Genomic DNA, 228,743 nt, shown 5'->3' with positions numbered 1-228,743 from the left:
GAAAACCTGTTTCTGTTTACAGCTTCAGTGGAGATTTGCTCTGGTCCCTCGGGGCCTTGGGTTTCTTTGTGTTATTTGCAATTTGCAACATTTCACAAACTCCTTAAACAGTCACAGACACAGCTGCAGTCAGTGCTGGGCTGGCCTGTGTGCACACAGGGCACTCGTGGTCTGCAGAGGAGGCGGCAAAGACTAAGTCATGTTCATTAAAACCTGCACGATGTGTGAGAATGAAAAGACTTTGATGGAGTGCTTCCAGTGCACCTGGCCTGGCTCCAGGCTCCTTACGTGTCTCCCTTAATACTGGAAACAGCACTTGGAGGTCGACACCGTCCTCACCTCAGTTTCACACCAGGTAAGTTGGGGCAGGAAAGGTTAGTAACTGGTCCCAGGACCATCTTGGAGAAGAGGTTTTGTACCCTGGTGGCTTGCCTTCATTACCTTACTCTTGACTGGTAGTCAGAATATAAAGGCCAGATGCGAGTACAGCCTCGGCCGGCTTTCCGTATCCGCAGCTGCTCCATCCGACAGGAAGTCCTTGTTACGTAAAGCTTTCAGTTGTACCATATCTACATATACGTGTGTCTGTATGTCTTAGATTTGAAGCAGTGTGCCTGCATGTTGAGGATTTATAGTTCAGTACCATCTCTGTTTAGAAAATTTGCAAAATAAAGCGAATAGGTGCACATCTGTATAATCGGCATTGCTAGTAAGTCACGCTGTGGTGCGTAGCATTAGTTCACAAGCTGTTCCATGGAGGGTTAATGGGGTAGCTTTAGCCTGTGATTCAGTCTCAAGGCAATTCCAGCATAAGGGAACATTCTGTGCTAACAGATCCATTTATCAGGAGGCGTCAAGCCTGGCAGACCGCGTGACTCCCCGCCTTGCCTGCTGTCCCGCTCACACCCCCCACCCCACCCCCGCACAGGCAGAACCTGTGACTTGTGTGAGTTTACGAGATCATCCTGAGAAATTTGTCAATGAAGTATTGCCTTGTCTGGGAATTTCTAGCCATGACAGGTATGCAGTTGGGCAATTATCTCTCTTGGAAAATAAAACAACTGACTTTTTTGGGAAGATCAAACAAAATCTGGCAACTTGACTTTGTCCAGATAATCACTTGTTTCTAACCTTGAAAATATGAGACTAAATGAATCAAAGGCTGAAAAATAAAAAATGTGTCCTGGAATTTATGTCACCATTCAGTCTGTGCAGCAGCTCATTCTTGAGTTCTCTGAGCTACTTCGTGATGAAGTAAAACTTTCTAGCAATGACAGTCACATTTGCCTCACAGCAGGCAGCCGCCTTTAAATTCCATTGGAGATGAGCATCCCTGAGCAAAATTTGCCTCTAAAAGTGATGGAAGGGAGCACAGAGAGTGAAAATGAATCCCCTCTGCTGGGCCGTATGCTCAGCTTTCCAGAATGTGTTTTCTGGCTGTGGGGAAGGTGTGGACCCCGTGTCTCCAAGAGGGGATGTGGGGAGCCACACTGGGTGAGCCAGGAGTGCCCTGGACGTTTATGTGTCCTTTGTGGAGCCCAGTCGTGGCAAGATGGCTTCAGGATGTAGTGTTTAGTAAGTTTATTGGCAACAGGAGGCAAACCTTCAGCTATCTAGTTAAGTCTTAATGATTTAGTGGAGGGTGGGGAGTGTGCAGTTAGAGGCAGCAACAGGAACGCTTGTTTGTAACAAGTAACCAGCATCAGGGAGTGCTGTGTCCACGCAGCTGAGGCTCTGTTAGAATCACTTAGGAGCTGGGTGGCCGAGAGCTTCAGGAAACTAAAGAACTGGGGTGAAAGGGATTTTGATAAATTAGCACATTTCCCATTTAATGTCAGATCATCTGGAGGCTCAGAGTTCTTTTTGTTTGGTTGTTTTTTTTTTCCTGGGGAGTCAATCAATTAATTTTCAAGTTTTGTTGAGACATACTTGACATACAGCCCTGTTTAAGTGTAAGGTGTGCAGCATAATGATCTGACTTACAGACATCGTGAAGTTTAGTGAACATCTGTCATCTCCTATAGAAACTACATTAGAGAAAGAGGAAAAGCATTTTTCCTTGTGATGAGAACTCTCGGGATTTACTCTTAACAACCTCCGTATGTAACACACAGCAGTGTTCATATTTATCATGTTGTGCAGGACACCCCCAGTCCTCATTAGCCTCATAACAGGAAGCTTGTACCTGTTCACTGCCTTCATCCAGTCGCCCGCCCCCTGCCCGCCTCTGGTAACCACAAATCCGATCTCCTTTCCTATGAGTTTTTATGTTTGCTTTTTGTTTTCGTTAGCAGAAGTTAGCAGAAGATAGTATTTTGATCACAATTTCATAAAGGAAAATTCAAGACTGCTTAAGTACTGATTCTCAAATTCCTTCCCATTGGTTAATCCCTCACAGTCACAGAGATTTTTTAAATTTCTTGATTCTTATTTTTAAGAACATCACTTGAGTTTATGTATCATTTGACATGTTTTATGAAAAGAGAACAGAAACTCAAAGAGAAGCAGGAGGCTGCAGAAGTGAAAAAAAGACAAATCAAGGCTTTACCTTCAACCATGTGGCACTTACTGCTGCGTTGACGTTTATTTTTGACCAGCAAGGACACCGAACACTTAAGGACTCAAATCCATAACAAAACATTCAGGGCCATATGCAGCCTACAATGAAATGATTTCTACTTTTAGGGTTGGCATTGATGTACTTGCATTTTAATTTTTTTACAATTTTATGATCTTGTAAATAAATTCTAGCCGCTAATTGTGAGATATGGAAAATTGCCACATTGATTGCTTTGCCTTTTTGTAAATCAGCACGTAAAGTTCTCCATTAAGCTTTGGTTCCTGTGTCGAAATAAATAAGCTTGCTTTTAAAAAAGCATATCAACATAGTCATAGCAGTCGGGAGGTTCTGGTAAATATTTTAAAACTTTCTTTGAGAATTATTTCTTTTTAAATATATTTTACAGAAAAAGAAGGGCCTAAATGAAAGTTATTCTCACAGTTTGGATGTGTTTAGTTGCGGAAGAAACTGCACTGACTCACGTCAGTGCACGGTTTAGGGCTTTTCTAGAATTTTGTTGCTTACCTAACATAGACGCCTGGGCCATCACTCATGTATTAGTTTATCATACAGTGATAGCGTGAGCGATCCGTTCTCACAGAACCACCGTTTTTCTATTTATCTGTAGGTAGAAACTCTTTTAATGACTCGAGTGGATCTGGATAAGATTTGCTGGCGATATGTGAATTTTAACCACTGCTTTTATTCTCATGTAACCTTTTTCATAACCAGGTTATTAGGTAAGTATTGCTCGATACTAAGCAGAATCTCTGGGTCTGCCTCTCACCTTTTATGAGCACATCAGGTACCTGGAAGGAAGACCCAGTGTCCATTAGCTCGGATGGTAAAGCAGAGGCTTGGTCTAAGCACGTGTGCTTCCAGCTCTGATGTAACGCTGACTGAGCCAGTGGGGGTCCTCCAAGACCCACGTAAACCACCGTCAATGTCCAATATCTGCGAAGAAAAGCCATGCCTTTTGATGTCAGGACTACACTCCTGCGTGCAGTTTAATGATGACTCCATTTTTCTCTGTGCATGTTTCCAGGATGAGTGCTCTGCACTTGGGGACCTGACATGCAGTGTCACCTTCACAGTGTGTCTCCGTGTCCTGCCCCTGCGTGTGTGGCTGCATCTACCATTTCTCCCAAACGCGTTACAGTTTGTACTAGGTTCACACTTTCACTCTGAGCAGGGAATCATGGAAATACAAATTTCCTAAGAAAATTGGACACAACGTGCTTTTTAAACAAAATATTTCTGCTGTGCAGAAAGCTGTGAGGCTGATGCACACTCAGGCGGGCTTTCTGCCCTTGGCGAGCCAGAGGGAGATGCGGGTGGGCGACCCGATCGTCCTTCTGTGCAGGGAAAGCTCGCGCGGCCGAGGGCTTTCCTCGGGTCGGCCTTCACACACACACCACTCTGGGTCCCAGTTTCTAATGTGACCCAGAACGGAAACACTGCATTTCACAAACCTCCTGAAATGCCCCGTAAACAAGGCTTCCGAGTGCCACGTCCTCAAAACCGTGCAATCCAGCGTGCTGATGTGGGCTTTTACTCAAAACTGAGTTCAGAGGCACAGTGTGTCATGGGCCACAGAAGGAGTCTGTTCAGCTCTAAGTTTAAAAAGAAACAAGTCTTTTCTCCTGTCAGTTAAATATCAGAAAACCTGAAATGTGAATTTGCTGTGGCACAAGACGTACCACACGACACTGCCTAACCCAGAGGTGCCATTTCAGCATTGCTTACTGCTCAGGGGACTGTACGGGTGACTGTGATCCAGCAAGTCCACACGTGAGAAGCAGTAACCTATTTTATCACGAACTGATTTTTTTCAATACAAATGGTAATGATTACCATTTAGTAATGATTCAATACTGACCTACTTCTTAAGAAACAACTTTGCTTAACAATTTAGACCTTGAGATATTCTCTGTTCCTTGATTTTCCACCAAACAGAGGCACACATTTAAATCTAACAAGTATTCAATCTAAATATAGTGTTCATATATATGAAAATAAATTCGATACCAACCCACGTAGCCATTCCTTGGTTGTTTATACACCCACAGTTGTAGGCCATCCTGCTGGACTTGCTGACCCAAACTTCAGGATATAAGTAAGTGCACGTCCTAATAGAGCAGCAGCGACACAGGAGGCCCGGTTCTGGGACTGCCAGTCTGTCGCGCACTTTGCACGGTGACCGCCGAGCAGCTCCGGCTGAAACCACCTCCAGCTCCTCATCCCTCCCGCTCACACCGTGCGCTCCCAGCGCCTGGTGTTGCCCGTGTCACGGCTCTGCAGACGTGCCCCAGGGTGCCCAGACCGGTGTCTCATCCGTGCTTCCGGGATGGCCGGGGGAGTTGCACTCTTTTCGTGGGCTCACTTGTCATGGGTTCATCTTCCTTGGTGACCCGTTCGAGTCCTTTGTCTATTTTTAGTTTATCATTATTATTACTGTTACTCAATTTTGATAATTTTAATGTATTTGAGGAAGGTCTGTCATCATGTATGCGATTGCAAATGGTTTTTCCCGTCTTGTCACCCTCTTAACAGTAACTCTTGAAGCCTGATTTGTCATGCTTCCTGTTTGGATTGTGCTTTGACCTTTTACCTAAGCATCATTTGCCTAAATCCAGGGCACACAGGTTAATTCTGGTATTTCTCTCTGCAGGTTTTATCACTGGTGTAACGTTAGGTCCTGAGGTAGTTTGACTTGGGGTTTGCATTGGGGCAGGTTCACACTGAGGCTCACCCTTTGCACACGGAGGTCCAGATGGTAAAGCACCACGTGCCAAAACCTCCCCTTCGTGCACGGAGCTGCGTTGCTCCTTTGCTGGGAAACGAAGGAGGATAAATGTGAGGGTCTGTTCCCTGTTCTCTGTCTGGTTCCACTGACCTCCTCTCTCTGCTTCTGCCTGCACGACGGGTCAGCAAACTATTTCTATAACTGACCAAACTGAATATTTTAGACTGAAGGTGTCTCATTTTTCCTTTTTTAAAATATGATTTCAGTGACTTTTAATTTTCATAACCACATGGGGCCAGTGACTACCTTCTGGACAAAGCAGGCCTAGAAAGAAGTAGAAGTCTTAATTTATGTTAGTTTTTGATAATTCAGGGATGTGTACTGTAATCACTACACTTGGCATTAAAAAGAAGAAAGAAAAAGGTTAAATGACTAAGCTTATTAGGTGTAAAGACAATGATAAAAATATTCACTCAATCTAGAAAAAATCAAGAAGGGAAAGAGAAAATAGTAGAAATCAAAGATATAAACGTAAATATATCAGAAATTACATTAAATATGTGAAGTGAGTGCTACAATTATGTGACAAAGCTTGTCTGTTTGGATTAAAAAGGGGTAACACAACTGAAATATGGGAAGAAAAAATTAAAAGGAGAAGCATAAAAAACACAAGAAAAACATGTGAAACTGACCTAGGAAAACGCTCAGACAGTTGATTTAGCTACGTAATTAGAAAAGCTAGATTCTAAGCTAAGAAACAGCACTTATGCTAAAGAGGAGCTTTGCACTGTTGAGGTTTAATCTGCCAAGAAATGGAACGAATTTACTTCTATCTACCCTGAAATATTCAAAAGTAAAACTTGACAAAACCAAAACAAGACAGGAAACTTGATGATCACATTGCAAAGGTTTAACAAGCAGTTCTCAGTAACAGATAATGTAAGTAAACGAGTGTGATAAGGGTATAAAGGTGTGAAAAACATTAAACTCTTCCTAAATAACGTGTACAAAAGAACTGTAGGAGAAAATGTACTTTTCTAATACACGTAACATTTTTAAATGACCATGTATTAGTATGTTAAGCATGTGAAACAAGTTTCAGAGATTTTAAATCAGAGTGCATGTTTTCTGACAGCAATGACTTTATGCTAGAAATTAGAAGTTGAAATATTAAAATAACTCCCACATGTGGTCGTTAAAAATTCTTAATAATCAACAGGTCAAAGACCACAGAGGAAATTAAAAACTATTTGGACTATATTATTATATACACCCATATATGTACTAGTTATAGCATATATATTATAAATTAGTTTTAGAATGTAGCTAAAATATAACTAGAAAGAATGTTATGGCTTTCAATCCATTATATATATTAAAACAGTAAGAGAGCAAATCTATTTTGAGAGCATTTCCTTAAGAAGTTTTTTTTTTTTAAAAAATCAAGTGAAAGCCACAGAAAGAAATTACAAAAACAAATACTGAGCTTTCACGGAATGTGTGTATATGTGTATGTATGTATGTGTGAATGTGTATCTGTGCATGCATGTATGTGTGTTTATCTGTGCATGTGTGCTTGTGCATATGTGTACATGTAGGTATGTGTGTACATGTGTTTGTGCATTTGTGTATATGTATATACGTGTGCGTGCGTGTGCGCATATGTGCGTATGTGTGTGTATCTGCATGTGTGCGTGTACATGTAGATGTGTGCACACGCATGTATGTACATATATGTGCATGTCTGTGTGTGCATGTGTGTTGCTGGGGGTTCTGCCGAGAAGGGCAGGAAATGAGGACTGACAGGGAAGATCTAACACTGAAAAAAATTAACAAACATAATACAGAGGCGCGTAAATAAGTGGAAGCAAAGTAAAAAAGCTGGAAGATAAAAATAAGACTAGGTGGGAGAGAGAGAGGAAAGGGAGTATTTTTCATAAAAAGCCGTGAGGAACGATTTCTCGCTTTATACTAGGGCGCATTTGACTTTAATTAAGGTTTAAAAAAAAAGCCCACTTACTGCTTTTAAAGCGCACGTCCAGCCCAGCAGCGAGCTAGGGAACGCACCTTGCTGGGCACTTCGGCGAAGCCCCACCTGGAAGAACAACGTGGGGAGACGGAGGTGGCAGGAGGCTTGCGGTCAGCGCAGGGAGGGGAGCTGGTTCCTGAAGCTTGTGTCCGGGGCCGGGTCAGCGTGTGCTGTGGGCAGACTGCGTCATAAACTAACATGTATTGTTTGAAAACGCATTGCTTGGTCTAATTCTCCAGGTACAAGGAGGGAAGGAGGCCAAGCAAGCGTGGGCTTGGACTCCTCGTAGCAGCCCCAGCTGAGAACAGGAGGGGCGCTTCCGTAGCGCCGTCCGGTGCCCTGGGGGGCTCTCCCCACTCACAGGTCTCCACTCTGCAGGGACTGCTGTTTCTTTGCTCCCACCGTGTCCCCTGCAGGCCTGGATGGAAATCTGGCCCACGCCTACCCCTCCCCTGCCTTTTGTGAAACAATGCTCCCCCCCCCCCACCAAGTCAAAGATTCTTCATGGGCGGCTCTGTCCCGCTGGTCCCCCTCCTCCTGGCACAGGCATTGTTTGGGGCTGGGGATGCGGCCAGATCACAGGCAGGGGGTGCAGGGAGCAGCTGTGGAAGCTCTCGAGGTGAGGGAGCCTCCTTTCTTGTGCATGAGCTTTGGGAAGAGAATCTCCCCCTTTTCCTGGACCTCCGGTGGGAGGATGAGAGATCCTGAAGGGCCTGGGCATTTTCTAACAGCCTTGTGAGACAGGAGGGAGGGGGCAGGGCACAGGCACTAAAAGAACACACAGCAGCCATCAGCACCAAGAAGGTGGAGCATTCGACTCCCAGTCGACCTCCAGCTTCTGTGTCAGCTCTTTGAAGTACAATAGCTGCTAAATGGCCCTCCCACAGCTGCCCGGACAGTTTCAAGGCTGCCTATCCAAGATTAAAAAGTGGGTGATGGCCCTGTTCCTGGGAATCCCCGCCCCTTCCCCAAGGAGTTGGAATAGGCCTCCCACTCGTCAGCATGTGAAGTTACCAGGCCCATAAAACTAATAACCCCGCAGCCCGTGGCCTCGTTTCTTGCCTTTTGAGACAGCCCGCACCCTGTCTATGCAGCGTGCATCTCTCTGAGTAAGTCTACTTTTACTCACCTGTGGCTCGCTCTGTAGTTCTTTCCTGTGCGAAGCCAAGGACCCTCACTTGATGGGGCGCGTCCCAGGGGCTCGCCTGGGACCTGAGGCCTGGCCACCCTCTAGCCCCACGTTTCCCTGCATCAGTGGCTGAGTTCCAGTGGAGCTGTAGCCGAGGAGAGATTACTACCCCTCTTTTTCCTTCTATCCTTCAAATCTGTGCACCCGTCAGTCCCCACCTTCAGACGGTGACCTGATGCCCTGTTTCACAATTTAGATGTAAAAACACAAATTTTTATTTTAATTTTAAAAATTAAAAATTTAATTTAATTTATGTATTTGTTTAATATTCAGATGTTTTAAATTTTAAAATATTTTTCTTAAAAATAGTCATGAATTCTCCCTTAGTGTAAAGTAAAAGCAGATTGCACTTGCCTCGTTGGTCACTTTCAGGGCCATCTACTCTGTCATCAGTTAATCAGATTCGCCCTTTGGCTTCAATATTGAAAAACGTCTTTTTAAGAATTACAGTAATAGCACTGATTGATGTGCTTTTCATGTTTAGTATAGCTTTTAAAGTCTATTTATCTACTGACTGTTTTAGATGAAGTCATAACACAAGTTTGCTTAAGTGGGGCTGGTCTCTAAAAGCAAACAACAGAGCTTGCTATGTTATTCTAACAATTCCATTCTGGTTTTTTAAAAATTTATTTTTGATGACCCTAATGCAATTAGTAATTTTGTCATTACTGCAAATTCTATTAAATTGAGATTAGATGATTTATAAGACTTACATGGTTTCAGAAAATACAATTGTGAAATGAGGACAGAGTGCTCCCTCCTGGCGGGATTTCAGGATGGTGTTGGCAGGTGTCTAATTTACTTGTGAATTTTTAATACCCAGGGTTTTGCTCCCTTTTTTCTTCGTTTTTATACGCTGAGTCCAGGCTCTTAAATGGAGTTGGCAGGATGTGTGACTCTGTACGGCTGACTTCTGTAGATATGGTTCCTCTCCTTAAAACGCAGTGTTTCGGACGTGGCCAGGTTGTGCCTTCAGGACACTCATCTACCAGTAAACCACAGCATGGGGTGACCTCGGACACCGCAAGCCCTGATAATCGCTCCTTGTCTCCACCGTGTGGCTGCAGGGGAAAGGCAACCCCGTTTGCTTGGCTGGCAAACAAGTTTCTGCGGAGGGCAGGAGGCAGTTTGGTCAGTTCGCCTCTCAGCCTGCCTGGTGGCTCGCCTGCTGTTCCCGGCTGGCTGCTGCTGAGATTGGGCGAATGAGGGGCAAGGTCGTCTGAGGTCGTTTGAGGCAGGGGCTAAGAGACTGGAAGCTCCCTGCCTTCACCCTCATTCCAGACCCAGGGGTGAGTCCCTGAGCTCACTGCAACAGAGAAGTAAATGCACAGGGGGTGGGGGAGCAGAGCCCTGGGAGAGGACCTGAGGACCAAGAGCGAAGGTGATCCAGACTGAGAAGCTTCCCTTCGGGGACCTGGAAGCCGTGTAGCAGGGCCACCTAGACAACTTCACCCACCCTCCCGACCCTTCCCTGTGTTTGCTGAGGATGGCCTGGGCAGGCTGTGATGGCCACAGAGCGTCAGGTGATGTGCCCTGCGCACTAAGATGTGCGGGGAGTTGATCTATCCTATCCATCCTGACAGCCTCAGCATGGCTGTTACAGAGCTGAGAAAGTGACCCATCAGAGACGGCTCCTCTGTGTGTGTGTGTGTGTGTGTGTGTGTGTGTGTAGAAATGAGACTCAGTCAAGGTCTTCAGAGATCCCAGTATCAAAGGTGGTTAGAAACAGACCCCTTGTCACTATAAACTGAGTATTTCTGTTTCAAGAACTGTGACAGATCTAAAAACACGGGTAAGAAAACCTAGAAGACATAGTTTTAATACAAAAAATTCCTAGCAAAACATTTTCAGTAATAGGCATTTGTTGATTGACTAACTTAATGTTTAGCACAGGAAGAGTTAAAAGGATAAAGACATAATTAGAGGTCAAGTTCAAGCTTGGAGTGGCCCCAGTGTTGGCTTTTCAGGATGCAGATCAAGTTGTTAACTGGCATGAGGTGACAGAGGTGACAATGCAAAGGGCTGGGAATCTGAAGGCCTGTGTCTTGTGGTGACCTCCGATTTTGTAAAGCGTGATTAGAAACACAAAACCGAGTTCCAGCCATGTCCCTGCTGTTCTGATACCAGCGTCTTACTCTGCACACCCCAGACACCTCACTCCTGTCTGCTTTCTTGGCTCCCCCGGCTCCCGACGCTGGTTCTCAATGAAACAGGGGAGCAGGTAGTGAATTATTCCCAGCTGCCCCCCACCTTACCACCTCTTATTCCCCTTCCTGGGTTTCTGCCTGGGCTGTTTCGCTCCCAGCAAGCTGTCTGTGAACCCCCCCCCCCCCCGCAGTGTTAACTGATAAACAAGGTGTTCACTAACCTATGAATTCTCTCAGGATTATTTAACTGTTGAAAGCAGACTCTTTGAAGACCCAACATTCAGCCACAGAGAGAGTGACAGGGGACTTCCCTGTGACTAAGGCATCACACCATTTTTCTCTCACTGCTGAGGTGCCCACAAGCCTGGCCTTGACAACGAGGGGGCTTTGGAGGAAGAAGTCGGGGTCTAAGGGGTTTGCTGGTGGCGGGGGTGGGGGTGGGGTGGACCCCACCAGGCTGGCGCCACCGTCACCAAGGGCTTGTCTACAGTCTTTTACAGCTGGGACCACGTGGTCCACGTGGAGCTGCCTTCCGGGAAGTGGCCAGTGGAAGCCCGGGTGAAGAGAGTCCACGAACATATGAGGATCAGCAGTGAAATATATGTGTTCTGGGGGAAAGGGAGGAGATACAGGTATAGCATCATCTCATCCTCAGGTGATGATCACGGACAATGGACACTGAAGGGGAGAGTGTCGCACGCAGCACAGTCCCTCATCAGCTATTCTGCAGCAAATAACAAACATCTTCTTTGGAGGCTGAAGTTCATTTTAATTTAATGACTTCTGTGCAACACAGTTTCCTCTAAGACACACATTCTGTGCTTTTCCCATCAGACTTAAATACAATAGAATGAAGTTTTTAAACTTGTTAAATATGATCATTGAGTCGAGAGGAAAGTACTTCCAACTTAAAATGGAGCGGTGAGGATGGGGGATGAGGAAGAGACACAGGGGAGGATGGTCTAATGATGTCCTGAGCAAGGATCAGAACATTCTAACAGGCAGGACATGCCAGCTGCCAGAGGCCCAAGCAAACCTCTGGAGAATTAGTACACGTGAGTGTTCTTAAAGTTACCGGACGTGTGTTTACAGCGATCAGGGCATCTCTGAACTGCAACTACAGATTCTGTACACCCCCCCCCCCCCCCGCTGACATCCATCAGAGTAGAAAAGGGGGAAATGGTGGAAAATATATTTTTCAGTTAAAAAAACAGCAGTTTTTTCTTTCATTTTACACACCATACATTCATTTTTAAACCCTGTATTAAAACAATAGAAATCAATGTTAACTATGTTTGATTCCTGTTTTAACAGAAATTGCAACATGTTCCATGTTACATGAGAGGGAATGGAGAACGTGGGCAATGACAGATGTTTCTCCGACAGCTCCCCGAGCTTCAGAGGCTCCAGGAAATTTTCGAAGGTCATTGTTTGGGCGACGTAGTTTTGGCTGAAACAACCACTAATAATTCAGTGAGAGACAGAACCTGATTCCAGTGTTTTAGGCCCTAGATCTCTTGATTTGCATGTAATACTTCACCTAAACCATCTAAGTCTATGGGGGAGGCTGTCTTCGTCAGATTCTGTTGACGGGGGAAAATTACTGATTTCCTTCCATTTATTCAGAATACGTGGAAGAGCCGCGGAGAGCCGAATATTTTGTCATAAATGGAGGTTTGGGGCGCAAGTCTCGTTGAAAAACTGTCTTCCGTCTGCAGCAGGGAGACACAGATTGGGCGTTAAGTTTCGGATTCACGTCCTAGAATGTAAATTGCAGTCGCCAAGGCGTCTTTATTAGGGAAGATAATGTGCAGCCTGTGAAGGGGGGGGGGGCTCACGCGCCCTCCCCAGTGAAGATTCTCTCCTTAAAAAGAGAAGGGGAAGAAGAGCTTCCGCCCTGGAACATGAAGTTCCTGCACACGGAGTTCACGTTTTCTGGGATCCAGCACATCCCCGAGACCCCGCAGGCAGGCGGCATCTCCTCGCCTTGGGGCATCCCTGACCCGTGACGCACGGAGGCGTCCTCGGATCCCGTCCCCCTTCCGCCCAGCAGCTCGGAGCCACCGGGCAGCGGCGGGGGGGACGGCGCGCCCCGAGCCCGGGCACCCGGGAGCGAGGCCGGTGGGGCGGCGGCGCCGGTGCCGCGCGGGCGGGAGGCGGATGCAGGTCCGCGCGGGCGCCGCGTCCTCCGCTCCAGCCGAGTCGCATCCGGAGCGCGCGCAGCTGGGATCCGGGGAGGAAGGTGGGCAGGAGGAGGCGGGTCGGGAGGGGGCCGGGAGCGGGTAGGAGGTGGAAGGAAGGAGGAGGAGGGGCGCGCAGAGCCGAGCGGCGGCAGCGGCGGCGGGTGGGGACGCGCGCGCGAGGCCGGCGGGCGGCGGGGAGGCGGCTCCGGGAGCAGCTCCGGCGGCGCCGGGAAGCAGGTCCGGGAGCGTGTCCAGCGTGTCCCGCGTGTCCGGCGGCGCCGGGCGGCTCACGAGGTTTGCGCCGGGCCCCCTCCCTCCCCACCTGCTCCCGGCCTGTTGGTCTGCGCGCCGGCGGCGAGGGCGCTGCTGTCCCTGCGGTGCCCCCTCCCCGTCCCGGCCGAGACACGCTGCCCGGACCCCCGAGTGACGCGGCCCCGGTTGTCTCCGTCCCCAGATGCTCCGGGCGCCGGCCGTGCTGTGCGTGTGCGCGGCCGCCTGGTGCGCGCAGGCTCTGGCGGCGGCCGTGGGCCGACCGGCCAGCGGCAATTTTCTAGACGACAAACAATGGCTCAGCACGGTGTCCCAGTACGACCGGGAGGCCGGACAGTGGAACCGATTCCGAGACGTAAGTCTGAGCCTTCTCGCGTTCGAGCGCGCGGCCGGGCCGGGGTGGGGAGGGGTCGCCTTGGAGGCCGCGTGGTGTGGGGGGGTCGCCTGCCAGACGCACTGGGTTCAGGGTCCCCAGGTCCCCACGGCCCTGTCCCCGCCCCCAAAGGCTCGCCAGGTGCCACCTGCACAACTTTGCACGATGTCTGGCGCCAGCGGCTGGCGAGGTGTTGCGCGAAAGTGGGGTCGATCCCGCGGCTGGTGGCCCAGCCAGGAGTCCGGGGAAGGTGGGGAGATGTGGGCTTGCAGCGCCGCCGGCTCCTGAGGGACCGAGGGGTCTGGTGGCCCCGGTGGGGAAGTCGGGCGACGACAAGTCCTGCCACTAAGACCCTTGCTGGACATCAGCTTAGGGTGGACCTGTCCAGGATTACGTTAGCCGCCACTCTGCGCCACCAGGGCGGGGGCGTGTGCAGGGCGGCGGTGAGGCGGGTTAAGCTGTGGACACCCACTCCCACCCGGGAGTTTCCCAGGGACAGTGGGCTATTGTGACGCATCCTGTACCTGAGACCCCAGCCGCCGGCCGAGCGCGGTGGTCCGGGTGGGGCTGCCCCCCTCCCCCCTTCCCTTAAGCCGGCCTGGACGCTGCGAGGGGCTGGGCAGCCGCGCTCCGCACACCTGAGGACCTTGTGGGCCCGCCCGCAGCGCCGCGTGCACACGCGGATCCGGGTCGCGCTCCGACACGATTTGAGAAATTGGGGCGAGAGGGTGGCAGCTCAGGCTAGTTACTCCTGGACCCTCTCCCGCTGCTCCCCACACCCGCAGGGAAGTGGCTGACAATCCGTGCCGAGCCAGCGGGGTGGTGGTGGGGGTGCTGGTCCTGGCAGCGGGAGGCCACGCTCGCTCACCTTTACTTAAATTTGAACGTGGAGTCTCAGTTCTGCGAGGCGCCGGGACTGGGGGAGGATGGCGGTGCTCGCGTCTAATCCGGTTCTGGCTTCCCTGCCTCTGAACGAAGCCGGAACGTTCTGAGTGAACGCGCGTGTACAGGCAAACCCCTGCACCCCTGATTAATCAGGCTGATGGTGATGCTGAATGCAACCAGAAGGAAGGCTAACGTGGTGTTTCTAAACCCATGGGGGAAAACATCGTGCCCTCATTTGGAAAAAAATGTTGAGCGTTTGTCACTGTTTGAATAATGCTTCCTACTATGACATTTCATTACGTAAGGGCTACTTTAAAGATTTTAAAAAATGAATTTCATGCTTACTTTAATATATTTTAACCTTGAATGTCTGGCTTTATAGAAATTACTTTATTGAATTATTAAGAGCAAAACAGCCTATACTTGGACAGTTTGTAAAGGTGCTTGATTTAAACTACTGAGAAAGCTGAGTTGCTGGAAGGGTTAACTGTTCTAGGGTTCGTGAACTTCCAGAGGCAGAGTGTTGTCCTGCTGCACTCTTCATTGCTTCTTATGTGATCTCAGGGGGAAATGCATCAAAATGACATGTTAAATTTAGGTAAAGGATTTACTGAGTTTTTTTTTTTTTTTAGCAAGTATCTGTCTGAAGCACATGTACATCAAAATGGAATAATGACCTATTTGAACAACCTATGCCAATGTTTAGCATTCCCACTTTCGTCAGTTGCCTTTTGTCAGGTGACTTCTGGAGGGCTTGAGGAGACAAGCCCGTCTCTCCCCCTGAACCACCTGTTGCTTATTATTAACAAGATAAAATGAGTGCTGGCAGTGTGACTTCCCAAGGCAGGATGCACAGTGTAGAACCCTGATTCAGACCACCCACCCCGCTGGCAATTTACGTGTTTACCTTGGGGGGCATTGTTTGCTTGATTTTTTTCCTGTGTTTTTCACAATGTTGTTTATTTTGGGTTCATTTTAAGATTATGAGTCCATGCAACCTGTACTGCGTGTATCTATGTTTAAATGTTCTGCCTCTGCACTGATATCTTACATAATGGATTTGCAGACTCAGTTTATGTAAAGGCAAAGAGACAAGGAAATCCGAACCTCTTCTTTTGGCAACAATTTAACAATTGACTTCTCAATTTCCTCAGTATAAACCACAGAGAAATAGGAGAACCACACACAAGCTTACAGTAAATACTGACATAGAAGACACTTCAAGTAATTTTGATCACTGTACACAAGCAATGCTCTTTGAATAAAGTTTTGTTGCCCTTTGAAAGTGGACAAAACGTCATTATATAGACAGAGAACTTTTATCCTTCTGAAAATCATTAATGTGTTTGGTTATTGGTATAAAATTCCTGTAGAGATTCTAGTCCCCATGTTTTAGGAAAAATATAAGTTTAACTTATTAAAGATATAAAGAAATCAACACATTTAAAAATAAGTATGGTAGGTAGGACTGATGCAGGAAAAACGGATGTGGGGCACGAGGAGGCCTGTGTCCCAGGCTTTGGCTGAGCCGCTGGGACGTGTCCCGCCAAGTGTGGGTCCTTGGCTTCGTGCAGGAAAGAATTCAAGAGCGAGCCACAGTTGAGTACAAGTAGACTTATTTAGAAAAATACATTGAAAGGCAAGAGAAAGGCCTCAAGGTGTGGGGGTTGGGTGCTGAGATTAGAGTAAAAGTAGGTACACCCTCCATAGACAGAGCGTGGGCCGTCTCCAAAGAGGGAGAGAAGGGGCAGCTGGGAGGTGCTGTGTTGCCAGTTTTTATGAGGTCAGTGCCTCCATATGCTAATAAGTGGAAGGACCAGTCTAACTACCTTGGGGATGGGGCTGGGATTCCCAGGAAGTTGGCCATTTCCCACTTGGGAAATGGGGGCAGCCTTGGGGCTGCCCCGGCGCCTGTGGGCATGTTATTCACCACTCTAATATATTACAGTGGGCAAATAATGAAGCTCAAGGTTTATTAGAAGTTAAATCTCCCACCATCCTGAGCCTCAAGGCCTCCTGGGGGTTGAACCCTCCGCCATCCTGGTGTTAACTGCTGTGTTATTCCTTGAATGGCTGGGGCCTGCCCACTTCCTGTCTCAGGACCAGCAGGCTATGTTCAGGGTATAATTATGTGATTTTGAAAACAAAGCAAACAAAACCTCTCCATGGCAGGATGTGTCTAGCAAATACATTGGTTGCACGGCATTTTCTGCTTTTTTAGTTCAGTCTAGTGGTGGTAAAATCCAAAAGCCAAGATCCTCGATGGGAATACCGGGACCTTCAGCAAGAACAGGGTGAGGGAGGCTGGTCTGGTCTGCTAGGAGAACTGGGACCCGGGATTATTATAAGGAAACGGAATCATTAGCTCATGAATCACATGGTTCATATATTACATATTTTAAACATTTATAAGTCGATTAAACTGTACTCTTTATCATGCCACGTCAGTATGGAATTTGGAAACCAGTACATGAATCGGCAGTGAACGATACGGTTCCTCCAGCAGCCTTGTAGACTGCCGATGTCACCGGAAGGGGGGCATGTGGCAATGGAGCGTCAAGGAAAGGAAACCATATGTTGTGAGCGATGCAGGACAAATCTAACAAAGTGCAGTGACAGCCATGCTCATTTAAATAACTCATGTAATAAGTCCAAATTCTATTCTTAAATTTTGACGTTGAAGTGGTTCTGGCATACATCTGTCTTTCAGTAAAAATCCCTGGGAGTGGGAGGTAGGGGTGAAGTGAGGACAGACACGGGGAGCACAGGAGAGGATCCTCCGTGGTTAGGATAGTGGTGGACACATGTCATTAGACGTTCATCCCGGCCGTCCAGCGCTTGGCCTAGGGTGAGCCCAGGGTGGACTGTGCCCTCGGGCGGCTGTGATGTGTCGGTGCAGCATGATCGGCTGTAACAGATGTGCCAGCTGGTAGGGATGCTGACAGCGGGGAGGCTGTGTGTGTTGGGGGAGGGGGCAGGGGAGAATGAGAAATCTCTGTACCCTCCTCTCTATGTTTCTGTGAACCTGAACGTGCTCTATAAAAGCAGGGTCTTAAAAAGTCACAATCACAACTCCAACATCTTAAAAAGCAAACAAAAAACTTGGGGCTGATTTTGAACATTGTTTTAAGAAGTGGTAACCATGTGTGATGCAAGACCAGAGATCACCTTCAGTTACATCTGTTTCCTAAGTGGTTTGCAATACCCCTTAGATATATGGGAAGCTATGCTAGTAAAGTTTTACAGTTTAACTTTAAAAATGCAACCTTAACACAAGATTTGCAGTGGCCCCTGGAACCAGTGTCCCCTGAGCACTCAGGCTCCTCCTTTCTGCTGCCTGGTTCTCTAAGTTAAATGTTTTGTTGAGACATAATTGGCAACTGCAGTTGCGTATGTTTAAGGTGTAGGCGTCAGAGCGCGCACGCCTGTGTCTTGTGCAGCGATTCCCTGTGCGGCGCGTTCACAGCAGGCAGGAGGGTTACTACTTTGCTTTTCAACAATATGCACCAAAAAAGGGGAACAATTATCAACGATTTGGAGAAACTGAACAAATGAGACCACCGTTCTGTCTGTTCAGGAATACCTTCTCAAGCGTGGATATCCACTGCTGATTTTTTAAGAAAGTACATTTTTAGTTTCTCTCTATGAACTGACATTCTAAAATGTGGTACCATCATGGCTTGTCACAGTTGAGAACGTGGCTGTCCTTGGGAATTCTTCACAGCCGGTCCACTGCATTCTCACCGATGTGCTTCTCTCTGTCTTGATTGTTTGATGACAGGGGGCAGCTCTGTATGTAAACATTCATGACAGCCTTTGCAAACAGTGTGCCTGTTCACAGATCAGGGTTGGCAAAGACTGCAGCCTGCAGTGTTTTTTACATTGGACTGTTGCTCATAGAGTTTAAACCATTGGGGATGGACTCAAGAGAGGGAGTGATCTCTTAAGGGAGGCACAGCTGTCCTAGAAGATTCTGAGCAGGTAGGTGACTCCAGCTGCACCGGGCTGTCCTCAGGCAGCATCTGGCCTCTCCTGGTCATCTGGGGCCTGGTTAAGCAGTGGTCCTGGTTCAGCATTGGCCTGGTTAAGCTCTGGTCCTGGTTTAGCACTGGTCCTGGTCAAGCACTGGTCCTGGTCAAGCACTGACCTGGTTCAGCACTGACCTGGTTCAGCACTGATCTACTTCGGCACTGACCTGGTTAAGCACTGACTTGGTTCAGCACTGGCCCGGTTCAGCACTGGCCTCGTTCAGCACTGGTCCTGCTTCAGCACTGATCTGCTTCAGCACTGGCCTGGTTCAGCACTGGCCTCGTTCGGCACTGATCTGCTTCAGCACTGGCCTGGTTCAGCACTGGCCTCGTTCGGCACTGGTCCTGCTTCAGCACTGATCTGCTTCAGCACTGGCCTGGTTCGGCACTGGCCTGGTTCAGCACTGGTCCTGGTTCAAGCACTGATCTGCTTCAGCACTGTCCCGGTTCAGCACTGGCCCGGTTTATCACTGGCCTGGTTCGGCACTGGTCCTGGTTCAGCACTGGTTGTGGTACAGCCTCCACCCCCATGTCTTGACACCACCACCAGCAGCAGTATACTCAGCTCTGGGAGGAAGCAGGGGTGGTTTTCTGGAGTCAGACGTTGGTGTACAGCCATCTCTGCGCATTTTGTCATCTTCCAAGCTGTAGCTCTGCCCTCACTAAGTCCCCGTCCCCCTCCCGCAGACTTTGGCACCCACCGTTCTTTCTGTTTCTACTAGTCTGACTACTTTAGGGGTCCCTCATAAGTAGAATCATGCAGGATTTTTTGTCTTTTGGGGGTTTGCTTATTTAATTTAGCATAATGCCCTCAAAGCTTGTGTGTGTTATTGCAAATGGCAGGATTTCCTTCCTTTTAAAGCTCAATAATAATTCACCATGTGTCTCCACCACATTTGTTTATCCATCACCCATCGGTGGCCGCTTGGGCGGCGTTCACCTCTGGGCTGTGGTGAAGAAGGCGCCAGGAACGTGGGCATGCGGGTGTCTCTTCAGGGTCCTGCTTTCAGTCCTTGGGAGACATACTCAGCATTGGGATTGCTGGTCATGCAGGAGCTCTATGGAACTCCATACTGTTTTCCACAGTTGCTGGACCAGTTACATTCCACCAACAGGGCACAAGGTTCCAGTTTCTCCACATCCTTGCCACACTGGTTTCTGTTTTTGGTGACAGCAGTTCTGACAGGTGTGAGGTGACATCTCACTGTGGTTTTGATTTGCATTCCTCTGATGGTTAGTGATGGTGAGCATCTTTTCATGTGCCTGTTGGCCGCCTGCATGTCACCCCAGTGAAATGCCTATTCCAGTCCTCTGCCCATTTTTTAATTGAGTTTTTTGACACTGTTATTGTTAATATAGGTTTTACAAAGGAGGAAACTTAGTTTCAACAAGCTTAATTAACCTGCTTCAGATGAGTGAGGTTTCAACTTTCTTTCTAGCTCTAAAGGTCATGTTTACTTGTTTTTTTCTTATTTATTAACAGTGACCACTTTAAATGAGTCATTATGAGCAACTCAAATTAGTTGTTTTTTTCTTTTGAGATGTTACGTTTGGCCCTTTTAAACGGTCACAATGACTGTATCCTTTTTTCTGCTAGACCAGTACCTTGGTAAAGACTTGGAATCTCTATCACAATTACTGAGGGGGTGTCTCCCCTGCAGCTCCAGTGATGCTGCTACATTTGATCATGCAGTCTGGAAACTACACTAGAAGACCGCGGGCAGCCTGAACTCCTTAGTCTTACATAAGCAACACGAATGACAGGGATCTGGGAGGCCCTCCGCCCGGTGTTGCTCAAAGAGCAGAGTTTATCCTGCAGGTGCACTCATGTGACCACACACAGTGCTGGCATTTGTACTTCCTAGTGAGGTTTCTTGATATCACAGTGCAGTTCTGAATACGTCAGGTGGGCAGGAGTGCTTTAAAAGGAACACTAATGTGTTCACACTGAGAAAACATGGAGTGACTTGGAGTTCAGAGGTTTCTGTACTTTGTGGGGGGGCTGGGCTTACGAGAACCACTGCATCTTTGGAAACTGTCAGGCCCGTGGTGCCCGAGGTCCACCCACTGCAGCTGTGAATTTACTTCCAACGTAGATAAAGTGGAAAAGGAAGGGGAGCTCGGTCTTACAGGCTGAGACTGGGAACATAGTTATTATCAGATGTAACCAACACCTGCACACGGAGCTGAACCCGCTGAATGCTGCTCAGTGTGGAGCAGTGAGACAGCCTGCCCGTTTCTGTCCAGAGTGGATCGCTTGTTTTGCTGTATTTTCCATGTTGAATATCACTGATGTAATACTGTTGATTTTTTAAAAAAGGAAATTGCATCATATTTAAGACAGTACATGTAGCTTTTAAAATAATTTTGTTGTTTACTTATATTTTGGAGAATTTTCCATCTAGAATTTCATTGACATTGTTAAGTATGAACTGTTTCACTGAACATGAATTCTCTGTTTTGAGAATTTTGTAGCAAAAGAACAAAATAATTAGCTGCCATGCTGAAGAAAATATGTAGGGAATTAAAATTCAGTAATTTTTGTATTTTGTAGTTACTGAATTTAAGTATTACTGACCTTATTTGGTGCTAAATTTTATCCTAAGTATTTATATGAAATAAATGGTTATAGGAAATATTCTCTGATAAAAACTAAATGTATACGGTCAATTTTGAGGCATGTTGAGTGTTACAGATAATTCCGTGGGCTTTTTATTCTTAGGATAAGGAAAAGCCCATTATGTAGCAGGAATAAAATAAAGAGAAAGGCCACAAATATAACCATTTAATCTAATCGTGTCTCCAAATGTATAAAACGCTGCAGACCACTGTCTACCTGAGTCTGGTAAGCTCCTGAAAATAGTAATTCGAGGGTCCCTCAGTCACAGCTCACCTTCACTGTTCTAGCACCGGGCCTTTGTAACTTTCAGAATATTTGTGTGGGGCCTTCTAGGCAGGAAAGTCTGAAATGCGAGCTTGCTACTTGCCATGGAGGAGCGTCTGCTGAGGACAGTTCTTGCCCGTCAGAATGTCACCAGGCCTTGCAGTGTGATGTGAGAGGCGGGCTTGGGTCTTCCTGTAGGACCATCTGACCACCCCTCACCCCCCCGCCCCCCAGTCCCCCGGGACAGTCAGATTCATCAAAGATGAAGGTTCCCAGAAGGTCAGGTTTCTGGACCTTCGTACTAACAAGCACTGGCCTCGCATTACCTGGGAAATGTCTCTGAGGTGAAGTGTGGTTTCTCGGAACTGAGATGTCGTAACTGGATGTTTGTAAAGAACTGCGGTATCTACTGAGAATGTGAACACAGGGCTCCCTCCAGTCATCCTGCAGAGGGGCTGGGCTGGAAGCTGAGATTTAACGTGACTTCTTGGGCGAAGTCACACTTCTAGGTGGATCAGCACGTTGAGCACGTTATCCTCAGAATTTCTTATTGATTAAACTCGTTAACTTTGCTTGCGTTATTATTTAAAATCACTTGTTTCAGGACTCAAAGTTTTCTGTTTTTTCCTTTTAATTCTCCATATTTTCCTAAGTAAGAACTTTTAAAACAGGAAAATTGCTTGGGGGGGGGTGACATGTTTAGTTTAGATACCAAATTAGTAGTAAAGATAGAAGACATCCCATCCCGCAGCATTTCTGGAGTAAGAAGTATTTGGAAAAATGCATTTTGAGTGTATGCTGGGTGCCGTTTTGAACATCACTCAGAACCACCCCAGCTTATAGGTCAGGGAGCGGGACCGGGAAATCGAATTTCAGAAGCGCTTTGCTTGCTGAGTAGCTGGATGCCAGCTGGCCTGCACTGCTGGAAGCCTGGTGTTCATTCTTGGAGTGGGTCCTCCCTTCTCTGACTCATGGTTTGGGGTGCACAGCGGGGTGGGGGGGTGCTTGCCATCATCACGGGTGACACAGGCACCCCTGCTCATGCTGGTCTCAGGTGTGGTCCCCCCACCTGGTACCCAGATCAGAAGCAGCGTGAAACATCATGTGTCACCTAAGGGCAAGGTAACAACCATGAGGATCTGGGACCTTTATTTTCCCGTTTACACACGGTCATTTTTTGAGCTGAAAGCCATTTGCTGACTCCTAGCTGGTCTGCCTGTGTGTCCCCTGAATGGCTTTCAAGTTTCCTTCTCCATGGCCCTCACCTTCGACTCCAAAAATATGTTCTCTGGGAACGAATCCTCGTAAGAAGTAGGTAGTTTCAGGTATAAGTAGTCTTAGATATAATTAAAACCCATTTGTTCTTAATTATTCAATCTGAGTAATTTCATTTTCACTTGTTGTTGGATTAGATTGTGATGTTTCTGTTTTTATTGAGTTATAGTCAGTTTACAATGTTGTGTGAATTTCTGGTGTAGAGCACAGTGCTTCAGTCATAATGAGTATACATGTATTCACTTTTATATTCGTTTTCACCATAAGCTACTACAGGATATTGAATATATTTCCCTGTGCTATGCAATATAAACTTGTTTATCTATTTTATATATACCAAATGGGCAGTACTCTTCCCCTGCTAAGAGAAGATCTAACATGCACCCCAGTGTTCACAGCAGCACTATTTACAATAGCCAAGACATGGAAACAACCTAAATGTCCATCGACAGATGACTGGATAAAGAAGTTGTGGTGTATTTATACAACAGAATACTATTCAGCCATAAAAAGAAATGAAATAATGCCATTTGCAGCAACATGGATGGACCTGGAGGTCATCATTCCCAGTGAAGTAAGTCAGACAGAGAAAGACAAACATCACATGCTATCACTTACAGGTGGAATCTAAAAAAAAAAGATACAAATCTTATTTACAAACGAAGAACAGACTCATGGACATAGAAAGCAAAGTATAGTTACCAAAGGGGAAAGGGAGGGAGGGATAAATTAGGAGTTTGGGATTAGCAGATACAAACTACTATATATAAAATAGATAAACAACAAGGACCTACTGTATAGCACAGGGAGCTATAGTCAATTCTTTGTAATAACATATAATGGAAAAGAATTTTTAAAATGTGTATGTATAACTGAATCACTTTGCTGTACACCTGAAACTAACATTGTAAATCAACTGCACTTCGATAAAAAAATTAAAAAATAAATGGACCACTGACACACAATAATATGGGTGAACCCTAAAAGAATGCTGAGGGAAAGCAGAACTGAACATTTTCCTACTCTGATTTCATTTAAGTAACACTCTGGAAAAGACAGAAGAGCAAAAGCAGAACAGAGGTGCGTGGTCACTCAGACCTAGGGAAGGACACTGACCATGAAGGGATGTGTGAGGTTTCAGATGATGAACTTGACTGTGGTGGGGTTTACGTGACTGTAACCCCGACAAAACTCACTGGTCTGTGCACTTAAGAGAGTGAATATTATGCATGTAAATTATACCTCAATAAAACACAAAAATGAAATGCCTATGATTTTATTTTTAAAATTTACAATTTGAAAATTTAAACTTTTTTAATTTGTAATTTTTTAAATTTCCAAATATACTGGATGAATGGAGTTAAGTATCTTGGGCTGAAGCTGCCAAGACCTCAAAACTTTAGATTTTGTTTGAAAGGCATGTAGACTTTCAAAGGTAATCAGTCAAAGAATAAACCATTTGTAGCTTCTCTCTCAGCACAGGGATTAAAGGAATTGGGGAACAAACAAAACAAAATCAAAACTAAAAGAACTAGCTTTATATTTTAAAAATCAGAAAAAAATAAATACTGGAAAACTAAAATTCAAAAAGTAAGACAGAAGTCCCAAGGCCTTAACCCACGTCACCTTCCCTGGAGACCTCCCCTGGAGGTCCTCTCTGAGGTTGTGACTTTCCAGATGTGTCTTACTCCCTGTCTGCTCTTTTCTTTTTTATCGGTTATATTATTTCAAATATATTTTCAACTGAGTTTTAATCTTTATCGTGACTGGTGAGAAGGTTTGTTTATTATTTTTTGCTCATGTAATGCCAGCGTACTAGTCTTTTTATCAGATACATCTTTCCATTCTTTTAACAGTGTCTTCTGTAGTGTAGAAGTGTTTAATGTTAAAGAAATTCAACTTACCAGTTTTTTCCACTCTTACCTTTTTGAAATTCTTTTTTATTGCAGTGCAGTTGATTTACAATGTCAGTTTCAGGTGTGCAGCAGAGATTCAGTTACACATATTTGTACATATACACGTATTTTTCAGATTCTTTTCCATTAGCCGTTATTACAAGAAATTGGGTATAGTTCCCTGTGCTCTGCAGTAGGCTCTTGTTGTTCATCTATTTTATATACAGTATAAATGAAAACAAAGTATTAAACAAGTTAATAAATTATTGAGTACAATTATTGAGCTTGGATTTTGACACACAGACACAGCGTATAGGAACATATTTAAATGACCAAAAATAAACCGCATGTTTATACCCTATTTAATACAATTGCAGGAGCTGTCAAGGTGTAGTACGTCACCACATGTACGCAACGGCTACTGTAAAATGAAATTTTAACAAGTGTGGAGAGTTATAATGCCTGAATTGACCTTAAAAATGCAAACAGTTCATTCAGAGAATATAAAGATTTAATTGTTCTTACTTGCCAGACAGCCTGCATTTCCTCCAGGCCTGAGAAGAGAAAGCTATCAAAGCCTGGTGGCCTTTTCCCGCCAGGGTTCCAAGAGAAGATTAAGCTCGAAAACCCTAAAGCCACGATTCTCCAAGTGAGACCCCAGGCCAGCAGCGACAGCCTCACCTGGAAATTTGTAAGAAGTGCAGATTCTCAGGCCCCAACCACGACAAGCTTAATGGGAGCCATGGAGGGTTGCGTCCAGAAGTTCATGACACAGATAAACAAGATTATACTGTATAGCACAGGGAAATACATACAAGATCTTGTGGTTAGGGTTAGGTTTAGGGTAGCTCACGGTGAAAAAGGAATGCCACAATGAATATATGTGTGTTCATGTATACTGAAAAGTTGTGCTCTACTCTGGAAATTGACAACATTGTAAGCTGACTATAACTCAATAAAATACAATAAGAAAAAAAAAGAAGTTCGTGATACAACACATCCTCTAGGTGATCCGCCGCGGGTGAAGTTCGTGGACGCCCTGACCCTGACCCTTCCCTGTTTCTCCTGCTGCGCATCCAGAGGTACTGGTCACTCGTAGTCTTCAGGGAAATTAGGAAACCGGCATCTTCCCCTTCACCGTTTTCCTTCTGGAGTAACTTGCTTCTTTCTGAATGGCACCATCAGGCAGACCTGGGGGTCAGTGTCGGTGGTGAAGGCTCTCCATTTTCGTTTATCTAGTACGTGCTTCTGGTTCCACACAAACCCAACAGCAACAAACACCCGCATTTACGTCACTGGTTTTATTGAGCACGGTGGTGACGGCTGGAAACAGGGCTTTTATTGGGATGATGAGTAACTGGTGTTCTGAGCAGCGTGTTCCAGAATTCTGCCGGGAAAGGCCACATGGCCCCAGGTACGTGGAAAGTATGTGAAACGTGAGGAAATGAGGTGTCCTCCATGTCCACAGTGGTGTTTGCCTTGTGTGTGACGATTTGAAATAAAGTTGACGAGTCTGGGATCGAGGGTCGGATCGAGGATCTCAGCGCGTTGAAGGGCCCCGACGTTTACCTGGAGATGTCGAGTGGGTGGGTCTGTGTGAGCGCCTGGGGGAGGGGCACAGCTGTGCCGGTGATTATGTGGGTGAAGTGTGTTCTGTTGCCGCTGAAATGAAAAAAAGTAACTTCCTACCAGTGTTTCTTACCATAACCTTAGTATGTTTATTACCAATGTCAGAGGAATTGCGCTGTTTCCAGAGGGGAGTGGTGATGCACTTTTTTGAGTTTGAGATTTACAAATATTAGCCACTATATATAAAAATGGATTTTAAAAAGTTTCTTCTGTACAGCACAGGAGACTGTATTCAATATCTTGTAATAACCTTTAATGAAAAAGAATACGAAAATGAATATATGTATGTGTATGCATGACTGGGACATTGTGCTGTGCACCAGAAATTGACACATTGTAGCTGAATGTACTTCAATTTAAAAAAAAGAAGTATTACGCCATAATGCAATGGTTCCAGCAGCAGGAGCCAAAGGGCTTCCTTCTGAATTTGAATTCTGGCTCTGAAATATACAAGCTCTGTGGTCTTGGGCGTGTTGTTTATTTAATCTCTATGTTGTGGTTTTTGCATCCTTAAAATGAAATTATAGGGACACCTGCATCTCCTAGGTTTGGTATAATCATTAGAAGAGTTAAAAATGTTAAGTTCCTTCAGGTAACATCTGGTCAGAGTAAGCGTTCCGTAGGTAATTAGTGAAACGACATGCAGACAAACTGTCGAGGTACCTGTGTCGAGGTGCCTTTCTTATCGCTACTCCTGTATGTCCAGGGCTGGCAAGCACATTCTCCCGTCTGTGTCATTATGGTATCTGCGTGCTTTCTGTCAACAACGCACCTTTTATCATTAAGCACCTACAGTAGTGGTATCTGTCAATTTCTACCTTAAATAGTTTGTGTTTGGTGTGTCGTTTGTTGATTCAGTGACCAGTTATTTCTAACCTGTTTCGTGTATGACGTTATGTTCGGGAATGTGGAAGTTACAAAAGGAGTGAGAGTTGGTTGTGGATCTCAAGGAGCTGTTTGTAGAGCGGATCAGATGTGCGTGGGATGCAGCAGGGGACTCCGAGTGGAAAGTGGTGCTTCCACCCGAAACAGGAGAGACTGGGGCGTCTCCTCCGTGCTTGGCGATGAAACACGACCGATTCTCAGGAAACCCGGTCAGCAGCTACGAGTGCGACAGGTCAGAAATGTACCTTTGGAAGTTCGGAGCGTCTCTGCGGACAGATCTCAGAGCCACGTCAGACTGAGCTGACCCCAGACCCAGCTCCTTCTGTCTGCGTCTCACGTAAAAGCAGGACAGAAATCACATCAGTTTCGACATCCACTGCGGCACCCTTGAGTTGTAACTTCTGCTGGGTCTGATCTGTGGATCTTCATGATTGGAGGGTGCGGGTCTCACTTCGGTAGATAAAGCTTATATAAGACTGTGACGGGTTAACACGTGGCTCATTTTGCAAGAACGGCACAAGAACTGAAGTTGAGCTCTTCTGGTGTGGTGCTGCCATGGTAAAGCGTTTCCCACGGGCTCTCAGGAGATACTGAAGTCGGGCTCAGTGTCGATTTTACCATTTGACTATGTTTGTTGAAGAACGGAGCAAATAAGCCAAAGAAAACAACCAATTGACTATGCTGGCGGAGAAATGTAAAAATAGTTTCCAGCGAGCATCGAGCCCTTCCTAATAGCCAGGCAGCCCTTTTTTTCCACATCATCCTTGTGACCCGGGCAGTTTGTTTCTCACAGTGGAAGCTCACCTCTCAGCACCCGCAGCACGTGACGTGTCGCGATGCCTTTGATGTAAATACCTACATCTTAGTGAGATGTGGTTTGTGCCTCCAGAGCGTGATGAAACGTGTGTTGGTTCTGTGCTGAGGCCGCAGGGCCTCACCGCAGGGCCTCGCAGTTGGTATTTACACTGGTCTTACGAAGGGGCAGGTGTCTCTGAGCAGCGGTTTGCGAGGAGGGCATCTTGGGACCAGGGTGGAAGTGAACGCGGCCTGTTCTGACGTGTGTGTGTGTGGAGGACGCGTCCCCCCCTCCTGTTGCTAGATGTCTCTCTGCGAAGCATCCATTTCACCTGTTTCTCTTCCATTAAGAGAAAAATCACCTCCAAGTAAATAAAGAATAAAAACCACAGTTTCAGGATTACGACTAAGACAGCACGATTGTCTCTGAAAATTGAGAACACGCTTCTGTATATTGAACAGAAGCTCGCCTTGGTTAACGTTCGAGTGTCCCTGGACGCTTTGCTGCCTTGCCCCAGAGGGCATCCGTCACTGAGGTCCCTGCTAACCACGCACACGGCCGGCTTGTGTCGGCGTGTGGTCAAGTGAACTCTTCCCCAGGGTCCCCAGGAAAAAAGCAGGAGGAGGGACTCAAAAGAAAAAAAAGACGAGAATCCTTTAATTGACAAAGGCTCTCAGGGAAACTGAATTTCCGAGGGCTGTTTGTCCCTGCACGACACGTGTGATGCAACAGGTTCCTGTTTCTGAGGACCCTCATCTTGATGTATTTATAACTTAACGCTGTCGCCTAATTTAGCTTTCAGTATGGAACGTGAAAAAATTACAGTTTCTTGTTGCTTGCTAGTAAATATGTCATTTATACTTGTTTTTGTTCGAACTTGGACCAGACCCTGAGATGCAGAGACAAGCCCTAGGGCAGCTGACTTTACCCCCCATGTGGTCACCCGAGGTCTGCCGGCAGGAGGGCACTTGGGGCCTTTCCAGACTCAAGGGCTCGCCAGTGATCATTGTGATGCTGTGGCTGCACGGCCACGGGGCTGAGGCGACTGGGAAGGCAGCTGTCAGGACAGTGTTTCAGGGTATGTGAGTTCTGTCCAGAAGGATTCGACTTCAGTGCCTGAGCCTCAGGGCTGCGAGGGGACACTGAGAACCTCTGGGGGCTCCTTCCTGAGACGGAAATATGTAAAAGAGGAAAGTGTTACAGAGAAGCTGAAAACTAAAAGGGAGGGAAAATGCTAGGGGAAGAAAAGTACACAGTAGTCTCTGTGGTGGCCAGGGCTGTTATTTGCTCTCCCACCTTGAGGTGGATAGAGATGGCCGTTTCCATCAGATTCAGAGAATTCTTATCTTTTTAACAACTTTTAATGACAGAGTAATATTCATTCAGGAATAAACCATGAATTTTCCTTGTTAAATATATTTACATGTTTTATAATTGCAGAAAATTGTATAATATTCTGAGTCTATCATAAATTACTGCTAGTTACTGGTTATTACAAGATACTGAACATAGTTCCCTGTGCTGTACAGAAGAAACTTTTTAAAATCTATTTTTATATATAGTGGCTAACATTTGTAAATCTCAAACTCGCAAATGTATCCCTTCCCACACCTTTTCCCCCAGTAACCGTAAGACTGTTTACTATGTCTGTGAGCCTGCTTCTATTTTGTAGATGAGTTCACAGTGCCCTTTTTTTCTTTTTTCTTTTAGATTCCACATATGAGTGATAAGGTATTTTTCTTTCTCTTTCTGGCTTACTTCACTTAGAATGACAACCTCCATTTCCACCCATGTTGCTGCAAATGGCATTTTATTCTTCTTTATGGCTGAGTTTAATAACTTTTAATATATAACAAAAGTGGGAGAGCTAATACCAGGGGTTCTTATCTCAGTTTATTGGCTGCACATGTAACCTCACGAATCATGAAACTTGAGCCCGGTGGTCACACCATGATGATCTCCCTGAGCTCGGGTGTCACAGTGGGGAGACTTGTTCCCCACACTCAGGAGAGCCTGAAAAGCGTTAAATCATCACCCAAGTGACAGACATTCCCTGTAAGTCGGTAACTGTCAGGTAGCCTAACTCAGGTGATGTGTCATTATTTAAGATTTAGTGATTTTATCTGAAACATATAATAATACAGCAGTTTAGGCTCAAACGCCCTGCAGTGGAAGACGTGAACTCTGGGACCCCAGGGTTAAAACTGAGATTCAGGGAATAGGAACAAAGAGAGCGAAGGATTGGTGGGAAGTTCAGTGACCCTCCTTGGTTATCACCGTCCTTCTGAGTCAGTGCTCATGCCCTTCTTGCTAATGGCGGTTGTGTCGTCTGTGCGTGACGTTAGCCAGTGTGACCAGAGCTTTCAACCAGACAGCTTCACTAGCCAAGTCCTGAGCTACCTGCCCTGAATGGAAGGATCCGGGGAACCTGCTTCCGGACATGTCATTGTTGAAACAGGTGGTGATGCGGTGCCTCCCAGGTTCCACTGCATCTGCACACGGAGGTCCCGGGGTAGAGGGGGCACTGGAGTTGCTGCCCCGCTGGGCCCCGCCAGGAACACGCACAGATGGTTCTCTGAGCATCAGGGAGGGAGGCCCCCTGTGTCTTGGGGACCACAGGCATCTCAGTCAGGGTGTTCCCAAGGTCCTGGTCAGGGTCTGGCTTCGGTTGGGTAACTTAGGGAGGGTCTGAGGAAGTGGGGCTCACTTTGGGTGGGGTGTCATCAGTACGTGGGCAGTTCTGTGCTGGTGCATCTCAGGAGGCCTTTCAGAAGGAGGGTGTCCCTAAGGCGGGGCCCTCCCTGATGTGCAGTCATCACAGCCGTTTCCCAGGCTCTTGCAGGCGGGGAGATGGTGCGGTCCCCTCACCGGAGGCCCGTAGGCAGGTTTCTCATCACTTACTGCCACAGGGCTGCTCTGAACCCGCCCCTCCGGCTGCCCTGTGGATGTCCCAGCTCTGCTGACACTTCTCTCCAGGGCTCTTTGTCCCTGAAACCACTGATGACCTTCCTCTTTGTCCTTTCTGCTCTCCTTTGGGGCAGGGATGGGGGGCTCCTTTGGGGCCCCACGAGGAATGAGGGACTGCTTGCTCAAGGACGCAGGAATGTGACAGGAGAGCTGAGGGGTCCCAACAGCACACTGTGGGGACAGCCGAAGCGTGTGCTGGTGACAGTCCCCGTGTCCCCGTCCCTCCTGCCCACAGTGCCCGGGCAGCGGGTCGCGGATGGGACGGCCCGGGGCAGGTCGGCCTTCCCCTGTGTTAGAATGTGGAGCCGTCTAGAGGACAAGGGTGACTTCAGGGACAGATGCTGTTACACCCGAGGCTGAAGACCAGGATTAGAGCCAGGTTTGGAAAGTGACAGGAGCGGGGTCCTTTGTAAAAGGAAAATTCACCACCGCTGCCTCTGCAGGAGCTCTGCCGGGGGCGGGGCTTCTGCTCCCCCAGGCCGGGGGTCTGAGTTCCTCCTTACAGGGCGTTTAGCTCTCCTTGCTGGGTTTTCAGCCGTCCAGATCCTTTCTCTCTGATAGCACATGCGGCCTCCCACCCCGAGACTGGGGAGCACAGCTCTGATCTGATTGTGTACCCATGTTAGTGTTCGTTTTACACGTGGTATCTCTGCGTCCATCAACGCCGCCACCGTGTGAGGTGGCTCAGCCCTGCTCAGACACGTGGCAGCTCCGACACCACAAAATCCTTCGCCTGAAAGTGCCTGACGCTGAATTTGCTTTCGCCTGGATTATAATTAACAGCATCCAAACCGCTTACAGGATACACTTGACCGGCGATATTAATCACACGTTCACGGAGAAATTGGCTGTTGCATTTGACTTTTTTGTCTTACGTGATCTTGGCGTCCAGACACTGAGTAAAACTAAGAAGTGGCTTTTTTCACTACGCGCCCTGGACGTTTATTTTCTTGGTGGGTTTAGTCTATAAAGATTTCTCCTTTTCTGTTGGATCTTGCTTCTAAATTTCTGTGGATGTGGAATAAAACCAAGAAACAGTATTTCTTGTCAAGAGGAACAGTTTATTCCAGATAATTAAACCCAGAATTGTTCGAAGAAAACAGAGCAGGAGCATAAATTAGGTTCTGTCACGGGATGTAAGTGGTTCCTCATGCATGGATACCAACAAAGCGGTTTTGTGGGAAGCTTTAAAGAGTCATTAATAGTTTTGAAACTTTTCAAAACTAGCACATTGGAAGAAAGCTACAAGGTTTAGTTCTGAGTTTTTAAAGTGTGCTTCACACATTGACAGATGTTTCATCTTCATATTTGACAGTATTTGAGTTTGCATCTAAGATCTCTGCGTGTGTACTCTGATGAACGCTGGGGCAGGTTTTTTTTTTTTTATTTTTGCATTTGCCCAAATGCCATTTGGAGAGGCAAAGAATAAAATGTAAATGTCAAAATATAATACATTTAGAGAAACAAAAGGAGTCTTCCTGATTACGGTGGGACCTCTTGCCCGTGGAGATCATTTAGAGCTGTGTTGTGACGCGGCCCCAGAGTCAGACTGCGCTGCAGGGAGACCCTCCTCACTCTCCTGCTTAGAACTGGGACACAGCAGATGGTAAGTATTTGCTAAGTCATCAGGGAGGGAAATCATCTAAGTTGGAATTCCTAAATTATTTTGCATTGCAGGTGTGCTGCTAACACTTGGAAGTAACTAATAAAATTAACAGTTAGAAAACTGAAGTGTAATAAAAGTGACAAGTAGAATGGGCTGCAGTAGCAGGTAGCTGGGGCCTGAGCCTCGGCCATGGGGCCCTGTCACGTGGCCTTTCCTCACGTGTAGGTTGAGGCGAAGAGACGCCTGCGTCACGGGCGGATGCCGGTGTTCAGAGAGTGACGGAGCACGGGAAGCGCTGCTCGAGGGGCTGTGGGCCTCGGCCTTGCTGTCACTCTGTGGTTGTGGACTCCAGCAGGTGTTAAGGACTCGGACAGATAACACCAGAGTTTGCATTTTTCTAGAAGCCGTACAGCAGCCTCCAAACATTTAGACCAGCTTTGAATCTGAGAGTAAAGACAGATTCCGTCTCACAGCGGATCTGGTTATGACGTGCTTGCCGGTCTGTCTCCGGGCGGCCACCCTGACTGTCCTGCTCCACCCGGCCTGGCCTTCCCCCTCCCAGCAGGCCTGGTCCTCTTGCACACTCACACTCACACACACCACACACACACAGACACATACACCACACAGACCCACACACACATACCATAGAGACAGACTCCAGACTCACGACTCACACACACACCACACACACCCACACTAGCCCCCCTCCCCCTCACACGAGCTGTGATCCCTGCACTGACCCTGTGGTGCCAGGCTTCCCTGTGTGAATCCCCACTTGCTCCTACAGGAGAGGGGCTCCCACTCCGTGTTCCCTGACCCCGGGCGTGTCAGGCCGAGGCTGATCTCTCACGCCGTCTGTAGCTACGTCGTGTTGCTCCTGCGATGATCTCTGCGCAGACTGTGAATGACGTGAAGACACAGGCTGCGTCTCCGTGTTTTCTCCTCCTGCTGCCAGAGCCACCCAGGGCCTCGACCTGCAGGCTCTTTCGTGAATGTTCATGAAGCCCCCCAACTGCTCCCCTCCTGCCCCTCCCCCTCCCATCCCCTCCCCCTTCCTTCTCCCTTCCCTCCCCTCCCTCCCCTTCCCTCCCCTCCCCCTGCCTTCTCCCTTCCCTCCCCGTCCCTCCCCCTCACTCCCCTCCCTCCCCCTCTCTTCCCCCACCCTTCCCCCACTCCTCCTCTCCCCCTTGCTTCTCCCCTCCGTCCCCCTCCCTTCCCCTTTCCTTCTGTGGATGGACTCACCTGCGATAACCAAGATGGCAGAACCTGAATGAAACCAAACTGATGTAATACAATGGGCCCTGTGACTAATCTTTTCTCACTCAGCACTTCCTTGAGGTTCGGCCTCAGTGATGTGCCAGTGAGGAGCTCAGAGCACCAGTGAGACCGGGACCACAGGTCAGACATCAGCCCGAGTCAGTACACAGTCTGTCACTTCTAGTGCATTCAGAAGACAGGAGAGGGAAGCAGAACTTTTGCTCTAAGACTGACACGTGTAATGTGGACACTGCCTTGTGTTACGTCAGACTGTTGCAGAGGGGGTCTCGTTCCCTTGCAGACGTTCTGGTGATTGGAGCTACAAGACGCAGTTAGGTGAGAACATTTTGTGCATTTGCTTATGAATTTCATTTCTCTCCATCTGACCTGTAGCTTTTCGTCTTCTTTCTACGAGGATGAGATCTCAGTAGCGCAGGATAGTGGACATGCAGGGTTATGTGCGAGTCTGGTGTGAAAAGTGTGTGTGCTTGTGTGTGTGAACACAGACACGCACGGATATACATACATGCTTGTTAAAGAATGCCTAATTATCCTTTCAAAGCTGATCTTTTCAGATTGTAAAATAAATACCAAAGGAATATCATATTTTTAAATTTAAGGCATATTATTTAGTGTCTTCCTTAATATGAAATAAAGTGGGTAAATCTCAACCACACAACTTATGGGTTTTGTTTTTATTTCAGTTGATGAAGTTAAATGCAATTAAAAATTAACTCAATTCCATGCACACTTTTTTTTACATGTGGCAGATTTTCACTTCAGTCTCTGTGTGTGGACTTGATACCCATATGGTAACTTTATTTTTATTGCTGTGGTTCTGAAAGCTACATTATTAACAGGACTATAAATTTTAAACCATTTTTAAGTTTTGGTTGCTCGTATCTGAAGTCACACTTTCCTGATTTTCTAACTATATATCTTGGCTATTAGATGACCTGATGCCAAAAAAAGTCTCAGAGCATAAGCCTAATTAATTAGTAGACACCTGAGAAAATGAACAGCTTGTACTATCTTAAAACTTCATAGATTACTTATTGTGGAAAAGGGTATTCGGAGACATATGGGTTATAATTTTTATATTAGTTTCTCTTGTGTGTAGATGAAGGTTATTTAAAGGTTTTATCGTGTGAGGTTTATTGTAATTAGAGTTGGAAAACACACAGCTCTGTATAGGATTACCTGTGTTGTAAGATTTTGCTGTAATGCACGTTAATGTGAATTTTAGTGCACAGACATGTTTACTTCCCATAACAGGTGCTGCGTTTTGACGACTGCAGACGAGGGAGGAGGGAATGAACTGATAATTGTCTGAAATCACATGCAAATTAGAGGCAGAATATTGTTACTGATTTTATCTCACTTCTTTATCATGAGGGAAAAAATGTCATCTAACGTGATTTTCCTCCAGCTGTCAAGTTAGCTGAAATGCCCTCAGCCTTTTGGAGGAATGATGCTTTGTTATTCATTGGATTCATAGCATTTTGTCAGGAAACACTGCCAACACAAACGCCTGACGTTTGAGGGACCCACCTGTGAGGACCTCTGTCTGCATCACGTCCGTCAGAGCGGCCGGAAGCGGGTTCACTGGTTGGTGCCAGTTTGCAGTCAGTGTGGGGCAGGGACAGAGGTGGGGGCTAAGCGTTGAGAAGCCTTCATTGGGAGCAGTTTGACATGAACATTTGTATTGGTCTGTATTTAGATCGATTAACTCCGATAGTGATGGATTTGGGTCTGTGTCTTCTGTGTGTCTTTTTGCTTCATTTTAATGATTCATTTTGTTGTATTTTACTAGAGGCTCATTCTGCAGTGGTTTGGGAAAAGTAACCAGTCTTGCCCGTGGACAGTTTCTGGGGCCCCGCTGCACTGCCCAGGAGGGGCAGTGATGTTATGGAGTCTAGAGATGAGAGAGGCGGGGAGATTTGAAATTCCTCGTCTAGAAAACCTTGACAGTACAAAGCTGAAGTGTTCTCGGTCCACTGAGGAGTTTCCAGCCCCTCTGACCTCAAGGGTCCCCATTCTGGTGGGCCTGCTTCTGGGCTTGGATGGGGTGGGTCCAGCCAGTCACTTCTAAGCAGTAAAAGGGGTGGTGGTGCTGTGATGTCTGAGGTCAGTGCAGACCATCTTCTGTCCTTGGCTCCTGGTCAGAGCCCCCGTGAGCTGCCCCATGTGGCCGGGGAGGCACTGAGCCGGTGAGGAGCTGGAACCCCCAGTCTGAGGGTACAAGGGAGGGATCTTGCCAAAAACGCACAACAGATTGGAAGCCCCTTCTTGGTCAAGCGTCCGGGAGGGAGTGAAGCCCGGGTGGCACCTTGACTGCACCTCAGAGAGACTTCGAGGTGGTCCCGCCGAGCCCAGACCCCTCACCTTCCAGAACCGCACCACGCGGGCCGGGCGCTCTCTCTCCCCCCAGGGCACAGAGTGGGCTCCTGGGGGTGTGTTTTAGCCGCCGTCCTGCGCGTGGTCCTGTACTGACTGCAGTTCCTGTGCTTGGCTTTCTGGTACCTGGGCTGTTTTTAAATATGCTGTGTTGATGGTTTTGGTGGTATTACTATTGTTCCAGTTTTAAGGGGTCTGAAGTTTAAACCTTAAATTTTGGAACAAACCATGATATATATACATGAATAAGTTTTTGAATTGAGCAAAGGGTTCTTCTTTCAGAAATAACTCTAGCTCAGTCATGCCACAGAGGAAAAAGGTACCAGTCACAAAGTGAAGCTTCTGGGGCAAGAAAAGACTGCAGTTTAGTCCAAAGGTTTTACCCGCCAGTGAGCGATGATGTGACACTTTGACTGTAGGTAACAGCAGCTGTGCGCCGGGATCTGGATTTACACACGAGGAAATAAAATTACAGCAGTAAGCATGAAAGCAAACTGAACATTGTCTTAAACACAAAAATGGAAACTCAGTGGGAGCAAAGCAGCTTTCGATTAGTGTCTAAAAATAGAAATGTTCAAAAAGGCGTTCCTGAGTGCTCGTGGCATAGGGACCAGCGGGAGTGGTTGGAGTTTACTCGTAAACACGTCCTCCCGCTGCTCAGTCTGGGTCGGGTCTGAGGAGCCTAGTTTTGCTGTTGGAGGAAAACAAAGCACAGAAATAAACTCTCCCTCAATAATGAACCAAGTACTAGCCTTTGTTTCTTACCATCGTGCATTTAAAAGAGATGAACACTGTTTCCAAAGGAGATTGGTTGGCCCGTCTCTCTTCCCCCGAAGATGACCGGGGGCAGCACCTCTGGCCCTCATTCTGGATGCAGCCATGACTGTCCTGTTCGGGTGGAATTTGAGACCAGGAGCCTGTTTCTCTCACTGGCCTGTAATGGTCGTGTGATTACGTGGAAGCAAGCCTTAAACAGGGGTCTGAGGGTCAGGGTTGCCCAGGTGGGAAGTGGGTCTGGATGCAGGGGGCTTGAGGGGAGGAGGATGGAGGGAGGGAGCAGAGTCGGGGTGAGCAGAAGGGCCCCAGAGAAGCCAGGACAGAGTGAGGCTGACCCCCGCCTGCAGGGTCGAGGTGCCGAGGATGCCCCAGCGTCTCTGCGGGTCACGTGGCCCCATTCCAGGGCCTGACCCGTCACCCAGCATCAGATTCCTGGGAGGACCGACCCGGTAAGGACTTGCTGTACGGGTTGCAGCTTAAATCCCACACACAAGGGCGCTTGGAGGTCCCGGCTGTGCGTGCGCACAGAGCTGTCCACTTCTCCGTCTGCACAACTGACTGCGTGAGCCGGGGCTCCCCAGCTCTTAGTCATTCTCTGAGGAACCAGCCCCAAACTTAGTGGCTTAGAACCATAGTCTCTTCTCTCTCGTGGTTCTGAGTCCTGACTGTGCTGGCTCGGTATTTGTCACTTGGAGTCTCTAGGAAATGCTGGCAGTTGACTCTGGATGCCATCTGGGCGCTGGGAGGGCACGGGGCCATGGCTTCTCTCCCCGTGGCTAATGACAGCTTCTTGCACACTGGCCTTGGACCTTGTTCCTGAGACCATCTGCCCTGTGTTCTGCGGGTCCTGTAAGTCAGGGAGGCCAGACAGTGTCCAGGAGGGGAGGGCGCACCTCAGCTGAGGGCGGGAGGAGCCCCCCCCCTCTTGGGGGGCCTCCTCCTGCCCGTCAGGGCCTGCGGGGTCCTCATTCCCAGAGCAGGAGGCACCGTGGAGCTGACCTTCTGGGTCTCTGTGTCCGACCTGAGCTTGGCGAGCTCTCCCCCACCTGACCGTCCCGTCAGCAGCCCTGGCTCTCACAGGAAAGGCTGATCTCCTCGAAGTCCCCGGCCATGTATCACTGTTCTCTCCTTCCTTCGCATCTGCTGGAAGCAAGGTGAATGGTCATGGAATCACTGGACAAAATCAGCTCCTGAGTCTCTGATGCCACACTGACTGATGAGCAGGGTTACTCTTCACGTCCGTGCGGATGCAGAAGTCGGGGCCATGGGGAGACCCCGTGGGCTTCTTTCCTACGGCCTGAGCCACGCCATGCTGGCTTCCCAGCATGTGCCGCGTAGTGTACTTACATCTGCTTTTCCTAGGGTGTCCCTTTAACAAAGATATTCATCTTTAACATAATGGTCAGTGACACTTACTAGAATGTTTTCCTGGCTGTGATAAGAGGGGGAAATTGTGAGCTAGAACTGTATTAATGCTTTGCTTATTTTATCTAATTTAATCTTACAGAGATTCAGGGCTTTATTATTAGTCTCAATTTTCAGAACAGAAAACTTAAGAGTTGAACGATCAGAGTAAGTGGTAGATACAGAGTTTAAATGTGGGCTTTCTTTTTCAGAATCTTCACTCTTGGCCCCGATGCCCTGGTATATGTGCCTCTTTTTTTCTCTTTCTTCTTATTCTTTCATTCTGACTCATTAATTGAAGTTGTCAAGTTAGGATTTGAAAATCTGTACCAAGATAAGTTTAGCTTTAAACCTTCATAATTCTTATTTCCGGTATCTTCTTAAATTTTCATTTTTTGTCATAATTTATTCGTATATTTGAAACGTAACAGTTATATGAATGACATCACTGATGAAACACTATTGCTTTTATTTTAAACAGTGTGTCACTAATGAAATACAATGTACAAATTCTTCACATAATAACACAGTTATAAATGCCTTACACTGTGAATGTGTACGATCCGGGGGGACTCTGTCAGTTAAAAGCAGGACTAGGAGAGAACCGTGGGGGGGGCTGTCTCCGCGCTGACTCAGGTGCGGCGCTGACGCCATCACTTCAGGGGAGAGGTCACTGCAAAACCGTAAAATGAAGTGTCAGTACGTGTAGTTGGTAATACCACAGATGTGTATTTATTTACCTATCTTTGTCTCTGGGGCTAAGATTTCTACGTTTCCAAAGTCATTTATAAGGTAGTTGTGAAATCTGACCGATCTTATACCACATAGTTTTTTGGGGGGGGAGTGGCAGAGATTGACTGAAACAAATCTGCCTTGTGAGATGTCTCATACACTCAAATATTATTTATATGTAATTTAAGTGGTATAGACAGACACTAATGACATGTGTCCCTGTAATAGACTCATCTATGTAAAACATGTACGTATGCGTTTATGTGTAAGTGTGTATCTCAGCATGGGCATGTGCGTATATTTAGTGTGTGTGTTCCAGTTGGACGACTAATGACTAATGAAATTTCAGATGTTCTGAGATCAGACTTCAGGCAGAGGCGGGAAGCACTGTGGAAACACTGTCGCCTGAACTGTCTTGGTGTGGGTTGCCCGTGAAACCCCCCCCCCCCAGAACTGTTGTACTTTGAGGGTATGAGCGTGCTGTTTCAGAAACACCCATGGTTGATAATCATCCCTTTAACCCTCACTTTATTTTTGCAACGTCTCCAAAAGTATTATGTTCTGTCTCATTTTATAATTGTGTCATAATTTTCCTACAGCTTAAAACACTTTTTAGCAGCTGTTTAACATAAATGGCAGAACTCTTAAGGGAACCTGGGACAGAGCTGTGTCCAGTGGCCATCAGCAGTATCTCTCGTGATGATTATTTGAAAGTGTCACGTGTGCTGGCAGCTCTTCTCAGATGCGTGTTTCAGGGAGGTTTCACTGTCTCCGCGGCCGGGCACAGGGCGCCGGGCAGGTGGGTCGGTGCTGGCTGCGTGACGTCTGAATGTTGGTCTTAGGTTCCTCTCGAGCCCCCAGACCCCACTGTCCCTGATCGACCTCAGCTGGGTCACACACTAGGATCGTGGAGGACTGGACCTGACCTGGTTTCCTCTGCCCCACGATCCTTTGGCTCTGGGAGAATTTATCACTGTAGATTTCCAAGTGAGTGAATGGACTGGACAGTTCATCGTAGGGTATAAACTTGTCCTGGCTGCTTCATCTGGACAAAGCCTGGTTCTCAACAGCTGTGACACCAGTGTGTCTATTCTGGGAACAGCGTTTATTCCCAATGAGAAAGTACTTGGCCGGGCAGTCCGTGTGAGGGATTTGTTATAACCTGTTACTAACCTACGAGAGCACAGACCTCTGAAGGGATGATGAGCGATGGTGGGTCTGTCACACAGAGTAGACAGCATTAAATATTTCAGCAAAACATATTAGTGCAGTTGTGAAATGCTCTCAATAAAATGATACACAGAAATGTGGATATAAAATTTAGCCTATAATATGATCTCAATATAATCAAACATTTGTGAAGAAAAATCGGTTACTGTTAGCAGTTCTTTGCTGTAGGATAATTTGATTTATTTGTCTTTCTATATTTCCCAATAATTCCACATCACTGTTCTCAGTAGGTGGGTTTCCCCTTGGTTAGGCATTTGGCAATGTTTGGTGACATTCTGTTTGTCACATCTTGGGGGAGATCACTGCTGGTACCTCATGGATAGAGGCCAGGGATGCTGGCAGACAGTCTGCTCAAATTGTCAGTAATGCTGGGGGGATGGGGTGGGGGGCTGTGCTCTATGTTAGATATGTATCTTATTTAAAGTTAGGAAAAATAGGATATTAATACCAGAAGGAAAAGGCTTAAATGATAGGATACAGAAATCAATTTTTTTTATGCAGACTACATTTAAAAAAAAACTATCAAATATTATTCACTTAAATACAAGAAACTGTAGAGATGCAGCATTCACTTCTGGTCGTCGCTGTAATTCATGGTCTGAGCTTCGGAACGTGAGCTTTGCCAGGTGGGAGCCTCGGGCTTGGCCTTCATCATCGGAACCTGAATTTCCCCAGTTGTGAGCTTTTCTGGAGTTTGTTTTCTTAATCCTCGGTTCGCTTATTTCTGGATCTAAATTGAAGCCTGAGAACAACCCATATTCAGTAAAGCTTTTGAGACAAAAGAAATTCGCCTGAATAAACACTTATGTGAAAATACTTTTATTACTCGTCCTGGCAAAATTCCTAAGATTTAATGAGGTGAAACCATTTTCAGAAAAAAAGCAAAAAAAGGAAGAGGTCTAGTGATGTGAGAACACAGAGGGAAAAGAGCTGCCAGGCCGAGTGCTCTGCGGGTCGGGGGCGGGTCGGATGGCCGCTGCCGAGATGCCCTCGACACAACCCGAAACAGGTCGTGTCCACATTATGATTATAGATTTTCATCTGGCTTTGGGCCCAGAATAACCCAACACGATCGTGTCATTGTGAAGGGCATTAGTTACGCGTGGTCGAGATTCAGTTTTCCAGTGTGTTGATTTGTGCACAAGCCCACTTAGTTCCCACTGTTCTGTGCGGATGGTGAGCCTTTCAAACACTCTGTCGTCTCCAAGGTGCTGTTTCCCCGTCACATCTTCAGCATCAGCTCCACAGCTGCACCAGCCTTTCTGAGCCCAAAGATGGTCACATGGGTGGGGTCACCGCTGTGATGTAAACTTACTGCATCTCTTTGGATGGTGGCCCTGGTGGCTGTGCTACGTCAGAAAGCCTGAGACAACAGCAAAAGTACCTGCCTTCTGGCCTTAACGACAGTCCTCAGTGCTGGCTTTTCTCTGCATCCAACAGTTGACATTTTGGGGAGGGTTGCAGTTGAGCATCACTTTCAGAAACATTACGAGGAGCCCATGACTCTTCCTAGAAAATCAGGGAAACTGCGGGACATGCTCAGTAGTCACGAGAACCCATCCAGAGCTGGTGCTGACCAGGGACACTCAGGGCGACCTCGGCCCTCGTGATGAGCAGCCTTGCTGGAGTACCTGTTCACGCCCCCAGTGGGCTGGCCTGTTCCGTTTTGTCATTAAGCCCCACACCACCCTCACCAGATAGGTGGCTGTCACTTTTCCAGCGTTAGTCACAACGCTCTGTGGTTCAGGGCCGTTCCTCTGGAGTGACGCAGCTGAATGCGGTGAAGGCAGACTTGCAGTTCAAGGGCTCTGTCTCCCAGGCCCGGAGCACGTGCTCAGTCTGGCTGCTGTTTACCCTTTGGGGAAACTCAAACCCTCTCTGTGCTTGGAACAGATGACAGGGAGATGTCCTTTAAAAATAAAAGTTACTAAAAAAGTGAGTTAAATCCTCAGCTGAAGTTTAAGAATTTGCGTGGAGGTATTTCATTTGAAAACTTAGTTTCCCAAAACTTCCAGTGCGCTACAATTATTTTAAAAAGAGAAATTTAAAGAAGAGACCAAACAGTCAATGTTTGTTTAATTCTCCGGTGTTGTTACCCACCCTTAATCTCATCCTGGGCGATTCAGTGCAGAACCTGCCAGCGTGCTTGCCCTAAGATGCTCCTCCCTTGTTATGACCCCATCTCAACTTCAATGGGTGTCTTCTGTGGTTTTCCTTTCCTTCCTTCATTTGGAGTTGGAGAGGTGGGAGTGCAAAAGGTTATTCATCACAATAAGGAAAAGTTTTTTTTTTTAACAATCTGAAATTGTTGAATAAATAAATTAGTGTGTTTCTTTCCATAATTAAAACGTGCTACCTTCCCCTCTTGGTAAGTGGAGGGTATCAGGAAAGAGGTTAGGAGAGGGACTCGGAGACCCTCTGCTTGGCCTTTTGGGTGCCTGATGTTTGGAGGTGTCCAGTGGACCAGCCTCGGTGGGTTTGGAGGATGGAGCTGGGGTCGCTTCATCACGGAGCATCACGTGATGTGCACCGTTTCTCAGAGCTTATTAATGTGAACAGTGAAATCTGTTCTGTTTGCATAAAAGGTGATCCGTTTGAGATGCCTTTACCAGGTGTTTATGGTGGTAAAAACTGAATAAAGTCGAGTCAGTGGATTCGGCTTTGCGCTTGTCAGTACCTGTGGCCCCACTTCTGTGTTGTACGTTCACATTTACTAAAATGCAGTCAGTCAGTGTGTTGTTATGATTCTTTCTCGAATCGAAGATTTAACCTTTAGGCAAGATTTAATTAGGCGTGCATCTTTTTCAAGCTTCCCAGTGCATTTTGATGAATTTGTCAGTGAATTACGTGTGGCTGATGTATATAAAATACATGTATATCATCTGGGCTTGTGCAGACGTCCCTGGTGTTCCCCCTGCTGCGGTAACTGGTTCATTTACTGTTGTCCTGGTGCAAAGTGTAATTGGAAACTGGTAGATACTTCAATAAGCCGATTAGCTTCGGATAACTATTTGCATGTTATCCTGCACGTTGCAAGTACTGAATTGCAGTATTTCAGTGATGTGGCAGCCAAAACAGTTAAATTGTTGTAGTGAACAATGACTTGCAATGAGAATGAACACATTTCTTGAAAGACTCTTCTGTGACATGTAAACAGTGTGTTCCTGTTTGATAACTACTGTTTTTCTCTTGTTCCTTTTTTGTTTTTTATTTATTTATTTTTTATAATTTGCTGCTTGGCATTGTAGGAAGTGGAGGTTTGTATTCAGCTTCTGTATTTCATATTTTATCTTAGATTTTATATGAATCTCTACCTTTTAATTACTCACAATACACTCAAGTCATGTTATTTTTCTCTTTAGGATGATTATTTCCGCACTTGGAGTCCAGGAAAGACCTTTGAGCCAGGTAAGAACCTAATTATTTTAAAATAAATTGTTTTACATGTTTACAATTACTGTACTTAAAAACATGATGATTGTCTGGTTAGATTTTAAAATACTAAATAGGAGAGCTTAGATGAATGAAGAATTTCACACGGTAGTAACTTTCATTTCAGAATAATACAATTAGAAATAAATCAGTTATCGTGGCTGTGTCAAGCTGTCTCTCATTTCAGAGTCATGTCCTAGATTACTGACCTGCTGGGTCTTAGTGAGACCAGAAGGGAAGGTCTTGCAGGGGACGCTGCGTACACCGTTCATGGTTCTGGCACGCTCTCTTGAGACAAAGGCACAGGGCACGCACACACGGGGGCAGGAGCGCTGCCCTGGCTGCAGCGAGGATGGAGACGCCAGTCTCAGCACGATCATAATTACCTCAGTAACTAAACAGATCTGTTTACCAAACCGTACACTATTAGAGCCAGACCCTTCCTTCCAAAGTTTGAAACAAAAGACATTTCTGCTTTACATTGGCTACAGTCACCTCACAAAGGATGGTGCGCCATGAAGCACTATCATTTAAAAGTCGGAATGGTTTTTTAAAATGAGCCTTGATATCCAAACTTGTGACTTGATATTTGGGATGAATCCTGAACAGCCACCCTCTGAGTGAAAACCATCCTGGATGGGCCTGGACGGGGACTGCGGTCAACCAGATGTGAACCTTCAGTCACACCCTGTCCCCCCGTAACGTTACTTCCTTTGCTGTGTAACTCACGTGACTTCCCTGTTACCATCCAGTGCTAATTTGTGGTAGGTTGGGGAAAGGCACTGAGAGGCAGGCCAGCCTTGGCTCTGGCTCCACACCCTGCCCTCTGCAGAGCTTGTGCGCTCACAGATGGAAGGTTCCTGGCAGCCATGCATCCAGCACGGCTGTTGGTGTCATTTTTCGAGCTCCATGTCCTCATTTCCTGTCTTGTGTCCCATTTTGGTAATTCTTGCGTGATTTCAAACGTGTTGGTCTGTGATCAGTGATGTGACAATTGTGGTTGTTTTGGGCACCAGGGCCTGCACCCCTAGAAGACTGCGAACTTAGTAACTGTGTGTGTGCTGACCACTCCACCCACTGCCGTCCCCGTCTCTCCCTGTCCTCAGGCAGCAGGGAAACTAGGACAGTTAGTGACCCGCTGGTCTCCTCCGAGTGTCCAAGGGGAAGGACAGGTCACATGTCTCTCTGCTCTAAATCGAGAGCTGGACGTGACTACGCTCAGCGAGGAAGGCACATCAAAAGCTGAGATGGGCCAAAAGCTGGGCCTCTTGGGCCAAACAGCCAAGTTGTGACGGCAAAGGAACGTTCTCGAAGGAAGTTAGACGTGTGGCTCCGGTGAACGCAGGAATGAGAAGAAAGCCAAACAGCCTTCTTGCTGATGCGGGGACGATTTAGGGGCTGGAGAGAAGACCCAGCCAGAAGCAGCACCCACTTCGGACGAAGCCTCGCCTGGAGTCAGGCCCCAGCTCTGCTCGGTCTGTGCCTTCCGGGAGGCGAGGAAGTTGCAGGGGGAAAGGCTGAAGCCGGCAGCAGTTGGTCCATGAGGTTTAAGGAGAGACGTCGTCTCCATGGCACCGCAGTGCAGGTGGGGCAGCAGGTGCTGATAGAGAAGCTGCAGCCGGTTCTCCAGAAGGTCCAGCTCAGGTCGTGCTCGAAGGGCCCGCTGAACACAGAACTTTCTTATGTGGATGAAACAGCCTCTGTTGGAAGAGATGCCGCTGGGGATTTTCAGAGCTGGAGGCAAGTCAGTGCCTGGCGTCAGAGCATCAAGACAGGCTGACTCTCTCACTAGGGGCCAACGCAGCGGGCGACTTGGAGTTGAACTCAGTGCTCAGTTGCCATCTGAACACCCTACGGCCCGTAGGTTTACGCTCAGCCTGCTCTGCCTGCGCTGTGTGCCTGGAACGGCAGGGCTGGATGGCAGCACATCTGTGTACAACACAGTTGCTGAATATTTTAAACCCACTGTTGAGACCTACTACTCAGAAAAAAAATTCCTTTCAAAGTATCACTGCTCCTGGTCACCCAGGAGCTCTGATGGAGACAGACAACGAGACCCACACTGTGTCCGTGCTCACACGGCACCCAGCCTGCAGCCCGTGGATCGAGGAGTCGTCCTGACTTTCACGTCTTACTGTGTAAGAAGCACATTTTGTGAGGCTGTAGCTGCCACAGACAGCGATGCCTCCGATGCATCTGGGCAAAGCCAACTGAAAACTTTCCAGCAAGGATCCACTGTTCTGGATGCTGCTCAGAACATTCATGATTCATGGAAAGAGGTCAAAATATCCACATTAACAGGAGTTTGGCAGAGGTTGACTCCAGCCCTCATGGTTGACTTTGAGGGGCTGAAGCCTTCAGTGGAGGAAGGAACTGCAGACGTGGTGGAAAATCAAGAGGACGAGAATTAGACATGCAGCCTGAAGATGGGACTGAATTGCTGCAAATTCACAATAAAACTCTAACAGGTGAGGAGCTGTTCTTACGGATGAGAAAGAGAGTGGCTCCTTGAGACGGACTCTACTCCTGGTGAAGACGCTGTGAAGGTGTCTGGAATGACAACAAAGGATTTAGAACATGACGCAGGCTTAGTTCGTAAAGCAGCAGCAGAGTTTGAGATGACTGACTCTAGTTTTGAAAGACGTTCTCCTGTGGGTAAAATGCTGTCAAGCACCATTGAGAGCTGCAGGGAAATCGTCCGCGAAAGGAAGAGTCAGTCGATGAGGCAGACTTCACTGTTGACTCCTTTGTAAAAAATTGCCACAGCCCCACCCCCCTCCCCAGCCTCCAGCAGCCACCACTGGATCAGTCAGCCATGGTCACCATCAAGGCAGGACCCTCCACCTGCAAAAGGCTTGATTGTCTGAAAGCCCAGAGGAGAGTTCTCGATTTTTTAGCAAAGAAATGCTTTTTCATTTCATGTGCATTGTTTTTTAGACATAACACTATTATACAATTAATAGGCTATAGGATAGTGTAAACATAACTTTTGTATACTTCAAAATATTTTATACATAAAATATATTTTATATGTATATTCTCTAATTTTATATTTTATTTAAAAGTTTGCGTGACTCACTTTATTGCAACATTTGCTCTCTTGTGATCTGGAGCCAAACCCACAATGTCTCTGAAGTCTGCATGTTATCACAGGCAGATATACTTGCAGGCTTTCTTTGGAACTGAATTTTTATGATAGAATCGTAAACCTTGAACAGTTGGCGTTGTCTGTGAGGTGGGTGTTAGCACTTAGAGCGTTGCAGGTGACGGATCCAGTTGCAAAAAGACGCTTCGTCTTTTCTAATTTGTGTGTGTGTGACTGTGCTGAACTGCAGTTTATCTCTTGCTAAAAAAAAAAGATTGTTCGAGGGAGGCTTCCAAGTCTTGACATACTGGTGAGACTGACTTATTTTAGTATTCAAAGGAGTTTTCAATGTAATGATGTGTCAAAAATACCATGTTTATCAAGCAGAGAATAGCTCATGGCATGATAATACCTAACGTGTGTGAGGTGGCCTGTATCCAGTCACTGTTCTAAGCGTTTGGTGTGTTAGTTCATTTAATCTTCACAGTCAGCCGGGGGGCGGGGGAGTGCGGCATCGCCCCTGGTGACAGCTCTGCAGTGGGGCAGAAGCAGCACGTGGGTCCAGGCAGTGTGACCCCCGCACCCCTTTCTGAGCCGCTACGTGGTACTGTCACTTGATGGTAGCGCTAAAATGAAATCATGGGGTGTAATTTTGTGAAGATTGTACTTTAAAAATAAGTATCTACTTGTGTGAATGTTAGAAATAGATAGAATGTTTGCTTTGTCTCTGTATTTAAAAGGAAATTTTATAGACTGTCAGACCCTGGGTTTTGACTGATCGAACATATAGTTGGTAAACATACATGGGAGAGTTTTGTTTAAAAAAAAAAGAAAAATGGGAAAATTTAGATTGAGATGCAAGTATTTCTTTTTTTTTTTTTTTTTTTTTTTTTTTTTTTTTTTTTGGGTGTTGAGTCAAATTAACCAACCCATTTGTAGACCACAGTGAGGAGTGAGGCAAATGGAAAATCATCCCGTTCCTGTCTGGCTTGGAATGAAATAGTGTCGTCATTTGGATGGAATAGACTTGAAATAGGTTAATTTCTCACGTTTCTTGTTCTTTCTGATGACAGAATCATCCATGAACTATCATTTTCAGAATCTGATTGAGCAGCTGAACATAGAACAGAAGACTTTTATGAGTTTATAATGTTAATATGCTACGTTTTTCATTGGTTATGGACATCCACATCATTTCAGTATAAATTGATTTTACCTAGTATCTTTTTTGGGGGTCTTGTATGTTTCTGAAAAGAGCCAAGAAAAAGTTAGCTTAGCATGACATTTTTATGATGATATTTGGACCATTTTTACCATATTCATTTGAAATTATATTTTACTTCCATTTCTGTGATTCTCCACAAACTATAATGTTACTTAATACTTCATAAGGCTAATGGTGTGATTTTTCATCACAACACTTCTCTTCGCGTATGTGCACAAATACACCCACAGGTACACACACACAGATACGGTTACACATGCACACGTTCATTTGCACCTGCAAACTTATTTCTAGGTTAAAATCAACTGATTATCACATGTGGCTTATCTGCCTTCTGATTTTGCTATGACAAATTTTCCATCTCATGTGAGTTTCTATTAATCAGAACATTCCCACTTTTCAACCACTAAAATAGTAATTGTTTTGGAAAAATATAATGGTTTTAAAGGAATTAAAACAAAACTACTTTGGTGATGGTAAATTTGCTTTAAAGTTAGAGAAAGCATACTTACACCGTAAGTGAATTGCTTGGCGCTCTCTACTTAGAATTTTTGGAGGGGGAGGGTACAGCTTAGTGTTAGAGCAGGTGCTCAGCATGCATGAGGTCCTAGGTTCAATCCCCAGCACCTCCGTTAAATAAATAAATGAATAAAAACCTAATGACCTCCCCCAAGACAAAATTAATTAATTTAAAAAAGAATTTTCTGTGCCATTATTTCCGTTCATTACTTGACACAGCATAAATTGACTGAAAGTTTTACTGAGGACGGGGATCTTCTTGAACACGGCATAAAAGTTTTGTGTTTGCTGTGGGATGAACCCAGAGTGGTGGCATGGATAGATTTTGAGTGATTTAATAAATTCTTTGATAGATATGCCGAAGCTTTAAAAAAAAATTCACTTTTTTCCCTTTTCACTACGTTATTCCTGCCTTGTCTTTCGGTCACGGATTAATTTGGGTAACAGGTTGCCGGAATTTTTAGCCTTATTTCTTAAGAGGTGTTTAGAGAACCCATTTGTCCTTGAAGTGCTGGGTCTGTCAGGAGCACCTTTAAGGCAGAAATCATTTTCTCCTGCATTTGACGTCTAGGAGACCCGAGGAGCCCGAGCTAATGTACTGCTTCTCTGCTCTCACTCCCCAGACCAGCCTGGAGTGAGTGATAATCAGTCAGCTAGTCATGAGCGGAAATGAACCGATCCAGAGATTCAGGCAGATCAGCTCCACGTTGCTGGGGTGCTTCCCGCTGGTGCAGGTGTCGGGACGTGGAATTAGGGTGAGATGTTTCCGTCAGCACCGTGTGTCACAGCAGTTTCTGCTGGGCTTTCTTCCTGAATCTGGACCCTCGGATCCTGGCTGCTTACGCTGTGTCTCAATTCAGCACAGGTTCTTGCAGAGGCGGTGGCTGGGAACTGTTCTGGGACAGAAGTGTGTGCAGCCTGGTGTCTCCCGAGCCTTTCCTGCAGGGATCAGGGGCTGAGAGGACAGCTAGGCACATCTCCACTGTTTCTGTCTTTCTGGGAGCAGTTCTCAGAGTTTCCCAGATCCCTGTAATTTCTCTGCTCATTTGCAAAGCGTCTCCCACACCCCGACTGTCACAGCTCCATGTATCCCTGTGGCCAGTCTCTGGCTACAGAGGAGGAGCTGCTGAGACCCCCCACCTGGAGCTTTGGTCCCTCAGCGAGCAGAGCTGGGGTCTCACAGCCACCGTTACCTCTGAAACTGAGGAGATTTGGCATTTGAGCAAATGCACCCCAGAACTCAAGTGTCCCTTCCTGAAGGCATCCCTGTGTTCTCAAGGTGCAGTGCGTCTGGGAGACAGTGAAGGTCCTGCCTCCCTCCCCGGGGCCCTAACCTTCGTTTCAGGAGCGCTGGTTTCGGCATGTTCGCAGACGGTGTTGCTGGTGGTCTGGTCAGCAGGCGGGGCTGCCCAGCTCCCAGCAGAGCATGGTGGTCCCTGATGCCACTCTGTCCAAGGGCTGGGGCCTTGGGGCACTTTTCTAGTGGAAAAATGGTGTTCCTGGAATTGAAATTCAAAGATGCTTTCAGCCATTTAAAAATGTAAATTCTGAACTGGTATTTGGTCAACTCACAAGGATCAATTTCAGACTTGTACCACTTTGGACAAATACGTGCTCAGCGTTCAGGGGCTACTCGCCGTGTCACTTACGTCCTACGTCAGTTACATCACCGGTGCTGGCAGCCTTGGCTCATGGAAGCCCTCTGGAAATCCCGCAAAAACCTGTATTCAACCTGGAGACCGACAGGGCGTCTGTTCACTCCCTGTCAGAACATAGAGCAACTCAGAGCTTCTGGGTGAGAAACGCGTTTCCTCTTCCTGGCCAATCCTAATTTCTTTGTACAAGGATGGTATTCAATTTGTTTTACTCCAAAATCTATAAAATACAGGAATCAAGACATTTAGATCCTTTTGTTCTTTGTCAAAGAGTGCGGCTTCTCCATGGAATAAGAAAGACTGGAAAGGCCTGTGTTTTTAATTTATAAGGTGTGGTCAAGATTAACGACACTTCGTTTGGTCCCACAGGCGTGCGAGGAGGAAACTATGTTTATTCCTCGGCAGTGACTCTGTGTCACTAAACTGAATCAAGTTTATAGAGAAAGACGTTGATCTGATGCCCTTCAACGATAAATAAGAAGTGATATTTTTATCTCAGACCTTGTTACTCTAACAGGACTGTGAAGACTGAAAAAAAAAAAAACAGTAGAGATATATAGGAAATGACATTCTAGCAGGAACTGCACTGGATGAAGGAGTGAGTTTCAGTCCTGCCTCGCGAGAGAATCAGCTAAGCGCGCGAAGTACAGCGGCCGGGCTTGGTCCCCGAACTTTTGATTCAGTTTTTTAGGGGCAGATTCTGGGCACTTCCTGAGTGTTTGTGTGTGTGTGTTTTATTTATTTTTTAATGTGATAAAATTGACTATTTTAACCATTTTGATCTGTACAGTCACATCGTCTGTTACAGCCCCGGTGTTTCTCCTCATCTGCCCCTGCGGGTGGGTTCCCCTCCTGCCAGGAGCTCAGGCAGTGGATTCGGAGCCCGAGTCAGGAGGGGAGTGACCTGAGTGGGGGTCTCATTGGACGTGCAGGGTGCTTGACAAACGCCCGAGGAGGCTGGACAGCGTTGCTGTGGACTCTGTGATCCAGCTGATGAAAACGAGCCACAGTGGATGTCTTTGCTTTCTCCTCTATTTTTAGAGTGACCAGGAGTCAACTCAGGGAGGAGCCAGCCAAGCAGCAGTGGTTTCAGATTCCTGACCCAGCGGTCTGTCCTGGAAACCGCATCGTTTAGGAGCCCGTGTTTTCACTGGGTCACCCCTTGGTAACGGTCCAGCCCTTTCAGGCAGTGAGGATGAAACAGAGGACCAGACCCAAACTCATCCAGGGAGGAACAAACATTCAAGGTGACCCCTGAGGCTAAAACTGAAAATCCTGGGGCAGTTTGAGTCTCTCAGGCCTCTGGTTGTTGACATAACAGGGTAACAGGACCACGTCCCTCTGCTCAGGATAATGTTTTTTTAATTTTTTTTTGCCGAAGCATAGTTGATTTACAGTGTTAGTTTCAGGTTTTCAGCAAAGTGATTCAGTTATGCATACACATACATAGTATTTTTTTTTCTTTTCAGAGTCTTTTCCATTATATGTTATTACAAGGAATCTGAATATAGTTCCCTATGCTGTACAGTAGCTCCCTGTTGTTTATCTGTCTGATATATAGTAGTTAGTATCTGTTGAATTCCAAACTCCTAATTTACCCTCCCCTGCCCTTTCTCCTCTGGTAGCTGTGGTTTGTTTTCCATGTCCCTGAGCCTGTTGTTAGTTTGTAAATAGAATTTGTATCATTTTTTTAGATTCCATATATAAGTGATATCATATGATATTTGTCTTTCTCTGTCTGACTTCACTCAATATGATAACCTAAAATGTCCATCCACAGATGACTGGATAAAGAAGATGTGGTGTGTGTGTACAGACAGACAGACAGACACACACACACACACACACACACACACACACTGGAATACTACTCAGCCATAAAAAAGAATAAATTTGCAGCAACATTGATGGACCTAGAGATTATTACCTGATGTTTTTAAAATCATAGAAATCTAGAAAGCCATACTGATTTTCATTAGAACATAGACTGATATAAACAACATGTGACTTTCTGACTGCTCAGTGTTAATTGCCTATTTCATGGTAAAGGACTGTACTTGGCAGAGAAGTTTGAAAAAAGGGATGAGGGAGGTCCTTCCATTTAAGAAGTTCTGTATTTCAAAGGACAACACTTTACCACAAGTCTCTTGTTTGAGAGTCCACTGAATAAAAGTAAAGGTCATCCCAAATAACAGTCAGCATAAATATTTTAAAGTGATTTTTTGTGTTTTCCCCTGTGCCTGGTTTACAGTAGGACTGAAAAGTATTTTCAGTTGAGCCCTGAGTCCGCACAGGACTGTACCGGGACTGAAGCAGAGAAACGAGGTCGGGGAGACATGGGCAAGCTTGAAGCAGGGGAAACCCCAGACTATGGGTTTTTCCACATAACTTAGAACAGAGTGAAAAAGCAGATAATGATAAGGAAGCTGGATGATCAGAGCTCAGTGTCTGAGAGACACGCTGGTGTGTCATGAAGATTGCACAGAGCAACTCAGAGCCTGGGTGGTTTGTGCGTCTCGTCAGGAAAGTCCTCTCCTGTCAGTAGTGTAACGGCGTCAGCAGGGAGGTTCTGATTTAACTTTTGGCAAGATATGTCAAATAGTCTTTCATAAAAATGTAAAATATGAAGATGGAAAACAGGATTATTTCACTGGGAGTTGCATTCAGCCGAAGCTCCAACATAACACTTGTCTATAGGATTTTATTTAAGCTGTGGTGGAGAACTCAGTTTGGGTCCTGGCTGATGAGGGACAAGGGTGTGGAGGTTACTGGGGTGGAGGCGGCTTCGCACGAGGTGCTACACTGAACTGCGTGGAGCTGCGGGAATCGGAGAGAAGTGGGCACGCGGGTCCGCAGGGATTACGGCCACCGTGTTCCCGTTCAAAGTCGAAACATCTGACTCTTGGGGAGGAGAGGAAGACTTGGTTGAACCAGGACAGGTCCGGTTCCTGAGCCAGGACACCGGGAAGGTCTGACTGCAGGGATCGTGGCCGGGAAAGGAGGCAGAGACCAACGACCAGACTAAGGGAGCTAGAGACCAGGTGTCAGGGTCGGAGAGCAGCCTGGGGCCGCGCGGGACCCAGGGTTGGGGGCTGGTGGGAGGCTGTGTCGTCTCTCACGGGTTCATCTACTGTCCTCACGCCATACCTGCCCCTTCACATGTCACCCTTCTGTCCACAAGGGTCACACAAAGGTGTCAGGATAACCATATGGAAACAGTGAAAGCCAGAAAGCAGCCAAAAATCCAAAAACCAACAGAAAACATGCCTGCACGTCAGATCTGGGAGGGATTTGCCATCTATAGAAGCAGCAGCTTTTTTCTGTCCTAAGACTTCACCCAATGTGTTTTCCTTCCGTTTGGAGAAAATCTACATGTGAGGCTGACGGTGTCAGCTCTCTTGCTCACTAGTCACTAGTTTAGTTCTATTTTAAACTTCCCCTAAATAGGTTCCCATCAGGTTTAAACTAATTTTTGAAACCAGTAGATTTTATAAATGGATAGATGTTAATTTGGGAATGAATACATTACTCAAAATATACTTAAGTACAAATGTCTTTGTGGACAAAATAATTGCTTAATATATAAAGAGTCTCAAGATTTTAAAATTATGTAGAGATCAGTCATCTTTTTATTCAAGAACAATGAATTTTTTTCCCAGCCTTAAAGCCACATTCTTGTTAATTAGTTCAAAATATCCGCCCTTTCAGATAAAGTGAGCATGGCTTTCTGTGCAGATACGTAAGTGCCAGTCGTCTAGGGGCTAGACCACTGCTGGTTTAGGTGAATGGAAATTCTCGCCAGATGCAGATCTCAGAGGCTGTGTTTTATCTTCAGTAAAACGTTTGCTGTTGACAGTGCACATGTAAGAGCCGTGGTTTTAGCCACAGAGTGTGGCTGCAGCCCCGCGGAGCTGTCAGAACAGCACTGTCACCAGGCTATGTTGTGCTCTGCGTTTCCAGCCCTGTTTATAATTAGGTGATTACCTTGCCCTCAGTCTGTGCTTTCAAACCGTATCTCCATCTTTCTATTAAGCAGAAGACACTCAATTTCTCACACTAAGAAACACGGCTGTGCCTTTTTTTTTCCCGTAAGTTTTATTTTCAGCAGTTTCTTTTTTGTTTTTAAATTTTTTAAGGTAAAGGTTGGGTATTTGGATTCAAATTTCGTCCCTAATTTCTCAGCTTATTGTCTTGTTCAAGAGTGATGTTTTAGACATGAAAATTAATATTGTTCTATATACATATAATAAATTATTTTGTCCCCTCGTTCTAGATTGGCTACACTTTTATTTAAGCGTTCTAGAATTCAAGAGAATTCAGAGGGTTTTCAGAATCTGGAAGTCTTTTAGTTCCAATATTCAGATTCTTTCTGAAAGTTTTCTAAGACATTTCAGAAAGAAGGTAGTGGCTACTTCTGTCACTGTTTGTTGTCTTGTGTGACATGTAATTTCTTTCGGATGGGAGGGAATTCTGAAGTCAGGAGTATGTGATAAACGTAGTAACTTATTACTGAACGAGATGCTTTGATTGTGATGACAGCTGATGGATTTGAAGTGCAGTTATCAAAGAAGGAAAAGGATGGGCTGTAATTTTGTAGAGGAGAGTCTTCATGTAGTGAATTCAGATGGAGAATTAATTAGGACAGCTGAGTGCCATCAGCACCTCAGATAAATTCATGCAGATGCTCCTGGTACCATGGGGTGGAGGCGGCAGGAGGCCCAGCCTTGGGGGCTGTGCCTGTGGGCCCCCCTCCCCGACCTGGCCGGCTGTGTTCCCTGACTCAGCATCGTTTTCCCTTGTGTTTCAGGTCTGTCCCCTCAGAGCACTCCCACTTTACTACGTCAGCCGAGTGATGACCCCCCTCCCCCGTCACAGGGAGAGTGTGCGGGGGCGGTGAGGGTGTGAGCCGTGAGGAGACACTGAGTCACGAGGTCACGATGCCTGACAGCATGAGTCCCCACAGAAGTGCTTCCAAAGAACAAATGTACATTGTTTCTGTTTTCCCAAACACGATGTTACCTTGAACATTTATTTTAAAATATAAACCCTTAAAAATGCCCACAGGTAAATTACATTGGTTCTAGTCAAGGACCCCTTCTAGTTTTAAGAAGCCGTGTGTCAACGCTCGGCACTCCTGATTTCCTGCGATGAATCAGGAGTAACGCTTACTGTGATGGTGACGTCCTGATACTGTGACACTGTGACTAGCATCTCCTGCCAGTGGCTCTGAACTAAGTTAAATCTCGAGGGTGGCAGTGGGCAGCCCTGCTGAGTCTCTGCTAAGCTCCCGCAGTTAGGAAATAAAACCGTTATTCGTAATTGAAGAATTCAGATTTCTATGTAGTAGTTTTTCTCAGGAAACCAAAGAGGATGAATTCGAATCAGCCCAAAATAACACAGTCATCCGTCCTGATTGCTTCATTAGCATCTTAAGAGACCGTGACAACTGAGACATTTTGTGTGTTTTCCAGAACCTAATTAGAAATGCAACTTACAATTTTTAGAACTGGGTACGGAACACACTGTCCTCAGGTTGGGCTCTTTTCTTCGAAGCTTTTTGCTTGCTTGTTTGTTTCCCTATGATCGCTAAGAAGGTGGAGGCAATAAACCCACATGTGTTGGTAGAACGCACTGTTTCCTCTCTTGTAGAGGTTGGACGTTGTAGCCGTGAGCATGCCTGGTGTTTGTGTCCGGGCTCAGCAGGAGTTCCAGGCGTTGGCTGACCACGTAGTACCCACTGGGGTGGACGTATGGTGTTTTGTGTGGTCTTAGGAGTTGCACAGCCAATTACGTCATGTTACTGATGGAGAAGCCAGAGTTCAGTCCTGTGGTGACTGACGGTGTTTAACTTCTCACCCTGGTTCCATCCTCTTGATGGTGGGGCTGCTGCAAGCCCCAGGCTCCATCCTTTCTGTTCAGTGTAATGTTTTGTTTATGCAAAGTCACATAAACATCTTTTCAACCTGGTGTTCATTTAAAAAAATATTTCTTATTTTTAATGTCATAGCTCCCAGGTCACTTAAAGCACAAAATTTTAGAGTAAGTTAATTTTATACTTTAGAATTAGCCCAGTTTCTTCAATTTATGGGTGAAGACATTAGTAGAGAGCAGTTGGGGCATCATCGGGACCGGAGGTAAATATTTCATGAGACGAGCTGTTTCTGCCGTGTTGATAGGACTTCCCCTGTGATCCTGTTTCAGGGAGGCCCTTTAGTTAGTGGTAACTGAATCACAGGTCTGTTTAGCTCTAATATTAGAAAGAAAATCCCAAATATAAACCTTTATCACAGGATTCAGTAAAATCATACTTATATACTGAGCAACAGATTAAAAAATGGAAATCAGTAAAAATAAGGGTTTTTACACATAACCAATTTTTCTGGAATGTGTCTATTTATGAAAGAAACACTATTAGCATTCACCACTTTTAAGAGGTTTGGAAAACAATGTGATGTATTGACAGAGACAGAGAATAAGGGCTGAAGAGAACGGTATTTGAAGTCCCCACCCATCTTAACTAGAGTAAGACAGCTCCGGACGAAGTTCGGATGTGATTCGGAGGGATTCTGAGTTTTCCTTACCTGGGTTTACCGAGCAGCAGTCAGTTGCACTTGGCACCTTTACAAGACAGGGTATTATTGAAATAAACACTGTGATGTTTGGTGTATGTTTATCACCAAACAAATTAATCAAACCATTGCACCTGAAGCTGTGTCGTCCTGGTGGTGGGGAGACCAGGTTCGCGTGGGTGGGTTTCTGTGCCTGAAGTGATGCCAAGATTTGAAACCGAGAAAGTCACGGCGAAGATTTGCGGCTGCATTTAATCACATTTAGCACCACGGAACTGGCTGTCAGAAGTCTAATTAGCTGTCAGACACTAGTCTGCTTTCCTTGCCTCTCGCACGCACAGCCTTTCATGATAACATCTGGCAAGTTTTAAAAAATTCCCTAAAAACCACTTCCTTTATTTCACAGAGTAGAGTTACGGTGACGTGCGTGCTGTCAGGACAAGAGAAGCACACTCAATGCTTCCTTGTCGAACCATGAGGGAGGTTTTTAGTGTTACTTTTGAGTTGTTGGTCATTTTTTTTTTTTTGTAAAAGCACTCAGTTAAGTGTAGGGAGAGTTTACTGAGTGGATGCCGATAAGATATGTGCTTTGATTTGACTATTTAATAATGTTGACATTTTTCCAGAATTAAACCCAGCTCTCAGTGGCACTGTTCACCTGCTCTTAAACCACGATGAATGTCCACATTAGTCCATTTTTCTCAATTTTTTCCCCAACTGCTAAAGAGTTCTCTTATCTCCTAAATGTTACCAGATGAAATTTAGAAGGGCACATTTGCTTTTGTTGGTTTATACTTGGGAGGATAAACATTCCACAACATAAAATTTTGATGATCACAAAATATGATAATACCCAGGTGGTAAAGAGTGACTGTTCACATGGACTAAGTGGAATTTGGTGGCAGAAAAACATGAAATATCTTCATTGCAGTGAAAAAAAAATAATTATCAAATAAAATTTCCAAACACAGCTAAACTATCCTTCAAGAGTGACTGGAAAATAAAAGTACATTCAGGGGAAAGTATCATATGAATAGCACAAATTGCACTTGAAAGAACCGCAAAAAAATGTGCTTTAGCAGGTAGAAGGCAGCTGTGTGAGGGGACCCACGGGAGGAGGGGACCGCAGGCACAGTCGCGGGCGGAAGCGGGGAGAGTTGGTCATTTTAAACGTTCTGTCAGTAGTAATAACGGAGAAGATGACCACAGTGCAGCGGTGGGGGTCACGTGCGGTGGGCGTCTCGGCTGACGGTGAGGAGGCTGCCTGTCAGAGGCCGTCTCTGAGGTCCTGGTTCTCTCAGAAGGAGGGTGAACTACCTGCGGTGTGGTCACTGTCACCTGCTACACCAGCTGCGCATGTGAACATCTAAAGGAAGCTGCTGAAAGAGAGTTAATTTCCAAACCAGCAGGAAGGGGAAAGGTACGAAATAAAACCAACACACCATGAGGCAGGAACGGGGAAAGAAAACAAAGGAAAAAAATTGCAAAATAGGAAGCATAAAATAAAGTGATAAAAGAGTGTCCAATTAAATTAAAAATTACCACAGATGAAACAGGAAAAGAGAGAGGTCATCTTAGATCGACTTATAAATCCACCTTTGGGTTTTGAGAGCTGCCCGTAAAATACAAAAATTAAGACTTAAAAAGAAAGTCATTGGAGGAAAGGTCACTGGGAAAATGCTCATCAGAAGGAGAGCGGCTCCAGCAATGGGGATGTGGCCACAGTCCCCACAGAGGAGGGAGGCGCCGGCGTGGGCTCTGTGTGTGTGGGCTGCTTTCCCAGCCCAGCGGTCCACACGGACCAGTGCCGAGTCCCCGACACCAGCTCTGCTCCGTCACCATGGCCCTGTGCCCGTCCTCACAATCAGCTTCTCATCCTTTCTCTGTGGGACATTTGGCTGGGTTCCCTGTTGACACGCATTCTTCAGAGCATCTCCATATCTTTTTGTGTGACACACCATCTTACCCCGCTCTCCCACCCAAAATCGCTCCCCAACGTAGCATCACCTGTAAGGTCAAACTGCACAAGGTGAGCAGCTTCTGTCTGCCTCTCCCTCCAGTGATGTTTCACCCAGAATTACCCTTCTCTGATCCTGAACAACCTGTCTGTCCCTGCACAGGGACTCCTTCCTGTCCCGGTGTTGGTGTGCTGTTCAGACTGGCCCCTCATCCTGAAGTTTCCTTTGTCTTTTTTCACTGTGTGTCTTTCAAAACCTGCCTAAGGTTTCACTCATTCTAATCATCCCCCATCATGACGATACAGTCCTTCCTGTGCGTGTCTGTGTGTGTGTTTCCACATAGCTAAACACACACACACATTTCCACCCAACGGTGTTTTCTAATTCCCCACTTGTCCATCTCTCTTTCAATAAACAGGCTGAGTCTGTGCAGGGCACATGGTGCCAACATGCATGCTAAGAGGCAGTCATCCCCTCTGAGAGCAGAATGTGGACTTGGAGGTCGTTCAGCCCAAACCTTTTATAGGTGGACTTGGCAGGTTACATAGAGATGAAGGGTTTGAACTGTGTCAGTCTTTCGAAACTGCATCAGTGTCGGGAGGACTGTGTTTCTGCTGCATTTCTCGGGTGTCGGCTGTGCTAAGGTGGCTGGACCATTAGTAACTCCACCAGAAATAAAGTCCAGCGTGGTTTACGAGGGCTCTGGCCCAGGATCGTGGGATTTCGTCTTCTCAAATCTAGGCTTCTTGTGGAAAACACTGTGGAAATCCAGAGGGGTGTTGTACAGATTCGGGGATCCAGTCTTCTCTGAAAGTTTCTTTCCTCCTTAATACCAGCATTCATTCCCATTTTTGCATCTTCGTGGAGCCACATTTTGCCTTTCCTCTCTCAGAGCACCTGCGCTGAACGTGAACGCTTGGCGGCGGTTCTGCTCCTCCGGGGACCCAGTGACTTCCCCACTGTTTCCCGACCTGGCCTCTGCCTGCTTGCTTCTCAGCCCCTCCTGTGGGGCCTTCTCTCCAAGTCCTGGTCTTTCCTTGCTGACAGGCCTGTCTGCGCTCACACCTGTTTTCTGTGCTCACCTACTCTGATCTGGTAGCAAGTGTGGATTCTGTGCTGAAAAACAAGTGTTCTGATGAAACAGGAGAATCCTACATCACAAATAAAATCCGGAAGTTAAAATATAAGGCATTCCTTTGAAATTCAGACTGCTTTTTCTGAAACAAAACGAAACAAAAATGACATCCAAAAACAAAAACAAAAACCAACCTGAGAAAAGACTGGGCAGAAGACCTGGATAGACGTATTTCCAGAGAAGACACACAGATGCCTAGCAGGCCCCGGGCGAGGTGCTCACCATCGCTGATCATCGGGGATGCACAGCAGGACACCTGTCAGAGTGGCTGCCATCAAATAGATAAGAAATAACAAGTGTTGGAAAAGGCGTGCAGGAAAGGGAGCCCTCGTGCCCTGCTGGAGGGAATGTAGATTGGGGCGGCCGCTGTAGAAATCAGCATGGAGGTTTCTCAGAAAACTAAAAGTAGAGCTGCTGTATGACCCAGTAACTCCACTCCTGGAGACACGCCCCCCAAACTGCAAACACCGATTCACCGATTCACCCCAGTGCTCACAGCAGCACTGTATACAATAGCCAAGACATGGAAACGACCCAAATGTCCATCAACAGATGACTGGATAAAGATGTGACATGTGTACACACACACACACACACACACACACACACACACGAATACTATTCAGCCATAAAGGAGAATGACATTTTGTCATTTGCAGCAACGTTTGTGGACTCGGAGGGTATTATGCTAAGTGAAATAAATCAGACAGAAAAAGACAAATATTCTCTTATTACTTACATGTGGAATCAAAAAAATAAAACAAATGAATATTAAAAAAAAGAAGCAGACTCACAGATACAGAGAACAAACCAGTGGTTGCCAGCGGCGGGGGTGGGGCAGTATTGGGGCAGGAGAACAAGAGGTTCGGACTGTCATGCACAAAATAAGCTGTGAGGGTGCACGTTAGGGCACAGGGAAGACAGCCAGTGCTTATGGTAATTACCAGTAGAGTATGAGCTTTAAAAATTGTGTGTCACTGTGTGGTACACCTGTAATATGTAATATTGTACATCAACTGTACTTCAGTAAAAAAGGGAAAAAAATTGATCAGTTAAGTCCCCAGTTTAGTTCATATCAATCAGGAAGATTATTGAATTACTGGATTAACTGCTACGAGAATATTAGCAGGAAGGAAGGAGCATAGCCACATGAACTGACTGCTCTGGTTGAAATCTTCCTAAGGGTCGTTTTGCTGGGTGCTTGAGACAAAGTTAAAAACAATAATGCAGAAGAGAACAGATGCCAGTTCAGAACAGACGGGAAGACAGGAGAGCCATGGAGGGAGAAGGTGGTTTATCCAGGGCTCTGTAAGACGTGGGGCTGGTTCCATAAGACGCAGGGCTGGTTCCGTAAGACGCAGGGCTGGTTCCGTAAGACGCAGGGCTGGTTCCAATCCTTGGGCCTCGGCCAAGAGGGAGATGGTTGTGTTACTCTGATTTCAGGAGTAAAACTTCAGCGTCTGTGTTTGCAGGCTGTCACGGTTCTAGTTTTAAGCTGCCGACAGTGTGAGCTCTGCTCACAAGTGCAGACGGCCAGAGCCACACGTGCAGAAAGGGTCTTTTCTGGTTGCAGATCCAGTGTGTCGGCTTCTTCATGTTCTCTTCCTGTCATGTTTTCCGTCTCCTGACCAAGGCTACTGCTCTTTTATTTGTTTATTTCTTAGAATTTCGTGCCAAACGTTCATTAACTTCATGTGCTGTATTTGTTCTAAGTTCCTTCCTGCTGCGCAGTTTTTGAGTTCTGATTTCGCTTATTAGATAGAACAGGGGTGTCAATGGAACTTCTGGGAAGTCCCGCATGCAGGCTACATAAGGTAGAGGAGCCTGAAGGCGAGCACCTGAGTACAGCTGTGAGTGGTCTGCCTTCACGTGTGGTTACGTCAGCTTCACCACGACAATTTTATATGCACTGGAGTGTTTTATTTCAAAGTGGAAACACTCCTTTTTCAGAGTGATGGCCCAAATTAAATGCATCAATAGTGAGTATGTGACACATATGTACATAAGATACAAATGTATGTGCAATGACACTGTTAGGCAGAATTGTTTAATTTTAATCAATATTTAAAAGTGACATTAAAATTAAAAATAAATATATTAAATAATATTAAAAATAAAATATATTAAGGAACAGAAATAGATCAGAACATTTTAATGCCTACTGAGTTATTGCTTGTTTGTCTTTTATGTTGTCCAACAAGAAATCATATGGTTCTAATGTGTCTTAGTTCTATGGGACAGTGTTTTAATTAGTGACACCTTAAACTTTGATAATATCATGAGAATGTTTCAGAAATGTGCATTTTCTTACTAACCTAAGAATGTTTAACATTTTATAGAGAAAAAATAATATAGTTTATCTTAATTTCTGATACTACTCATTTTTATTTTCTTCGGATAAATACCCAGGAGTGGAATTCCTGGGTTATATGGTAGTTCTGTTTTTAGTTTTTGGAAGAAACTCCATACTGTTTTCCACGGTGGCTGCACCAAATCCTGTTCTCACCAGCAGTGTAGGAGGGTCCCTTTTCTCCATACCTTCCAATTGTCTTTTAAAATAAGACAGGTGTGAGGTGGCACCTCATTGTGGCTTTGATTGGCATTTCCCTGATGTTGAGCGTCTTTTTGTGTGCCTGTGTTACGGAAATGGAAACGACAGGCCAGTCAAGAAACAAGCACCACTCGGAGGGTTGGAGTACTCAGATGTATTACGCCGGCGGGCTCATAGGGGCTTCTGCTCTGAAGCTCTGAGCACCTCCAAGACATGCACGTGAGGTTTTATAGGGTTTAGTACAAGCTTGGGGTATTCGGACAATAGGCATGGAACAGCTTTAGCAGCATTATCATCACAAAAGTGGAGGCAGGGAGGCAGCAAACCAACATTCCAAAGCCAGATATGTATCTTTGAAAACCCAGCTGGCTAGCAAAAAACTTGAACAGCAAACCAACACTAATTAACTTAGATTTACAAGTTAGTCCAGCAGAACTCAGATCAGTATTCCAATACTTAGACTTGTGAGTTATCTTGTTAGCCCAGCCCAGCTTTTCCTTCACACCTGTAGTCCATCTGCATGTCTTCTTTGGAAAATGTCTGTCAGGTCCTCTGCCTACATTTTAATTGGTTTCTTTCTTTCTTTCTTTTTTTTTTTTTTTTTTTTTTTTTTTGATGCTGAGTTGATGAGGCCCCTGGGTTAGGGAGCCCAGTATGGGGCTCGGCCCCCTCAGCCCCTGCGGAGAGCCTTTGCAAGTTCAGTTATCCTGCCGGGTGCTGGTTGCCCAACTGGGGGCGTGGGTCCTGGTGGCACGGTGACGCTGCCCCCGCCCCCTTGTGGTTCCCTCTGTGCTTTAGTTGTGGGAAATCTTTCCTGCTGGTCTTCAGGTCTTTCTCATGGAAACTACTTGTGGTTGTAATTTCAGTGCCATGGGAGGAGGTGAGCTTGCAGTCTTCCTGCTCCGCTGTCTTGGCCACCAAATTTTAAACTTAAACGAATGAATTGGGTAGTATGTGAGTTACATAGCAGCAACACTGTTACAAACAAAAAACCAGCAACAGCAAAGAATTACACAGTTTTTGTGTAGGCAGCCACCAAAAGAGGGTTTTCCCATAGAGATATGGTGGTCAGGCACAGACAGTTTAAAAATGAAAAAACATCTCATTTCTTGCCACGATGCATGCAGGCAGCCCCCGCACAATTTGAGACTTTTCTTGGAAATCCCAAGGCGCATTGATGTCCACGAACATTGTTTGGGGTTTCTTCCTTTTTTTTTTTCTACACACCTGCATCCACCCAGGAAAAGCAGAACAGATTATAGTTCTTCATTAACACAAAGTGTCAGTTCTCCACCTCGAATGTTTAGAAAGCGGTAGTAACTGCAGAAAGTTTTGGCTGTAAAGTTTCTGCTTTGATCACACGTTGTCTGATCACAGGGGTTTGTGTGCTTCAGCTTCAGAACAGATGGAAGAGACTAAACTCCAGCTCTGTTAACTCTGAGCTGTCAAAGTGGAAGCAAAAAGTATCTCTTAATAGAGGAAGAATGTGAACAAAATTTACAGCTCAAGGCTCTGCCAACTCCCTGATCAAATTGTTTTTAATGGTATTCCAACCTACATTTTACAGAAACTTATTTTAGTATTTTCTGTGCAATCTCTGTCTTTTTTTTAAGCTTTAGATCCAGCTGAAGACCCCTGCTTGAAGGTGAAATGTAGTCACCATGAAGTGTGCACTGTTCGAGGTCCTCACGCCGCTGTCTGTGTGGGCCAGCGGAGGCTCCCCCACCGGTAAGCATCCTTAACCCACGCCTGTGGGTTGAGCGGCACTCTTTACCACGAGTTACTGCCGAGAGTTAATATTTGGCAACATCTGCTGAGCTTTTATCCGAGTTTTATTGACACAGTTGCAGACCCTTGGCTGATACGATTATGATTCACTTGGGTTAAACATTGTTACCAGTCAGAATTACTGTAGGTTACAGAATTTAGGCATATATTGTGAAATAAAGAGGATTTTTGTGAAGATTGGATTAAAGTGCTATATATCTGCATACTTCTGCTTTTTCAAGTTTAGGGAAAGAAAGTACATTTTGCACGCCCTCTAAATATTTCTGCTTACGTCTACTCGAGCCTCTGATCTCCCTCAGGGGAGAATTGGGAACAAAGTTAAAGGGAAAGAAAGTGAATGATTGATGTCTATAAAAAAAAGATGAAAAGTCACCAGTAGAGCTGTGAGTCGCGGACTTTCAAGGAGGCGCTTGTCCTGGGGAGCTCTGCAGTCTGTTCCCTGAAGGCTGACGCAAAATCCCAACAAGAAGAGGATGGCTTTAAATATGTTATTCACGGTCATTGTGGCTTCCGTGAGGCCGGCTGCGTGCTGAGCAGTGTCCGTGGTTTAGAAACAGGGCGTGTGGTTTGGTGCTGAGTCTTAGGGGCTGGAACACGTCACAGCTGGAAGTGGTGTCGCTGGGGAGCTGATCAAGGCGCCAGGTGGCCACTCCCTCTGCTACTTGGAAAGGAACCCTGTTAACGAACTCTGCCGTGTGATTGGGAACTTAATTCATGTTTTGCTTTTACATCAAGTGAGCAAGGGTGTCGCTATTTCGGGTGTGTTGAGACAAATTGCTTTTGGCTTTAGTGTTCTTGCATCTGAATTCTGTGATTCAAACACATCAGCAGACTGAGAACAAGAACAGTAGAGACTACACCTCAGGCAGTTCTAGGAAACAGCCAGCACTGACGTTTCTTTGAGGTTCCTTGTTTATGGGAAGGCACACTTGCTCGAAGCCCGCCCCATACCCCGTGCTGGATGGACTGGAGGAAGTCTTTGTTCCCTTTACCAGATCTGTGGTGTCTGATTGTAGGTACGAAGGCAGCCGGTGCAGCCTGGATGGAGGGTTTGAGAATTTGACACTTGGGATGGAGAAGCATGTAATGCCAGTGAGGTCCTCGCAGGAGGAAGAGAGTTGGGGAGAGAGAACATGGTGTGTGGATGGAAAGTGTACGAGACTCCAGGAAATAGCATTTTTGTAAAGTCTGTGCCCTTGAAGGAGGGGCTCAGACAGGGAGGCCCTGTGGTCAGTCACGTGTCCCCAGGCAGTCATGACCTCTGCCTTAGTTAGTTTTATAAGGGGAAAGCAAAACTTTGGGCCAGAAGGTTATTTTTCTGTTTCCTTAGGATTCCAGAAAGCTTCGGAATTTCTTGGAATTCCTATTAATTAATCATCAAACTGTTAAAATGTTAGTATGTGAACATGTGTCTAGGGGGCGGGGAGGGGGGACTTCTACCTGAGAAATCAGGAGGAGGAGGGTGCTGGAATGAATCCCTAAATGGCAGAGCGTTCATTTCACATGAAAGCAGAACTGTTTTATTTTGAGTTTCTGAGACCCCTGGAAAGGTTTCCATCTATTTACACTAAACACCTTTGAAAAGGCGCTTGGCCCCCTGCTCCCTTGCAGAGAGCAGGAGGGGCCCTCGCAGTCCACAGTGTGTCCAGGCGGGACGGCCCCCTCCGACCACCAGGACCTGAAGTGGGAGAGGCTGGAGGAGCCGGCACAGCTGGAGAGCCAGGGCTCCCCGCAGCCTCCTTCCTGGGCGTGCTTGCTGAGTCCCGGCCCTTCACAGCTGTCTCACTGCTCCTCTGACACACTGGGAAACAAAGACTAACCGCAGGCAAAAAGGATCTTCCTTAACATGACAAAGACTCTCCAATGGCTACAATACTTTGAGTTTCCACGTGAGTCCGACCACCCAGGTTTGCGGGGGGCGGGGGGTGGGGGGTGAGCCAGGCGGGGGAAGGCGCTGGGGAGGGGGGCTTCAAAATGTTTGTGTCAATAGTGTCCCGCCCCTTTCCATTCCTGACAGACTGTTTCAAAATGGCACTCAGTATACACCGTGTTCAGTAAATAACTAGTTTCCAAAGAAATGAGATCAATACTTGATGCGATTTGTTTGCTTTGAGGGTGTCGGCAGGGAGCGAACGTGTACCCAGCACTTAGGAGACCTGCCGGGGGGTTGATCAGTAAGATCAAGAATTGGCTGGTACGGATAACGCAGGTCTTAGATTGGGGGTGGTGTGTGTGTTTGGGGGTGAGGCACAGCAAACAGAGAGAAAAGGCTTAATCAATTCTGGCCATTTTCATCGTTTAGATTCGAAATTCCTTCTTTTTTAATTTAAAGGAACAACTTTTCTCTTTCCTTGAACCCACGTGAGAGAACGATGACTCCTTGCCTTATTTCAAAGAGTGTTTCCTAAGCTCTCCCAGCTAGACCGCACATGCATGTCCCGGGACCATAGAGCCGTGACCCTCCCGTCCTGTGACGCCCGCCACGTCTGTGGGCAGTTGTGACGTCGTCTCCCTGAGGTGGCTGCACGTCCATGAAGCTGGCCTGGCTCTCACCCCCGACTTCATGCTCAGAAGCTGGCAGACCTGCTGCCTGGTCCCGGTTTCCACTGAAGGGTGTGCTGAAATAGCTGCTATTTGTAGAACATTTAGAGGGGAAAAAAGAGTATTTTGATAAATTGAATTGGTTAATCTAGATAATCTAAGTCTCAAAGTTGCTTTCTGTTTTTTGTGATTATTTGTTGAAGATGATCTGGGAGGAGTGTCAGAGTCAATCAACAAACGTTTTAAAGTAAATGTATTGAATTATTGAACAAAATTATTTCCAGGAAAAAGGGGAGGGGAGGACATGAAGGTGTGAGGGAGAGATTAGTCTGTAACAACTGGTAGGTAATGGCTTAGGTTTGTAGAACCTCAAATAATCGGTAGATTTCTCCTCCCTCAGTGTTTTAAATACAGTAACTGCCTTCTGATGAGGGGAACGGCTGGGTTCAGAGGCTCCCTCCAGAGGTGCCTGGCCTGGCTGATGGGGAGGACGTGCACACTCTCCAGGTTTGTCTCGTTCACTCAGGAGTTTGGCTGCTTGTCTCCTGTCGGCTCTTCTATGAAGACCTGACTTCAGGCAAGCGCGGTACCGTTGCTTTCTGCTGACTTTCTGTTACTTTTCTCATCACTGTACAACCAAGTAGTTTTATCAGCAGTGAGAAGGGACGTGGATGCTTTCCACTGGGGAGCACACCCAGTTGCCAGGTGGCTGGTGCGAAGTCTGCGGCGGCCCCCAGGCCAGGACGGGGACGCCTCTGCACCCTTGCTCTGGGGAAGGGCTCCCCAGGTGCTCAGGCTGAGGCTCTGTGCGCGGAGCCACCCTCTGTGAGCAGAGCCCGGGGTCTCGCTCCTTTGCTGCCCGTGCAGCGGCCGGGGATGCGCACCGTCTCTGGATCTGGGCGAAACTGAGCGTGTGTAAATAGGGTAGCGTACATCTTCTGACAGTCTGCAGAGCTTTCTATTTAATATTCCTTGACAGTTAAGAGCCGTGAGTGTGGAAAATCATCACGTACGCTTTTGTTTTCCCCTCGGGAAGTGTTACAAGCGGTTGAGGTTTTCTTGATTTGTCAGTTTTTCTTTGTGACGTGCTGGTCGAGGCGGGGTGACTGGGGACGTGATTCCGAGGATGCCAGCGCTGCTGTGTGAAGGAGGCCAGCTGGTGCATTTAAGTTTCTTCTTGGAATTTTCATCTGATTCATTATTGTGGTTTGTGGTTTTGCTCGGGAACGCTCGATCACTGTAATGCAGCTAGCACTTCTGAAGCTGCGGAAGGCGCGCACTCTTGCTGAGTGGTTGGAGCCGTCCGTCTGCTGCCCTGGAGGTCCCTGTGGCTTGCTGGTTTGCAGGCAAGTGGGGAACCACAGAGGCTGAATTTGTAGAGACTGTTTGCATTGGACTCAACAGCAGTGCTGCGTCTTCCATGACGACATTGTTATAAAGCTTAGATTAGTCCAGTGAGTGTGGCCCTGTCCAGTCATAACCCTCCCTTGTACCGTCTCAGGAGCCAGCAGGGAGTCACTGGTTCTCTTGCAAAGTGAGAGTTACCTGTGCCTTGGTTGTATTCCTTCTGAAGATCCTGGACCCTAACCTGCTGCTGGCAGCGTCACACAGACTAATGCTGCTTTAGCCATTGTTGAAAATTGTTTTAACACGTGTGTGTGGCTGTAAGCTGAGGCTAGGAATGTCTAGGATGTTTTGGAAAATGCATACATACAAAATACATCTTTTTATTACATTTATGAAGTATTTAGCTTAATTATAGGAGTTATATTCTTAACTGTTTCACTTGTTTGGTTATAACTTTCCATATTCAAATCTAACACTTAGTTTTGGGTAAAAAAAAGGTATTCACAGAAAATCAAGAATGAAACTTTTTTCACTGAATACTTTAAAATATCTTTCATGATTTTCTGATGAGAAAAACTATTCTTGTGAAAAGAGAAAATATATGACTCCCTCTTTCCTACTAATTGGGAGAATTAGGGACACGTTAACGATGAGAATGGATGAACGAAAGTGCTTTCGTGAGATAGGCCCCAGATACCTGTTAAACATGCTTTTATCCCTTTTCCTCACTCTGCCTCCCAAAGTAACCAAGCACTTTAAAAATGAAATCTCTTCATTAATGAGCTAAACACCACCAAAATGTTATCGAGGCTGAGAGAGCAAAATGAAAATCCACTTCAGTAGAAGTCTTGACATATTCATAAAAAAGCCATCCACACAAAAGTTTATGCATCAGAAAACTTATGAAGCTTTTACCTTCTTTGTGTCACATCTGGGAGGCTCCTCCAGGTCTTCGTTCTGGACTGTGTACGTTACACATTAGATGCCAGAAAATGCCTGTGCCCGTGATCTAGTTCAACTTGTCTTTCTTAGTTTGCCACTGGGACAGCACCAGGTGGCTTTGATAGATTTTACGGGTTTGGGATTATGTGGCTTTCATAATGTACTACAAGCTCTCAAGCCCTGCGTGACTCTACTTTCTGAAATCTTTTTTCTGGAATCTACATTAATCTTTAGACTTTTAAGAGAGTATGATGGTTCATTGATACTGTAGTCCCACATGAGCTCAAAAGACGTGTAGGCACTTTATAATAAAGACCTAAACTGAATAGTAAAAAGAAGGAACTAAGGAAAGCCAGCCTAAAGATCCATGTAACTGGTAACTGAGCAGAAAAGGAAAATGCCCACGTGTGGATGAGAAAGGTCAGGGGACTCCTCGAACCGGACTCCAGCGTGACGATGGAGACGGTGTGACGGCTGTTAGCAGAGGTTGGACCAAGGCTGTGCAGGACTCTGACCCCTAGGGCAGGGGATCCCATGAACTGAGCATCCAACAGCTGAGCAGATGGGACTGGCTGAGCCGGGGAGGCCGAGCTCAGAATTTTGGGCTGCCAAGGGGCAACAGTGTGCAGATCGGGCTAATAAAGAAAAGGGGCTTCACCAGAGAGAGGCTCTGTGGGTCTCCCCAGGGAGCCTTCCATCTTTGGCCAAATACACACGATTACCAAGTGCAGGGCAAGCTGTGGGTCACAGGCTGCTGTGGGCCTGGCGAGGATTCTGGAGGTTACCCTGTGCCGGTGGGGATCTCACATGGTGAGCACAGAGGCCCCTCCGTGGAGCGTGTGGGGCTCAGTGACTGTCCAGGGAACCAGGCTCTGGAGGTCGGGCTAACTTAACACTTCTGCAGTATTCTCAGTGCGTGATCTGAGAACTCCTGGGTTCTCCAGGACCCATCCAGGGCGTCAGCGAGGTCACACTAATGCACAGCAGTGATAGTGATGATGGCGATGATAACAGATGTTTGTCCTCTGTGACCGTATTGGCACCTGGAGTTGCGTCTCCAAAGCACGGCGAGTGAGACTTCCAGAGCTTCTGCACGAGTGAGGCCACGGCAACACCCTGCCCCAGCAGCTGTTCTGCCCCACGGGGCTGTGAGACTGAGGAGAAAAGAACAGGTTCACTGAAAAATCAGTAAATGTATTACTTTCATTAGTCGCAACCCTGACCATGCTGTTGAGTTATCTGTATGATGAAATTGTGAACAAGAGTAGGAACTCCCTGCTGCAAAATGAAGTAAAATGGTTGCCTCAGAGGAAAGCGCTCGTATGAGTGAGTTGCAAACAGAAAACAGAACTAGTCGCTTTTTTCACAGAAGAACAGGTTTTTATGAAAAAAAAGGATTAACAGAAAACAATGGTTATTCTGATTGGGAAATTTAAAGACGTATTCTCAACAGTAAGTGAAGTAAGCCCGTCACCTCAAAGGAAGCATCTGACAGGGACAATACTTCAACTAATAATGGAGACATTTTCCAAAATTGAACACAAAACCAGCAGAGTCAAGAAGTTCGGTCAGTGTCCAGCAAGAGGAAGATCACATGTTCCACAAGGGGAACAAGACAGGAATCAGGACTAACTCACTGTCAGAAACAATGGAGGCGTGAAGACAATGGAAGGTGCTCGAAAAGAAAAAAATGTCAAGCCAGAAATACTCTACAAAATTAGCCTTCAGGACTGAAGGGGAAATAAAGACCTTTTCAGGAAAATAAGAACATAAAATTATTTGCCAGCAGGATTTTCACTACAGAAAATGCGAAAGGATGTTAAGTTAAAAGGAATTCAACCACAGTACATTAGGTCTACAAGAAGGAATGGGGCACTTACATTACACGTGTGGGGAGATTCATGTATATAAATGCGTGTGTTTGTAAAATTTTTTAAAAGACATGATTTTAAAATAAAAATTATAGTGCTCATTGTGGGATTTGTGTGTGTGTATAAAGTTTTTGTTATATACTAGAACTTTGTTAGCTAATATGTATATTTTGCTATGTAAATATAGAGGAATTTCTTATATATTATTTGTGCTATAATTAAATATATTATGTATATTTACATGTATGTTTAGAGTTAGAATAATGGAATATTCTATTGGGGTTAAAGTTCTGCCTATTGTATACTATGTGATGGTATGCAATAAAAATATATGATGAGGGCATTAGCTGAGACCCCGTGTGCTATAATTATTTTAAATTATTATGATTTTGTGTGCATTGTGAGTTGCCAGTCTTCGAAGAGACCTGAGATACAGCAGCGACTATGTGCGTGAGCTGTCAGAGATCTGATGTCTGAACAGCTTCAGATGCCACAGCACTGCAGGTGGATCTGCTGTGCTCTAACATTTATTATTATTCTTAGTTTTTTTCTTTCCTCTGAAAATATCGACTAATGTATACTGATAGGAAGAAAGGAAGTATTTATGCAAAGTCAAGTTCTTAGGATAAATTTAAATTACTTAGGAAAAGTCGTGTTTGAGAAATCAGGCCTGTGTCTGTCCCTTACTTCATCTACTCACACTAAAACTTACTGACCGCCTGGTGCGTGCTAGGTAATGGCTTTTCTCTCAGGAGTATCTGACCTGCCACGGGACCTGGGAGATGGGAGGTGGTGGGTTGACTGTTACGTAAAGATGAGTGCGATGTTGTGGAAAACAGAGTGACGAACACATGGGTGTAGTTTTCCACCCTGAGATTCTCACCTCAAGGCTGTGCGTTCATATTTTAAATTGTTTTCTTAATCAAATTGTTTTACCCAGTGTCTCATGATAGCTAATATCTAATATAATAATGAATGATCTCTCATTTATGTTTTTGAAAGTCAGGAGAAAAAAATACGACATAGGGTTAAAAAGCAAGCTTTAAATTGTATTCATATTCACATCCTTTCACTGAAAAATGGGGACTGTTAGCCAAGGGCTTTGAATAAAAAGGAAATCAACAGTATTCTGTGTGCAGAATATTCAATAGCACATTTTAATTTGTTTTTTAAGAAATGAATACAAAAAGAAAAAGTTGTCAGTTTTACATGAATCCTGGCTGTTCAGTGTGATCTCCTGGGGGTTAAGTTAATGAATTTTAATACCGGAAATTTTGGGCTGCTTGAAGGCCTTAAAAAAATCTTAGTGTTCTAGTGCTAACACTGAATTGTTTAATACGCGTCATTGCCAGAAATGATGATGCCAGTATACAATTCTAACTGATAAAAACAATGTAAAAGTGTTACAGTGTGCACACAAAAAAACCTGATGTCATTCTGAAAATAACATCTCAATTTCCAAAGAATAAAGAACATAAATAAACAGAATAAATATCCTTGTTTACTCATATTTCTGTTTGTCTCTGCAAGTTGTGTATATTGTTATCCACCTGCCAGAAATATAAACAAGGTGGCCCTGCTTACCTGTTTAGTAAATAGTAGGAAAGTACAGGATGACAGTTACACCCGAGGACAGGATGGGGGTCCTATTCAAGTGGCATAGACGTGGTAGAGCCCCCAGGACTGGGGCCCCCACAGCCAGCTGCCCAGGGTCTAGCCCCGCCCACCAGTGGCCGGCAGCCACCAGCCTGAGGACAGGCACCACCTACCAGTGTAGGACCACTGTCAGAAGAGCCCACATGGCCCACTGGGGCCACCTCTGGGGTATTAGCTCTGGTGACCAGAGAGGACACACTGCTGGGCCCTGTGGGACATCCCCTACATACGGCCACTCCTCCAAGGTCTGGAAACACAACTAACCTACCTAATACATACGAATAAATGCAGAGCTTTAGGCAAAATGAGATGACAGAAGACTATGTTCCAAACCAAGGAACAGGACAAAAACAGAGGGATTAAGGAAAGTGGAGATAAGCAGTCTGCCTGATCGAAAGCTCGTGGAAATGCTCAAAGATGCTCAAAGATGCTCAAAGAACTTGGGAGAAGAGGGGATGAATGCAGTGAAAAGGTTGACAGAGTCAGAAACTTTAAAGAAGAACCAGAGAGAACTGAAGACACAGACACTGAGATACAAAATGCACCAGAAGGGTCAGTGGCAGATTAGAGGACTCAGGAACGGATCAGTGAGCTGGAGGACAGGGTAGTGGACATCACCCACGCTGAACAGAAAAGTCAGAAAGCATTCAAATCATGAGGGCAGTTTTGGAGACCTTGGGACAACACCCAAGCATGCTAATATTCACATTGTAGGGGTCCCAGGAGGAGGAGGAGAGAGAAAGGGACAAGGAACTTATGTGAAGCAATAACAGCTGAAAACGTCCCTCACCTGGGGAGGAAACCAACGTCCAGGTCCAGAAACACGGAGTCCCAAACAGAATGAACCCACAGAGGCCACACCGAGACGCACTGTAATTAAAATGGCAAGAAGTTAAGATAAGGAGAGAAAAGAAGGGTTCCTCAAAAAACTGAAAATAAAAGAACCATTCAGTCCATCGCTTCCACTCCTGGGTACCACCCAGTGAAAGCAAGAGCAGTTATTTGAAAGAAAAAAACGCACCTCAGTGCTCACAGCAGCACTGTTTACAGTCGCCACAGCGTGGAAGCAGCCCAAGGGCTCTTCGACAGGCACCTGGATAAAAATGGTGTGAAGTATGTAAGAGAAGGAAGAGAATGAAATCTTGCCATTAGTGACAATGTGGGTGAATCTGGAAGGTATTATGCTAAGTGAAATGAGTCAGAGAAGACACTGTGCAATCTCACTTCTACGTGGAATCAAAAAGAAAAATGAACAAACAAAACAGAAACAGACCCAGACACGGAGAACAAACGTGTGGCTGCTGGAGGGAAGGGGCGTTCTGGGGGCAAAGTTGGTGAAGAGGATTACGAGGTGCAAACCTCCCGTGGAGCAACAGTAAGTCACAGGGGTGTCTTTTGCAGCGGCAGGGACACGGTCGGCAGTATGGTGAGTGTAACACTTTGCACGGGGCAGACGGTTACTAGATGGCTGTGATGATCATTTCCTAGTGTATGCAGGTGTCAGACCACTGACACCAGCAGAATATCCTACGTCGAGCATTGTGTCAGTAGAGAAAACGCACGATGCCCAGCACCCTGGAGGGCCCGAACATGGCGTCGAGGTCCCCTGAGCACAGGGGCTGGTCCGCCTTGTCCTGCCCACGTGCACTGAGGGCACAGCTGTTCGGTCTCCTCCCAGGGGCTGCGTGGAGGGCGCCGTGCTGTGTTGGAGACTGGACATGGGACAGTTTATGGTGAGAGGCCTGTACCGCGCTGGCATCGTGATGTCGTGGTGGGATAACCCAACCCGCAGGATGAGCTCTGCCAACTCCCCAGTCGCTGGGAGCGCTTGTGTGGGCGAGGAGTCCCCACGACTCCGCTCCCCTGGGGAGGAGTCCGGGTGCAGAGGAGCCGGCCAGTGTGGAGGCTGGTTCTGGACGCCACCACCCTTCCCCCAGCGCTTACTTACTTCATAACTGTCATTTCATATTTGTTAAAATGAAGGGTGCATTTCTTTTCCTCTTTGATTTGTTACTGTTTTTGTTGTTGAATTGCAAATATAGAAACCCCCTGAAACTGTGCTTGGAGAGTTGGGGACGGCCTTCTTTTATGAAGACTGAGGACTAACTTACAGAACTCAGGAAGAAAAGCTGGTCCAAGCCTCAGGGATGCACTTGAGCAGGAAGGGAAGTGCCACCAGAACCCCTTGTCTGCTCAGCTGTTCGGTTTCCTCTCAGGCAGGAGTGGTGTCTGGAGTTCTCTGCCCATGTCTGCAAGGTCCCCGTGCGCTGACTGTGATGATACCGGCTGAAGGGACCCAGGGAGTTATGTGCACTTTATTGTAGGGCTCCTGCGAAGTCGCTGTCCTTAATTTAGGGTTTCCTCGGTTAACGCTACCATCCCCAGATTGTGAGAATGCCCAGCCCTGCACATCCCCGTGTTTTTACATGTTTATGTTGAAAATCTTTGTGTATTTCTGTGGATGCAAATAGGCATGCATCAGGTTTATCTTTGTTAATCTCATGAGGGCGATTCACGTACTTGAAAGTTTCCTAACAGTTTAAACTGTGTATGTCCTAAAATGTTGTCAGTTCGGTGGGGACAGATGTCATCAGCAGCACTTGGTGCTTCACTGAGGTTGAATTTATTTTTATCTTCTTTTGGGCGATTATTTTTATTTTCTCTTTCGTCATTTGCCTACCTTTTACTTTTTGTCAATTAAAAACAGCATCCTGGATGCCAGTGTCATTGTTTCGACACGCGTCAAAGCGTGCTGGTCAAGGCTTTGCTGTGGCTTGTACTAAATAACCCTTGGCAGGGAGCGAGACAAAGCAAGTATCAGCCAGGTACTCCCAGTATGTTCTTCAGCTAGAGTGGGAAATTCAGCCAAAAATAATTATAAAAAATACCTAGGATAGCTCAAAATATTTGGATATCAAGCAATATTCTTATAAGTAATCCATTATCGAAGAAAAAACTCACAAGATTAAAAAACACTTTGAACTGAATTATAATCAAATATCAAAATATGAAGGCCTTTGGGATCTAGCTGAATTTATGTTAATGGGAAATACATAGTCTTAAAACCAGACTTATCAGAAAAGGAAAAAAGGATGAAAATCAATGTTCTAAGTATTCAACTGAAGGAGTCAGAACAAGAATTGAAAATTAAAATTAAGACAGTAGAAATAATGAAACAATAAATATGAGAGATCATTATTGAACTATAAATCAAACATACAATAGAGAAAATCTACTCCCAAAAAGCCAGGTTTTTTTTTTTGAAGGAAAACTGATAAAAAGATATTTATCCTTAGCAAGAATAATCAGGGAAAAAGCAGCAGACACACCTCCAATATCAAACATGAAAAAGTCTTATCATTCGAGACCCCGGAAGGAGTAAACAGATCCTAAGAGCTTGTCAGAAGCTGTACTATGTTAACGAATGTGGCGCTTTTGATCAAATGTACAGATTTCTCCAAAAAGTCAATGTACATAAACTAATTCAGAACAAGATAGAAAATCTGAAATATTTAGCTATTAATCAAATTTATATCAAATTTGTATTTTAAAGCCTTCCCATAAAGAAATCTCCAGGCTGACATGTTTTCAAGAATTATTTTAGATATTTAAAGAAAAAAGCCCCTGAGATATTGTACAAACAGTTCTAGATGGCAGAATTTGAATTTGTTCAGACTAATTTTGATCAACTGAAGTGTCACAGGCTGACGGGATCTGAAAAAGAGCACAGCAACATTGGAGGTGAATATTGCTCACGGACACACGTGGAACATTCTTAAAACCTCCGCATATCCCATCCACGACAGTGTGCGCGTGATCGGACCCGTAAGACGCCCTCCACACCAGGGGCTTCAAATTGAAGTCACTTCGCTGTGGAGAAGGTACGTCTCCTTTTCCCAAGTTCTCTTCCTGCAGAGGCTGAGCGGTGGCCCCGGGGGGTGTCACGTCCTCCGTCCTGGGATCTCTGTCACCTCACACGACCAAAGAGGGGGTTGAACTCACGATCCTGAGAGGAGGCGGTTCTCCTGCATTCCCGAGTGGGCCTGGATGTGTTCACGACGTATCTTTATGGGAGAGTGACAGGATCAGCTCTGACAGAGACACAGGGGACAGGGGTGCGCACAGAGACAGGGTCACACGGAGGGGCTGGGGCCAGATCATCACCTCCCACCCACTGTCCCGCCAGAGCCATCCTGCTGGCACCTCGACTCCAGCCCAGGGGGACTGGTTTTGGACTTTTGACCTCCACCCCTGGGAGAGATCATTTTTGTCATTTTGAACCAGAAAGGTTTAGGTGATTTGTTACAGCAAACCTAGGAAGCAAGGCCATTGCTCAGGTGTGAAAACAGTCTCTGGAAGCGTGGTTGAGCCAGAGGAGAATCGGGAGTGTGACTGAGCCAGCTGTTCACAGCCCTGGAGGTTCGGTGTGGTGCTTGGAGGTGCCGTGGTGAAGTCCCCATGCGCTCAGGCCCTTCCTGTGACCAAGGTGGCCCCTCGGCCACCCAGCCGCTCTCCACTCCCCTGTGAACGGAGGTTCCACACAGATGAGACGTGTTTTCAGGCCATAAAATGTGGGCTTTTGCTTTAAGGGGCTCTGTTGAGACACAGCAGAGGTGGGGGTGAGATGGGTCAGGACAGCTCCCGGCTCAGCAAGGTCGTGGGTGCAGGACAGAGGTGCGGAATTCGGGGAGCATGAGTGTAGGCTGCGAGTTGAGAAGTGACCCTGTGATGGCTGTTACAATGGCATCAAGAAGTAAGCAGAGGAGCAAGGGACAAGAAGGTGTGCGAACACCAGACCGGGGGCGGAAGTGCACTCGTGGAGTCAGGAAATAGTCCTCCGGGGAAGGGACATCACAGTGGGGACCCCAGGGGACTCCCATCCCCCAGATGAGCTCCATGCTGTCCTTATCACTTCCTGGACCCAGGAAGACCTCACCCCACACTGCACTTCTCTCTGTCTCCAGAACAGCTCTGAGGTCCGGGAGTCAGTGACCCTGCCCAGCTGGAGCCTCCAGATTGTCACATGGTCTCTGGACACACTGTGGTTTATTCATGATTCAACAAGCAGTTAAAATAAACAGTATGTAGAAGGGTGCAGAAGTACAGGTTATAGTTTAGAAGATGACCAGTTAGTTACTGGGGGAGCCAGTGAGGGCTTGACAGCGCCCCGTTCAGCTCCTAAACGTGTTGAGTGGCTGTAACGCTGAGTAATAACATCATAAATAAAAATAGCAGAATGGTTTTAGCAGACCTTTCTGACCCCGTTCAGATGTTTCCTGAAGAACGCTTCCTTGTTGAGCAAATCTGACGGTACCGATCACACCAGAAGCCACCAGAGCAGAAGTGAAACGAGCTGGAAGAGAGAGAAATGCTAAGGAGTCAAAGCTTAGGCTTTTTAATTTTACCGGTTCGCTAACTTGAAAATGCTGTACGGGTTAATGCCCGGTGGAGATTGTGAACTTTTACCCTTTCTCTCAGCCTGTAGATCCGAATCGAGCACACCGTGGAACTTCTTTCTTTCTTCCTGTCTCTGTAACTTTCCTCTTCCAGTGAAGCAGTAAAGGAAGGAGGCCGGTAGGACCGCCTCCCAAGAGGCCAACGCCTGGAGGAAAAGCTGTTTTCTCCCCTAAATGTTGATGGTCTTTAATGATTGTTTTCTTGAGTAAAATGTGGGCTTTCGTTGTCGAACGCTTTGGCTAAAGCTGTCAGGTCAGTTTATTCTACAGTAGCTAAAATCGTTCCTTTTGTTTAGAAAAACAAAATTCAAAAGCATTGTTCACAATCAAGGCATATTCTGATATATCTGATACCTCTGGAAGGATCAAACAGTCTTTCCCCACGTGTTTTCAGATCTGCATCATTAGTCATTTCTTTTAGGTAGAAGATTTTTCCCTTTTTAAGCTGCATGTCTGCCACTGTTATTTTAAAAATGTGGAGACAGTTCTCCAAAGATAGCATCTCCTTGATCTCTAAGGATCACACATCTTTGTGAACTCAAATCTCAGTTCATACTTGGCTGTAGAAGTCCTGAAGGGTAAAGGAATGGCACAGCTAATGGTGGGTGAGAAGCCTGCGTTACTTAGGAGGATTGGAAAAAATAAAGCGTTTCCTAATTCTCATTTTAAATTTAGGAAGCATGCGCTTATGATCATATCTGAGTTGCAGAAATATATGTCAACACTAATTAAGTGGGTCAGTGCATATGTTAATTAGGGAGAACTCCTCCTCAAGTCTGGCAGAACTCAAACCTGAGTGCTGGAAGGAATGTAAGTGTTAGGTGTATTGTAGTTCTCCTAGTGTAAGTCTTTGACCTCTTTGGTTAGATTTATTCCTAGGTTTGTTACTTTGGGTGCTATTTTAAAGGGGATTGTTTCTTTACTTTCTTTTCCTGTTGATTCATTAGTGTAAAGAAATGCAACTGATTTTTGTACGTTAATCTTGTACTTGCTGCCTTGCTGAATTCTCTGATTAGTTCTAGTAGTTTGTGTGTGGAGCTTTTAGGGTTTTCTATATATAGTAACATGTCATCTGCATATAGTGACACTTTTACCTCTTCTTTTCCAATTTGGGTCCCTTTTATTCCTTTTTCTTGCCTGAGTGCTGTGGCTAGGACTTCCAAGGCTACAGTGGATAGGAGTGGTGATAGTGGGCAGCCTTGTCTTGTCCCAGATTTTAGTGGGAAGGTTTTCAGTTTTTCACCATTGAGTACTATGCTGGCTGTAGGTTTGTCATAAATAGCTTTTATTATGTTGAGATATGTTCCCTATATATCCACTTTGGTGAGGGTTTTTATTAAATGGGTGTTGAATTTTATCAAATGCTTTTTCTGCATCTATTGAGATGATCATGTGGTTTTGTCCTTTCTCTTGTGGATGTGGTGTTATCACACTGATTGATTTGCATATGTTGAACTATCCTTGTGTTCCTGGGATGAACCCAACTTGTACATGGTGAGTGATCTTTTTTATTCTGTTTGCTAATATTTTGTTGAGGATTTTTGCATCTATGTTCATCAGTGATACTGGTCTATAATTTTCAAAAATTTTTGTAGTGTCTTTGTCTGATTTTGGTATCAGGGTGATGGTGGCTTCATAGAATGAGTTTGGGAGTATTCCCTCCTTTGCAGTCTTCTGGAAGAGTTTGAGACGGACTGGTATGAGTTCCTCTTTGTATGTTGGTAGAATTCCCCAGTGAAGCCTCTGGTCCTGGACTTTTGTTTGTAGGGAGTTTTTCTTATTGCTAATTAAATTTCATTTCTAGTGATTGGTCTGTTCAAGCGGTCAATTTCTTCTTGATTCAGTCTTGGTGGACAGTACGTTACCAGAAACTTGTCCATTTCTTCAAGGTTATCCATTTTGTTTCCATATAGTTGTTCATAGTATTTCGTAGATATTTTGTATTTCTGAACTACAAAACATTGACTAAGGAAAGTAAAGAAGACTTAAAAAAATGGAAAGATATCCCATGCTCCTGGATTGTTCTGGCTATTCATGGTCCTTTAAGTTTCCATACAAATTTTATAATTATTTTTTCTAGTTCTGTGAAAAATGCCACTGTTATTTTGATAGAGGTTGCATTGATTCTTGGTATGTCTGGTTAAAAGTTGATCAATTTTGATTATTTTTTCAAAAAACAGCTCTTAGCTTCATTGATCTCTCCTAGTGCTTCCTTGGTCTCAATTTCATTTTTTTCTGTCCTGATCTATTTACCTTGTTCCTCTGTTTGGAATGTATTCATCTGTCTACTCCTTTTGCCTTTTTCTTTGTGTTTTTTTCCACCACTTACATAGCTTGGTGTGTCTCCTGGTCTTGGAGACGTGTTCTTATGTAGGAGACGTCCTGTGAGGCCCAGCAGTGCACCCCATCTCATCACCAGAGCAGTGTGGCCTGGGGCCCCTCGATGACAGGTGGGACCCTCACCCCGTTGGCTTCCATGTCCCGTCTCTTGTGGGGTCTGCCAGCAGCTGGTGGGTGGGGCCGCATCTAACTTCTTACCTGTCATTCTCCTACCACAGGTGCCAGGCATCCACTCCAATGGCCTGAGTCGCCTCACCTTTTCCTAAACACCTGACTTCACCCATCCTAGTCTGTACACTGCCAAGATTTTTCTCTCACTTAAAAACATTTTGCTCCTCCTTAAATAGGACCTTCAAAACATAACTGAAAAAAATCCACAAAATGTTTACGTATTACACATAATGCACAGATACTAAGTTAAATCTTAGAACATTTTGTGTATAGCTCATGAACTTGACTCCTCCTAAGAACAAGACAAATATGTTAATAGACAAGATGACGAGTAACGCTGATTCTGAGAAGCATTCCTGATGGCAAGCCAGACAGATTCTGAATTACAGGGTAACTTTGACAAGGAGACTCTGGAGTGGAGAGCCCTCTTCGGTGGGGTACAGACTGAGCAGGTGCATCACTCAGTGCTGGACCTGTGGAGCCTGCACATGGCGGGGGGACCCAGCCGGGACTGAGTCCCAGGTGGTCAGAGTTCCTCAAGCCTGGGGACGGCATGGCCTGTCTGCCCCAAGTGTGTGCAGTTACAGCATCTGTTTTGTTTCCACCTGCAACTACCAACCTTTGACTTTTGAAAGGTCATTCTTATTAGTGTGTTAGTTGACGTATGAACTTGTACAAGTACTTTTTTATTCCAGGAACGTTCTTAGACGTTCACCTGTATTTACTCCCTAATTCCCACATGAACGTGTGCCTGGGTTTTCCCTGCTGCCCTGGTGAGCTTACGTGTAACTAGTCTTTCCACGTAAAGTGTCATTAGCAATTTTCTTCAGGTCTGAGGTGATTTCAGAACACACAAAATACGATATTTAGAATTTCAGATTTCAGATTGAGCCTCAAATTTTGTAGACTCTTTGGTCTGTTCTAGAAAGACTCTTGTTATCACAAAATGCTCAGTGCTCTCTTTCCATTTACTGAGTGAGTGAAGATTCCATGGCTCACTGTTCTCCAGCTGTGATGCTGTGAATGATGTCTGTTAAAACATGAATTCTGGTTAACTTATCCTCATCTAATGTATTTATTTTAAACTGAACATCAGTAAGTATTCTACTGACTTAGGAATGATATAATTTGGCATCAATGCTTAATCAAAATGGTTATGCAAGTACAGACAATATTATGAAGTAAGATGCTGATGACACTCAGCACATCCTGACCAGGATGGAATCTACATAAAAAATGCCATTTTTATGGATGCACTTCAGGAATCTGAAAGTGTTTAGGTTTCAACAATATTGGCTTTAAAGAGAGTAATGATAACTAAAGTTTTTACCCCAAAACCTATATAACAAGTGCACTGTAATTTCACTGCTTAGGAAGTCATTGGAATTTCAAGGATTTCTAATACATCTTCCAACTTTTAAGAAGATTTCACTTCGAGGTCTAATGACTCTTTGGATTATGTGTGAAAGATTTCCTAATGTATCGTAAAATGTATTTATACAAGAAAGTCATTGATGTCGCACTCTCAGTTTCTGTGTTTCAGTAGAGTCTAAAGCTACGTGTGCTGGGAAGGGAGTGAGGGGTTGGACCGGGTCACAGTGTTGATGTGTGTCTGTCACAGCGTTTGGGTGCACACATTCCAGGGCAAAAGGATAGACACGTCCTGTCCTAATGAGTATTTTTAGTGACTAGAAGCCTGAGCTTGATCATAATTTCTCCTAATGTATCTGAAGAGCAAATAATTTTATAATTTCATGCTTTGATTTGATTGCACAGAGTGAAAGAATAATGCAAATACAACATTTTGCATTTTCGGTTTCTCTCTGCTCCGTCTCTGTGGTCATAAGTCTCTGTCCTGTACAGCGATGTACCTGGACTCCAGCCTTTGTTTTGATTCCCATTAGAATTCGTGCCAGTTGTTTAATATAACAGCTTGGTTATTTCCCCCTTTGTGTCTCTTATGAGATGAAGTCTGTGGCCAGGCAAGATTTTAAAGCGATTTTCTGGAAGAATTTACAAAATTTAAATGAAGAGAATGTGTTTGGAACTACCATGGGTTTCACAGCTTCATGAAAATCTTTCGAGGGAGAAGCAGCAGGGGAGAGAGATGGTGGGGAGAGGACAGTAAACCTTTCCCAGAGCCCACCCAGCATTGCCGAAGTTTGAAGCACATTAGTCTGAACTTTCCCTGTAAGGAGGGTTAGCACTATACTTCTTAGTGGTCCTTTGGGTCACTTTTCTGAAGGTTTGACTTATTCATGAAAGAAATGCCGAGTCCGTAGTAAAGCGCCCTTCTCACCCTGATGTGGGCTTGCGTTGCTCTCTCCGCAAAGAGCTTCCACGGGCAAGAGTGAGGCTGACCTAGAAGAGGGCTCCTAACCAGTACACTTTCCGTAGAGGTCGCCTCTTGTCTTTACCCAACTTTTAAGGCCTTTGCCCGCTGTGTGTAAACTCCTGACACAAACAGGCAGAGCAGAAGCAGTGCAGTCGAAGTGGAGCGGGGAGTGGCTGAGCCGTAGGTGGTGGCGGAGAACAGGCTTCCCCGGTTATTCCAGGTCAGAGCCTGGTGGGTGTGTTTTGAGTCATTGCCACACAATAAAAAGAGGTTGGCTCTCACCAAGCACACTGATTTGACCCGAAATACTGGCCTTTGCTGGAATGGTGTCTTTTCTGATTGCTGTTTTCTCTACAAGTAAGCTGCTGTAACTTCCAGGCACCTGGGGACACCGGGGAAGTGGGTGACTGTTCCTGATACCTTTCCAGCGGAATTCGAGGGGCTCTTGGGAAGGTCCCAGATGTGTAAGTCCTCTTGCTGACCAGCTGTTGCTTCTGTTTTGGGGGCTTCAAAACCACATTTCACAACTGCAAATTAAAATTTAAAATCCACAAAATGAAGTATAACTGTAGCCTGTATGTGACTAGCAGAATATTTTTAAGGAATATGTTCTCTTATTATTGGAAACCTTTGGTTGTGAAACATAAGTTTATAGTGAAAAACACTATGGAATAATACATTGAAAATGAGAATACAGTTTGTTGATTCTGATTTATCTTCAAGAGTCGGAATGATGGTGGAGAAAAGGCATGATGCTAATGTAATTTTTAAATAAATGCATTAAGTATGCTTGTTTCATTTTTTTCCACAGCACGAAAGATGCAGCAGTCAGGCATAAGTGGTGCAAGCAGTGCCCGGGGGTCTCCACCAGCCCCGTCTGTGGCTCAGATGGTCGCACCTACTCTTCCCAGGTGAGACAGTTACGGTCATTTAGCATAAAACACATGGTACCTCTCATTAGTGACCACAGCTGTTAATTTTCCAAACACTTCATTTAAGTATTAAAATCATGTGAATAATGTCACTGGTTTGGAGTCTGAGTCGATGTACATGTTTCCTCTACTCAGGAGTTTTTAAACTGAAGTGGAGTCGGTTTACAATGTGTTAATTTGTAGTGTCCAGCACAGTGATTCAGTTATACATACATTTATTCCTTTTCAGATTCTTTTTCACTATAGGCTATTACAAGGTGTTGAATATGGTTCCCTGTGCTCTACAGTATGAACTTGTTGTTTATCTATTTTATGTATATTAGTTAGTATCTGCAAATCTCAAACGCCCAGTTTATCCCTGCCCACCCCCTTTCCCCTCTGGCAACCATAGATTTGTTTTGTCTATGAGTCTGTTTCTGTTTTGTAAATAAGTTTGCTTGTCTTTGTTTTACTTTCCACGTATAAGTGATACCATATGGCACTTTTCTTTCTCTTTCTGGCCCAGGCATCTTTCTTTGGCTCTTGGCTCACTCGGCTTTGTCCATAGACTAAGCAGATGCTGACAGGGCAGATTTAAACAGCTTTCGGGGCTGGGCAGCACTTGTGGGTGCACTGATGGTGAGCCCTGAATCCCAAGTGCCCGGTGGCCCTTGAAGCACTTTGCGTGGAGTTTCTGATTCATCGTTGAGTAACACTGATGTGACAAAGATTGACCAGAGCGAGGACCTGCGGTCCAGGGTGAGGGGCCCACACCCATGTCTTGCCAGTGCTCTGTGTTTCAGACTCCCTGCATTGGCAAGCTGGGTCTTTGGTTTGTTTTGGTTTTACTACTACAAGTAATAGTCTTATAGGTTCTATTTTAGACCCACAGTATTTCCTCATTACCTTCAGCTCAGTTTATAAAGATGAAGTTATAAATTACATTCCACCGTACAGCATAATTGGAGGTGAGGGCATTACAAATTACACCTGCATCAGTAGGTGCGGGGTGGAGGGGTGAGAAAGAGGGTTTTCGGAAGGTGTCCAAAGGAGGGCTTTAGTCGAGTGACGTAACTAGAATATACTCTTGGAAAGTGTCCCTGGTTACAAAAATTAGCCCATTTTGAATAATTATTTTATCAGAGTTCAAGCTCTGAACTTGTGGGCTTGTCCCTCAACCCTTGGCAGAGTGTTTTTTAAAATGTATACATAAAATACAAATAAACAGATGAACAACTGTGGAAAAATAGGTTTACTTGGAGAAACAGTGGGACTTTTGTGATTTTCATAAGAAGTATTTTTGTAATATCATCTGATGTTTTTGTTAAGAAAAGCTCTTTTTTTTAGAAGTCTACCTAATCCTTTTCAAAAGAACTAATGTTTTCTGAATTCTTCCAAATTCGGCAGTATCAGGAAATGGAAATGTAAGTCTGCCCAAGGGTACTTGAGAGGTAGTCATTCCTGAAATTGACAAAGCAGATAAAGGTCTTTGTTTCTTGGGCAGATCTGTTTGGAGTGTGTCAGCAAGCCTGAGTAAGTGTCAGACCACGGACGTGTTTGTCACAGACTTGTGTGAACTGTGTCCCACCTCTGCTGAGCAGGGGTCCGTAAATAGTGCTAATGTGTTAGCACTCAGCAGGGCCTCTGTAACCTAGACTCCGGGGAACAGCACTGGGTGATTTTTGACTCTCTTCTCTCATATTTAGTCATGCAGTGCTTGGCAGCTGGACTAAATAATGGTGAATATAAGAAATTGTGTGTGTGTGTGTGTGTGTATTGTGTGTATATGTGTGTGTCTGTGTATGTGTGTGTTGTGTGTATTGTATGTTGTGTGTGTGTATGTATGTATTGTTTGTGTTGTGTGTATGTGTGCATTTGTGTATGTATGTATGTGTGTGTTGTGTTCATATGTATGTGTATGCGTGTGTGTGTGCGTGTGTGTGTGTGTTGAGGAAAGGCAGGTTAAACAGAAGGCTTATCCACTTTGTTCTGGAATTCCTGACTCTGCTGCAGAGATGCTATTTAAATTGGTTTGAGATGGGGCCCTGTGAATCTAAGTTTTAAAATCTCCCCAGGTGATTTTTGTGTGTAGGCGTGGCTGTTGCCTCCCTTCAATTGATTGCTTTTGAATTCTTAAGTATAACAGCTCTTGTAGTTTTTAATAAAATAGAGCAATAGCATTAAAGTGGAAGCATACTTTTTGTTGCAATTTGAGAAACTCCATATTAAGTTTCATCACTCTGCTGTTAGGATCTGGTATTTAATCATCCCGCCTGCCTTTCCCTGAACGCTGTCTGAGCTGAGATAATTTTACTTTGGAAGATCGACACTCAGAAATGGAAGGGCACTGTTTCTCTTTGAACTGCTTTTCAGCGTTGGCCTGGTGAGGACCCCCTACTTTTGAGGGTTTCTGCTTTCATCCCTGTCTGCACCCTGAACACCTCATCTTTTTCCCCAGCTGTTTCTTTACAAACTATTTTTTGCCTCTGTAGCCTTAACAAAGACATAGGCTCACTTTCCTGCCCCGTTCAAGATTCTTGAGTTACATGTATTCAATTAGTTTAGGATAGTTTTCACTAATTTTTCCAAATACATATTAATGTATTTTTGAAACTATAACCTTCCAACTTTCATGTGAGCAACTGTGTGTTAAAATGGTTGTTCACAAAACTCCACTGATACTATAGGGGTTTTGTAATTTTATTAATTTCTTTAATTAGTTTTATCGTAATTCCTTAGGAAAATGAAAAGTTGAAAAATCTGTATCTGTTTCACACACTTGTCTTTGAATTACTGATAATCAGTAAAATATAAATCTGAAAGTTTTTCATCCATGGTCTTGATTGCTTGTTTCATTTTCTGCCTGGCTAATTACCACACATCACACTGCAAGTTCCTGCATCACTTCTCCAAGACTCACCACGTTCACCAGCAATTCAAAACACCAAACTCAGTACTTAGTCTAAAACCCCTTCCTTATTACATGGAAGTGAAGTGTCTGGCAGTGTCATGGGTTCCTTATCAACCTTCTGCTGCTTTTGTTCTCGAATCCCCGGTGGTCAGGGACTGTGCAGTGACCTCAGCACCTTGGACAGAAGCTTGGGGAGGTCAGGCTGCCTCGCCCTGGGGACTGAGGCCCAGCCACGCTGCTGGGACAGGAGGACCCGGTCCAGGCCTCCCGGTGCTCGGACCAGTGCTTCCCGTGCCTGACGTGGGGCTGGAGCCGGGCCTGTGCCTGCGTCTCACCTAGTCTCACCTACGTCTGCTGTAACTTTTGTACTGATCCTGCAGTGCAGTGACCCGTGACCTTCCCAGCGCATTAACCCCTCGTCTCCTGTCTGCACAGTGTCTGTGCTCACTGATCAGGCATCTGTTCAGCTCTCCGTTGGGCAGATGCTGTGAACGCTTTAGGCATTTTCACTCCCTCTCACTCCGTTATAGATGCGAACACGGATGCACAGGGAGGTGAAGTAACTTGCCCAGTGTCTCAGCCAAGTCCAGAGTCCGTGTCTAAACCACTCACTTTTTTAAAATGGAAATCTGGAGCAGAAACACTTTTAAAAATTAATTGCCCTTCATCTTTTTACCACACATCATTAATGTGATGACTACATTTCTTTGAATCACGAAGTAGAAATCGCAGTATATGCCCTTTAAATTTATAGTTGCTTTTTCTCACTGGTTTGAAGCCTGTGATTTCAGGGCCATATTTTAAAGTTATGGTTTTAGAGACTTTGCATGATGCGGAAGTCTAAGTCGTCGATTTTCTGTGGTTAGAACTTCTTGCAGAAGACAACCTTCTGTGTTTTCTTAAAGGATTTAAACTTTGAACTCTAGGTTTTAGGTACACGTGGTCATGGAGTTTTGTGTTTGGCAGAGGTGGGGGTGAATGTCATTTTTCCAGCGTGGTCAGTTGTTGCTACGTCATTCCATCTCCTGTATCACTGGATTGCTTGGGTGTCTTTGTCAAAAGGGAAGTGATCCTAAAAGCGTGACTCTGTTTCTGTGTCTGTCTTCAGCGAATTGCTTGTCTGCCCGTTGACTGTGCCACACTGCTTGTTTGCTGTATCTTCCTGTTAAGTTTTGGATTCAGATGCTGCAAGTCAACTTTATTCTACCTCTTCAGTGTTGCTTTGGCATTTGCCCTTTGCATTTCTGTGTGAATTTTCTTTTTCATTGGAGTACATTCAGTTACAATGTGTCAGTTTCTTGTATACAGCACAGTGTCCCAATCGTGCATGTGCATACATTTATTTGTTTTCATATTCTTTTTTATTAAAGGTTATTACAAGATACCAAATATAATTTCTTGTGCTATACAGAAGAAATTTGTTTTTTGTCTATTTTTATGTATAGTGGTTAACATTTGTAAATCTCAAGTGCCTAAACTTATTCCTTCCCACCTCCTTCCCCCAGTAACCATAAGGTTGTTTTCTATGTCTGTGAGTCTGTTTCTGTTTTGTAAATAAGTTCATTTGTGCTTTTTTTTTTTTAGATTGTACATGTAAGTGATATCATAGGGTATTTTTCTTTCTCTTTCTGGCTTACTTCACTTAGCATGACAATCTCCAGGTCCATCCATGTTGCTGCAAATGGCATTACTGTATTCTTTTTATGACTGAGTAGTGTTCCATTGTATAAATATACCACAGCTTCTTTACCCAGTCAACTGTCGATGGGCATTTGGGTCATTTCCATGTCTTGGGGTATTGTAAATAGTGCTGCTGTGAACACTGGGGACAATCCCACTACTGGGCATATATCTGGACAGAACCCTAATCCGTATGAATTATAGAATCAGTTTGTCAGTGTCTACAGAAAACCAGCTAGAATACTCACTCATTCATACTTTGTTGAGTCTGTAGATAAATTGCAGGAGGTTGACAGCAATATGAAATATTCAAATCCACACAGTAGGTATCTGTCTTCATTTTGTCAGAGCTAGTTAATGTGCTGCAGTTTTTGATACAGAGGTCTGTAACTGTTTGCTAAGTGTATTGCTAAGTAACTTGTTTCTATTGACGCTGTTGTAAACGCAGTTGCTGCTTTCAGTTTCGACTGCTGATGCTGGTGTATTGTCCTACAACTGAATTCTCTTCGCTGACCTTGTGTATTGACGCCTGGCTGAATGCACTTATTTCTAGCAGTGTCCTGCAGATATCTGAGAATTTTCCACGTATATAATCGTCCTCTATGAATAGAGGCAGTTTATTTCCTCCTGTTCTTTTTTTTTAATGCGTTTTCTCTTTTTCTCGCCTTACTGTTCTGGTTAAGCCTTCCAGTACAACGTTCAATGTACCCCTGTGCCTTAGTTCAAATTTAGGAGGAAGTTTTCAGTTTTTACCATTAGGTGTGAAGTTACATACAGGTTTTGTGGATGTCAGCCAGGCTTTCTGCAGCCCTTGTGGAGCAGAATGTGCAATGTCAGTGTCTGTATGTAGTGTTACTATCTATTAAAAAAGGGAAAACCCCACACATGTTCACTAGTGGAATTTCCATGTTAACTTGTCTTAGATAATTTGATCTTTGGCTTTTTGATCAAAGGAACTTGCATTTTATAAATATTCCACATAGTTTGCATTTCTTAGGAGACAGAAAAAATCTCAAAATATGCAGGACATGCTTGAACGTGCATGTTCTCTGACGGAAGCAGCGGCCACAGCCGGTGTGCAGCAGCTGTCGCTATGGAAGCAGTCTTGGTGGTAATGGCTAAAATAACTGAGCAATAGTGTCAAGCTGTGTTCTAAATGTTTTGTGTGCCAACTTCATCATTACAGCAGCCGTAGAACACAGATTCTGTCGTGACCGCCAGCCGCTAGATGAGGAAAAGGAGGCGCGGAGCGTCACAGCCCTGGAGAGTCACAGCGCCAAGTCGGGGGCAGGCACGCTATGACCGCTGGGCTGCTCTGGGCGTGGAGGGCAGCGAGCCCCTGACTGACACACCCGTCAGGCCTGGGCTTCACCCTGATGGCACCTGTGTGACATCTAGTGTTCATCACTTTATCGAGAAAAAAGAATCCTGGGGGCCGTAGGGGAGATTTAGAGAAGCCACATGTATTCCAGCTCTTCAACAGCTCAGGTTATAGCAAGATACAGAGGCTACCCATGTGCAAAGGTCCCTGGCCGTGGGGCACTCTCACCCTGTTGGTAGAAAGTATTCCAGCCGAGATATATTCCAGGAGTGTCTGGAAGTTCACGACCAGTGTGCCCCCAGCACCTTTGGGAAAGCTCTGTGTCTCTCTTGTCAAAGTCACAGCTCGTGCCAACAGAGAAAAGATTCTTAGAAAGAAAGCTAAGACTTAGTGAATGCCTGGTGTGTGTCATTCACTGCACTGAGTTACTATATTAATAACGTTTGTTAATGAATGTAATGTATTTACATGAGTTATTCCTCAAACAACACTAAGATACAAAACTAATATTTTAAAGATAGGGACTCTGAAGCACAAAGATATTAAATACGTTCATGAGATCACAGGGATGGGAAACAGCAAGGCCAATACTAATGTGGCTACAAATAAAAGTAGGAATAATATGAAAAATGATATATAATGAGTCATAGTGTAATATAGTATGTACTTTATGCATAGTAATTATTAATAACAATGTGCATAGCATTAATACAGGAATGTGGTTTTAATATTAATTCAGTGAGAAATTGTTTTCCTGGGCAAAGAAGGCTCAGACACACCCTATGTAATGTCTACTACTATGTGGCATAAATTTATAATCATGTAAACTACACGGGCAGACTAAGGTCCCCAGCGCCTCTCAGTGTGCATCACCTCCCGCCACCTGAATGCTGTCCCTCCAGGGAAACTAGTCTAGTGACGTGGACGGACATGAGTCGGCTGTGGCCTCTGGAACAAGCCAGACAGACAAGACCCGGCTGACAGTGGGAGGTAGTTCAACCCTAGTGTGGAAACCTGGAGGCACAGGAAGAAACGGACCCTGGCTGGAATCAGGAAACCTGAACCTGAAGGCCTTGTGGGAGAAGGTGGAGGCGGCCTGACGTCGAGGACCCAGAGGGTCTCTGGCGGCCGTGCCCGTGGTGAGAAGAAGCCGGGAGACCGAGCATCAGGAACCAAGAACCCGGAGAGTCACCTGCTCGCCTCTGAAGCGGCTTGGGTAATGACACCACTGTCGTGGTGCAGCGACCCCGGAGGGCAGGGGGTCGTTCCCTGGCAGGGTGCAGAGTGTGGACGCAGGAGACGGAACACGTCTGCTCTGCCGCTCCCCGCCGTGGACCTGCCTCATCAGGACGTACGGTGCAGACGCCAGGCCCCCCTGGTGAAGGACTGGATTCGGGCGGAACTGAGTCTTCTTTGAAATCCTGCTCTGGTTGCATCTGCAAGGGAAACAGCAGGGGCCAGAAAAACTCAAGTCTCTACCAGTGACTCAGGGCGTTCCATCTCCCCCAGTTTCTTTCTCACTTGAAAACGCGATTTTACCGCTGCAACACTGGATGGAGCACTGGCGTTACGCTCGCCTGCTGCGGTTACTTCTGTCCTGCGTCAGAAACACCATGAAATAGTGCTTGGATCCCACCGTAGCCGTGTGCTTTTGATCAGCCACTTCCGAAGCTCTCTTTATTTATGAAATTTATTTTTAAAAATATGCCTGTCTTGCTCAGTGGTCAGAGGAGTCATGCATCCAAATGACGTAGCACACACAGGGCTTCTCACCCAGGGAAGCCGCAGTGGAAGTGAGTTTGTAAACTGGGCTGTTGTCTGCGCTGCTGTGTGTTTTCTGTTTCCTCTGGGTGAGCGACGTGCTTTAGCTGGCAGTTTACTTGTACCGTTGTTTTTATTTTGCATCTATTCTTCAGTGAATGCCCCCTCACAATTCCTGTGGAAATTATGGAGGAGGCCTTGAGAGTTTAGTGAATGGATTCTGTCTCGCAGGGGACCAGCCCTCATCAGGGCTTCTCAGCATGGGCACCACTGACTTGTGAAGCCAGATCCCATACGGCTGTAACTTGAAGGGGCTGACGTGTGCTTTGTGGGATGTTTAGCAGCACCTCTGGCCTCTGACTGGTAACGCCAGCGGAGTCCCCCACCCCCTGGTTGTATCAGACGTCCCGTGGGGGCTGCATCCTCATGAAAACCTGTAACAGCAGCCAGTCACCATGTCTGATGCCTGGAGTCCTTTTCTGTGGTGCCCAAATCCCCCACAGTAAGATCACAGTTTCTTCTGAGAACCTGTGTTTAAACAAATGGCTTTAACTTATTTTCCCTGACAATTGTCAGTTTTAACCATTGGAAAAACCATTCTGCAGGCTTGCTTCCCACAACTGCTCCTAACTTAGGTGTTCTCAGTCCTCAGGGCCAGGAATGCGTTAATCATGTCTTTCTCCACAGTATTTTCATTTTTGGTAAATTACAGACTAATGAGCATGCCCTTTATGGGATATTTTAGATCACTTATACTGTTATAAATATTTCAGATTTGTGATAATTAAGTAAATTGAACATTACTAATTAGAAATAGCAACCAGTGAATGTAGCTAAAAATATTTTTAAATAGTACTTTTAATATCCTTATATTCTTTGAATAAAATTCTTCATGAATTTTTTTTCAAAATCAATCTATAAGTAAAAGAAACTAAATGATTTTCTGATTACAGGAAGCTGGAACGTGTGGGGTGGATTCGCTACACATCTGACTCTGTTGCTCTTTGCAGAAATGCATGCAGAAAAGACATTCCAGAGACTCATTCTGAAAGAGAACTTCTTTCCTTTATAAAGTAATTCTTTTACAAAGCTATAACTTCCTCATGCCTTGCAAGTCACAAAGACAGCTTTGAAATTTTTAAATTGTAATATGTCAAAGAAAATTAGCTAAGAGGTAAAACTTTTTTGATGAAAATTAACCAAATTTTTATAAAGATGGTGCTCTTTTCTGATCAGTTATTCTCTTGGTAACATTATGAACAGTGAATCATCAACTTTTGAGCAGATAATGTGATTCCCTTTTTAATAAACTAACAGCTTGTGAATTTTTGTGGTTCACAAATACTGGAAGTATTTTTCAGACTTCCATTTTTTTTTAATAAAAAAGTCACTGCTAAAATAAACTACATTTAAAATGTAAATGAATGTGGCATAGCATATCTTTGAAGGGAGCAAACGTATTTTCAAGTTTCAGAATTCCCTAGTAGCTGTCATAAATCCAGTTTTGGCTCTGTGCACATACACTTAGAACTGCTCGACCTGTTCTTCAAGTATGTCCGTGGGTCAAAGTTACCTTTTGACCAATCCAGGTTTTCTGAATATTAAGTTAAAAGAGGTTACAGTAGAGAATATTAAATTTGAAGTCTCAAAGTTTTATATAACTTGTCTTTTATTAAAGTACTCATAATCTCTTTATTTCTACTTTTGATTCACTAGTGAACATTTTAAATTACATATAATATGCATAGTAAGTTTATGTGTCAAGTTTTTTTTTAATTATTGATACGATATCTCTGAAAGAGTTTATTCATCCAAAAGGGCCAACTAGGCATATTCCAAGTGTAATAATGTTTGATCATTTGTTGCAGGTCTGATTAGGAACTTTGCCTGCCCATTAGAGAGTTGTTTGACAAGGGAAAAAATGTTTTACTGATGTGAGTAATGTGATTAGCCATTGGGTATATTCAGTGCTTCTTGGTATCAGTTGAAGCCGAATTCAATTAGTCACTGGTACATTTGTCGATTGGAGCCAGAAAGTCTGCTCTGTTTAATTTTAAAATAATTTGTACTGAGTAAATTATGGACACAGACTTGAAAGAAATCACATTACTTCAGAATTAGCAACATCTATTTTTTTAGAGCAGGAAGATAATGATTGCCTCTTGAAAATGGAGTAGGTTTACAATTTTTAAATCATGTCAAATGTGCAGTTATAAAACATTCTCTTAAGAGTGATGTAAGGATACTCAGGCTTAAAATTCCATAAAGAGTAATGTTTACAAAGAAAACCAAAACAAAGCAAAAGTAAATAACCAAAAAAATTCTCCATTGTGCCAGTAATGACTGATCATTGCCTTTAATTCCCTTCAGGTTTTGTTCACAATGACTGAGAGCCTGTTCATGGTAGCTACTGCTGTTTTGATTCTTAAAATTCTGTAGGATTAGTTATTATTATCCCAGTTATTAATATGGGGACACTGAGGCTGGGAGTGTTTAAGAAGCCAGCCCCAGAGGCCACGTTAGGAGGTGGCCCTCCGGGCAGTGGGTCCGGTGAGATGCTCTTGGTCTTTTCCGTTCCCATCTCTTTCTCGCAGCACCTGTCATCACATTGCAGGTGCACTGTTGTCATGTCCTTGACATCCTGTTGCTATAACTCAGTGTACCTGAATTCCTGTTTTTTTCTCTTTTTATACAGTGCAAACTAGAATATCAGGCATGTGTCTTAGGAAAGCAGATCTCAGTCAGATGTGAAGGTCACTGCCCGTGTCCTTCAGGTACGACCACAAGCACCAGCAGAAACGCGAAGAGAGGTAAGTGATGAAAGTTTCTTTATAGTTTGACCTTTCCCCGCGATTAAAATGTTTTGCAATGAAAGTTGTCATTGAATGCACAAGGAAATTTACTAATGTACATGCACCTGACTTTTAAAATTATATCCTAAGTGAAGTTTTTTCCTTTAGCCTCAATTATTATAGCAAGTATTGTCCTTCTGTAAATTTCAGTTATCTTGGGAGTATCAGCTGGGTGCTTCTTTCCATGGGTAAGAAATCTTCAGCAATGCCACCTATGAAGTACTGTGTCTAAAATGTGTGTTTTAGATGTATTTTTCCTTCTGGAGCAAACAACTGATCAGTGTTAAGGTAGTAGCTGATAAAGTACTTTGGTCACAATGAAACTGGTCAGTCATTTAGTGCTAATTTTTTTTTTATTCAAGTGTAGTGGATACACAATGTTGTGTGAGTTTCTGGTGTATGGCCGTAGTGATTCAATTATTTACATGTATATGTTCCTCTTAGTATTATTTTCCATTATAGGCTATTACAAGATACTAACTATAGTTCCCTGTGCTGTACAGTAGGACTTTGTTGTTTATCTGTTTTATATACAGTAGTGTGTGTCTGCAAATTCCAAACTGCTAATTTATCCCTCCCCCTCCTTTCCCCTGTGGTGACCATAAGTTTGTTTTCTATGTCTGTGAGCCAGTTTCTGTTTTGTAAGTAAGTTCATTGTGTCATTTTTTTAGATTCCACATATAAGTGATATCATATGGTATTTTTCTTTCTTTGTCTGAGTTACTTCACTTAGTGTCATAATCTCCAGATCCATCCATGTTGCTGCAAATGGCATATCATTCCTTTTTATGGCTGAGTAGTATTCCATTGTATAAATACACCACATCTTCTTTATCCAGTCATCTGTTGATGGATGTTTAGGTTGCTTCCATGCCCTGATTGTTGTATTTAGTGCTACTGTGAACACTGGGGTGTGTGTATCTTTTCGAATTGGTTTCTCTGGGTATATTTCCAGGACTGGGATTGCTGGATCATATGGTAAGGCTATTATTAGTTTTTTGAAGAATCTCCAAACTGTCCTCCATAGTGGCTGCACCAAATATGTTCCCACCAGCAGTGTAGGAGGGTTCCCTTTTCTCCATACCCTCTCCAGCATTTATCATTTGTGGACTTTTTAATGATGGCCATTCTGACTGGTGAGAGGTGGTACCTCATGTAGTTTTGATTTGCATTTCTCTGATAATTTGTGATATTGAGCATTTTCTCATGTGCCTATTGGCCATTTGTATGTCTTCATTGGAGACTTGCTTGTTTAGGTCTTTTGCCCATTTTTAGATTGGGTTGTTTTTTGTTGTTACTGAGTTGCATGAGCCCTTTGTATGTTCTGGGAAGCCTTACTGATAACATGAACAATCCATTACCGCATATTTTGTATATGTGTTATAAACTGTATTCATAAAGTAAGCTAGGGAAAAGAAAATGTTATTAAGAAAATCGTAAGGAAGAGAAAATTCATTTACAGTACCATGCTTTATTAACACCGTAAGTTTACTTCACCTGTTTATACCACGACTAGTCCGTCTGTCAGTCCCTACACTAGTGCCGCTTGTATGATACAAGCCACTGTAGGTGTTAGTTGCAGTGTAGCTCTGCTGAAGTGACCAGGCAAAGGGGGTTTCCTGCTGAGGGCGGTTTACAGTAGAGAGCTGCTTACAGTTAGATTTCTTGAAAGATTTTATGTTTGGTTCTACTATTCATAAAAGGAAAGAGTCATTTTAGCTGTGACACTTCTCCAGAAAATTAATTTTTTCTTAGTCTCTTCAAACTACCTATGATAGGAGTTTCAAATTCAACTTCTCAGTTTTCTCCCAAGTTTCACCTCCCTTGCAGGAAGGAAGATTACTCTGAGACTCCTATTTATAGGTATTTCTTGGACAAGTGTGGGTCCACTGCATACTAGATCTCGGTCAGGGATGGAGAGAAAGTCCAGTTTCACCCCCGACACATGAGACACTGAAGCTAGAGCAGCAGGAGTTTCTGGCTGATTTGTGTAGATTCTCTAAAGGTTTGTGTCCAGACCCCTCCCTCTCTGACAGTGCCAGCTGAACTCCCATCTGGAATAGCTTCTCTTCTTTGTGAATGCAGCACAGAGGTGGGGTCCCAGCCTGGGGACGGTGCTGTGGGGCCCACGCTCCCTGAGGGCTCTGTGCATCCCCTGCTGACCCCTGGGTGGAGGACCTGCCATCTGTAGGAATAAATGGAAAATCTCCAGAGGAGAGAAACTGTATTCTTGAAACTTTATAAGGCAGCCCTTTGTATGATATCATTTACTCATATTAGGGTCAGAACAAGAAATCAATGTGTCTGATTGATTGATTTCACCCTTGAAACCTGCCAGGAAGTGGCTCAGATGACAGTGCTTTGTACCTGGTTAGCGCTGCAGCGTAGGAATCCAGCCAGCTGTGGACCCAGAGGAGTGGAAAATCTGCCGCCCAGGAGAAGTCAATTCAGCTAACTTTCTCTGACGTAATGATGGGAAGGTACGCTCCGCTGACCTGTGCACAAGTCTCTGCACTAGCGTGTACACCTGATGAGGGAAGACTCCACCCCAGGAGAGGGTTCTCCAGACCACCTGGGATTGTTGGGAGCTCCTCAGGACTAGAGATGCAAGTCCTCATGCCCCTCCCCCGCCTGCTCTGTCAGAAGCTCTGGAAATGGGGATGGAGATGGGGTGATTTGTGTGTTAATAGAGCCTCCAGGTGGTTCAAAGCACAGTATTCCTGGCACATTGTAGGTGCACAGCCAGTCGTAAAGGACTGGAGGGAAGTTAAGTTACAAGCAGTGATGGGCAGTGAGGACCACAGCACATTTCTGTTTCCTCCCTGTGGATGCAAAATCCTGGGGAAAGATATTTCTCTTACAGCAGGAGTTTTTATAATGTTGGTAAGGAATAACTGGCTGATTTTGTAAGAACCGCGGTTTGTTCGACAGGGGAAAGTGCTGGTTAAAATTTCAGAGTCATCACAGCTGAGTCCAACCCGTGTCATCATGGTGATCAGCTCGGGGGGAACACACATGCTTGGTATCTTTCGGTGGTCATTAACTGCTTGTCTTGTGGTTTGTGTATTATTGGTAGTTCTGAACTCAGCCATGATTTAATTTGATTTTGTAAATGCGTGTTTTTAACTTTTTAAAAAATGTTATGGTGGATTTCTCGAACAGTGGATAGTAAAGTTTATAAAGACTGGTGTGATTCCGGGAGCCGGTGACTTGGCTGGTAGTGGCTGGAGGGCAGCGCTGGCACCTGCGGGTCTGAGAGCCGGCTCGGCTCGTCTGTGCGTCCCTTCAGCTCCACCAGCGTCATACAAACTGCCTTCAGTTTGTGCCATCTTTACTATTTTAATTGCAAGTGGAAGACAAGTGTGCCATGCCTTAAATTCTACACCTTCAATCCTCAGTTTCCCATTTAAACAGTTGTTTCAACAACGCAGTCTGATACCATAATTTTTTAGGAACTGAATTCTTAAGTTACACTAAAATAGCACATAGTATGCTAACTAGAAAGGACAGTCTAGAAACGTTACTGACGGGAATCTTCAAATGCATTGTAGCTGATGGCGAAACCACGCGCCTTTATGACTTCTGATAGCGTCAGAGACTCCGATTTGTTGAAAGTATCAGGTATTTTTTAATCCTTCTGCTCAGTGGACAGAGCTGAGCAGATAGCTCCTACCATCTTCTGTTAGTGGAATCAGGATTTAGACAGTTGAAAATAGACTGTGTTTGTATTCCAAGTGGCTCAGGTCTGTTCAGAGCCTGCTGTGGACAGGCTCCCGTGGGAAACAGCGAGTGTCAGAAACCCCTTCTGGCCCCAGGAACGGGCCCAAAATGTGGCAGAATGTGACACTGAGGGTTCTGACATCCCACGCCCCGCAGATGGCGGACAGTTCTGTTCTTGTCTCGGGAGGGAAGGTTTATTTACATGTAAGTTCAAGGGTTAGACGTCAGTAAGGAGCACAGCCTACATTGCTCTGGCGTCATGAAACTGTCTGTCTGTGGGTCAGGGTCGCAGAACACCAGCGATTTCACGGGGCTCCACCTAGTGTTGTTTTAAAGATCGCTTCACTTTTTTTTTTTTTTTTTGAGATATTGTGCTTTATTTCGGCTAATGTGATTAATTCCTTCTGTGGATAACTTTGGGAAGTCTGTGTAATTTCTATTAAGTTCCATTCTGTACCCTGTAAAATTTTTTTTTAGTTTTTATTTTTATACAGTTTTCAAAGATTGCTTTCCATCTACAGTTATTACCACATATTGGCTCTTCCCCACGTGTGCAGTCCATCCTTGGGTCTGTCTTACACCCAGTAGTTCATGCCTCCCCCTCCCCCACCCCCATGTTCCCCCTCCTCCCCAGTAACCTCTAGTTTGTTCTCTGTATTTGTGAGTCTGCTTCTTTCCTGTTTTGTTTCCTAGTTTCTTGTATTAATACTTGTATTAATACTTAGGAGTGAAAATTTGACGGAGATTTTCAACACCTTGAGCAGCACCCGTTACATGGCCAGGGTGGCCTTGAGGAGTTGTTTCAGCTCAGAAAAATGCATAGTCCTCTGAGAATAGTTTATCGAATGAGAGGTGCTCAACACACAGGGAACATTTTACGCTACTTAATGGTTAAAGTTCATCTATATGCTATGAAATGGATGTAAATAATCTAGAAAGTGGCCTTGTCCTCATTCTTACAGTGAAATAACTCTTCAGTTACATTTGACCTTGAGTTTCACATGTTGCTGGCTTTATTTTAGTGCCCGTCCATCGCTGTTTTGTGTGTTGAAGAAATAAAAAGATAGTTTAATTTTTACAAATACTAGCAACGTATTTCAATATTCATCTCCCCTTACTGCCCTGGCCCCCTCCCTTCCCCCCGTGCCCTCCCCCCGCACCCCCCACTCACCCCACCCCCACGCCCCCGCACCGCAGCTCCCACTCGTGGCGCTGCCCCGAGGACAGCGGTGTAGCACGTCGGGTCAGAACTCCACGCCGGTTCGCGTGTTAGGTGCTTTGATCCACCTGCTGGCTTTGAAGTCAAGTGCTCGTTTCAGCAAGTCCTGGCCTGGGACGTTCACGTCTCAGGCTTTGTGGCACATCCTGCGGAGGATGCAAACCGCGCCTTCCTTCCAGGGTTTTCTGTCTCAGGGCGTCATTTCTGCCACAGGTAGAATTCCGCCCGCCTCGGGGCAGGCGGTTTCGGCCGCTGCAAACCTGCAGGACGGGAGCGGCCCCCAGTCCTGGCAGGCGTTTCCTTTTCTTCAGGCGTCCGAGACTTTCCCAGGTCAGCATGGGTGCACCTCTGCTGCTGCCTTCTGAGGAGTTAAGTGATCAAAATTCCCCTTTTCTAGAGCTTGTTACTTGGCAGTTTTAAATGTTAACCAGACACCTGAAGGAGTGGAACATCGGCAGGGGGGTGGTGCTGACACGGTGTGCTGGTGAGGAGGCGCCTACCGCTGCGGCACTGAAGGCTCGGTGTCCACCCGCAACATCTTCGGGGTTCCCGGAGAGCACTGACATGTCCTAGTCTGGATGAATTTGAAGAACTGTGGTGAGTGAGTGGTAGGAAACTTGACAGTGATTTGATGCTGGGTTACAACCCAGATGGCTCCCAGCTTTGAGGTCAGAAGTTTCATGAAAATGTTCACAGAATTCAGGTGATACAAATATTCTCCAAGTTGGGCTGCACAGCTGGGAATCCGTGAGTCATTGTGTGGTTTGACCCTTGTTGGATACCACTTTTTTCCTTCTGTTTGTTTCGTTGCATGTAGAGAAATTTCTGTTTATCTGTCTTTCTTGAAGCTGAGCTAGACAGGGGTGGATGGTGTCTGTCTTTTAAAATAATCTGGAGAATTATAACTTCAAGTTGTAAAAAGGTAAATATGATTCATAATAAAAAAAAAATACATGTAGGATTCGCCTCTTATATTGTGGCTTAATTTCCTCCAGAATTGTTCTGTTTGCTCTAACTTGAGGTAGTTTAGCAGCAGGTAACAAGCACCATCTCAGTTGCTCAAGTATAAACATCTCATGTTCTTGAAGAGAGCAGCAATGCTGTTTTCCCTCAGAATTTCAGGTTTAGTGTGTACCACTGTCTCATCATAGTTAAACATATAATTCTTTAAGTTACTAGAGGCACTGAAAGGTTGACTTGTCAGAAATCGTTAACCATGTAAGTCACTGGTCTGAAGAAGGATATTTAGTAACCTTTTCCGCAAGCTTCCGTATTCTGAATTTGTGACTCAGCAGAGATCTTCCAGTTCTTCCCAGAAGGTCTACAAGCAGGTAAATGAGTGGTGCCCAGCTTGAAAAAGAAACACATCTTTCTTAGTTCCTCCATTGTATCACAGTGAAATTTGTAGCACAAGATGACATCCTGGTTTTCCGTCTTGATGTAAATAAATGCTCAGTATTTTTCCTTCTTTCTTTTTTCCCCTGTGTGATCTATTTATGGCTAGTGAGATTAGCTTTTTATGTGTAAATCTGACTTCTCAAATTGTTTACTCATAAGGTACCACTGATCTACTGTTAAAGGATTGATTTGACTTCATGTCTTACATGATTTAACCAAATTTTATGGACATTTTTCTTGGTTGATATTTTTAGTGTATACTTACTGGAAAATTCAGATTAGAATCAATTTTCTCTTTAATCACCCACTGTTGCATTTTGTAGTTAATTTATACGTATTCTACGTTATAAAGTGCACAGCATTCTGGGGACCAACAAGCACAGGTGGGCTCGTTCAGAGGGGTCCTGGCACCTCCACCCGAAGGTGACCTCGGGCTCAGGGCCTCTCAGGGCAGACGTGAGGCTGGTGGGTCTGAGGTCAGCTACTCAGAAGGAAGGGGTTGACCAGCCACCTAGGACAGCCAGGCAGCTGGGGTCAGCGTCTGAGCTGCTCTTAGCCTCTCAGTGGAACTGCCATAAAGGAGAAGGTCCTCAGTGGGTGATGGTGAATAAGGAGCCATGGGGGGGATGCTCCAGGCCCTCCCATCCTGTGCCGTAGGTACTGGGCTCCACAGAAATATTGTAAAAACTGGGACAGAGCTCGGAAAATCTCTAGGGCCCCCGTGGAGGCCAAAGCAAAGACCACCCCCCAGGGTTACTTTCACAGCTGGAGACAGAGGACTCAACATGGAAAACACACTTCATTGAAGTAGATTCACAAGGAAAATCTCAAATTAAGGAAGAGGGTGTGTCAGCAGATTCAGCTGAAAAGCCACTTCTCTCCTGGGATCTGGAAGTAGCAGCCTGGGGAAGTTTCCATGTAAGGTCATTGTAGTTGTAGTCTGTGAAGTTATGGAAAAAAACCGAGAAAATGGGCAACTGAAATATTTGTAGCTGAAAAAAATGACACAATCCTGTTAATGTTGGAATTTGAATACATGAACACTTGTTCTATTTTTCTTACACTATTTTATGCTTAAAACTCTCAGGGAAAAGTGAAACTCAGAAAGCTGAGGAGAGCTGGGTGAGCCGGAGTACCAGATTTAGGACAGAGTCAGAGCTGCGGCTGGTTTTCTGTGTTAGATGTGACCACTTGTGAACAGAGGAACCGAGAACTTACAGTCAAGGCTCAGGTTGTCGGAGCCAACATAACAATGCACTTTCCCCAAGGCATCGCTGAGCTTTCAATGATGAAACAGCCTTCCTTGCAGGAGTATTTATATTGTATCAAGAAATTCCTCTGGTTGATGAATCAAGGATAAACACTGTTTAAAATCCATAAAAGCATAGCTCTTTAAAGCCGGTAACTAACAAATTATTCAGGAAATAGTTTCTCTGGAAAATACCAGTGCAAGTTTCCGTACAGATACATGAGAAGTGGAGCCTTGTTTCTCATCACCTATTCCCTTTTGGCCCTTTTTGAATAGTTTAAGACACAACATTAAAAATCACCTCAGATGTTTAAAAAATACATATAAAGGAATTGTTCTGTTTCTTTAGGTAACTTCTACTTGAATATTATCCTTGAACCTTTTAAGGAAATGCTGAGGTCACTGTTGACATTAGAAGTGTTCTTGGTTTTATAAATTCTGAAAATAGAATGGACAAGAGTTTCTGGACTTTACAAGTAGTATTTAATAGCAGTTTCGAGTGTAGGGAGAAAGAATCTTGGTAGGGAAGACTTTCAGTTCCATGTGCCCCAGGGTGTAGATGAGTGTAGCCAGTTAGTTCAGAAGCCTTAGCATCCTGTGATTCCTACAGTTTTATAGCTAAATGCGTGATGTCATTATTGGTGACGTCTTCTCTTACTTTGTGTCTGTCTCAGCAGTTTACTCTCCCCTTTGCTCCCCTCCGCCTGTCATCTTTGCTTCTGAAATAAGAACGTTTGTGCAACACCAGTACTTCCCTTAAGACGTGTGTCTTGTGGTAGTGATCAAACCTGATGCTTTCAGGTGACTGACAGCCTCAGTGTGGAAACGATTAAGAACAAAACCAGTTCCTCTAAACTTCTGGGCAACCCACCTGACTTTTAAATGTAAGACTGGAATTCCAAACACAACACATTCAGCTGTATGATGGAAGTAAATCACTGGATATGGTAACTTGTGAATGACCTTTTAAATAAAAGAAAACCTTATGTAATACACACACACACACACACACATATATAAAAACATAACGGCAAATAAACAGAAAAACTTTCTTATTGTCAGTTTGCCTATACAGTGAAAATTCAGATTTGCCATGTTAATGGTAATTCTTCACAGCTCTATTTTTAGGAAGAATAAAACTGTCCAGTTGCACCCAGAAAAAAGGTCAGGATGTTAAAGGAAATAGAGGTGTGTGAATAGGACTGTTCTTGACAAATCAGAGTCCAGTGGAGGTGCTGACTGACAAGGACATCACCAAACACCCCCACTTAACAGCCTGGGGGCACAGGAAGGGGAGGACGTGGAATCCCTTATCAGATGTGTATTTATACATTAATCTGCCTCTTCTAGCCTGTGTCTCGTGGTTTCCCAATAACTTGGAGAAGACCTAGAAAACACGTTTATCAAATCTGAATATCAGACAGTGTCAGAAGAATGGATTCCTCCATGAATGATACAGTGAGACTCAGACTTGTTAAAGTAAGCCACGATACAACTGAGAAGTGACAAGTTTTAAATAAACATAAATCTTTATAAAGACTGTTACATGGAGTCCAGAAATCACAGAATGAGTGACCTGATTTGAAAGCAGTCCAAGTAAAAAGCAAACTTACTTTGGCTTCAGGATGCTGGTTGGGGACGGCAGTGTGGCTACTTACTGCTGACGTATTAATGCAGACTTGCTTCCTGGGGCATCCAGATAAAGAGACAGCACCCACAGGACAGGGTCGTGGTGGATACCTCTCCCACGTACAGTGAGAACCGATGGGAGGAGCTGAGATATGCAAGTCAGAGAGGTGAGCGTTTTAAAACCGGAGGCTGGCCACGTGGAATAGAAATGAGATTTTTAAAGTTCTTGTAAATACAAATCTCCAAGATAGTTTGTATAAAGACTTAGAATTTCCAGCAGGAAGCAGACTGCCCTGCCCGCAGGGGCTTCCCTAGGTCCTTTGGGTGCTCGGCGGACTTTGCATGGAAAGTATTTTTGCGTTGAGAACAGTAGCAGGTGAGGTTGTCCCAAAGCGCTGGTGCTATGAAAATGGTTTCTATCTTTTTAGCAAATAAATAACTAAGTAAGTAAATAAATAAATGTATTCATACTCTTTACTTGGTTTAGAAGATTGATAAATCAAAAAGGAAATTTCATTGTTAAAGAGAAATAAAAGGGCATTTAAAATAGTTCGTTTGTCATAAACATGTAACAGTTCAGCCCCGTTTACAAAAAGAGATACAATGTTAGTGAGTAGAAACGAAGCCTGTCATCTGGCTCGTTGTGAAAGCTGTCACTCCTTACAAAGGTGGTCTTCAGACTTATCTGCTAACCTCCAAATAGGGTGAACTGTACTGAAACAGAATTACAAGGGCCTTGATTTCACTGAGCCATACTAACCTGGCACATCCTGTGTGTTCTATAGCAACAGTATCTAATCTAACCCGTGATTTTATGTTTGTGGTGAGAGTACATGATTTCTTTAAAACTCTTTGTTTGGAAGTTGGCTTATATTGAAAAAAAAAGAGACAGAGCTGGTATAACTTAATTGTCTGAAGTGGCTCACTGAAATTATCCTAAGTAAACATATTCAAGAAATTTTCAGTATTTCAGATAAAAATATTTAATGGAGATAACATACTGGATGCATCATCAGTCTCCTGCAGAAATCTCAGAACAGTTCTCCTATTCTTAGAAATAAGATGCATTTCTCTGGGGGGATCCCAGCCTTCCAGGAAAGGCTGAGTGAAGATAATGGTCACAAGAAATGAGAAACTAGAAGTAGACTTACCACATGATCCGGCAATCCCACTCCTGGGCATATATCTGGAGAAAAATATAATTTGAAAAGATATGTGCACCTCAGTTCACAGCAGCACTGTTTCCATTAGCCAAGATATGGAAACAACCCAAATGTCCTGTCAATAGATGACTGGGTAAAGAAGATGTGATACACACACGTGTGTGCACAATGGAATACTACTCAGCCATAAAAAGTAGAAATAATGCCATTTGCAGCAATGTGGATGAAACTGGAGATCATCACACTAAGTGAAGGAAGCCAGAAAGAGAAATAAAAATACCACATGGTATAACTTATATGTGGAACCTAAAAAAAAAAAGGACACAAAGAAGTTACCTGCAGAACAGAAACAGACTTACAGACATAGAGGACAAACTTGTGGTTACCAGTGGGGAAAGGGGGTGGGAAGGGATAAATTGGGATTTTGAAATCTACACCCCTTGGGGAGTGATGGAAATGTTAGCTGTCTTGATTGTGGTGGTGGTTTCATGGGTGTAGACATCTATCAAAATTCATCCAAGTGTACATCTGAAACATGTGTCATTTACTGTACAGGAATCATACCACAATAATGGTGTGGTGTTAAACAATAAAATAAAATAAAATTTACGAAGAGAAATGCCCGCTTCATTGAAATGTATCGTTGGTAAACTCAGCAGTAAGAGCCTCTGCACGTGTAGTAGCACCTGTTCTACCCGCGTTTCCGTTCTCAATGCGTGAAAATGAAAACGGGAGACGAATCCCCGTAGAAATGCTTGCTTTGCTCTGCGCGGACGCAGAGCAGTCACTGCCACCATCACAGCGTCCAGGAGGGAGCGTCTCGTCCTGCCATGTGGCTGAGCCCGGATCAGGACAGTCCCTGAGCCTTGGGAGTGCGGTGGGGGGGTCCCAGTGTGGACCTCCAGGTCGCCCTGTGACTTGATACGTTACACAATATTATGTAATCCCTGCACGTGGCTGATGATAAATATCTTTCTTCTCTGGAAATAGTCAAACAAAAATGTGTGAATCCAAGCTACATTACATTTGGAAATAGATGTGATTTACTGATTGAATCAAAGGAAAATTTGAAAAATTTGGCAAGTCAAAATTAATTATTTACATAGGAAACTATCTTTCTAGAAAAAAATCGTATATTAGGGCACTAAATGTGTAAAGTAGGATTGATCCTTCTCTGTGTTTTTCAGGTTATAAAGAAGCAAACGATATTCATTCTGGTCCTATGGTATTTAGACCACAAGTAAGGGAAAGACTAGCACATATAAACCAACAATTTTTGAAAAGCTGGAGACAGAATACTAAATTTTATACAAAAATTAATGAAGCTTATGATTATTAACAAAATGGGGGAATGATTAGACTGTTGAGAATTGTACTATTTCTGCATTTTTCTCAAGTGTCATTTGTTTTAAATAACAACAATGCAGATTCAGTGATTTTGGGGAAATTTAAATCTTAAACATTTATGGACTATTAAAATGTTTTTCTCCAAAAGAAAGATGCTCTGTAATAGATGAAAAGTGTTAGCAGTGTGTTCCGGAAATTCTTCACATGTTCTTTTAGAACGTCTCTTCCATTGGGAGTGGAGTGTGTGCAGGATCATAATTCTGTCTGATCTGTGGTGGGTGCCAGGTCAGGCACAGGATGTGGGGAAGTGCGGGGAGCGCGCTTGGTTCTAGGGGCTCTGCAGGTGTGCTGCTGTTTGGAGCCTGTGACAAAGCCCAGAGACAAGCTGGCCACAGTGCACGGTCCTAACGTGCTTTTCAGATTTAAAAATGAGGCTCTTTTTGCCGTTTTGCCTGTTGTTCTCTCTGAATAATGACCTAAGACCGTTTATTTTTCCTGTTATAAAGGCCACTGGTTATTGAAGGCAGCTCTATTTTACAAAAAGTAATTGGAACATCTCACTTTTAACCATGAACTAAGTACAACTTACCACCAAAGAAGACAAGTACATGGCCCAGTACAAGTGCTTGTTACCGCGCTCCGGTTTTGTCCAACTGACCCGTCACAGCAGCTCCACCCTTGGGTGCCCTCCACCTGCCCGGCAGCTGTCCAGACACTGGGCTCATAACCAGATGAAGCTGGTGCTGGACCCAAGGTCGGCCGCTCGAAAGGCCAGTACTCGAGAGACAAGTGTCGGTGGAAAAGGAAAGGTTGCTTCATTCAGGAGGCCGGCAGCCTGGGGAGAGGGTGGACGAATGTCCTGAGACTGCCTCCTGGTTGCCACGTGGAGGACAGAGGTTTTAAAGGCTGAGCGAGGGAGGGGCCGCGCAGGATGTGAGCAGCTCCTGCATTGGTCAGCATCGAGGCGATGTTTCAAGCATCCCGTCTTCTGGTTTCAGCTGGTCTGGGGTCTCCGTGCTGGTGGTCAGCACTCCCACCTGGTGGAGGTCTGCTTCCTGTAAGAACAGCCTAGGAAGCTGTGTCAGACCTTCATCTGTGTTTTTTGGGGAACTGGGAGTTCGGTGACTGCCTTGTGGCTGGTTCATCATCTAAACTGCTACCAGTCCTGCCCCCTCAGCAAGTACTCTTCGTTTCCACATCTTCACAGTGTCCTAATTTCCTGATCATTCACTCTTGAGCCAGCCCTTCGAGTCTCAGGGGAGGCCTGGAGACAAGCTCTTCTACAAGCCGGAGGCAGATGGAGGATGTGGGGGCTGGAGGGCTCTGTCCCGGGAAGGCCCCATGGGGTCCTGCGCAGTGACACACACACTGTCTATGTGAACACACATCTCATAATTGCACCAAATTATCTCCTTTTCAAAGGGCAGGAGGCGGTCTTAGGGAGTAGATACAGAGTAATTAAAGTACTTGCCAGAGATAGAGTATTTAAGGGACTCTCCGTCTAGAATTAGTTAAATGTGACGCTATTACTTTTTTAACAACAGGTAAGTTAACTCCCAACTTTCAGGATTCCTGCTCCAGAAAAAACTGCCACTGTTGGTAAAAATAAGAACTGAATGAAAAACACCATCAGGAAGATAAAGTCTGACTGAATGTAGGGTTTGCCGACTACTCCAAGCCTGCATTTCCTTTAAGCTGTTTAAGGCGAGCAGACAACAAAACAAAGTCCAGTCATACTTTGGGTTCTTAATCGGCCCAGCAGCATTTTTGGAAGGGTTTGGTTTTGGTCCTAGCCCATTCGTCCTCTGGGCTCCGGAGGCACTGAGACAGGACGTAGTGCTTTTCTGGTCGGACCACTTGCTCTGGACCCAACCCTCCTCTGCCCAAACACAGAGGCTGCTGAGGAACCAGGATGCACTAGACTGACAGAAGGAGGGGAAAGGACAGCGGCCGAGACAAAGCTCGGATTCCTGCTATGGGGTGATGCTCCCGGACAGGACGGGCGTTCTCAGGAAATCCAGGATAAATATAACTTGCAAAAGCATTTGACCTGGTGAGTCTCAAGCTGGATGTGCCTTTTGATCCAACAAGTCCATCACCTGAAAATTACCCTCAGCGTATCCTCGGAGAGTTCTCCACAGAAATTTCAGTTACAGACGAAATGACGGGGGCACAGAACGGCTGGTCTGACATTCTCCTTATTGACAGGATAGAGTTTTCCTGTTGTTTGAATGAATGAATGAGTGAAGACTTGATTGACTGATTTAGATCCGGATCCATTATTTTATCATATTTCACTGAATCTAAAATGTACGAATGGAGCTTCATTATTTTGTGTGACGCTGAGAAATTGCTCTTTTTACTTTTAAAACACCCTTGTAGCCAAGTTTTGAAATATTCACTATGAGATGTGCATTTTATAATCAACGGCCTGCAACAACAGACTGCAAAACCCAGCTCAGTGTAAACCTGCATGTCACAGGCTAGTCTTACAGGGGAACAGATCACTTTTTGCAAGTTGTGAAAGGTTTTTATTTGACAAAGCTTCATATCAAAGATCATTAAAAAGAAGCTTTGCAGGAAGACAATGGTAACAATAAGAGATGCCCATACCCTAAGTTTCCATGTCAAAAAACATGACAGTAAAACACTGGAAGTCACGGTAAGAACAAGGCAAGGCTAAATCCAGGATTACTGGAGGCTTTTATCAAATGGACTGTTTGCTGAAGCGCTTTTGAAGTCCTGTGATAGTGTCCCTCTTACTTCCATGGGTCACATGTAGTTGCAGTCCTCAGCTTTATGCGCATGAAGGTAAAATGCACAGCGCAAGCGTCTGAGTAAGTGACATCTTCCACGGCCAGATGATTACTCTGTGGTTCCCTCTCATTAAGTCTGGTGACCTTTTTACAGAGACTAATCTTCCTAATTTGGTGTTTTCCTCCTTGTAAGTAGGTTTCAATCACTTTGCTTCTCACTGGCCACCCAACTTCGGGAAAGGGAGTCAGGAGGGAGAGTTCCCCTCCGAGGATGAGATGTCCAGTTAAACTGCACGTGAAATAGTAGGATCTGTAATCTTCTGTAACGTGTCTGGAGGTGGGCCCCCCGGGACTGATGGATTCAGCCCACAGTCCCCTCGGCGGCCCAGGCGTCTCCGTCTTTCTGCTCCTAGATCTTCGCTTTCCTTCTTGAGCTCACGGACAACAAAATGTGGGCCTTTACTTCAAGAAATCATGGGAAGAAACAGCAGTACTAGGCTAGAAGAAAAGATGTGTTCTTCCTGTGTCTATTTTATTTAACTTTTTAATTGTGAGCAAAGAAACCTGTCACAGGGCCCCTCTACCTGGCTGCCTTCGGCCCTGTCTGGGCAGCACTGGTTACGGGCTGGTTCAGAGTCTGTCACAAGCCAGTGAACTCAGCCCAGCCAGGTGTGAACCCTCAGCAGAGAGCAGGTGGGCCTGGGGGGCCCTGGCCCTGCAGGGCGGAGGAGAGGGAAGATGGGGCTCTGGGCTGCAGCCCTCAGAGGTTACCCTGCCGCTTGCCCAGGATCAGGGCTCTTCAGTTATAGAAGGGAACAGTCTCTGTGACCTGCTGTCGAAGGTCCGGGAACTGGAGCTGGGTCGGGCAGCTCGTGGACAGGCCACTGAGAGGGGAGCCCCCTCAGGATGGGGGACTGTCAGTGGGGTCTGAGGCCCGGGGCCAGCTCTGGATGGGAAGGGACGTGGGAACGGAGAGGAGCAGGGTGTGGGGAGGGGGTGCTGTCACTGTTGGGGTCCCCGGAGCAGAGAGCTCTGAAGGGCGGCTCCAGTTAGAGCCCCATCTTACCAACAGACCACAGCTGTCAGGTGAGCAAAGCAGGCAGGCTCTAAATGGCCAAGAATTTGCTGGTTTGCACTACTTTTAAATAATTGGATAATGAAAATTGGAGTCTGCTGTCCATGGGCTTTGGCAGTAAGGGTCTCAGCCTGCAGTGGAGAAATCTATCCGCAGCCTGGGGACAACCACATCTGTGTGCATCTGAGTGTCACCTGGGCCATCCAGCCATCCTGTTGAGTGATGTGCACAGGGGCTGCGGATGCCGTGGTCCTCCCCATGAGAGGGGCGGACAGTCACGTCTGTAACCCGGTAGGACTCAGCCCGTCTCCCTGCTAGCCCTGCGGTATTTATCCCACCACAGCTGACAACGGCCTTGAACCAAGTGTTGGTCAGTTTTCACAGAGTAAAATGTTCTCCCCAGGCTGGCTGTGCCAGGTGTTGCGATAAGACAGCTCCAGGTCTCTGGGAACTCAGAGTCCAGTTGGATGCATGTTGGTCACCTTCCGTGTGCGGGTTCAGGCCCCCAGCATCCTTCTTCTGTCTCTGCTTCTGCATCCTCTCTCAGGTCCTGGGGTTTGGTCAGGAGAGGAGGGGAGACGCTGCGGAAGAGAGGAGAAAGCTCCCAGGTGTCCTCGCTTGGAAGTGGCTGCCACATGGACTCACGTTCCACTGGTGAAAAAGCAGTAGTGAAAAAACTCATCAGGTGTTTATATTTTTTCCGAGTAGCATTCTTAAATGTGTCATAAATCGAATCACCTGTGTGGAAAGCACAGCGGGGACTAGAGGGTCAGTCCCAGGATCGACGAGTGAGGAACAGAATGAATCCTGGGCACAATTCAGGAACATTTGCATGGGGCTTCCTAAGCATTTTTGGTGAGTTAATGGCCAACATAAGCTTGTTTTTCGCTTGTTTACTTTTTTTTTCTTTTTACCATTAACATAATAGAAAAGTGTGAGCTCTCTCATTTTCTGAAAAAGATAATAACCCAACTAAAAGCTCTTAATACACAGAGCGCTTTACTTTTATAATGACTTCCTAGGGTGAAAGGCCCGGGACTTAAGATGGACTGGAACAGAACACGTTTTTGTACTTAAGGAAAAACAGGGTGGTGATTTGCAAGAAGAAAAGATTTTTAGGAACCAGTTGTCATCACGATTTCTGCCTCACCGTGTTTGACAGAGACTCTGGAGCGAGGCAGCGCCTTTGAAAAGGACCGTTAGGAGATCCCAGAAACCGTCAGCCTCCCTGCCGGTTCTCAGCACAAATGCCAAAAACCTCTTGAAAGAATTGTTTCTGAATCTACACAGTCTTAGGCCTGAAAATCTCAGAGATACTTAATAGTAATAGTTAAGATGCATTGAGAGCCTTGCTAGTGGTTTGTATAAGTCCTTTAGTTCCCATAATGACCCTGTGTGACAACTCCTGGTACACACTTTCAGATGAGAAAACTGAGGAACAGAGGCTAAGCAGTCTGTCCCGTGTATTCCACTGGTTAGTGTTTTTCAGTTCCCTTGTAGCTTCTGTTTGATACTTCCTTACATTTGCTCTCTGTTGGAGTCCCACTGTTCCCCCGTTTTTCTCTCCAGTTTCAGGAACACATTAATGACGCTTCCTTGGAACCCTTTGTTAGTTAGATGGCTTATCTCAGTTTTGTTCAGTTCCTTTTCTGAGGCTTTGTCTCCCCATTTTGCCTAACCCTGTGTTTATTTGTCCTGTCGGGCAGATCCGCTACCCACCCAGCCTTGAGGGAGGGGCCCGGGTAGGGGGCGCCCTGTGGACTTGCGTCCTTACGACGTTCTGTGTACGAGGTTGTGTTGTCTGCAGGTAAAGACGGTTTCACCTTATACCTTTCCCCTCCTGATGCCTTTTGTTTATTTTTCTTGCCTCATTTGTCTGGCTAAAACCTCTCACAGTGTGGGGTGTAACTGTGAGGCAGACATTGGTCTTGGGGGAGGCGTTCAGACTTTCACATTGTCACAGTGTGACTTGTGGTGTTTGTGAAGATGCCGTCATCAGGCTAAAGTTTCCCCTTTTATTCCTAAGTCATTTTTTTGTTTGTTGACAATATTTTTCATGAATGAGTGTCTATTGCAGTTTTTCTTTTGTCGAATGATTTTTCTGCATTTCTTGAGATTATCATGTGTTTTTTTTCCTTAATAAGTGTAATTTTAAGATCATGACAATTAAATAAAACAAGAATTTGGCTTTTCTCCTTTTTTTCCCCCCAAATACTAGTAGTATCATAGTGTGCTAAAATTCAGTGGGAAATTCTCAGTTAGGATTACAATGCCTAGAAATGGGCTTTTATAACTCAAGTTATAATAAGGCCTAGAGACTTTAAAAACAACTGATGTCCTGGTTAAATAATTCTCATTTATAAGTCTTTTCATTGTAACCATATGAAATTCATAAGGTTCTATTTTGAATTCCATTGACTGAAAACCATTGTGAAGGTCCTGTCTATAGCTGCAATAAGACCTAAATTAAGCTGACAGGTTTTAAAATTAATTTTAGTGTGAATATAAGTTTATATGTTCACAGATGAATTTTTAACAGAAGCCTAAGTCTTAGGTGCAGTTTTTGACAGCTTTTAGCTTTAGGTGTGATAAGTGAGGTGTCCACTTTCATTGACAAAGAGATAAAAGGATTTAATGGATGTGAGTGAAGTCTACGTTATGTACCGAGGAGTGCAAACAGGGACTTGTGACCCAGATAAAACCACAGAAATCCGAAAAAGTACGTTAAACCTAATCCAGCCAAGGGGAAAAAATGAACTGATTTCTTTTTACAAGTGTAATCATTTCACAGCTCTGATCAGTGATCGGTGCCGTGCTCATTGTCACGCCCAGGCCCTGGTGCCTGCAGTAATGGGTGTCCTGTCCAGGAGCTGACGTGTGTAATTACGAGCACTTTATCGAGAGACTTAAAGGTCTGACCACTCTAGTTTCCAGAGCAATCGTCTGCCCAGAGTGCTTGTGAGCCATGTGATCTTGAACAAACTGTCTAATCCCTGGTGCTCTGTTTTTTTTATTTTTAGAAAGGTAATAATAGTACCTAGTTCACAGGATTGCTGATTAAGAGAGTCAGGAATTTAAGGACTTCGCAGCGGAGCAGACACGTCACGTGCTGTGACTGACCAAATCCCTGAGTCTTCTGTTGTGTGTTTGTCAGTTACTGTTATTGTCCTCAATCAGCTGCTCCTCTTAAGTCCTTTAAACTGTTTTTCTTCTTGTATTCCATTTGTTTGATGTTAATATTGTTCTTCTGGTTTACTTTTGACTTGAATTGCCTGTTTTGGTGTTTTTCACTATATTCGTTTCCGTCTTTCTCAGAGTTCCTCCCCCTGATTTCATTTCCCGCCCTCAGCGTGGACGGGGAGGTGCTGACATGGGACCACTCCGAAGTGGGTAACTGGGTAACGTCTTTATGTCGGTTATAATCTGCTTCTCTCTAATGTTAGATTATGTCCTCCGATATTGCCCTGTGACCCGAGCCGTCAGGGGCAGACCTGCTGGGCCCGCGTCGTGTCTGACCTCGCCCTCCTGCCTTTGCAGGACATCTGGGTGGAGGGCAGCCTGCGGGGAGGGGTGTTTCCTCCAAAGCAGAGCAGATCTGCCTGGAGCTTCCAGGGCCGGGTTGATGTCCCCACCCAGCAAAGGGCAGGTTTGTGTCTGCGCAGCTAGGGCCCCTCCCCGAGAGGCGGCATGTGGCCCTGCTCTGTGTCCCCAGGCCCTGGCCCCTCGGCGCCTCTGGCAAGGGCAGGCAGAGGGCTGTCCTCTGGCTTCTCCTCCTGCTGTGCAGAAACCCGATCATTCTTACTGGCCCGAGGTCTGGGTCTTCCCCTCAAATCTGCAGAACCGTGGCAGGCTGCTTTGCAAGCAGGGCACACATGGCGCCCTACCCAAATCTGGACCCCAGCCTCTCCCAGGGAATGACCCACCCAGCGGGGTTGGAAATGAGGGGCACCAGCCGTCATCACTGGCCCGGAACCCAGTCCTCCCAGCTGAGGTCTCTGGCTCACACCAGACAGAGAGGCCTTCTGTCTCCCAGAAGTCTTGAATTTTGCTTTCTTAGACACTCTCATGCGTATGTGGTCTGACTTCTGTGGTTTCTCTCGGTTGGGTTTGGGGAAGAAGGACTGAGTGCTTTATCGACATCTTGTCAGACCACATGGAATTTCCAAGACTTAAAGCTGGTTATGCATCCGTCTTAATGTAAAGTGTTTGATTGGCATATAATTTCCTTTCCAGTCAACACAGTGATACTGTCTGGCTCCAGGAGGAGGCTGGCTTCTCAGAGAGAGAGAAAAATAACACAATTGCAGACTGGAAAATTGCAGCCTCACAGAGCATGCAGGATGCTTGATAAAAATGCTTCCTGATGGCAATGAAATTATTTAAAAATCTGCAGGGCCAAAATGTGCACACACAGAAGAGTCATTTTGGCGTGAATGGACAGAATGAATCATGATGTTTATAGCACCAGTTACCCAGAATGTATAAAGAGACTTGAGACAGCCCAGAGAAAAACACATCACAATGATCACATATGCAAACACAGCTGAAATTGTGTCTAGAACAAGGACATGCATATTTTAAAACCAGAAAAGAGATTGAAGGATAACATTCCTTCTTAAATATGGGCTCTGTGTATGAAATTGACATTCAGTAATTTTGAAATGACTTGCTTTTGTTTCCAAAGAGGAGAGAAAAGGACAATGTGAGTGCCAATTAAAGTGGAAATCATTTAAGTTCATTTTCTAGGTAATTACTTTATCTTAACAGAGGAATTATTTAGTTCCTGCCAGATTACACTCGGCTTTTGTAAACCCTCTATAATTGTGAGGGTGTAGCGTCTTGACAGTGGGAAGAATGTGTGTGCAAAGCCATGAAAAGCAAAATATGACACAAGTCATGGAACTTAGCTGACTGTGGGTTTGGGTTAACATGTCAATGTGCTGAGCCTCAGTGCCCTCATCCTGCAAATGGGCGTAATGTATCCCAGGGCTGCACAGAAGAGACGCTTGCATTGTAGGAACAGGTTTAATGTGTTAGAAACTAAGACATGCACACCCCTTTGCCTGGTCGTGTTCTGTGTGTGGTAGTGTTTGTGCCACGTGGACCCGGTAGTTTGTGCAGAATTTTGTAACGGTACCAGACGCATGGTTTTCACTACTAATAAATATCTAGCTACGTGCAGTGTCAGGATACATTCACTTTTCATTCTTGTGATTGAGCAGCTCTGTGGTCACAGTCTGTTTTCCTGGTTGGTAGAAATATGTGTTTAGTGATGCTCTGATAATATGTACAGGAGGTGCTTCCCTGAATCAGCTGTATTTCATGGGTTCTGAGGGGAAAATATTTCATCATGAAGCTTATAAATTGAAAAGTTTTTCCATACTTTTCCTAACAACCCCTTTTGTATCAGTACACATGTGTGCAGTTAAAAAATACATATATTTATTTCCCTCAAATACATGGATATGTAATATGCTTTATATGTTATCATTATGTATGTATCTATATGTTATAAAATGCAAAGTGTATATAGTATATCTTTATTATAATTATAAAATAACATCCATTACTCTAATTTATCCCAGTCTTATTTCTGGACATGCTCTCTGTGGACGATAGTCCCTCGCTGGAATGCATTATTATTTCAGGAATGAACGTTTGAGGACAAAGGTCTAATTGCTATGCAGTATTGTTTCCAAAGTCATTGCCAGCCACTTGAAGGGAGCCCAGCACCTGAGCCGGGCCCCACAGAGGCGCTGCGTCCTCACTGTCACTGCCCGTCTGTTCCGTAGAGTCCCAGGTGTGACTGTGGCGCTGGCGGGACGCTGTCGCGACCTCCCCTGGGAAACACTGCTCATCTGTCCGCGTGGCCGCTGTCGGCCCTGTGGGTGGAACACCAGCGGTCTTACCAGTTGTGGCAGGACATTGGGATCAGAGGCACTTCATGAAAATGTAACTTGATGTAAATCATTGAAGGTTTGTGGCACACGCATCGTGGACAGAATGTGTATGTGGAGCGTCAGTCTGAAGCACTGCGAATGAGCATCAGTGCTTCCCGGGTTTATGTTAATTATCTCGTGAAATGGAGTCATTAGAGTAGAAGATTCACGGTGTTTCATTGTGTATTAATTTTAAAATACACCCCACTCACCTCCCATCCCCCACACTAGCAATGCCTTTTATGAAGGCATATCACGAGTGAAATTAAAGATGTAATAGTGTTACTCTGGTGTATTTGCATGTGGGTGTGTGTGTGTGTGAACTTTTAAAAGGTAAACATTAAGATTTTTAAGTACAAGATTGAATTCATCCCAGTGAAGAATTATGATCCAATGGGAGCATGGCTCAAAAAAAAAAATTCAATGTTGTACTATCGATATATTTTGAATATTTTAGTTGAACTAATACAAACAGAAATGCAATATAAACAGAAACACTGTTTCTAAAAACATAATGTATCACCAGATGTGGAATGTGAAACCTCACGTTTGCAGGGAAAACATTTATGTTGAATTATCTGAGTGTGACAGCTTCTGTCATGTGAAATCTCTGATATCAGCATGCTTCCCTAGAAGGAGTACCATGTGTGCCAACTTATTTTATTATTCTGGGAATGAAATACAAATAGTAACATCACTTTCCCTATGAGGCTGATTAATTTGAATTTAAATTTGAACACTGAAGACTCAGCTGAGAGTGAGTTGATGTTGGGTCACAGGACGTAGGCCAGCGTGAGGACCGCCATGATGGAGGGAGCTTGGTGAATCGTGTGCTCTGTGATGCTTTCGGCAAATCAACGACAGGAGGTGAGTTTCAGTGAACTTGTTAAGTCATGGATGTTACAGAGATCCCTGTGACCTGGTATGGTTTTAGAACACTGAAACATAATAAAGTGGAGTTTTCACCCAAAACAAGACCATTGTATTACTCTTAGTAAGGTTAGTGTGTTAAAATAACAGCAATCCCTTCCAGCCGTTGCCGTGGGGTGGGTGTTTCCAGCTCAGCGTCGCTAGGTGTTTCTAAATTTAATGACCACAAACCGCTTACCTTTCCAACCTCATCGTCGGGGGTGGGGGAGGCGTGCATGCAGGGGAGGGAGAGCTGTTCCTGCTACAACCGCAGGGTGACTCTGGGGGTGGGAGGGCTCGCCCTGTGCGCGGGAGGAGGTCGGCGTGTGTCTGTGCCGAGACGGGGCCAGCTGCCCATGGGGCCTGGTCACAGAGCCCGTGTCTGGTGGGGATGCTTGCGTGGACCATGCGAGGGCCCAGCCATCTCCCACTGTCGGGGTCTCTCTCTCTACATCGTATCAGTCTGTGTCTACATCCACGTAGCGAGGTGAATGTTTCTAGCGCTGTTGTACAGGTGAGCACTTCAGAGAAAAATTTGCGTAAATAAACCCAGGATTTGAACCTCATCTCTGGCTCTGGCTCGTGTAATAAACTCAGATGTCTGTCGAGACGCTGCGTGGACTGAGCTGTGTTACCTTTGTTCTCAAATTAGCCAGAGGACAGTAACGAATGCTCAGCAGAGGAGGATCTAGAGATTAGGAGTAAGATGGGAAGATGAGCTAAATGCGTTTGAATTCTCAGGTTTTCTTGTCTCTCTGTATCAGAAGCAAGTTTGTATACATTTACTAACAACAGATATTTGTTGAGAAGGTCGTGGCAATCAAGGGTGTGTTGTCCTGACTCTCATCTTCAGGGGGGCAGAGTGGCTTTGCTTCGTTCGAGGACTGATGGCGTGTTTGCTGGTCATCACACAGAAGTGCCCCAGCCCTTGGGAACCCACCCCACAGACAGCAGGGACTTAAGGTCGTGTGAGGTGGTCCTGTTCCAGGGAAAGTGGCAGAGACACAGAAGTCCAAGAAGGCAGATTCTGGTTTATGCTGCTGTCAGGAGGTGAGATGCTAGGGCCACACAGCAGTCTAGAGACGTGGGATCTTAGGAACAGGGAACCCGGAGGGGCGGCTGCAAGTTCTCACCTGTGACGACAGCGCCTGGCCGGCGTGCTCCGCTGGAGGAATAATCACCTTCACTGCCCTTGCCTGCATCCGAGGGTCGGGGAGTCCCTACCAGGGGGGTCTTGTCTGGAAACACACTGGCAGGCCTTCTAGGGTGGGGTCCGCATCTCCAGGCCCCACGGTACCACGGAGAACGTGAGAAGGGTGGTCCTGGGTTGCCAGCGTCACCATGGTGCTGTGATCCCATCAGGACTAAGACATCAGAGAAAATGTAAAGGGAACTCTCAGTGCCCATGGGAAGAAGATTTTAGGGCCGAGGAAATACTGTATAACCCAGGTGCTCTCTGGGATCAAGAATTAGAACATATATACATTCTGGGAAGGAATACAGATAGTAAGAAGGACTTTTTCTTCTAATTTGAAGAATAAAAGTTGAAATATGTGATCATTAAGTATTTAATTTTTTTTCTGTTATGTGTCCCACCTTAAACTGTAGGGTCGGGAGAAGAAACAGCAGAAACTTGAGTGTAATCAAAAGGGTACTGGGGAGTGCAGTGTCCTCTGGGCAGGGCACAGCAGGTCCTGCGTTCCCACTGAAGGTTCCAGCAGGTTGTACCCCGCAAGGGGGAGGCATCATGACCACAGCCCCTGTCCCTGGAACACGCGGCAGACATGGGCAAACCTGTCTTTCCTCCAGAATCCACCGTTTCCTCCCAGCTCTCTCACGGCCACCTGGCCCCACAGCTGGTGACGTGGCCCCTGACAGTCTGTGACTGGCTTCCGTTCTCCAGATGTGGTGCCACCTGACGACAGCTTACAGGTGACCTGGCACACTGAGCAATGCAGTACAGACGCTTGTCTGCCCACAGCACCTGGCTGGATTTGCGCTCATTTTTTTACCTGACATAGGTGTACTCCTGAAACTTTCCTGAGTCAGTGTTGCGAGCATGATTTGTGCTAACACATCTTCATTTTAAATAGACTGTGGTTTTAATTTTTGATAAGGTACTGAATTTTAAAGAGTATTTTGGGGCCACCAAATCTTTTGCATCATGCATAGAGTGTATATTGTACTGTAGTAATCTTGTGGTTACATTTTTATGGTTTGACTTAATAGATGTGAAGGTTAATCGCAGCTTGACTACGGTAACAAAGGTGTTCAAATATAGAGAGTAGACTCTCCTTAATCCTAGTAGTGTTATACTCTAAGGCACACCAACTGTAATAAGAAACACTAATAATCCAAACAATTTTATTTCTTAAAATGTTACTAAAATTTTTGTACCAGATGTAATATATTCACATTTGATGTCTGTAGTGGCAATCGGGTTTAAGGTTTTAAAAATAATACTTCACTTGATAAATATTTTCACAAGAAGTCATCACTGAATAACTTAGCTCATTTACATGCAGAATAGAAGCCTCATCTCCCATCTGGTGGCAACTCCTCTTAATTATGTGTAAATTGTCAAAGAAATAAACAATCTCCAAGGAGATGACCTTGTTAAGACAAAATTATTTGCTTAAGACAAACTGCAAAAAAAGAAGCTATAAGGTGCATAGCATCACTTATTGTTGGTCATCAAAGTCCTCTGTTTATTCTTGAGGTCTCAGCAAAGGCTGAAGCCTTGTGGACACGAGGACTTTTCCTGATGTGTGGGTTCAAATTAAAACGTGACATGTACTGACTCTTCCTATGTCGTTTGTGTACATAATATTTAAGTAGTAGTAAAGTGGTAATTAAGAAAAATATAGCTATATGTTAACAATATTGCATAATTTAGCCATTTTTTGGTCAACATATTTTTAAAAACAGTGCTTTTCTACAACTCTCAATTACCTTTGAATCCAGGACAGGGACTGTAAATTCATCAACACTTTATTGTACTTTCCTACAAACAGCAGTTCTATTCTAATGCAGAATTAAATTGTATCTTTTACTCTGTGAGGAAGAAACTGATTACACTATTTAAATAGTATTTCCTGTAGCAGATTTTCTTAAATATGTATTTGTAGTGTTTTGTGAACTTAAAGGTTCTTCTGCCTGTTTCAGACTTTCATGTGTTAAACTTGCAAAGCCAGTCAGTTTTTATTACTTCAGATGATTGCTGAAGGTACCCACTTAGGCACTTGTGGCTTCGTTTTTACCCTACAGTGATTCTCTTAATGGCTGGAAGGACTGATTTAATAGCAGGCATGCCTTCTATTAATATCATGCAAGAGTGAAAGAAGGTTCCTGAATGGAATCCATCTGATTAAATATGCACTTTTTGATTACTGTCTAATCTTCTGTGACCTCTAGTGTCTGCCTTTTGCCATTAAAGATTAATCTGCCAGTCTATCAGATAAAATAATAATCTGAATAGATCGGCCTTCTTCACCTCATCTGTCAAATCAGATAAAGACTTATTTTTACTGCTTGCAGATTTATATGTGACCGTAAAATTACCATCCAGCAGGAAAGAAAACTGTTTTAGAATACTTGCAAAATATATGGATTATCAAATCAAATATATTTTCTGGGTGTCTCAAATTTGTCAGACCCACAAAAGGAGAATCTCAAAGAAAAAAATTTTTTTAAAATAAAGTAATGCTATAGGTTCCTTTGATTTGTCTATCCATCCAGCCGATAGCTTTTGAAGTCCTGTGTATCATCAGTGCAGCTGTGCTGTGCGGAAGATCAGGGACCCACGACAGACGTGAGAGGTGTGGAGTGCCGTGTGCATAGTGCACGGAGCGTCAGTGTCCGCAGGGAATATGGTTCTGTGACAGAAAAGGTAGTTTTGATGATACTGTGTTTTATCACTCTTAAAGATGCCTCCTGGTTGAAAGCATATTAAAATTCCTGATAAATTATGCAGAAATGAATCTGTTTATAACATTTCAGCTCTGTTTTATTAAACTCTTTAAGCCTTCATGAAACAAAATGTAATACTTCACGAAACTGGGATCCGTGAGACCTGTGAGCTGTGGTGGAATTTACCATTTAATTAGTGTGTTTTCCCTCACACTGGCAGGGACTAGAAAACCACTCATAAGCACCTGGAAATGTTCATTTTCCATCACTTTCTTCAATAAACAATTATGAGGGATCATTTTGAGGATATTTAATGTTTGAAATGCAGAAATGTATAAAGATTTAAAGTTTTTCTGACACCACATGTTTGAATAGAACGTTTTCACTGGCACTACATGGGTTTTGGGCGATTTGTCCATCCTGTGATGCTGGTCATTCCTGCGAGCCCAGCGCACACCTGCTGTCGGGTCCAAGTGTGCATGGAGATCCTGACCCGGGTCCCAGATGCGGCTGCATTTGGAGACAGGCCCTCTGGAGAGAATGGCCCATTTGGAGATGAGGTCCTGTGGGTGGCCCTTGTCCGGGGTGCCAGTGTCCCAGCAGACAGGCAGGCTAGGGCACAGTCAGTGCAGACCAAGAGACGAACATGTCATAGCGAGAAGGCGGCCAGGCCATCCGCAAGCCCAGGAAGGAGGCTGCGGGGACAGGCCAAGCCCGCTGGCCCGTGGTCTCAGACTCAGCCTCGCTGAGCATCCCTGTTGGGCGTGGGGTCCAGCGGGTCCTCAGACCCAGCAGGTCACAGTGCACTGCTGCACTCAGCCTGCCCCATCCCAGATGGAGAGAGCGATTTAAATAAGGGCTCTTCGTCCCGAGAAGCTGCTGTGAAGTTTCCCCCTGTCTCTCTTAGAGAACTTGGTGGTCTGTGGTTTCCTCCCAAGTGTGGGGCCGCTGGGAACTGTGAGGTTTCCTCTCGTTTACTCTGCAGGGAGCCCGCCTTTGATGCCAGCCTGCATGTGTATTTGGACGAGCCAGATAATCCGTCTCCTTGCTCTTTGCAGAAGCAGATTAGTAGTGATTCTAGGCATGGAATTGCAACAGGCTTTTCGGTTATATTATTATTAGATGTCACAGATGAGTTCAAGTTGAGTGTGACATGTCATCAGTAGAAATGCCCAGCAGGTATTTGAAGTCTCAAGTACGTTGATTCAGATACTTTAGCTTAAAAAGGGTTGACACCACCTGATGATCGTTCTCCTCTCAGCCTGGGGACAGAAACGGCTTTATGTCAGTTTTGTGGGACAAGGACACCCAGCAGCTGGTCATCTTGAGGCCGTTTGGCTCAGTTTTGTGGGACAAGGACACCCAGCAGCTGGTCATCTCCGAGGTCGTTTGGCTCAGTTTTGTGGGACAAGGACACCCAGCAGCTGGTCATCTCCGAGGCTGTTTGGCCGGGATGCTGCCATGTCGCCTGGTCCCATTCAGTTGTTCCTACTTTGCAGGGTCAGTGGGTGACGGGTCCCCTGTCCCTGCTGCCCAGGTGCCACCGGAGGCTGATCCATGGACACGTCCCCCCTTGTGTCTGAACAAAATGCCTCAATAAAACACCCCCAGCCTCAGGCTGGTCCTCAAAACGCAAGGTAGCTGTGAATCAGGGAGTTTCAGACGCTCTTGTGAACGTCAGTGCTCTTTAGCGGCTGCAGAAATTGTAGCTCATGTTTTAATAAAACTGCACGATTGATGGCAATGCTGAAGGTTCATGGTTTCACTTCCATAATTTATCATGTAAAATTTTTAGTGTGACTAATTCACAGGACACTCAGACTGACCTCACCTTGGTGAGGAGCATTCTCTAAGATGTCTGTGTGTGTGTGTCTGTCTGTCTGTCTGTCTGTGTCTGTCAGAGGATCTGGGAACAGTTTGCCTGACTTTGACTTTGAGCAGCAGAGACACGGCTCCTGTGGTCTGTGTAATAGTGTCCCTTCCCGAATCCTTCTGTCTCTCAACTGCAAAGCCTGTAGGAGTTGTTTACTGAGCTTTTTAAGAAAGAAATACTTTAAAGTTGCTCAGCCCTGCTCTGGAATGAGACGTGCCTGCACTTTATAATTAGGAAGTTGTGTGATGCATGTGTGAGCACTTGCATCTACGTGCATGTCCTGCTTTAAATTTTCTGTTCCTCTTAATAATGAACTTCTTAACTTTATGGATGTCTCAGAGCGTCATGGGGTGGAAGTCCCAGGTTAGTGCCCCCTGGCCACTGATGAGGGCCAGTTGGTTTGCCAACACCCTCGCTGTTACAGGAGTGCTGAACAAATGCTGTTGTACAGTTTACGTAAGTTGTACGTGTGGAGTGTGCCTGTAAGAAAATTTTTAAGAAAGACAAATGCTAGGTGAAGGATTAGACCGCACTGCAGTTAATTTTTGAAGGAAATTTAAGTTTTTAATTTATTTTTTACCATCAATAGAGGTATCAGCACACGATTCAAAAGGAAAGGAGAGACCCTCACACCACTTTCCCCCATCGCTGTCCCCTAACTGGAGATGCCATCTCGCTGCTCCACCTCTTCCTCCCGAAGGCGCGGGTCTCCAGCCTCGGCATCTGTGTGCGTAGAACGCCCTTCCTTCGGGTGGGCTCCGGGCTCCCGCACAGCACTTTGCGGGCTGAGCAGCTGTTTGTTGGTGCAGAGCGACCGGGCTGAGAGTCCTGTTCGCGCTGAGGGAGCTGCACCCTGTCACAGCCTCAGCCAGACCTGATCTCTGACGTCCTCGAAGCTCGTTGGTTCCCCTGGGTAAAGAGTGAGGAGTTCCATAACTGACCCTTGACCAGCGGCTTTCAGACCTGCTCCCCCACCACGCATTGGCCCCCAGCACGCGTGCAGGCCCTGTCCTCCTGGACGTCCCTCGCTTCTCCGTGAGGTCTTCCATCGCCTGTGTCTCGGCCTCCCCATCTCCAGTCTCTGCCGTGTCACGTCTTCCAGCAGCTCCCGGGGAAGTCATGTGGGTGCTTAATCTGGGGATCTTGTATCTTTAAAATATCTTTAACTTTTGATTCCACCTGATTTTTCTGGATATAGGATCCCCAGTTTAAAATATGAGTAACTTTCCAGTTGTTTTTCTGCCTGTCAGTGTCAATATTGAAACGTCTGAAGACACTGACTCCTTATTCTTTGTGAGTTTCTGATGCAGCTTGTGGAATCTTCCTCTTTGCCTCCAGGGTCCTGAAATGCCACAGCGATTTGCTGGTGTGCGTCCTCCTTTAGGCTCTGGGAGGGTCCTAGGAACCTGGAGTTTATTTCCTTTAATACTAGGAAGTGGTCTTAAGCTCTTAAATTCTATTGCGTTATCCTATACTGCACTTCGTGTTGTGCGCGTCACATTATATATCCTGTAACGTCACGTATATAGGTATGTTAAGCGCCACGTGACACTTGCCATTGTGTAAGTCACTGTTTTTCAGAAAAGGCACAGGAAGAGCTCTGCTAACAAGCTCTTAGTCCAGGACGCTGCACATTAGCTACTTGCAGAGGAGTTAGGTCTGTGGTAACAATGGAATTCAGTATTTCTTATATTTTCAAAATATCTTGGTGACAAACTCCTGAATTTGATACACCATATTTTAGCATTGGGCTCACACACAGATACACATACATATGTATTTATAAAATGTATTCTGCTATTTTTATTGCATAAACTGTTTTAAAGAACATAATTATTGGTAAATAACAATATTTTTTAAAAGAGGAATCAAGTTCCAAATGTCAAAATTTGCTAACACCTTATTTTTACAGCAGAAATATGCCATTTTCTTAAATATTTCACACTCTTTCCTAATGTCAAAAAGATAGCCTTTCCTTTTCTGTGTTCAAAAAAAATATGTAGGATTAAACCAGATAAAAATGGCCTCTGTTTATAACTGATAATTCCTCTCTATATTGAATGTACTAATGCAGGTTTTTAATTGAAAGCTATTGTAATAGGTGGAGCTGGTAATAAATATGTAAGTAATCATTTGCGGTTTTCAATCCCTTATTTCCCCGAATAATCCACCATCCTCCCATGGCGGGTGTTCAGCACGTAAATATTACAGCTCAACTTATGTGATGTTAACAGCAAGAGCCTTAATCGTGTGTTTTATTGCAGCGAAGGGTGGAGGCAGAATTCTTCTCATAATATTCCTTTATTAAAGGAATTGTTCTTGTTATATTGCATCTTATGTCGAAACATACTTCGTTTTTGAAAGCAAAACAGTTGGCAGTTGTGTTACATCTTTTCTTTTGGTGGTTGTTGCCCTTTGGTTGTTGGCGTCTTTGAGAATGAGCACTGACATTACGTATTATGTCAAGTCATTCTTCAGGATCTGTGTTGTCTCTGTTTCAGCGTGCAGCGCCCTGGAGCTCAGGGAGGTGGCCAGCAGACTGCGGGACTGGTTCAAGGCCCTTCACGAGAGTGGAGGTCAGAACACGGACAGCAGGGCGTCCCTGCGGCTGGAGCGAAGCAGTAAGGTTCCCAAGTCTGGCGTGTCGTTGTGTCTCGCATGGGGCTCTGTCTCCAATGAGTCGCTTAGATCAAACACATACTTCAAACTTTATTCTTTACTTAGATGGTCAACAGAAATCAGAACGTTGTTGTTAGTTCCAAGCACACCCGTAACGTGTTTTGCAAGGAGATACAGCATTTGTGACAACTCTGGTTAGAAAAAGGAATATTCCATTAGAGACAGCATTTAACTCCTAGTTGAACTGGAAGAGTAGGAACATATTTCAGTGTATTGAGAGAAGTGGGGAAGAGGAGAACCACACGGAAACAAAGGTAGAAGTTCTGACGCCCTTAAAGTTTTGGAGGACGTGGCACCCACTCCCTCGATCAGCTGTTTCTAATTTGACTCAGCTGTCAGTAGGCCGTAGGATATTTTCAGTCTCGCACTGCAAACCGAATTCATAAAAGAAGAAAATAAGCGCCAGGTGAGTCTTACATGATTCTTCATCTGTGTAAACCATCAAAGTTTTTTTTTTTTTAATTTCTTAGAATTGGGAAATGTAAATTAAAATAGAACGCTTGCTATGAATAATTGTATAAACTTTTCATTTTACATTTTTTCATTTATAAAAAATATGTATTACGGGTTTAATGCATGTAAGAGACATGTATTGAAACATGAGCTTGGTTTGGGGGCGCTTTCAAAGACCGAAGCATTTGCACTAAGAGCAGGAAGAGGAGGCAGGGAGTGGGGGCAGCGTCCTGGCTGCAGAGGCGGTCCCGAGGACCCTCCGTCACCGCGACCCCACCTGCAGGTCCTTGGACGTCTGTTTCTAACAGAGTCACCTAGTGAGGGGGCTTAGCATCCACAGTCTGTATTTCCTAAACGCCCTGTTTGTCTTCTCATCAGGGAGTTTTCTGTAAGCCCTTATTTGTATTTCTGGGTCTTGACATCCTTAAAGAATACAGTAATTCTTGTTAAGTCAGTTTTTGCAGAGAGACATGATAACTGTGAACGTGTGATGACTGCGTCCATGTCCTTCTTCTTAGGAAGCCCCCAGAGAAACTGTAGTATCTCCCTGCCGTCGGTGTCCTCTCTGGCTTGTCTCCAGAATTATTGTTTAAGTTTTTGACAGAAATTAATTTTTTGATACCTTGAGAGTAAGTAGGATGCCTGATCTTAGTTAAAGAAATAATAAAGTATATTTGCCCCTGTATTCATGCCTGGGGTGGGGAAAGATTTGCTCCAGATCCTTCAGTATTGACTTTTTGATTCGTGTCCACGTCTGTCCCCCCAGTACTCGTACTTGAATATTTTTATCGCTTGCTTTCAGATCTCTCTGATGAATTTAGTTAAGACGAACAGTCCCTCCTGTATTTGGAGGTGGATGAAAAGAGAGCTTGTGGGACACTCAGAACGGTGCCTGGTTAATTGTACACAATCACAAATGTTACTTCCCTTTCTAGCTTTTTCTTGCCAAAAATGAGACACTTAATATAGTGGGTTAATTGCAGGAAGCACTTTGAGAGTTGAATATCTTTGGAGGATGAACGAAAAGTGGGACATAGGATTATTCATAGTGCATGAAGGGGTCAGGGGTTGATTTGACGAGTGTCTGGACTGCAGTTCTCACAGGTCTTTCTCTCTGGGACCGGGAAGGATGGGAGGTCCACTGGGACAGTAGGTGGTGCCTGTTTGTGGCTGGTGTTCACGTTGAGATGTGCAGCTTCAGAGTCAAAGCCAGCGGGAATCTTGTCGATGTCAGGATTCAAAACGGGACACGCAGCAGATCCGGGGAGAGTGACCACGTCTGTGTCCCTCTCCTGGGCTCTGTGATGGGGAGGAGCCTGGTGGCACCAGGCAGGGGAACCAGAGTTGGGTGTCTGCGTCCCTCCAGCGAGCTGCCGCGGCCAGCTGGCTGTGTAGTCCCCAGGCCCAGGGTTGTCATGTGTCCTGGAGGAGCTGACACAGACCCTACCGCATGTGCGGCACGCTGGGAAACACGGAGAGTGAGAAACACCGTCCCTGCTCTTGGCCGAGTTTCGCTGAGTCCCTCTCCCAGCGTGGGGTCAGGGAGGCCCAGCTGTCACTTGCATCTAGTAGTGGAATCCATTGAAGAGGGTCCCAGACAGCCGTTACCTTACACAGAAGTCAGCCCTCCCGTGAGGACAGCCTAAGGCTATGAAACTCATGGAAGAAAACACAGGCACAAACACACGTGACCTTTGGTCAGCAGGGATTTCTCGGATACGACACATAAAAGGAAAAAGTGATGCCAAATTTCATCAAAACTACAAATGTTTCATTTTCAAAAGTTACTGCTTTTCCAATGAAAAGACAAGCCACAGAGTGGGAGGAAATACTGGCAAATGCACGTCTGGTAAAGGACTTGCATCAAGAAAATATAAATAACACTCAAATCTCAACAGTGGTGAAGCAACTCCCCCTCCACTGAAAGTGGGCAAGACGCCGTGCACGTCACCAGAGAAGGTACCACGTTAGGAAGACCTGGAAGGAAGCTGGATGTTGGTCATCACGGGGGAGACGCCAACCCCTGTCCACAAGGAGGTGCCTCCTGTATCCTTATTAGAAAGGCCATGGTGAATGGCAGGACCAGGTCTGGTCAAGATGGAGTAACTGCTGTCCCGTCCACTGGGGTGGGAACGCGAGACGGTGCAGCCACTTTGAAGGACAACCAGGCAGTGTTTTATAAAAGGAAATAGGAACTTGTCGCAGGACACAGAAATCTCATTTCATGATATTTCTCCTTGAGAAATTACAACATGTGTTCACATTAAAACATATGTGTGGATGGGGTGGGAAGGGACAGACTGGGAGTTCAAAATATGTAGATACTGACAGACATATGTAGAATAGATAAGCAAGATTATACTGTACAGCACAGGGAAATATATATAAGATCTTGTGGTAGCTCACAGTGAAAAAAAATGTGACAATGAATACATGTATGTTCATGTATAACTGAAAAATTGTGCTGTACACTGGAATTTGACACAACATTGTAAAATGTCTATAACTCAATTAAAAAATGTTTAAAAAAAATACGTGTGGATGTTCATTGAAAGTTTACTTATAAGTGCAACACTGGCCACAACCCGAATGTCCATCCTGGCAAGCGGATGAAGAAATGGTTGTTCGTCCATGTGATGAAATAAGACGCACTTTGGCAGAGGGACTAAGTCAGTCCTCAGATGAAGGTCTGCTCTGCACCTGACATAACAGAGCCTGAAAGCTGCCCTCAAAGAGTCGTGCCAACTTGCAGGTTTTTAGCTTCATGCCAGAACAAAGAAAAATACGGGGAGGAATTCCACAAAACCCCAAAATCAACGATTTAAAATCCACAATGTGCAGCATCCAGCTGATGTTTACCAAGCACGCTGTGAAGCATAAAACAGTGGCCCGCAGTTTGGGGAGGTTGCAATCCAGAAACCATACCCAGAGACAGCAGTGAGGACGGGCTTAGCACACAAGGACCTTAAACAGCTGTTGTAAGCTGTGTTACTGCGCACGGTGGGATAAAGGTGAACAGACACCAGGTACGAGAGGAACAGAACAGCCCATAGTACGTGTAGGGAAGCGGACAATGAATGAAATGAAAAATGGATTCTATGGAAGAGAAAGTCCACGTACCTGAAGAGATGTGACAGAAACCACCCAAAACAAAGCACATGGGAAAAAAGATGGTGGGATAAATAGTAGAAGGGAAAAAATAAAATAAAAGGAAGATGGAAGATTTAAATACAACCATATTGATGATATTAAGTGCATGTGGCTCTAATGCTTCAGTAAAAAGGCAGAGATTGTTAGACTTGGAAGTAGTGTGAGAGTCAGTGCCACGCTGTCTCTAAGAAACCCATTTTAAGTGTAAAATGCAACGTAGTGTAAAGTAGAATAGAAATTCTAATCATAAGAAAGCTGGAGTGGCTGGTCTGTCTAAGGTAACGTCGACGTCAGAAATTGGATGAAAGCCAGATTCTTCACCGTGGCCACACCAGTCAGACCCCCGGTAGCCCCGGGTTCCTGCTCTGTTGGTCTTCACGGGCGTCCATGCTGTCTTTTTTCTGTGTTATATACGGGGAGTACGTGCTGGCACATCTGAGAACTCTCTCAGTCACCACATAGTGTGTTGCTCCACAAGTTTAAAATAAGATAGGAAAAGTTTTTTCCAAATTTATTTTATTTTACATTTGTAGCATCAAGATAATCGTATTAAATAGTATACATTTGAGAGGATAAAAATAATGTTATATCTGGTCCTTTTCTGTAACATCATGCCAATGACCCTGGTAGCACAACTTTGTGTATATCATTCTGATGACATAAACTCACTGTGTTTTTTATCTCCAGGGTAACATAGAGGTCATGCTTTGAAAGTCCACACATTGTCTAGACGTGGACGTTAAACCTTCTATATATTAAATTACTTAACGACAGGCCAGTGGCCTGAATCCAAATCAGCTTCCCTGGCATTCTCCATCTAAAACGTCACATTTCATCTGACTGGTCTCTCAGCAGACACGTGCGCTGTAAGTTCATTACTTTTTAACACAAAGGATAAACTCTTAGTTCCGTTGTGTCTAAAATTTACTAGGTGTCTGTGCGCATCACATTCTCAGAAACATTCTTTTATGTTGATACCTGGGTTGTAGAAAAGCTCTTCTCAAAGTAGAGCTGCAAACACGATGGGAAGTGAGGCCCCTCCTCTTTCACACCATCCTGAGGAAAACAGCGAGGAAGGACGTGCTGAAACTAACGGTGTTTGTGGGTCGTCATGACACTGGGCGGAGGTTGGTTTAAGCCTCCCATTTTAAAGGCTGGTGGCGGTTCAAAGGAGGCTCAAGCGAAGGTGTGATCCGAGCAGCCCACGGGCGCCCTCACGAGGGGTCCCCGGCATCCACGCTGCTCCCACAGTCCCGGGTGGAGTTTTCCTTCCGGAGCTAATGTCAGCTGTGTCAGCGCTCCAGTCCTTCTTCTCCATCCTGAAAGGCACAGGGCGCGTGTGCTGTTACCTCCACGCTGACCCGGACAGGAGGCGCTCCGGTGGACCCTGGCCTTCTGCTCCGGCCCCGCATCCCTGGGTCTCATCCACCCGGCATCCCAGCAGAGAGCGAGCCTCCGGGCCCAGCTCCTCCCCAGAGCCGTCTGGGCTGCACTGCAGCGCCCGCTCCCACGTGGGCAGCACCAGGACCAGGCAGAGAGCAGACAGGCCAGCCTCCCCTGGGGCTCAGCCGCCTCTCCTCACAGACACTGGCAGGCCTTCCGCGATGCCCTGGGAGCCTCGGGAAGCTGGCAGCGGGGCCCTCCGCTCTTCAGAAGGAGGTGAAGGGAGAGGGCAGGCCCTCTGCACTGACTCCCAATGCCCCTTCGTCTCCCCAGACCATTTGCTCATAAAGGCATTTAAGTTCCTTCAGTGCTTCATAAGATGAACTTGGGAAGGGAAGAGAAGGTTAAAGCCACACCAGAAACCTCAACCCAGAACTCGGGTTCTTTGAGTGGTTTTGCAGAGTTTAGTGCATTTATTTTTCCTGCGGGTGGCTTTCTTCACATAATCCCTGAGCACTCGACAACTTCTGGTGGTCAGGGATAGCTTCAGCCAGTTTCTCCAGCCATGCTGTTATGAAAGTAAGCTCAGAGAAGAGGGTCCTTGTCCGCATGTTCCAACCCTGCATTCCCAGAACCAAGGTCAGGACCTGGGAAGTAAATAGGAGAAGAGCCACTCGCGTTTACTTTCTGTTTGGTTGAGTGGGAGAATTCTGTTTGTTGCTGCCAACAGTTTTACAAAGAAAAGCACAAACAGTGAGAAAGTCACTGGATTTCTCTCTGTGCTTTTATGAAAGCGTCACAGACACCGTCTGATCTCTGCACGCCCTTGCCCGGCACCGCAACGCACAGATGGGAAGCTCTGAGTATGTTACCGTGATAAATCCTGCAAAGATGGCGAGATTGCGAACGTCTTCAGTCCTACATCTCCTACAGTAGATACCCATTTAATTTGTAATCCTAAGTATCCTAAAAATGCAAAATATCTTCTCTGCCATTATTCTTCATCTTGCAAACTAAAATTATAAAAGTGGTTTGTGCACAACTAGAAAATAAAAGGAACTGCACCTGAGGGAGAATTCCGCTCATAAATGGTTTAACTGCTCTCTAGCTCCTGCTCCTGAAGCTTGTCTGTCTGATCCTCAGTTTCCAGACAACCGTCACACCCTCTCCAAGGACAGCCTCTCCTCCACGCTAGTTAAATGAGTTATTGTTTTCCTGTCACTTGTGATGAGTGAACCGTAACAAATAAGGCAAAAACCAGATGACAAAACACATGGGAAAACCAGCATAACCTGACATGTGAGAGTCGAAGGTAAGTTCCTCAGTTATGCCTCACGCTGCCGCTGCCGCTCTGCAGGATGCTGACCCTGGCGGGGCCCGTGGCTGGCGAGGTGATCGCCCTCGGAGAGCGAGCGGCTGGGTACAGACCTGTCCCCCGTGCACCCCTGCGCCCACCGTGGCAGATTCGTGCTTAGAAGAGGCCTTGAGGGAAGACAGGGGAGCTGCGAAAATTACACAGTGGTGGTTCTTTCCCCGGATGTTACTTGTGAGCCGTCAGGGTTGCTGTGGTTCTGCCAAGATACAGAGCACTGCTGAAGCTGTTATTTATAGTATGTCAGTCATACTTCTGTTAAAAGGGCATTTTGCTGCTTTGACTAAAAAATGAATTTTATTTTTTTATGAATATTACTCAGAGGTATGTCACCTAGTGAACCATTCATCATGATAACCTGTTTATTCAGGAAAAGCTTGACCAATAAAAAGAAGAATAAAAAATCTATAATATAATGACAGTAGGAACTGCCACTGAGCAAATGACTAACTAGTCCTGATGCTTTCTGTCCTGGTTGGTTATTCCTCACAGCTCTCCTGCCAGGTGTGTGTGACTCTCTCCCTTTACTCTGGAGCCAACTGGGAGCAGGTGCCTGGAGGGGGACCCGCGTGGCATCATGGTGTTTGCATGCTGATGGTGACATCCAGATTTAGCTCATCTTTTTTTTCTGTCTTTGCCTTTAGGATTTGATACCAGTATTTTGCCAATTTGTAAGGATTCACTTGGCTGGATGTTTAACAGACTGGACACCAACTACGACCTGCTCCTGGATCCGTCAGAGCTGGGCAGCATGTACCTGGACAAAAACGAGCCATGCGCGGAGGCCTTCTTCAACTCCTGCGACACGTACCGGGACCGCTGCATCTCCAACAACGAGTGGTGCGCCTGCTTCCAGAGACAGCAAGGTACAGCCCCCATGTGCTCGGTCCTCCCAGTGACAGTAGTGCCTCACCCCACTCTTTTGGTAGCTATTCTTCTAACTAAAGTGGTTAACAAAAGAGCAGGTAAGCCTGAACAGCGTAACTCAGCCAGGGATGCTACACATGCTGAAGGAGATGAAAAACCATAATTAATGTGCTCTGTTAATGCACTTCGTTAGAGTCTCCATTATGAGCCACCAAGAAGGACATCGGGATAGGAGAACATAGATGCTAAAGGTAGTCATTTAAATTAACCTGTTGTCGGTCTTGCCCACGGTGTAAAAACGGATTTTCATCTCTATACTGTGGAGTTTAATGTTCTGTTTTGTGATCTTTTTAAATGAGCTGAATGAACCATAGCTTTCACCATAAAGTTATTTTTACGTATTTGATTTTAAAATGATCTTTCAAACTTTTAAGATAACTTAGCTTTATAAAAATTCATTAGCAAAGACGGAGTCCCGATTCCCTGGAGAGGCAAGGCAGCGGCTGTCCTTGACAGCCCGTCTTCACTAGGAAACGAAATGTAACAGGACGCTGGAGCCTGCATGTATAGTCGTCCGGAGGGTGATTAAAATCAAGTGTGTGAGGGAAGGGCCCCAAACACTGACATTACGGGAAGGTTTGGGGAAACTCCGAAAACAATGATACGTGTGACCCTGATGCTGATTTTGAAAGACAAACTGCATTTCAAAGCTCCCGGCAGCTGAGAGAATGAACAAGCTGCTTTGAACTGTGTGGATGGTTCTCAGGTTTTCAGGAAACCAGCACATTCTCTAGGGCATTTTTACTATCTCAATGCCTTTTCATGTATTAGTAATAGTTTAGTAATTAGAGACAACATGCTTATCTGTAAACTGGGTTTGTAGCGTAGATTATTTATAAACTACTTTAAACAAAGTGTAAAAAATTTGATTTGTTAGAGTATTCTAAATTGTACACACAGACACACACAGAGACACATGAACACAATCACTCACATTCAGACACACACACACTTACTGACTTACTATTACATGCTTTCAGGTTGACCGAATACCCCTAGAAAACTTCATCCTAGTTTTAATGACGAGTCTACACTTAAATCACTTAAAGAATAAAAAAGTAAATCCAGGTGAACTGCCATAAAAAGACATGTGGTCTTTTATTACAAGTGTTTTTTAGTTTTTCTTTGGTTGTTATGATAGCATGTCCAAGTGTTTATACAGGAGCATTTAAAACTATTCTGAATAACTCTGAATGTTTCTACTGCAGAAGTCAATGTGTTTATCTTAAAACATTCCTAGATTTTGCAGTAATATTTATAGAACTAATCAAAAGTCCCCAAAAGATTCTGCTTTATATACATTTCACGTATTCACTTCCAAAGTATTAAAATCCTTATGGTCACATAAAGATATTTTATGAGATCATTTAATATATGGTAGAAGTAATTTAGTTAATGGTACCCAAGCTGGTTAAAGGATTTATACAACTTCCCAAAACCTTAGGAGAGTTTGGCTAATTATGTGCATTACTTTAATATGCTAGAAAACATTACAAAAAAAAAAAAAAACCCCAAAAAGCTCTGTCACGGTAACTGACTTAGGGAATTAGTTCATCAGGTAATTTCATGAAAAGGAATAAACATTAATTTTAAAACATTTTTCTTCAAATGTTTCGCCTTATAAAGAATGTGTTTTTCCTATTTATTCAATACAAATTCTTAAGTTTACTATAATTAGAGTAAAATGTACGTGTGTGTGTGTGTGTGTGTGTGTGTGTGTGTGTAGAGAGAGAATAAGTGGGTGTTACTGATCCAGGTTGACTTAAAACTGCAATCAAGACCATAGTTGTATGGTTGTTGGAAAATATCAGAAAAATATAAGTGTTTTTTGAAAAGTACCTTTCAAAAATACAAAATTAAGGTTAATTTCAATAGTTTAATCAAAGAGGTTGAGAATATAAAGTCTCAAGCCGGTGAAATACTTACAGTTTTTCAATGGAAAAAATGTTTTAACTTTAATTAAACTACAAATTTGTTTCCATGACTAATATTCTGAAATCCTGAGAGTTAAGTGGTACAAAATGGCTATGACTGTGGCTTGTGTAATTCTTCTTTCTAACTAATCATGAAACAGGCGAAGGAGGAATATTACTTGGGGATTTTTGTTATCTTGGGTGTTAGTAACTGACTTTCGTAAAGTGTATTCTAAGCCCCCACTCAAAACAGTAAATCCATTTATTTCATTTCAAGTCTTGTTGTAGTAAGATCCAGGAAGAGAAAGAAAATTAACATTTATTCAGGCTCAGCTAGTTTTTGAGATACGTAAAATCATTTATTACCCACATAGCCTGTGAAAGTTTGATTACCCCATCTCACGGCTGAGGACTGGCGCGCACTGGCCCCAAACACCTTCACGTGGTGGGAGGAGCACAGGGACTGGGATTTGAAAGTTCTGCCTCCATCAGCTTTACCGCTATATGCAGACTTTGCAAGGTCGTCAGACATAAAATGCGGAGAGACGTCCCTGTGCAGCCTGTTGGCAAGTCCCATTCAGTACAGGTCACCCCAGCAAGTCTCACTTCAGCCAACGGTATGCCGATGGGTGGGAGCAGTGCATCCTTAGAGTGGGTAACGCATTTGGCCACAGGGACAGGGACCAACTGCACCAGCTGCTACGAAAGACGTTTTCCTGTTTAAGGCAAGATGTTAAGCACAGGGAGTGTTATTCATCCTGTTAGAGGCTGCGGGGGCCATAAAGTGTGAGGAGGACAGGGAACACGGGAGCAGCCCCTGAGAGGGGCTCCCCTATCCTGCAGAGGATATGCTGCCCACTTGGGCATCCCCAGACCTCTTCCGCGTCCGCCCCCTTTTCAGCTGTGACTCTAGTTGTATACGTTTGACAATGGAAATGCACCTCCCTAAAAGTGACTAGCTGTGAGTGTGGGAAAGACACATGTGTATATTCCTATTGTGCACATGTAGATATTTCCTTATTTATTTTCCTAGTGACATTCAGCTCAGAATTGAGTGGGAAAATAAGAATGCATTGTTATCATTGTATGGAAAACTATCAATTCATGATATGACATTCAGGTAATGTGTGAATGGTTCCAGTATAAGGATTTGAGTTTTTAAATTCAGAAATCAAAACAATGAAGAATGTTATTTTTAAAAACAGCTTTTTTTTTTTAATTAACTAGTAGAAGATTTTAATTCTTTTTTTCTTGTTTTTTAAAACAAGTGTTGGGATTCATTACTTGTAAATTCAATGACTGAATTAAAGCCTATATTCGATAACTCATGATTTTCATACACCTTTAAGCAGATAAAGTCAGAATTTCCCATAAAGTAAAAACATCGGTAGATGATGGGAAATAAATCTTGTGTGTAAGTCTGTGCTGATGCCCTACACCGAGCGTTCACATCTCACCGTGTCCAGACCTTCATGCTCTTGGCCACCTCCCTGCCCTTCCATCTGCGTCCGTTCTTTGCAAGTGCGTTTCACGACCTGTGAAATCTCAGTCAGGCCCTCCGCGTACTCCCGAGTGGAAGGCCAGAAGCAGAGAGGAGAAAAGGTATTTCACACTCCCGTGCTGTATGTGGAACAGCCTGATCTACCATGACTTCTCTGGAAGCATTGCACGCCCCTCACACAGAGCTGGTGGGGCTGTCCTGAGTTTATTCAGTGAGGTTGCTAATCAAGAGTCAGGTTTTTCAAACCAATTACTTTTTCTTCACACGTTAGGATCCTCTAGAGAAAGCATTGTTGGCCTTACGTATTAAACTGTAAAATACATTTCAAGTTCTTTGTCTTATTTCCTCATTCCACTTTGTTGCTTTCCTTGAAAATTTAATAACTGACTATTGCTAGCTTTATACTAAAGAATTTTTAATTATTTGAATTAATTATATCTTGCTTTTCCTTAAAAAGTTACAGTGTAGCAAAATAAATACTAATTTATTGTTCTGCTGTTTCAATGGTTTGTGATACAGTTTTACACAGCAAGTATTAATATCAAGTTTTTAGAATATGAGTAAAACATTAAACTATTTTCATATAAAATATGTATTATATGGAAGAATATGTATAATTATATATAATAATACAAGCCAAGCTACATTGTGTCTATTTAGAATTTTACGCTTCTGAAAATATTCTCCAGTCGGTTTGAAAGTTTGGAAAAGTAGACAAATACTTATTTCCAAATTGGTTTAAAGTCTTGTTTATTTTTTAAAAGATGACTTCTCAGAAGTTACTGTATATTATGTCCTGTTTCCCAATTGCATGTATTGTTGAAGCATCTGGGTGCAGCTAAGAAGACCGAAGCCTGTGCACATTACTCAGTGTCAGAATCTATAATAGCACCTTTGAAATTCCTCGGAAACATTAACTGTTTCCTAGATCATGTTTGAGTGCAGTGCTGTTTCTCTCGATCATAGAAACTCTTCTATGTGAGGAAAACGTAACCAGGGAGCTGTTTAGGCAGAAGCCCCTCAGCTGTGTTTACCTTAATGAGCTGATTGACGAGTGAAATGAAAGGAACCATTTTCCATCCTATAAGTGAATTTTATGATTGTACATACATGTATCTACTTGCAGAATACTTAATATGTAATATATCTTCTAAAGCCATGTGACTCTTCGTTTTGGTAATATGGAACCCACACTGTCTTTGTTTAACGGTAACCCTTAAGGTCATGTTTAATGCTGTTGCAGCCCCGCCTTGCCAAACGGAGCGCAGCAGCCTTCGGAAGCGGCTTGAGGTGAAGAAGTTTCTGGGTGAGTAGCAGGTCACTCTCTGACCCCTTCAGTGCTCACGTCAGTAACCCCAGGGAGACAGCACTGGGAAATCAGTGTTCATCCCACAAAGGTAGACCACACTGAATTTCATCAACAAAGCTGATGAAGTTTTGGAAAGCCATTAAACTTACTTCTATTATCTGACCTGCTGAAAGATGATAGGTGTGTTTTACTACCCTAATGCAATGCTCATTTTGAAAGTTATTAAGTAAAAAAGAGATTTAAACAATGCTAAAGTTAAAGCATCAGCAGAAACTTCAATTCTAATTCTGTTGGTAACAATTCAAGAGTTGATGGCATGTGTGTATTCAGAGACGAGGGAGAGAGAGAGGCAGGGGTGACACGTGGCCTGAGTACCTCAAGGAGAGGTGAACAGGCCTTTTAGACTGTTTCATCAGTGCTTTTTACAACTCACTTTTAGTAAGTTAATGTATGTAGAAGATGATGGATGAATAGATAGATAAATTCCAAATTTTATCCAAAGCCTTGAAATACTTGAATGCTTGGCTGTCAACAGATTGTGAAACTATTATGTATGGTTATTTGCTTTATTCCTGTAAACATACAATTGTTAAATAACCTCTTTTGGGAATAATTTTAGATTCAAAAATTTACAAATGTAATAGATAGTCTCATACATCCTTCACCCAGCCTCCCCTGAAGCCACCTTACTTCCCAAGAATGACGGTTGGATGTTTGTCAAGTCTAAGAAATTAACATCAATACAGTCCTGTTAGCTAAGCCTCAGACTTTGTCTGGATTTCACCAGTTTGTCCACAGTTGTCCTTTTTTCTATTTTAGGATCCAACGTAAAACACCACGTACAGTTTTGCTCTTACTGTTTTCATGTATATTAATGCTCCTGGGTATTTGACATATAACTTTATGTTTTTGGATCTGATTAATCAATTTGTATTATATTATGATTTGCTATTTTTGTAATTACCATATTGTATGTTTACATGAAAAGATTTTACATATTACTTGAAAATTCAAAGTTCAAAATAAATAGGCTAATACTTTGTAATGCAGCATTTTCAGATGTGAACCGTCATCATTAGATCAAAGCTACAAAGTATCATGTTTCTTTTAACTCTTTTGTAAGATGCCCCACAGTCCTGCTCACAGGTGTAAAGGTGATGTTGGTAACTGGCTTTGTTTGTGTCTACAGATGGAAGTTCAGCACGTACAGTGGGAAACGCCACTGACCTTCAACGGTGAAATGTTTTAGACTTGATCAATGTCTATTAGTGACAGATCTATTAACATCCAGGCTTTGGTAATTCAGTGTTACCAAAAAATGAAAACATTCATTGCCCAGCTGGGAGGAGTCACCTTTGTTCACAAAAATGTTCATAAAAGTGGAAGTCACCGCTGCAGAGCCGTGCCCCTCCCCCGCGGCCTCCGCGCTGTGAGAGGCGGGCGCTGCCTGCGCTCCAGCCCCAGGCTGTCTCGGTCGAGGCCGCAGCTCCAGCCTCGTTCTGACGACGCTCTTCCACTTTCGAGGTGCACAAGCACTGGAGATGAGTTAAATGGTCACACTGACTCTCGCTCTTAACATTTTTATGTCAAATATGGCAAATCATGGTGGTTTTTAAGAGGTAGAGATAATAATGCTGAAAATTTTCCCAATTTTCGCTGGCCTTAAATCCACAGAAGGTGTTCTCATGTTTTCTGTGTTGGCGATATTCTGTGTACCTCATGGAAAGACCAGTAGTTCAAATATTTCAAATGAATCAGTTTTAAATTAAATTGGTTACTCATATATCAGAATTTTTAAGCTTTTAAAAAGGATTAAATAATGAGCCCATATTGTTGCAAGACTAGATGAGAGTTTCACGTTTTATCCATTTCTTAGTCATTGGTTTTCTTTTTTTTTTTTTTCACCAAATAAATATAGTGTGTCTGATTGTTGAGAGAAAAATTGGTCAGGAAAGACAGGAAAATCTAATCTCCAGAAGCTTACATTGTAGTGTTGTACTGTTACTGAAGACCAGGAATTCACTTCTCAATTATTAGCTGGACATGATCACTGGCAGTGTGCCAGGACTATGTTATATCCTATAGGTGTGAAACAGATGTCTCTCTTCCCTACTAGACTGAGTTTAAGAGTTGCTCATATAACAGTGAAAATCAAGAGCATCCAAAGTGCCCAGAGCATATCACAAGATACTGGTGAAGCCGTGCAGTAAGACACACACACACACACACACACACACAAACAAACACACACACGTGATGGAAGAAATATATCAGAAACTCTCCTGCTTAACAGAAAGGGGTCACGTTTAAGTCAGGTTTTCAGTTGCAAGAGGGAGGGAAGGGGAGAGGGTTCCAGATAAGGAAGAGATTCCTGTGGAGATGAAGCCTTCTGGGTCTGGAGGAAGCAGCAGCTTGACGTGGGGAGAGCTGGGGGTGTAGGAATAACAGTCTGGGGAGCGAAGGTCGCAGGTGGCCATGCACCTGGTCTGGGGGACTGGGTGTCACGGCATCCGTCAGATTCCAGTTCTGGGTGTCCTGCCCCTGAAAACGGCACCCTTTGCAGAGTGAGGAGAGGAAAGACGGAAGATTTCTCAGCAAACGACACTCACAGTGGCAGTTCCTCACAACGAGGGCGGGGCCCCAGCTGCTCTGTCCTCCGGGCACCACCGGCTCCCCGCCCAGGGCCGGGCCCACGCGTGCCTGGCTGAGTGACCCGAGGAGGGGCACCAGTCACTCATCACGGTATGTCTTGCAGGGCAGTACATCCCCCAGTGTGACGAGGACGGTTACTACAAGCCCAGGCAGTGCCGCGGCGGCGCTGGGCCTGTGCTGGTGTGTGGACAGATACGGAAACGAGGTGGCGGGCGCAGACTGTGGTAAGAAGGGGGTCCTCCCTCAACACGCTCTCCACACTCACTAGTACTCTGTGCAGACATGGGACATCGGGGGGCGGGGGACAAAGACTGGCTCCTAGCACACTAAAACCTCGTATGAATAAGAAATAGGACCGCATAATTTAGATGGTTTAAGAAGAGTTACAAGGTGGGCCCCTTCGCTACTTTAGATACAGAAAGTACGTTAAATGCCTCACCTGTTCTTCTGGGTGGGGAGGGCAGACTGCTCCGGGCCACCTGTGTCCCCACCCAGCACCTCCTGTCTGTGTGCCCTGGAGACGTTCACTAACGTTCATGGGCAAAGGCTCACCCATGAAAGAAAAACAAACCTTTTTAAAGTAAAGGTCCATAAATTGTAGGTTTGTGGCCATCTTTCCTTATGTTTGGGGGAGAAAATACACTTTTAATTGTTTGAAGGGTAATAATAATTAATATTTTAATCGTTTTTCTATGCATGCATTTTACATATATACCTAAAAAGTAGTATTACAATTAAGTTGAGCATCATATATATACATTTTAAAGTTTTAAGTGTGACATTACTTTTGTCTCATAAAATATTTTTTCAGAATGCAAGTTTTAAATTAGTATTTTTGTTTGTACCGTGGAAAATTTTCTTTACAATAGCCACTTAGCTGTATAGACACATAATACAAGCGCGCGTGCACACACACACACACGGAATCAATGGATTGTGTTTCCATTAATTCAAATGACCAAAAATGAAAACAAAGTTCTTGGCCAGTCTTGTGTTTTAGAAAACGTTTTCCTCCTTTATGGGATTTTGAAACTGACACACTGTGGTTGTTTAGAAATAGATAAGTGGTAAACAGCATAAAAGCAATAGCATTCAATGATGAAATGCCTGCTTTGCGTTTATTTATTCCATAACACTTTTAATAGCTTGGCTTTGGTTTTCTGATCAGTGTTTTCAGATTTAAGTAGGATGAAGTCTAGTCAGTAGCTAACAGAATTGTAACATGTGTCTGTGATACATAGTTTAAACGGGTTGCATTACTAAGTACTTCAGTCATCAGTGATGCCAGTGATGGATAAAGAATTTCAATTTATCTTACAAGTAAAAATTATATGGAGATGAATTTAATAAGTGTCGGAAATTGTTTGGGGAATATGACTTCTGAGTTTTCTCAGCGTGTTGAAATTATTAAGAAAATACAAGAAGTTGCAGAGTAGAAAAAGTTCTCTTCACGTGTGGATCTCCGTGCGTTGTATTGTGAAATCAATCAGTTATTAACCGCACTAGATTCCATTGATAGCATTTGTTATAATTAGCTTCCACAGAATTTTAGGACTAAAATATTAGGAAGTGTAGAAAATAAACACACCGTCTTGAGGAGGTGGAAAATGAATACATCCTGAGGTGTGTGTGCATTACTGCCTCCGTGAATAGGAGCTGATGTTTTCCTAAATATTTTTAAAGCATTGACTGGCTGTGTTAGCTTTTTATTGTTCTGGTAACAAGATCCCACACAAGTACATCATCTTGTGGTTCCAAACATCAGACGTGCAGCCCGGCTTCCTGGAGCTCAGGGCAGGGCGTCCTCAGGGCTCCTTTGGAGGCATTGGAGGAGAGTTTCCCAGCCTGGTCCCCACTTAGAGGCCACTGGGTCCTCTGCTAACGGACTGTTTCCCTGACTTCAGAGCTAGCCGCCTGCACCTCTGACTGTTCCTTGTAACCACACCTCCCTCTTACTTTGACATGGGCCTTCTCAGAACTGGGCTGAGATCGTATCACTGGACTAGAACTCTTGTCTGTCAGACCTCAGTAATAATTCTGCTTTTTACCACATGAATTTTAACAAATGATGACAAATGGATCTTACCTTATTTTTGTTAAGAAAGCTAAAGAGCAAATTAGAATTTTATGAAGTTCCTCAGTTTTCATCACAATTTTCTGTCCATCAGAAATTATCCCACCACTCAGTCAAGTAACACCACTGTTTACCGCTTTCCTAAGCTGTTGATTTTGAGACCTCGGGAGATTTTGCAAGTGGAGACTTCAGAGAGTGGGCCGGTGACATGGGCGAGGATGGTGTGACACGCGGAGAGGATGAGATTGGAGACGATGAGGAGGAGGAGGGAGACGATGACGATGGCGGGGACCAGGACGGCTATGTGTGACCGGCGGGGACGGAGCCACATTTCCGCCATTTACACGGCGATGCCTACAGAGAACTACCTTCTTGCCCAAAAGCAAAATGAGTCTAAAACTCACTTATGTTTTGTATAATTATTTCAGATACTGCAACTAAAATCCTAGAGCTTTATGTTTAAATACAAGTCATTTACTTTGAGTTGTATCTGTCCTGGAGAAAAGGGACATGTACGGGGTCTCTCCTGACAGCAGAGTGCGAGGAGCTCGTGGTCTCGACAGACGTCCGTGAGAGCAAACTGTAAGTTGGTCACAGACGGAGCAGCCAGCGCTGGAGGTCGTGTGGGACACTCTTCTGAGAGGAGTTCTCAGTTGAATCTGCAGTAACTTATTAGTGGCCTGGGCCCCCAGGATCTTATAAAAATATGCATGACCTTAATTGCAGCTCCCAAGGCGCCTCTTCCTAAAGCTAGAGCGACTGACTCAGAGGTGAGTGAGGTGAGAAAGACAAAGTCCATCCCTGAGTCCTCCGTCGAGCTTGTCATCCCAGTGATGCTTTTCATTATGCACTTATTCTGGATGTGATAAGACATCTTAAAAATGGCAAGTATGGAATACCATGGATTCTGAAAGGTAAACCCTTAGTTATCCTTTCTAAATTTTGTTTTAATGTGGACAGCAGGCTCATGTAAATTTTTTTTAAATTTTTAACCAGCATGGTTTCTTTACCTTTCTAGGTTTCTTGATCTTTCTGACCAGCAACATAGGGTGCAGACTTTAAAGTAGAAAGACAAAAGATAAGGATTCTTTTAAACTGTATTTTCACAAAAAAGTTTGTCATTTGCCCAGTACCAAATTTTAAAATACTAATTCTTATTTTATTTCCTATCTTAGATAAAAATTTGCATTTAATCTAAAAATTGTGCCATTTTGTTACTGGTATTGAAACTTGGCAGGTGTATGGTGCCTTGCAAAGTAGAGACAGAGTGGTTTCAGCATGCGTACTGGCACAGGACAGGAGTCCACAGACAAGCACACCTAATTAACCAGTTGATACCAGTGATGTCACTGCTGCTGGGATGAAGAAAATGGAGTGTGTTTCTTTCTTTTTTCCTCTTGTTACATACTTGCCACCTGGGCTTGTGTATGATTTTTGTGTGGAGTAGCATCTGAGATTCAACTGCAACAAAATTACTTTAATTGTTGTATTTAAGTTAGCATGTTAGTTAATTGTGTAGACCTTTTGGCACATCCTCACTTTTAGTTTACCAGACCTATGGTTTTGTGCTCATGATAAAAATGGAAAAACCTGTTGGATGTTACACATTGGTATCGCCATTTAAAGTGGGTCAGCTGGTTTCCCAGTATATGATCCACTGAAATATAGTTGGTGGATTCTTTCCACGTGATTTATACACACTAAAAAAATTTAATGCTGACTTTATGTGATATTTAAGGTGTAATGCGTTTTCTTTATTACTGTTTATGTATAGTTTACAAAATAAAGAATCTTGTAACCAAATTAAACTGTGCTGTAATGATTTTCTGGGGCATAGGTAGTAGCATGAAGGATTATTAATCTGTTTCTTGATTTTAAAAATGGATACATCACAAACTAGCTAGAAAAGTTTTTTGAAAAAATTTTGAGTTTCAAAGTCAGAGCTCTTGGCATCTTGGATATTGTTTTATTATATATGTTTTAAAAGATTTTTGTTTGCTTGATTGTTCTGTTTTCACTTAAAAATCTTAATTCTTATTTCTATTTTAGATAAAAATATGCATTTAATCTGAGAATTATGCCATTTTGTTGCTTGTATCAAAATTTAGAGAAGGTACTGTATGGTGCCTTGCAAAATGGAAATAGAAGGTTTTAGCATGCGTTGTTTCATTTGTCATAGCATTGCAAAGTAGATCATTTTCTTTGTTGAGGGTAGTATTCTTAAACCCATTTTTGTGGTATTATATTTATTATATTTAGCTAAATTTCTGTAGCAACAGCATTTTTGAAGAGTGATAGAATAACCCTTACCTGTTTAACAAAAGTGTAAGAACCACAAAATGCAACTTGTGGATTGATTGGAAAAAGAAAAAAGATCAAATTCTGTATAAAGGTTTAGCAAATTAATTCAAAGTAACAAGTATGGTGGTCTTTAAGTGAAGCTGTTTTTTTAAAGACGTATCATCTTTCAGGCTCCCAGGAAAGCAACCAATTCAACCGAAAATATAAAACTGAAAATATGTATACATCACTACACTTTATATAAAGTCTGTGTGTGCAGTATATATTTATATAAATGTGTTTAAAATTATATTTGTGACAGATCTCTTGGTCATTTAATTCATTTTGAATATTTTGATTTAATATAATTATTTATTTATTCCAAAAACATCAATATTGAGCACCTACTGATGCCCAGGCACTATTCTAGGCACAATAGAGTCACTGGTGAGCAACATAATTGTGAAGTTCTATTCTAGGGCAGAAGGAGGTAATACATTTACCCCAGCCCATAACCGAATGTAACTGTGTTCACCACTAGGGAAAAATCAAACAAAGCTATTTCCTAGACTTAATTTGAATAACAAGGCCAATGTATTTAGAACACTTAAGAAGAGTCCTTGAAATGAACTCAAATTTTAAAGGAATATTTTTGATTGAAAAGAATGGAACTATCCAACATTTTGTCCTTTCTTAAGTTAAATTCTGAGGCTCAGGCGTGAAACTCTGCTGTGCATCCTCAAGCCTGTTTCTCTCTGGTTATCACAGGGGCACATGTAACATGCAGAAGACCACAAGACAGTCTGAGTCACAAGGTCAAATGTGAAGTCGTTAGAGGACGGGAGTAGAAACTTACAAATAAATTGTCAGTGTTCCTGGTGTGTCAGAGGCTAAATGGGAATTGGTGAACGCTTTTTGTCGGGCACCCTGGATTTGCTCACAGTTTATTTACCAGTTCATTTATTTAAGTGGGTTTAGAGAGTTTCACAAATGAGCTCTTGCTTTGAAACAAACATTTTGCTGGCGTGTTTGGTACAAATGGGTGATACCGCAGGTGAACAAAGGTGCGGTCTGCCTGGAGAGAGGACTGGTGCTTTCAGTGCTCACAGAGATACTCCTGCCATGGGGTGGGCTCCCCAGTGTCTGGACCCCTGCAGACCCTGGGCGTGAGGGGCTGGCCACTGTCCTCCCTGATGCTGAGTTCTTCCGAGTGCTCAGCGGATGACCCGCCAGCGCAGAGGCAGGGGTCCTTTCCATCACTGGGTCCTTATTGGCAGGTGGGGGAACAATGTTGTGACCTTTAAAAGGGTGGTGGCAGCTCTGTCTGACGTGGCTAAAGAGTCTGGAATGGACTTTAAAATTCTGCAGCTGTCCCTTGAGTCTCTGGCAAGAATGGCCTTGGGTAACAGGCTTGCCTTCAACTGCCTGCTTGCAGACCAGGGCGGACTGTGTGTCATAGCTGGCCCTCCTGCTGTCTCGACACTAACACCAGCAGGACTGTTGAGCGAAGTGCCCGCGAGATCTCGGGGAGGCCCCCTGGTTTCCCAAGCAGAGTCAGTCCGACCTAACAAGGGTTGTTTGGACAAGAGTCCACAGCACCTCCTGGTGTTAACCCACCTCCTTCCTTTCCAGGCCTTAGGTGGCTACTGTTCATTTCCTCTTTGGCCCCTGTCTCTTTAGCCTTCTGGTCCAGTTTGCGTCTGCTAGCCTCCGGTGGTCTCAAGTAAGGCTCAGGAAGGCTTAAGGATTTCAACCCATCCCAGCAGAGGGTGGCCTGGTCCCTGCAGGTCCTTGGAACAGTCAGCGAGGGATGCCATGGTAGGCAGTGCTCTGCAGCCCCAGCCAGCAGGAGGAAGTTTCAGAAGAAGAGACCTCTGGGCCCTTAACCCTTAGGAATAAGGGGTGTAGAATCTCTCAGGGGGAAGGGGACAGGCTGGGATCTGGGATCCTGTGCTACAGTGCTTGCACCTGGACAGATGTCTCCTCGAGCAACAGGACACAAAGAAACTATAAGGGACTAAAGATAACTGCTTGCACATGCTGTTGGGGTGAGTTATGAACAAGAAACAGAAGACCAAAACCCAGCTGCCGCTTCTGCAGTGTTGGAAGCAAAAGCAGGTGCCAGGTGTGATCCCCGCACAGGGCACCACCGTGTGTGCTGGCCTACCCACCGAGCCACCCCTCCCACCCGACCCCTGGACCCCCCCCACCCCATTTAAGGGAACTGACCCCACCCTGGGGAGGGAGCAGGGGCACCTATCACTTGTTCTCGTGCCCTGTGCTGCAGCACGAGTCCTGGCAAAGCCTTGGAGTGTCTCGTCCGGCCTCTTCAATTTCTCCTGATTCCAGAGCCCAAGGACCTGGGTAGGTAACAGAAGGGGGAGGCAGGAAGGTGTGGACTGAGGGCGTGGAGGAGGAAGTGGAGCTGAGTGTGGACTGGAGCCCAGACCATGGCATCAATGTGCATGTCACACAGTTTGAGGTATCGCCCAAATCTGGGAAAATCCTTGAAAAGCGTTTGTTAAAAAAATTACACAATTTCTAAAAATCTGTGATGTAGAAGTTGCCGTCTATCAGGGAGACGGGGGTGAGGGTGGGGAAACTAAAGACGTGGCCCAAGATGCACACGTGGCAGCCTACGTCAGGAGGACGGGTTTGGGCAAATGTATTTTCCTCGTGAATTTGGGAAAATGAAGGAAGGTGCTAACTGCAGCGCAAGCTGCTGCCGGCAGGTGGTGATGGCAGCCAGCCTTAGGAGCAGACAGACTCAGCTGCTGGGTGAGGAGGCGCCGAGGACCCTGTGGGTCGAGGAGGACTGGAGGGGAGCGTGCAACCTGCTCCCTGGGTCTCCAGACCAGCCTGGGCCCCGGCGTTCAGCCCCCGGATCTCCACTCTGTCCTGGGTTCTCTCCGTGGCTTCAGGCAACACGCACTTACTCTGAAAGGCACGTACTTCCCTGTAGGGAATTTAATGTCTATTTCTTTGTTTCAGTTTTGGGGAGCAATTCAAACTGTACAGCTTGAAAAAAGCACCTTGGGAAATTTCCAAATGAAAGATGTCTTAATGTGAAAGGCTATCTTCCAGTCTTAGGTATTATATTTTTCTCTTTTACTAAGTTTCCTGTCTTCGGGGCAGTAACACTTGTTAACATGCGGCGAAATGTTCAATTTGTGTGGAGATTCCTGTTCACCATTTTATCTTCTTTGAAATCCCTCGGTGCATAGTTACTTGGGGCCTGTGGGAAAAGGCATATTGGATGACAGAATGACAAATGGGAACGTTTGACAATCTTCCATCAGTTTTGATCCCTTTGGGATCTGATGTCAGTAAAGTTGTGGTGATTCAACTTGTGGTGCAGTGAAGTATGTCTGCAGATGCAAGTCAGGGGGACACTAGAAATACACTTTTCTGTTTACAGTGACAACACGAGTTGAAGGATTCGTGGTGGCGTGAAGGGCGGGAGGAGAGGGCCTCTCCTGCAAGGTTGATGACCTCGGCCCGGCACAGGGTAGTCACAGTGGCTGCCACCCTGACGGATAGCGTGGCCCAGAGGTCGAGCCCTGCAAGAAACCAGAGTGTGCCTTCAGGCCCCTGGTGCTGCAGGCTTCCCACCTTTGATGGAATCCCTAGTTCCTGCATCTTTTAAAAAATTTTTTTACTGAAATGTCGTTGGTTTACAATGTTAGTGCCAGGTGCAGAGCAAAGGGATTCAGTTATGCATACGTGTATATATGTTTTTTCTTTCCAGATTCTTTTCTGTTATATGTTATTAGAAGAAGTTGAATATAGTTCCCTGTGCTGTTCAGTAGGTCCTTGTTGTTTATCTATTTTGCATACAGTGACGTGTGTCTGTTAATCCCCAACCCCCAATTTATCCCTCCACACCTTTTCCTCCACATTTTAAATAAAACCATCACCCTGCTTTCACTGTTTCAGAAATTCCTCTGAGTGGAGCGGGTGCACAGGATGCTTGGCTGTTAAGTGGAGGGCTGTCAGAGCTCTGAAGCGAGAGGGCATCGCCAGGACGTGTCAGACCCAGATCATGTGATGTGAAGTTGTGAGTTACTGGCTGTTGCCACAAGGAAGCAGGGGGGCGTCACCGTGACTTGATACCCAAATGTAAATACGCAAACTGAAGCTGTGTAGGAGTTGTTGATCATTCAGATGCTCTTAAGAGGGAGATTTTACATAGAAGTATATATAAAATAGGATATTTTAAATAGAATGATAAACAGGATAAATTTGAATTTGATAAGTAAGATTTTAATTAGCATTAATTATATAGATGTTAATGGGCCATTTTCTTATAACTTGATACAGAGAAAAGTGACCTTCCAGGAGAGAGTCTGTGAACCCTGGGAGGTGCTTGTGGACAAGTCAGAGCTGTCCCAGGATGTGCAGAGTGAGTGCTGCTGGTCTCTGCCTTGGCAGCCTTGTTTGGTTGACATGCTCGTGGATGAGTATTCTTCTAAACTGTTTGCAAATAAGCGGTGCCGCTCTGGGGCCTGTCAGCATTTTTAGACGTGTGTGTTTCCTCTTCAGTCAGCTTATTCCCTGCTGATGCTCAGTTTCTCTCCAGGTGGGGAAGGCACTCTGCCGTCGAGTGTGTCTGCACGCCCAGGGTGCAGCCACCCTCCCCAGCGCTCACACACGCGCTGCAGGTTCTCACGTGGAATAGCGTTCCAACAGCCGGGAAGGGGAGCCACCTAACTCGCTTTAGAACTAGGAAGTCGTGCCTGTTTTGTTGCTTGTTCTAGAATCTGTGCTGTCTGATACCTTCATCTCCAGCCCGTGTGATTTTTGGACACTTGAAGTGAGGCCAGTGCATCTGAGGAACAACTGAATATTTCACTTTGATTAATTTAAAATCAACACTGAAGCCGCATAAAACATTTCTGCTAAACACAGCTTCATTGTTCCCATGGACTGCATCTCACTTGCGCTGTGCACAGTATCACTGCAGGTCTGTAGTGCGTGTCTGGGACGTGTCGTCTCCACCATACGCCTGCGTGAGCACGTGAGGGCTCAGCGTGCCTGGTTAACAGTAGGAGGCTTCTTAACTTTAGAACAAAGGAGTTATCCTGAACAAAAGCCACATGGAGATGCAGAAGCTGGTGCTGCTCCCGGAGACGTGGAGGGGCAGAGGACGTACTCGGTACATCGCACGATTCCCAGCAGTTCTAACCTGGGAGAGCAGCGCAAAGTAGAACAACTGTGTGTCGTGCAGAACAAATGTGTTAAAGTTGACAAGAGGGACAATATTGAGACATACCAGCAAATAGACAATGGATCTGATAATGATTTTCCTTTCAACACTCAAAAACTATCAACAAAGCTAGTTATCAAAAATTATAATTAATTTTAAAATGTAAAGACTTTCTAAACAGACCATCAGCTTGTACCTTTAGCCAGCTAAACATTTTTAGTGGAAAAGAAATATATTTAGGGAATGTAGTATAATACATAGGTATAGAATAATATAATTTATTATATTTTATATATAGAATATATATAGAATAATATATTAGGGGCAGCATATTTAGGGAATGAGAACTAAAAAGATACCAAGTTGGGATAATTTAGTCATAGTAATATATAAATAATGTGTATTTTTCTAATGTTATAGAAAGGCCTAATAAAAAGAAAAGGCAAGACTACTGTATTAGCTGAACTGGAATTAGGATCCACTAAGGTAGCAGGAAAAGCAGTGTATCCCATGATTTTTTAAAAATTGGAAATGCTGTGGGGAAATGGTTGGCAAACATTGATGGCAAAAATATTTGACTTACTATTTGTAAGATAAATATACTTGATATTTTACCTGAAAAAACTCCTCTTTCTTTCTGTTGCATTCAAATGAAAATTCAGTCTGGAAACACGTAATGAAGATGCTTTTGAGGACTTACTTGAGCTTGTATGCGTATGTGCTTTATAAAGTATAGCGTGTGGGTGGCTTTGATGGGAGGCAAACAAATCATTGTTTATTCCTCTTTAGAGGAATAGGTGCTTCGATTTGGGAATTGATAGCCTCTGCATTAGTCTCAACAATGCAGGATGGACCACCGAGAATTTTGTTAAGAGACTTTTACTTACAGCCAGAGAGCAGCAGATGACAAGGAGACAGTACGCTGGTCCCTGTGTCGAGGTTGCCACGTGGACACAGGATGCAAGCACGCCAGTCAAGAGCCTGTCAAAACTCCCTTGCATTTTTTTATGTGTCAGACAAGTTCATCACAAGCACAGTTCTGAAAGGACTAGAAGGGCAGAACTGGGGGCTTCCTTCTTTATGCCCGAGAAATAAAGAGAAAGAGGGAGGAAGAAGTGTGTGGACCTACTTAGCCTTTTTGTCATCGACGAGCAAATCACAGTCCTGGCAGAAGCTACTTCATGGACACATGAGGAAGTGACAAGAAAGGAATGATTCTGTTTGAATTCAGAGGCAAAGATTACCCATGGAGGCTGATTAAAGTTATTTTTGATCCACTGAAGTAGAGATATTCCTGACACAGAGGCTTTGATAGACAGAAATACATCACAGGTAAGGGAGCCCCCCAAAGCCAGGAAAGACGAGCACCCCATGCTCCCTGTGAATGTGGACCTTCACAAGTCATTGGGGGGGGGGGGTCAGGTGCAAAAGTGGTGAGCAGGTCAGAGAACATTCATTCCTGAACTGACCGTGGTAGGGTGTGCATCACAGAGAGATTCAGGAGGTGTTACGGGAAATAGAACTGGCATGATCTGGCCAGGTTCAGAGCCCAGATGACAGCAGTGATAGTGACAGTCTTCAAAAACTACAAATACAGGAGCAACTCAGAACTTCAGTGAAGGAAGGGGAAAGAGCCCCGCTTAATCAGTTGACGTATAAGGTACCTGAGTTATCTAAGCCTCACTCTCAGGTTTATGGGATATGCAAGAAGCAACTGCAATCTGAGATGATAACCAAGAAGTAAAATTTGTCAATAATCTTTGCAATTGTTTTAAGATGAAGATGAAGAGAAGACAAGGCCCAAAAGAGCACCTGGGAAATACATATTCAGGAAACAAGAGAACCAGGAAAGGAATGGCTAGAGAAGTGTGGAGTGGGGGTAAGGGCCGCTTTTTATGGGCCAGATACTGCCAGCCGGTCAGAAACCACCAAAAGAAAAGTACCTCATTCTGTACACAAGGGCCAATTCCTTACCATGGTATTAGCAAAATACTAAGAGGAAATCATAAATAAGAGCCAGCTCCACAAATGTCTCAACAACAAAGTTTAAACAGATATGGGGAGGTTGTTAGGTTAGAGAATTCTTTTCAAACATATTATTAGCTAACAGCACCCTGTAGGGAGAGGATGAGACTGTTAAATTAACCTCCACTGAGTCTGAGGGCAGGTAAGTTAAAAAATAATCAGAAGCCTCTATGAAGTTCTCGTAAGAGCCGTATAAGCAGCTGAATAGGGCAATAAAGCCGGACACAGCAGAGCTGGGTAATAGCTCTGGTTCTGTTATCCTAATCAGGTGCACCACCCAGGCAGTGTTAAGCTCAGCTGAGTCTCCCATGAGAAAGTAAAGGGGAGGCTTCTTCTGAACACTGAACTATGAAAACCCATTCGTGCTGTACTCAAAAGAAAAAAAGAAAGGAAAATGCCCAAACACTGGGTGAACCTTAGTGCTATTAAATGCCAATACCATCAAAGACATTAAAAATAATGTTGTAGAAGACTAATTACAGCTAATTAGACTGGGGACACTTCATAATACTGCTCACTTATCCAAACAATTTTTATTACGTCCCTACTAAGTGCCAGGCCCCAGACTAGGTGTTAGGAAGTTGTGAATAAGAAGTTTATGTCTAGTAAACAGGCAACAATAATACTATATGAAGTGACAAATGCTATGGTGGAAAAAGGTATCAGAGGGTACATTGAAGCACTTGACCCAGTCTTAAGGAGGTCAAAGAGGAGTTCAAAAACATTTCCCAGAGATCAGGCTCTGAAACCTGATGTCTGAGTAGCCAGGCCAAGTTGAAGGAAGGAGATGCTAAGAAGCTAGGAAACCAGCCCAGAAGGGGTGGGAGAGAACTAAGTAGAACAGTAAGGCGACAGGAGAGAAATACACCAAAGTGATTGCAAAAAGTTTGTAGGTCATGCTAAGAGCCCCAGGGGAGAGTAAAGATTTACATGAAGAGGTGCCTATAAAACATCCAGTTGAAAATTTCTGACAGGTAGTTAGAAGAATATAAAAAAGCCTTAGGGACTAGAGATGCAGATTTGGATCCCAACATAGAGACAGTAACTAAAGCCACAAGAACACCAAAGTTCTAGCAGGAACTGTGGACAGTCTCCACACTGAGAGGTGATGGAGAGGCCCAGGGAGACTCCCAACGCATCAACCTGTAAGAAGGTGGCAGAGGGAAAAAAATCATTCCCATTACACGTTAAGTGATACGACTAAGAATCTAGCTGAATATACATATATATATATATTTTTCTTCTCCTTGACTTTTTTTTTTGGTCAATTAAGCTTTTCTAAAATTATACTGTTACAATTTGTCAATTTCTAGTGATCAGCATAATGTTTCAGTCATACATATACACAAATATATTCATTTTCACATTTTTTATTATAGATTACTACAAGATATTGAGTATATTTCCCTGTGCTATACAGAAGAAATGTGTTTTTTAATCTATTTTTATATATAGTAGTTAATGTTTGCATATCTCAAACTATCAATTTATCCCTCCCCATCCCCTTTCCCCCAGTATCCATAAGATTGTTTACTATGTCTGCAAGTCTCTTTCTGTCTTGTAGATGAGTTCATCAATGTCTTTTTTCTTTTTTTAGATTCCACATATGAGTGATATTATATGGTATTTTTCTTTCTCAGTCTGACTGCCTTTACTTAGACTGATGATCTCCAAGTCCATCCATGTTGCTGCAAATGATATTATTTTATTCTTTTATAGGGCTGAGTAGTATTTCATTATATAAATATACCACAGCTTGTTTATCCAGTTATCTTTTGATGGACATTTTAGGTTGGTTATAGTAAATAGTGCTGCTATGAACATTGGGGTTCATGTGACTTTTTGAATTAGAGTTCCCTCCAGATGTATGTCCAGGAGTGGTATTGCTGGATCATATGTTAGGTCTGTTTTTAGTTTTTTAAGGAATCTCCATACTGCTTTTCATAATAGCTGCAACAAACTACATTCCCACCAGCACTCTAGGAGGGTTCTCTTTTTTCCACACTCTCTCCAGCATTTATCATTTGTGGACTTTTGGGTGATGACCATTCTGACTGGTGAGGTGATATCTCATTGTAGTTTTAATTTGCATTTCTCTGATAATTAGCGATACTGAGTATTTTTTCATGTGCCTATTGGCCATTTGTTTGTCTTCATGGGAGAATTACTTGTTTAGGTCTTCTGCCCATTTTTGGATAGGACTTTTTTTTTTTGTTATAATGTATCAGCTGACTTTTTATAATATTCTGGGAATTAAGCAGTTGTCAGTTTCATCATTTGCAAATATTTTCTCCCACTCTATAGGTTGTCATTTTGTTTTGTGTATTGTTTTCTTTTCTGTGCAAAGATTATAAGTTCAATTAGGTCTCATTTGTTTATTTTTGCTTTTATTTCTATTGCCTGGGTTTACTGCCCTAGGAGAACATTGCTAAGATTTATTTCAGAGAATGTTTTGCCTATGTTTTCTTCTAGGAGATTTTTTTTTAATTGAAATAAAGTTAGTTTACAATGTTGTGACAATTTCTGGTATACAGCATATTGCTTCAGTCTAGCTGTATATTTAAAAAATTTATTTATACATTAAAAATTGCACATAGAAAATGTTAACAGTGATTATTCAAAGTGATTAAAGATTACAGGTTTTACTTCAAAATAAATGTAATAAATGCATAATTAGAAAATAATAAATTTATTTTTGAAAGTTAAAATGTTTTTTCTTCTATTACAAACACAATGTTAAATGGTCCTTAAACAAACATGAAGACAAATCATGGTAAAGTTGTTACTAAAGATAGGGTTTTTAAACTTCTTTGAATGCAACTAATTTAATTCTGTAAATCTTTATTCAAAAATCAACTTCAAAGAAATCAAATTATTTCAAGAGTGAAGGGAGGAGCTCTTTAACATAGTAAAGCACATACTACAGTTATTGCAAAGGTACTGGAAGGCCACAGAGACACACACACACACTCTCTCCCTCCCTTCCACTAGCAGTAAAGGAAGTGCTGCCCCCTGCTGGAGGACGGCTCAGTAAGCCTATGCGGCTGCCACTGCCAAGCCCACCACTGACCTTCATTTCCAGCCTGCAGCACAGGGTAAGGCAAGTCCTGTTACTTTCCCAACAGCACACATTTATGTAAAGTATCTCCAATATGTCACCTCACAGGACAAAGAGCATCCTAGAAAACTGGGAGAAATACACACATTTGCCTTCTCCTCTACAGTCAGACACCCAAGATAGGATGGAGTCTGATCTCCGAGGCAGACAGCATTATCTGAGGTATGACCTAGAAAGGGAAAAAGTGACTGAAAAAAAAAATGGCACTTCATGGACCTACAATAAAACAGATGCACATGAACAAAGTGGAGATGTTAATAGTTTTGATCCAGAATTCTGACCTTGCTTGGAACCAGTAACTTGAGTTTTCAGTTAATATTAACATAAAGTGTCTATTGACAGATAACCTTAAGATAATGACAAGTGGTCGTCGTCACTAAATGACACCATGTCATGACATAATTTGAAGAGTAAAGAAAAGTTCTGTCCATAGAGGAATTGAAAGGCCAAGGATTCTATTACTGAGTGAGTGAATTTTGATAGATCAGATCTGTGGGTTCAATGTTCACATCTATGAAATGAAGGCACAAGATTAGTTTAGTAACTTTCAAGCTTTTTTTTTTTTTAACTGTGAGTCATAGTAAGAGGTACATTTTACAGCAGGGTATCTGAATACACAAAACACAGGCAAGTTTCATGGAACAACATTATCTCTTAAACTTAGGAAGAATAATGTTCATGGAAAGAGAGACAAATGAGATTAAAGCAATTGAACTTTTAAGCAGGAGGGAGATGATTAAAAGAACAAGTTTCTGGAGGAGATATGGGGTAGACAAAATCAAAAGGACTGATATCAGTCTTGGGAATGATAGGGATCACCTTTTTCTTCACAGACAGGAAGGAAGGAAAGAGGAATCAAGAAACAAAAGCCTTCTAGATTGAGAGGTAGCAAATTGACAGAAGCCTAGCTCTGAAATCTTCAATTATCTCGATGAGGAGAGTAAAACACTTACTGAGCAGTGTAAGCTCTAGTTGTTAAATAAACATTTTATTTTATGTAGGACTGTTCAATTTTGATTCCTATTTTGTTTTATCACAGTGGAAATTTAATAACTTTCAATATTGATAACTTTTAGTAACTTACTTTACCAGAGTTAAAATTTGATTAGGGTTTGACATTCTTAAAGTATTAGTGATGTCTTAGACACGTTACAGAGAGAGATTTAAATGAAGAAGCCAACTTAGTAATGTGTATTTTCTGTGACCAGTATTGGTAAATATTGTTTTCTCCTTAATAATTTGACATTTTCATAAGGAAAATAATCTCAAGTATACTGTCTGTAGACTAATTCTAAGGAAAAAACCTATATTATTATTGTAATGAATGTCATCTTCCTTGTGGAATTAAAAATTTTTTTAACTGACTCAAAATATTTTTAATACATAGTATATATTAGAATTTACATTTAATTTAGCATAATTTTGAGATCATATATTCTACTTCTGTTAATATAATCTGTATTTTAAAACGTTATCTTCTATTTTTGTTTATTTCAAATATTTCACTCCAACTCTTTTTATTTCTTAAAGTAAAAATAAAAATGGGCAATGATTTGGTTTGACAAAGTAATTCTTAAGTGTTTAGCAGCAATAAAGTTTATTTAACCTCTCAGTGTAGATTGGTTTTACTCTGTAACAGCAAATACTGAAGAACTTAGACTAGGTCTGAATAAAGCTGGTGGTGAAACTAGGTTTTCTTCAATACCATAATACAGGCAGTTCTCTTGTAAAGCAATATATGTGTCTCTGGAAAAAAATTAAAGTTCTGCAAAATTATACCCTAAAAATATGGACAAGCAACTCAGAACTATGCAGCCTTGTAATCTCTGTACTAGCAAAACTGGTAACAGTTCTCATAAAATGCTAGTATAGCTGAACATTTGCACCCAATATCAGTTAGTCTTCTTTGAAATGTAGTTCCATGAGGGCATTCAATTCTGTTAAAGATAAATTGTCAAAATTAAAAATTCTGATCCAGGATGTAGACTTTCTTCTTTAGATACTCCCCTCTTATTTTTCTTTTAAGTAAACATGTGGAAATATTTTCATGGCTTATTTGTATTCACAGCTCAGCCAGATAGTCTAACATTGTAGAAATCCTAGCAGTTCTTGAAGCCATTAACTGGCCTCTGTTCACCCTCTTCCACAGGATGGTCATGTGTTTTCCTTAAGGTCATCATATATTGCTAAGACTCTGTGAGAAAGCTCATCCCTCAAGGGTTTAAAACATTACTCTGCTGGAAATAATTCTTTCTGGACCAATGTGACTTTCACATTATACTGACCTCATCACTTAATGATGAATATTGAACTAATTCTCCCTGCAGAAGTGTGTTATGTAGAAAAAATTAGACAGTAGTCTCTAGCTGTCCCATTGCTATGTCATGATTCATGTAGTGGAATGTATTTGTGCACATTCATGTTTATATATACATAGTACCATGTAGTAAAGGAAAAGGGCTTTGGAGTTTGGCTGACTTGGCCAATGGAATCAAATTTAGGTGACTGAGTTTTGGTTATGTGAAGTAAATTCTAATTATCTGGTAGGATTCTTTTGGAGATTGAGATAATTTACATAAAACATCTAGCACAGTGATTGGCATATTGCAGAAACTCAACAAGTGCTATTTCATTTTCTAGTGATGAATCTTAAGGCTAAAAATACTAAGTGACTAGTTACCCCTGTACATAGCAAAAGTCAGATTCACTATGTAATTCTTATGAGAAATTCCTATACAGACATACATACCTGTAGGTGCATAGATAAATGCAGATTCTCCTACAGATTTAAGGTTTATTCTTCCCTTAATTGATTAATGTTTCACTAGTTCATATCCTTTTCTATTCAGATATTGAGGCTGATAATGATAAAAAAAAATTGGTAGGGAAGCTCTTTCCTTGACGTAACTTCCTATACTAATTAGACTAGGATGCTGTACTAAGGTTGTGTCAGCAGTTTAATTCATGCCTGTTTGCACTTTTCCAGTAGACTATAAAATGTTTCCCTAGCTGCCTGATAATAGTCAGACATTGGCAAATTCATTGCTTCCTTTTTTAAAAAAAATGGCATCTCCCCCAGTCAAAATAAAATATAGCAGGTTGCTTGTTTTATGTTACTGCATTATGTTGATTGTGTGAGTTTTCCTTTAGAGTAATTTATAAATGAATATGAAATTCATTAATATGAAGTTAACACCTTTCTATTTCTTTTTCAGTAAAACTTCTACATGTTAAGATGGTCAGTATTTTATTCTTTTATTTATAGATAAAATTATAGCAACAAAAATTATTTTCTTTTCCCCAGCTTTCCACCTTTTAGTGTAAAATGGGAAGAATATCTTCCGTATTTCTATAACAGGTTTGTTTACAGTATCTGCAGTTATTTACCTCACAGCACCGTTTGCAGTAACATTGCAGATTCTGCATGCTCTAGATTTTAAGATGTGCTGTATGAGTTTGTAGTGGTTGTAATTTTGTTGTTTTATGTTTTGAAACTTTAAGAATTAGATCTCACAGGATTTGACATCACAATTTTTCATTGGCTTTCGTTAAGTTTTTGAGCTGTTATGTATAATAAAAGTTATAATAAGGTATATAAATTTACATGTATTAAGTGATTAATTTTGAAATCATATTACATACAATAACATTTGTTTAGAGTCAATCAATATGTTTGATCAAATTTAAGATGCTTGAGATACACATTTATTTTAACTATTAGAAAGAAAAAATGCTACTCTTTAAATTATGGCATCTCATCAATTTCTGAGAAGCTGAGACATGAAAACAGATATGTGCCTTTAGACTCAATGAAATATTTCAGGTGTGTATTTAGACTTGAGGGCTTTTCTTTGGCGAGGAGCAGATTTTGTGTTGCTGGTTGTTGAAAACCCTGCTCAAGCCTATGTATCTGCACAGCTATGCTGGTTTTCTTGTTCATTCATTTGTTCCCTCATTTAGTATTTACTGAGTGTCCTTCAGGTGCAAAGCTATGTCATGTTTCAAGTCACACAAGATTTCTTCTCTTGGTACTTCCTTTATATATCTGGAATATAACACAAAACCAAGTAATTGTTTGATGGCACAACATAGTACTTATGTCTCCAGCTAGATTCCAAACTATCATAAAGATTGCTCTTTTTCACATGTTTTGTATCTGCTTCATGTCCTAGGACATAATTTGTAATTCATTGTAACTTCTTGATTAATTGAACTTTGTTTATAATGATAAGAAAAAAGTGTAGTGTGTACACCTGACAAGTGTGTCTGTATGATTATGCATTAATATAATCAGAAGTTTTGAATTTTAGAAAAATGGAATAAAAAATTTTAACTGTAAAATGAGATACCAAAGATTTCTTCAAATAGCAAATGACTTTTCTGGATTTCTTTGACATTACAAGAAATCTAGAAAAGCCCAGTGGTCTGGCAGCTGTGGCTTATTACCCAGCTGCACAAGTGAATTACTGTTTTGAACACTGTGGAATCGTGGAATGAAGAGGTGTCTAGGTGTTCTATTGCTTGGGTAGACTGCCCTACGAGGACATTGCTAAGATTTATGTCAGAGAATGTTTTGCCTATGTTTTCTTCTAGGAGATTTACAGTGTCTTGCCTTATATTTAATTCTTTAAGCCATTTTGAGTTTATTTTTGTGTATGGCGTGTGGGAGTTGTTCTAACTTCATTGATTTACATGCTGCTGTCCGGTGTTCCCAACACCATTTGCTGAAGAGACTGTCTTTAATCACTGTATTTTCTTGCCTATCTTTGTCAAAGACTAATTGACTGTAGGTCTGTGGGTTTATTTTTGGGCTTTCTAGTCTGTTCCATTGATCCATATGCCTGTGTTTATGTCAATAACATTCTGTTCTGATGACTGTAGTTCTGTAGTGTTGTCTGAAGTCTGGGAGGGTTATTTCTCCAGCTTCATTCTTTTTCTTCATTATTGCTTTGGCAATTCTGGGTCTTTTGTGGTTCCATATAAATTTAAGATTATTTGTTCAAATTCTATAAAAAAAAAAAAGTCCTGTGTAATCTGATAGAGATCACATTAAATCTGTAGATTGCTTTGGGCAGTATGACCATTTCAACAATATTGATTCTTCCAATCCAGGAGCATGGGGTATCTTTCCATTTTTTAGAAACTTCTTTAATTTCCTTCATCAATGTTTTATAGTTCTCCGTTGAATTTTATTAAGTGTGTTTTCTGCATCTATTGAGATTATCATGTGGTTTTAGTCCTTTCTCTTGTTGTTGTGAATTATTACATTGATTTGTATGTGTTGAACCACACTTGTGTCCCTGGGATGAACCCAACTTGATCATAATGTATGATCTTTTTTATGTGCTGTTGCATTCTATTTGCTAGTATTTCCTTGAGGATTTTTTGCATCTATGTTCTTCTGTGATATTGGTCTTTAATTCTCTTTCTTGGTGGTGTCTTTGCCTGTTTTTGGTATCAGACTGATGGTGGCTTCATAGAATGAGTTAGGAGTATTCCCTCATGCTTGTTTTCTTTCTATCAGCTTTATAATGTTCTGGAAAGCACAAGAAGAAAATATGGTAAGTGGCATAAGGCTGTGACTATGGTAAGTCCACCTAACGAGTAGTTTTCCCAACAACATAAATTCTTTTGTAACAAAAAGGGAGGGAAAATGACTGCTTTAAGATGTAAGATGTGAAAGGCTACTTCTACCACACACATTTCTTGTCAGTCACACAGAAGTTGTCAAATAATTATCCCCTGCCACTCAGAAAAAGGTAATACTGTGAGAACACACTGTCCACAGAACCCCCCTGTCCACTTCAGCATAGGCATCAATTTTTCTGCCCTGCTCAATGAGGACACACAGCCGTGGCTACAGGAAAGAGCCCTGATGCCCAAGCACCATCACATCCCATGACAGGAGCCATTCCCTTCCCCTGGGGGGCAGACAAACTCAGAAAGCCCCCAAAGCCTGGGCGGATGGCCTTAGTAGTGTTCGTTTTTCAAGGCTCCGAGCCCCAACCTATGTTGTTTGCATCCAAAAAGAGGCCATATTAACAGATACACACCATTATATATAAAATAGATAAGCACAAGGACCTACTGTATATCACAAGGAACTATATTCAATTTCTTGTAATAACCTACAGTGGAAAAGAATCTGAAAAAGAAAAAAATATATATATATACTGAATCACCCTGCTGTACACCTGAAACTAACACAACATTGTAAATCAAATATACATCAATAAAATGTTTTGAAAATGCAGCTCTAAAGAGCAATACAGTCATGGTGTGAGCTGCCAGGCCCAGTGAAGGAATTTTGAGAGGTGAATGTTTTAAAAAATAATTCCTAATACCCTGAGATAACTATTTCCAGGATGGTGCAATTTTACCTTTAAAAAGGGAAAGAAAAAAAAAACAAAATACAAAAAACTCAGACATCACCATCCTGGAATTAACCAGCACACAATTAAATTTTGGAAAAGAAAACACAAAACAGTAATGCAGTCATTCATCAAATTCAGAAAGGAAAACCAAAAATGCTAGCTCCTTACTGCTTGATTTCAAACAGAAGGCTGGTATAGGTTACAGCATGAAAACGTAATTCTAATAATTAAACAAAACTTCATAAAATGAACAGGACTGGCAAAAGTATGTTTCTGGTAATTCAACTCAGGGGATGTCCAAATATAATGCAAACAACTCATGCAGTTTTAAATTTTCCAGAAGCCTCCCCAACTTTTTTAAATAAGTAAAAAAAAAAAAAAAGGAATTGATTTTAGCAATATATTTATATTTAATCCAATAGAGCCAAAATATTATCATTGCTGCATATAATCAACAGAAAAATATATGAGATATTTCACATGCTTTTATTCATACTAGACCTTCAAAATCTGAGTCTATTTTACATGTACCGTGCATCTCAACTTCAGCTGGCTATGTATCAAGCAAGCAATAGTTACATGTGGCTAGCGGCTGCCACTTTGTTTTTCTGTGCTTTGTTTTGGTTTTTTGTTTGTTTGTTTGTTTGTTTGGGAGGGTAATTAGGTTTTTATTGATTTATATTTAATGGAGGTACTGGGGAGTGAACCCAGGACTTCGTGCATGCTGAGCACATGTTCTATCACATAGCTATACCCTCCCCCCTAGCAGCTGCCACTTTGGACAGGGCAGATCTCAATGGATACTTTGCACTTATTTGTAAGTCCAAGTCTTCTCAAAAAAGAATCCCAATGGCAACCTCTTAAATGGATGCCTTCAGAAAATATAATTTCAAATATAATTTTTAAGTTTTTCCACTTCACCAAGGATGCTCTCTACTGTGATAATCAAGCAGATGGCTTCCCTATCCCTCATGGAGTCCCTGAAAGCAACTGGTAATGGGAGCAGAATGGGAGACTTCTGAACTCTCTGTGCCTTTGAGGATCCCTTTGGAGAAAAGAGACATTTTACTTCTGTTCCAGTCTCTTCACCTCCCCAGAAAAGTGTCTTCACTTCATCACCATGTCCTTTCTTTCCTCGAATCCACCTCTCATTCCACTGCTGTCGGTTTTAGCCTCCCCAAACAGAAAACCAGGGGTACTCCCCCATTTTTAACACATCACCAAGCCTCAGTGTGTCCTTCTACAAAAATACCCCACTACTTTTCCTCACCCTGACTTTGGCTTCTCCACACCCAGTCTCTTGTAGTCTACATGTGAACTAAGATTTAAGAATTACCCCACCTCCCAGCCCCAACACATACACCCTCACTGCTGTTCATGGCCTGTTCCCACTTTCTCAGACAGTGACCTTCATCTCCCCCACACCTGTGGTCCTGGTTGTTCATGGACCTGGGAATCTACCTTTGTGGGACTGTGGAATTCTGTTCATGCTAGTTCCATTCCAGGCCATCTGGTTCTAGACACATGTCCCAGGAAACCATTTCCAGTGATTCTGGACTCCCTGACCCCACCTTTCCTTGGAGCACATGCTCATCAACAGCACCCCACCAACCCTAACCTCAGCAGGTCCACAGTGGAATCTGCACTCGGTTCCTCTCCACTCCCCACAAGCATGACTCACTCTGCTCTTCTACACATTCAGGGAAGAGGTAAGGTCCTTCCTATAGTTACAGTGTGTCTCCTACCACCATTCATCCCTACCTTCCTCCAGGGTGTTTCCAAATTTGGAATAAATGACACATGTAAAAATCATCTGAACTTTGGAGAAGCTAGTGTGTGAATCAACCTATCTATCTTGCTATGGTGGCTTCAGAGATCTTTTAAAAGAACTAGATTAAACTGCATCCTGATTTTTCTTTATTGCACGTGAAAGTGTAAATAAGAAGACAATGGAAGACCTTCCTAATGTCTAATATAAACCAGGCTATAGCAAGTTGCCCGTTTTTATTAGGTTTTGAAGATTTTTATGGATTTTTTTTATTTTTTAAGTGAAAGGTCTTTATTTTAGAAAACAAATCAATATGATTAAATTTAAGTTTGACAGAATCTACTGTTAATGACAAATTAATAGCAAGTAATTCATGCCAAGAACTTGAGCTACACATTTCCATCTTGCGTCTGCCAGGGACCAGTGATCAGTACAGAGACCGAGCTTGGTTTGATATTTATATTTGTAGCTGTGCTTCTTTAAATTTTTCTCAATGGAGGCAGCTAGCCCACCAAAATAATGTTTTCGATTTCTTTAAATTTTAAAGACAGAAGAAAAACTCATTATGTTATTTGTCAGATCTTGTAAACTCTTGTAATTCTAGTACCCTCAGAGACCATAGTGATGGCTTCATAAGCAGTACATACAAGTGAATATTTTGATGATGCTGATTGGTAGACATATATCTCAAAATGTTTTGAGAAACTGTTTCTTTGTGCTGTGGATGTATTTGAGGTCCCCCACTGCCTTGGTGCTGTGTTCTTCCACTTGGAGTGAGACACTCGCTCCCCTGTGGCAGCTAAGATGGCTGATCAGAGAACATGGAGTGAGCATCAGCTAGCCTGAAGTCCCTAACACTTCCCTTCCATGTCGGATTTCCATGAGAATGAAGCCCAAAGGGAAAAACGAAGAGTGGAAGATATTAAATTTGGTTTGGGCTCATTGCCTGTTTTTCTCAAAATCAGTGCAAGTTTCCTCCTAACCCACTGTGATTTCATTTTGACAGTGGCAGTGGGTTCATCTGTATGTGCTCTCTGAGCATTTTTGCTAGTTTAATGACAACTTTTTTTTTTTTACTTTTTAAAATTGAGTTATAGTTAGTTTACAATGCCTCAATTTCTGGTGCACAGCACAATTCTTCAGTGATACATAAATATACATATATTAATTTTCATATTCTTTTTAAAAAATTGGCTACCACAAGATATTGAATATAATTCCCTGTGCTATACAGTAAAACTTATTTATCTATTTTATATATGTCACTCAGTATCTGCAAATCTCAAATTCCCAGTTTATCCTTTCAAATCCCCTCTCCCCTGGCAACCACAAGTTTGTATTATATGTCTGTGAGTCTGTTTTTGTTTTACATATAAGTTCATTTGTCTTATTTTTTAGAGTCCACATATAAGTGATATGTGGTATATTTCTTTCTCTTTCTGGCTTAATTCACTTAGAATGACATTCTCCAGGGACATCCATGTGGCTACAAATGGCAATATGTTCTCAATTTTCATGGCTGAGTAGTATTCCATTGTATAAATATACCACAACTTCTTTATCCAGTCATCTGTCAGTGAACATTTAGGTTGCTTCCGTGTCTTGGCTATTGTAAATAGTGCTGCTATGAACATTAGGGTGCAGGTGTCTTTCTGAATTAAGGATTCTTCTGTATATATGCCCAGGAGTGGGAACACTGGCATCATATGGTAAGTCTACTTTTGGTCTTTGAGGAATCTCCATACTGTTTTCCACAATGGCTACACCAAACTACATTCCCACCAACAGTGTAGGAGGGTCCCTTTTGAACAACACCCTTTCCAGCATTTGTCATTTATAGACTTTTGAATGATGGTCATTCTGACTGGTGTGAGGTGAAACCTCATTGTAGTTTTAATTTGCATTTCTCTGATAATTAGTGGTATTGAGCATTTTCTCATGTGCCTTTGGCCATTTGTATGTCTTCATGGGAGAATTGCTTGTTTAGGTGTTTTGCCCATTTTTGGATTGGGTTGTTTGTCTTTTTCTTATTAAGTCGTATGAGATGTTTATATATTCTGGAGATTAAGCATTGTCAGTTTCATCTTTTGCACATATTTTCTCCTAATCCATAGGTTGCCATTTTGTTTTGCCTATGGTTTCCTTTGTTGTGCAAAAGCTTTTAAGTTTAATTAGGTCCCATTTGTTTATTTCTACTTTTATATCTATTTCTTTGGTAGACTGCCCTGGGGAACATTGCTGAGATGTATGTGAGATTATGTTCTGCTTGTGTTTTCTTCTAAGAGGTTTATTGTGACTTGTCTTATGTTTAAGTCTTTAATCCATTTTGAGTTTATTTTTGTGTATGGTGAGAGGGAGTATTTTAACTTCATTGATTTACATGCTGCTGTCCAATTTTCCCAACACCATTTGCTGAAGAGACTGTCTTTATTCCATTGTATGTTCTTGCCTCCTTTGTTGAAGATTAATTGACCAAAAGATTGTGGGTTCATTGCTGGGCCTATTTTGTTCCATTGATCCGTATGTCTGTTTTTGTATCAATACCATGCTGTTTTGATTAATGTAGCTCTGTAGTATGGTCTGAAGTCTGGGAGGGTTGTTCCTCCAGCCTCATTCTTTTCCTTCAGTTATGTTTTGGCAATTCTGGGTCTTTTGTGATTCCATATAAATTTTATAATGATTTGTTCCAGTTCTGTGAAATATGTCCTTAGTAATTTGATAGGGATTGCATTAAATCTGTAGATTGCCTTGGGAAATGTGGACCATTTTAACAATACTGATTCATCCAATCCAGGAGCATGGGATATCTTTCCATTTTTTAAAGTCTCCTTTAATTTCCTTGTAGTTCTCCATGTATAAGTCTTCCACTTCCTTGGTTAGATTTACTCCTAGATATTTTATTACTTTAGGTGTAATTTTAAAAGGGATTGTTTCTTTACTTCCTTTTCCTGTTGATTCATCATTAGTGTAAAGAAATGCAACTGATTTTTGTACATTAATCTTGTATCCTTTTGTACATTAATCTTGTGATCTTGTATCCTTGTACCTTGCCAAATTCTTTCATTAGTTCGTGTAGTTTTTGCCTGGGCCTTTTAGGGTTTTCTATATATAGTATCATGTCATCTGCATATAGTGACGATTTTTTAGCTTCTTTTCCAATTTGGATCTCTTGTATTTCTTTTTCTTTCCTGATTGCAGTGGCTAGGACTTCCAAGATTATGTTGAATAAAAATGGTGAGAGTGGAGAACCTTGCCTTTTGCCAGATTTTAGTAGGAAGGTTTTCAGCTTTTCACCATTGAGTTCTATGCTGGCTGTAGGTTTGTCATAAACAGCTTTACTTATGTTGAGATATGTCCCCTCTATACCTACTTTGGTGAGGATTTTTATCATAATGGGCATTGAATCTTATCAAATGCTTTTTCTGCATCTATTAAGATGATCATGTGGGTTTTGTCCTTTCTCTTGTTGTTGGGGTATATTATTGATTGATTTGCATATGTTGAACCATCCTTGTGTTCCTGGGATGAACCCGACTTGATCATGGTGTATGACCTTTTCTATGTGCTTTTGGATTCTGTTTGCTAATATTATGTTGATGATATTTGTATCTATGCTTCTTCAGTGATATTGATCTGTGATTATCTTTTTTGGCAGTGTCTTTGTCTGGTTTTGGTATCAGGGTGATTGTGACTTCATAGAATAAGTTTGTGAGTACCCGCTCCTTTTCAATCTTCTGGAAGATTTTGAGAAAGACCGGTATGAGTTCTTTCTATGTATGCTAGAATTCCCCAGTGAAGCCATGTGGTCCTGGACATTTGTTTGTTGGGGTTTTTTTTTCTTTAATGCTAATTCAATTTCATTTCTAGTGATCAGTATGTACAAGTGGTCAATTTCTTCTTGATTCATTCTTTGTGGACTGTATGTTTCCAGAAACATGTCCATTTCTTCAAGGTTATTCATTTACTTTCCATAAAGTTGTTCACAGTATTCTCATATGATATTTTGAATTTCTGTGGTATTGGTTGTAATTTCTCCATTTTCCTTTCTTATTTTGATTGTGCTCTGTCTTTTCTCTTCTTTGTGAGCTAGGCCTGAGGTTTGTCAATTTTATTTACTCTTTCAAAAAAAACAGCTCTTTGTTTGATTGACTTTTTCTATTGTTTTTTAAATCTCTATTTTATTTATTTCCTCCCTGATCTTTATTGTTTTCTTCCTTCTGCTGACTTTAGGTTTTGTTTGCTCTTCTTTTTCTAATTCTTTTAGTTGGTTAGTTGTTTATTTCAGATTGTTCATCTTTTTTGAGGAAGACCTTTACTGCAATGAACTTTCTTCTTAGGAATGCTTTTGCTGCATCCCATAGATTTTGTGTGGTTGTGATTTTTGTCATTTGTCTCAAAGTATTTTTTAATTTCTTTGATTTTATCATTGACCCTTTGGTTTCTTAGTATCATGTTGTTTAATCATCATGCTGTCGTTTTTTTCTCCTTTGTTTTTCTGTAGTTGATTTCTAGTTTCATGGCATTGTGTTCAGAAAAAAAATGCTTAAAATTATTACTATCTTCTTAAAATTGTTGAGTCTTCTTTAGTGGCCAAGTACATGATCCATCCTAGCAAATGTTCATGTGCGCTTGAAAGAATGTATATTGTAATTTTTGGGGATGTAATATTCTGAAAATATCAACCAAGTCTAATTGTTCTATTGTATCATTTAGTTGCTGTGTTGCCTTTATCTTTCTGTCAGGAAAACCTGTCAAGTGATGTGAATGGGGTGTTAAAATCTCCTACTATGATTGTGTTCCCATAGATTTCTCTCTTTATATTTGTTAGTATTCACTTTATGTATTTAGGTTCTCCTATGTTTTGTTCTTATATGTTAACATGTATAATATCCTCATCTTGCATTTTGCCTTCAATCATTATATAGTGCCATATTTATCTTTATTTATGGCCTTAGTTTTTAAGTTATTTTGTTTGTAATCAGTATTGCTCCTCCTACTTTGTTTTTTTTCCATTTGCATGGAATGTCATTTTCAATCTTTTCATTCTCACTCTATGTCTCTTCTTCTCCCTAAAATGCATCTCTTGTATACAGCATATTGTATGTTCTTGTTTTATTTTCCAGTATACCACTCTGTCTTTTGCTTGGAGCATTTAGTCCATTGACATTTACAGTAATCATTGATAGACTTGTATTTATTGCCATTTTGAACTTAGTTTTGCAGTTGATTTGGTATTTCCTCTTTGTTTCTTTCTTTTTTCCTTTTGTTGGTTTGATAATTTTCCTTGTATTATCTCTGTTTTATTTTGTGTGTGTCTCCGTTGTAAGTTTTTGTCATGTGGTTACTCTGGTTTTTACATATACTAACCCATTGCTATATCTGTTTGTTTTAAACAGATAGTAGTATAAGCTCAAATCCTTCTGACTGAGGCCAAAAAAATTTTTAAAAATGAAGAAAACTCTATATTTTCTTGCTCCCCTCTTCCACTCTTAATGATTTAGATGTCTTGTTTTACAATTTCATGTTTATTCTGTTGTAATTCATGGTAGTTATCACATTTCCAATTATGGTTGTCTCCTTTCAAAAGCATCCTGCTTCTTTTCTATTTAGAGTATACCGTTCAATATTTCTTTTAGCATAATTTTAATGTTGCTAAATTCTTTTAGTTTTTGCTTATCTGTGAAGATCTTTATTTCTCCTTCTATTCTAAAAGATAGACTTGCTGGATAAATTATCATAGCTTGCGTCATTTTTCATTCATTACTTTGAATATACCTTGCCACTCCCTTCTGGCTTGTAGTGTTTGTGTAGAGAAATCAGCTGAAAGCCTTATGAGGTTTCCTTTGTAACTAACTCTTTGTTTTTCTCTTTCTGCCTTTAGAATCATTCCTTTATCTTTAACCCTGGCCATCCTGATTATAATATGTCTTGGTGTGGGTCTGTTTGGTTTCTTCTTGTTTGGGTGCCTCAGTACTTCCTGTATTTGTATATCTGATTACTTCTTTAGGTTTGGGAAGTTTTTAGTCATTATTTCTTTAAATACCTTTTCAAACTCTTTTGCTTTTTCTTCTCCTTCTGAGACCCCTATTGTGCGTAGGTTTTGGCAAGCTTTATATTATCCCATAGGATAATTGTTTTCATTGATTTTTGTTGTTTTCATTGGTTTTTGTTTGTTTTCCTCTCTTCTGTTCTGATTGGTTGATTTCTGTGTCCTGTATTCTAAGTCACTTATTAATTCCTCTGCTTATGTAGCCTACTTTTTACAACTTTTAACTCAGCTCTTATCTCAGCAGATGTATTTTCCTATTTTAATTCACTTGTCTTTATAAAGTTTCAATTTCCTATTTGACATATTCTCTGCCTCTACACACAATCTCTTTTTGTGTCTTTAGTACTTTTATCTCTCCTTTTTTTGAAGTCATGTTCTAATAGACTATCAAGGTCTATTTCATTGATCATTCTTTCAGGGGATTTTACCTGTTCTTTTAAGTGGGAGTTGTTCCTCTACTTCTTTAGTTTACTTATATCTCTCCTGCACTATTGATTATGGAGTATCAGTTATCTTCTCTGTTCCTAAAGGGGTTTATTTACTTATTTACCTAAAACAGATGCAGAAATAAAGCTAAAAAAAAAGAAATTTAAAAGAAGAGAATAAGATTTGAATACAGATTATGAACAATAACAGAACAAGTCAAAGAGAAATAAAAATTGAGTTGAGACAAATTTTAAAAATCTTAAAAGTAGAAAATAATATTTGAATACTGATTATAATAAATAATAGAAGAACAAAACAAAGAGATAAAAAACAAATTGTGAGAAATTTTAAAAGCTTAAAAGAAGAAAAAAGATTTGAAAATGGAGTCTAATCGATAATGGAAGAATAAAGCAAGGATAAATAAAAATGAAATTGAGACAAACTAAAAATTAATTTAAAAATATTTTAAAAGGAGTTAAACATAGAAACATTAAAATTTTTAAAAGTAAAAATTTAAAAGGTAAAAGAAAAAAATGAAAAAATGTGGATGTGTTCTTGTGGGCACTATGTGCTCTTAATAATTTTGTTGATAGCTCTGTCTGAAGTATGGGTGGTTACTATGTCTTCCTGTCTTTTGCCTGTTATCCTTTTTGTTGGGGATTTGGCCTGTGATCTGGTAGCAGGAGTCTTCCCTGGCTATTAAATGAGATCTCCTTTTTATTTTGTGGTTGTCGCTGCTCCTGTTCTCACCCTGCTGCATGAACTCCACTCACTGGTTCCAGAGGCCCTCCAATTGTGCCCCTCACCTGTGCTGCTCCCAGTGCCAGTCAGCGGGTGTGTCATGTCTCCTCCAAATGCTGCATTGTGGTGGGGCACTTGTGCATGGTAGGTGGTTGGGTCACTCTGTCTTTCAGTGCCCCTCCCAACTTCACTTCAGTTCCATGCTCTTTAGGTGGACTTGGATAAAATGGTCATACCAGCCATCACCCCTGCTCTGTGCCAGAACTCTGCTCCTTGTTCATTTGTCTTAGAAGCATTAGTTCACAGAGGTACTGCAGCAGAACTTTCCTATTTTCCTGGGGCTGTAAACAAATCTGAGTCCCCTCTATGAGGTTGCAGAGCCCCTAGGTAGGGATTGAGATTTCAACCCTGCCTCCACCTGGGTGCACATTAGAGTATATGGTGGGTGTGGTTGAGTCCCACCTCTCTTCTCCAGAAAAGGCACCAGAAATGATGCCACAAGTCTTCAAAGACAAAAGCTATGGCACCCCTCCCCCCAGGGCACACCAGCAGTGTTGCTTTGCCTTTTTTTTCATATTTTATGTGGGACTCATGTTGTTCTGCTCTGTATACCTTCCCAGCGATGGCACACAGCACATTGAAATCTCCTGAGGTTGCCTCTGTACAGTTGGCCCAAGTCCTCCATCAGGCTCAGGCAGTCTGTTTCATCCCACACCTGCTGGTTCGTGTCTAAGCTTGGGGATCATGAGGACCCTTTTTGCCCATTTAACTTTGTTCTGTCAGTCAAGGGCTATTCTACACAATTTCAAGCCTCAGAGGTTCCCCCTCCATCCAGCTGACCTCTTCATTGGAGTGGGAGAGACCCAACAAATGAGCACTATACCACCTTTGCTGCTCCCTCCCCATGGGACTAGACTGCACTATTTTCCTTTTTCTTCCTTTTATTTTCCTTTTCTCCTACCAGATTAATGGCGTGTTTTGTCTTTTGATGAAGGTGAAGTTCTGTCAAAGTTCATCAGACTTTCTGATTGGATAGGTGGGTCAGTGGATGTCAGTCTTGGTGCATTTGTGGGAGAGGGTGAGCTAAGAGTGTCGTTCTACTCTACCACCTTGGCCCTTCTTGATTTTTTTCTTTTTTTAAGTGTACAGTAGTCTAGTGTCTGTATAAGTGTCAATTGTAGTGGGATTTTGTTCAGTAAGCCTAAAATCTCTACTTTGAAATAAACTACTGGGTTTATAAAAAAGAACTAAGTTAACAGCTGCAAGCCAGCATCATCCATTCAAGGGTGTGTTAGAGAAGGATGGAGGGGAGGAAGGGGAGAGGGGGAAGAGACACAAAGGGTGAGAGAGTGGAGAAGGGGGAAGTCCTACCTGCTAAAAAGTGGATGCTTGCTGCCTTTCAACACAGCTCAGTGCAGGGGCACCCTACTTTATGCAGGAAGAGCTAGCTGTCTGGACTCTGATCTACAGACACTGCTCTCAGCTTCTACTCTGGAGTTGAGCTGGTGCTGCTGGAGGAGAGGGTGGAGTCAGGGGCAAGCAGTGGTTGGATGGCAGCCTCTGATGTGAACAAGGAGCTGTGAGTTCAGACTTGCTCCTTAAGCCCCTAAAGGACAATGAGCAAGTGAGTCCTTTCTAGAGAGACAAGGAGGGAGAGGGTCCTGTGGTGCTCCCACTGACTCTCCAAGCATCCAACTTGGAATTCTGCCTCAGGCTGACATCTTTGACCAAGAAACAACACAGGTTGCTTTTATTTCCTAATTTAATAAAAGCCTTTTGCTCACTTCCACGGGAAGCATAATAACAAATCTGAGCTACTTTAAGAAGAAGGAAAATCCTCACTGAGCACCTACCCTGCACCAGACATGGTATAAGGAACTTCATGGCTGTGATCTCAGTGACATCTGACAAGTCACTAAGAACTGGGATGAAGGGACATGAGCAGAAACCAGAAGACAAAGACAGGCTGAAGGCAGATGTCATACAGACAATTCCACAAGAATGAATAGCAGAAGCAGAAAGTGGAGCTGGTGTGGGACCACATGGGCAAATTCCTAGGTTTGAATTCCAATGAACTAGGCAGGGAGGTAATCCTGGACTTAAAGCATAAAGATCATTGGTTTCACAGTTTCTCTGCATGACCAATTATTTTTGTTTGTTTTTCTTTTTGCTGTCCTAGATTTTCCAACATGGCAATTTTTATACTTCTTCATCAACCATTCCCTTGACTGCTTCTCTTTCAACTCATATGCATAAAAGACTTCACCCCAGGACCAGATAACAAATCAGTTAATAACAGGAAGGATAAGCCTTCAGAACTTGCCAAGCAAAAGGAGAGATTGGTATGCACAAAGGTAAATATGTAAGATGATGAATAATTGAAATTTAAATGAGTGGCTCACAGTAGTGCTCAAAAAGTTCAAAGAGGAAAGGAAGGCAGGTGGAAGTGGTCCTGTTTGTGTGTGTTTGTGTGTGTGAGCATGCATGCTGGGAAAGGAATTGGGTAATGGATGAAGACATCATGCAAGATGGTTGAAGTGTCAGTAACAGTCTTTGGAATATGAGTTGAGAAAGGGAAATAAAAAGTTGAATTTGGAAATGATGCTTGAGGCCAGAATGTAAAAGGCCTTGAAGGTCAAATTAAGATGTGCTATCATATTTTATAAGTCTTGTCTTTCACACCAATTTATGTGTTGACCCTCTTAGAAATGGTGAATTAGAGAGGAGATGAAGGGTTCCTTTAAAGAAGAAATCTAGGCAAACAACAGCACACTGAGGCAATGGTACCCAGCAGTTGCATTCCACAAGATTAAGTACATTAGCATTTCTAAAGAAAAATAATAATTTATAGTACTGTATGTTTCCTACTACCTACAGAGTTAGAAAATAGCTCAGTAACATTGAATTTGAAATATTCAAAGGGTGAGCTAGACAGACACCAAGTAATCTTTTGTGTGGTTGAGTGTGTGTTTCAAAATGTTTCAGTTTTTCCTGACAGTGGCCACTTTTATTAGGTATTTACCTAGAAGCAGATTTGCTGGAATAGGTTTATCTGTATGTTCAGGTTAAAGTGGATACTGACAGATATTTGCTTCTCAGGTGATTGTACCAATTTACATGCTCATCAGCAATGTAGCATTCTTTATGTGCTCCTGAAAGTTAGGAAGTTCTGAGCCTCAATTCAGTTCTACAAAGGGTAAAATTTTAAACAATCTCCTTTGTAGTTCTCATGCATACCAAATTTTTAGAGTTATTATCAGTGGTATAATAAATAAAATATCTGTCCTTTATTTCTGGTACCAGACACAGAACTTCAAAACTCTTGGAATTTCTTGAGTGAGAAGAGTGTCTATTATGCTAATGAGGTGACTCATGGTAGTGGGCCCCAAGTTAACTTCAGCATGAGGGCTAATCCCAGAAAGACCAGCCACATAATTAGAGGGTTGAAAATTAGGGCCATGCTGGACTCTGGGAAGATGGGAGGAGATGGTGCTGGAGATGGAGATTAATCATGTGTCCAATGATTTAATAAATTATAAAGCCCAAGTAAAAACTCTGGACATCAAACTCAGTGATGCTTTCTGGTTTGTGAATACCCTGACTCCACTTGCAGCCAGTGTCTGAGGTTGGCATATACTAAGTCTGTGTAATTTATTTGTTGAACAACTTAATGCACTGATTCTAACCTGAGTCTTACATCCAACTCTTGAATCATTCTGGAAGTATAAAGTCTACGAGCTTGTGTCTCTCATGGTGAAGCTTGACATTTCTGTCCATGTAGGGAGATTCAGGAAAGGTATGACTAAACAGTGGGAACATTACTGTGTGGAAAAAGGCATCATCATAGGAAATGAAATCCTCTAACACAACAATTTTCAGTTCAAAGCAAGCCAAAACAAATTGACTATTCCACTTGTGACCTAGGCAGTGAGCATTGGTCTCTCCAGTAAGATTTGGCTTCTCCAGTAAGATTAACAAGAGGACAGATGACTGGATAAAGAAGTTGTATATTTATACAATGGAATAATGTACACATCCATAAAAAATAATAAAATAATGCCATTTAAAGCAACATGAATGGACCTGGGAAATATCATTCTAAGTGAAGTCAGAAAGAGAAAGAAAAATGCCATATGATATCACTTATATGTAGCATCTAAAAAATAGATGAAATTATTAAAAAAAAAAAGACTCACAGACATAGAAAACAAACTTATGGTTTCCAGAGGGAGAAGAGAGTGGGAAGGGCTAAATTGAGAGCTTGAGATTTGCAGATACTAATATATATATATAATATATAAACAACAATTCCATACTGTATAGCACAGAGAACTATATTCAATATCTTGTAACTTATGGTGAAAAAGAATATAAAAAGAATATATGTATGTTAATGTATGACTGAAGCATTATTCTGTACACCAGAAATTGACATAACATTGTAAATTGACTATACTTCAATAAATAAATATAAATAAATATATAGATATATTTTAATTATGCATTAAAATTCAACAATAAACTTTTATTCTCTAAAAGAAAGAGGAGAGTGAGTGGAGAAGCAATTTGAAATGTGTTTTGTATTTCATTATCTCATAATATAAGGATGATTCTAGTCTATAATTAATAAATAACTTGTAAGGCTTAAACCCAGCAGAGAAAATACTTAAATATTTACTTTTGGGGAATTAGATTTAGCCCAAGAGGAAAAAAATCTAAAACTGATATTAGACATTCACCAATAAACATTCAAAAGAAGTGCAGTGTCTTCCAGTATTAGACTGACATGTTCACCTTTATTTCCTAGAATTATATGGATTGTGGGGGAATGGAATTAAGATAAAACTATGTTGGACTTTGGATGTCTGGCTAAGACATTTTAGTTTTAATTTTTGTTCACAGTGGAGAGTGGAGAAGTTTTGAAAGGCAGCTATGCTCACCACTATACCACCAATGCCTTCGAATGGAGAAGTTTTGATCAGTAGAGGGAAGAGAAGAAATTAGTACCACAGAAAAAGGCATTATCAAGGAAGGTAGAACAAAGATAACTGATATTGACTGTACATGGCTACCAGACTTTCCATTAGTTCATCCTTTTATTGAAAATTCATAGGATTACACTTATATTTACTTCTTCCCTGCAGAATGTGCTGTCAATTTTTTAAAAATAAGAAATGTCATGTTAATTTTCAGACAGGTATACAATATCTGTCTGAATAGATCATGGAAACATTGTTTGAGAATTCTGGCCAATTATTAGTAATTTCAGTATCAAATCTAAGAAAGAGGAGTCAGGAGCAGCCAAGATGGTGGAGTAGAAGGACACTACTAACTCACTCTTTCCCACAAATACACCGAGAGACACCCAGGGACCCACCTATTCACTCAGAACACCTACTGAACATTGACAGAACATCACCTTCTTAAACAGACAAAATTCACCATAAATCTGGTAGGAAAAATGAAAAAAAAAAAGAAGGAAAATAGCGCGGGACCACTCCCCCAGTGTGGGAGTGACAAAGGAGGATTAGCACTCTTACACTGAGGGGGGAGCTTCAAGGCTTGGATCTGTGCAAAGCAGCCCTTGGCCCACAAAACAATAAGTAAAATGAGTACAAAGTTTCCCTGTGACCTCAGCCCTAGACACAAGCCAGCAGGGGGTGGGCTGGGAATGGCTGCCAGAGCCAGGTGGTGGACTGGGGCCAACTGCACAGAGGCCATCTCAGGGGGCTGAAGTATGCTATGAACTATGTCTGGGAGGGTATAGAGAACAGAACAGCCTGAGTTCTCCATAAAATTAAAAAAAGAAAACAATACTGCTGGTGTGCATTGTAGGGAGGAGCACAATGCAGCTGGGCCATAGCCTTTGTCTACACAGGCCTGTGGCACCATTGCTGATGTGTTCTTAGAAGAGAGGCAGGGCTCCAGCACAACCACCATATCCCTTAGTGTTCAGCTCCCAGGCAGAGGTGGATTTGAAACACGAATTCATACCCAGAGGGTCCACAACTTCACAGGCAGGACTGAAATTTGTTTACAACACCAAGCAAAGGGGACCATTTTGCTATGCAGGTGCCTTTGTGGACCCACACCTCTAAGACAAATGGGCAAGGACTAGAGTTCTGGCACAGAGTGAGGGTGAGTGCTGGTGTGGCCATTTTCTGTGAGCCCACCTACCCTGAGTGGATGCAGCACTGAGAGTAGTTCTGACCAAGTAGCATGACCTGTGGGCCTCTGGGAAGAGTGAGCAGAATTTGCAAAGTGGGGTGATTGAAGGGGCAGCATTTGGCACTTGGCATGGTGCTGATCTGGTAGCATGAATGCAGTCACTGAGTGCTGGAAGCCCTACTGGTGTAGGCATCTAAGACAAGTGAGCAGAGTTTGTGCATCAGGGCAAGTGCAGGTGCAGTGTTTGCTGCTGGGGATGCCACTGACCTGATAGTGCATCACCAACCAAGTGTGTGACCCAGAATTCAGTGGAATTGCACTGGTATTTTTGAGGGCAGAGAACCTGGGGGACACCAGAGCAGCACACTGACATTCCTGTGACTAAAGCTAGGACAAGGGCAGAGTCAAGAAAAAGTACTTAAAGTGCTCCAACCCCACCTACTATGCACCAGAGCTCAGAACCAGGTCTGGAAGCCTCACTCCCAACAAAAAGGAAACAGACCCAGTCCCTGACAGAGCTGTGACAACCACAGAACAAAAAGGAGACCACACTAAAAAACCAGAGAAGGCTCTGGTCACCACAACACCAGCCACATCCCTAATCAAAAGGATAACAGACAACACACATGGAAGAAAGACATGGCTACCATCCATACTAAAAACAGACCTAGCAACAAAATTATTAGGGGTGCACAGTCTACACAGGAACACATCCTCTTCAAAAAAAAAATTCCCTTGAAGGCCAGAGAAGATAACTGATACTTCATAATCCATAGTGCCAGAGAGATATAAGTAAAATGAAGAAGGAGGGGAATGATTCTCAATTAAAAGAACAATAGAAATCCCCAGAAAGAACAGTCAATGAAATACATCTCAATAGTCTACTAGATCATGACTTCAAAACTGGAGTGATGAAAGCACTGAAAGAAATAAAAGAGACTATAAATAGAGAGAGAACATTATGAAAAGGAAATTGAAACTATAAAGAGGAGATAATTAAAAACATAATACTCAATGGCTATGAAAAGAGCCAAGCTATAGGCAGTCAAAAGCAGACTAGACAATGCAGAAGAATGAATAAGTGACTTAGAAGACATGATAAGAGAAGTCACCCAATCAGAACAGCAGACAGAAAAGCAAGAAAAAAAAAAAAAACAATGAAAGCAATATAAGGGATCTATGGGATAATATATAACATTCCAACCTATGCATAATAGGGGTCACAGAAGGAGAAGAAAAAGCAAAAGGGATTGAAAAGGTATTTGAAGAAATCATGACTGAAAATATCCCAAACCTAAAGAAGCAATCAGATATCCAAGTACAGGAAGCACAGAGGGTCCAAAACAAGAAGAAACCAAACATAACCACACCAAGACATATTATAATCAGGATGACCAGGTTTCTACTGAAAGGAAAAAAAAAACATAATTGGAAAGGTGATAACTACAATGAATAACAACAGGATAAACATGAAATTGTAAGAGAGACGTCTAAATCATTAAGAGTGGGAGAGGGGAGCAAGAAAATTAAGAGTATTTTTCTTTTCTTTTTCTTTTTGTTTTTGGCAGGATGGTTTGAACTTATATCACTATCTGTTTAAAACAAACAGATATAGTAATGGGTTAGTATATGTAAAAAACAGAGTAACCACATGACAAAAACTTACAACGGAGACACACACAAAATAAAACAGAGATAATACAAGGAAAATTATCAAACCACAAAAAGAAAAAGAAAGAAACAAAGAGGAAATACCAAATCAACTGCAAAACTAAGTTCAAAATGGCAATAAATACAAGTCTATCAATGATTACTGTAAATGTCAATGGACTAAATGCTCCAATCAAAAGACAGAGTGGTATATTGGAAAATAAAACAAGAACATACAATATGCTGTATACAAGAGACACACTTTAGGGAGAAGAAGAGACATAGAGTGAGAATGAGAGGATTGAAAATGATATTCCATGCAAATGGAAAAAAAACAAAGTAGGAGTAGCAATACTGATTACAGACAAAATAACTTAAAAACTAAAGCCATAAATAAAGATAAACAGGGCACTATATAATGATTGAAGGCAAAATGCAAGATGAGGATAGTATACATGTTAACATACAAGAACAAAACATAGGAGAACCTAAATACATAAAGTGAATACTAACAAATATAAAGAGAGAAATCTATGGGAACACAATCATAGTAGGAGATTTTAACACCCCATTCACATCACTTGACAGGTTTTCCTGACAGAAAGATAAAGGCAACACAGCAACTAAATGATACAATAGAACAATTAGACTTGGTTGATATTTTCAGAATATTACATCCCCCAAAATTACAATATACATTCTTTCCAGTGCACATGGAACACTTTCTAGGATGGATCATGCACTTGGGCACAAAAGAAGACTCAACAATTTTAAGAAGATAGTAATTATTTTAAGCATTTTTTTCTGAACACAATGCCATGAAACTAGAAATCAACTACAGCAAAACAAAGGAGAAAAAAACGACAGCATGATGATTAAACAACATGATACTAAGAAACCAATGGGTCAATGATAAATTCAAAGAAGAAATTAAAAAAATACTTTGAGACAAATGACAAAAATCACAACCACACAAAATCTATGGGATGCAGCAAAAGCAGTCCTAAGAAGAAAGTTCATTGCAATAAAGGCCTTCCTCAAAAAAGATAAACAATCTGAAATAAGCAACCTAACCAACCAACTAAAAGAATTAGAAAAAGAAGAGCAAACAAAACCTAAAGTCAGCAGAAGGAAGAAAACAATAAAGATCAGGGAGGAAATAAATAGAGATTTAAAAAAACAATAGAAAAAGTCAATCAAACAAAGAGATGGTTTTTTGAAAGAGTAAATAAAATTGACAAACCTCAGGCCTAGCTCACAAAGAAGAGAAAAGACAGAGCACAAATAATCAAAATAAGAAAGGAAAATGGAGAAATTACAACCAATACCACAGAAATTCAAAATATCATATGAGAATACTGTGAACAACTTTATGGAAAATAAATGAATAACCTTGAAGAAATGGACAAGTTTCTGGAAACATACAGTCCACAAAGACTGAATCAAGAAGAAATTGACCACTAGAACAAACTGATCACTAGAAATGAAATTGAATAAGTATTAAAGAAAAAAAAAACCCAACAAACAAATGTCCAGGACCACATGGCTTCACTGGGGAATTCTAGCATACATAGAAAGAACTCATACCGGTCTTTCTCAAAATCTTCCAGAAGATTGAAAAGGAGCGGGTACTCACAAACTTATTCTATGAAGTCACAATCACCCTGATACCAAAACCAGACAAAGACGCTACCAAAAAAGATAATCACAGATCAATATCACTGAAGAAGCATCGATACAAGTATCATCAACATAATATTAGCAACAGAATCCAAAAGCACATAGAAAAGGTCATACACCATGATCAAGTCGGGTTCATCCCAGGAACACAAGGATGGTTCAACATATGCAAATCAATCAATGTAATACACCCCATCAACAAGAGAAAGGACAAAAACCACAAGATCATCTTACTAGAAGCAGAAAAAGCATTTGATAAAATTCAATGCCCATTTATGATAAAAATCCTCATAAAAGTGAGTATAGAGGGAACATATCTCAACATAACAAAAGCTGTTTATGACAAACCTACAGCCAGCATAGAACTCAATGGTGAAATGCTGAAAACCTTCCTACTAAAATCTGAGAAAAGTCAAGGTTGTCCACTCTCACCATTTCTAGTCAACATAATGTTGGAAATCCTAGCCGCTGCAATCAGGCAAGAAAAAGAAATAAAAGAGATCCAAATTGGAAAAGAAGCTAAAAGATTGTTACTATATGCAGATGACATGATACTATATATAGAAAGCCCTAAAAGGTCCACGCAAAAACTACACGAACTAATGAAAGAATTTGGCAAGGTACAAGGATACAAGATCACAAGATTAATGTACAAAAGGATACAAGGTTAATGTACAAAAGGATGCAAGGTTAATGTACAAAAATCAGTTGCATTTCTTTACACTAATGATGAATCAACAGGAAAAGGAAGTAAAGAAACAATCCCTTTTAAAATTACACCTAAAGTAATAAAATATCTAGGACTAAATCTAACCAAGGAAGTGGAAGACTTATACATGAAGAACTACAAGGAAACTAAAGGAGACTTTAAAAAATGGAAAGATATTCCATGCTCCTGGGTCTGAAGAATCAGTATTGTTAAAATGGCCACATTGCCCAAGGCAATCTACAGATTTAATGCAATCCCTATCAAATTACTAAGGACCTATTTCACAGAACTGGAACAAATCATAATAAAATTTATATGGAATCACAAAAGACCCAGAATTGCCAAAACACAATGGAAGGAAAAGAATGAGGCTGGAGGAATAACCCTCCCAGACTTCAGACAATAGTACAGAGCCACATTAATCAAAACAGCATATTGATACAAAAACAGACATACGGATCAATGGAACAGAATAGAGAGCCCAGAAATGAACCCACAAACTTTTGATCAATTAATCTTCAACAAAGGAGGCAAGAACATACAATAGGATAAAGACAGTCTCTTCTGCAATGGTGTTGGGAAAAAGGACAGCAGCATGTAAATCAATGAAGTTAGAATACTCCCTCTCACCATACACAAAAATAAACTCAAAATGGATTAAAGACTTAAACGTAAGACAAGTCACAGTAAACCTCTTAGAAGAAAACATAAGCAGAACCTTATCTCAGGTACATCTCAGCAATGTTCCCCAGGGCAGCCTACCGAAGAAATAGATATAAAAGTAGAAATAAACAAATGGGACCTAATTAAACTTACAATTTTTTGCACAGCAAAGGAAACCACAGGCAAAACAAAATGGCAACCTATGGAATAGGAGAAAATATGTGCAAAAGATGAAACTGACAATGCTTGATCTCCAGAATATATAAACAGCTCATACGACTTAATAAGAAAAAGACAAACAACCTGATCGAAGAATGGGCAAAACACCTACCTAAACAAGTAATTCTCCCATGATGACATACAAATGGCCAAAGGCACATGAGAAATGCTCAATACCATTAATTATCAGAGAAATGCAAATTAAAACTACAATGAGGTTTCACCTCACACCAGTCAGAATGACCATCATTCAAAAGTCTATAAATGACAAATGCTGGAAAGGGTTTTGTTTAAAAGGAATCCTCCTACACTGTTGATGGGAATGTAGTTTGGTGTAGCCATTTTGGAAAACAGTATGGAGATTCCTCAGAAGACCAAAAATAGATTTATCACATGACCCAGTGTTCCTACTCCTGGGCATATATACAGAGGGATCCTTAATTCAGAAAGACACCTGCACTCTAATATTCATAGCGGCAATATTTACAATAGCCAAGACATGGAAGCAACCTAAATGTCCATTGACAGATGACTGGATAAAGAAGTTGTGATATATTTATACAATGGAATACTACTCAGCCTTTAAAAATAATAAAATAATGCCATTTTCAGCAACATGTATGGATCTAGAGATTTTCATTCTAAGTGAATTAAGTGAGAAAGAGAAAGAATAATACCATGTGATATCGCTCATATGTGGAATTTAAAACAAAGAAAAGAAAGCAAAAGAAAATAGGAAAAAGGACACTATTATCTCATCTACAAAGCTGAAACAGACTCTCAAACATAGTAAACAGTCTTATGGTAACTGGGAAGGAGTTGGAAAGTATAAATTTGAGATTTTGAGATTTGCAAATGTTAGCCACTATATATAAAAAATGATTTTAAAAAGCTTTGTTCCTTATAGCACCAAGAACTACATTCAATATCTTGTAATAACCTTTAATGAAAAAGGATATGAAAACAAATGTATGTATGCAGATGCATGACTATGAGTTTGTGCTGCACACCAGAAGTTGACACTTTGTAACTGACTGTACTTCCATAAAAATTAAATTAAAAAGAGAAGCCTTTTCTTATTGCCAAAGCAAAATTTACAGGAACGTTGAGCAAGCAAGGATGACTTTATTCTAGACTACTGCAACAGGAGAGAGAGTCCAGAATGCATTCTGAGCTCAACTGCACTGAAACAAAGAAAGGAGAGTTGTTAGGGAGGAAGTGAGAGGAAAAACATAGGTTATTTGTGTTTGCTGGTTGGATTTACCTAAAGGAAAAGCAAACTCTCTCATATCTTTGGGACAGGAGGTTGTTTTATAGCAAAGCACACATCAAAATCAGGCTCTTACCATTTCTCAAGCCTGGGGCGTGTAGGGGTGCCCTGTGCCTCAATGTCTACAATCTAAGGAATGGGTTGTAAATCTGCCAATAGGCTAAGAGATTTTTAATCTCAAAGGGACAGAAAAACATTGCCCTAGTTCTCTAACATACATGTTCTCAAAAAGTGAGGGGAGGTGTCTAGAGTCAAAAAGAATCCTGTTTGGACAAACAGAAGGTAATATTAAGGCCATCTTGGTCCATATTTTAAAATTTCTTATAAGTACTAAAGCAGTCACATAGAGCATAATGTATCAGTGAAAGTCATGCAGATAAATAGAATCGATAGTGTGTGTGTTTGTGTTTATGTGTGTGTGTTCAGAGAAAGATGGATTAATATAAGGGAATTGGCTCTTGTGAGTGTGAGGACTGGCAAATCTGAAATTTGCCAGGCAGTTTGGAGATCCAGGTATGAATTATTTTGGTGCTTGAGTGTAACAGCCTCAGTCTTTATCTCTTAAGGCTTTTAACTGGTTGAGGCCCACTCACATTATGAAGAATAATCTGCTTTACTTAAATTCTTCTGATTTCAATGTTAGTCTCATCTGAAATCTATCTCCACAGCAGCATTTATACTGATGTTTAACCTGGGTGCCATGACCTAGCCAAGCTGAGTCATAAAATCAATCCTCACTGTGAGGAAGTGAGCCTGGTATACACAAAAACCCTCTCAAGGGCTATGTGGAATTCTGATCATGTTTTTCTGAATAGTAAGTCTCTCTGAGAAACATTCCTCTACTACTTTTATTGAGTAAATCAGTTACCTAATGGGGGGAAATTTTCACATAAGTAGACATCAACTAGATTTTTGTGAATTTTTATAGTTCCAAAGAAGGAGAAACAATAATTTTTTTTCTTTTCTGGATAATAAAGTTGGCTTTGAAATATATGAATATCAGAAGTGTGCCCTGAGGCAAAGAAGATATCACTTTGTAGGGAAAGGATCCAATTTGGAAAGCAAGAAGTGTGCTTTCCACGGCCCTATAGGAAAGAAGGCTCTGACCTTCCGACGATAAGACTGTATTATTTCTCTAACTGCAGGGACCCAGCACACAATATGAGAAATAAAGAGATTGGCAATTTTACATTTTCGTTGTGATATGGCAAAAAAAAAAAAAAAAAAGAGATGTGGGAATACACACCTACAACCCATGATAAGAATGAGATGTAGCTAGCCTTAGAAATGGTAAGTTTAGGTACTGTGTAGTGCTTAGTACTTTGGAAGAGGAGTAGATAGAAGAATCAAATAAGAAGATGCATTTAAGAACTAAATAGAGATGTAAAGAATAGCTTGCAGCAGATGAAGTTATTAATCACCTGATGTGTTCTTATCTTTTAGATCATTGCATACACCTTAAAATACAAATTGCTCCTTTTAGATTCTGGTAATTTTTTCTCCCTTCAGAGGACTGAAGATAATTTTGGTTTCCTACTCAGGGCCCTGTTTTTCAATTTCCAAATTCCTATGTAAAAATAAAGTTATTTCAATCTATTCCCACAGCTTCCTCCTTCTCTTGGAGTCTGTATCATCCTTTACTATTAAGCTCTTAAGAATCTAATAATGAATGGTGTGACTTCTAACAAAAAGGAAATTAAACCGATCTATGACCCAGATTCATTGAAACATACTTCCTAGTTATTTACTCCCTTGTCAGAGATCAAAAATTTGCATGATAGCAATGAATTATTATTCTAATTTTCAGAACCCATATCCCATTTTCCAACATCCTTCCAAAGTTTTCATTTTTATTTAAGACTAAAGAGTAGCAAAGTGTGCCACCTGAAAATGGCCCATTGGCTTGTGAATTATTTTGAGCTGAAGGCACCTGAGAAGAAGTACATACAAGGAAAGCTCTCTGTGTTTCCCTATTTGCCTAAAAGCGGGACATAAATTTGCAAAGGTGTCCCATTTCCCATCCACCAGGAAGGACAGAAGTTAACCACCTGCAACAACTCTAAACTCTACACCCTAATCTGCCCAGAGATGGGACTAGAGAAATCTACACAACAAACGTGACAAACCACCCTTGTATTTACCCTTCCATCTGTCCCCCATTGTATTTACTGTCCCACAATTTGCTCCCCTGGAAACTCAAAATCCTTTTCCTCTCTCTTGTCTCTTCTCTAAAAATTTTTCATTCTTTTGTTAAGATGCCATATAAGCCCAAGTTCTAACCATCCCTTTGAGTTGCACATCACTGACTTCTCCCTTGTGTATGGGAGACACAAATGTTAGTAAAATTCTGTTTTCCTCTTGTTGATTTGTCTTTGCAAGGCTCCAGCCAGAGAACCCAGGAGGGCAGGGGTAAAAAGTTTTCTTCCTCCCCTTGAAATAATAAAACTTGTTGTTACAACTATTACATTATTTTCCCTGCACCCACTTAGAATGCTAAATATTTGATTTTTTGAGTTTATTAAAATGTTTAGTTTGCCATTATTTCCTAGATTCTAAAACCTTATCAATAGTATACTTTTTCCCCTGAAATGTTACTAAATTTATACACTAAGTAAAGATTGCAGGCTCAAACCCAATTTTAGGGTCTTGAAACTAAAAGAAATTAATTTATACCTCTGTGCATTTATGTAAAACTATGAAACAAATCAAGTTATTGATTAAAAAAGGAGGTCACTGGAGAGTCTAGACTTTAAAGGTACCAATGCTGTGTGATTTTTTGAACTGAGTAAGAATTACCTAGGTTTTTCTTTTATTACCATTACACTTTGAGTTATTAACTATATTTATACATAAGTATATTTTGTAAATTTATACATATATGTATATATTCATACGACGTCTCTCTCTCTATATATATATTTATAATACTTGTAAAGACATCCACTTGGGATGCTGATTTCTAATTTTGATTGAGCATGGGCTATTTATTACTCTCTTTCAAGATTATCTTCTTTAGTCATTTTTAGTTGTTGTTTATGTAACTCATGGATTGAATTGCATTTGAAATAGACTTCTTCCAAATTCATTTAGTTGAAAATAAACACTTCTGACAATATTATATGAGATTACTTCTCCAAGATCAATCTACTAGAAACATTTCTTTAAATTATAATTGTGCGAAAGGAAAGACTTTTCCCTTACAGAAGCACCTGCCTAGGAGATACCAAAATGTAAACTGTTCCAAAAAATTCTAACCAGATAACATTGTTAAAGAATTGTAAATTTTGAGTGACCCCATGTTTGGTAACCTGGCATTGAACCTGAGTGGAAACCCTTTCCTGAACAAGGAGCAGTGTGATTTGATTAACTAATCATGAACAGACCTGTGGACACATCCGTCTATCTAGAAGGATAGACTTAGTCCTTAATCAGAATGCCCAGCATGAAATCCTCTTCCAATCCTTTGAAACCCATGACTTTCTTCTCATCTGACCACTCAGTGGAAGTCTTCACTCATGTGTTCTTGAGGAAGACAAACACATAAACCCAACTTTAAAAAATTTCTTGTTTTGTTATTGACTCCAGTTGATTTTTGCAGTCTTTTTGAAACCTAGTTTCAGGAGATTGATTTAATTTATGATCTGAAAATATACTTTTGAGAATGAAGCTGAAGATATGTTTAGTCAATATTTTTTCTGATATTAACTCTTATGAAGACAGTGTCTTTTTTCATAATTTCTTAAAACAGCTGTTCCATCTCTGATATTTTTATGTCACTACAAAGGCAGAAGCTGAATTTGTTCTTTTATTTGCCTCCTTTTATTATCTTTTCCCATAACTATAACAGTAGTGGTTTGCAGATGAGGTTTGCTTGTTTGTTGTAATTTAAACTTAAAAAAAATTCCGTGCCAAAACCTTTGTTTCATCCTATGCTGCAGAGCACACATCATGAATATAACCAACTGAGCTCAATTATGTGAAACAAAGCAAAGAGAACCTGGGAAGTGCTTTTTAAAAATCTACACCTGCCTCTCCAAGAAAGGAAATAAATTTGAGTAGTCTTTTCATGGACACTCTGTGGGCCTGTGTGAGAATGTGGTTGTACATTCTTAACAAACTCGTAACCCATCCTCCATCTGAATTGATTGAACAAAACAACCGTCATTGTTTCCACTTCATTTAATGCCCATAAAAATGGATTCATTTGAATTCAGTGGCTGTAGGCTTAGAACATTTGCAGTATATTTGTGCTGGACTATAAGACAGATCTCTTCACTTTTTAAATTCACATTTTATTAAAGAACATTAATGAAGGAATAAAGAAGGTAAAGAAAGATGTTCAGAATTCCATCACAAAATAAATTATTTTCAAATTTCTTTCAACTCCAGGCTTATATACTAATTTTTATACATCTATCATTATTGCTTTTATATGATTATGTTAACATAAGCATTTTTGCCATTACCATATATTTTGTAATGATATTGAGTGAATTGATAATATTGCATCAAGTCAATATAGCAGAGTTTCCTAACCATTATTTCATTCTGGATAGTGGAAGTTCTAGCTGTTTTTATTTAAAACAAATTACTAAATTTAACCTATAGTTGAATAGTGATGCATGTGCATTTTTTCTCTATCTATTTTAGGACAAATAAATGTCATATTGTGGCATTTCTGTGTTGAATTATATATACTTTTCTAATGACTCTTGTTATGAACATATTCTGGTTACATATCTATTTCTTTTTCCTCTGGGAATAATTTCACTTATTAAATATACCTGTTTTTAAACTGAAGTACAGTCAGTTACAATGTGTCAATTTCTGGTATACAGCATAATGTCTCAGTTATGCATATATATAGTTAGGTTTATATTCATTTTCATATTCTTTTTCATTAAAGGTTATTATAAGATATTGAATAAAGTTCCCTGTGCTATACAGAAGAAATTTGTTTTTTTTAAAATCTAGTTTTTATATATTGTGGCCCACATTTGCAAATCACAAACTCCCAAATTTATCCCTTCCCACTCGCTTTCCCCCAGTAACCATAAGAATATTTACTATGCTTGTGAGTCTGTTTCTACTTTGTAGATGAGTTCATTACTGTCTTCCTTTTCTTTCTTTTTTAGATTTCACATATAAGTGATACCATATATTTTCTTTCTCTTTCTGGCTTACTTCACTTAGAATGATGATCTCTAGATCCATCCATGTTATGATTTTATTCTTTTTTATGGCTGAATAGTATTCCATTGTATAAATATAACACCGCTTCTTTATAGTGTCATATGTCAATGGACATTTAGGTTGTTTCCATGTCTTGGCTATTGTATATTGTGCTGCTATGGACATTGGGGTGCATGTATCTTTTCAATTTAGAGTTCCCTCTGGATATATGCCCAGGAGTGGGATTGCTAGATCATATGCTTGGTGCAGCCATTATGGAAAACTGTATGGAGATGTCTCAAAAAACTAAAAATAGACTTACCACATGATCCACTCCTGGGCATATCTATTTCTGAATGATCTGAGTATAATTTATAGAAATCATGTCTCAAATTCAGTGACTATTTTTTAAGATATAGATTTTCTCTTATGCAATCACAATATATTTATCAAAATCAGGATACTTAATACTGATTCAGTATTATTATGTATGCCACAGTTCATATTCAAATTGTACCAGCTGTTCTAATCATGTCCTTCTTAATAATTTTTTTCTTGGTCCAAGTGCAATCCAGAATCACATGTATTTGATTTGTACTTTTATTCTCCTTTAGTATGGAACAATTTTCAGCATTTCTTTTCTTTCATGATCTTATGATTTTTGAAGAACACATGTCATTAATTTTATAGTGTCCATTTTATATTTTTCTGATATTGCCTCATGACTAGTTCCATGTCATGTATTCTTAGCAGGAGCACAACAGGCATCAGTGATGCTATGTTCTTCCCAAGGTGTTATTTTAGATGGCACAAGATGTCAGTTTTTCCATTTATGGGTGATGCTAAGTTCATCACTTCATTAGGTGGTGTCTATTAGGTTTCTTCCCTATAAAGTTCTTTTTTCCTTTGTGACTAACCAGTAACTTGAGATTATGTAAATATTCTGTTCTTCATCAAAATTTCACCCACTATTTTTAGCATCTATTAATGATATTTCCTGAATCAATTATTACTATGTTGGTGGCAGAAAGGTTATTTTATAATAAAGCATTATTTATCTATGTGTGAGTTAGTCTTCTAGACACAAGAGCTTTCTTCCCCCATTCATTTATTTATTAATGTAGACTCATATTTACATATTTTAGTCTCTGATATCTGTTACAATCATTATTTTGGTACACAGGTTGTTCCAGATTTTGCACAGGGAGTCCCTTTAACTGGCTCTTGACATGTCCCCATAATATTTAAAACACTGATTTACTTTTTGGCACAATAAAATGTTACAGGATGATCTTATTCTTTCCCTAGTCCACCCCTGAAATCAGCCATTTCTACTAGAATGTCTGATTCCTAGGGCGACTTGATATACAGAAACCAATGTCTCGGTGCTTGATAAGAACAGTGGAAATATATGGCATTTGAGCAAAAACCCACTCCCTCCCACATCCCTCAGTGGACAGAAGCACTATTGTGTACAGCTGAAAATTAGGGTTCCCTCTCCCCCTAGCTCTCAGACTACAACTATAGTTCATCACAAAAGGGGTGAATCAGATGTGAGGGCGATCCAGATGCAACATCTGTCACCTCTTTGATTACCAGGGTTGATTCAACTGATCTGGATCACCTCCCTTCCTCCCTCACTGCTCCATATGCATGCTCAGTCGAAGAGGATGACCATTCCTGATAGAGGAGAACCATTTTTCTTGGTCATGAGTATATGAGTAGCTGTGCTCCCCTGCTAGAACCTCCAAACAAACTCACAAAAGAGGTGAGTCACCAGCATTTCTAATTTATTTTAGCCCCTGGGTTTCAGAAGCTCTTGTCCTGGAAGGTGAACCTGAAAGGACAAGGCTCCCCTTCTCCCACTTAGGATGGAAGCTGAACACATATAACACAGTAGAGACCAAAATCTAGCTGGCCAAGAGGACTTAAGGAAGACCTCTGAGCTCGATGTAGCTTACACTGACTCAAGGGTAATAGGTAGCATTTGACAAAATCCAGTACCTTTCAGACTAAAATATAACTTTTTCAATATCTGAGCACAGATATTAGATATTATAGATATAATATTAGACATTATAACTCTTATAAGAACAAAAAGTCATGATTAAAATTTTAAAGGAAGATATGCAAATGTCTCATCCAATAGAAAATAATAAGAAGAGAGAACTTACTTTAAAAAAAAGGAATGGAAAACCTGAAGTTGAAAAGTATAACTGAATTTAAAAACTTGCCAGAGAAATGATAATGTCAAGAGAATGACAGAGAAGACACTTACTTGGAGAAAATCTTTTCAAAAGGCACATCTGATAAAGGACTGTTATCTTCAATATACACAAAACACTTAAAACTCAACAGTGAAACAAAAATACCTGATTAAATGTAGCCAAAAGTCATTAACAGACATCTCAACAAAGAAAATACACAGAGGGCAAATAAGCATATCAAAAAATGTTCCACATCATATGTCATTAGGCAAATGGAAACAAACCTATTAGAACACCCGAAATTCAGGACACTGACAACACCAAATCCTGGTGAGGATGTGGATCTATAGCACTTCTTATTCACTGCTGATGGGAATGCAAGATGGTAGGGAATCTGTGGAAGACAGTTTGGCATCTTCTTAAAAAGCTAAACACTCATGCACAATATAATCCAGCAGTTGCACTCCTTGGTATTTACCAGAAGGAGTTGAAAACTTATGTCCACACAAAAAACAATATATAGATGTTTAGAGCAGCTTTATCCATCATATCCAAATCTTGGAAGCAACCAAGATGCTCTTCATTAGGTAATGGATAAATAAACTGTGGTACAGCTGGACAACAGAATAATATTCTATGCTAAAAACAAATGAGCCATCAAGGTATGAAAAGACATGGAAGAAATTTGAATGCCTATTACTAAGTGAAAGAAGCCAATTGGAAAAGGCTACATATTGTATGATTTCAACTATGTGACATCCTAGAAAAGGCAAAACCATATGGACAGTAAAAAGATTGGTGGTTGCCAGGGATTTTGGGTGGGAGAGCTGAATAGGCAAGCAATGAAGATTTTGAAGCTGGTGAAAATACTCCATTTGATACTATAATAATGGATGTATGTCATTACACATTTGTCCAAATCCACAGAATGCACACCAAGAGTGAAACTTAATAAAAACCATGAGCTTCAGGTGATAAAGATGTGTCATTATTGGTTCATCAACAGTAACAGATAGAAACGTCCCCCACCAGAGTGGCCTAATAGGGAAGGCTGTGCAAGTATGGGGACAGGGCATATGGGAGGCATATGGGAAATCTCTGTACCTTCCTCTCAGTTTTGATGTGAACATAAAACTGCTCTTGGAAAATATCTATTTAAAGTTTTACTAGTCATAACCACAGAGAATCTATGCTTTGCAGGAAAAGCAGTCCTAGGAGGGAAGCTCATAGTAATACAGGACTTCCTCAAAAAAGAAGAACAATCTCAAATAAAAATTCTAACCTACTAGCTAAAAGAATTAGAAAAACCAAGAGCAAACAAAAGCAAAGTCAGCAGAAGAAAGAAAATAAGAAAGATCACGGAGGAAATAAATAAAGATTAAAAAACAATGGAAAAAATCAATCAAACCAAGAGCTGGTTTTCTGAAAGAGTAAACAAAATTGACACATCTCTGGCCAAGCTCATGAAGAAGAGAAAAGAGAGAGCAGAAATAAACAAAATAAGAAAGGAAAATGGAGAAATTACAAACAATACCACAAAATACAAAATGTCATATGAGAATACTATGAACAACTATAAGGAAATCAAAATGGATAACCTAGAAGAAATGGACAAGTTTCTGGAAACATAGAGTCCACCAAGACTGAATGAAGAAGAAATTGACCACTTGAACAAACCAATCAGGAGAAATCAAATTGAATTAGAAATAAAGGCTTACCTAGAAACAAAAGTCCAGGACCAGAAGGCTTCACTGAGGAATTCGACCAAACATACAGAGAACTCATAACAGTCCTTCTTGAACACTTCCAGTAGACTGAAAAAGAGAGAGTACCCCCAAACTCATTCTATGAAGCCACCATTAGCCTGATACCAAAAACAAAGGTACTACCAAAAAACAACATTACATACTAATATCACTGGTGATCATAGATGCAAAACTCCTCAACAAAATATTAGCAGAGTCCAACAGCACATAAAAGAGATCATACACCATGATCAATTTGGATTCATCCCAGGAACACAAGGATGCTGCAACATACATGAATCAATCAATGTAATGCATCATCAACAAGAGAAAGAAAAAACACAATCATCTCAATAGATGCAGAAAAATCATTTGATAAAATTCAACACTAATTTATGATAAAACACATTACCAAAGTGGTTATAGAGGGAACATATCTCAACATAATAAAAGCTGTTTTTTTTTTTTTTTTACTTTTCTTAATTGAGTTATGGTCATTTTACAATGTTGTGTCAAATTCTAGTGTAGAACACAATTTTTCAGTTATACATGAACATACATATATTCATTGTCACATTGTTTTTTGCTGTGAGCTTCCACAAGATCTTGTATATATTTCCCTGTGCTATACAGTATAATCTTGTTTAATAAAAGCTATTTTTGACAAACCTACAGGCAGCGTAATACTCAATGGTGTGAAACTGAAAACCTTCCCACAAAAATCTGATACAGGACAAGGTTGTCACTCTCACCACTTGTATTCAATATAGTCTTGGAAGCCCTAGCCACAGCAATCAGGTAAGAAAAAGAAATAAAAGGGATCCAAATAGGAAAAGGAAGAGGTAAAATTGTGACTATATGCAGATGACATGATACTGTATACAGAAAAATTTGAAAGTTTCACACAAAACTTCTAAAACTAATAAAAGAATTTGGCAAGGTAGCAGATACAAGGTTAATGGACAAGAATTGGTTGCATTTCTTTATACTAATAATGAATCATCAGGAAAAGAATGTAAAGAAACACTCCCTTTTAAAATAGCACCCAAAGTAATAAAATATCTAATAATAAATTTAATCAAGGAGGTGAAAGTTTTATAAATGAAGGAACAATGAAACTTTGATTAAGGAGATTAAAGAAAACCTGAAAAAATGGAAAGATATCCCATGCACCTGGATTGGAAGAAAAATATTGTTAAAATGCTCATACTGCCCAAGGCAATTTACAGATTTAATGCAACCTGTATTAAATTACCTAGGACATACTGCACAGAAATAGAACAAATCATATTAAATTTTATATGGAATCACAAAAGACACAAAATTGCCAAAGCATTGCTGAAGAAAAAGAATAAGGCTGGAGAAATAACCCTCCCAGATTTCAGAAAATACTACAAGCTACAGTAATCAAAACAGCATAGTATTAGTACAAAAACAGAAATATGGATCAATGGAACAGGATAGAAAGCCCAGAAATAAACCCAGAAAATTTTGGTCAATTAATCTTCAACAAAGGTGGCAAGAACATACAATGGAATAAACAGAGTCTCTTCAGCAAATGGTGTTGGAGAAACTGGAGAGCATCATGTAAATCAATGAAGTTAGAATACTCCCTTACACCATACACAAAAATAAACTCAAAATGGATCAAAGACTTAAACATAAGACAAGATACAATAAACCTCCTAGAAGAAAATACAGGCAAAACATTATCTGACATACATCTCAAAAATATAAATATTCTCCTAGAACAGTCTACCCAAGCAATAGAAATAAATACAAGGATAAACAAATGGGACCTAATGAAAATTACAAACTTCTGCACAGCAAAAGAAATCATAAGTAAAACAAAAAGACAACCTATGGAACGGGAGAAAATTTTTGCAAGTGAAACCGACAAAGGCTTGATCTCCAGAATATATAAGCAGCTCATATGACTTAATAAGAAAAAAACAAACAACCCAATCCCAAAATGGGCAGAAGACCTAAACAAGCAATTCTCCAAGGAAGACATACAAATGATCAATAGACGCATGAAAAAATACTTAATGTCACTAATTATTAGAGAAATGCAAATCAAAACTACAATGAGGTATCACCTTACACCAGTCAGAATGGCCATCATTCAAATATCCACAAATGACAAATGCTGGAGAGGCTGTGAAGAAAGGGGAACCCTCCTACACTGCTGGTGGGAATGCAGTTTGGTGCAGCCACTGTGGAAAACAGGATGGAGATTCCTCAAAAGACTAGGAGTAGACTTACCATATGACCCAGGAATCCCGCTCCTGAGCATCTATCCAGAAGGAACACTACTTCAGGATGACACCTGCACCCCAATGTTCATAGCAGCACTATTTACAATAGCCAAGACATGGAGACAGCCTACATGTCCATCAACAGATGACTGGATGAAGAAGATGTGGTATATTTATACAATGGAATACTACTCAGTCATAAAAACCAACAACATAACGCCATTTGCAGCAACATGGATGCTCCTGGAGAATGTCATTCTAAGTGAAGTAAGCCAGAAAGAGAAAGAAAAATACCATATGAGATCGCTCATATGTGGAACCTAAAAAACAAACGAACAAACAAAGCATAAATACAGAATAGAAACAGACTCGTAGACATAGAATACAAACTTGTGGTTGCCAAGGGGGTGGAGGGTGGGAAGGGATAGGCGGGATTTCAAAATTGTAGCTAAACAAGATTATACTGTAAAGCACAGGGAAATATACACAAGATCTTATGGTAGCTCACAGAGAAAAAAATGTGACAATGAATATATATATATGTTCATGTATAACTGAAAAATTGTGCTCTACATTGGAATTTGACACAACATTGTAAAATGATTATAAATCAATAAAAAAGCTAATAAATAAATAAATAAATAAATAAATAAATAAATAAATAAATAAATAAAATCTCAGTAATTTTGTGCTACCCATTTTGCTATTTTGTTATTTTTCTAAGCTGAATGAAAAGTGATTTCTCAGTGTAGCTGTACTATGAGTCAGATTGCATACTGTTTCATTCTCTTAGGAACCATTTGTATTTCCTTTTCTATGAACTGTTCACATCTGTTTCTCATTTTTGGTTGAACTGTTAGTCTTTTATCAGTGTCTATAACTTCTTTAGAATTTATATTAGCCTTTTGTTTGCTATAAATTAAAACAAAATGAAAATGACAGTATTTTAAAAATAAGGTTGTTTTTTTTTTATTAGTTTGCTAGGGCTGCCATAACAAAATACTATAAACTGAATGTCTTAAAAAACAGAAATTCATTGTCTCACAGTTCTAGAAGCTGCAAGCCCAAAGTCAAGTGTTGGCAAGGTTGGTTCCTTGTGAAAGCTGTGAGAAAATGATCTGTTCTAGGCCTCTCTTTTTGGCTTGTAGATGGCTGTCTTTCTGCTCCCAGGATGCTCTCCCTGTACAGGTGTCTGTCCCCAGATACCCCCTCTTTATAAGGATACCACTGATATCAAATTGGGGTCCACCTTAACAACCTCAGTTTTAACTTGTTCCATTACAGCTGCAGGATATTGATGCTGTTTATTATGCCTAAAAAATGTACTTCTCTCATCAGCTATTGATGGGAAGAATTTTTGTTTTTAATTTACTATTTTTTGTTTGTTTTTTTCTTTTTTGGAAAGGGTAATTAGGTTTGTTTGTTTTTTTATTTTAATGGGGGTACTGGGGATTGAACCCAGAACCTCATGCATGCTAAGCATGCACTCTACCACTGAGCTATACCCTCCCCGTCTCCCCAGCCAGAAATCTTAAATCCCTGTAAATACTAGGTCTTTAGTGAACAGGAATAGTTGGATATTTATGTCCTGTGCTTGGAAAGACTTGCAGTGATACTTGTTAGCTTTATTTTGGTGCCTTCAAGATAAAGTGCAAAACACTCTGCAGGTTTCCCAGGAAGCTCGATAACTGATTTAAAATGTTCACATTGCTGCAAAGCTGCTGTTTAAGTCACAAATCCACTTACGTGCTAAAATTACCTTCTGTATTGTCCATTTTTATTTTGAATGCTACTTTGTCTTTACAACCTCTAGATGCTCTATGAGATAGTAATGACAAGCAGGGGACTAAGTGCTCTTTAACAAATGTCTTTCACTGATACCACAATTACCTCTGATACAAATTACTGCAGCAAACAAGCAGAGAAATTCACAAAGCAATTGACATTTACTGAATAGTGCTGTGTGCTAAGGGCAGTTTTGAGGGTTTTGCACAATTCTAAGGAGGTGTTCGAACTCTCAATTTGCAGATAATGAAAACAAGTCTCAACTAAATGATGGTACGTGTCCAAGATTACAAAACTAATAAGGAAGAGATCCAGCATTTCAATCAGATCTGTGAAAGGCATAAGGATCAAAACACTGAGAAGAACTGACCAGGGCCTCCCCTTGCATAAACAGTAGCTTTCAGTCTCTTCTCAAATGAGAAGAGGAAATAATGTGTTTGTTTGCTATTGAAGCCACAGGTTTGGTCTCTTCTGAGGGTGACAGAGGGATCTCTCCTGGGCTCCCCAGCGGCCACCTTCCTTCTCTCCATATCTGTCCCGTCCTTCCCCACCATCCTGCCCTCTTCCCACTGCCAACGACAATGGCACAACATATACACTGTGTGAGATATAAAAACCCGCTATAGAAAGAACACTCTGGCCACAACAGGTTCAGAAATGGCATAGTACTACCCCAGTAAACTGCAGCGACAACAGCTGGTGGGTCTGGTCCCCTCCAAGTGGCAGAGGCCAGCATACTGGGGGTTTGTCCCACGAGGACTTGGGCTAGTAACTAGGCTGTTTTTTCAGTTCTGGAGTTCCATTGCTTCCCTGTAGTTCTCCACTGAGCTGTGCGTGGAACACGGGGGTAAAGTGTTACTGAAAAGGATATACTGAAAACGCAAAGTTTTACATTAAGATTTGATTGAAACTCTTTCAAAGTGATGTCAATTTTGCTTTCTTTAGTTCTAAGATAAGGAATGGGGGTTGCATGGTCTTCTGTTCTACAATTCCAAATAAATGTTCATACAGAGTACCCAAATTTCTGTTTTAACTTTGTTTTGTTGGTCACTCAATAATCATTGTGTTAAGCCCTAGGGCTGAAGAGGGGGCAAGCCTGAGGTCCTGTTGTAGGTGGCAGTCCATGGAGAAAGCATTATTATTTACCTTTTTTGTTACTCTTAACTCTTTTTGTAGGGACAACTTTCCGTCTGCTGTCATATTCCTTTTATCAGAACTGTATATTTCTACTAGTCTACATGTATTAGTGAAAAAGTATCTCAGCTTTTATTTCTCTGAGACAATGTTTTGTCTTCATTTTTTAAAAGGTGTTTTGGTCTGGGAAATAGTCTAGACTACTACTTTTTGTTTGTTTGTTATTGTTGTCGTTTCTTTCCCCCAGTACTTTAAAATATCTCTGTGCTGCATTCGGGCTTGTGTGATGCCCGAGAAGAATCTTCTATCTTTCATATCTTTGTTCTGCTCTACATGTTGTGTCTTTTTATCTCTGGCTGCTTTTAAGATTTTCTCTTTATCTCTACCACTTTTTTTTTTTTAAATAATTTGATTTTGATGTACCTTGGTCTGTTTTTCTCATCAACCAGGATTTTACTCCTGGTTATGCTTCATACAGCCCTGCTTGCTTACATGGCTGGTCATTTTTTATTCGATGCCAGACGTGATGGGTTTTACATTGTTGGGTGCCCAGTTTTGTTGTAATTAATTAAGGGGTATCAGATTTTGTTCTGACTTGCAGTTTTGGAATAAATTGGTTTCTTTTAAGGCTTGCTTTTAAGATCTGCTAAGCTGAATCTATAGCAGGCTGGAGTCTGGGGCTAACTTAGCCCCTCCACTAGGGCAGTGCTCTCCGGGTGCTTTACTGCAGTCCTCTGTTATGAAGCTGTTCCCCATTAGGTGGTGGGAAAACACGCTGTTACCAGCTCGGTGTTAGCTCCAGGAACTGCTTCTCTTCCTGCTTTTTGGTGGTTTTCCACCAGCCTTAGGTAGGTAGTGTTCTCCATCCAACTCAGTACTCAGCTAGGCTGGACATCCTCTTTTACACCTTCACAGATATCTGCATTGATTCTCTCTGTCTCTGTCTCTGTTTCTGTCTCTCTCTCCAGCTTCCTCTTCTCTAATATTCTGGTCCACAGTTTCTAGCTTCTTGGGCCTCCCTGAGCTCCAGTCCTCCTCTTTCAGACAGTGCTGTCTGGGTTTTCCCTCAGTGCACATCACTTCAGAAACTGCACCCAGGCAACACTCCGGGCTCCTGGAAGCCTCACCTCATTGGTTTCTCTTTTCTCAGGGATCACAGTCAGACACTATCTGTTGTGCAGTGAAACTACTGTTTCATGCTTTCTTTCTCAAGTTTTCTTGTTTCAGAAAGGTTTATTCAATCACAGTCAGAAGCAAAAATTCCAAGATAATGCCTTTGAAGTTTTGTTAGTATGATTTTTAAAATTGTAGCCTTTGTCTCAACTAGAATTTATTTTGATGTACAATATGAAGTTGGGGTACAGAGATGGTTGCTTTTTTCTCTTTAGATAACCAGTGGTACCAGTAGCATTTATTATATGGTCTATCCTATTGTCATTGATCTGCAATATTTATTTTGTTCAAAGTCAAGTTTCCATACATGCATGGGATATTTCTAGGCTATTTTTTCAGTTCCATTAATCTTTTAAAATCTATTTTCATATCAATAGCATTTTGTCTCAGTCATCATTTCTTCTTTAAAATGAGTCCTAAGTCTTTGTATCAGATAAGTTTTGATTAAAACTCCATCTCCATCTTTCTTTTAGGATTTCCTTTGGTTATTTTGGCCCTTTGTTTCTCCATATAGAGTCTATCTATGGTACTTTTATTATTTATTACTAAAGGACTTATTTTTAAAGTGTTGATTTTTGCTGATGTAAAAAAACAAACTACTTTTTAATATTAATTTTGTATACAGTTCCTTTGTAGATTCACCTATTAATAATTTATCATCTCAGTTCACAAAGCAGATAATCATATCATCTATAAATGACAGATTTGTTCCTTTCTTTTCAATCTCCCTATTTGTTCAAATCTTCTAGTATGATGTTAAATAAAAAGTGGTCACAGTGAAAATTGTTTGTGATCTTAAAGGATTCTTTCAATATTTTATACTTAAGATATATACACTATTCATTTCTGTGTAGATACTCTTAATAGATAAAGTGGAGCTCTTCCAATCTTAATATTTTTTAAAACATCATGAATCATTACTTAATTTTATCTCTTTTCCTGACTCTTATTGCGATAGTTTTTCCCCCTCTCCTTTAATCAGTCAATATTGTCAATTACTTAAACTGATTTTTAAATATTAAAACCAACATTGAACTCTTGTGATAAAAGCAAAGTGGCCAGTTTAGTTTTACCATTTTTCTACCTTATGGATTCTGATTGTCTGTGCTTTGGTTGGGAAGTTTGCATCTATTTTCACAAGTGAGTTTTGATGGAGATTTCCTTTTTCATAGCTCCCTGATTTCATGCATATCAAGCCACATAAAACTGCTTGAGTAGTCCTCATGATTCTGTTCTCTGGAAAGCTTGTGTAAGATTGTGGAATTTTTTAAGGTTTAAATATCAATTTATCAATTGAACTCAACTGTAAACAAAATAGGCCTAATGTTATCTTTATGAGAAGTTTTTTGTGGACTACTGATTCAATTGCTCTTAAAGTTCATGTGACTTTTAGATTTTTTTCTCCTTGGAGTCAATTTTATTAATTTTCATTATTCTAGAAATTTACTTATTTCTGTAAGTATTGCGTGTAAAGTTTTCATAATTTTTCTTATTTTTAAATTTTCTGGAGTAATTTTAGTTATATTCAAATTTGTACTTCTAAAATTATGTGTAACTGTACCCATTTTTTTTCTGTATTAATCTTGGCAGAGCTTGTAATCTTTATGAAACCAAGTTTTTGGTTTTGAGTTCTCTGTATTGATATTCATTTTAGGTTTTATTAATTTGCATATGTAGAAACTCATGTCTTTGTTGATGTCTTTCTTATGCTTTCTTCTGGCTAAGTTGTTCAAGAGTCTCTATTCCAAAGCTAAATGCCTTACAAGAACTAATAAACATAATTAAATGAAAAAATGATTAATGACAAAGAGCTAGAAACATCTGAATTCCAGTCATGACTCTTATCTCTTACTAGTTGGTTTATCTTGGTTAGCTGATGACTTGGTAATAGTATCTTAACCCCGATGAAAACAGAAATTCACAAGTAAGTTGAATATTTTAGGTGACCTGTTTGTGCAGAATCTGTATAACCATTACCTCCTTGACCTGGCCAGTAAATTCTTACCAAGGTAGCCTAGATTATGTTAGTTTTGTTTGCAACCACAGCGCAAAATCAACTCAGATTTAAAATACCGTTAAGTGAACGCCTTAATTTTTTCCACCAAATTGTTGTTAGACTGAATATTCCCCTATTTAGTACTTGTTCAGTCATCAACTTTAAAAACTGATCTTTCTTCTCATTGTACTTTATTACTAGGCACTGTAAACAGAATAACGCGTATGAACATGAAATGTTCTTTTATATAATTTGCAAAATAAAATTAGCTCTGGGAGTTACCTCCCCACGGAGCTTCACCAATAACTGTCACAAGCCATGAAGAGGGCCTCCAAGGCGGTGGAGGCAGGGGCCTGGAGAGAGGGCGGAGGCGATCCGTGGAAACCCCAGACCCCACGTCCACCCACCACCTCCATCAGGCTCCGTAGACACTCTTTGGACAACGTAATTCTAAAGTCCAAATAAAAATTTTAAAAGGGGTGGGGTTCCGGGTGTAGACTCTTCGGCCATCAGAAGGTTTTCATGATTTCTTTGGTTGCGCAACCCCCTCTTGCAACCACATTAACTGGCTACAGCCGCCGCCTCCTCCAGCCTTCAGGCGGGCGGGAAGACGCGATGCCTGGGGCCCGCAGAACTGTGCCTGAACCACGACCGGGCGAGGTTGGGCTGCTGTCAGGTCCTGCCTGCCCCGGACGCGCACCAACCGCGGAGCCAAGACCGCCGACACCAGTGCGGGAAGCCCCCGAGAGGAGGCGCGGGGACAGAGCGGGCGCCAGGCGGGGTGGGCGCGTCCATGGGCGGGGGAGACCGCGGCGTCCACGGCGTAGGGGCTGTGGCACCCGGTACCGGGGTGGCTGCCTGAAGCTCGGGGTGGGCGCGGGCGCCAGGCGGAGTGGGCGTGGCCGTGGGCGGGGCTCTGGCGCGGCGGCGCGCAGGCGGAGGGGCTGCTGCGCCCGGTACCTCGGTGGCTGCCTGAAGCTCGGGGTGGGCGCGGGCGCGGGCGCGGGCGCCAGGCGGAGTGGGCGTGGCCGTGGGCGGGGCTCTGGCGCGGCGGCGCGCAGGCGGAGGGGCTGCGGCGCGCAGGCGGAGGGGCTGCTGCGCCCGGTACCCAGGTAGCTGCCTGAGGCGCAGGCGCGTGGACGCAGCCCGCCGTGGCCTCGCACCGCTGTGGGCTTCTGCTGACGACGCAGCAGAGGTTTTTCCGCCTGGCGGTGTTCGGCCTCTCTGGCTTCACCGGCCAGCTCATGACAGAGCAGGTGTCCCGGAGCGGACCTCCGACCTGCCGTGGGCCGCGCCGGCCGCTCCCCCGGAGAAGCTGCGGCGAGTGCCGGAGAGGCTGCCGTGAAGCCAGGTGAGGGGGGCGGGCTGGGCCCGGGCTCCGGGGACCCAGGCTCGGCCCCGCGGCCACCGCCGCCGCTCGCACCCAGGAGCCCCCTTCTCGGGACTGAGGGGTTCCGAGCGCCGGAAATGGGCGTCCCTTCTTCCGCGGCGCCCCTCCAGCTCCCCAGCCCTGCTCGAGGCCGGGAGGAGGGGAGCGGTGCTTCAGTAGTGTCAGCTTTGTTTTGCTCCCTACATCGAACAGAAAAACAGATTAAATCTCCCAGCTTGAGTTTTTCCTTTACTTGGGAAGCCCCGCTGGGGAAATAGTGATAACTTTAGGTTTTCCTTTCCCAGCTCCATCCCATTTAGTAGCTGGTGGGGCTGGAGTTCTCTTGGTATTTGATGGACGCGAAAGTGGAGCACTGGTTTCTTTGGAATTGTTTGTACTTTGCCTTATGTTTTGGAGGTGGGAGAGAATGCTTCGGAGTTTCACTGATAACATTCCTGAAGCTTTAATTTATTTTTTGCTTGTAAGAATTCTCCAACAGTCCCACTGTTAGCCGATAGCGAGCCGTCTAAATTAGAAGGCCCGCCATTTACATGTTCCTTATGTTAGATTTTCTCTTAAAGGTTAGTAATGTTTTTTAGCAATCCTTAGAATTAACTCCATTTTCCTCATAGTCTTTTCCTTTTTTATTACCTGGTTAAAAACCCTTTCGTCTTTTGTTTGAGAGGGAGAGTTAGCTTTCAATATATTTAGTAAATTTACCATCACCTGTTACTATGAAAAGAAGATCTGGGAAATCTAACACTGTATCAGGATTTGCTTAAGGCAATTTATTTCTTATTTTAGGAAGACCAACACTGTCATCTGAAGTTGGAATAATAATCTGTGATATCACTAATCCAGCCTCACTTGAAATGGCTACACCGGCAACAGTTGTCCTCAATTGTGTAGGACCCGTAAGTAATCAGCCTCTCTTTGTATCAGAACAACCTATTTATTTCTAGCAGAATCTGGTATTTTATATTCCAGAGAAACGTAAGGGTAGGGGATGGAAGAGTTGATTCAGGGCCTTAACCCCATATGGGGAATTCTCACTTCTTGTGACAAGCAAATGGATATGACCAAGGTCTCCTGGGAGAATGACACCAGACTCAAGGAATACATGCTGGTTTATTTAGTGGCTACAGCTATAATTGTCAGACTTTTTTTAAACTGTATGCCCCTTAAAGAAAAAAGTTTGAGCATGTACCCCTAATCTAAATTTATTTATTTTTAATTACATTCTGTATTACTATACCAGTATATATGTTAAAATATGTACAGAGGTTAAAAAAGGAATTGTTCATTTATGCAAAAAATATTTCTTGAATGTTTATTATATGTACACTGCACTAGTCTAGGAACATAATGTGCCTAAAACCAAAAATCCCTCACAGAGCCTTCAGTAAGTAGGAGAGTCAAAGAAATAAGGTTAAAGCAGTAGGTAGTGACAAGTGCTTTGAAGAAAAATAAAACAGGGAAAGGAGGTAAAGAGATTGGCGCATCAGTCTCTATTAGATGGATGGTCAGGGAAGGTCTCTGTGAGGAATTGAAATTTGCATGTAGACCAGAATGAAGTGAGGGAGAAAACTATCTGAGTATTTGAAGAGAAGGGTCTTCCAGGAAAGAGCAGATGCAAAGGTCCTGAGGTGAGCATTTGCTTGGCAAGGCCGAGGAATGTGCCAGAGGCCAGTGTGGTTGGGTGAGCTGGGCAGCGAGGTGGGAAGTTAGAAGGAGAGGTACCCTGGAGCTAGGTCATTAGGTCTGAAAGGTCAAGATTGAGGTTTGAACTGTCTTCTAAGTATGACAGACTCATTGAATGGTTGAAAGCAAGGGCATGATTTGATCTACAGTTTTGAGATTCTTTGGCTTTTGCGAAGAAAAATAGATGATAGAGGACCAAGAGTGGATGGTCGAAGCAAGCCAAGCACAGGGTAGGAGTGTTAGAGGTGCTGAGAAGTGGCTCAGTTCAGGTGTTTTGAGAGGAGAATCATAGCTTCTGCTATTGGACCGGATGTGAGGGGGACACTATTGGTCTGTGGAACAGGGTGAATGTTGGTGACGTTACCTTTTCTGAGAAGGCTACCACAAGTGGCAAAACATTTGAAAACTAAGCATCTGAAAGTTATTGATAATTTGAAAAATGTAAGCAGAAAGGTCTTTATGAGTGTTATCAAGTAAAAATGTATTTAAATTGTTTACTTAGATTTATTTCATTCTTAACTAGCTTAGGATGTGGTTCTGTGGTTTGTTGCTTGAATCAGTGTCTTACGTACATTCTCAGCCAACTCCCTAGTCCTTCCCTTCCCAGTGCCCTGGAAAAGCCCCAGCCCTGGTTATTCCAGCTCCCTGCTCACTCTTTACCTGCATATCCCCCTGCTGACTGGTCCCACTTTAAATATGTGGGGACAAGCCTCCCCCAGGGCCTCAGCACCTCCAGCAATCCTGCTCTGTTTCTCTAGGCTATTCTCCCCTACTTTCTGAAGCAGCAGTTTTATAACTTCTTTTCCCCACACTTTTAGCACCCCGCTTCTTTTTCTGCACTCTTATCTGGTGATTTTCTTTCTTTTTTTCACTGTGACAGTAGAAGCTGTCAGAAGGGACCTTTTCTTCCCACCACAGGTCTTCCTACCCGCGCGCTTGCATCGCACCCTGACTCCTCTCACCTCTCATCACAGGGAGCTGCCCCTGCTTCTACTGGGCGTGGGGTTCAAAGCCTTCATGTTTACAGGTTTACAATTATCATCATGTTCTCCCTCTCAACTGGGTTATTTCCCTCAACATACAAACATGGGATTATCTCTCCCATCGTAAGAAAAACCTCCCTTAGTTTTCCACACTCCTCCCACTGCTGCCATCTAGCAAACGGCTGGAAAGAGCTCCCTTTACTTACTGTCTCTCCTTCCCCACCTCCTCCTCCATCTCAGTGGAGTCTTGTGAGGCTTTTATCCTTCCTTCTCAAACGAAACTGCTCTGCCCAGGTCCCCCGTCACATCCCATCAGCAGTTCTCAGTCCTCTTCTGAGTCCTGTCTCCCCGCATTGCGCCCAGTCCATCACTCTCTCCTTTCCTCACATGGCCCTGAATTCTTGCCCTCTCCTAGCTATTTTTTACCCGCCAGCTTTGCCTCAGTCTCCTCTTTTGGATCTTTTTATCCTCCTCCAAATGCCAGAGACTTCAGAGCTTAAGCCTTAGAAACTTTTCTCTGTTTATACTTCCTGACCACTTTTTTATATTATTATTATTATTGTAGTAAAATATACATAAAATAAAATTACCTTTTTAACCATTTTTGAGTATACACTTCAGTGACATTAAGTACATTCACAATGCTGTGTTAACTGTCACCACTTTATTTCCAGAACTTTTTCATCATCACACACGGAAACTGTAACTGGGCCAGTATTTTTTTTAATTTTTAAATGTTTTTTTCCTTAATGGAGGCACTGGGGGTTGAACCCAGGCCCTCATGCATGCTAAGCGCATGCTCTATCACTGAGCTGTACCCTCCCCCCTGAGCCAGTATTTTTTAAACTGTGAAATCAATTCAGTGGGTTGAGACCGGGCATTAAAAAGGAAGTATCAGATAAACTGAAATAGAAAATAGAGTGAATTACACATAATACTGGTAAATGACCGGTTCATGAACACTTTGTTTCGGCTAGGTATATTCATGCATGGAGCTGCTATGTGAAGTGCATTTCTTAGGGTTATGTCAGAATGATCTGAAAGCCTTGGCTGTAAGTAATATGTGTCAATGATACCACATTAAGTTATTACCAGTGAGAACCTGCCCCTTAAACTCCAGACTGGTGGATCTAGCTACCGTCGTCTGGTTGGTTCCACGTGGATGATTCTTGAGCATCTCTAGCTTTTGCCCCCAAAACCTGCTCACCCCTAAGCGCTCCTTGCATGGCTGTTTTCACTTTGTGATACGAGTTACACTCCCAGGGGTAGATGTGCTAACTTTGCCAGGTGGGGGTCATAGTTTGGTTTTTTGCAGGTTTTTTTTTTGTTTGTTTGTTTGTTTTTTTTACTCATTTCTCTGATCTGTGACAGTTTATTTAGTGAGAATCAAATGGTATCTGTAAACCTAGTCAGGCATATATAAACAAGCATTCTGTCATAAAATACAGAAGTGACTGAATGATTGCTTTTAAACATTATTCTTTATTGTCTCCTATGCCAGGAACTGGAGGAAAAAAAAACTTTTGAGAGAAAGATGATGAATCTGATTTTGGACATGCTGAAACTGAGGTGTCTGCCAGATATTTTTGAATGAAGACAGGAAATACGTACAAAATAGTGGAATTATTTTTTTAAGTAAGTGAGGAAACCTGGCTGAAGAGGAAATAGTGGAGGGAAAATGAAGCCAAAGTGAAACTGGTTTTGCCCCAGGTCCTGTGCTCTGTGGGTCCTGACTTTTGTAACAGAGGCCACAGATACGGCACCTTCATCCCTGTGCAGCTCTGGAGAGAGAAGCCAGAAGTCATCAGCGTGATGCAGCTGGAGTCAGGACAGCAGGTGAGATTTTCCAGGGAACATGTCTGGCGGGGGGTGGGGGGCGAGTCTCCTCCTCTAATGGACAAAGAAGCACCTGTGGGACTCACTGAACATGCAGGTTACTGGCATCTACCCCAGAAAACCTGCTCCTGGGGAATTTGGGGAGGGACTGAGTAACCAGCGTGTTTAACGAGTGGCACAGGTGATTCTAGCACAGACGGACTGCTGGCCAATTTGGGATATTTAGAGGTAAAATGACCAAGAGAAAGGCCAAGGAAACCTCTAAATGAGTTTCAAATGGTTCTGTGTAAAGATTACCCAAAGGGATCTATTGGTACAGAAAGAAAACAGAATTTTGAGTTGTATTTATTTTAATCTCAACTTTGTTTCCATTATATGTATGTTTAAATGTATATTAATATAGTAGTTTATGTAAGTGATTTGTAAATAAATTCTATAATTTAGTAGATGATGGATTTAAGGTGTGAACTTCAGTCTTGCTACCTTCAAAGCCCTAATTTTTTTTGCTGCAGAGCCATTTTGGTTAGCATTTTAAAAGTTTAATTGCTTTGTTCTTAAATATTTTAATACTGGTCTAGATGTTTCTGTATAGCTCTGATTCAGATTTTTTTTCTTCAATGTTTAGTTTCTGGAACTAATATTGAAAGTATCATGAGAAAGCTGCAGAAAAGGAGGTTTATATCATTGGAAGCAGTGGCTCTGACTCCATTCCAGCAGATCTGAGAGTAATAGATACCAAAAATAGAATGAATGTTAATTACTGATTAATAAGCAGTCATGGAATTTGAAATAGAAAGACTTCACGTTTGTAACTGTGATGAACTAAAATCTGCTTGGGAAAAGAAACATAACTATAGATGGGGAGTGTTAAACATATGCTCTGATTTTAATATAGCTATACATATTAGAAATGCTATTGACACTTGGTTTTTGAGATATGGTTAGTCTTAAAAGCGTTGAAATTAAGGAATTATCCATTGTTTCAATCTGGTTGTGGTTTCAGCTGTAAAATTTCTGGAAAAAAATTCAGCAGGCATTATGAATTCTAACTTGCTTTGTTTAGGAATTAATACATCTTAAAGTATACTTTATATAGATACCATAATTAGAAGTTTTAATTTTTTTAACCAACAAAGCTAGAAAGTATTGAACAAAGTTTTTGACATCTTTTTTCCTCATTTATAAAATGGAGACAATTTAAAAATGGAAAAAATCAAAACAAAAAGAATGGAAAAATTACTATTACAGTAAAAATAAGGGGTATTAGTAATGTGCATATATAAATAGTGTCCATCTAGAAAATGACTTGAAGCAAGTAAGTCCAGTTCTGTATAAACGATACTAGAGCTTAAAAAGATGGAAACTCTTCCAATTTATATAGGAAAGACCAGCAAAGATAGGATGATACCCTTGCACGCGCGCGCACACACACACACACAAAGAAAGCCACAAATCAGTCTTGCTTGTGAAATTAATAGTAAAAAGAACGTGCTAAATAGAATTTTAATAAATTCCAATGGCATTTTAAAAGGATAATATATCAAGGCTGAGGTTTATTAGGAAGTTACATAATCACATCAGAATATCAAAGGCAAAAAGCTATATGCACATTTCAATAAATGATTTGAAAATTCATGCCATTTACTAACTTAATTTTTAGAAATTGAGTAACAGAATACTTTTCCTAACACAATCAATGTCAGAAAGTTGTAGCCAACATCATACTTAATGATGAAACGCTGGAACCATGCCCAGTAAAGAGAAGGGCATGAATTGAACATCTTTAAAATATTTATGTACTCTTCCAATCCGTGGATCTGGTATATTTCCATTTATTAAAAATCTCCAGTTACTAAAATGTTTAGCTTTTTTTCATGATGGTCCTATGTATTTCTTATAGAGGTTATTCTTAAATATTTGATAGTTTTTATTTTGAATAAGTCATTTTCTTTTTAAGGGAGAAATATTACTTTAATTTCTGTTTTCCCTCGGAGAAGCAAAATGGCAGATTTAAAACTTTGTTTCCAGATACTGAAACTTAGGAGTCAGCATTTTAACTACCCCAGCTGATTTTGGAGGGGGGCCCTGCAGACTGTTTTGGGGGGAGGAGCCACCTGGGGGAGCCACTTGGGGTGGCTCTAGGCTGTGGATCCCCCATAGAACCCTCCCAAACTGACACACTGGCTCTAGCTGGGAACCAGTGTGCTGGGAGGGGGCCACTCTGAAGGCTGCCTGAGGGATAGCTGGATCCAGAGGGCTTGTCCAGCAGGCCAGCCTGGTAGGCCTGAGGAGTGGGCTGGAGTGGGCCCCATCCCAGTGAGGGTGCGCAGAAAGAGGCAGCAACAGGGCAGACATTCAAATCTCTTTTATTGGGGGAAAGGGGGGCACCGAGGCAGCCCACTCGCTGCACAGCTTGTCCATTGTCGCTGCTTCCTGAGTCCTGTGGCTTCATCATGTCTGGCAGCTGGGGCGGGCTGGAGAAGGGCTCAGTGCTCAGGACTTCAGGGGCATCAGCTGCCCGGAAGACTGGCCCCATGGCCACTGGGGCCTGCAGCTGTGCTGTCTGGCTGGTGAAGCCACACTTCGCCCAATGTCTTGCTGTCGTCCAATAGCTGGTCATCCAGTGGCCGCTTGAGGATGCCCTGGACACTGCCCTTCAGCTGGAACACGATGCTTGACTCCCTAGTGTCACTGAAGATGGCGGTCTTGTGGCACCGGATCATGAGAAGCACATCCTGGGGACGGCAGGCCGTGTGAGCTTGGAGCCCAGGGGCACCCCCCCAGGTGGCCTGGGCCCCCAGCTGATGTCTGCTGCAGGTGGTTCCCATCTTTACTGTCACTGCTTTAGGTGGCGCATGTTCTTTCTGAGGAGCGCCTTAGCTCACAGAGCCATATTCCCAGGCCACGTTCTCTTAACCCTCAGGATCATCTCTAGTGAGTTGATTTTAATGATCTAGGCTTAGTTTTCCTCAGTGGTCAGACTAGCAGCATTTATGTGGCTTTGCTTCTCTTCTGCTGTCACATCATTGTTGATGATGTGGTCATTCATTACCTGGCTCAGTGTGAACTTCCTAAAGCCCCATGCTTTAATTTTCTCTTGAAATTAAAAAAACTAGTAACAATGTCTTTTAAGAAAGTAATATATTTCATTTTACCAGATTTTGAGAATTAGCTAGTCTATTATGTTTTTCTTTTGTCTTACTGCTCTTGATAAGCTCAAAAATTATTAATTCAATACTTAAACCACTATCTCTATGTATTAGTCCCCATGGTTAATTGATTTCTCCCCTTTTTTCTGGTCTTGGTTTTCTGTTTTTATTTTTTACTCATTATATTTTTATTTATAATTAAAACAGCCTCCCTGTAGCATTTTGTAAGTCATCACAAAGGCCCATTTTGGTAGGTTTTCTGTACGTTCATTGTAAGTCACTACTAGTAAGTCTTCTTGAAAACTCTCATATTGGAAAGTAGAATAATTCCCATAGATGTGGTTTTGAGAACCTACGGCCTTCCAGAATGAGTGAGCTGAATTGTTGCCTTACTGGAAGAGACTTTCAGCTCTGTCAGTCTGAATACTAGAAAAGCTTTTGTCAGTACCAACTGTCAGTTTATGCTAAACTACTCTCCTTTTGACAATTTACCTGGTTTTAGTTCCTTAAGTCTGTTTACAAAAACCTATTAATACTGTTATATGTGCAGATTTTTTGATTATATCAGTTGTAGGCTTAATAAAAACGTTCCTTAAATAAATAGAAATAGATTATTATTATTTGTCCTGGGTCAGTAGATTTTTATTTGATTTAACTTTTACCATTTTCTTCCTCTTTTAGGTACATTGACTGTTATGGAAAGTTTCCTGACCTTACATTCAGGACCTGAGGTTAGTTTTGGTTTGTCTCATGTTTTCTATATTAATATTCAAAATATTTTGGAAATGATACACACCTGTTAATAGGATTTAGATTAAATTATATATATAGTTTTAATTTTTAGTGTATGAAAGCCACTGTGCCTAATTTAAAAAAGATGGCTGAGAATTAATTTGATTTAAAATAGACTTTGTTGGGACCTGTGCCCGCCTTCTGCCTGCTTTCCTGCTGCTGCACTGGGGGCCTGGAACCGGGATCCGTGCATCCTGGGGATGAGGGTGGGGACACCAGGCTGGGGGCGCTGGATGCTGCTCTGCTTCAGGCTCCTGCTTGCTGGGAGCAGCATCGCATGGAGCATCGGGGACCCCGTTCTCTGCATGCAGGAACTGGTGCTCATTCATGGTGACCTGCACTGTCTCGTGCCATGTGCAGAATGGCACCTACCTTCAGCGAGTGCCGCAGAATTGCCCCTGGCCTCTGAGCCGCCCTGGGAACAGCTACAGAACTGTGGTGAGACCCACACACAAGGTGACATACAAGACAGTGATGGCCTGCGAGTGGAGGTGATGCCCTGGGCACTTGGGGGCGAGCTGTGGGGAAGTTTCAAGCTCCTCTGGCCCCGTGGAACCCGGGTGGCTGGGCAGCACCATGCGGTGGTTGGCACTTTGGCCCGTAGCCTTCTCAGGTTGTCTCAACTGCAGCAAAGTGTCGGAGCGGATGGAGCGGCTGAAGCTGCTGGAGGCCAAGGTGGCAGTGCTGACTGCCACCAAGTGGGCAGTGCCCCTGACCCCAGTTGCCCCCGACCCCAGTTGCTCCCAAGGACCCCGCCCTGATCTGGGGCTCCCCACCTGCCCAGGGCAGCCCTGGAGATGGAAGCTTCCAGAGAAAATGTGAAGGCCTCACTGTTCCTGGAGATGATTGAGTTGGTGCCTGGGGGCTTCCTGGGCCCACTGGCCCAAAGGGAGACCCTGGCAGCTGGGGCCAGTGGGGATGAGGGGCCTGCCAGGTCTGCAGGGCCCCCGAAGGAGCCCTGGCCAGGCCAGAGCTGTGGGTTCCCCAAGAGAGAGGGGACCTCAAGGCCCTCCAGGGCCACTTAGGCCCCTGGACCCCCAACCCCTGTTGGACCACGATCCGCCTGGATCTTCCAGCATGAGGACCCATTTCTGTCCAACACCTTCACTGAGACCAGCAGCCATTGGCTCATGGGTCCTCCTGGACCTCCTGGTCCCATAGGTGTCCTTGGGAGTTTTACATACATGGGACCCCCAGGCCCCTCTGGACTCAAAGGAATCTTCAGCCACCCAGGAGAGAAGGGCGAGAGAGGACTGTGTAGGGAGCTGGCTCCTCAAGGCTCCATGGGGCAGCGGAGAGAACCCGGCCCCAAAGGAGACCCTGGTGAGAAGAGCCACTGGGGAGAGGTGTTGCACCAGCTATGTGAGGCTTTGAGGATTTTAGCTGAGAGGGTTTTAATCTTGGAAGCAGTGATTGGGCTCTACAAGCCAGAGGTGTTGGGGGCAGGCCCTGCTGGCACTGGCACCCCCAGCCTCCTGCAGGGCAAGAGGGGAAAACATGCGGCCAGCTACCGGATCGTGGCCCCCAGGAGCCAAAACAGGAGTGACTGAGAGTGGTGGTGGGCCCTCGGGGTTGGCTGGACCTGGCTTCCCTGCCCGGCCTGGGCTTGGCCAGCTGCCTCCAGGGTCCTACTACCCATACTTATTAATATTCTCAGGGTCCCTTCGGCCACCTAGGCCTTTGTGGTGGGCAGGTCTTGGTTCTGGCACCCTGTGCATGTCTGCCTCCCATGGGGCTGAGCCGGGACTGGGGCCCGAGAGGGAGGCGTGGCCCAAGTGAGATGTGAGGCCTGGCTCAGGGCCTAGGCCTCAGTTTCCTTCTGTAAAGGGGTGATGCAGGCCTGGTTGGGATGGCGGGTGTGGAGCTTCTGTCTTCTTATCCACTGCCTGGCCCTCCAGGCCTCAAGCAACTGAGGGAGTCAGAACTCCCTCCAGCACAGGCAGGGGTGAGAGGGAGGGCAGTGTCAGCACCCCCTTCTCCCCAGCCAGGCCTGGGGGTGCACCTATACCTCCCCTCTCCTTATTCCCGTGCTCACTTCCCTGAGGTCAAGAGACCTGATCTGACTGGACCTTCAGGGCTCCTAGTCTCAGTCTCAGTTCTGACCCCTGAGCCCTCAGTTCCTCCTGTGCCCAGGTAGGGGGGTATGTGCAGAGGGAGGGGCCCCCTGCTCCCAGAAACACTTGTGACAGACACCAGGAGGTAGATGTGTACCAGCCAGTAGAGGCCCCCAGCGCAATTTCCCCCAGAAGAAAACAAAATAGACTTTGTTTACAAGAGCTGCACAATTCATTCTATCAGAATGAATTACCATCATCCTAACACTAAAGATCACCCTTTGTTTTGTGATGAATGTGGTCAGCCAAGAGCATTGTCACCTTTGTGCAAATCAGTGCATTTTTATTACGGGCCTAACTTGGAGTTAGGTGCTCCTGTGACCATACAAGAAATGTATGATGTAAATGAAACCTTATTGAATATATGGTCTGTTAGAGAACATAAGGTAGTTGCACTTCTGGGAAAGGACCATGCTTTATGATAGCACTTCTATGGCCAGTACTGTCTGACCCGATTTGTATCTATAGTCGAGGCTTCATAAGTATTTGCTGTCTTTAAATACATTCAGTATTTCAAATTTTGTGTAGTCGTGCAAGGTAGTGTGGCACATAATGAGTAAGATGCAAACCCTGCCCTTAGAGGGGTAATGATTTGGCTCAGCAGATTAGCAGGCTTGTGATTAGAGCGGCAGGTGAACCACTGTGGGATTCTGAGGATGGAGAGAACATCTGGGGGAGGCTAGAGGCGAAGGGTGTTTTGTAGGAGCTGGGATATAGACGGAATTTTAAAGGTTGGTACTGAGGGGCTATGGGTTAGGGAGAGGAAATAGTTTAATAACGATGAAACTGGGATGGTTTGAAGTATGTGTTGAAGTATGGTTCTGTTTGTCTGGGTTGTGGGTTCAGATTAATGAACACAGAGAACTCTGTAAACCGTGCTAAAATGCGTGGGTACAGAGAGTATCCCCGGGAGCGTCAGAATAAAGGGAGACGCTGGTGGGCCTGAGTCGCTGGGAGTGTCTCACAGAGGCCTTAAGTTTGACCTTGAACAGTGACCAGCGTCTGGAAGGGCAGAGGCAGCAGCCTAAACAGCGGCTTCAAAGTAAGTCTGAGAGACGTGCGTGGACCCCGGGCAGTGCGTGTTAGCAGCTCAGCTCCCGGGGTGGGGTGTAGCTCGAGCCGCAGAGCACGCTCAGCACGCAGGAGGGCCTGGGTTCCATCCCAGCACTTCCCCTACATATAAGCGAGTAAATACCCATTAATACCTCCCCCTCAAAAAGCAAACAAACAAACAACAACAAAAAGAAACTCACCTGGTTTAAACCAACAAAACAAAAAGGAGTGTGTTGATTCGCATAACCAGATGTCCACAAGTAAACAGTGTGGCTGGATCTGGATGTGTAAGTGGTCTTATTGGAACTCTTTTTTTTTTTTTTTTTGTCCCTTTTCTCTTCCTGTCTCTTCATTTCTTCTGTGTTCCTCTGGGTATGTGGGCTCTCGCAGTGACAGGGAAGGTGCTGGTAGCCCCAGGTATACATTGTCCTTAAGGTTCACGATTTCCTGGGAACAGCTGCCAGAGTTTGTATGTCAGATGATGGGGAGGTGAGTCAAGCACCGGGTCCTCTGGTCATCCTCAAGCCCGTCAGTGTGACCTGGGGTAACAGAGTAATCAGATTGCCCTGGCCTGAGTCGTGGACCTCTGGAAGGGGGATCATAGGGCCAAGCCCTTCTGAACAACAGGGAACCAATTCCAAATAGAAAAGAGTTTTGTAAGCAGAAGATGGGGCAGGGTTATAGGGGATTAGTGCAGGACTGACAAAAAGCAGATGCCTACCCCGGGGAGACAGGGAGAAAACAGGTGGAGCTGGAGAGGGGCCTCCTGGAAAGAGCAGCAGGAGGCGCTGTACGACAGGAGATGGTGGCCGTGCCCACTGCATACAGTTGTTGAGGATTCAATTAGTCAATGACTACAAATCAGGACAGTGGCTGGCACTTAATAATCACTTAGCAAGTGTCATTAAGTATTATTGTTATAAGGACTCAAAGTTGGGGCTTACCCCAGAAACAGATGATTGAAGCATCCACATCAGCACAGCTCCCTCTAATTCCCCATAAAGCAAAGTGCAGAACCTTAATCTCACAAGGATGGGGCAGAAATAACGCCCTTGAATCTGCATCCCTTGGCACTGGGTTGTTCTCCTGCCCCTTCTTATCCTCCTTTTCCCCTTAAACTTTTTAATTTTACATGAAAAATTGAACCATAGACTATCTGTTAGACCATGAAACGACTCAAAAATTCATGGTTTGAAATCATGTAGTCAGCACGGTGCTGTGCAGCAGCTGTCCCCACGGTGACGAAGGTGCTCCGCACGTGCTGTGTGATGGCTTCCGTGATGCACGGTGTAGCTGGAGAGCGGGGCTCAGCCACGGCCTGCGCTTACGTGGCTGCAGGGAAAGGGTGGTTTACACTTGGACAGGGGTGTGCGGCAGAGACCACACGTGGCCCGCACAGCCTGAAAATCTTAGTTTGACCTTACACAGAAACAGTTTGCCGGCCCCTTTTCTAGAGTATGTTTTAAACTATAATGCAGTTCTACTAGAAGTCAGTGAGGAGATAACAGGAATTCAACCTCTTCACTTCTCACAGGTTCCTGGGGTTTTCTGCTTCTTCTTAAGTCAGTTTTCGTAGTTTGTGTCCACATTAGCTCTCTAGGACTGCCGTAATATGGTACCACAATCTGGGTTGCTGAAACAACAGACGTTTATTGTTCTCGCAGTTCTGGAGTCTGGAAGTCCAAGATCAAGGTGTTGGCAGGTTGGTTTCTTCCCAGGGCTGTGAGGGAGCATCTGTCCATGTGTCTTTCCTGGCTTCTGGTGGTTTGCCCACGGTCTTTAGCGTTCCTTAGTCTGCAGATGCGTCACTCCGACCTCTCTCACATCTTCCCACGGTGTATGTGTGTGCGCAAATTTCCCCTTTCTTTAAGGACACCAGTGGTTTTGGATTAGGGGTCCACCTACTCCAGTATGGCTTCAGTTTACATCTACAGCAACCCTGTTTCCAAATAATGTTATGTTCTGGGGTACTGGGGGTTGGGTCTTCAACATACGAGTTTGAGGGGGCACGCAGTTTAATCCATAATGGTATCTTTCTAGGAACTTGTCCATTTCATCTAGGTCACCTAATTTGTTGGCATATAGTTGTTTGTAGTTTTGCCTTACGCCCCTTTCTATGCCCCTTCTTTCACTTCTGGTTTTAGTGATTTGAGTTCTCTCTCTCTTTCTCTTTCTGTCTCTCTGTCTAGCCAAAGGTTTTGAAATTTGGTTGATTTTTTCAGAGAACCGATTTTTGGTTTTGCTTTTCTCTGTTGTTTTTCCTGTTCTCTCTTTTGTTTATTTCTGCTCTAGTCTTTATTGTTGCTGGTTACACCAATAATTTAAAAATCAGTTGCATTTCTTTATACCAACCCCCTGTTAGAAAATGAGTTTCTTAAAAAGAGAGACTATTTATAGGAGTTTTTAAAAATTAAGTACTTAAGTAAACAATCTTATGGTAACAAAGGGTAAGGGATAAACTCAAGATTTGCAAATATTAACTACTATATATGAAATAGGTAAAAACAAATTTATTTTGTATAGCACAGGAACTATAGTTAGTATCTTGTAATAACCTAGAATGAAAAAGAATATGAAAACAAGTATATGTATGTATATGTATGACTGAAACATGCTGTACACCAAAAGTTGACACATTGTAACTGACTACTTCAATTTTAAAAAATCAAGTACTTAAGAATAAGTGATATAAAATATATAAGATTTCTATGAAGAAAACTATAAAATACAGAGACCTTAAGAAAGACAAATAAATGGAAAAATTCACCATTATTCATGGATTGGAAGACTTGATTTTGTTAAAATGTCAGTTTTCCTTAAGTTGATTTATAATCCCATATAATTCCAGTCAAAATCTCAAGCAGATTTTTTTTTTGCTTGTTTGTTTTATTCTGGTGTGCAACTTGACAAGCTAATTCTAAAATGTATATGGAGATGCAGAGGGCCCAGAATAGCCAAGATATTCTTAAAGGAGAATAAGGTAGAAAGATGCTCTCAAATATCAAGACTTCTTATTAAGTCAGTGTGTTGGCAGAGGCACACTGCTAGCCCAGGGGAACAGGATGAAGAGCTCAGAGTAGTTCATGCATGTGCGAGTACTTGACTTATGGTAAAGGGGCTTTTCAGGAGATGATGGGTATCCATATGGAGAAAAAATGAAATTGGATTCATTCTTTGCACTATGTACAGAAGTCAACTTTAGGTGGATTATAGACCTAGAGGCATAAGGAAAAACAGTAAGCTTTGAGAAGATGATATACTTCATGGCCTCAAGGTCAGGAATGGGGAATGGCTTCCATTTTCCAGAAGTAAATTTTATTTTATTAGTTTATTTTTATTGAGGTATCCTTGACAGATAACAGTATGCTATTCAGGTATACAACATAGTGATTCCATATTTGTATATATTACAAAATGATCACTGCTAATTAACACCCATCACCACACTTGGTTACAAATTGTTTTTCTTGTGATGAGAACTTTAAAAATCTTCTCTCTTAGCAAATTTCTAATATGCTGTATAGTATTAACTGTAGTCACCAGGCTGTACAGGGAATGACTGCTTAAAAAAGACACAGAGGCATTAAATACAAAGAAACAGTGATACATTTGTATAAATTTAAAATTGAGAGTGTCTGTTTATCAAAAAAACACCACTAAGAAAATGGAAAGTTCAGCTGCAGAGTAGGAGGTACTTCTAACACATAATGAATCCCAACAGCACAATTTTGAGCAAAAGAAGCCAAACTCAAAGAATATACACTGTATGCTTCCATTTCTGTAAAATTCTGAAACAAGCAAAGCTCGCTGTGCTGTTTAGGAATGAATACTTACTTAGGTAGTAAAACTCCAAAGAAAAGCAAGGATTTTTCTTGATTACCACAAAGGCATTCTGGGCTTACATAGACGTTTGCTTTATAATTTCATTAAATTATACATTTGTATTTTAAATACTTCTCTATTTTTCAATGAAATCAAGTAAAAACTGTTTTTAAGTGAAATGTAATTTTTGCCTTTTTGATGGCTTATATATATAAGAAGATATCCTTAGGTTTTCAAAAACTTTTCTCCTGATTTTTGAAAGTCTGCAAATAGGTCACATTGGCTAGACAGAGATTTAGGATAGTTTCATAAACTCTTAAGACTTTTAGCTCTGTTTTAGTTTTAACAAAACAGAAGAAATTAATCTGCACCAAAATGGGAATCAGGTTGGTGTCTCCCTATCTTTCAGTGTCACCAAAGCTGTGATATGAAATCCTGACTCTTTTGATGGTTTTATTGTTTCTTTTATTCTGCTTAAAGCAGTCAGTGGTAACTTCACATCTGCCTTACTGGTACTCCTCTTTCAATGCCTTGTGATGCAGTTGGTTTGGGACCTTTCTAAATGACTTAGTTCATTCAAACAAGGTAAATGGTATATAAGGCAGGACGTAATACAGGCATGTACAATCAAAATTACAAATGAAGTTTAAAATATTTATGTAATAGAGAATGAAAAGGCTCACCTGGAAGTTAGGTAAAGAAGGGACAGTAGTAAGGCAGTACTTTCTGAGATTACAACCTCCCCTGTGCTGTCCTTTCTGTCAGTCATATCTTTTTTTTTCTTTTTTGCTGTTTTTTAAAAAATTAATGGAGGTACTGGGGAGTGAACCCAGGACCTCGTGCATGGTAAGCACTCACTATTACTGAGCTAAACCCTCCCCTCTGCCAGTCATTTCTAATTAGAGTTGGAGGTATGGGTTGTGGAAGGTGTCATAGTATTGGAAGTAATGGAAGGCACCAAGAGCTAAGAATCTCATCAAAGAGATGAAAAATAAATGGATGAATGAGGGTCCGGGTAAGTTCCAACAAGGATTCGATGCTGGATACAGTACCAGAAAGAAATTGAAGTGGAGAAAGAAATTAAAATATATATCATATTAGTAAGCTTTAAAATTAAAAAAGAGTTTTAAAAAGCCTGTGGAACACATTGATATAACTTGGGTCTAGAATGAGGGGCGTTGGGGGCAGATGGGGCACCAGATACACAGGGAAGGACTTGATGGACAGTGCGTTATTTCTGCATGCATAATGGTGCTCATGAACATAGCTTGAAATTTTGAAGAATCAACATTGGGAAAGGGACTAGAGAGGCTAATTTTAAAGGTGCATGGTCAATTAGTTGAATGAAAATGATGAAGGGAAACTCACTGTCTTATTAAAAGAAGCAGAAATAATGGTATGAGGAAAGAAAAAAGGGTATGTGTTGTAAATATGTAATATGTAAATGGGGTGTAGATAGTGACTATGATCAAAATAATGAGCGTTACTGCTGCCTCGCTGGTTGTGGACATTCACCTCAGGATTGTTAAAGGATTGTGCCTTGCTCAAATAGAGGTGAAATGTTGTTTGTATTAATTATAAGCTACTTGGTTTTACATTTGAGTAATTATCCCTTAAGATATGTTTCTTTTAAGTCTTGAATTATTTCGTCAGGGGTTATGCATTCATGATAGTACCTGGAAGTCAGCATTTTATGGTTTTGGAGATCAGAGTAATTTCAAAAAACTATGAAATGAGTCAAACCTGAAGCCTGTCCCAATTGTTGGCCCCAAATTGAAAAGAAAGTATGTTATCTCAAACTCTATTCTTTGGTTTATCTAAACGTATTGTTGTTGATCAGGCTGTTAGTAACATAACGCTGCTAAGAAAAGCTAAGAGACTTTTTTTTTCTTACATAAACGGTCGTGTTTCTAGGCACCATTTCTCCCTAAGGGCATGTAGCTCTCCTTTTACAATGGAAACCATCTGGAGGCTGTGTTGAGCATCAGTCCCACGTTGGCTGCATACACTGTGTTCATTTTTCTGTTGTGTCCAGATGGCCCAGGAAATTGCAAATGCCCCAAGGGCATGTGCCTCCCATCACATTGTCCTCCTCAGGGGGGAGCCAGCATGTTCCTTACTCCCCAGCTGGGGCCTGCACTGAGCGGGATCCAGGGCTGAGCTCCTGAGGGCAGGGGCTGGATCTGGCCTTCTCCCTGTCCCCAGTCCCCAGAGAGACCTGCCTCCAGGGAAGTCTGAGGGACGGCCCCTTCACCTGCACCCCTGCAGCCCCAGCCTCAGAATGTAGTCACCATGGTCAGGTCCTGAGCCTTGTCCCATGCGGATGAGGAGCAGCAGATCTACACGGAGCAGGGCATGGAGGAGACTGCGCTGTGTGCTGCCAGCTGGAACACGAGAACGAGCCCTGGAGCCCTGGCGGCCTTCCCCTTCGTGAAGGAGGGGGCAGCCCCAGCCCTGGCCGCACGGCACCTTCATGAGCATTAGATGAAAGCACTCCTATGGGTGTGTGGGTAAGGACAAGGGGTCCCCGCTGGAGCCACAGGAGCACAGCTTGGTGAGGGGACAGTCGCTGTGGGGAGAAGAGGTCACATCCTCTGGATTGCTGCAGCCCCACTCTGGGTGGCCAGCTTTGTGCACAGAGCGTGGGCTGGATTTCGGCTCCCCCTCACCCTTTCAGTGCCGCAGCCCTGGGCAGTAACCCCCACAAAGGCAGAGATCTTACCCTGAGCCTGGGCCCTGAGCCTGGCCCCTGGCCTCCCCTCTTCTCCCCACTGTTGGATCCCAGCTTACCCCACCTCCCCAGCCCTGGCTACCCCCTCTAGGTATCAGTCCCTGGAGGGGTCTGAGCTGGAGGGTCCACCCTCCCATCCAGGCTCTGGAGGCTATGAACAGGTGGCTGTGGGAGCTGTACCCAAGAGTGAGGATGTCTTTGACATCGTCCTTGTGACCAACAACCACGCTCAGGTGGGCATTTGTCTCATCAATGGCGTCAACCACCATGGTGAGCACGAGGAGTCTGACCAATGACATGGCCCCCACTGGACTCCCGGTGCTGGGGCCGCACCTCTGCAGGGTGCAGGTGCACCCACTGGAGCCTCAAGCCCAGCAGGGTGCTGGTGAACTGGCTCTTTCATAGGAGACTTTCATAGTGAGTTCAGGATTGTTTTCAAAGGTAAATAAAATTTAATTAATATCTTACCCTAAGTTTAAGTATTTCATCTATCATAATATATTGGACTCTGGGGAAAATTTTATGAATTTTCACTATCAAGAAAAACATCAGTTAAATTTTATGCAATAGAAATATGATGATCTTATGTAGATTAATCAATCTCGTAATAGCATTTATGTGTGAGAGCTCTGAAATCAGAGTTTGGCTATTGAAATGAGTGTCCTTTTTGTCATGGACGTTCCGATTGTCTGCAGTTGGCCGTTACAAACTGCTCCATGGGACGTCTTTGTGCATATCTCCTAAGTACTCAGATGAGGTTTCTCTAAGTAATGTGCCTTAATATCCCCAGAAGTGGGATTCTTTAGACAGTAGAGTAGCTTAATTCCACTGGTTTTTGCCAAGTTGATTTCTTATTTGTTTCCATTCTCCTCATCCGTGTTTTTAGTTTACTGTTTTTCCACATCCTTGCATATTCCTAATATTTAGACGTCTTACGTCTTTTTTTTATTTGATGGAGCATGACACGTAGCCTTGTTTTAGACTTAATTTCTGCCAGTTCTGATGGCTCTCACTGATCACTCATGACACTGCATCTCTTTCCATGTGTTCAATGACACTTTGGGTTTTCTTGTCCCTGAACTATCTGTTCACATCATTGGCCCGTTTCCCTAGTGAGGATTTGCCCTTTGTACTGATTTCTCGAAGTTCTTGTTATTTCTGGATTTCTAATGCTAAGTGCTCTTTTATGTTAGAGGTGCCTCCTTCCATGCTGTTATGGCGTGTTTTTTAAATTCGTTTTCAGTGATTTCCATTTTAATTTATCAGTATTTTCCTTTAAAGTTAAGTTTTTGTGTGTGTGACTTTTATTTCCATTCCTACTTTAATGGCATAAAGGATATCCTCTTATATGAGTTTTATAGTTTTGCTTTTTACATTTTATCTGGAATTTATTTTTGTAAACAGACCAAGAGAGGGATTTATATATTTTTTTCCATGTGGATGACTGATGGTCCACGTGTCATTTTATTCCTTTCTTCCCTTATTTTTAATGCCATACACCAAACTCCCAAATATATGTAGATGTTTCTGTGGTTGCTGTTCTCTTTTTTTGGGTCATTTTTCTTTCCTTATACTAATACCACAGATTTTAATGAAAACAGCTTTAGAATAAGATTTATTAGTTGGAAGAAAATTCTTCCCTCGTCATTCTTTTTCTTTGAAACCCTTTGGCTGTTCTTGGCCTCTTACTATTTCATATCAGTTTAGGAACCACATTGTCACATATCTTTATAAATAATACATTTTCTAGGATTTTGATGAAGAAATGCATTGAGTTTATAGATTGAGTCCAGGAGAATTGACATTTTATGGTATTGTTTTCACATCCAGGACCATGGTTGCCTTTTAAAAATGCCCTTTGTGCTCTTTGGTGAGGTTTTATCACTTTATATAATATCCTACTTGTCTCTTGCATATTTTCTTAAATTTGTTCCCAGATACTTACACTTTTGTTAACATTCTAAAGGAAATTTTTTAAAATGACATTTTTTACTGATTACTGTTGGTGCATGTTACTAAGTTTAGCATGTTGTTTTATATCTAGCAACGAGGCTGAAGTATTTTTTCATTCAAATAGTGTCTAGATTTTTATTATGACTAATTTTTTGTGAGAACCATGGTAGTTTTTTTCCTTTCCAATCTTAGGCTTTTTTCAGTCTCCTGTCAGGTCTAGGAGCTCTGGGGTTTTATTGAAAAGAGGCAATGACAGTGTGCACTGTTGTTCCTGATTTATAAGTGAATGTGTCTAACTTTATATTAAATATGGTTTTTATTGTAGGATTTTGATAGCTTTTTTTTTTATTAAATAACAAAATTTCCATTCCCAGTTTGAGTTAGAGTGTTTTATATTGTTTTTATTTTTCTCAAGAATGGGTGCTGTGCTGCATTTAATCAAATGATTTTTTTCTCTATTTATTGAGATGATGACATATTTTCCTTCTGTGATCTGTTAACCTGTTCATGTGTTATTTGTGCTTCTCTTTTTCCTTAGTAAGAAAGTATTATTCTACTTTATTAGTCTTTCCAAAGACTAATTGGGGATTTTTTAAAACCTCTCTTGTTTCTCTGTTTATTCTGTGACATTCTTTTCTGTACTTATTTTCTTTGTTTTATCGTAGCTTAATTGCTATTCCTCCTTTACTCCCTAGAAACTTAGTTTATGAATTTTTATTGCGATCCCACAAGCTAATGTGTAGTGGTTTCATTGTCATTTTGTTCTAAATATTTTGTGTGTAGTTACACTTGTCAACTTCTGGTATATATTGTTTATATGTTCATGTTACCTTTTGTGTAGTGGATACACATAATTCAGGTGCACAAACAACTTTTAAAATAAAAAAGTGGAAAAAAAATGAATGACCTTTTCAGTTAGAGTCCCAATGGGCCACTCCAAGACTAGAAAGTCAAATATTTGCATATTATACTGTAAAGTAGCATACTTCTAGGGTTTGAATTCATTTTTTATTATCCAGAATTTTTTTTCATTCTTAATAGAATCTTCTGACTCCGTGAACAAGATTTGTGAAGGTTTGTCATTTCCTTTTCCCTAGATTACTCAGAAGTATCAACTTCATGAAGTCATTGCCTAACTATTAGAAAAGAAAGGAGATATTCATGGTGTCTTTTTAATAATGCTAGAGGTAAGATTTTGCTCTGTGTGCTTTGTCTGTGTTTCTACCTAGCCCTCTATCCATTTATCAATCCCATCTTTTTTTATTTGATGTATAAAACTGTTAAGTTTTCATCATTCCATCTTAATTTCTTATGTCTCAAAGTAAGTTGCAGACAGTAGTACATTTTATCTGTAAATATTTCTATCACATGTGTCATTGACTAGAGTTGCTTTCTTTGTGGCATTTTTTTGAGGTAAAATAACCATATGCAATGCATAAGTTTTAATTGTGGCTTTTATTGAGTTTTAACAAATGCATACATCTGTGTAACCCTAGTCCCCAGCAACATAGAGAACATCACCTTCAACCCAGGAAGTCCCTTCACAGTCAGTCCCCACTTCTATCCCCCAGAGATAACCACACTTCTGATTTTCTTTTCCATGTGGGTGAGTTTTGCCTGTTTTATTCATTCATACTAGTGGAATCATTCAGTAGATACTCTAGTATAATTCTCCTTTCACTCTGCGTAATGGTTTTGAGGCTTATCTCTGTCACTGCACGTGTCAGTCCTTGTGCCCATTACTGCTGAGCACTGTTTAACTCTAGGAAGACACCACCACTTCACCGTTCTCCTGGTGACTGACGCCCGGGCTGGTTCTAGTTTTTGACTGTTACGAGTACAGTTGCTGTGACCAGGCTTGTACAGAAATGCTCTCCTTTCCCTGGAGTCACTGCCAAGGAGTGGGGCTGGGATATCGCAGGGTAGGCATTGGTTTAGTTTTGAAAGCAATTAGCAGGCATTTTTCCAAGGTGATTGTGGCATTTCATGTTCCACCAATGATGTATGAGAGTTGTGGTTGCTCCACATTTCTCACCAACAGTTGGTGTCCTATCAATTTTCAAAAATTTTTTTCTATTCTTTTAATTGTTGTAAAATTACAAAATTTATTACCATTTCAGTGGCATTAAGTACATTCACATAGTTCTTCAGCCATCATCACCTTTCATCTCCAGATCTTTTTGAACTTCCCAAACTCATTAGGTAATTACTCCCATTCTTCCCTGCCCCTGGCAACCACCATTCTACTTTAGACTCTATGCTTTTGATTACTCTAGATACTTCATATAAGAGGAATCGAACAATATTTGTATTTGTCTTTTTTTTTTTTTTTTTTGGTGGTGATAGATAATTAGGTTTGTTTTTAGAGAAGATTTAGATTTATTTTTAGAGACGGTCCTGGAGATTGAACCCAGGACCTTGTGTACACTAGGCATGCGCTCTACCACTGGGCTATACCCTCCCCAGTATTTTTTCCTTTTTGTTTCTAGCATATTACACTTAAACCATAACATCTTCAAGATTTATCCATGTTGTGGCACATGACAGAATTTCATTCATTTTTTAAAGCTAAGTAGTATTCCATTTTACGTATATACCACATTTAGTTTTTCCATTCATCCATCCATGGACACTTGGGTTGCTTCCACCTTTTGACTCTTGTGAATAATGCTGCTACAAACATGAGTGTGCAAATACCTTTTTGAGTCTTTACTTTCAATTCTTTGGGATATATACTGAGAAATGATATTGCTGGATTAAATGGTAATTCTATTTTTAATTGTCTCAGAGACCACCATACCATTTTCCATAATGGCTGTATCACTTTACATTCTCACCGGCAGTGCACCAGGGTTTTAGCTTCTCCACATCCTCCAACACATGTTGTTTCCTGTTTTCTTGATGGTAGTCATCATCATGGGTGTGAAGTGTTATGTATCAGTTTCTAAACATTGTCACCTAGCTAGGAATAGATTAGGGATGTCCTATTTTTAATTTAAAAAAATGGTTCATATTGGCTTCTTGTTTTTTTTCTAGCCATATGATTGTGAAACAGGTCAGGAACACTGTTCCACAGAGCATTTGTGTAGGCTCTTACCCTCTTTTAGTTTCTGCGTTACCCCAACATTTCTTTTTTCCCTTGTAATTTGTTTGTTGATGATATCATGAACCTAATATTAAAGGGTAAGTAAAAGTACTTGTGGCATGGATAGGGAGTGGGGCAGCGGGAGATCCTCCCAGGGAGTGAGATGGCCATTTGCAAAGGCATAGGGATGTGAAGAAATACGATCTTGTAGGAGAGGAACCAGCAGCCTTACGGGGGCACAACTGTCCATGTATAGGCAGGTCAGGCTAGAGACAGAAATTAGGTCCAGATTTGGAAAGATTTTGTAAGACGTGCTATAAAGAATTAGGACTGGTAATGATTTCGCACAGGATCAACTGAAGGTTTTTCAACAAGGAACTGATGTGATACTGTGTTTCATAAAGACTGCTCTGTGGATCCTAGGAGGATCTATGAGACGAGGGTGGAGAAGGGGGAGGGAACACCGGAAGCAGAGAGCACTAGGGGGGTCCTGCAGTAGCACAGGTGTGACTCAGTGAGGATGTGAGCTGGGCGTGGCAGTGGTTGTGGAGTGAGAGGAGGTGGATTTGAGAACTTACTGATCATTTGAATGTGGTATGGGGTGAATGAGAAGGAGTTAATGATGACTCTGAACTTCAGCTTAACATGAGCCCATGAGGAACCTCAGGGAAAGGAGCACATTTGGGTAGAAGGGATAGATTAAGATCAGCTTCAGCTTGTATCAAGAAGCCTTTGGAACATTGGTTAAGGGTGTGTAAGAGTCCAGAATTCAGCAGAGTAGGGGATCTTGTGGCTGTGTGTTTAGGAGAGGCCACACCCGAGGCTGTGCACTACGCTGTCACGATAGACTTGTCATGTCCTTTTTATTCCCACCTATCTCTCTTTCTCATAACCCAGTATGAATTTTATTCCCTTACTGTAAGTTTGGATTAATCCTAATCTTCATTGCTTTGCCTAAAGAATGCCATTATTGACACTGTGGTGGCACAACGGAAGCGAAAGTGGGGCACAGTTGATGATATTTGGTATTTTGAATCTGTTCCAGTGCAACTAGTGATGCTTTCTGTATACAGAGATCTAAATGACAGAGATCACTCAATAAATCTGTTGTTTCTTGGGTTTTATCTTTAAAATATGTTAATTCAGATATTGGTGGATTAGAGATATAAAGTGTTCCTTTTACCTCCTAGAGACTGCAAAGCAAGCTTCCAGAGAGAACACATCAAGATGAATGTAAGTTCTTGAGTATAGTTGATGACTTGTTTTTCCGTGGACCCCATGTTTTAAAAAATATTAAGTGATAACTATCTGTTAAACAGTAATTACATTGCCCTGCATAATTACTGTTTATCCACTATAATAGTGATCCCAATTTTGTCTTTGTTTTCAAGGGCTTCTAGTAGGAAGTCAAAGAAACCGTTGTATTTTTGTGCTGCTAATTGTCAGGAGAGGTCATTGTACAAGAACTTAGGTGCTTTTCACTGATCCTGATGAATTTTTTGGCTATGTTTTTGTACTTGTGTTTTGGTTATTATAAATGAGGTACCTACTAACACCCTAAAAATTACTATAATGTGCTGAACAACAGCAAAGTGGGCTTCTAATCAGTTAGTAGCAGCCAGTTTTTCTGTATTGAATTTATATAATTTTAGCACAATACAGCAAAATTTGACAGTTTAGAATTTTAAATATCTTTGTCACAGATACATAATTTCCATGACATTCCTTGATAGTAAAAAATTATTGATTTTATAAAATTGTGGTACAATATTCATAACATAAAATTCACTGTTGTAGCCATTTTTAAGTATTCAGTTCAGTGGCGATAAGTACATTCACATTGTTGTGCGATCCACCACCATCCATCTCCAGAACCATGTCAGCTTCCCAAACTGAAACTCTGTGCCCCTTAGACAGTTACTCCCCATCCCTCCTCCCGACGCAGCCCTGTTAAGCATTCTCCCTTCTCAATCTGATTATTTTACGTATCTTGTATAAGTGGAATCAAGCCACATTTGTCCCTTTTTGTCTAGCTTATTACATTTAGTATTAACGTTTTCAAGATTGGTCCATGTTGTGGCACATGTCAGAATTTCATCCTTTTTGTTTTTTTAAATGGAAAGATAGCCAGTTTACAATATTGTGTCAATTTCTGGTATATAGCATAATGTTTCAGTCATACATATACATAGATAGATTATTTTTCATGTTCTTTTTCATTATAGATTACTACAAGATACTGAATATATAGCTCCCTGTGCTATACCAAAGAAGCTTGATATTTATTCTATATGTCGAGTAGTTAGTATCTGCAAGTCTCAGACTCCCAATTTATCCCTTCCCACTCTTTTTCCCCCTTGGCAACCATAAATGTGTTTTCTGTCTGTGAGTCTTTTTCTGTTCCATAAATAAGTTCATTTTTGTAAATGAATTTCATTCATTTTTAAGGTTAAATGATAATCCATTTTATGTATATACCACATTTTGTTTATCCATTCATTCATCCATCCGTGGGTTGCTTCCACCTTTTGACTATTGTGAATAACGCTATTAGGAACATGAGTGTGCAAATATCTTTTTGAGTCCCTGCTTTCAGTTCTTCTGGGTATACACCGAGAAGTGGGATTGCTGGATTAAGTGGTGATTCTATTTTTAATTTTTTAAGGAACCACCGTATCGTTTTCCATAATGGTGTATCATTTTACATTCTCACCAGCAGTGCACAAAGAGTTGCAAGGCTCTACATCTTCACTGATGCTTGTCATAGTCTGTTTTCTTGATAGTGCCCAGCCTAGTGGGTGTGCAGTAGCATCTCAGTGTAGTTTTGATAGGCATTTCCCTAATGATTAGTGATGCTGAGAATCTTTTCTTGGCCTTATTGGCCATTTGTATGTCATCTTTGGAGAAATGTGCATTAAAATCTTTTGACCACTTTTGAATTGGATTGTTTTCCTATGACTTGATGTTTTCAAATAGCCCTCCTGAGGTTCAGAGAATCACTTGGTAGGTGATTTTAGTTAAAAGGGTAGTTTTACCCTTTTAACACACTGATACGTTTCTTTGACTCCTTAGCCTACACATTCCTTTAAATACCTTTATCCTAATTCTGTGTAGATTATTTATTTTTGGAACTTCCATAAATGCTTGGTTGGCTTTTTCATGTTTAGTTCAGCTAAATCTTAATTACTATTTTTGTACTGTCAGTATGTGTTCAGCCAATTTGCTGTTAGGTTTGTTGCATTTATTGCATTTTTATTTTTCAATTTATTGTTATGAAAGTAATTTCTGCAGACATTACATGAAAGATTGAGGGAAATGTAGGTAGAATAATGCTTCCCCAAGATCGCTATAGTGATTTGTGGGTGATATGTCTGGAGAAGTCAGTTCGTTGAATTCCAGTGAAGATAAATTTCTCAGTAATAGTCTCATAATTATCATTTACTGTCAGATCCAGTTCTGACTGTACACTTAAGAGTTCTGGAGTATTTGCTAATTACAGGACACTGTCCTAGTTCCTAAGGGTTACACACAGATGGCTGAAACACAGTCATCACCCAAAGAACTGCAGTCTCTTGAAGGAGACAGATAATGTAAATTAAAACTTCTAATGCAGGTAGAATTGTGTTTTACAAAAGAGGTACAGTGAGAGTGGCAAAGGATTGTGGGAAATTAGGGAATTATTTGTAACTGATGGATCAGAGGTACTTTCATGGAAGATGTGACGTTGAAACTAACTAAGACTGGAATGATGAATAGGAATTTGAGAGGCAGAAGCAAGGGAAGTGTCCTGTAGGCTGAGGGGAACATGATCGTGAAAGCTCCTGGCTGGTCCCCTCGGGGAGTAGGAGATGACCCAGTGATAGGAGTGGGAGGTGAGAAGGTGTAGCAGAATGTTTCCTGTGTTTACTTAGGGTCAGAGGTTGGCTGACATTCTGCTTTTAAAAAAATAGACGTCTTTGATGGCTTTTGTGAGTGAGACTGATGTATTTGGCTTTGTGTTGAAGAGAGCTCTAGTATTGGTATAAAAGGGAATGAGGAAGGCAAGATTTGGACAGTGTAACGTAGGGGCGGCTGCAGGAGTGCAGTCGAGGTGTGGAAGGGCCCCTGGGGTGAAAGGAGTGGGCGTATGAGAACATGGACGTAGAAGTAACAACACAGTTTGTCTGAGTGTGCGGGTAAGGGGCAGACAGGAAGGCGTCACAGATGGCGGAGATTTATAAATGGGCTGACTTAAAGTGTTAACCTATTAATATGTTATGTGTGCTTCTCTTTTTTCTTAGTAGGAAAGTATTATTCTACTTTATTAATCTTTTCAGAGACTAATTGGGGATTTTTTAAAACTTCTGTTGTTTCTCTGTTGTTTTTTTCTATGACATTGTTTTCTGTACTACTTTGTTTTATTGTAGCTTAATCGGTATTTCTTCTTTACTCACTAGAAACTCTTAGTTTATGAATTTTTATTCGGTTCCACAAGCTAGTAGTGTCATTGTCATTTTCTAAATATTTTGTGTATAGTTATACTTGTCAATTTCTGGTGTATACTATTATTGTTTATATGTTCATGTTACCTTTTGTGTCATG

The 228,743-nt window shown here is 42.6% G+C and overlaps 1 protein-coding gene, 2 long non-coding RNA genes and 1 pseudogene across 3 annotated transcripts; 3 read left to right on the top strand and 1 right to left on the bottom strand.

Annotated features, from left to right (window-relative positions):
- The first annotated feature begins 12,980 nt into the window (after positions 1 to 12,980).
- Positions 12,981 to 144,348, top strand: SPOCK3 (SPARC (osteonectin), cwcv and kazal like domains proteoglycan 3). Its single transcript, XM_032470773.1, is given in 13 exon segments — positions 12,981 to 13,148; positions 13,309 to 13,479; positions 43,396 to 43,404; positions 43,510 to 43,555; positions 63,890 to 64,004; positions 83,535 to 83,634; positions 94,003 to 94,117; positions 124,847 to 124,966; positions 132,027 to 132,248; positions 136,967 to 137,029; positions 139,788 to 139,846; positions 139,848 to 139,908; positions 141,905 to 144,348. Coding segments are annotated over 12 exon segments (1,245 nt in total). The 5' UTR covers positions 12,981 to 13,148; the 3' UTR covers positions 142,069 to 144,348.
- A 10,580-nt stretch (positions 144,349 to 154,928) lies between these two features.
- Positions 154,929 to 159,025, bottom strand: LOC116660812. Its single transcript, XR_004316456.1, has 2 exons — positions 157,137 to 159,025; positions 154,929 to 156,324 (listed from the first exon to the last, which is right to left on the bottom strand). It is a non-coding gene; the product is annotated as an uncharacterized LOC116660812 (long non-coding RNA).
- A 12,265-nt stretch (positions 159,026 to 171,290) lies between these two features.
- Positions 171,291 to 181,003, top strand: LOC116660814. The gene is made up of 3 exons (XR_004316460.1): positions 171,291 to 172,099; positions 178,918 to 178,923; positions 180,990 to 181,003. It is a non-coding gene; the product is annotated as an uncharacterized LOC116660814 (long non-coding RNA).
- A 28,634-nt stretch (positions 181,004 to 209,637) lies between these two features.
- LOC102504075 lies at positions 209,638 to 210,954 on the top strand (annotated as a pseudogene).
- Positions 210,955 to 228,743: the final 17,789 nt, after the last annotated feature.

This window comes from Camelus ferus, chromosome 31 (genome assembly GCF_009834535.1).
Source record: "Camelus ferus isolate YT-003-E chromosome 31, BCGSAC_Cfer_1.0, whole genome shotgun sequence".
NCBI classification, from domain to species: domain Eukaryota; kingdom Metazoa; phylum Chordata; class Mammalia; order Artiodactyla; family Camelidae; genus Camelus; species Camelus ferus.
The sequence above is the reverse complement of the archived record's forward strand: the minus strand, read 5'-3'. Positions and strand labels throughout refer to the sequence as shown.